A 288358-nucleotide genomic window follows, 5' to 3' on the forward strand; every position below is an offset into this window, starting at 1 on the left:
ACAAAGGGACCAGGCTGCGCCATGCCTGGGGCCATCTGCCCAGCAGTTTTTCCACTGGTGAGTGCAATGGGAGGTTCCTGAACACCTAGTTCATTACCATAGAGAGGTTGTGGAATCAACCAGATATCAGTGGTTCTTAGCACACCTTGGCATCCCAGAATCACACCCCAGATACCTAACGGGCCTGGAGTCATTCCTAGCCGGGCTAAATCTCTGCATCACCTTTGGTCTCAAGGCCAACATCCCCTACCTCCCAGGAAAGCTGTCTTCTCCCTGGGCTCCCCTCTTCAACCCCTGGGCACTACCCCTCATTCAGCACGGTGCCCCAACGACCTACTCAGTACCGTTTCCTACCTACAGGCATCACCTGAATCATCCATCAGTCGCTACGGTAAAAACAGCCAGAAAAGGAAGCTGTTCCTTCCTCAGAATTCACTGGGCCTTTTCAGTATCAGGAAACCAAATTGCTCAATAGGAAAAAAAGTCCAAAGTCTTGTGGGGACAACTGTCGGGTGGAAGACTCTGAGCATGTCACTGTGGCCAGCAGCTGGGGTGCAGGAGACCTTTTTACTTATGGACAGGAGAAGACAACAAACAAAGCCAGAGCAGGGAGGTCAGAAAAGGATGACGGAGCAGTGGAGGGAAGGGAGGGGAGGCTTCACCTGCAGCCACAGGGACCCATTAGATAGCCATGTGTAGCGTTTTGTTCCAGTGCAGATATGACATTTCCGGTTGGTCTTGAATGTCTGCCTCAGCAAGGCCACCTGGTAGGGTGCTCTGGAGAGGTAATCTTAACCAAAGGGCATGTGTGCCCACGCAGGCTGTACTCAGAGACCATAATCGAGCAGACAGCTGTCTCTCAAACACCCTGGCCTTGAAGCGTCCAGTCAGGGAATGAGGAGAAGCTGGAAGACACGTTCCCGGCTGTGTCCTTGTTGTCTACCCGAGTCAGTGCCAGCTGATCACAGCGTGTCGAGGTGGATGGGACTCCAGGTATTCTGAATGTGATGGAGGGACTGGGGCTGGCAGTCATTTATCCCAAAGCTGGGCCCCTGCCCATCAGGTGTAGGTGGATGAGTCGGAAGGCAGGCCAGTGGTCTGAGCATCTCCAGGTGACAGTTATGGTGGCCTTTGGGCCTGGGTGTCCCAGGGACCCTAAGACACTGGGATTAAGGGCAGCCAAGCTGCTGAGGACCCAGGGAGGACAGGAATTTGATTCCAAGTATCTGGGCAAAACTCTCTCTTCACTTGCTAGGCTTCAGTTTGGGAACAAGGAGAGAATCGATGGGATGTTTAGGATGCTGTACCAGCCTGGGAGCTTTATCGGTACTGTGTCCTCCCTCTGCTCTAAGTCCCTGTGAAGAGAGCCAGTTCTGTTCATAACTGCTACCTGAGAGCATCCTCCTCCTCCTCCTCTTCCTCCTTCTCCTCCTCGTCCTCGTCCTCCTCCTCCTCCTCACAGGAACCTCTCTCAGATCCAAGCACACACACATCCACTTGGAAGAAGGGGGAATGAGTCAGTTTGGTTCATAGCTCTATCTGTCTATCTGTCTGTCTGTCTGTCTGTCTATCATCCAACTATCATCTATCATCTGTCTATCATCCATCCATCCATCTATCGATCTTCTGTCTATCTATCTATCTATCTATCTATCTATCTATCATCTCTCTGTGTGATCATGAGAACGTGTGTGTTTGAGCATGCGTGTGTACACATGCTTGGGGAGCCCAGGAGTACTGTCCACCTTATTGCTTGAGACAAGGTCTCTCGTTAGCCTGAAGCTCACCAATTAGCCTAGGCCGACTGACTAGAGAGCCCCAGAGACCCACCACCTCTTCCGTGCTGGGGTTTAAGTTCTGGGCACCATGAATGATTATTTTATTTTTTTACTTTTTTATAATTTATCTTTTTTAAAAAAAAGAAAACAAACTATCTTTTTTTCGTTTACATACCAATCCCAATTCCCTCTCCCTCCCCTCCTCCCATTTCTTCCACCTACCCCGCCCCCATCCACTCCTCAGAAAGGGTAAGGCACATTGCTTTGTGGAAGGTCCAAGGCCCTCCCTACTATATATAGGCTGAGCAAGGTATCCATCCAAAGAGAATAGGATCCCAAAAAGCCAGTACAAGCAGTAGGGATAAATCCTGGTGCCACTGCAAGTGGCCATACAGTCTGCCCCAGCCATGCAACTGTCAATCACATTCAGAGGGCCTAATTTGGTCCTATGCTTGTTCCTTCTCTGTCCGGCTGGAGTTGGTGAGCTCCCATTAGCTCAGGTAGACTGTTTTCAGTGGGTGAACCCATCATGTTCTTGACCTCTTTGCTCATATTCTCACTCCTCCCACTCTTCAACTGGACTTTGGGAGTTCAGCCCAGTGCTCCCCTGTGGGTCTCTGCCTCTGTTTTCATCAGTTGCTCAATGAAGGTTCTATGGTGACATTTAAGATATTCATCAGTCTGACTACAGGGCAAGGCCAGTTTGGGCCCCCTCTTCTCTGTTACTTAGGGTCTTAGCTGGGGCCATCCTTGTGGATTGCCAGGAACTTCTCTAGTGTCGTGCCCGGCTATTTTAATGTCAGTTCCAGGCATCAAACTCATGTCTTCGTGCCCACACAGCAAGCGCTTTACTGACAGAGCATCTGTCTCTCCAGGCTTTTTGGCAATTTCTTAATACGGATGAAAAATGGGTGGGCAGTGGTGGTGCAGGCCGTTGATCTCAGCACTCGGGAGGCAGAGTCAGGCGGATCTCTGTGAGTTTGAGGCCAGCCTGGTCTACAAAATGAGTTCCAAAGAAGCCCCGTCTCAGAAAAAAAGAAAAAGAAAAAAAATGGCATAAAGAGAGGAAACTTTGTGCTATTTTATATAAAATCCTCAACTACCTTGAGCCCACGTCCTCAGTAGCTGTCTTCCCAAGACAGAGGGCAGGGCTCTGGGCAAGGTAGAAAGGGAATCAGTATTAGCATCCTGAGAAGATCTCCAAACTTTAGAGATCTCTGGGGTTCTGGCTTTTAATTCCCATGGAGAGGTTTAAGTTTTTCAAAAGTCTAAATCCTTTAGGTCCTGGGTTTGTTTACATTAAAGCTGGCAAACCCAAGGATGACCCACAATGGCGATCCAAGGTCCCCCCATCTTGGTCCCAGGATGCAGGTGGGCTCAGTGCTTCCTTGTGTCTCTCTCTGGCTGGCCCCTCATCGGTAAGAGTGATCACACCTCAGCCTCATGCTCCTCGTGCTGGTGTCCCCCAGACTGGGCTGTCAGGTTTTCACTGTCTTATCTCAGCGTCTTCTACACAGCAGCAAGGAAGCCTCTGCCTCCAGGGGGGTGGCGCTGAGTCAGGCTGAGAGTTTGCCTACAATTACTCAGGGTGGAGGCAGTGCCAGCCTCTGCCCTTATCTGGATCCCTGTGATCCACCAATCTTGGGCGCTCCCTGCATTTTACCTACTTATCTGTGCAATGGGATCGATGCCTCACGAGGCATCTGCAGAGAAAACTACACAGGAAAGAAAACAAAGTCATCTTTGGGAGCCGTGAAAATATTACCGCCCTAGTGACTTTCCTCGCCGCTGTGACAGAAGCAACTCAGGAAAAAGAGAGGTTGACAGTGTGAGGCAGAAAAGCCATGGCAACAGGAGCATAAGGCGGATCCACAGCCAGGAGGCAGCGATGAGCGGTGCTCCCAGATCCTTTCCTCCTTTCCATTCAGTCAGTGCTCCCAACCCCTGGAACAGTGCTCCCAGCATTTACTGTGAGTCTTCGTTCCCAACTAGCCTAGTCTAGAAACTCCCTTGCAAAGAGTTTTGTTTCTACTGCTGGTTCTGGTCCTGTCCAGTTGACAGACAGTAACTGTCACAATTATTAATAAGTATTAATAAATATTTCTTATTTACCTTTTATTTTTTTTGGTTTTTTGAGACAGGGTTTCTCTGTAGCTTTGTAGCCTGTCTTGAAACTATCTCTTGTAGATCTAGCTGGCCTCAACTCACAGAGATCCACCTGTCTCTGCCTCCCATGTGTTGGGATTAAAGGTGTGCACCACTGCCCGACTTGTTTTCCACTTTTTTCTTTTTTTAATTGATATTTATTGACTCTACATTTTTCTCTGCTCCCCTTCCTGCCTCTTCCCTCCCATCTTCAATCCCCCCCAAAGTCCCCATGCTCCCAATTTACTCCGGAGGTCTTGTATTTTTCTACTTTCTACTTCCCATGTAAATTATATCTATATAAGTCTCTCTTAGTATCCACAGTGTTGTCTAAATTCTCTGGGATTGTGGTTTGTAGGCTGGCTTTCTTTGCTTTATGTTTAAAAACCACCTATGAGTGAGTACATGTGATAATTGTATTTCTGTGTCTGGGTTACCTCACTCAAAACAATATTTTCTAGCTCCATCCATTTTCCTGCAAAATTCAAGCTGTTGTTATTTTTTTCTGCTATATAGTACTCCACTGTGTAAATGTACCACATTTTTCTTATCCATTCTTCGATCAAGGGGCATTTAGGTTGTTTCCAGGTTCTGGCAATGACAAACAAAGGTGCTATGAACATAATTTAGGACATGCCCTTGTGGTACAATTGAGCATCCTTTGGGTATATACCCAAAAATGGTATTACTGGGTCTTGAGAAAGGTTGTTTCCTAATTTTCTGAGAAATTGCCATACTGACATCCAAAGGGGTTGTACCAGCTTGCATTCCTACCAGCAATGTAGAAGTGTTCCCTTTTCCCCATAACCTCTCCAGCATAAGTTGTCATCAGTGTTTTTCATCTTGGCCATTCTTAGAGGTGTAAGATGGAATCTCAGAGTTGTTTTAATTTGCATTTCTCTGATGACTAAGGATGTTGAACATTTCCTTAAGTGTCTTGCAGCCATTTTAGATTCCTTGGTTGAGAGTTCTCTGTTTAGGTCTGTACTCCATTTTTTTATTGGATTATGTGATCTTTTGGTGTCCAATTTCTTGAGTTCTTTGTATATTTTAGAGATCCGACCTCTGTCTGATGTGGGGTTAGTGAAGATCTTTTCCCATTCTGTAGGCTGTCATTTTGTCTTGTTGACCATGTCCTTTGCTTTTCAGAAACTTTTCAGTTTCAGGAGGTCCCATTTATTAATTGTTTCTCTCAGTGTCTGTGCTGCTGGGGTTATATTTAGGAAGTGTTCCCTGTGCCAATGTGTTCAAGTGTACTTTCCACTTTCCTTCTATAAGTTTCAGTGTGGCTGGCTTTATGCTGAGGTCTTTGATCCATTTGGACTTGAGTTTTGTGCATGGTGATAGATATGGGTCTATTTTCATTCTTCCACATGTTCATATCCAGTTTTTAAAATATCTATTTATTGGGGCAGGATGTACATGTGGAGGCCAGAGGACAACTTTCAGGAGCCAATCTCTCCTTTCTTCTGTCAAGGCAGGGTCCCTCTTGTCTCTGATGCTGCGCTGTATACTCCTGGCTAGCTGGGTCAGGGGTCTCCTGCCTCCCCCTCACACCTAGTCATGAAAGTACTGGGACTGTTGATACAGAGCACCGAGTTCAGACTTTTGTGTGGGTTCCAAGCATCGAATTCTGGTCCATAGGCTTATGGGTTTTTTGTTGTTGTTGTTGTTTGGTTGGTTGGTTGGTTTGGTTTTTAGAGACAGGGTTTCTCTGTAGCTTGGAGCCTGGAACTAGCTCCTGTAGACCAGGCTAGCCTTGAACTCACAGAGATCCGCCTACCTCTGCCTCCTGAGTGCTGGGATTAAAGATGTGTGCCACTACCGCCCAGCCCATAAGCTTATGTTTAATAAGAATAAGAGAATAGGAAAAAAGCTAGTGTTTCTATTCAGTAAGCTTTCTCCCTAGCCCTGGTGTGGGGTGTGTGTGTGTGTGTGTGTGTGTGTGTGTGTGTGTGTGTATACGTGCATGTAGATAAAAATCAATGAAATTGAATATGTTATGGGTTTTCTTTTATTAGTTTATTGTCTACATCAGAAATGGTCTCTTGTAGCACAGAAGTATCATAGTCAAGCTTGTACCGAGGCCATCTTCAGATTCAGACAGTGGTGATTCTTGGAGTTTTTAGCCCGTGCATTTCTCTGTCTGCCTGATCTGTGAATGTCCTATTCAGGCAGCAGATCCCCACACTGATTGCAGGACATGTGGCTTTAAGGGAATCAGCCAACAGCAACCACGAGTGGGGAACTTCCCCTAGGACGGTTTGATGGAGGCTGCAGGGTCTGAAGAGAGGCAGCCTCTGCCGTCTTGCCTGTTGGGTGACTATAATCGAGAGAGAGAGAGAGAGAGAGAGAGAGAGAGAGAGGGAGAGAGAAGGCGGGGTTGCCAGCTCTGTAGCTTCACTCCCAATGGGTGGGGATTGTGGGGACCCTGTAGTTTGCTTATGACAGGAGGGCTCTGAAAACTAGGATTGGGATCCCCAGGGCTGCTTCCTGGTTGCTCCTGGTCACTGGAGACTAGCGCCAGCTTTGTCCCAAAAGCTTCCTCCTTGGACAATATTTACAGGGTACCCAGGTTACACTTAAGAAAAAAATAAGCACATGAAGCCATATTTTTAATGCTAAAACGCTGCAAGAAGTCTCCCCCTTTGAACTCCCAAGCAGATGTTCTCATCGGTTTCATGGGGGGAACGCCAAGGGCCAGCTCCTGGGCTCACCCTCACAGGCAGGACTGCATGCCTGATCTGTGGCCTGTTTCAAGGAGCCAGGCACCTTGTGAGATGCTCATTTAGCTATGAGCGCTGCTGGTTGCTGCTGACACCTTGAAATTCCCAGTCATTTCTGAACAAGGATCTGGGTTTTCATGTGTAATGGGTTCGGCCTGAAAGCAGGTGAAGGTAACATCTAACGTACAGCATGCCTGTACAGAGAAAGTGTACAGCTTGGTCACCGTGCACACGGGAAAGACAAGCCTGAAAGGCCACATGCTACCTTCTCTCTGGGTCCTTGAGTTCTACAGGAAATCATACAATCTGAAACCTCATCAATGACCCAGTTAATTTTCAACTTCTGACATGGGAAAGGTGTAGACAGGGCTAGATGAGGCTCGGTTTGTAGAGTGATTGCCTAGCATACACGAGGCCCTAAGTTTGATCCCCAGGACCCCACAAACAGGGTGTGGTGGTGCACACCTGTAGTACCCAAAATCAGAAAGTAGAGGCAAGAGAATCAGAAGTTCAGGGACATCTTGGCAACAAATCAAATTTAAGGCCAGCCTGGGCTATGTCAGACTGTCACAAAATTAAGCAATTAATTAACTTAATTAACTGAAAATTCAAAATCCACATATGGAACTAACATTGGCTAGTAGAATGGTTGCCCAGCATGCTCAAAGTCCTGGGTTCAACCTGCTGCACCACAAAGTCAGGTGTGTTTGCGCCTGTCTGAAACCCCAGCACTGCGCGGGGCGTAGAGTCAAGAATGTCAGAAGTTCATCCTTGCCTTGGCTGCAGAGTAAATATGAGTCCAACCTGAGCTATATGAGATCTTCATGAAAGAAAGAAAGAAAGAAAGAAAGAAAGGAGGGAGGGAAGGAAGGGGAGGGAGGAAGGGAGGGAGAGAGAGAGAGAGAGAGAGAGAGAAGAAAGAACTCCCTACTGAACACTATACCGAGGGCACAAATGACAACACTGGACCAGACATCCCGACATCCAGAGAGCTAACGTCACCGCCACAATCCTCATCGTCCCATCTGTCTTCCCTATCCATTGTCCGGGTGCCCAAGGCCATCATTCTCAATACCTGTCTCTCCCTGTCAGCCTTGCCTTTTCTAAGACCCCACCTGGTCACCTCCACGCCCTTCCGGTCCCCAATATCTCTCACCCAAGTGTCACAGCCCAGACACTTGACTTTAAATGTCAGCTTTCCTGCCCTTAAATGAAATAACAAAACACACGCGGTAGATTTGGCTACGAATTCACCATCAGTGGAAGCACCAGCAACAACAGGTCCCAGTACCACGAATGCTCGGCACCTGAGGAGAAACTGGCCTGGGCTCAAGGTGCAATCTCAGAGAATGAGACTGAAACAATGTGCTCGATATTTTATTTGACATCAGTAAACCCTTGTTTCGCGTTCCCACTTGGCACCCCATTCGAAACTGCAGCCATATGTCCCAGTTCCACGCTCAGATGAGTAGCTTCCAGAGGTTCGCAAAACTCAGAGGCCAGCTGTGTTGTCTTACTCCTGGAGGTTTCCGACCGGCCGTGACAGCCTCCTGTGGCTTAGTTTGGGGTTTTCTCTTCCCCCTCCTCCCTCCCACCCAGCTGTCTGTCTGTCTTGACGTAGGTCCTAACTAAAGCCCCTGCTGAGCTCTGTTACACTCCCAAGGTAAAGCCAGGGCACCCACCGAGTCACCTTACCCACACCTGGCCCACACCCCAAATTTGGGTTTTTATGATCTATGAAACCCAGACATGTTGATTTAAGAAAAAATGACAGTAATTCAGACACTGTTGGAAAGGTTGGGGGTGGGGACTGGAGAGATGGCTTACCGGTTAAGAGCACCCACTGCTTACAGATGACTCCTGTACCCGCCCCAGGCAGCTCACACTGAAACTCCAGCTCTAAGGGACTCGACCCCCTCTTGCCTGCATGGGCACCGTGTGTATGTGTGTGTGTGTATGTGCGCAGGCATGCGTGTACATGCGTGCGTGTGCAGGCACACATACATACACATAATAAATAATTAAGTTTTTTTTTTAAGAGAGGAGAAAGAAAAACAGACAACCAACCTAAAAAGGGCAGCAAGAAGTTGGGCGCAGGCCAAAAGCAGAGCACCAACGTCTTTGTAGGTTAAATTATTATTATTAAAGTAGAGAAAACCAGTCATTTGATCCCTGCGTGGCCACGTAGACAGGGCTTGCCCTTGAACTTCACATCTACAGAGTTTCCAGATCTTTCTCCTCATCTCCTGTCTACGTTTGGGGACATGACAGTAGACGCCGCTTTGATTGTCGTCGTGACAAACACGAAGCCACCCGAGTTCAGCGCTCTGCTTGGGAGACTCACACCTATCTTCAGACTCGGGTGTGCTTCTGCCTAACTCCTGTATCCAGACTCGGTGTGCTTCTGCCTAACTCCTGTATCCAGACTCGGTGTGCTTCTGCCTAACTCCTGTATCCAGACTCGGGTGTGCTTCTGCCTAACTCCTGTATCCAGACTCGGTGTGCTTCTAACTCCTGTATCCAGACTCGGTGTGCTTCTGCCTAACTCCTGTATCCAGACTCGGTGTGCTTCTTTCTAACTCCTGTATCCAGACTCGGGTGTGCTTCTTTCTAACTCCTGTATCCAGACTCGGTGTGCTTCTTTCTAACTCCTGTATCCAGACTCGGGTGTGCTTCTGCCTAACTCCTGTATCCAGACTCGGTGTGCTTCTGCCTAACTCCTGTATCCAGACTCGGGTGTGCTTCTGTCTAACTTCCTAAGCTAAGCAGACAGTGCTGGGGGAGGCAGGAGGAGCTGGGGATGTTTGTTTGGGGCCTGGGCTCCTCAGGGGTGCTCCTGATAGCTGTGGGGGCAGCCTGCCCCATGGCTCTCTCCTAGCTCCCAGCAGACGCTGGATCTGGAAGGTTCTGGGCTTCTAGACACATCCTCCAAACTCCACCTCGGTCTCCGCACAATGTCTTCTATCTTCTCGTAAAGACACTAATCTGCTGGCTCAGGGGCCCAGCCTCCTCCAGCAGGTCCTCATCCACCTGTGTAATTACCCTGTTTCCAAAGAAGGTGACATTCTGAGGTCCTGGAACGTCAGTGTAGCTATTTTGGTAGCTACAGATCAACCCATAACGGTCTCTATAGAAATCTTTCCCCACCACACATAAAAATACCAGCTATTTCTATTTAATAATCATTTAACACTTAAAAAAATGCCTTGTATTGCTCAGTGGGATGTACACCTTTTCTTTTAGCTTTCTTTGTTCTTATATTTTGCCCTTGTAAGGCAGGCTTTTGAAAAATAAAAAATATCCTAACAGATCTATACAATTAGGAAAAAACAGCTTTGAAAACACTGAGGGCTTTTTTTAAACTGAAATTCAGTTATTTCCTCTTAAAATATTTATGATCTGCATCCTTAAAAATTATTCATTTAGTGTGTTATGCATGCATGTGTGTATGTGCATGTATGTATTGCATGTATGTGGGGAGGGAACAGAGAGAGAGGAAGGGACAACTTGAAGGAGCTCCACCATTTAGATTCCAGGGATAGAACTCTGGTCCATCTGCCTTGGCAGTAAGCATTTACCCACTGAACCAGCTTGCCAGTCCGAATCATCTGTATTTGTAAAGAAATTGCTGGGTGGTGGTGGCGCACGCCTTTAATCCCAGCACTCAGGAGGCAGAGGCAGGCGGATCTCTACGAGTTTGAGACCAGCCTGGTCTACAGAGAGAGTTCCAAGACAGGCTCCAAAGCTACAGAGAGAAACCCTGTCAGAGAGAAAGAGAGAGAGAGAGAGAGAGAGAGAGAGAGAGAGAATGAATTTGAATCATGAGATGATGCCTCCTGGGAAAGGCTTAGAAATCCTGCAATCCAGGTGACTTTCAGTGTTTGACACCAAATCCGCAGGCTCCTGCAACTTACCGAAGCAGAAATGACCTTTGAGGCCCTGCACCGCAAATCAGGGTTTATGTCTCACCAACACAAGCTCTCTTGTTTAGAAAAGTTTTCTTTACTAAGGTGTACAGACGTGGGACTCAGAAACAAGGTGTCGTTTCTGTGTGACTTGGTGGGAGACATCTCCCGCTGGTGTCCTGAATGCGCACAGCAGATGCTATCAAGCCATTTAGTGCTAGTTACCTGTGATTGTCACAGACCTCGTGAGAGACTGTCAGTGACACAGAAAGTCCTGTCAATTTAACCATCAATGCCTACAAGGCTATCAGGTAACTTAAAGTTACAGGAAGTATGGAGCTGTAACGACAGTCTCTGAAACACTTTAGGGTGCAGGGAAGCCCCTGAAACGAACACACACACACACTCATGCATAAATGCACACTCACACATGTGCATGCACATGCTCACACACACACTCATGCACACACACTCATGCATGAATGTACACTCACACACATGCATGAATGCATACTCACATACATGTGCATGTACACACACACACCAACTCATGTGCACACACATTCATGCATGAATGCACACACACACACGTACACACACAGAGCACCTGTGCAACACCTAAGGCCTTCACCCTGTCAGATGCCACTCTGCCCACCTGGCCCACTGAGGACTTTTACACCCTTTGTCTTGGCCCCGCATCTCTCTTGCAAATGCTTCCACAGGCGTACATATGCCTGAGGGGAAAACAGTAGCCCACAGGGGACTCCAAAGTCAACCCTGAACAGGCCAATCCCACACAGCTCCAGCACGAGGCAGGGCCTTTCCAATGCAAACAGTAGTGCAGGGCCGAGCTTTCCTCAGCAGCTGGAGGAGAGTCACGCGGTTTCCTAGGAGACGTTCAGTTAATATGTTCTCTACCGAATGAACAGCCTTGAAGTGAGAAGCAAGGCTGGGAAGGATCGCTTGATGCCAGCAGCACCTGCTGCTGCTATGGGAAGGTGGGGGGAGCTGGAGGTGGGGTAGGGGGCTCATTAACACTTCTTAAATTAGAAAATCCTTAAATTAAAAATAGCACCTAATGATTTCTAAAATTAGCCCTCCTTGCTTTCCATAAATACACGCTTAGACCTCTGGAGACTGGTCCACTCACCAAGCCTTGCAGGCAGGCAAGCCTTACCTTAACTGGTAACCTTCACAAGGAAAGGCTGGACAAGGTCAGGGTCAGGGGTCAGCCAGGAAGCCCAGTATTGTACTGGATCTTCCACTCTGCAGACCGTGGCCGCCTGGGACAGCTGGGGACTGACCTGATGGGCTTGAGGAGTTCCCCATCCTGGGGTACCTTTGCAGCTAGCAAAGCCGAGCTGGGCCCTAAGCACCTGGCCACCTGGAAACCCTGTCCCTGGGCACAACCCTGTCCCTGGGCACAACCCTGTCCCTGGGCAGGAGCCAGCAGTCTTAATGTCACATTAGCTCTGAATTCCAAAGCAGCCTCTGAGGTGCCTGAGAAAGTCACCCCTTCAGAGACCCAGCCTCCCCAGACTGTTCTCTAAGTCACAATTGGTACACACACCTTAACACGTTGCCAGTCAGCCCAAGCTGCGTGGATAACATTTATTATTACTAATTACTGACCAAACAGAAGGAAGGCTCAGGTGTAACAGAAAAGGCTGAGGTCAGATAAAAAGCAGAACTTCCTCCACCTGCTTCCCATGAGTAGGACCCAGGAGACATTCAGAATGGGGGCTTTGACGTGCGGTCCCCTGGGGGCTCCAGGAAGCACAGGCTGCAGGGACCTGCATCTCTCTTCCAGCTCTGCCCTTCCACCCTATGAAGTCCCCCAAACCATTTTATTTTTAGGATATGTAAATTATCATACCAACTGCCTATGGAAAAGCGTTTCGGTTGCAGAAATAAATGCATCAAGATAATATTTAACCCAGTTCCCTTTTCTCACCCTCCCTTTTGCTTTATTAGGCCACCTGTGGGCACCTAAGGAACAGACCCAGCCCTAGGGACCCGGGCGCTGCCTGGCGCGGCTAGCGGAGCCCTTGGCCATGGCCAGCACAGCCGTCCAGCTTCTGGGCTTCCTGCTTAGTTTCCTGGGCATGGTGGGAACGCTTATCACCACCATCCTGCCGCACTGGCGGAGGACAGCCCACGTGGGCACCAACATCCTGACTGCCGTGTCCTACCTGAAGGGGCTGTGGATGGAGTGTGTGTGGCACAGCACGGGCATCTACCAGTGCCAGATCTACCGGTCGCTGCTGGCACTGCCCCGGGACCTGCAGGCGGCGCGGGCGCTCATGGTCATCTCCTGCCTGCTGTCGGGCATGGCCTCCGCCTTTGCTGTGGTGGGCATGAAGTGCACTCGTTGTGCCAAGGGCACACCCGCCAAGACCACCTTCGCGGTGCTGGGGGGCGCGTTCTTCCTGCTGGCCGGCCTGCTGTGCATGGTGGCCGTGTCCTGGACCACCAACGACGTGGTACAGAATTTCTACAACCCGCTGCTGCCCAGTGGCATGAAGTTCGAGATCGGCCAGGCCCTGTACCTGGGTTTCATCTCCTCGTCTCTGTCCCTCATTGGGGGCACCCTGCTCTGTTTGTCCTGCCAGGATGAGTCTCCCTACAGGCCCTACCAGGCCCAACCCAGAGTTGGGGCCACCACCACAGCCACCGCCCCTGCCTACCACCCACCAGCAGCCTACAAGGACAACCGTGCCCCCTCGGTGACCTCAGCCTCGCACAGTGGGTACAGGTTGAATGACTACGTATGAATTCCTTCCCAGGCCTCTGCCAGGGCTGATGGCCCCCAAGGGACCACTGACAGATGCAGGGAGGAGGCAGAGACCCATGCATATGGGGGAAGTGAGCCCAGAACCCTGGGCAGGGTGCTCTTCAAAGCAAAGACTTCTAAAAAGTACTGTTTTTGTATTTATTATATGTATTTATGTGGGTGGTTTAATGAGAGCTCAATAAAGACTGGCTTGGAAGCTTGGCCCATGGGGTCGGTTTGTGACGTGGGAACAAGCCCCTCGGAGGTGGTTCTGAGGTGTATGGCAGTGGGTGCTGCTTCTTCAGGGGTAGAAAAGCTCACCAAAGCCCTAGGAATTTTGAGTATCCTGGTTGGGCAGCAGCCCTAAGGATGAGGACCCCTGAGCCTGACATTAAAGCACTAGCATCCACTAGTGCATGATGGGAAAATCTGAGAAAGCCGATTGCTGTGCCCCCAGGACATCACAGAAGCCCTGGAAGTCCAGAGATCAGAGGGACACAGTATTAGGAAGGTTGAGAACCATCTAGAATCATCTGGGTTAGTTACCTGGTGTGTCTGTGAGGAACTTTGGAGACTGGTTAAGGGAGGAAGGAAAAACAACCCAAGGTAGGAAACACCATCCTGGGGGCGGGGACACAGGACCAAAAGCAGGAAGCTGCAGCTCAGGGGAATAAGTGTTTGTTGTGGCTACAGTCTGAGGGTTCAGTCGTCATGGCGGCAGGAACATGAGGCAGCCGGTCACATGGAGTCCACGGTCTGGAAGCGGTGAGTGAGGAATGCTGGCGCTCTCTGACTTTCTGCCTGTTCTTGGTTCCCAGCCTTCCTGATGCTGCGACCCTTTAATCCAGGTCCTCATGCTGCGCTGGCCCTGACCATAGCACCATCTGTTCCCACTTCATAACTGTGATTTTGCAGCCATTATAAAACCTAATGTAAATACCTGTCACGCGGCCTCATAGGGGTGGCGACCCACAGGCTGAGAATCACTGTTCTAGAACCTGTCATGTTACAACCAAAGTTAACCACACTCTCTGACACCAGGCTCTGCCTTGACTTTGCAGGGCTCCCTAGACCCTCGGGTTCCCAAATGTTGGGAGGCCCCCAGGGGCAGGTGGAGCTGAGGAATCTCTTTTGTCTCCTGCAGTCAGTCCCACCCACAATCTGCTCTGTCATTGAAGCCTCACAGGGTTTCTGGGGTCTCCGGGTTTCTACCGCTGTGATGAAACACCATGATGGAAAGCAGGTTGGGGAGGAGACGGTTTATTCGCCTTACACTCCGCACTGTAGTCCATGGATGAAGGAAGTCAGGACAGGAACTCAAGCACGGCAGGAACCTGGAGGCAGGATGCTGTTAGGAGAGGCTGCTTGTTGGTTCCCAGCCACCCAGCTAGCTTAGACCCGAAATAATCACACAGAAACTGTATTAATTAAAACACTGCTTGGCCCATTAGCTCTAACTTCTTATTGCCTAACTCTTACATTGTAATTTAACCCATTTCAAGTAATCTGTGCATCACTACGAGGTCACGAGGTCGTGGCCTACCAGCAAAGTTTCAGCACGTCTGTCTCCGGCAGCTCCATGGCTTCTCTCTAACTCCACCTTCCTCCTCCCGTACTATAGGCCAATCCAGTTCTTTATTCATTAACCAATAAAAGCAACACACAGACAGAAGGACCTCCCACACCAGGATGCAGAGGCCATGGGGGTGCTGCTCACTGGCTTGCTCTCTATGGCTTGCTCAGTCTGCTTTATTATAGAACCCCAGACCGCTCTCCCTGGATGGCTCCACCTACTATGGTCTGTACCTCTCCCATCAATCACTAATTGAGAAAATGCCTCACACCCAGATCTTTTGGCAGCATTTTCTCCATTGAGGTTCCTTCCTCTCCAGTGAGTCTCTAGTCTGTGTCAAGTTGACATAGAACTATCCAACACACCTGGCAACATGAGGCAGCCAATCAGATATGAGAGGGCTTGAAGGTCCCCGGGGATGGTGCCTCCCTCATAACTAGCAGCTTGTAAAATGAGGAACTCGATAAAATAAGAGCTGTGTGTACAACTATGGAATTCTCAAAAATGAAAAATTTAAGGAAGGAAAAGGGGTTAGGGAGATCTGAGTTTGTCTCTGGCCTTAGGTAGAGATGTGACAATTCTCAACCACCTGGCAACCGAGGATACAGCTCAGCTGGTAACGTGCTTACCTAGCACAGGTGAGGCCCTTGGTCTTAAGCCGAGTGTGTTGGCACTGCCTGTAGTCCCAGGCAGAGCAGGTGTTAACATCACCCTGGAGAGGAGCTCAGCAGTCCAGAGCACTTGTTCTTGCAGAGGACCCGAAGTCTGTTCCCGACTCCCGCATCACAGCTCACAACCATCCGTAACTCTATTCTAGAAGATCCAATACCCTCTTCTGATCCCCGACGCCACCAGGCCCTCATACAAACATGCAGATAAAACACATGAATCTAAAAAGAAAAAGGAAAACTGTCCTTGACTACACGGCAAGTCCAAGGTCAGCCTCAGATACAGAAGACTGGGTCTCAAAAGACAAAATAATAAATAAAATTCTGACTGTGTCTCAAAAGAGAATAATAAAGAAAAGTCTTTGAAAAATGCAAAAAAAATAAAACAAAACCTCCTTGGATGATTATACGATTGCCATATAGCCAGAAGTACTCTAGTAAAGAAAACCAAGCAATGGTTCCTCTCTCAAGAGTTCATCCAAATGGCAGGAAAACAGACCTCAAGCAAGCAGCCTGACCTAGAAGTGTTAAGGACAGAAGAAGGTGGGCTGGAGAGATGGCTCAGCAGACCAGAGTGCTCACTGCTCCAAAAGGAGGCTGGATCCCAGCACCTCCGTGAGCAGGTCATACCGGCCTGGATCCACAACTCCAGGGATTTAAGAGCCCTCTTCCGGCTTCCTTGGGAACCGCGCACGCACACACACACACACACACACACACACACACACACACGATAGTAAATATAAAAATAAAAGAACAATAGGAAGCGAATTTGAAGCAGGATTGAATCCTTTTGAACAGGCAGGGGTGTTTGTTTACACCAGCAGCACGGAACAGACCTCTAGTATAATCATCTTCCAACCATGTGAATCCTCATAGACACATACGTAGTTTGTGACTGTATGTGGAGCTTCTCAGAACTATCACTTATAGAGTATGGGGGTGGAGGTGCTTAGGGGTGGGTGGGGTCCTGACTGCAGAGGATGAAAGGTGACATCACTTCCACATCTGCAGCCCCCAGGGGAAACAGGAAGTGATGTGTGGGTCTGCCCTACACCTAACAGGAAGTGATGTGTGGGTCCACCCTACACCTGGCCTTCAAAACCTGGGAGTGGATGGGAGGCAGACCTGGGTCTCCTCATACAATTAACAGTGCCTCCCCTCATTTTCTCTCCTCATTCACTCCCAGGACAAGTGTTCCTGCCCCTCTAATCTCTCTTTGCCACCCTACAATCAGGGCTGTCGCCATGGAGTAGACGCCATGCCATGGGTAGATGCTACCTCCTGCTCAAAACCGCAGGCCTAGGTCTTAACCAAGCAGACTCCTTTGAGGCCTGACACAAGACCTCAAGTTTCAGGATGAGAAGGAAACATGAGTCAGACTCAGATGTGTTCCAGGAGGCCATTGTTACAACGAGGGATGAATTACAAGCCCTGCCCCTGTGGATTGAGAAACACTACATTTGGTTCTCTCTGAATTTGGCTCTGATCCTGAGGTCTAGTCAGCCACAATTTCTGGGTCCTTCCTCCTCTGTTCAGGCTGCCTAGCTCCTCCCCCCAAACATACACACACACACACACACACACACACACACACACACACACACACGGAAGGGCCTAGTTCCAGGAGAAGTAAGAGGCCAGCCCTCCTCCCTTAGGGCAGCCCTGAATGGACACAGACCACCAGGCCCTGATGCCTTCCGATCCTGAGTCTCCTCCACCCACCCCTGAGATGAGATACCAGAACCTTCCACCTGTGGGTCCTTGGAGAAGATACCCTTTTTTCAGTGGGTCTCTCAAGGAAGCCGTGCCCAGTCATGGGCCTGTGCCCTTCTATGTTCAGCACCTGCCCGCCCCCCATGGACCACACCTAAATGCTCTCATGGGTTGTGTCTTTCGAAACCTAAGCCCTCTGAAGTTTTCCCTGACCATCCTAACTCCGTACTGCCTGCAGTGACCACATGGAATACTATGAAGCTAAGGCAGTCCAGAATTTGTACAACCGGGGTTTACATTAATGATAAACCAGAGATAGAAGTAGGATTTTGACCTTACAACTGGGTACCTGGGTCACAGCTTCAGGTCAGGTTCCCCTGGCTGTTGTTGCATGTTTCATGGACCAAGGAGGGAAAGCGGAGGGAGGCAGCCTGAGTTTGAACCCCAAGACCCCCATGGTAGAAGGAGAAAGAGAGGACTCTTGAAAGTTGTCCTCTGTTTCAGAGGTCATGTGTTACCTGAAGCCCTTAAACATACACACACATGCACACACACACATAAGCACGCACATACACAAGAGCACGCGTGCACACATGAAGAGAGGAGGATTGCCAAATGATCACCCTGGGAGAGGGGAGAAACCGAATGGGTTTATCTCAGCTTTGAGGTCTGTATCACAGGGGCTCAGGACACGGCTCACCTGGTACAGTGCTAGCCTAGCATACACGAAGTCCTAGGTTCAATCCCTAGCACCCCCTAAACTGGGCACACGGTATACATCCAGCCCTCGGGAGGAGGAGGCAGGAGGGTCAAGAGTTCAAGGGTCAGAGGTTTAGTCATCCTTTGGCTCTGAGCGGAGTCTGAGTAAGACCTGGGGTACCAAAGACCCTGCTTCAGAAAATACATAAATAAAGGTCCTGGATTCCTCTGACTTCCCTTACCAGAAAGGGGAAGAGAGAAAGGGAGAGGGACAGAGACAGAGACAACGGAAAACATTGTAATCTGATTAAAAAAAAAAAAAAAAAAAAAGGTCTGTTCTGGGCAGCTGTCCAAAGGAAAACATTGAACTTCATCTAGTAAATTATTTTAAAACACTACCAATGGGCTTTGCAGGTGCGTGGAAGGGGAGGCATTAGTAAACCGCCCATTTCCTGCCGGAGAAAGGCCAGTGGAGGTCACCCCATAAATCACACCCCCCAAGCTAATCACCTGCCTCTTCCTCAAGTCTCCTCTTGCTCAGTCAGCCTCACACAGGCAGGTGGGCAGCCCAGCGCAGGTCTGCTTTAAATCCCTTCTACCAAAGGCCTTTCTTCTTAAATGCTCACCACCTTCCCCCAGGCTGGCAAGACTGGCAAATGATTGACCGGCTGGAGAGGTCCTTCTGCCAGGGCAGCCTACCAGCTCCTGCCCGGGGCATCAGCTGCCTCCAGCTCCAGGGAGGTCTGGGAATTTTTCAGTCATCTCAGGCATCTTTCTGACAGAAGGTGTTTGCATAGACTTCTCATCCAGGCTAATAACTAGAGAGAAAAACAGGAGGGTTTTGGTCTAGTGGCTTCAACAGGTGTCTGAGGAAGTGGGCTTGCCTTGGGTGAGAGCTCCGTGACCTTGTCGACTGTGAGCTGGGTGCAGCAAGGGGGCCCTGGGTAGTGAAGTGGGAATGGGAATGGAAAAGTCTAGGGTTGTCCTTGGGTGTCCTTGACCCAGGCCCCTCCCTCCTGAAAGATTCTTACACTATCACACACGTTGGGTTTTTGTCGTTTTAGTTTTTGAGACAAGGTCTTGCTATGTAGCCCAGGCTAGCTTTAAATCAAATCCTCTTGCCTCTGCGTTCCCAGTGCTGGAATGAATAGACCTCCACCATCTCGCCCAATGATATCACATGCTTTTACTTTTACAAAATCAAAGCTGATTAAAACCAGAATGAAACAGCAATGAATAAAACATAAAAGACGACAATATCAGGTGTGGAGAGGGAGGCTCAGCCACAGTTTCCAGTCGTTGTGGGGAGGAATTAGTTGAGGATTTGGATCTGCACTCTCCACCCTCCCCTGGTGGACCTTGGAGGCAGTGCTACGGGTGGGTTCCTGCCCAGAGCCTCCGTGGTAGACACTTAGAACCAGGACGGGTTTCGTTCAGCTCTGCCCTCATAGCTCACTCAGTGCTGGTCCTCATCAGTCCATGAACTCTGCTGTGCTGCTAACATTTTTATTCCCAGGGCCATGTACTTTGTAGTTGACCAACAAGCTGTCTGTGTGAATGCAGCTGAAAGCAGAACTTCGTGCTGGGCAAAGGGACACTATCACTGCGTCCCTTCAAACATGTGACTATTCTATGTTATGTCCGACTAGTTCACAACCTAAAAATCCATTTGCCCAGTGCTCCCTAGGACCACAGTGAGTGGAAAATGAGGCCTCCATTGCCACAGGCTACTCCATGGCTGGACAACAGGTAAGGTCAAGCCTGAAGCAGAGATGGAGGAAAACACACAAGTAACGCATTTTCACAGATTGGTTTTAGTTTTAACTTTGTAGCTCTGTGTGTGTGTGTGTGTGTGTGTGTGTGTGTGTGTGTGTGTGTGTGCAGTTGCATGCAGAAGCCAGAGAGAATGTCAGATTCCCTGGAGCTGGAGTTAAAAGAGGTTGAGAGCCGCTTGACATGAGTGCTAAAAACAGGATTCAGGGCCTCTGCGGGAGCAATGCTCGTTCTCAACCGCTCAGCCCTCCCTCCAGGCCCCAAAACCCCATAAATTCTAAGGAGTGAGATATAAAGTACAGGCACAACCTGAAATGAGCTAGAACTAATAATGCTGAAGCAGAAGAGAAATTAATGCTCAACCCTACTAGAAATGCAAAAACAAAAGGATCTCTCGCTTTCTAATTTTTCTTATTTTAAAGAGGAGCACAAACTACAGTAACAGCCTATCTAGAAAATTACAATAGTAAGGTTACTGTGGATCAAGCCTACCAGGTGGGCAAAGCTGAAGACAGAATAGTAATCATATCTGTAAATGTTTCGTGGACTATACATATCAAGCATTCTAGGGGGAAACATAAAAGTTCATAAAAAAAAAAAAACCAGGAAGGGGGAAAGGGAAGATTGATGATGAATCCAAGACTTGTTACTTTCTGAAGGGCAAGGTAGAAAGTACAAAGACAGTGTGTTCAGAGGAAGGTGTGAGGAGAGCACAAATACACACAATTAAGATGAAGGTCAGGGGCTGGAGAGATGGCTCAGAGGTTAAGAGCACTGGCTGCTCTTCCAGAGGTCCTGAGTTCAATTCCCAGCAACCACGTGGTTGTGGTTCAACCACCTAGAATGAGATTTGGTGCCCTACATGCCAGAACACTGTATTGTCGGAGTCCGGTGGCAGCCCCGACCCTAAGTTATTTCTCTGTACCAGACCCCAACATAAACTATCTCTCTGGACCAGCGTGGAGGCACGGAAATAAAGACACAACTCACATGGCTTTATCGGGAGGGAGATTCTCAGTGATCCCTCAGGAAGTCCTGAGTTCACATCCTGAAGAATTCCTCTCGCTTTATTCTCCAAACAGTCTTTATACCAAAACTTAACTGAGGGGGAAATACATTAGCATTCTGTCTCCTAGGTAACCAGGTGAATGGCGCTTTGTCATGTCCGCATCTACCTGTCTGCACTGTATGCTAGCTGTCACGTAGGCTTGAATCAGCATCTCTATCAGGCATCCTCCAAATTACAAAGAAAGGAGCAAAACCACATCCTGACCTTTTGTTAGGTAGCGACAGTCCTGTCTGGAAGGGTACGTGACCATCCTCAGATATTGACTATGGCTTTAGAGCCTGGCTGCTATACCATATAGAAATATGGGCCTACACTATATATATAAAATAAATAATTCTTTTTTTTATTTAACTTTTTTTTTTATTGAGAAAAGGAGAAAAAAAAAACAAGTTTCCTCCTCCTCCCAGCCTCCCATTTCCCTCCCCCTCCTCCCACCCTTCTCCCCCTCCTCCCACCCTTCTCCCCCTCCTCCCACCCTTCTCCCCCTCCCCCCACTCCTTTCCCCCTCCCTCTCCCCCAAGGACAATGGCACGGGGTTTTGAACCTACGTAATGTGCTGGCTTTGTGGGTGCCTAGCCAGTTTGGATGTTCACCTTCCTAGAAATGGACGGAGCGGGGAGGACCTAGGACTTACCACAGGGCAGGGAACCCTGAATAAATAATTCTTTAAAAACTCGAGTTCAATCCCTGGGATCCACATGATGGAAGGAGAGACCCGACTCCTATATGTTTACCTCTGACCTCCACACGTGCACTGTGGCACATGCATGCCAACACACATGCACAAATGCATATGCATGCTAAAAAAAGTAAAACAAAATGTAACTAAAAATGCTAACTTAAAAAACATACACACGGCCGGGCGGTGGTGGCGCACGCCTTTAATCCCAGCACTCGGTAGGCAGAGGCAGGCGGATCTCTGTGAGTTCGAGACCAGCCTGGTCTACAAGAGCTAGTTCCAGGACAGGCTCCAAAGCCACAGAGAAACCCTGTCTCAAAAAAAAAAAAAAAAAAAAAAAAAAAAAAAAAACATACACACGAGAGCTGGGCCGTGATGGCGCACGCCTTTGATCCCATCACTTGGGAGGCAGAGGCAGGTGGATCTCAGCGTTCGAGGCCAGCCTGGTCTACAGAGTGAGTTCCAGGACAGCCAGAACTACACAAAGGAATTGTGTTTCAAGAGAAAAACAAAACACGACGCTATCTGGGCGAGCCTTCTGGTTAATAGCCTCGGCACCTACCCCGAGCATCTAATGCCGACAGTGCGTCTTATAGCCATTTTATGCCTGGACAGTTGTGTGTCAACCTGACAGAAGCTAAAGTCATGGGGGGGGGGGGCTCGATCATGTTGTTGGCGAGCCTGTAGGGCATTCCCTTAATTAGTGACTGGTGGGGGAGGGCCCAGCCCATAGTGGGGGCCATCCCTGGGCTGGTGGTCCTGGGTTCTATAAGAGAAAAGGCTGAGCCCGTGAACAGCACCTCTTCATGGCCTCTGCATCAGCTCCTGCCTCCAGGTTCCTGCCCTATTTGAGTTCTTGTCCCGCCTCCCCTCAATTCACCCTTGGCTGTGGAGCTGGCGCACAAAGGTGGACTGAGGAGCGCTTGCTCTGAGAACAGTCTACAGTCAAAGGTGGGCAAGTCCACCCTGCTCCGTCCAGGCCCTTCCTCTTAGCTCAGCACAGCTTCATCCTGGAAACCAGAGCTGGGGTCGCATGGCCCTGGTGATTGAGCAGAGGCAAGGGAAGCCAGAGGGAGGGTGGGGACAAACCTGGCAGTGGTGACTCAGGAGGTAGAGGTGGTTCTGGTCGCTGCCCAGCAGGGTCTGAATATCACATGGGCCTGTGGCTAGCAGGGCTGTTTCTTCCATTTGTCCACCCGCCAGGAAACAGAAGCTTCGGATAAACCCACAGCGCTGGCCTTAGAATAAAAAGCAGCTTCATGGGCCAGAGCCAAAAGAAAGCACAGGCCCTGTTTTGTGTCTCCTGCCAGGTGGCTCCGTGGATGTGCCTCCTGGATTTGAGATGGTCTCCTCCACCCAGGGAAGTGCGGTGCCTGGGCAGCTCGCAGGTCTGAAGGGCCCCTCTCCCCAAGGGTGTTTAGCCCCAAAAAGAAAGTCCCTGGGAAGTGAAGTTGTCTTGAGTACAGCACCCTACTGTGGACTGCCGTGTGGGGCTCCGTGGACACAAGCTGAACCAGGGTGGGACTCAGTGAAGGTGAGGCCTGCCTAGGGCCGTGTGGAGAAGCGCACAGCCCCTCAGTGGTTGAGCCCCTGTCGCCAGAGGGAAGCTGAGGCTGGGCCAGAATCAGCAGCAGGGCCAGATTAACCCACAAGTGCTTTTGGTCAAGTGTATTTATTTATAGGGAAGAGACCGCCTCCATCTTTGAGGCAGTCCTAATGTTCAGTGTCTCTCATACTGGTCCAGTGTCTCTTCATGCTGAAGGTGAGGACATCTGGACCAAGGGGATTCTACTCAACATCTGGGAGGCCCAGTTAGTCACAGACGTAGGCTGTAGGCTCTGCTCTGGTCTAGCCTGGCTCAACGCACTGAGCCACACACATTTGATCTCGGTTCCCCGCGTTGTCCGGAGCTGCTGGCTAATTTCGTGAGTCAACTCGGAGTCTTTTAGATGCAATTAAAAGTCAAACCCCTGGAGGCTGCAGAGATGGCTCAGAGGTTAATGGCGCACACTGCTTTCACACCAGACCCAGGTCCAGGCCCCAGTTCCCCCACAAGATAGCTCACCACTGTCCAGGGGATCAGACACCCTCCCCCGGCCTTCCTGGGCACCAGGTACCCATGTGGTGCACAGGGCACACATACATTCAGGCAACACACTCATATACATCAAATATTCCTAAAAAGTTAAATTCCCCAAGTCTGAGTATGCTGAGAGATCTGGGTTGAATTTCAGCGTGTTAGTACCTGGGCTTCGAACTAACTTTTGTTTGGAGTGTTTGTTTGTTTGTTTTGAGATAGGGTTTCTTGGGCTGTCCTAGAGCTCACCTTGGTAGACCAGACTGGCCTGGAACTCACAGAAAGCTGCCAGCCTTTCTCCCGAGTGCTAGGATTAAAGGCTTTGAAGCATTTGATTCTTTTTTTTTAAATATTTATTTATTTATTATGTATACAATATTCTGTCTGTGTGTATGTCTACAGGCCAGAAGAGGGCACCAGACCTCATTCCAGATGGTTGTGAGCCACCATGTGGTTGCTGGGAATTGAACTCAGGACCTTTGGAAGAGCAGGCAATGCTCTTTACCACTGAGCCATCTCTCCAGCCCGAAGCATTTGATTCTTATCTGGGTTTTCCTGGAGGAGTCGCAGCCTTCACAAAGCTTAGTCGTGAGAGGCCTTAGAAAACCACACGTCTGCCGGGCAGTGGTGGCGCACGCCTTTAATCCCAGCACTCGGGAGGCAGAGGCAGGTGGATCTCTGGGAGTTCGAGGCCAGCCTGGTGTACAAGAGCTAGTTCCAGGACAGGCTCCAAAGCTACAGAGAAACCCTGTCTCGAAAAACCAAAAAAAAAAAAAAAAGAAAACCACACGTCTCCAGCTGAAAATTGTTTGGGCAGAGGACTCCCTCACAACTCCAGCTAAGAGGTTTTGGTACAGGGAAACTGACTAGCTGAGAGGTGTAAATTGTATAACAATAAACAAGAGTTTGAAGCAACTGTCAGTTCACCAGCTGACTCCCCTGCTGTTGGGCTAAACCTGAAATTCATCTTCGAGTGATCCTGATTCGTTCACAGACCCACACAAAACCGACCGCTGACACTGAGCAAGCAGTCTGTCCTCCGTGGGGCCGTGGGGATCAATCCAACAGCGGAGGGCTGACTCCCCATCCAGGCAAGCAGGGAGTCCGCTTCCTGCCACCCACCCTCCCCGGTCCATGCACACCCTTCACACAGGTCAGTTCTCTGGAGCCAGGAGTCTCCCGGGCAGCTGCATCTGCATGTCCCACTTGCCTTTCTGTGGTCTATCCTGCAGCAGTCTCAGCTCCCCAGAGGGTAGTCCTCTGGCTGGCTGCCCTGGCCCCTCTGGGAGTTGGGTGCTAATGGCCTGGCTCACCCACAGAGGCTGACTCTGAATGTCCAAACCCACATGTGGGTTGATTTTAATCTCGCTTTCTGAGCAAAGCAGGCTGGGGTTCAATGGTGAGGCTACCAGATCCACCACACTAGGTGGGGTGGGAAATAAGAAGGAGATTGCTGGGGAAGGGGACACCAGGGAAGGGATGCTGCCAGGACCTCACACTTCTCCTGTCCCCCCCAAATTCACGTTTTCCCCAAGGTCAGAACAGGGGCCAAGAAACCTAGAGTAAATCCCACCTGAAATGCCTCTGGAGGTCATCTGAGGGCACCAAGTCAGGTGAGTACTCAGAAACAAGTACCCAGGGTGATCGGTGCTGAGTACTCCTTACCACACCTTTACCGCCTCCTCAGGTTCTGCTAGTGAGGAAACATCCCATGCAGGACACAAGGTAGAGGCCACACTGAAGAAATGGCCTCCTCAACCACCACCCAGCCTGCTGAGAGGGCCCCGCAGGCAAAGGTGCCTGCTGCCAAGCCTGGAGACCTGAGTTCAATTCTCAAGACCCACGGTGTCAAAAGAAGAGAATCAATTGCCTTGCCAGATGTTCTCTAACTTCTGCATGTGCAGAGATTACATGCACAAGGATCTCTCTCTCTCTCTCTCTCTCTCTCTCTCTCTCTCTCTCACACACACACACACACACACGCACACACACACACAAATGTACAAAACCAGAGGAAGGGTAAATGCAGCAACGAGCATTCACGCGTTCCACCCATAATCTTCCCGCATGCGTGTCTAGGTCTGGCCACCAGGGCCTTAAGCTAGTGAGAGCTCTCTGGCCTTGCCTGCTACAGGGCCAAGCAGGATAGCCCTCAAAGCCTCCCAGCAGATTCAAGGGGCAGAGTGACCTCCAGTGGCCATTGGGAGCACTGCATGCTCTCACTTGAATTTCTCATTTGCGGGAAGGAGGCTGCTGCCATCTTTTCTCCTCAGGGTTATTAGCTCAGCACCCAAGTGTGTGAAGTCCCTCAAAAGAAGGGACCCAGTGCAGATCAGGTTTCCTAGTCTCAGAAGATCCATCAAAAGGAGGAGTTAGCCAGGTGGTGGTGGCCAGCTCTTGAGAGGCAGAGGCAGGCGGATCTCTGAGTTCGAGGCCAGCCTGGTCTACAGAGTAAGTTCCAAGGACAGCCAGGGCTACACAGAGAAACTCTCTCTTAAAAAACAAAAAACAAAACAAAACAAAAAGGCGTTAGCCTAGCACCACAGAGTCCTGTGGAAAGGGATGTCAGAACAGGGTCAACAGACGGCTGGAGCAAAGACTGCACACATATTTCTATCGTGAATCAATTCATGGGTATTTATTCTGCTCTAACATCATTTCAGGCCATGCCTCCAGCGCACATGGTGCTGGGCCTCAAGCAGACTTGGAAGCCTCTTCTGCACCCAGGGTTTCCGCACCTTCTTCATGTTCCTGAAGTTTGGGCCTCTTTAGTTGGGGAGGCTCGTCCTGGGGCTCTTCAGGTATCTCTGAAACGTTAACAGACTTCAGGTTAGTAAGCATTGAGGGTGAGTCAGGTCAGAGGCAAGACGAGGGGCAAATGGCCTGTGAGCGCCAGGACTGCCTCAAGGAACAGAACTACATCGCTGGGTCTCAACCAAGGAGACTGCGTGTCAAGAGACAGGGCATGCCTCTGACAGTTGAAGACGTGACAGGGTAAGAGATGGTAGCAGGTGGGGACTGGAGAGATGGCTTAGCAGTTAAGAGCGCTGGCTGTTCTCCCAGAGGACCGGGGTTCAGCTCCCAGCACCCACACAGCAGCTCACACTCAGCTCCCAGCACCCACGCAGCAGCTCACAACCGTCTGTAACTCCAGTTCCAGGGGATCTGAGACCCTCACACAGGCATACAAGCAAGCAAAACCCAAAGTACATTAAGTAAATAAATCTTAGGAAAAAAAAAAAGAAGTGACATCAGGGATGTTATTAAGCCCCCTACCCACTCTGCCCCACATATCAGCCGGCATGACGTGGAAAGAACCATCCCCCAGAAGCTGCCACTGTTGAGTGCACAGGGTCATTTTACTCCTGGAAGGCAAACAGTCGCCAGTGCCTCCAAAGGCCGCTCCCGGGAAGACACTGGCCTTCTCAGAGCCGACCTAAAATCAGGTGTTAACTTCCAAAAGAACACATCCTATCTGTGAAATATCCACCAAAGCTGACGCTTACCTGACGCCATCGCTTCCGTGGAGGAGGTGGCAGTTCCGCCGCTGGGTAGTGGATTTGGCGCAGCCTCTGCCTTTAATGGTGTTAGGTTTATTCGCCTTGATTGAAAAAAGTAAAAGGGTGGACCGCTCCTTAGTGTTCAGATATGAAGCCAAGTCTCAAAACCACCAAGGAAACAGACTTTCCCACAGGGCACATCCAGCAGGGCCGTAAGTGCTGTCATGTGCTGCCATGCCCACTGAGGGCAACGCTCTTCTCACGGGAGGCTCCGCCATCACAGCTCATAGTCAGTGGTCACACAACCAGGTACCCGAGTGTCAAAGGCTGAGTTCTGCCTTCCACAGCTGGTGGAATGTGAACCCCAAACACACATGATCCCTTTCGAAATTCGGAGTTTTGCGTCCTGATAACTAGCGTTTTCTTTTTAGAGTTACAACTGCAGAGAACTCGGTAAACGGATGAGAAGAAACCAAGAGAAGCAATTTAACTCCAAAAATACCTCAAAGAACACCTTCCTGCACCTAAAAGGAATAGAATATTAAAAAACGCGTCTTGTGCCAGTGGTGGTGGTGGCACAGGCCGTTAATCCCAGCACTTTAATCCCAGGCAGATCTCTGTGAGTTCAAGGCCAGCCTGGTTTACAGAGCAAGTTCCAGGACAGCCAGGGCTGTATGGTGAGACCCTGTTTCAAAATACCAAGAGAAAAGAAAAAAAGAAAATCTATCACACTGTGGGGCTGGAGAGACAGTTTAGCAATTAGGAGTGTTTGCCACTTGGCCAAAGGCCCCAAGCGCAGTTCCCAGCACTGTCAGGGGTGCCTAGGGGACCTAGTACCCTTTTTGAGCCTCCAAGGGCACCTGAGTGCGCGCTACACACACACACACACACACATGTACACGGACACGCATGTACACGGACACGCATGTACATGGACACGCATGCACGCATGCATCTTTAAAATACATTCTTATTCTATAGAAAATAGATTTTTCAAAGAGTCAAACATTATATTTAAATTGTAACATGAATTTACTAATCATCGGAAGAACATAGCAGGAGACCGGGAGGCAAGGAGTGGGAACCCAACTTACCAGCCTACACCTCATTGAGCCCACCTAGAGAATGAGAAGGAAGACAGACAGGTGAAGAAGGGAGGGGATGTGGGCAGCAGCTGTTTGGAGACGCTGGTATGGATGCAGCAAGCAGACAGCTGTGGGCAGGGCATCACTTGCGAGGCCCCAGCCCACCAGTGCCCCACAGCCAAGTAGCTGAGATAGGCACACAGCAGCGCTACTCGGCCATGAAAGAAGGAATCTGCCCATCTGTGTCACGTGGATAAGCCCAGAGGACAGGCTGAGTGGAAGACACAATCTCCCCTCAGATGAGGGATCAGAGGCTGTTCTCGTGGATTCTTCTTAGGGGCGGGATGGGGGACTGAGACAGGGTCTTGTATGTACGCAAGCTGGTGTGGAACTTATGTGGTCCAAGATGCCCAAATCACAGTCCTTCTGCCTTATCCTCCTAGAGGCTGGAGGACGAGCGCCTGGAGGCCCACGCCACCTGGACTGATCTCATAGAGACTGAAACTGTTGTGGAGGCTAGGGTCAGGAGAGGGATGAGAGAGATGCAGCAACTGACACAGAGTCACTGCTAGACTAGGAGTGAGTTCTGGTGCCCCGCGTAGAGCAGAGGACGTGATTAACAATGGGGACGTGTGTAAGAGCGGATTCTCAAAAGGCTAAGTCTTGTGGACGGAAATGCTAAATGATCTGACCCATACACGGTGTACATGCATATCAAAATATCATAATGGGCAGGGTACTGGTGGTGCATACCTTTAATCCCAACATTAAGGAGGCAGAGGCAGGCAGATCTCTGTGAGTTTGAGGTCATTCTGGTCTACAGAGCTAGTTCCAGGACAGCCAGGGCTACGCAGAGAAACCCTGGCTGGAAAACACAAAACAGTGTCTCCCATGGGAACATATGGTAATCAGTGCTAATCAAAATCCCATCGGGGATGGGGATGCAGTTCACTTGGTCGGGTACTTACTTGCCTAGCATGGACACAGCTCTGGGTTTGGTCCCCAGCAGTACATAAAACTAAATGGCCCTAGAACTCAGGAAGACAGGAGAGGATTGCAGAAAGTTCCAGGCCAGCTTGGGCTCCATGAGACCCCGTTTCCATTTTAAATACATAAATACAAGACGTGCAGTTTACAGAGGAATATGGGCCTGTGAGGGTGTGGGTAAGCTTCCTGCAAGGGCCCACGCAGAAGGTCCCTGGGTTGTGGCGGGATGACAGGAAGGTCCAGGGGTTGCTGAGGGTGCCCTTGAAGGGGATATAAGGACTGGCTCCTTCTTCCCTGTCCTACCCTCCCAGCCTGTGAGGTCAGCAGCTTCCTGTCCCACATACACGCATCCCTATATCCTGTACTGACGAAGGCCCAGAGCAAAGAGGCAATGAACTGTGGATTGCCGCCTCGGAAGCTGGGAGCCAAAGCAAGGCTCGCCTCCTTTGGGGATTGTTTCAGGCCTCTAGTCAGTGTGGGGAAGCTCCGCATTGCTCCTCTATTTCCTACACGACAGGAGGGGCCTGGTACCACTGAGCAGGGCTGAGCTGGAAAGAGGGCACTGGCTGTCACCTAAAGGACCCCCACCAGGGCCAGGGGGGTCACAAAACCAGGACGACAGAAGACACACTCAAAGGGCCTCAGCAAAATTTGAGTGTCACCAGGATGAGTAGGTACCTAGGGCTTCCCCAGGAAGCAGGAACTGAGATCTCTAAGAGCAGAACGTGTTCTGGGAATACAACAGTAGACTCTGGAGACAATGCATAGGAGACTCAGAGAAAAAGACCCAGGGCTGGACGGTAGGCCAGCACATGTCACAGGGGGAGGCAGGGTGCCCAGCACACATCACAGGTGGAGACAGGGTGCCGAGCACACATCACAGGTGGAGACGGTGCCCAGCACAAGTCACAGGTGACCAGCACACATCACAGGTGGCCAGCACACATCACAGGTGGCCAGCACACATCACAGGTGACAGGTAACATAGGCATATTTGCTAATGGGGCTCATTTCACAACACTTTCTTGTTTTGTCAAATGCTCTTACCGAGGAGTTGTCTTGCCCCACGACTGCAGTGTGTTCAGGGTGACCCTCCGGGGTTGGGGGACTTTTGTGTTCTGACCAGCAGGCTGCAGGATCTTCTCCTCAGAAGGCCGTGGCAAGGAGCTTTTGCCTGCAGGAGGGGCTCCCGCAGGAGGGGATCCCGCAGCAGGGGCCGAGGGACTGTCCTTGAAGGCAGAGGGAACTGGAGACTGCAGCGTTGGCGAGGGGCTGGTGCAGGGACTGCTGGCGTCTTGGGCTCTGTCGGTGGGGGTCCCTTCGACTGATCTGGACCCTGGTGGTGATCCCTGGTGTGTCTGGCTCTTGGTTTTCTTTGCTGTATCGGGAGTTCTTATGCTTAACACTGGCTTCTCTTTCAAAGGAACGCCAAGTTCACCCTTCTCAAAGGTCACAAACGAACAATAACCATCCGTGGAGGAAATGGCCAGGAAGGTCCCATCACTGGACCTGGGTTTCCAGAACAAGGAAGAAGTCAGTTACTGACGGCCACAGATCATACTTCCATGACCAGGTAGGAAATAGAAGCTAATCACGAGATGTGTTTGTCTGAAGGCGACAGTCAGGGGAGCAGCACAGAGTTTGAACGGGCTCTGCAGGCATGCAGTGTCCCTTCCCAATCCCATCTCAGCCCCCGAAGCCACCCTGATCTCTGTGCCCTCCTGTCCACTTCACCGGGATAAATGTGAGGTGACCCTTTTCTTTTCCCAACATAGAGAATAAATTTAGGGCTGGTGAGACAGCTCAGTCGGTAAAGGCTCTTACTGTCCAAGCCTGAAGTCAGAGCTCAACTCCTGTGGGCTACGTGAGTCTACAAAGTCATCCTCTGACCTCCATATGTGAGCTGTGGTAGAGGCTCTTACTGTTCAAGCCTGGAGTCAGAGCAACTCCTGGGGGCTACGTGATTCTACAAAGTCATCCTCTGACCTTTATACGTGAGCTGTGGCGTGCACGCGCGCGCGCGCACACACACACACACACACACACACACACACACACACTAGAAATTTTTTATAAAGATTTAAAGAAAAATCAAGGGCCTACAAGAGGTAGTTCTTGCCTAGTGTATTCCAGGCCCTGGTTCAGTACTAAGCTAGTGGGTAGACACTTTTCATCCCAGCACATGGGAAAGGGGAGCCGGAGGGTCAGGATTTCACCGTCACCCTCAGGCACTGGGTAGAGCTGAGGCCACCCTAAGCTACGTGGCACTGGGGGTGGGTAGGCAGGCAAAAATAACGGTGAGTGGCCAACCTGGCCAGAGTACAGGGCGGGCCCAAGGCAATGGAGTCCACAGGGACCTAAGTCACCAGAGGAAGGGTAGTGTCAAGTGATACTGCCTGGTGAGGTCCCCAGGGCTTCCCCTCAGCTCACTGGGATCTGACTAACCCCACAGGGCTGTGTGCATTGCGTCAGAACTCACTGCTGGGCACAGATAAGGCTCAACAGGTCCGAGGGTTTGTGCACAAGTCTGATGAACTGAGTACAGCTCCCTGGAGCCCATGTGGAAGGAGAGAACAGGCTCCTGCAAGCTGTCCTCTGAAGCTCACAGGCATGTGGACAAGTATGTACACACGCACCAGGAACAGGCATCTATGGACATGTATGCACACGCGCACCAGGAACAGACATGCTATGGTAAGGTACATGTATGTACACACGCACCAGGAGCAGACATGCTATGGACGTGTGTGTACACACGCACCAGGAACAGGCATGCTATGGTTAAGGTACATGTATGTACACACACCCCAGGAACAGACATGCTATGAACATGTATGTACACACTCATCAGAAACAGACATGCTATGGACATGTACGTACACACACACCAGGAACAGACATGCTATGGAACATGAATATACACACGCACCAAGAACAGACATGCTATGGAACATGTATGTACACACGGCAGGAACAGACATGCTATGGACATGTATGTACACGCACCAGGAACCGACATGCTATGGACATGTATGTACACACACCAGGAACAGACATGCTATGGTTAGGTACATGTATGTACACACACACCAGGAACAAAAATGGCTTCCATTTTAATAAAAGTTCCTTCATAGAAACTGGTGAACAAGACCAAATTGGAGCTCTGTAGAGACAAAATACTCCCTGCTCCGAGGTCCCTCTCGTGAAATAGAGGCCAGCCCCTCTTCCACATCCTGTCTGTTAGCTACTCACCAGGAAATGTCACTCAGGGTATGGTAATGGATGTTCGTCACGTAGCCAAATGGGAAAGGCTGCTGCGTGTCATACAGCAGTACGGAGTCCTCAGAGGCCACAGCAAACACCATACGGTAGGGCAGGCTCACCAGCTCGGGGCTGGGCTCCTCTGATGGGGAGAGGACAAACTGATTGAAGCTACAAAAACAGAGTTCTCAAAGGGGAGAGCCAGTCCTCCCCAAATTCCTTCCCCTGGGAAGGAAATTCCATGTCACTGAAAGCCAGTTTACTGTAAGCCATACAAGCATTCAGTTCCTGGGCTGCCAAGATGGATCAGTGGGTAAAGGCGATTGCTACCCAGCCTGCCAATGTGAGTTCAATCCCCAAGACCCACACGGTGAAAGGAGAGAGCTGACCTGCACACGTACACCGAGGGATGCAAGAACCACCCCCAACACACACACACTTGAACATAGTAATAAAATAAAAAATTTAAATCAAAAAGAATTCAAGCTGGGCATTGGTGCTGCAAACCTTCAATCCCAGCACTTGGGAGTCAGAGGCAGGTGGATCTCTGTGAATTTGAGGCCAGTCTGGTCTACAGAACGAGTTCCAGGGCTGTTATACAGAGAAACTGTGTCTCAAAAAACAAAAAGAACGACAAATTAAAAAAAATAATTCAGTTCCTTGCATTTATATGAGAATGAATCAGAGGCCCAACCAGAAACTATGGTTTCTGAGTGTCATGAACCTTCTAAGTGTAGCTTTCTGTTAGGAGAATGATTTCATTTGGTGTTTACTTTAAAGTGCTTACTTCAGCAAGGGATACTTTTTCTCTTTGGGGGGAGGCGTGGCAGGACCCTGTGTGTGTGTGTGTGTATACGCATGCATGCATGCGTGTGCATGTAATACTCTTTAGCTCAGGCTGACCTATAATCCCGGGACATACAGCCCAAGCAAACCTCAAACTCACAGCAACTGGGCCAGTCTTGCAAGCGTTGAGATAACAAGGTGTGCTACCATGCCTGCTCTAGTCATGCTTTTAAAGCTATGGAGTTAACAGTATCACTTGTACTAAGGATATAAAAGTTTATAGATGCGTCCGCTTCCACCCCGGAGGAAACAGGGACCAGAAAACTTTCCCCACTATACCAGACCAGGTAAGTGGACAGCAGCCTTCAAGTCACAGTTGGTAAGGGACCATGGCCCAGACAGTGGCACAAGCACAGAGTCCACTGATGTGGGATTCCTCTCTGTGTGCTGTGATAACCACTGGTGTATAAAGAAACTGCCTTGGCCTGTTGATAGGGCAGAACTTAGATAGGCAGGGAAAACTAAACTGAATGCTGGGAGAAAGGAGGCAGAATCAAGAAGAAGCCATGGAGCCGCAGAGGAGAGAGATGTGCTGAAACTTTGCTGGTAGGCCACGACCTTCTGGTGATGCACAGATTAATGGAGATGGGTTAAATTAAAATGTAAGAGTTAGCCAATAAGAAGCTGGCGCTATCCAGCACTCAGGAGGCAGAGGCAGGCGGATCTCTGTGAGTTCGAGGCCAGCCTGGTCTACAAGAGCTAGTTCCAGGACAGACTCCAAAGCCACAGAGAAACCCTGTCTCGAAAAACCAAAAAAAAAAAAAAAAAAAAAAAAAAAAGCTGGCACTAACGGGCCAAGCAGTGGTTTAATTAATTACAGTTTCTGTGTGATTATTTCGGGGCTGAGTGGCCAGGAACTAACTAGCGGCCCCCTTACTACAGTCCACAGTCACCTCCACTGGCTGCCAGGCAAGCCCGGGGAGGCAGAGACCCCAGGCACAGCCTTGGTGACTCTCTGCGGAAAGGTTGGGCCTCAGAGCTCAGGAATCCTAGGCAGCCAGAAAGCTCTAAGTCAGCTCAGTGCTGACTGGAATAGGCCAGCAGAGATGCTACCTGAGACTGAGGAAGGGACTCAGAGATCTAATCATCCCCAGCAGGGTGTGCTTCCTATGGGCCCAGGGGGAAACCTCACAGTCGCTGGGCATCAGTTAGTGTGCAAAGTGTGTCATGAACCAAATGTTGCCTGGTCCTGCTTAATGAACCTTAAAAGCAACAGCCCAAAGGATCAAAACATTTCTAAGCAACATAACTTCATCCCTGAAAAAACTTCAAGAATATCTCTCCAAGACCTGAAATACCCAGCATTGGCTAAGGTGGATACAATGTATGGAAAGAGAGTAAAACTTCAGACACAGGAAAGGAAAAGAAAAGGGCTGAGGCCATAGCTCAACAGGCTTTAGCATGCAAAGCCCTGGTTGAAGGCTCAGGAACACCTAAGTGGTGTGGTGTGGTGATGCATTGAACAATGAGGAAAAAGGCACACTATGGGACACTGCACAGGAATGTGCACATGTCCAACATGCTATGGGGGGCGGGAACGGACTCTCGATTGATGGAGGAAGGTCATTGGTTAATTAATAAAGAAACTGCTTGGCCTCATAGGTTAAAACATAGGTGAGAGGAGTAAACAGAACAGAATGCTGGGAGGAAGAGGAAGTGAGCTCAGATGCTATGCTTCCCCTCTCTGGGGCAGACGCGATGAAGCTCCGACCCAGGATGGACGTAGGCTAGAATCTTCCCGGTAAGCGCACCTTGGGGTGCTACACATATTATTAAAAATGGGCTAGTCCAGGTGAGAGAGTTAGCCGAGAAGAGGCTAGATATAATGGGCCAAGCAGTGTTTAAAAGAATACAATTTGTGTGTTGTTATTTTGGGGCATAAGCTAGCTGGTGGCCAGGAGCCGGGCAGCAGGAACGCAACCCACAGCTCCCTCAACACTCAATGTCTTCACAGCAAACATAAATGCTGAAGAAACGAGACACAACGTGATTTAAACATTATACACACACCAAAACATCACAGCATGCCCCTGGAAACACATCATTCTTGCATGTAAAATGGAAAAAGTTAAAAATCTGAGCCAAATCTGCGCAGCTTTCTCCGCAAAAGACATCCACCAAGTACCCACTCCAGGGAGAACACACACACCCACCCACCCCACCACTGTGGTTCTGATGGTACCTGTTTCCGCTGCCGGCCTCAGTTCGAAGTAGACTGGACAGCAGCGGACAGCGAGAGTCGCCTTCCCAGGGCACGGAAGGTGGGCGATTGGCCTGCAAGGTTGACTGCAGGTTAGCAACAGGCACTGTGGCTCAGCAACCGGCCGAACCGAGACCTCCAGCTGCCTACCTTTTCAGATGTTTTCTGGAGAACACATAGGTTGTGTTTGTCACATTCTCACCAGATTCCATACATCCGGCTGGAGAGCAGGGGATGGGAGGGAGGGAAGAGTCAAGGTTACAGGGTTACAAGGTTTCCCAACAAAAGACCCCAAGCCTTCTAATCTGGCTTGCAAAATGCTCTTCCCCTCAAGTGACAAACTACCAATGCTTCTGTGACAGAAACAAGCGCAATGTTCCCTTTGGCTCGTCCTAATCTGCTCCAGTTCCACCTGCCTGCCACCTCCCCGCATGGCCTGAGGTCCCTGCAAGCCCAGGGCAGGAAGAAGGTAGAGTCAGGAGCATTCACTTGTAAAACCCTGTGCTTGAGAGCAGAGGCAGATCCGCCCGTGGGTGGGCCCAGCTGCCAGCGCTCCACCTGAGACCCCAGGTCTGTTCCCAGCATTCAGACCTTGGCTGTCCATCTCTCCAAACCAGCCTTCTGGTTGTCCGGAGACCTAGCCTGTGCTGTAACCTGCAGCCTCCAGCAGAACCTAACCGTCACATGGTATAACACGTATATGCATGCCATCTGACAAGTGACCATTCTAGAATGAGGACATTACTCGTTTTTATGCTGAGCCATTCCCTGCGCACCTCTCCACACTACCCCACTGTGGCAATGGCTCTCTGTCCTTGGGCACATGTGACCCACCGTTCATCACAGCTCAGGCACAAACACTCCCACAGGGTGGTCTTTTCCGTGCCTCTGTTGTAAGCACAGAATTACACTTTCCCTGTTTGCTCGTTCCTGTCAGTAACTCCCAAGTCAGCACGCAGGGCACCAAACCCTTCTTTTTTGGGCTGCACCACAATATTTACTAATAGTAAACTACTGTCCTCCTTTGAGAGATACCCATTTGGGGGAAGGGTTGGTTGTTTTTATTTGCTTGGTTTTTGATTTGTTTGTTTGAGATAGGGTCTCATGCACCCCAGACTGGTCTCGAACTCACTATACAGCCAAGGATGACCTTGAACTCCTGGTTCTCCACCTCCACCTTCCAACACCAAATGTTGAATTACAGTCAAGTGCTACCACATGTAGCTGACATACACGCCTAGAAACTCCTATGCATTTCCTTGCTAAGGAACTGTGCCTCAGATGTGAGACACAGGGACTAGATGACATTAACTGTTACCAGGGTGCCTTTGAGACACATTAACAAGCCATGTTCCCAGCACAGTACCCACACCCTCGCAGCAGTCATGGGAACTGTTATTTTTTGCAATCTGAAGAGAATAGCAGGATGGCACACAGCTCATTCGGCATTTGCCTGTTTCTGAGCATCAGAACCAGTTCTTGGGTGCAATCGGTACCCTTCCTCCATCAGTCTACTTATTTACGGTGCTAAGGCTGCACCTCAGAGTCCCACACATTAGGCAGGCATTTGACCAGAGTTACATCCAGTCCTCAGTTTCCCTTTAGCGTTTTTTTTCTTTTGTGTTTTGTTTTCTTGCTGACAAAGAGGACCATTGTAGGATACATTGTATCAAAAGCGGCAGGCGCCACTTCCATCACATGACCACTGCTATAACCTGCTACACCTTTACCATATGAAAGGTATACACTCAGAGCTAGCCTGGCCTGAACACCTATAACCTCAGCAGTGGGGACACAGAGAGGGGAGACCATACTCAGCTACACAACAAGTCCAGGGCTAACCTGAGCTACACAAGACCATGACACAGAACAAAACAAAACAAGTTCTGGGCTAGAGATGTAGCTCAGTTGGTAGAATGCTCGCCTAGTATGCTTGAGGTCCTGGGTTCATTCCCAGTACTGTTTACAGTGTGCCGGTGCATGCCTGTCATCCCAGCACCTGAGGGCGGAGGGAGGTGGCGTTCTAGGTCATCTCCAGATACACAGTGAATTCCAGGTGTGCTTGGGATGTGTGAAACAAACAAACAGAGATCAGGACAGATGGATGGGAATGTTGAAGCCCTAAAACTCTTCTAAGTAAAATTCATCTTTGGGAAAAGAGCGCTCCAAGCCTTTCGACTCCCAAGCTTTGCTGAGCATCAACATCATCTCATTATCCAAGGTCTGAAGTTCCCAAAGGACGCAGTGTGCGGACAAGGCCCCAGTGCTCTGCCCACACCTGCCAGGGCTGACCAGTGTCACACACGGGAATCTCTATGTCCCCAGGCTGCCATCACACCCCTATGTCACACCAAGTCAGACACACCTGGAGTGAGAAGCAAAGATCCGTCTGGAGTGAAACTGAGTCTGCGAAAGAATGACTTCATGCTATCATCGTGAAACATTCGGAAACTTCGTGCCTGTGGACATAGAGCTCAAAGTCAGGCCAGCGCATCTCACTGCCCACTAAGGCCCGCCACTTAGGACGGGCCTGACGAGAACTAAAGCACCCCAATCGGGAATAACTGTGCAGGAACACAGAACTAAGTCATTTATGAGAACTGGCCGGTCAATAAGGTGGTCCAAGAGGTCTGCGAGGGTTAGAAGCTCCCAGATCTCAAAGTACTGTTGAAAGGGGATGGCGAAATGGTTTATGCTGGGCTGGCAACACTGTCTGGGGTAAACAACACTTGTTGCTTGATGTGGGATTCCCCTCTGTATGCTGTGGTTAAATGGGTTAAATCACCATTAATGAATAAAGAAACGCTTTGGACCTATAGCAGGGCAGAACTTAGCTAGGTGGGAAAAACTAAACTGAATGCTGGGAGGAAGAAGGCAGAGCGAGAGAAGCCATGTAGCCCTGCTGGAGACAGACACCGTAACTTTGCTGGTAAGCCACTGCCACGTGACGATACACAAATTAATGGAGATGGTTTAAATTAATATGTAAGAGTTAGCCAATAAGACGCTAGAGCTAATGGGTCAAGCAGTGATTTAATTAATACAGTGTCTGTGGGATTATTTCGGGGCTGAGCAGCTGGGAACCAACAAGTGGCCTCCTCCTACAGTTGCCAAGCCTGTTGACTGGAGTTCCATCCCCAGGATCCACACAGGGGACTGAGAGAACTGCCTCCTGACCTTCACAAGCACACTGGCATGTACACGCACACAGATGAAATAAAAAGCACTTCCTACCTCTCCTTCGGGCCCCAGCATCTTTGAAATGTTGAAAGCCACACGCTTCTTCTGAGTGCTATAGACCCGCAGCACCCTGCAGAAAGAGAAGCCCAAGTGTCACTCCGGAATAGGAACCCGTGTACACGTATAACTAGTGAGATTTGTCTCGTGCAGATGGTCTTGTTGGCAGAGCTTTCTAGCATAAAGAATGCCAGATATGATAACTTGTACCTGTGATTCCAGCACATGGTAGGCTGAGGCAGGAGGATCACCATGAGTTCAAAGCAGGCCTTGGTTATAGAGTGAGACATTGGAAGGCTGAGGCAGGAGGATCACCATGAGTTCAAAGCCAGCCTTGGCTATAGAGTGAGACATTGGAAGGCTGAGGCAGAAGGATCACCATGAGTTCAAAGCAGGCCTTGGTTAAAGAGTGAGACACTGGAAGGCTGAAGCAGGAGAATCACCATGAGTTCAAAGCCAGCCTTGGTTAAAGAGTGAGACACTGGAAGCTGAGGCAGGAGGATCACCATGGTCGAAGCCAGTCTTGGCTATAGAGTGAGACACTGGAAGCTGAGGCAGGAGGATCAGTAAGACATGGTTGTGCTCCCCTCACCCATAAAGAGTTAGGATAGAAATGCCAGCAAATGAATCTTGCTCCCAAGGGACTGTTCCCACTAACCAAACTGGCCTCTCTCAACAAGACATTAGAAAATACATGGTATTCAGAACACAACAGTCTACAATTAAAAAAAAAAAACAAACCCTATTGGTTGTATATTGTTCCTATTTCAGGGCCATATTAAATTAAATATAGTTGAGGGTTGGGGATGAAGCTCCATTACCCGAGTGCTTGCCCAGCGTGCCTGATGCGTGTTCAGCCCCCAACACTGCATAACCCAGGGCCTGGCAGAGCAGCTGAAATCCGAGCACTCGGGAGGTAGAGGCAAGAAGATGTGAAGTCAGAGACAGCCTTGGCTATGTAGAAAGTTTGAGGCCAGCCTGGGCTACGTGAAACATTGTCTCAAAAAAAACCAATAAAGGTCTGGAAAGAGGGCTCGGTGACTGGCTTGGTGACTAAGAGCATGCTCTGCTCTGGTAGAGGACCCCAGTTTGTGCCCAGCACTGACCGCCCACAACTGTGTGTAACTCCAGTTTCAGGAGATTCCGTGCCCTCTTCTGGCCTCTGAGAGCACCAGGCACACACGGTGCACAGACACACACGCAGGCAAACACACAAGCTCCTTCTACACCAATTCATCCATCCACGAAAGATTCACCGGTGCCAGTTCTGCATAAGGCACCTGGCCTATCATTCCTGTCTTTTTGGAATAAGCAAATCAAGAACAAAAGAGCCAGGCTGGCGAGATCGCTCAGAGGTTAAGAGCACTGACTGCTCTTCCAGAGGTCCTGAGTTTAATTCCCAGCAACCACATGGTGGCTCACAGCCATCTGTAATATGATCTGGTGCCCCCTTCTGGTATGCAGGTGTACGTGGAAGAAATGTTGTATATATAATAAATAAATAAATAAATCTAAAAACAAAAAAGAACAAAAGAGCCCAAACCGAACTATTGAAGCCCTTCCTGAGGCTGTGATAGAGGATCTACAAAAACTTCCATTACTTACACACCTGTCGCAACTCAGGGTCGCAATATATTGACCCAAAGGGTCCCAGGTAACTCCTTGTACGTAACTTTTATGTTCGTTGAAAATGGAAATCTTCTGCCCTATGAAGAACCACACAAAAGCATTATTAAGACCACCGCGGCACGCTGCATGAACTCAGACTTCCACACTATGGCCTCGTTCCAGCCGGCCACTCTACAGGCAGTCCTGGAGAGGGCATGTTCCCCAAGATCACTCCACACAGCCCCGCCCTCCAGTCCAGCACTCAGAGTAAGGGATTCAGGCTTCAACAGCAAGTGTAAGGCTATGTGGGTCAGAGGACCTGAGTTTAGTTCTCTGGGTTGGGTAGGGACGGGAACGAGAGAACGAACCCCTTGCCCTGTCTCATCTGAGCTTAGCATGGGTGGTACCTGGGAACAGCTGATGGAAAGACAGGAGTCAGGAAGAAGAGGAGGAGGAAGAGAAGTCACAGTATAATTAGAGGGCTTCGTATGTGAGGAACAAGCCAGGAAGACCGATAGCTGGGAGGTGATCTGGGTTTCAAAGAGGAAGCTGCAACCACTTGGGAAGGAGGACAGGGGCACCCAGGGTCCAAGGCTAGCCTTGGGTATGAACAGTTTCAAGACACTCTGGGCTACCTGAGACCCTGTCTCAAGAAGCTCAAACCAACCAATAAGCTGAAGTTTAGAAAATATGACAGAAGAGTCACAGTTAGGTCACAGACACAGAAGGGTGAAGCGGCTGTACCGGAAAGGCTAGCGTGGGCACTCAGTGGGTAAGCCAGTGGCAGAGCTTTCCCGGTGAAAGGAGAACGGTTGGCAAGCTTTCACAACCGACTAGCTCCCAAATCCAGCCTACACAGACTAGTATACTTCAAACTATGCAATAGTCAGTAATTTAAATTACCATTCAAAGGTTTTAACCATTTGAAAGCAAACAAAAAAACAAGCACAAGGCTCTGTGTTCAATCCATGAGAGGGGTGGGAAAGAAAACCTCCCCCAAAAGTGGTCTACCCTTCATTTTCCCAACTCTTTCACCCCCTCCCCTTCCTCTCACCCACCTCCTGCCACCCAGCTTCCACAGCCACCATCCACCACCACTGCTAACCCAGTGCCCATGACCCACACAGCACAGAACATGTGCCAGCCTAATTCTTTTATCTTTTTCTCTCTCTTTTTGAGACAGGGCTTCTCTGTGTAGCTTGGCTGTCCTGGATCTCATAGACCAGGCTGGCCTCAAACTCAGAGATCCACCTGCCTCTGCCTCCTGAGTGCTGGGATTAAAGGAGTGCGCCTCCGCCACCAGGCTGCTTCAGCCGAATCTCAATGCGCTGTCCTCCCTACTCCATAGGAGAGCATCTCTCTCCCTGAAAGTCTTTCTAGGAAGTTGGCTGGGATTAAGGCAGCTGGGGATTGAGAAGAGCACTCCAGGAGGCCTGAGTGGATTGCAAGTCTGCTGGTCAAGAGAAGACTACGAGGCCAGGCCTGGCAAGTGCAAGAGTTGAGAAACAGACCCGAGGCCAGGGCTGGGAAACTTAAAGGTGGCACACAACATAGAGCCCAGGCTGGGATTTGTCTCTAAGGGTAAAATGGAAGAAAGATGGTCAAAGGGACAGACTCTGCGGGTCTGAAATCACACGGGGGAGGCAAGCAAGAAAGAAAACAGCCAGCCAGAGGTTGGAATGAGAATGGCCCTGTAGCTCATCTGAATGCTTGGCCCCCAGTTGGTGGAACTGTTTGGGAAGGATTAGGGGGGTGTGGCCTTGTTGGAGAAGGGTGTCACTAGGGGTGCATTTTGAGGTTTTTAAAAGCCTGTGCCATTTCCAGTCAGCTGGCTCTCCCTCCCGGCTTCACAGCTGTGGAATAAGGCGTAAGCTCTCCAGTGTGGCTCCAGCGCCATGCCTGACTGCCTGCCATACTCCCCAGCATGATGGACGGGGACTCTCACCCTCCAAAACCATGAGCACCAAATTAAACACTTCCTTTTCTAAGTTGCTTTGGTCATGGTGCCTTACCACAGAAATAGAACAGTAACCAAGAGAGGGGGATAACAAACCAGAAACAGAGGACTCTGGGACCTGAATCTCCTGGGTGAGGGGTGGGGAAGGTGTTAGGAGCGGTGGGGGGGGGGGGGTACAGAGCTCCCCAGTAAAGGCTTTGGTGAACAGAAGGAGGTGAGAGAAAGACATGCCGCTGAGGTTGGTGTTGACTGAATGAAATGATGAGATCTAGGATGAGAACCTGATTTCAGCCTCTTCCATAGCTGTTCCCCGCTGTCATCCCCAACCCAGCCTTTCCCCGCTCCTCCTAACAGCTGATGCCTACCACTTGGTCTGGAGCCTGGCAGGTAGGAGCACCGACTGCTCTTATACAGGAACCACACAGGTAGTGCCCGCCCACAACTCTTCCTCCAGGGATCAGGCAACCATGGACTCTGTGACACTATGTGCTGTGCACATACGCCTAATTTAATATAAATAAATAACTATATCACTCACCTTTGCTAACATCCCATATGATAACCGTGTTATCCACAGAGGCGGAGGCCATCAAATTCCCATCAGTGGCCCAGCAAATATCATACACATCTTCTAAGTGGCCCCTGGAGCCCAAAGACAGAAGAAATAAGATTATAACTGCAAAAGAGAAAAGCTATCAAAAAGTTCCAGGTCTGAGATCATACATTTAAATGAGATTCTAGAAATTCTCAGTGGAGCTCTGTCAGCCCTGGCTATAAACTGTGTTCTCAAGGTTATGTATCTAAAATAAGTCAAAGGGCCTCGTGGGCCCACACAGATAATCCCAGCACTGGGAACTTGGGCAACAGTATGGAATTCAAGGCTAGCCAGGGCTGCCTGGCTCAAAAACAGAGGGGGGGGGGCACAATTCTATTTTTACCAAGGAAAATTTCATAATAGGAAGAAAAATCTATTTTTTTTCTGTTTTTATTCTTTATTATTTTATGAAGTAGGCAAAAAGTTAGGCACACAAAACTTTTTGTTTATTCTGGTTTTTTTGGGCAGGATCTCTCAGTGTTGTCCTGGCTGTCCTGAAACTCACTCTGTAGAACAGGCTGGCCTTGAACCCAGAGATCTGCCAGCCCCCCGCGTAAAGGCCTGTGCTGTGTCACCGCTGCCTGGCAGGCACACAAACTACTCAAGTACTCAGGCTGTAAAGAAGAGTCATCCAGCTGGAGCTTAAGCACACTCGCTGCTCTCCGGGGGGAATCAGATTCGGTTCTCGGCACCGAGAAGGACCACAGTGTCCCCAGTAACTGCAGTTCCAAGGGATCTGACACCCCCTCTGACCTCTGCAGGTGCCCACACGCAATGGCATGCACTCTCGCTCACACACACAATCATGACTTACAGAAAGTAATACAAACATAGCTCCCACAGCCCCTCCCCTTTACCTCAGGGTTTTTACCACAGTCCAGTTCTCCTTATTCAGCTGAGCCTCGTCCTCCTCCTGAAAGGCGCTAGGCTCTGGCTCCTTGCTGTCATTCATCTTCCACAACAGAATAGTGGCATCTGTGGGAGGATCAGTACAGTGTGAAGCAGCTTTCCCACGCCCTCCTCACCTCTGGAGTTTTAGGGTGTTGTGTAAGTTGTACGTAGCTCGATGGCCACTCTAGCCCTGAAGAGTCAGTCGTTCACTTCTAAGACTATGGACAGACTGTATGATGGTATGTCTATGCTTGTAATCCAGCCTCAGGGAGTCTAAGTCAGGAGGATCAGACATTCAAGGCTAGCCTTGGCTACATGGTGAGTTCAAAGCTAGCCTGGGCTACAGGAGACCCTATCTTAGAAAAACACAAGGAATTTGAAAAGGACAAGTAAATTTGTTTTCTTCCCTGAAACAAAAATGAAAACAATTCACAATAGAGCCAGTCTAGGCTCCTCATACATATAGGCTCCCTGGGCCAGCAAAATACCACTGCAGAGTAGCTGACTACAGGGAGAAACCGGACAAACGACTTAGAGACAGCTGCATACCCATCTCACAGGGCACCATGAGGACAGAATGGGAGGAATCCGCATAAAGTCCTTACAACATGGTGGCCTGGACATGGTAAGCCACCTATCCCTGCCACCTATCCATGCCATTACGGACACATCAGAAACCTTAGCTTGACACGAACAATGGTCTGAACCTGGCGATTTCTCCCAGGCTCATCATATAACCCACCACGCATGTGTTCCTTCCTGCCTGTCCAGGAAGAAGAGCGAGTGAGCGAGCGGAAATACAGAAGAGCGCACTCGAAGCCACCTGGGATCCGAGCTTACAAACTCATCGTGGAGCCTGCTGGACAGGGAGTGAGCCTGGAAAGATCAACGCTCTCCACGGTGTGACTAGAGGGAGGGGCAGTCTTCGAGGCAACGGGACTCTGGGAAGTGGGGAGCTGTCCAGGGCCATTTCGTAGGAGACAGTGAGAGCCTCAACGCTGCTCCACTTATAACCACTTCCCTATAACCGTGTGCGTGCACGTACATCTCTGCGTGTACATGGACACACATACGCCCATTCTGGGCATTCTGGCACACACACATTCTGGGCATTATGACATACAACTCAATCATTGCTCTTTGTGCAAACAAAAACTCTGGCTTGTTTTACTTTATGCTGTCCTCTAAAGTACGCAATGTATGGTATAAAGATCTCTTTGTCTGTGTTTTCTTCTCATGGCAGCACAGACAGACAACACAGATCAATCCACCCCAAACAGGCAGAAACTATGGGAGGGCTACACCAAGATGCAGGGCCCACGCCAACCACCAGAGATAGGCCCACCCAGTACCACTCCGGGACAATGACACAGTGTGCCGACTTTTCCTATCACACCCAACCAGCCTGCAGGGGACAAATGGGAAAAAAAAAAAGAAGCAATTCTCAGACATATCTTCTCGAGTTCAATGCTAAGTCTGCCATCTTCACACCTGATACACTCCAAAAATGGTACTTATCCAACAATCGGAAAGGCATATGGTCAGAGGGTCCATGACATCCCAAAGGGAAGACACAACCAGCTCAGATCCCACTATCTGACTTTCTTGCTTTCTGTCCCAATCTGGCCCTTCAATTCTCAGTCGTCCCGCCTCAGCCTCCAAGTGCTGTGGTTGCAGGCCTATGTCACCCCAGCTCAAATGTCACCATTAGTCAGGAGAGCTAAGCATGAGGCTGATGAACTGTTAAATACAATACTTACCGTCGCCTCCGGATGCTAAGATCTCCCCAGTCGGTGAAAACCGTACAACATTGACGGTTTTGGTGTGCCGAGCGAGATTGGAGAGAAATTCCACAGTGGCTTTCCCATCTGGCCCCTTCTCCACCTTCCAGATCTGTTGACAGCAAAATATTCACGAGAGAAAGAAAGACACCAGCCACCATCTATCTCCCTCTCACTAGACAACTATGTTTTCTGGCAGAAAATGCAATTTTCCTTTTGAAACTTTGCAAACTGAAGGAAGTGTTCGAGTAAACGTAAACCAGCAGTCCCTGCAGCTGCCATCTTTCCTGCCAGCTCTTTCTAGGGCAAATGGCCACAGCACAGGAAAGAGTCTCAGCATTTTTGTGACAAGGTCTCACCCCGCTCAAACTCACTATCCCTGAGGAAAATCTCCTACTTCGGATCCTCCATCCTGTACCAGCACCAGCGGTCTGGGTATTCTAAGACAGTGGGGACCAACTAGTAACAAAGTAGACAAAGTTAGTTAAGAAAGTCAATCTCTCCAGCCTTCCTTGCTTACCCCAGGCCTGGGAATTTAGCATTCCAGGCTAGGTGGCAAACCGACTTGAGCTGCTGGTTTCAGTTTCCAATGAAGGAATGAAAACTTGGACTCCACATGGGACTTCCCTGTGTCCTCCCACCTGCCCATTTACCCTGACGGCGGTGTCCACTCCCGCGGACGCCAGTCTGTGGATCCTGCAGGCTGCCGCATGCTGGAAGTCCAGGCTGTACACTGGCTCCTTGTTGTGCCAGGCGATTTCACACGTGATCACTTTCATCCTCCTGAGACTCCGCCGGGCAAAGGGAGGCTGGAAACGTTAGCAAAGAGTTAAAACAACGACCCTGGAACAGCAAGGGCGAGCCAGGAAAACTGCACTGCAACGCCAGCTGAGACGAGGCTGATGACGGACATCTGCAAACTTCAGCTAAACCATTCACACAGGCTCCCACTACTTTACCGGTAGTTCCGGAAAAGAAAGAAATCAAACGCCCGAGCCGGAGGTGAGGCGGGGGGCTGCAGCGCATCCCGCCGAGGTGGGGTCCTGGGACCGGTACCCGGGTACGAGCAGTCCCCCTGGCCAGCGGCCTCCCGGCAGAGGGACTTGTTGGGAGGGGCGCGGGTTCGGGCCTGGCGGGAGGCGCGCGGGTCCGGTCCCGGGTCCCAGTCGGGACGGCGGCCAGGGACGGACCGGCCTCCGCCTGAGCCAGCGCCGCAATCCCGTCCCGCGGCCCTGCGAGCAGCTGCAGCCCGACCCGGTTATGAGGCGAGGAAAACCCTGGATCAGCAAGGAACCTACCTGCCAGTCCGCGGTCCGCAAGGAGCCGCCACCGCCCGCTGCTTCCCGCGCGCCGCAGACCACGCCTCCTGGAGGGCGTGGACCAGGACGCTCCTCCCATTGTGGGCGGGGCTGTCTCAAGGCAAAGGCTCTTGCAGGGCGGGAGTCCTAGGGCGTCCCTCCTCCCCGTGGGCGGGGCCGCCGCGACCCCGCAGCTTCCGGTGGGCAGGGCTATGGACGCCCCTCCTTCCCGTGGGCGGGACTGCCAGGGCCCGTGGCTCTCGCGGGGCGGGACCCGGAATCTGTTCCCGCGTCTCTGGAGGTGCCTTCCCGACAGTTCTGCGGTGTTTTTCTTGGCGTTCAGCTTAGCCGACCCGGGTCTGCCTGCGGGGAATTTGCAGTCTGAAAGATAAACAGGGCTGGAAACACAGCCCAGCCTACTGGGGCGGGTTCCATCTCCAGACCCTGACTGTGATCCCAGCACTCAAGGGGGATCCTAAGCACAAGGTTATCCTCAGCTACTTAGAGAGTTCCGGGCCAGCCTGGACAATTTAAGACTAAACAAAAACAAAATATAACACTGTAGGACAGATGGAAAACTGGGACTCATTCGATATGACCAAATAACATCTGCCCAAAGCGGTATTTGAGAGCTCCCAGAATGGCTTCTGGAGTTCCAAATGTCAATAAACTAGAACCTGTTTTCTGCCCTCTCCTAGGGATTGTTGTTATAGTATTCACCCAATACTCAAGAGGTGGAAGCAAGACGAGAGCTAGGAGTTCAAGGTCATCGTTGACTACATGTCAAGTTTGAGGCGAGCCTGGGCTTCAGGCTGTGAATGTGCACAGGAAATCAAGCTGTGACTCCCATTCCAATTATTTAGTGGTTAATTCATCACCCATAACCCTTCTCAAATATTTTTAAGTAGCAAGACTCTTGTCTCCTATGGCCTTAACTTCTTATAGGTCAGCATTTGAAAAGTACATTTAAAAAATATTTATTTATTATGTATACAATATTCTGTGTGTATGCCTGCAGGCCAGAAGAGGGCGCCAGACCTCATTACAGATAGTTGTGAGCCACCATGTGGTTGCCGGGAATTGAATTCAGAACCTTTGGAAGAGTAAGCAATGCCACTGAGCCATCTCTCCAGCCATGAAAAGTACATTTTTATAAAGGGTTAATTTCAAGAACTGGAGAGATGACTCAGTGGGTCATTCTTTAATTTTTTTTTTATATTATGAACATTTTGTCTGCATGTCTGCATGAGGCTGTCAGAAGCCCTGGAACTAGAGTTACAGACAGGTGTGAGCTGCCATGTGGGTTCTGGGATTTGAACTTGGGTCCTCTGGAAGAGCAGTCACTCAGTGTTCCAGTCCAGCCATCACTCCAGTCCCCCCAGGTCATCTTCAAAGCACTTGCAGCTTTGATAGAGGGCCAGAGTTCAGTTCCCAGCACCAACATGGTGGCTCACAACTACCCTTAATTCCAGTTTTAGGTAATCCAACACCTCTTCTGACCTCCAATGGCACCAGGCAGAGGTATGGTACGCATACATACATACAGGCAAAACTCATACACATGAAATTTAGAAATCGAAAAAAAATAAAAATTATAACCAACCTTAGACAAAATAGTATTTACATTTTCAGTTATGCTTTTTTTATTTTTTTGAGACAGGGTCTCTTGTATCCCCGCACGCGATGAAGCTCTCAAACACATGATGTAGTCTGAGAAAGACCTTAAACGTCTGATCCTCCTGTCTCCATCTCCAGAGTGCTGGGATTACACTTAGAGTTGTGTAAAGACTCCATTTCATTATCAAGAACCCAGGATTCTGAAAAGCCCAGAGTTCATCCATTTTTGTATCTTCATGGAAGTGGTTTCTCAGCTACCAGCTCTACAAATACGCCTGTGCTCCAAACTTCAGCAGATCCCAGCAATACTATACCATAGTGTTACTGCTTCATGTGTTCTCTCTCTCTCTCTCTCTCTCTCTCTCTCTCTCTCTCTCTCAGGTATTCTAGAAGCTCTAGAAAAAGGAAGATGTGCTCACTTGTATGACAGTGGCACCACTGCTTGGGGTCAAGCATCACAAAAAGATGTGCCCATGTCTTAGTTACTTTTCTGTTGCTGGGAAGAGACGTCATAACTGAGGCAACTTAGGAAAAAGAGTTCTTAGGGCTTACAGTTCCAGAGGGTGAGGACCCGATCATGATGGCAGGCAGTATGGCAACAGACAGACAGGCATGGTGCTGTAGCCGAACCTGAGAGCTATAACTGACTGATCCACAAGCATGGGGTTGAGAGCTAACTGGGAATGGTGTGGACTCTTGAATGCTGTTTAGCTGACCTGACCATGTACAGCTGCCTTCTGGATATTTATGTTTGTGCCCAGACTAATGCTACTCTCAGCCTTAGGGAAGGCTCTTTCCAATGATTGGGAGGTGAATGCAGATTCACGCCCCACCCACCCCTCATTTTTATACCACTTGCTCCTGTCAGGGAAAGACGAAATCACTGCCTTCAGTCGCATGTCTTCTGGTGGCAATGTCCACCCTAATCCAATGGTCACACAGATGGTCCTGGTCAACCTAACTATATCACAAAGCAAAACCAAAAACGTAATAATACCAGAAAAAGAAGTGGTAGGGATGAGTCGATAAGGATGTTGGAAGAGATGGAAATCAGAATACATTACACACATGTGCACAACTGTCGGTAACACAATTAGTTACCAAAGCTCTGGCAAGGCCAAGACCCACCAGTTCTACTTGTCACCGGTCAAGAGTTTTAAGTCTCTGTGAAGAACTCTTCTGGAGTGACAAAACACAAGCCCCTCGACGGCACAAGTTTTCACTCTCCTATGTGTCTGTGTAAATGCATGTGTGTATTTATGTGGCGCTTAGAGGACAACTTCAGTTTCTTGAAGTACTGACCACCCTTTTATTAATTTATGTGCACTGGTGTTTATTTTCACTCGCGTCTTCATTCTCTTTACTAACTTTTCTAATTCCCATGCCCCTGCCCTAGTAAGTGGTATACTTGTCAAAGCTGATCTCCAACAAGCCTGCATGTGGATCTTTGTGAGGGTATCGGAACCCCTGGAACTGGAGTTACAGACAAGGTGTGAGCTGCCGTGTGGGTGCTGGGAATTGAACCCAGGTCCTCTGGAAGAATAGCCAGTGCTCCCAACCACTAAGCCATCTCTACAGTCCTTATTCTTTAAAGACATTAGCGGGAACTCAAGGAAGTTAGGCTGACTGGCCAGAAAGTCCCAGGAAATCTGCCTGGACTCCCAAGGACTAGGTGTCAGTATACCTGGGTCTTTTGCAGGGGTCCTGAGGGTTGAGCTCATGTCCTTGTGCAAACACAACTCAGCTATCACTCCAGTCCAGGTACAAATGATTCCTGTGCAGTGGAGAGCAAACTGACAGGACAGGAAGGCAGGCTCTGAGCGGTTTACTTCTTGATGTTCAACGGAAAAAACGCAGTAGACACAACCTGCTGCTAAGTCCACCTTCTCTCCGCCCCCACCCCAGACAGGGTTTCTTTGAGTACCTCTGGCTGTCCAGGGTGGCCTTGAACTCACAGAGACACACCTACTTCTGCCCCCCCCCCAACTGTTGTGATTAAAGAGGAGTGCCACCACTGATCAGCATGAAAGCATTGACAGACTTTATTGGATGATGTTCTTCCAGTAGACAAATTCGAGTTTCAGTAATAGCCACTTTTGGTTTCTGCTACTTATATTCACAGTCACTCTACCCATACATACAAACCCTGTATTGCTTTGAACAGGAACGGCCTCCATAGACTCCCGTGTTTGAACACTTAGTCCATAAGAGCACTATTAGGTGTGGCCTTGCTGGAGGAAGTGTGTCACTGTGGAGGACAGCTTTGAAGTCTTAATTGCTCAAGGGATGCCTAGGGTGGTAAAGTCTCCTATTACCTGTAGATCAAGATGTTCTACAACTCTCAGTCATCTCTCCAGCACCACGTCTGTCTGCATGATTCCATGGTTCCTGCCATGATGATAATGGACTAAACCTCTGAAACTGTAAGCCAGCCCAACAAAATGTTTTCCTTTATAAGAGCTGCCACGAATGAGACAATGGTAGCACACGCCTTTAATCCCAGGACTTGGGAGGCAGAGGCAGACAAATCTCTGTTTGAGGTCAGCCTGGTCTATAAAGCGAGTTCCAGGACAGGCTCCAAAGCTACACAGAGAAAACTGTCTAGAAAAACAAAACAAAACAAAACAAAAAGAGTTGGTCGGTCATGGTGTCTCTTCACAGCAATAGAAGCCCTAATGAAGATAACCCACTATTATAATAACCCATCACCTACCATTTCTCTAGTTTGAAGTCTTCCTTAGTTATCAACAGGTTACAAAAGATCCTGGTTTACCTTTTAGTGGTTGCTGCACTGGCTCCTAACTCAACTTCAAGAACCCTAAAATTAACATTGTAACCAATAACCTTAATTCTGAGACACAACAGATATGGTTACACTTTCCTTTCCACTAGGCTGACATTCATGATTTTGGGGAACTGTGGTCCAGTGTCCAAAAGACAATTTCAAGGATATAGGAATCCACTGAGACTCTCTTGAATAAATTATCTATGAAATAAAATAACTAGTGTTTCCTGACATAGTTGTCTGGATATTATTATAGTGTTTATGAATATATCAGCTGAAGCTTTTAGATTCATTATAGCAGCAAAACAACCCAACAGGAAAGAGTAGGCAAAGAAAACAGTCAACACTTTCAACCTAAGACAAAGAACTGCCATTTTTTTCTACATGTCAAATTAGTAAAAATCAGTATGATGTAGAGATTTTGGAGAGAAAAATAATTCACATACTGCAAAGGAATAAAAATCCCTTCAACATTTCTTTGAAAAACACTCAGTAAAATGTACACTTTCCAACCTTATCAATATTTCCTGCGAAGACTTTACACTCCAGATATTGAAAAGGTACTTTGGTATTTATTCATTTGCATGATATTTTTTGACATATTAAAAGACAAACAGCAGATGCACGGCCCTGTTTCTAACCCCTACACAGGAAAAGAAAACCACAAATGAAGACGGAGCACATTCGTATCAGAGAATGCAGCCAAGACCTCGTTGCCAGTGGTGCAATTCGGTCTGCCTTGAGCCTCTCAAGGAGACACTGAAGCGGTCACATCTTCCTGAGTACCACTGTGTGAGCTGAGACATGAAGCACAGGGATGTGCCCATGTTTGCAGCTATTGCTGGAAGGCCGTACAAACTCACGGCAGTTGCCTTCAGAGGATGGGAGGTAGTCCTTTCCTGAACATCGCCATTCCAGCACACTTCCCACTGGGGTCTGACTCCCTCTCCTTGCTTGTTGATAATTCAGTTCACGAACTGAGTACAGTGTTTGTGAATACCCACCAACAAGCTTTAGAACATCACCAGCAGCACCTGGAATTAACTAGACAAGTGGTTTTTAAAAATTGCTTTTATTGCTGGCCTGGTAGCACACCTGTAAGTCCTTGGGAGGCAGAGGCAGATAGGCAGCTGCCTGATGTGCAATTCCCCTCTGTATGCTGTGAATACCACTGGTTAATAAAGAAACTGGCTTAGACCTGTGATATGGTAAAGTAGAGCTGGGGTGGGGGTAACGACTAAACTGAATGCTGGAAGAAAGGAGGGGGAGGTCAGGGAGAATCCATGGGGCCACCGCCTAAGACAGATATGCTAGAACCTTGCCAGCAGGTCACAAACCTCATGGTGAAAAATAAAATAATGGAAATGGGTTAAATTAAGATGTAAAAGCTAGCCAATAAGAAGTTAGAGCTAATAGGCCAAGGAGTGATTTAATCAATACAGTTTCTGTATGGTTATTTTGGGAGTCTGGGCGGCCAGGAAATGAACAAGCAGCCTCCTACCACAGCTGCCTACCACAGGTTCTAAGCCAGACTGGCCTACCTAATAAGCTCTAGACCAATCAGGGACACACAACAAAAACAAACAACCTGTTAATGGGCCTAGCCCCAACGACTGATTTAAGAACGGGGTGCAAACAACATTGGAAGTTCTAAAACCTCCCAGACGACGCCACTGAGGTGTTTCAGTGCAGGTCCGACAAGGCCACCAACAGGGGCCGGAACATGACTGCTTCCTTAACACCGCTCTTTTTGTTACTCAACTGCGTGCTTCTTGTGTGTGAGGATCATGGATGACAACCTCGTGCGACGACGTTAGGAGGCTGAACAGGCCTGGATCATGGGTGCTATCAGAGGAACCAGGCACAGAAGGACACAGGGACGTGCCACAGCACTCCTACTCTGTGTGGTCTCAGCATCCACTCACATGCAGCCATTGCTCTGGCGAGCTTCCTCAGTTTCTGTGCTGTTAGACAGCGCATCAGAGCAGGAAGACCGCTCCTCTAATCCCATGCGATTCGGCCTCTTTTGTTAAAGGCTGAAGATAAGAAAACACTGCAAAGAACCAGCTTTATAAGCAACTCATTTAGGAACTCTATGATTTCTCATTAAGTCACATCATGGCCATATCAAACACATGTTCAAGGGCATCTCCCAAGAGCCCCTGTACACACCTCAGACATTCACAGAGCTCCTATGACTTACAATGGTGCTGTCGTTCAGACAGGATGAATGATTTGCACAACAGCGATATGAGGCTGGGAGGTGGCTCAGTGGAAGTGCACAGGGCCCAGACTCATCCCTAGGACCTTTGCGAATACCAAGTCTTTCTTCTTAATCACAAAACTTCACCCTCAAGAGCAATGAGTCTGGTGTTACTAAAAGGAAAGTCTTACAAGAGCACAGCTCAGAATTAATACAGTAAACTAGGTCAACTGAGGGCTCAGTGGGTATGCGCTTAAATATCTGAAGTTAACACAGTTTCTTCAAAAGTGTTTGAGATGATGTCATTAAATACACTTAGTACAACTGGAGAAAATCAGCTTGACACCAAAAATAACTATCACCTTTACTAAGCAAATAAAAACAAAAACTTCATTTATTTGCAATTTCCAGAAGGTAATATACATAAAAACTCAAAGCTGTATACAACAGATGTATATAACTAATCACATACACAAAATGAATATGTACTAGATTTTCAGAAACAAAACTTAAAATAAATAGCAATAATAGAACTTTGGAAAAAAATAACACATTTTAGTTGTGGAAAATATGATTCTTAATTATATACAGTTACATACGTAATAAAAGGCCATCTCTTTTCAGATTGCACAAAACTTGAGACCAGTAAAAGCATATCTTACGGCATGTGACACTATAATCCCAGGCTTGTTTGTGATTAACTCCAGGATAAAAAAACACTTACATTCATAATAGAGTAAAAGATATGCAGTGCTGTTTGAGAAAGACTGCCTTCTCAGCTCACATTGACCTGCAGTAACCCTACAAAGGCTATACAGGAAATTTCACAAAAAGAAATCTCAAATAATTATTGCACCCACTTTATGCTGAATCAACAGCCAAAAATGGGCTTCTAAGTAAACATGGTTGTCACTGGATATTTTTAACACTTTAAAGATCTTTCCTTTGTCCTGGAAAATACTTTTTACTTAATGACTAGCAATCTCAGCTCAAGAAAAAGCCAGGCAAAATGAAGCTAGCTTTGGCTTTCCTCTCCCCACGAGCGAGTTAATCAGAGACAGGAGTTTCCCGAGTTCCACAGACGCAGACCTCATCAGGAGGCCACCACATTATGCTCATTTACATAAACAACAGTAACAACACATCCATTTACATTATGGCACAGCCCTCAATTTTGAGAAAAATACATTTTAGGGAGCCAGAAAAATTGCACAAACCGTAGGAACAACCTGAAAACCTGTGGTGAAAAACACCAGTCTCTAGGGCAATAAAAAAATATGTGTGGGCTCAATACAAATATTTATATTCCGAACAGAAGCTAAGGTAGCCATTAAGCTGCTCAATACCAGCCAGTCACAGGTTATTTCAAAAGTGTCCACAGAAACTGCGACACTAGAATGCATAGAATACAGTGAAGATGCGGCTCTGGCTCTTCAGTCTGCGGCACCAGACTGAGCAGAAGCCCCACCCACGTCTGCACCTTAACTAAGTACTGCTGATCTCGCTCATCTGCTCCACCACCTGTCCTAGGATCTCATCCACCACGTCAACGTCGTAATTGACTTGCTGAAGATCCAGATCAGGCACAATCATAGCCAGCAGCTGTCCTACGTTGACTCGAAGAGAACGAAGTTTGAGGCTGCAAATACAAACAGTGATGGATTAGGTGAGTATTGCAATATAAATGACTTCTCTTAATGGGCTTAAAAATTAAGTGAAAATAAAAAAAAAATCTCTGTGCAATGATACAGAATAAAAAGAAAAGTGCAACTTCCCTCAAAAACTGAACTTGATTAACCAGTTGATTCATCAAATCTAGGCTAAATCCAAGTAGAATGTTTCATAAAACTAATGGATCTTGAGAAAACCTGGACTAGAAAAACACACACATTAGGTATTATTTCCAATTTTTTGTGATCTAGGAAGGCAGAAATATGCTAGTGAGAACACTAAGAACTAAAACATGAAACTTTGAATTCCACCTTCCCGTTGAAAAAAATAAACTGAATTGTTCTTTATGTTAGGAAAAAAATTCTGTGGCTAAATAAGTATCCAAAACTGTGGTTTGAATGTTGAGCAGGCTTTGTTAAACTGTGAGAGTTTTCTAAACATGTCCTTGCAGACTTAACTGTTAGACTGATGCAGCCCAGGTCAGAGAGAAGTTCCGACATAGTTCAGGGCAGTCTGTACAAGGGTCTAAAGGACACAAGTCAGAATGGAAGCCAGCATCAGCCTTCTGTCCCCCTTCCTGCCTCAAGCTCTGACTCCCATACATGAAAGATTATAACCTGGAAGCATAAACCAAACAAACCCTTTTACTCCCTTTTGCTTTCAGTCACAGAGGACAATAGGGTAATAATTTATTGTTTAGACTTGTAGCTCTTACAGAGGACCTATGTTCAGTTCCCAGTACCTATGTAGTAGATAGCAGAAATCCTATATCAAAAAGAACAAAACTCATCACTTCCACAAGATAAACAAAAGCCCAAACAAATATCCACTGATGTCTCAGTGAAGAGGATGTGCTAAAGACATGTCCTGGGCTACTTTTAGTAGAGTCGTATGTCATGGGTGAAATTCACCCCATTCTCAAAGATTCAGCCCAGTTTTCATTTTTTACCCAAAAACCCAAACCATTTTCTACAATGTTCCTTTTCTTAACCTTCCGTATGAGAAGCTCTGCAGTGACTTCTGCAAACAGTGTCTACTGCGCGTGCGCAGACAGGGGTAAGTAGTGTTGGTGCTGACAGCTCCAGTACCTTTCCCCATCCACACAACTGCTGGATTCCTCGGCATTGCTTGAGGTTGAAACATCTGCTCCTGCCTGCTGACTTGTAGACTTCAACTGTTCAATCTCAGTTTTGAGTTCTTCGCACTGAGAACGGACATGGGATTTCTCTATTTCCAATAAATGAACCTGATGAAAAATAAATTTTCATAAGCATAAAATTTTTTAAATGCAGTCCAAGTGGAAGTTTAAGATAAGAAATGTAAAAAACCACCGATGAAATTACCAGCGCTGAAACACATTCAGTACACATACACCCCAGCCATGTTTGTCTTTCTTTTCTTTAAGGGCTGGGGGGTACAGGGAAATCTACCACTGAGCTACAGCCCAGCACTCAGTCACCTTCCACCAGACAAGCCTCATTTACTGAGATTCACTTCTCTATCATGCTGTGGTGATGAAGAGTGTTAATTACACACTGTAAGTGGACCCTAGACAAGGGAAACATCAAGATGTTAATGCTGTCATTTGAAAAGGCTCTCATTTCATCCACTTAATATAATTAAAGCTACAATAAAAGCTTGCATTAACTTGTTTATGTTCTGGCTGGGTGGTGGTGGTGCACGCCTTTAATCCCAGCACTTGGGAAGCAGAGGCAGGTGAATCCCTATGAGTTCGAGGTCAGCCTGGTCTACATGAGATAGTTCCAGGATAGCTAGGACTGTAACACAGGTAAACCCCGTCTCTTTAAAAAAAAAAAAAAAAAAAAAAAAAAAAAACAACAACAACAAAAAAAAAAACACAAAAAAACCCCCACAAAAACAACAACAACAAAAAAAGAACAACTTGCTTATGTTTTATCATTTAACACATGATAATTTATCATTCAGAGCGCATATAGGGCTGGAAAGATGGTGCACTGGTTAAGAGCACTGGCTGCTCTTCCAGAGGATCCCACAACTATCTGCAATCTCCGTTCAAGTGAGCCTACCCCCTTCACGGACATAAAATTTAAAATAAAACTAAAACCCTAACTTTAACACTGGATGTAGTGGCATACACCTTTAATAGCAGTGTTTAGAAGGCAGAGACAAGTCTCTGAGTTTGAGGCCAGCCTGGTCTACACATCAAGTTCCAGGACAGCCAAGGCTACATCAGACCCTATCTTTAAGATAAAATACTCTGGAAATTTGAAGCAGGGCATATAGACAGACTACTATTCATATCCCAACAGCTAATATTTTCCTTTTTCCTCAGAAGAAAACCCCTTCAGTAACTGCACTTTCCAGGCACCAATAAGCCTGGGAGAACATAAACTCTGCTTTCCTGGAGTCTGGAAGACACAGGCGCCACCAGCTGATTCCGAGCTGTCTCAGATCACAACTGCACAGTAAGAAGTACACCAACAACATACAAGGAGCCTGTGTTTGAACTGAAGAGTCGTCATTTTATTTGGACTTTATCATGTTGCTTGCACACAGAGGTTCCCTCCATAAACTGAGGGTACTACTGGTTACCTCACATGGCTGTTAAAGGTGTGCTGGTTTTACATGTCACCATACCTAGCCATTGCACGTTGTTTTCTAGTACTCTCAACCCTTTTATACTGGTGGTGTGTGTGTGTGTGTGTGTGTGTGTGTGTGTGTGTGTGTGTGTTCAGTCAAGGAGCACAGGCTAGTCTCAAACTTACCATGCAGCAAGGAAGACCTGGAACTCCTGATATTTGACTCCATGTCGCAAGTGCTGGGACTACAGGTATTTACCACCACACCTGATTTAATGTGTAGCATTCATTTATCTATATCTTTATTTGATATTGGTGTGTGTGTGTGTGTGTGCATGCCCACGCAGGCAGAGGCCTAAGGCAGACATCTGGCGTCTTCCTTGATTACTGACTCTCTGCTTTCATTTACTGAGGCAGTATCTCTTGATGACGTTAGAGCTTGCAATCCCTGAATAAGCTGTCATACCCACTGGGTTTTTAGGTAGGTGGTGGGGATCTAAACTTATCAAAATGCTTCTCCATATCCCTCTGTTCTGCCAGGAGGCCCACCCCTCAGTTCAAAACCAAAGGAGTAAGAGGTAGTCAATAAACACAACTATTATTACATGAGTGTACTCCAACCTACCACATGTTGGATGTGACTACGTCTGCAGCTTACCTCACTCTTATACTGGTCCCGCTCCACAATGCACTTGTCCAGCTGTCTAAACACGTCATCAAGCTGCACAGCCATCTCATCCATTTCGCTTTTACTCTCACTAGTGGAACACTGGCTGCATTCCGTCTTCACTTGCTGCAGAGCGCTGCACTGTTTCTTCAGCCTTTCTATCTCTTCCAAAGCTTGCTGATACTGAGATCCTCCATGGTCTGGGCTTTCAGTTTTACCATTAATGCTTTCCAGTAAGAACACAGCGTCGGTCTCAGTAGACTGGTGGCAAGTCTCCTTCTTCATGCATTTGTCGTTCATCTCTAGTATCCTCTGCTGTAAGACTTTTATCTCATCAGTATACATGTGACACTGTCTCTTGTAATCATCTCTTTCCTGTGTGACCGAAAGCAGCTCACTTCTCAGTTCTTGGAGCTGACGGCCAGCATCATCTGCTGACCTATCCGAGGTTTCCTGAATCTCTGCTCCTGCATTTACACAGGAGGGCAGTGTCACTCTGTCGTTGGCTACAACCATCTCATCTTCAACACTTTCTTCCTTTTTAACAACTAAGCCCGGGACTTCAGTCTGAGTGGAGACAGCAGTGCCCTGATCACACCTGGAGGTGGAGGTGCTTGTTGAACTGGCCTTGGCACAAGCTTCAGGACTGCTGACAAGTTCAACCTGAACACCACTTTGTTCAATGTGGCTCTGTTCTGATTTAACTTCAATATCGTGATCTACTGAAGGTTTGGGGGTACTATTTTCTTCTAAAATGATGACATCTTCATCATCATCATTCCTGTAAGATGAATTTTCAAATGGAGGATTATTTAATCTCCGTGTCTTCACATTCAGAATTGAAGAACGAGTACTGAATCTCCGTTTCAGGCTGTAAGAAATTATATATAGAAAATGTGAGTTTGTAAGGCGTGGGCATGACAGAAGACAACTCTTCCTGCTAACAAGCAGTTTAGTGAAGAAAGGGCTCATCTGGCTCAGTTTGGGGGTATAGTCCATCACGGCAAGGAAAGCATGGCATCAGGAGGTCCCATGGATAGGGAAATGTGCGGCTGGGACCCTGACATCTTGGCAGAACAGGCAGAAATAGGACCAGATACATACCCTCAGATCTATCCTAGGGAGGTATGACTTCGTCATTCTCAGTCTTCCGAGACCTTGAGGTCATTATGCTAACAAAGGCATTGTAACAACTCTTAATTATCCTGAAATCTTAATACTTAGGTTGACTTCTTCAATATCACACCATTCAGTTCTAACATTACTTTCTCCTTTTCCTACTAGGACATAATTGACTATTAAGATCTCTCTCTTGGGCTTGCTTTCTTCCTTCCTTCCTTCCTTCATTTATTTATTTTGGTTTTTTGGGACAGGGTTTCTGTGTGTAACAGTCCTAGCTGTCCTGGAAGTCGCTGTGTATACCAGGCTGGCCAGTGCAGGGATTAAAGGTGTGGCCCACCACACCCAGCTAACTACTGAGATCTCTGTAGAGTATCTTCACATGTGGTTTCCAAGCACTATAATAAATACAAACCCCAAACAATGCCAACCACTCAGGGCCCTTCTTGGAACTGTGAGGGAATGACAATGACATTTTCATTTGACCATCCTTTTTCTCAATGATCAAAGGCAAACAGTATTCTCTATTATTTCGTTTTGAGAGTTAGTCTGATCCAAGATTTTCCCTGAAACATCGAGAAGGAATGAAATTTCTTGTCTAAAATCAGTATTGAGTGTGGCAGAGCCAGTAATAGCCCTAGGGGGCTGTGGATCCTGGGAACCCAACTCTTCCCACTGCACAGGGCTATGGCCATCAGTCCAGGCAGCTGTGTGCTCAATCTGTATGTGTTCTCCTTGTATAATACTGCTCGACTAGCTTCCTGCTAACTTCCTCCCACTGTATGATAGTTTCTGCTATCCTGCTCTCCCTTTCAGGAAAACCTGTACATAAGATGCTATACTGACCTATGTGCTTGCTTGACATAAGGCATAGCTTGTGCAAGATCTTCTGACCCTAGTTCTCCTTAGCTCATTCACCTTCTCATCTGCTGTCCACCTCCCACTTAGGGCCCCATCCCTGACGGATAGAGAGCCTGCTGGCCTAAGTCAATTTCATATAAAATGATTCTCCCAAATTAGTCTTCAGGCTGGGGAGATAGCGTAGGAAGTAAGAGTACTTGCTGTTTAAGAAGGAGGCAAGTTCCAGAACAGCCAGGATGGTTACACAAACAAACCCTGTCTCAAAAAACAAAAAAACTGACTATTTTGTTTTGTCTGAATGCTATACCCATGGAGGCCAGTAGGGGACACCAGATTCCCGAGACTAGAGATACAGATAGTTGATCTACTGCATGGGTAGCTAGTGCTCTTGCTGGCTGAACCATCTCTCTAGACTCCTGTCTTATGCCGCTTATGTCAGGGTGTTTTATAACAAGGACAGAAAAAATAATTAAGATGGGCACTGGCCATTTTAAGGTAGTGACTTTTAAACTACATACTGTTAACAGCCCCCAGACCTTAGCACAACTGACACCATGTTAAAACTTAAACCTAGCATACAGGCCCAACACCTGCCAAACAGGAACAAAAGACCTCATCCATCAAAGACCAGGTCCACAGTTCCAGGGTCCAGGAAAGTCCCCAAATGTACAAACGTCGTAGTCTGGCTTCTGTACTTCTGCTTCTTGCTAACTACACTTGCTAACTGAAGTGTACCAACAGGGTACGATTTCTATGCCTTGGGCACAATAGGGAGGTACTCCCACGACTAAACTACAGCCCTGGTTCTCCCATGCTTCTTGCTTTGAGATGGGTGGTATAGAGGCCCAGAACTCTCACCCTGTAACTCCAAGCAGACCTTGAACTAAATTTGGTTATCCTAGGAGCTGGAATTATAGGCTTCTGCCGCCAACCCAGCAAGAGGTAAAGATCTGATCAAACCACATAGTACATTATACACACTCACCCATGTGCATGTAAAATCTTGTTTTTCTCCACAAACAATAATCTTAAGGCTGGCCTCAAATGCTCCCCAAGTGAGCATGGGCTTGAACCCGTGATCCTCCACTTCCTGAGTGCTGAGATCACCAGTATGTGCTATTGTAACTCCTAGTTAACGATTTCTAGCTAACTTAAATATGTGGTTGAAGAAGTAGGGAGAATCCTTAAACTTTTCACATGGATGTGAATTGTAATCTCTTAGAATTGCATTAGTGCTACAGAAGAGTCGCCACTAACCTGCTGTTCTCGGGTTCAGACTGAGGTGAAACAAGGTTACTTATAAGCCTTGTTGCAAAGGAGCTCCCAACTTCTGGAAGATGTGGTCTTGAAACACTCTCCTTCACAGGAGAAAAGCTCTGACTTGGAACACTTGTTGTAAACAATATCTCAGGATTAATCTGTTGGAGGAAAAAAGAAGGATCTTAAAGGAACTATTTTAATGTGAAAGTTACCAAACACAATATACATGCAATCAGTGTTGCTTTTACCCAAGAAGATACTGAGACATATCCTAAGCATGTGGATTTCTTTTTTCTTTTTTTAAAGATTTATTTATTATTTATACAGTGCTCTGCCTGCATGCATGCCTTCGCCCCAGAAAAGGGCCCCAGATCTCATTACAGATGGTTGTGAGCCACCATGCTTTGGCTGAGAATTGAACTCAGAACCTCTGGAAGAATAAGCAGTGCTCCTAACTGCCAAGCCATCTCTTGAGACCCATATGTGTTTCTTTTGCTAACTAGGAATGGGTGAATGAACCAGTGAACTGATCCAGCCTGCTACAAGGGTAGCATGGTTTCACATCTTATTTTTTGTATGTATGCCCATGTTTGGTTGTGTGCGCACATGCGGACTCAAGCTTGTGAGGGCAGAGGCCAATGCTGGCTGTCTTCCTCATTCTCCACTTCATGACTTGATATAGGGTTTCACTGAACCTGAAGCTTGCCCGTCTGGCTGGAATGACTGGGATCCACCTGTCTCAGCCTTCCAAGCACTGGGATTACAAACATTCAGTACAAGCACCTAGGTGCTAGGCACCCGAGTCTCAGTTCCTCATGTTTGCACAGAATACACCTGGACAACTGAGCCATCTCCAGATCCACTGTGACAATGTTAAAGGGGAGGAGGAAAGCAAACATTCATGACAGACTGTAAGTGGCCCACAAAGGCAAAAGAGATTGCTATGCTGTCAACCTAATATACACATGACTTAGAAGATAAAACAAAAATACCCTTTTGAGAAATTGGAATGAAAGTAAAAATAATACTTTCAAACCAAAAGTAGTCCCATTATTCATTCTCCCACAGTCCCGTTCTCCCCATAACACTACACTAGAAAGCCCTGCAATTCAATTACAATTAAATATATACCCCCAAGGCAGAACAAAACTTCCTGCCCAAGAAATATTTACATTCAGCTAAAACATCCTGCCCATCCTACCCAGTTTATCAAGTTGCCTGGCCTCTACCTCATGACTCCGATCAGCCTCCCCCTGTACATATAGCTCTAATGGCAAGATTCTTTGAAATCCAATCCTGGCTGCCCATATACAAATGGGTGAAGCCATTCACCAGAGCAAAGACAACCTACTAGAAGCCATACCCTTAAAGAAAACTGATTCCATGGGACTAGAGAGATGGCTCAGAGGTTTAAGAGCACTGGCTGCTCTTACAAGTTCCATTCCCAGTCCCCACATGGCAGCTCATAACTGTAACTCTAGTTCCAGGGGATCTGACACCCTCGTGTGGACACACATGCAGGAAAACCAATGTACAGAAAAAGAAAAGAAAAAAAAGCTGACTCTCCCCTAGCACCACTGACCGTGATACGGGGCCCCTCCCCTTCAGGCTGGACGCTGTAGTTTAGTCTGACCTTGTGCAGACAGTCACAGCTCTGATGCACTCCTCTCCTCCTGCCCTCTGGGCACACAGTCTCCCCACCACCTCTTCCTTGACGTTTCCTGAACCCTTGGGAAAAGGGTATGATATTCACGTCCCATTTATGGTTGTGCACTTCAGACATTAGTCTCTTCATTTCAGCAATTCTGAGTTTCTGACAAGATTTGTAAAAGGTGGCCTTACTTGGATAATACCCCACTAAATATTAATTGGACAGTCTAAAGAAGCTGTTGGGCTAGGAAGACTTGGGGAAAAGAGCAAGAATGGGTACCAAAAAAAAGAGAGTAAGTTCAATAGGCTCCTTTCAATTGGTTATAAAAGTTCAGAACTTTATAAAATTAAGACAGATATAATTTTTGTATATAATGGAATAATGGAAGGCATCATTACCGGAGAGATCATTTCCAGTTGTCTGATCTTGTATTTCTCCTTGCTGCTTTAAAACAAAGATGAGAAATTAACATCTCGATATCGACCCTATTATTATTTCACAATCCCAATTTCAAATGATGTATCTATTTCACTACCAACTTATTCAAATATCTACAATTAACTTACTTTCAATTTTGTTATAATCAGTGGTGAACATTTGACTATGGAGTACCCATCCCCCCGCATTCTCTCCTTTAATCAAAAAAAAAATCTTAGTAATAACTGTTTGCCTGAATCACAGACCAAAAACAAAGATATCAAAGGCTTTTAAGTGGTTTCATTACTTCCAAAACCAGGCTAAAATTAAATAAATACTAGCATACTAGAGAGAAGGGTTGTGGTGCCTGCCGAGCAAACCTGAGAAACCAAGTTCTGAACCCAGGCCCTAGAATCTACATAAAAGCTGGGCATGACAACACATCTAACTTCAGGGCTGCGAACGTGGAGCCTGAAGGATCCCTGGCATTTGATGGCTGGCCAGTCAAGCTCAGTAACAAGTTTCAGCTAGTTAGAAGCCCAGCTCAAGAAAGAAGGTGGGAGAGCCTGGTGTAATGGTGCACACCTTTAATCCCAGTACTTGGGTGGTGGAGGCAGGAGGATTTCTGTGAGTTTGAGTACAGCCTGGTCTATATATAAAGTCTAGGCAAGATGGGGCTACATAGTAGCACCCTTCTCAAAACAAAAGCAGAGCAAATGAGGAAGACAGATGACACTGACCTGTGGTCTCCATGTACACATACATACAGGCAACATACACAAAAGATACATAAAAGGTTCTTAGCCTTCTATGTCCAGTTTATCACTGTAACCCTACTGTTCCCTATCCCACCTCCATTTCCTGTTTATCCCTAGTCACACTACTTAAGCTGTAGAAATGACTACGCACATACACCCTTACCACTCTGAAAAGATTGATTTCAGAAATGACCTCCTTCACAAAACTTACTGGTCCACATTGTATCTGCCTCCCCAAGTCAGAAGCAACTCTCCTTTGAGCTCCTAACACAGGACAGTGCCTTTTACAGATAGACTTCACCTGTTATGTATAGATGCTCTGTCTGCATGTATACCTGTGTTCCACATGTGTGCACTGCCCAAGAAAGCCGGAAGAGGATGTTGGGTACCCTAAGACTGGAGTTCTAGGTGGCTATGAGCTCCCACATGGGTCTAAGAGTCAAATCTGGATCCTCTAGAAGAGCTTTTTAACCTCTGAGCCATCTCCCTGAACCCAGGTCATCAAGTTCTCCTTGTTACTGTAGCCACCTTTTCTGTCAAGACGTAGGCTCCTAACAGGCCTGCTTCTGTACAGCTCATCTAATACAGCTCAATGAATGCAGGTCAGTAAACACGGCCCCACAGCACACGCTGCCCCAGAAGCAGCACTGCTGTGCTCACTACACCCCCATCACACCTGTGCCAGACATGACTGGGGCTCATTTCTCACCACACTCAGACAGCACTCACGTCTTTTTGTAGGTTTTTTCGTAAGTGGGATGTACTAAATCCTCATCTTCAGGTTCTTCTGGAACTTCACAATTTCTAGATTAAAAAAAAAGAAGGAAAAACAAAGATCACACGAGAATAACACATTAGCAGTCCTGTTCAAACACCTCCAACAGTGCTTTCTGCCTTTCCAGGAAGGGCATGACCAACATATGGTACCTGAACTGTGGGTCAGGGTTATTGTAGCAATACCATTTCTCTGGAAGCTGATCTATTCCATCTGGTAATTTTCGCCATTTTAGACAAGCATCACACTGAACCCATGTCTGATCAGGGCGCTTCCTTTAACAAAACAAGAACAAAATATTAAAATGGAATTAAGGACTCAAGTATTTCATTTATTTTTCTGCAGTGCTTCCATACTAAATATCTGCTTATTTCCAATCCTCAAAAGTGTGTGATAAAACTGTATTTAATGTATAATTAAGTTTTTAAATGCTGGCAACTTTCAAGAGGTTAAGGTCACATACCAATTTTAACAGAACAAATGTTTTCTTTAATCCTAGCCCTTAAAAAGTAAAAGCATGTCTATTAAGTTCCTGGCCACCCAGGGCTATAGTGAGGTCCTGCTTTAAAGAAGGCAGGCAGGGGTGGGGGTGGGGGAAGAAGATGGTGGTAGGGCGCACTTCTAATCCCAGCACTTGGTGGATGGCAGAGGTCAGCCTAGTTTACAGACTAAGTTCCAGTAAAGCCAGGGCTATAGAGAAACCCTGTCTTGAAAGATGAGGTATGAAAATGCAGGGGGAGATTGTCTTAGGAAGAGGTGTACATCCATCTAGAGAGATAACTCACTGGATAAGAGTACTTGCTTTCTTCTAGAGGACCCAGGTACAGGTCTCAGCACATACTTATAACTCACACCATCTCCAGTTCCAGGGCATCCAACAGTCAGGTGGAACCAGACACTGATGAGGTACACAGACATACTCGCAAGCCAAACACTCATATACTTATGTAAAAGAAAATAAAAAACTATGAAGACTCATTATACATAAGATTTTCTCTTTGTTTGAGATAGGGTTTCAACTCTAGACTGACTTCAAAGCATGTAGACCAGGGTGGCCTCAACTCAGAGATCCACCTACCTCAGTGTCCTGCATACTGAAATTAATGGTGCATGTCACCATGCCCAGCTGTCTTCAAGCTCTTCATCCTCTACTCTCGGCCCACTGAGTGCTGATCACACATCTGACTCACAATAACATTTGCCTGTGTATTTTGTGTGTGCACATATGACTGTAGAAGCCAGAGGTCACCCTCCAGGGTCTTTCTTTAGCAACACCATCCATCCTATTTTTTTGAGGCAGTTCTCTCGCTGGCCCTGTAGGCAAGGATTAGAAGTGCATGTCCCCATGCCCAGCAATTTCCCCTGGGTTCTAGGATCAAACTAAGATACTCACACTTGCCAGCAAGTACCTTATTGCTTGAGCTATCTCTCTGACCCTTCCCTCACCTTTTCAATGCAGTTTTTAAACAGTGGGTATGAGCATGGGGCAAACACCTTTCATCCTAGCACTTGGGAGGCAAAGTCAGAATATGCTTAGAGAGTCCTTGTTGCAAGCCACAAAAGCTGAATTATAGATGAGTAAGATGCTTGCCCAGGAGTAAGCCCAAGGCTTAGAGGCAGACCAAGTACTCTGTATAAACAAGGTCCTGTTAACATAGAACCTCAAATGAACTTAAGGCTTACAAAGTTTAAGAGATGAAACTAACCCAATAACCCTTGTTTCCTAAGATTACTGTTAGCTTTCCAAATTCAGACAAAGTTTTCCATGCTTTCAAGGGTACAGGCACGGTACCACGATTATTGTTGCCTCTCACTACATAGGGATTTTTCTCACTGTTCACTTATAGAATTAGCAGTATGTGCTACGTGTGGTTATATTTTGTTTGTACTCTAACAAATAAAGCTGGCTGGAAGATCAAAGGATGGAGTTAGCTACTAGTTAACCATAGATGTTTGGAGGTCTGTACAGACATACAGTGATATATACCTGGGCAGAGAAATATAAGGCAGGAGGAGACAGGAGGTCAGCCGTTTTCAGCTGAGAAGTTAGCAAGGGTAAGAGCTAGCTGGCTGTGGCTTGCTCCTTCCCCTGATCTTTCAGCATTTGCCCCAATATCTGGCTCTGTTTTTTTATTATTAAGACCAATTAGAACTTATGCAGTAGCTACATGTACTAATGAGCACATGCTAGGCATTACACTGTACAATTCTTTTTTTAAAAATTTACTTCATTGTTTCATTTTATGTATAGCAGAGTTTTTGCCTGCATGTATGTCTATGCATAACACGAATGCCTGATGCCCAGAGAGGCCAGAAGAGGGTGTAGGGTTCCCTGGGACTGAATTAGACTGTCATTGAGCTACTAGGTAGGTGGTACTGGGAGTCAAAAGATGAGTCCTCTGGAACAGTTCTTACTGCTGAACAATCTTCAGTTCCAGGTTCTCCAATGCCCTCTCCTACCAGGCACACAAGTGGTGCACAAAAACATACACGCAGGCAAAACACCCATACTTAAAAACAAATAAAGATGAAATAAATGATATCAACAGACATCAAGTCATTAATTTGGAGTGTGTGTATTTTCTCATATGAACCCTAAGTTTGTGGAAAGTCACCACTAAAGTATGCAGTGCTCAGTACTTACTGTATGTCTTCGACTGGCAAATTGAGAGGGTATTCTGCATGTTTTTTCACTTTCATTTCATTCCAGTAATCATTCAGCTTTTCTCCTAATGCTAGTATTGTAAGCCTTAAAAAAAACAAATAATAACATTAACTCAGAAAAAAAAAATAAAACATCAGTTCTAGATGGGTTTTTTTTTTTAAGATTTATTTTGTATAGTATTCTGCCTGCATGTATGCCTGCACGCCAGAAGAGGGCACCAGATCTCTCATTATAGATATAGTGAGCCACCACGTGGTTGCTGAGAATTAAACTCAGGACCTCTGGAAAAGCAGCCAGTGCTTTAACCTCTGAGCTATTGCTCCAGCCCTCAAGATCAATTAAGTAAACATAAAAATAATCAACAATGATTATAAGAATATTGCGAGTAAAAATAAAAAACTCCAATTGTATGACTAATAAATCACATGCAAGTACGCCACCTTTCTTTCTGTAAAAACCATTGTAAATTCCTAGATTTTAAGAGTGTGGGGACAAAAAGTGAGGGAAAAGAACAGGGAGACCTAGAGGTCTTATATGGATGACGCTCAGAGAAGGAAGAGCTCAGACACATACTATATAGTCTTAGAGTTTCTATTGCTGCAACAAAACACCATGACCGAAGAAAGCTGGGGAGGAAAAGGTTTATTAGGCTTATAGTTCCACATCACTGGAGGAAGTCAGCACAGGAACTCACACAGGGCAGGATCCCAGAGGCAGGTGCTGATGGAGAGGCCATGGAGGGGAGCTGCTTACTGACTTGCTTCCTATGGCTTGTTCAGCCTGCTTTCTTATAGAAACCAGGACCACCAGGTCAGGGATGGCACCACCCACCATGGGCTGGGTCCTTCGCCATCAATCACTAATTAAGAAAATGCCTTACAGCTGAATCTCGAGGAGGCACTTCCTCAACTGAGGTTCCTTCCTCTCTGATGACTCTAGCTGGGGCCAAGTTGACACACAAAATCAGCCAGTACACCTATGAAGGAATATACTGAGAGAACCAGAGGATCCTTGCATTTTAATCCCAACCAATAAATTCACAGCTTCACAGCCTTTTCTTTCGTTCTCTCCCCTCCCTCCCCAGTTTTCTTGAGACAGGGTGTCTTTACATAGTCCTGATTGTCCAGAAATTCACTACTCAGACCAGGCTGACCTTGAACTCACAAAGATCTGTGCACCCCTAGGACCCAGGCTTGATTCTCAGCACCCACATGGTGGCTCATAACCATCCATATTCTAATTCCAGGGAGCCAAAGCCGTCTTCTGGCTTCCACAGGCATTGGACACACAAGTGGTACATAAATATAGACTCAGACAAAACACCCACACACACAAAATAAAATCAACATACAAACAAGCCAAAAAAACAAAACAACAAAAAGTTCACAAATGGGTACTGAACTTAATGAAGTGCACTTCTCTGTGGATTATGAAGACACCTGATATTTTGGTTTTTTTTTTCAATCAACATGATCAAGATGCTGGTATTCAATATTGAAACTACCTGTCCAGCTACCGCTATGACACAGAAGGTAAAGGTATTTGTCGCCAATCCTGATGGCTCCTCAAGGTGTATGGTGGTACATAACTGATTCCTTGAACTTACTCTGACTTTCTTGTGAACACAGATACTTGAAATAAATAAATGTAAAACAAACTTAATCCATAATCTCTCAGAATATAGTCCCTTTGGCTTTACTAGCATTTCCTGCTATTTTCAATCAACAATAACAGATACCCACAACCGTCCTTTCACAATATGCCTAAGTTTATTATCAAGGTATATACACTTTCATAATAGCTTCCAAAGACTTTGTGAGACTGATAGCACGTATTCCTTAAATGTTGTAATTTAATAATTAAAATTAGTCCTGTTATCCTCTTAATGTTTTTATTTGCTGGACCCATGGGTTTTTTTTTAAATATTTTATGGCTTATTTAACTTTTATTTTATGTGCACTGGTGTGAAGGTGTCAGATCCCCCACAACTGGATCTTCAGACAGTTGTGAGCTGCCATGTGGGTGCTGGGAATTGAACCCAGGTCCTCTGGAAGAACAGTCAGTGCTCTTAACCACTCAGCCAACCATGGGGTCTTTTTTGGAGAGACCATCATTCTTAAATTTTTATTACATTTACTTTCTGTATGTGTCTGTGTGTGGTTGTGACTGTGTATATGTGCCATGATGTCCTTTAGAGGTCAGACAGTTTGAAGGAGTTGGTCCTTTCCAGCTACCACGTGGATCCCAGAAATCAAACTCACACCAGTAGGCATGGTAGCAAGTGCTTTTCCCAGACAACTCCTTGTCAGGGCCTCATTCTTTAATCTACCTTTACACTGATATTTGATTCTGCCCTTAGTGTTATGTATGCTTACATACTATCTCAAACGACAAGACTGTTGTCTGGAGGGTCCACTGTCAGTGTTATTTTTCAGCTCCAAATCCAGTCCAAGACAGTACTCGGTTCTTATTTATTTATTTATTTATTTATTTATCTCTTGGTCTTCCCTGTTTCTGGATCTTGAACTAGAACTTCTTGTCTGAAGGAAAGTGCTCCCAAAGAAGCCCCAGCTGTGCCCCGCTCGGCTGAGAGCAATAAAGACTACAGAGGCCCAGCTCAAGCAGAATCAGAAGGAAACTATACTACAACTTACAACTGGGCTAGAGACCATTCTTTTAATATTTTGACCAAGAATCTAGGTGGTTTTTTACCCTTGTTGTAAGAATATGCCTGAGGCTAAACTGGAAAGCTTCAGACTAATTTTGTTGGTAGGGGAGATTTCAAGACAGCTTAAAACAGGTGGGGTGGTGCACGCCTTTAATCCCAACACTTGGGAAGCAGATCTCACAGTGAGTTCTGTTCTCAAAAACAAACAAAAACCCAAAATGACAGCCTAATAGATGTCTGGTTGAAAGCATCACTCCAGCCCCTGATATCCTTATACCCAAAGAGTCTGGGATATTTGGGTGGACAGTTCCACCCCAAGCCCCCTCCTCTAGGAGTTGCCTTAGTCCAGACTCCACCTCTGAGAAAACCCACCAAACAGTGAACAGAGAGGCTCAAGACCACTCCCACAGGGTATTTAAACTGCCACCCAGAGAACAAACATGTAGTTTCCCATTCTTTCTTCCCTGTCTCCTCTCTGAGGGTCTGGAAGGCCACCCAGGAGTGCAGGCATCCATTAAGCCTGGGCTTTTTTAAAATTCAGTTTGATTTGGTATGACTTGTATTATTACATTGGCAGAGAAGTTTATTGGACTGTAATGGGTATAAGGATGTCAGGGTGAGACTTCCAACTAAACAATATTGACACAGTTATTAGTCACCATTTTGTTTGTGTGTTTGAGACAGGTTTTCTGGATCTCTCTAGCTGTCTTAGAAATCACTATGTACCCCAGGGTGGCCAGAACTCACAGAAATCTGCCTGCCTCTGTCTCCCCAGTGCTGGGACTGTAGATGTGTGCTACCATGCCCAGTTTAGCCATTATTATTATTATTATTATTATTATTATTATTATTATTATTATTTTGGTTTTTCGAGACAGGGTTTCTCTGCGGTTTTGTAGCCTGTCCTGGAACTAGCTCTTGTAGACCAGGCTGGTCTCGAACTCACAGAGATCCGCCTGCCTCTGCCTCCCGAGTGCTTGGATCAAAGGCGTGCGCCACCGCCGCCAGGCTAGCCATTATTCTTATGCAGATATGACCCAGCTATACTTTCAACTTGTAAAAAAATAAATAAATAAAAAGGTCTAAGAATTTTAGGAATTGTCTATTCCTAAAAAAAAAAAAAAAAAAAAAAAAAGCAACAAGGGAAAAAATGGATGCAAATGAATTTCAAGGAGGAATCAGGCTCCATCCCAAGCCTGCAGCGGAGGCAACACGGGGCAAAAGGAGTTGTTGAAACTTCTCCCTCAGCTAAAGGAAAGCTGCTGAGGCCAGCTGTGTTGCAGGAAGTCCCAGCATGGAGGCCCCACTGTAGGATGTCTGCCTTGGAGAGCTGCAGACAGGGTGTGGAACCTGCCTGCTTAGTATTGGCGTATCCACCTGTGATTGCAACACTTGGGAGGTGCAGGAAAGACTGTCAGAAGTTCAAGGCAGCCTAACTATACAGGTAGTTCAAAGTCAGTCTACATAAGTCTACCCCATCTGAAATATGTCCTCTGGTTAAAGGGATGGAAAGGTGAATATTCCAGCCATCTCAATAACACATTTCCTTAGAACATTAGCAAATAAATGGGTAACATACCTGTACTCATTAGTGTAGTCAAAATCTTGCTTATTATGAGTTGGCTTAAGGAAATTACATTCTATAATTCCAACCACTCCAACACCCATGTTGTTTGCCTGAAATACAATGAACAGCATTTCAGACATAACACACAATGTTCACTATACCCTTCAACTAAGATTTAGATCATAAACTACTTACTTCCTTATACTTTATATGACTCCCCTGAAATTTCTTGGTAAGTGCTTGGTATTTTTGTATGTTAATTCCTAGATATAGCAGAGTTTTCTTCCATACCCATTCCTGGCAAGCATCCATTAGATGAGAATTATGTGCAAATTGACACAAGGGAAAAGGATCACATCTACTGTGATGCGTGTTGTTTCCCAAGCACAGTCCTGCACACCGACAAACTGCAGCTCCACATCCCACCACCTCTAAAGCAACCTACAACGGATGCTTCAGTTTGTGGTTAATGTCTTCTCACCTGGCACAAACAGCAGTCTAAACGGACCATACAACCATGCTGTGCAGAACATAGAATACATGCTACAAGGAACTTAGACTAAGATGAAAGCTGGGTGGTGGTGGCACGCGCCTTTAATCCCAGCACTTGGGACGCAGAGGCAGGTGAATCTCTATGAGTTTGAGCCCAGTCTGATCTACAAAGTGAGTTCCAGACTCCAAAGCTACACAGAGAAACCCTGTCTCAAAAAACAAACAAACAAGAAAAAAAGAAAGAGAACCAAAATACTTGTGGGAAAAAAGAGAAAGAAAACACACCAAGTCTAAACTGTTAACATGTGCTCACACCAGCAGCCTATACTAAAATTGGAAGGGTACACAGGTTAACAAGGCCCCTGTGCAAGGGTCACATGCTAATTCCCTAAGAGCTCTATACTTTTTTTTAATTTTTATTTATTTATTTATTTATTTAATATTTATTTATTTATTATGTATACAATATTCTGTCTGTGTGTATGGCCAGAAGAGGGCACCAGACCCCATCACAGATGGCCGTGAGCCACCATGTGGTCGCCGGGAATTGAACTAAGGACCTTTGGAAGAGCAGGCAACGCTCCCAACCTCTGAGCCATCTCTCCAGCCAAGAGCTCTATACTTAAACAACAAACCTTAACAGGATAATTTATGCTCATAATTAATCACCAAATACCTAGAAAATGCATAGACCCTAACATACAGAACAAACTACATGGTGGGTTCTGACAAACAACTCAAAATAAATATAACAAAGAAAGTTATTTAAAGGGCAGTAATTCCAGGGCCAGAAAACTGGCTCAAGGAACAAGCCCCTGCTACCAAGCTTTACCTGTGGCTTCAAGTGGAAGGAGGGCAGTTCTAACTTACCAGCTACTACTTTTTGGGCTGGTTCCATGAGCACTAATAAAAACAACCAAGTTAAAATAACTAACAAACAGCAATTAAATTTATGCCTTTGGGCTGGAGAGATGGCTCAGTGGTTAAGAGCACTGGCTGCTCTCCCAGAGGTCCTGAGTTCAATTCCCAGCACTCACATGGTGGCTCACAACCATATATAGTGGGATCTGATGCACTCTTCTGGTATAAAGGTGTACATGCAGATAGAGCACTCATATATAAAATAATTATTTTAAAATATCATTCCATTAACAAGCAATCATGCAGTCGAGAGACTTGCATCCATGGAAGGTGTCCCGCTAGCACAGTTTGAGAGCAGCCTGAGTTATATAGTGAGATGGAGCCACCAGCACCTCCCTCCAAACAACTCAGCACAGAGATGCACTTCTGTGTCTGAGAACCACACTTTCTAATCATTCTTGGGCAACTACTTCCTGGTCCCAATTTCCAAATTTATAAAGTAAAACAAATTCTGTCTCCTCTTGTAGGAGTAGTGAGTATCAAATGACATGTGACTGTAGCAAATGCCAGGCTAATATTGCTTTTAAAAGACCTATGCCCAGCCAGGTGTGGTATACGTACCTTTAATCCCAGGACTTGGGAGGCAGAGGCCAAGGGATCTTTAAGTTCAAGGCCAAACTGGACTACACAATGAGTTCCAGGATAGCCATGGATACATTAGAGGGACCCTGTCTCAAAATGCAAATACCGCTTCCCACCTCAAAAAGATAAAAAAAAGCTAAAAGTCACGAACAAAAATATATTATTCTTTTGCTAAAAACGTTTCCTTTCCAAATATAAACCTTACCTTTAACTGGCATCCCACTTTTTCATAAGCTTTGATGAGTCTATTTTTGTGATACATCATGATTCCATAGTGCTCTTTATTTCTGCAGTTGAATCCAAAAGTAATTCTCACTGTTCTAGTCTTAAAACATTAAGGAAAAGTCTGAACATAACAGGTCATCCCTCCCCAATGACTCTCTGTGTGACATGAGGGCCTGCTTGTTGGGGTTTCTGTCCTCCCACCAGGTCCCACAGCCGTTTCACCCCAGAGAAAATCACACAGAGGTCTATATTAATTATAAACTAATGGGCCCATTAGCTCAGGCTTCTTATTAAATCTTGTTATTAAAGAAGGGGAAGTGGTATGGGACAATTCTGTATTCTGTCAATTATGTTTTAAATAAATGCTGATTGGCCAGTATAGGCGGGACAACCAAACAGGGAGTAGAGGCGGGTCAAAGAGAACAGGAGAATTCTGGGAAGGAGGCTTTAATCTTCTCCATATTGCTTAGCAAATTAAAGATTCATGTGGTCAGAAAAAAAGAGAGATATACAGTAAAGAGAGAGTCAAAGATGAAGAAAACCTCTAAATGGTTTACAGTGTATTAAAAATATATGTAGGCTAAAGGTTAAAGTCCTTAAAATAAAAAAGAAAGAAAGTAGTTGGGTGTGGTGGTACACACCTTTAGAGAAATCTCTATGAGTTCAAGGTGTGGTGGCACACGCCTTCAATCCCAAAGCTTGGGAGGCAGAGGCAGACAGACCTCTGTGAATTCAAGGTGTGGTGGTGCACACCTTTAATCCCAGCACTTGGGAGGCAGAGCCAGGTGGATCTCTGTGAGTTCAAAGACAGCCTGGTCTACAGAGGGAGTTCTAGGACAGCCAAATATATACAGAGAACCTGTCTCAAAAAGCCAAAAAGTAAAAATAAAAGAAATAGAGGTTAAAATAAAGCCACGTAAAGATGAAAAATACATAGAGAATCTGGATACTGTATGTTATTATGCTCTCTTTGAATTGTTTAAATGCTGAGGAAGGAGGAACAGTTGCTAAAAGATATTTGTTTATACATGCGCTAAATTAATCCAAGATAGGTATTTTTGAAAATACCTTGACTTCAAAATTGAAGTCAAAAGGTATGTTACTTTGGATAAGAGATTTTGCTATTGTTTCCACAGGAAATGAGAGGCTGGTGATTCATTCTGAATTAAGAAAAATCAGGTTTGATCAAGAAAGACCAACTGAGAAATCTCCACTAGGAACAGATGGCCCACATGTCTGAGTTCTACATCCAGAACAGATTCAAGACTGCTGCCTGAGATGATCAAGACTTATAGGATACTCCAGTCAGGACTTGATCATAATTCTAAATTTTCTTTAGGTTCCCATAAGATTATCAGTGCCCTCAACCAGCAGGAAGTAGCCTGGAATACTACGTCCACATTCCCCAAAAAAATTGCCTATGGATATTTTCTTTTGTGTTTAAAAAAAAAAAAAAAGAGGGGGAAGTGGTGTGTGACAATTCCGTATTTTGTCAATTGTGTTTTAAATAAATGCTAATTGGCCAGTAGCCAGGCAGGAATTATTGGCAGGACAACCAGACAGGAAGTAGAAGCAGGTCAAAGAGAACAGGAGAATTCTAGGAAGGAAGCCCATTTCTCCACAGTCCTGCCCAGACCACAGAAGAAGCAAGATGTGACCTACCCTGCTGAAAAAGGTACTGAGCCATGTGGCTAACATATACTAGAATAATGGGCTAATATAAGTAATAAGAGTTAATAAGAAGCCTGAGCTAATGGGCCAATCAGTTTGTAACTCATATATACTTCTGTGTGATTCTTTGAGACCTAACAACTGTGAGAACCGGGCAGGACAGAAACCCCAACAAGCAGGCCCTCATGTTACATCTCTGTATTACTAATTACTGGCTAGGTGGGTCTTCTTCTATAGGACAAAGGTCTGACTCTCAGCAACTACATGGCAGCTCACAATGATCTCAGTCCTAGGGGATCGCACACCCTACTGGCCTGGCCTTATTGGGCACCAGGCACCCACACAGTACAGATACACATGCAAACAAAGCACTCATACATATAAAATAAAAACATACAAATCTATTAAAAATAAATAAGTCCCAAAGTACACACAGAAAGAAAATCTGGAGATTAGAATTCCTATGGAAAGGGCTGGTGGGCTGGATCAGTGGGTAAAATGCTGGCCATTAGACTTGACAAGCTGACTTTAATTCCTGGGACTTCCTGCAAGTTCTCCTCTGATCTACATGCACCCACTAGGTACACACAAATGACACTGAATGTGCTCCACTGTGTTCACACAGCATGATAAAGAAAGGATACTAGGAATTTAGGCCGGTAAACATCCCGTTCAATGTAGGCAAGACTCTTGGAAACTAGCTGTGTCTTCACTTTTTGTCCACGTAGGATGATCTGCATTCTTGGCTTCAAATATAAAATACTGCAATAAGCCTGGAAAGGAACATAGCAAAATCTGTCCTTTCTAAAGCATTATTCACAGATTTATTCAATATTATTGAGATATGCATTTAAAAAGAAAGTGCTTCCTTTGTTAACAAACACCTTAATTCCTCGATAAAGTAATACAGAGTACAGAGTGGGGGTATAGTTCAGTGGTAAAGGTGTGCACTTCAATGTATGAGGCCCTGAGTTCAAACTCAAGTATCAAACAATAACAATACGAAATTATATTAGTTATTCTGACTTTAAGAGAAAGTTTTTGACACAGTCTCAAAATAGCACCTAGAACTCAACATATAGCGGAAGATGGCTTTGAACACCTGTCCTTCTGCTTATACCTCCCTGAGGAGTACTGCAGGACTGACCACCACACCTGTAAACTCCAGGACGCAGAGCCCAAGTAGGAGGCTCTCCACGTTGAGGCTACATAGTGAGATTTATCTCTAAAACTCGGGTGTCAGAACACAGTCCAGGAATGGAGTCGTGCAAGAATTCTACGTGCTTGTGAGAACACTCCAAGAAAACAAGACCCCAGTTCCCTCAAACACAGAACTGTTCTTGGAATGAGCTTCCGCACTCCTCCCAGGTGTAGGAATAGAGAGAGTTTACTTGGATTCTTTTTACTCATTATTGCTTGCTGTTATTAATCAACTAAATGTTTAGCCAGCCTTTACATGTCTCTATAGGAAAACGTGTTTTTGCCTCATGCAGCTTGTCCTTGCAGCTGTATACAGCTTGAACTAATGAGAATTTTTTGTTAGTTTGGTTTTCCAAGACAGATTTCTCTGTGTAGCACTGGCTGTCTTGAAACTTGCTCTGTAGCTGAGATATCCACCTTTCTCTGCCTCCTGAATGCTGGGATTAAAGGCCTGCTAACCCTCAGAATATAAATCATCTGAGGCTCTGAAGAAAGTTGGTTATTGCAATGAGACTTTAGTCTCTTCCTTTATCAGCTACCTTCTGCCAGGTCCCACCACTTCTAGAGCAGTGACACTCAATGGCACGGAGACCAGTGAACAATGTGCTGACCCACAAAGATACTGACACATTGCTGAATCAAAGTTGTCAAGTACCATGTATAATATATCATCTAAAATTTTTTGTTGTTTGTTTTTTCAAGATAGGGTTTCTCTTTGTCACTTTGGCTGTCCTGGAACTTATTCTGTAGACAAGGCATTGCACTCACAGAGATCCAACTGCCTCTGCCTCCCAAGTGCTAGGATTAAAAGTGTGTATCACCACGCCTGACTTAATTTAAAATCTTTAGAAAATGATGAGAAAACAAAGCTGTGGCTTATGCCAGCAAGTTTGTTAAGCAGCACAGGGTTCCATGTGCTGTTTATCAAGTTTACCAAGCAGCACAGTGTCCCATTTGCTGTTGCAGAAAAAAGAAACAGGGTCAGCACCAAGTTAATCATGGACTAATGTGCAAAGGGAACACAGGATATTTCAAGTGTGTCACAGACCAGCATACCTTGACTCCCTAGAGGCCATGTCCCCAGTCCTAGATCAGACCTTGTCAAGTCTGCCCTTGGACAAGGCCACAGCATGCCCTTTGTCCTTTCATGGGAACCTCTCAAAAAGTCTTGGATTGCCTGCTCCCCACCAGGAACCAGCAGTAGTGGCTGACACCTACACCCACCCTGTGAAGGAGAGGGTGGAGATCAGAGTTCAAGGTCAGCTTTGGCTAACAGCAAGTTTGAGGCCAACATGTGAAGAGACCCTGCTTCTAAAGAACAAAGGGGAGAAGAGGAGTTGATACGAGCAAAAGACATTGTATACATAGATATATTCTTAAAGAATTTTGGGGAGGGGGGGTTGAAATAGGATTTCTCTGTATAGCCTTGGCTGTTCTGGAACTTGCTCTGTAGCCCAGGCTGGCCTTGAACTCACACAAAACTGCCTGCCTCTACCTCCCAAGTCCTGGGACTAAAGCCATGCACCACTACTGCCTGGCCAAAGAATAATTTTTTTAAAGTTAAACAAATAAAATAAATGGGTAAATGAGAAAAAATATGCAAAGGCACAAAAAAGAACATTTTCTGACCCTGATCTTTCATTATTGGTATTATAATTTAAAAACAAACTAAGACAATTTATTAGGCAAAAAGTAACAAGCAATCTCAAATTCAAGTAAGAAAATGTTGTAAGCTTGGCCAGGTTTTTTCTCCGGAAGCCCGGACTCCACACAGTCGAGAACGACTGCACTCCCCATCCTCTGCCTCCATGTCTCATGAGCAACGAGTCCCAAGACTGTGCTAACACACCCAGTTCAAAACGTGTTTCCATTCCTTTACTTTTGGGGGCGGGATTTTTGAAATTGGGTCTCACTCTAAAGCCTAGGCTAACCATGAGCTAAGAGCAATCCTCTTGCCTGAGCTCCCAGAGTGGTGAACAGATAGACATGTTCTTCCGTCTCCCCATTACTATGAGCAATCTCTGAATAACATGTGTTGAATAATTCAGAGGACAAATGAAACACTCAATAGAAAAGTAAAATCTGAACATGTCTTACTTTTCTTCTGGTTCCTCAGTCCAAGGAACATGGTATGATGACTTCTGTAACCCAACTCATGGTCTCTGCAAACACTGCCCTGCAAACTGTCTGCTCTCACTGCTGAGACTTGTTTCATACTTAAGCATGACTTTAACAGCAGTGACATATCCCAGTAACAATATATGACAAGAAACAGCACACATTTGCTATTATATTTGCTCAGACCTCAGAAAATGTACATTGTCAAATTTGCAAAGGTCAGATTCTTGGTTTGGGATATGTAATTTAGCACAAAAAAGCATAAAATTAATATCACTTCATTCAAATTAAGAAATAATGATTGACCTAGGACAGAGAAAGCATGAGGAAGCAAGCTCCACAGGGAGCAGAAGCCAGGAGCAAATCCAGTCCCGGGAGCCAATCCAGTCCCGAGGCACTGAAGGATCAGGAGTGAGCCAGCAAACAGATCCAGAGCCAGCAATTTTCACTGGAATGGGTACAGGGGAGTAACTGCTGAACAAGTGAGCCAGAGCCAGAGTCTGCTGAGGGTCCGGACGTGAATCTAGAACCTTCAAGGGAGTAGACCTAAGCCAGGACCCAAGTGGGTCTAGGCATGAGTCTTGGACCACCCAGGAACTAGGCCTGAGCCAGGACCTCTGCCAGTCTGGGCGTGAGTGAACCTGGGACCTCCGAGGGAATAGGCAGGAACCAGAGATCTCTGTGGGACCAGGTGTGAATCTGGGACCTCAGAGGGAATAGGCCTGAGCCGGGACCTCTGTGGGTCTGGGACATCAAAGGGAATAGGCAGGAACCTGGAACCTCTACAGGTCTGGACGTGAGTCAGGGACCTCTGAGGGAGTAAGCCTGAGACAGGTCCTCTGCGGTTCCAGGTACACCGGAGCCTGGGAACTCCGAGGCAGTAGACTGGAGCCAGAGACCTTTGCAGGACCAATACCAACCCAGGAACTTCTGCAGGAGGGGATCCAGATGGGATTTACAAAACAGGGCAAAGCCAGCAACCTAGGCCAAAGAAGGCCTGAGACAGCAAACTCCAAGGGAGCAGAGCAAAGCACAGGAGTGCTGAGCTATCTCCAGAAACACAGAGTTACCAACGGGGTAACTAGAACTGTGGCACTGACTGTGCCATGAAGAACAGCCATCTGAGCTTTGGATTCACTGGCACCTAGAAGATTATTCAACAGAATCTCAGACAGCCCCACCCACATCTATTATAGGAAAAAATGAGTAGAAAAGGTAAGAACACAAGCAACACCACAAAGAACATCAGTAAAACCTGAAGATCCTACAATAGCAAGACCTGAAGAACCAAATATGGATGAAGCAGAAGAAAATGACCTAAAAAATAACTTTAAAAGAATGTTTGAAACTCACATCAGCATATCACTTAGAAAAAAAAAACAAGGAAAAAAATCAAACTTATGAAAGAAACTATTTAGGACTTGAAAACTGAAATACAGATAATAAAGAAAACACAAGCCAAGGGAATTACAGAAAGAGAAATCATGAGAAAACAATCAGGAACCACAAATGCAAGCATGAACAGCAGAATACAAGAGATGGAAGAAAGAATCTCAAGTGCTGAGATACAATAGAAGAAACAGACTCATCGGTCAAAGAAAACATTAAGTCTAACAAAAGCTTAACCCAAAATATCCACGAAATATGGGACACCATGAAGAGGCCAAATCTAAGAATACTAGGTATAGAAGGAGAAAAATTTTAACTCAAAAGCACAAAAAATATACTTAACAAAATCATAGAGGAAAACTTTCCCAACCTAAAGAAAGATACACCTATGAAGATACAAGAAGCCTACAGAACACCAAATAAACTAGATCCAAAAAAAAAGTCCTCTCACCACATAATAATCAAAACACTAAACATACAGAGTAAAGAAAGAATATCAAGAACTGCAAAGGAAAAAGGTCAAGTATTATATAAAGGTAGACTTATTGAAATTACACCTGACTTCTCATTGGAGACAACGAAAGCCAGAAGGTCATGATCAAGTGTTATGCAGACATTAAGAAACCACGGATGCCACCCCAGACAAAAACTTTCAATAACCATAAAAGGACAAAACAAGATACTTAGTGACAAAATTGGTGGAAATAGATTTCACCAATTCCTAGCCACAAACCCAGCCCTACACAAAATACTAGAAGGAAAACTCCAACCCAAGGAAGTTGGAAACACCAACAAAAATACATACAACTGAAGGTCTCATAGCAGCAAATCCCAAAGGGAAAAACACAAAAATTAACATCACCAAAAATGAAAAATGAATTAACTGGAGATAGCAATCACTGGTCATTAATATCCCTTAATATAAATGGACTCAACTCACCTATAAAAAGGCACAGGCTAACAGAATGGATATGAAAACAGAATCCATCCTTCTTCTGCATCCGAGAAACACATCTCAACCTCAAAGGCAGATATTGTCTCAGAGTAAAGGATTGGGAAAAAAATATACCAATCAAATGGACCTAAGAAACAAGCGGGTATAGCTATCGTAATATCTAACAAAATAGACTTCAACCTAAAATCAGTCAAAAGAGACAAAGGTCATTTCATATTAGTCACAGGAAAAATCCATCAAGAGGAAATCTCAATACTGAACATCTATGCCCCAAATACAAGGGCACCCTCATATGTAAAAGAAACACTTCTAAAGCTTAAATCATACATTAAACTCCACAGATTAATAGTGGGAGACTCCAACAGTCCCCTTTCACCACTGGACAGGTCAGTCAGACAAAAAAATGAACAGAGAAATAAGAGAACAGATGGTATGCCTTAAATGGACTTAACAGACATCTATAGAATATTCCATCCAAATAGAAAAGAATATACCTCTTCTCAGCACCTCATGGGACCTTCTCAAAAATTGACCACATACTCAGTAACAAAACAAACCTCAACAAATATAAAAAAATTGGAATATCCCAATGTACCTATCAGATCACCATGGTTTAAAACTAGAAGTCAACAGCAATGCTAATTCCAGAAAACCCACAAACACATGGAAATTAAACAATGCTCACCTGAATCATCAGTGGGTCAAGGAAGAAATAAAGGGAGAAATTAAAGACTTCCTAAAATACAATGAAAATGACCACACAACACACCCAAAATTATGAGACACAATGAAAGTAGTGTTAAGAGGCAAGTTCATAGCACTAAACACCTACACGAAGAAGCTGGAAAAAAATCCCACACTAGTGAATTAACAGAACATTTGAAAACTTTAGAACAAAAGGAAGCAACCTCACCTAAGAGAACTAGATGGCAGGAAATAAATTGAGAGCTGAAATCAACAAAATAGAAACAAAGAAAACAATACAAAGAATCAATGAGACAAAGAGTTGGTTCTTCGAGAAAAATCAACAAAATGGACAAACCTTTATCCAAACTAACCAAAAGGAAGAGAGAGATTAATTATCCAAATTAACAAAATCAGAAATGAAAAGGGGAACATAACAGACACGGAGGAAATAGAGAAATGATCAGATCATATTTCGAAAACTTGTACTCCACAAAATTGAAAAGCTTAAAGGAAATGGACAACTTTCTAGATAAATATCACTTACCAAAATTAAATCAAGACCAGGTAAGCAATTAAACACACCTATAACTACTAAAGAAATAGAAACAGTCATCAAAAGTCTCCCAACCAAAAAAATCCCAGGACCATATGATTTCAGCTCAGAATTCTACAAGACTTTCAAAGAAGAACTAATACCAATACTCCTCAAATTATTCCACACAATAGAAACAGAGGGAACATTGCCAAACTCTTTTTATGAGGCTACAATTACCCTGATACCCAAACCACAAAAAGACATTACTAAAAAGGAGAATTACAGACCAATCTCACTCATGAACATTGATGCAAAATACTAAATAAAATACTAGCAAATCAAATCCAAGAACACATCAGAACCATCATCTTCCATGACCAAGTCGGTTTCATCCCACAGATGCAGGGAGGGATAATTCAACATACGAAAATCTGTCAATGTAATCCACCAATAAACAAACTGAAAAATAAAAATCATATGATCATCTCATTAGATGCCAAAAAAGCTTTCGACAAAATACAACATTCCTTCATAATAAAGGTCTTGGAGAGAGCATGGGACACAAGGAACATATCTAAACATAATAAAGGCAATATACAGCAAGTCAACAGCCAACATCAAACTAAATGGAGAGAAAGTCCCAGGAATTCCACTGAAATCAGAAACAAGACAAGGTTGTCAACTCTCTCCATATCTATTCAACATAGTTCTTGAGATCCTAGCTGGAGCAATAAGACACCAAAGGGAGATCAAGGGGATACAAATCGGAAAAGAAGTCAAACTCTCACTATTTCCTAATGATATGAAAGTTTACGTAAGAGGTCCCAAAAATTCTACCAAGGAACTTCTACAACTCATGAACATTTTCAGTAATGTAGTACGATACAAGAAAAAGTAAAAAAAAAAAAAAAATCAGTAGCCCCGATAATAAAGGGGCTGGGAAAGAAATCAAAGAAACATCACCCTTCACAATAGCAACAGATAGCATAAAATATCTGAGTAACTCTAACCAAACAAGTAGAAGACGTGTATGACAAGAACTTTAATTCTTGGGGCTGGAGAGATGGCTCAGAGGTTAAGAGCACTGATTGCTCTTCCAAAGGTCCTGAGTTCAATTCCCAGCAACCACATGATGGCTCACAACCATCTATAATGAGATCTGGTGCCCTCTTCTGCCATACAAACATGCATGGAAGGAATGTTGTATATATAATAAATAAATAAATCTTAAAAAAAAAAGAACTTTAATTCTTTAAAGAAAGCAATTGAAGAAGACACCAGAAAGTGGAAAAATCTCCCATGCTCTTGGGTAGGCAGAATTTATATAGTAAAAATAGCAATCTTAACCAAAAGCAATCTACAAATTCAATGCAATGCCCATCAAAAACCCAGAAAAATTCTTCACAGACCTCAAAAGAACAATACTCAACTTCATATGGAAAAGCAAAAAACCCAGGATAGCCAAAACAATCCTGTGCAATAAAAAAAAAACTTCTGGAGGCATCACAATCCCTGACTTCAAACTCTACTACAGAGCTACAGTACTGAAAACAGCATGGTATTGTCATAAGAACAGACAGGAGGACCAACAGAACCGAATAGAAGATCCGGATATCAATCCACCCCTTTTCCAACACCTGATCTTTGACAAAGAAGCAAAAAATATCAAATGGAAAAGAAGAAAGCATATTTAACAAGTGGTGCTGACATAGCTGGATATCAACATGTAAAAGAATGAAAATAGACCCATATCTATCACCATGCACAAAACTCAAGTCCAAATGGATCAAAGACTTCAACATAAAGCCAGCCACCCTGAACCTTATAGGAGAGAAAGTGGGAGGTACACTTGAACACATTGGCACAGGAGACCACTTTCTAAATAGAACCCCAGCATCACAGACACTGAGAGAAACAGTAACTGGGACCTCCTGAAACTGAAACGCTTCTGTAAAGCAAAGGACACGGTCAACAAGACAAAATGACAGCCTACAGAATGGGAAAAGATCTTCACTAACCCCACATCAGACAGAGGTCGGATCTCTAAAATATACAAAGAACTCAAGAAATTGGACACCAAAAGATCACATAATCCAATAAAAAAATAAAGTACAGACCTAAATAGAGAACTTTCAACTGAGGAATCTAAAATAGCTGAAAGACACTTAAGGAAATGTTCAACATCCTTAGTCATCAGAGAAATGCCAATCAAAACAACTCTGAGGCCGGGCGGTGGTGGCGCACGCCTTTAATCCCAGCACTCGGGAGGCAGAGGCAGGCGGATCTCTGGGAGTTGGAGGCCAGCCTGGTCTACAAGAGCTAGTTCCGGGATGGGCACCAAAGCTACAGAAAAACCCTGTCTCAAAAAACCAAAAACAAACAAACAAACAAAAAACAAAAAAACAACTCTGAGATTCCATCTTACACCTGAAAGAATGGCCAAGATAAAAACACTGATGACAACTTATGCTGGAAAAGTTGTGGGGAAAAGGGAACACTTCTACATTGATGGTGGAAATGCAAGCTGGTACAGCCCCTTTGGATGACAGTATGGCGATTTCTCAAGAAAATTAGGAAACAACCTTCCTCAAGACCCAGTAATACCACTTTTGAGTATATATCCAAAGGATATTCAATCGTGCCACAAGGGCATGTGCTCAACTATGTTCATAGCAGCTTTGTTTGTCATTGCCAGAACCTGGAAACAACCTAAATGCCCCTCGACTGAAGAATGGATAAGGAAAATGTGGTACATTCACACAATGGAGTACTACATAGCAGAAAAAAAAATAACGACAGCTTGAATTTTGCAGGAAAATGGATGGAGCTAGAAAATATTATTTTGAGTGAGGTAACCCAGACAGACAATTATCACATGTACTCACTCATAGGTGGTTTTTAAACATAAAGCAAAGAAAACCAGCCTACAATATACAATCACAGAGAATTTAGACAACAATGAGGACAGTAAGAGAGATTTACATAGATCTAATCTACATGGGAAGTAGAAAGTAGAAAAATACAAGATCTCCTGAGTAAATTGGGAGCATGGGGACCTTGGGGGAGGGTTGAATTGGGGAGGGGAGAGATAGGGAGGGGAGCAGAGAAAAATGTAGAGCTCAATTAAAAAATCATAAAAAAAAATTACCTCAAAAAAAAAAAAAGAAGAAAAAAGAAACAATGATCATATTACCAACATCACAGGACTACATTTGTGTGTCTCCCAATGTGATGTCATATTGTCAACTAACAGGACTGAAAATCACTTTGGAGACAAATCTCTGTGAGTGCCTGTAAGGGATTTTCTAAATTAGATTAATTGACAAGGAGAGAGCCACACTAAATGTGGGTAGCACCATTCTCTGGTTGGGGTCTCAAACTACAAAAAGGAGAAAGTTGGCTCAGCAAAATCATACCTTATTCTGTCTCCTCTGAGGACAGGGTATGACCAGTAGCATCTGTCCCTTCTGTCACATCACCCTCAGAACTATAAGCTAAAATAAACCACCCTTCTTAAAGTGCTCATGTCAGGTGTTTGTCAGTTAGACAAGCAATTAACACACTTAATCTTAAAAACATAACCTGCTTCTGAAGTCAAATCTCAAGATCTGACTACAACATGTTATTATTGTATATTATCTAGTCAATACTGTGTTGTCTTAGAAGACAAATGAAGGTATATTAGATGTGTATCCTATAACATTATACTTTTTAAAACACTGCATTTGGTGCTCTGTGACTTGAATTAATCAGTGTGGTAACCATAAAAAGCACTGATTCACCAATTCCAATAAATAAGTGTAGAGTGGAAAAGCAAAAGCACTCTAAGAACTGATGTTTTCAAAGTTAAATCAAGGGTTTCTCCCTCCTGCTCTCTCTGAGACTGTTTAACCCATGTGAGCCTCCAACTCTCTATGTAGGCAAGGGTTACCTTAACTCCTGATCCTTTGGCCTGCACCTCCCCTGTTCTAGGATTACAAGCATCTACCATCATGTCCAGTTTACATTGTAAGAGAGGTCAAACCAGGGCCTGGTGAGACAAGCACTTACCAACTAAGCTATATACCAACCCACCTGTTAAAATAAGATTTTCATAGCAAATAAAACAACCAGTAGCCAAATGAGCATTTTTGTGTCAATTCATGTGTAATACACTTCCAGTAGACAGCCCAGTGGATAAGGCAACCCTGCCAACAGTTCAGTGCTCACTGACTGCTCATTTCCAACATCTGAGTACGTACCCTTAAGGAGTAGTCACTCTCAGGGGCAATCTGGTCCATCCTTTCTTGTTTCTTGTATCCTTTCTTTCCTGCAGCCTCATCTAAATCCTCAGGAATTCTGATGTCATATTTATCCTTTTCAAAATCAAATTCTGTTGCATTTTTGTAACTGTAAGACAAGAATTTAGACAGAAGCAAAATGTAATGTCACATCGAGAAAAATGAGTAAATACTATATGGTAAGAAAAATGAGTAAATAAACAAGCAAATAAACAGAAGGCCATGGGTCAGGGGGCAAGTACAAGACAGAAGGCAGCAGGAGGACTCAGGAAACCACATCCTCCAGGAGCTGCTGGACAGAACATAACATAGGACCTCTGAGAAAGCCTTACAGTGTAGGAGGAGAGAGCAGCTTGTTGGTTCCTGGCCGCTTAGCCCCAAAATAATCATACAAAAAGTGTATTAATTAAATCACTGCTTGGCCCATTAGCTCTAGCTTCTTATTGGCTAAGTCTTACATATTAGTTAACCCATTTCTATTAATCTGTGTATTGCCACGTGGCTGTGGCTTACGAACTAAAGTTCTGGCGTCTAACTCCTGCGGGACTACATGGAGTCTCCCTGACTCCGCCTCCTTTCTTCCAGCATTCAGTTTAGTTTTCCCCACCTAGCTCTGTTCCCCTATAGCTCTACTATAGGCCCAAAGCAGTTCCTTTATTAACCAATGGTATTCACAGCATACAGAGGGAAGTCCCCCATCACCAGCACAGAAACTAGGCTCCTGGGCATTCCCAAAGGCACCTGCATCTGTGTTTACAGCAGCATCTCTAATGGTGTCAAGCTACAAACAACACACATGCTGTTCAACAGGGGAGGTGGGAAACAACTGCACCTGAACTCACAATGGAGTGTCAAGTGTGAAAAACACTGAACTAGCGTCCTTACAAAGAAATGCAAAGAGCTGGAAACACCTGCAAGGGTCCCAGGTATCTCACACCCAGAGTTAGTACCTTTATGGAACCTTTTCCATTGGACATGATCAAGAAGGTCAAAGGTTGCCTGGACTTGAGAAGCACAGCTCAAAGGAAACAAGTGTGGTCACAGCACACTGTGGGTGCTGTGCTGAGCCAAGTGCCCTGCACTTTCCTGCACCAATGACAGTACCCTGGCACTACTAACAGACTTAGAGAAAACTGTAAAGAGACAGGAGGGCCAGCCTACACATGAATTACCAGTTACTCAAAAACAAAAAGCTTGACTGAAAAGAAAGAAACCTAACCAGGAGGGGGAACAAGAAGTGAATGAACACAAGCAAAAGGAGATTCAGTACACCAGAAAAACAAATTCTAAAATGCTTCAGGTTTAATGCTATTTGTGCTTTATTTCTATGGTTCAATGCAGACTTACTTTTTTTTTTTTTTGGTATTTTGAGACAGGGTTTTGCTGTAGTATTTAATATTTAAAGGTCTTAACTGTCCAAAGAAAAGGGAAGTATTAATTTTAACTTTTAAAATTATTTTGTTTGCTTATTCTTTGTGTGTGTGTGAGTGTGTGTGTGTGCACACATACGAGACGGGAAGAGAGAACTCGTGTAGAGATTTAAGAACAACTCTAGGAAATGCATTCTCTGTGGTTTCTCACGTGGATCTGAGGGACTGAATCATATCGCCAGACTTGCCTGCAAGCTGACCTTTACCCACTGAGCCCTCTCACAAACCCAAGAACTATATATACAATTTTAGAAAGGCAAAATTGTAATCTACATTACTTACTGGATTGTTAGCTCATGCAATCTAAATTTCACAAGTTATACTTCCTAGCTACTATTTCATCTCTTTTTTTAGGTAGGTTTTTGTTTTGGGACTAGAAATGGAATAACAGACAAAGCACTACTGGAAACTGATACAACTAGGACATTTTTAGAACAATTTCAAAGTAACTCGTTGAAGCCAAATTGGGCTCAATAAAATATCCTTAGAAAACACAAATTATGGGCCTGGAGAGCACTCAGAAGTTAAAGAGCACTGGCTCTTCTTACAGAGGTCCTGAGTTCAACTCCCAACAACCACTGGGTGGCTCACAACCATCTATACTGGGATCTGATGCCCTCTTCTGGCATATAAGCATACATATAGGCAGAACACTGTATACATAATAAACTAAAAAACTAAAAAAGAAAAGAAACGAAACCACAAATCAGGAAGTATACCAACAAATGCATTTTCTATTCATTTCTAGTCTGTGTAACAAGGCTAAATATAATGCAACCAATTCTGTGTGTGCACTTTACAACGGAGATCTACATTTACCTTCTAAGATTCCAGATGATGATTCTTGTCCCCTTCTTACCCATAATAGCATCAAGTTCTGCCAGTAATTTCTGTTCCGTAGAAAAGAGAGAATGTTCCAGAATTGCTGCTAGGCTTGCTTTTGATTCTGCTAAATTAATCATCTGACGTATGTCCTTAGTTAAAGATGAAATCAACAACTTTTACACAATTATAATATAGAAGCCAACTTTAGTGAACGCAAGAGAAACCAACCCCTAAATTATTTAGAACTCCTATCAAGCAATGTGATTTCAAAAGAACACAAGGAAGATGAAACGTGAGCACGCCCAGGGCTCAGCGGAGTCCACCTATACCTCAGCAACGTGAGGCTCAAGGCAGTTCACCTCAACTCTAAAAGAGGGAGGAAAAAAGAGCAAATTCATTATTTCTAAGTGATTTATGTCAGTGAGTTCCTAAAATCATCTTGCTTTTCACTATTAGGGAAACTTTCGAGCCAAGTCAACACAGTCTCTCTTATTAATCCACAATAATCTTGAAGTAAGGAACTCCAAGGTAGGCAAAGCGGTTCATGCCTGTAATCCATGCTGCATAAGAGCCAAGGCCGGTCATCTTGTACTACATACTGAAACTCAGTCCTCTACCTCATCTGCAGCCCTGAAAAACAATCAACACATCGAGGCATGGTGGCACCTGCTCCTTCAATCCCAGCACTAAAAAAGCAGGGGGCGGGGGCCAGGAATCAATGTGATTTTTCAGGACCTCCCAGGGGAACTCAGTGAGACCTTGTTTCAAACCAAACAAACAAAACAAACAGCTACAACCATAAGCTCATTATGGTTGTCCGCGCACGCCTTTAATCCCAGCACTCGGGAGGCAGAGGCAGGCGGATCTCTGTGAGTTCGAGGCCAGCCTGGTCTACAAGAGCTAGTTCCAGGACAGGAACCAAAAGCTACAGAGAAACCCTGTCTTGAAAAATAAAAAAAAATAAAAAAAATAAAAGAAAAAAAAAGAAAAAAACGAACCCTGGGCTTCAGGCACAGGGTAAAGAAAGCATATACAGACAAGAAATAGACTATACATGATAAAAAAAAATAATAATAATAATAAATAAAAAAACCAAAAAATAAAAAAAAAAACCACAAGAACTGGGGGGCCGTAGAGTTAGTTAAGGGCACTTGTTGCTCTTGTAGAGATGGCTCAAATCCCAGTACCCACATGACAGCTCCATGGCCATATGTAACAGAACCAGGGGAATCAATACTCTTCTAACCTCTGTAGATACTACAATACACATGGTCCATATCTATATTGCAGACAAAACACTATACACATAATTTTTAAATGAACAATGAACAACAAAATTTGGATGGGTGTACTGGCTGGTTTTGTGTCAACCTGATACAAGCTAGAATCATCAGAGAGGAAGGAACCAGGAAGAGGCAGACCCAGCCCTTGGTGGATGGTTACCACCCTGGGTTGGTGGTCCTGATTTCTATAAGAAAGCAGGCTAAACAAGCCATGGGAAGCAAGTCAGTAGCAGCAGCTCCCCTCCATGGCCTCTCCATCAGCTCCTGCCTCTGGGATCCTGCCCTGTGTGAGTTCCTGTCTGACTTCCTATGATCTGGAAGTGTAAGCCAAATAAACCCTTTCCTCCTCAGCTTGCTTTCTGGTCATGGTGTTCTGCTGCAGCAACAGAAACCCTACTAGGACATGGGTAAGGCCCTGTGTGTTCTTAACTCCAACTTTAGATTGGATGGGATTGAAAATCAGTAGCTTGGAGGCTAGCCTGGTTAACACAGAGGGACCCTTCCTAAAACAAAGGACAGGGCAAGACAAGAATTGAGGAAGATAAAAGAAATGTTCCAGATTTTTTCAAGTTTCTCTGCAGCATTAATTCAAAATGAAAAGGATATGGTGTTTGTTGAATGTCACGATAGGAACAACAACATGTTCCGCCTTTATAACTTCCAAGTAGGTCTGAGACAAGAATCCCACACTCATGGTTTCTCCATTTTTGGTAAAAACTATTGCATCTTTGCCCAGTCTCATAGAACCTGACTTGAAGCCATTCCCATACAATCCAACTGGGACATGACCATTCATGGTGACTTTGTCGCTGAAGCCAAAGCTAAAAAGAAAAGAAAAATTTAAATAAACACTCATTCTTTTATTTCTAAAAATTCAACATAATACTAAGTAAAAAGCCTGGATTCAAATGGTGATTCCACCCACTCTAGGAGTATATACAATCTTGAGCAACTTGGCCCTACCCTGCGGTATTTTCACATCTCTGGAAAGAATGGGTTTAGGTACTTACACCAGCTCATCACCTGGAATGTACGGCTACATGTCTGGGTTTAACACGAGGTCTACAAACCTTCAGCTTCCAGGCCATGGATTGTTTCCTCTAGATATGAACAATTCTCTTGTTCTGAACAAGGCTATGTGGCATGATTAATGGTGGGGTCAATTTGACTTTGGCAGCATAATGAACATTTAAAGACAAGAACTTCTGCTTCTGCATTCTTCCGCTGCTCTGTACCATTTACTTCAGTACCCAGTGCAGACACTGTCACTGACTCTGCAGCCTGAGAATACATGAATTATTTTATGCCTCTTCATTCTCTCCATCTCTTTAAAGACAACATTAAAGACAACACAAGGTAAGCCTAACTTATATCAAAGTAAAAACAGCTACTATCTGTGTGCTCCACCTCTAAAGGAAGGCCGGAATTTTAGGTAAGGCAGACAAAGGGAAGGGATGATGAGTATGATGGAATTGCCTAATAACCTAGTTACAGAAAATAATGAAAGACCTAGTCACGCTGTGCATATGGCATTTCATGTTTTAAAAACAGAATTAAGGATGTAAAATGATATTTTGTATGGCACGTGTAAATTTTAAAATAGGCAGAAGCCACTATTTTCCTAAGTATGACACGTTTTTTACATACCTTAGCATTTTATGTAACTTATCTGCAGTCATCCCATTCCCATTATCAGTGAAAGTCAAGCATATACGGTCATTAATCACTGTTTTGTCAATCCAGATCTGTTTAGCATTCACATCAGGATCATAAGCATTATCTGGAAGACAAAGGGTTGAGAAATTCTGAGTCTGCATTTTAAAGAAGCCGATCATTAGAACAATGTCAAGCAATAGAATACCATTATTACTTTAAAAGCTCTGTTAGAATTCCTAAGGTTTGAAAACACGGAACCAAACTGCCTCCTTGGGCTCTATCAGAATTAGTTCTCTCCAAGCCCTTCACATCAGGCAGGAATAAAGACTGGCAAGCACTCACTGAAGTGTGAAGCACCACTGGCTCACAAAGATGACTAAAACCAGGAAACTAAGTTGAGTATGAAGAGCACTAGCAGTGGACACAGAAGCTAAGGAAGTTAAGAATAAGAAGGCCTTATTAGCTTAGCCTTCTAAGCTACATACAGATGAAAGAGTCACCTCCTACAGGATCTGCCACTGGGATTCGTGTGGCGCTCACAACTCCAGCACTGTGCACCTCTCCTTTAACATCGTTTTTACACACTCATTCTCACAACAGGCACAATAAAGGACTATGTTAAAAATGAAAAATATTTAACTTATCAGTAATAAAATCAATGTATGATTTATTCAAGATCCATCGGAACAATCTCTAATTGAAATATACTTTGAAGTATTTATTAGAAATAATGGCTTTCTGAATTTTGGACTCTTTCCCTCATACTGGGCTGTCTTATACAACCTTAATAGAAGGGGTAGTGCCTAGTTCTTACTGCAACTTGATATGCCATGCTGGGTTGCTATCCATGGGAGACCTGCCCTTTTCTGAACAGAAACTAAGGAGTGGATGGGGGAGGGGAGGTGCAGGTGGAAGGGGAGGGGCTAGGAGGAGAGCAGGGAGAGAAAACTTTGGTCTGGATGTAAAAAAATAAAAATCATTTAAAAAATGGCTTTTAAACTACTCTTCTATAAAACAGTTTAAATTAATCCTTTCCAACCACTCCAGGAAAGGTTAAATAGTATTTCATTAAGAACTTAGACTTGGTAATACAACAAAGAACTGTAGGCATGGGTATTCCTGCTCGTCTGCCACTAAAAACAAAGACACTTGCAGTGCTGCAGCACATCCACTGCAGAGTTGGGAGAAGAAAAATAAAACCACCTGGATGCTTGTTGGTTCTGACTTTAGAAAATCTTAGTATTATACCAAAGGAGAGGGGTTCCTGCAAGTGGGCAGGGTGCTCATCCTGCAATCCCAGCTCTACCAAGACTTACTGCAAATTCCAGGTCAGCCTGGGCTGGAGGGAGACCCTTCCTTAATAAACAAAAACTCAGAAGTTCCTCCTCCTCCCATATCTCAGGTAGGACCCTCCTTTGATAAAGATCCACTGTAAAACATACAAAGAAACCCCTGAGAATAGCATTTCCCCGTTTAAAACATAAGCCTAACGGGGGGGGGGGGGGGGGGGGGGGGGGCGCGACTATTCTTGCTCATGTAATTTCCTAAGAAGAAAATCATCACCTCATGATATTAATCTGGACATAATATATGTGTTGTCTCATGCTCATTAAATAATTAAGGTATATCTTGGGCCTCATCATTCCTTAGAGGACACAAGAAACCATCATAAAGTTAGCATATTAATTCTAACACCTGAACGAGGAATCCACTCTGTGTTACACTGTGAAGAGTAAGTCTTAGTAAAAACACATCTGCAACATAAACGCTTTGTAAACTTAGCAAATTAAGAACTAAAGCTATGAAAACACTTGGTAGTTTGTGGAAGGCTGGAGTAACTCATCTGATAGGAGCATAAACAACTGTTAAGTCAGTTTTTACACTAACGTTATTCAGGAATATTTTAAAAACTATAGCTGCATATTACTTTCCAGAAGTTATTAAGTTATAATTAGAATTAACAGACAGCGTATGAAGTGTCAATTTACATACCTATTAATTCAGCAACTGCACTGAATGGCCAAGTATGACTAGTAGAATTTGTATGTAAAAACTTCGGGCAAAGCTGAAACAAACCAACAATTCATATTACTTAATGCATCCCTTAATTATGAAAACAACATCCAATAAACATTGTTTCTGTGCTAAACAACACTGAAACCAAATAAAAAATGACTTAGATGCTTGCTCCAAGAATATAAAGCCTAGAAGCTGCCTGGAAGATAAGGGGAAACAACTCAATAGCTTACGACGCATCAAGACCTATTTAAAATCCTTGCCTCTTTAATGTCCACAATACCATGGCTTCCCCAAGTCCCCAAGTCTGTTTCTACATGACCCAGGCAAGATCCTGATGTCTGACAAAAATCATTTCCTAAATCTCCCTACTTTGAGACACGATTTTACAAAGAGAGTGCTTGGTTACTAGTGTACTGATTGGGTCTAATAGCCTTACTGAGCTTTGCTGGCGGCCTCTCAGAGACAGTATTCAACACTCTGAGTTGGTTGCATTATCTATTCCAAGTTTATTGCAGTTGAACATTGGCCTGGTGTGTATCCATGACTTCTTCAAATAACAAAGCACTGCAATTAATAAACTCTTAAAGTATGACTTTACTCTCTATAACAGATAAGAAGAGGTCAATAAACCCTGTTATAGCAAACTTAATTTCTTGAGCAATTTAGGCACATAATCAACTAGTTTAAGTACAATTTTTTTTAAAGGCAGGGTCAGGGCTGGTTGGGCTGGAGAGATGGCTTAGGGGTTAAGAGCACTCACTGCTTTTCCAAAGATCCTGAATTCAATTCCCAGCACCGACATGGCAGCTCACAACTGTCCATGCCATCTTCTGGTATGCAGATGGACACGCAAAGTACCCATATACATAAAAAATAAAATCTTTAGCTGAGCATGGGGGCACATGCCTTTAATCCTAGCAGTCAGGAGGCAGGCAGATCTCTGTGAGTTGGAGGACAGCTTGGTCTACAGAGCAACACAGAGAAACTGTGTACACACACACACACACACACACACACACACCACACACGCGCATGCGCAGTGGCAGGGAGGGCAGGGTTGTGTAACCTAGAATAGCCTTGAACTCACCTTAAACGCCTGAACCTCTTCCCTCCACTTCCCCAACACAAGAGGCTGGGGATGTATGTTTGACTAACATGCATAAAGCCCTGGGCTTAACCTCCAACACCTTATAAAACTAGGCATAGTAACCAAGAGTCTATAATTACATCACTTGGGAACCACGATATCAAAAATTTAAGGTTATCCCTATCAAGTTTAAGTTGCCAGACCAGTATGGTCTGTTGGAGAGCTGACTCAAGATAAACAAACAAAAACCTAGGCAACTGCCAGGCATGGTGGCATACACATTTAATCCTCTGAAGGCTGAGGCAGGGAGATTTCTGTGAGTTCGAGGCCAGCCTGGTCTACAAAATGAGTTCTAGAACAGCTAGGGCTGTTACACGGAGAAACCCTGTCTCAAAACCGCCACCCCACAAAGAAGTCAGTCAGTGGTAGTGCATGCCTTTAATCCCAGCACTTAGGAAGCAGAGGCGGGCGGATCTCTGTGAGTCCAGCTTGGTCTACAGGGCGAGTTCCAGGACAGGCTACAAAGCTGCAGAGAAATCCTGTCTCAACCCCCCCCCCCCAAAATTAAAAAGTCACTGGAAGATAAGCATGTGGCATATGCCTTTAATCACAACATTCCGGAGGCACAGTTCTCTGTGAGTCAGAGGCCGGCCTGATCTATGAAGCAAGTTCCAGGCCAGGTGAGACTATAGGGCTGTTTCAAATAGGAAAAGAAAATGAAGGCTGCCAAGGATGTAAAGAAATTGAACTGCTATGCTGTTCTAACAAAGCAGTAGGTAGATGGCAATATGGCTCAGCAGGTAAAAACTGCCTGGAATTTAGCCTGAAGACCTGAGTTCAATTCCTGGGATCCACATGGTGGAGAACTAAGTCCTAAAATTTGTCCTCTGACAACACACAACAAACACCACAGCCCGTGTGTGCTACCTTCCACACCCCAAATAAGTAAATAAACAAGGAAAGACAAGAAAGTTGTCAGGACCAAAATAAACCAAGGAAAGCCACACAGGGAGGGAAGACCCTTGAGAATATTTCCCAGGTAGCAGAAACCATCACAAAAGACTGCTAAAACCACAGTCTTGTATATAGATAAAAATATTTCTATGACCAGGGAGTGGTGTCACATGCCTTTAATCCCAGCATTTGGGAAGCAGAGGCAGGCAGATCTCTGCGAGTTCAAGGCCAGTCACACAGAGAAACCCTTTCTGGGAAAAAAAAAAAAGGAGAAAAAAATAGTTCTACAATGTAACCTGTTCAGAAACTCACTTATTACACCCTGGAGCGGACAGGATCCTTGGCCCCTTGGTATTTGTGGCCAAAGATGAGTGTTTAAAACACAACTCTTTCCCTTTTACTTTCAGCATGCTTGTCTTCCTTGGCCTCCCTACGTCCATGATTCCCGGCTACTGCAATCTACTGACACTTGCTGGGAATGTAAAATGTACAGCAGCTATGGAACACAGTACAGCGGTTCCTCAAAAGCTTAAAATGCAATCCTGCTATGGGTAAAGTTACCACACTCATCATTCAGACTTGGGTCGTAAGAAACTCAGTGATTTGTCCAAAGATACACATCCAATAATTGATGTCAGGAGTGAAGTCATGAGGACAGGCCTAGCCTACGCTGTTAGTCACTAAGCAAGTGCTTACTGAGGGAGTAAGTCTAAACAGCCCTGTGGAAAGGTTAAAGAAGTCCCTAAGACACTATCCAGTCAAGGACCCCCAATTGATAAATGCTGGGTATGTCTGAACACAGCTAGAAAAATACTTTTATATTCTTTAGAAAGTGTGAATGATCTTATTGATCAATATGGAGAAGGAAAAAGAAAAATCAAACAAAATATAAATCAATTAACCAAAGATACTCATTCATAAAGACGATGTATAGAAAATGCAATCACTGTACAATGCTAGGCACATTTGAAAGTTAAAGAGAAAAACAACCCTAAGAAAAGTAAGTAAATAAAAGTAGCCTGCACTGCCTGGGAACCAGGTATCAGCCTGTTTCAGCTAGATACACAAGGACCTCTGGGGTGGGGAGGAGACAGCAAACATCAACAAATGGTCTGAGCATTTTACTTGGAAGTATAGAAGAAAAATAAAAAAAATTAATTCACATTCTTCACTCTGTGCTTGGCTCCCAGACCTCCTGAAAGATCCTAAGATGTACATCTAACAGCTAGAGCAGGCACAGTGCAGAATGCTTCCCTAGCATGTCCACAGCCCTGGACAGGGTCATGAGGATCCCTTAATAAAGGTGGTATATGTTAAGGCTGATCCTTGACTCTTTTCTATTGATACCTGCAAAGTTCACCAACCTCTAGATTTCGTCCTCATCCAAGCATTTCATAGCTATTGGCAAATTCATGCACTTGGTGTGGTCAATAAACTATGGAAACTAACATTTATTTCACATGTCATGGAACTTTTTTCAACCATTTTGAGCGCTCATTTTTTAGATCACAGACCATACAAAAACAGGTGCCAGGCTGGATTTGGTTCAGGAGCTACAGTGTACCAACTAGTCATGAACCAAAAGCAGATAGGTGAAAAAAAATTCCGAGGTTCCCAAGAGCCCATGCCAAATTAGCACTAAAGTCACTGCCACGCCTAGAGCCAACTGCTAACTCTAGACTTTGCCACCACACCAGAGATGAATCCAGGGTCTCAAGAACACTCTATTTGGCAATGCTGCCAACTTTATGGAATTTGGTTTGCTTGCTTCCTCATTTCAATCTTTATTTTTGAAACAAGAGTTTCACTGTTACTGACTGGTCTGGAACTCATCTATGTGAACTTAGAGTTCACAGAGCTTGCCTCTACCTCTCAAGTGCTGGATTACTGGCACAGGCCAAGCTCCCTTGTTTGTTTCTCTTTATGTATACTAGGGACGGCATTCCGAGTCTTCCCTTGCCAGGCCAAGTGCTCTACCATTAAACTATATCCCTGGTTCACTTATATTTTGAGACTGGGTCTCATAAGTTGTGCAGACTGGCCTTTAGCTTGTGATCTTCCTGCCGCAGCCTCTTGAGCAACTAGAACTATAGAAACATTACCAGGCCCATTATTAATTTAATTATTTTTGAGACAGTCTTTCACTAAACCTGGAGTTCACTAGTCTGTCTAGATTGACTGGTACCTCCCCAATGCAGGGGATCTGATCTCAGGACTTCATGGTTCCAGTGTACTTTATTCAACTAAGCCATTTCCATAGCCCTTCACTTCAATCTTGAAGAGTCAGAGAACGCAATTTGTAAGGAGGTGGAAAAGGTAGGAACTTGATCCCAAAGCAACTAAACATCTAATTTACCTTTTTCTTCTGATCATGACTAGCTACGAGCATTCTTCAGGCTGTGGCTTATCTTTTTTATTTAGGAAAAGGGTCAAGAAACATGGTCCATGCTGGCCCGGAACTCTTGATCCTGTCTCAGCCTTCTTAGCACTGAGCTTATATGTAGTTGGAATTTTCTTTGGACCACCAGTAAGATCCCAAATAAAGACACAGGAATTTATTAATTATGAATGTTCAGTTTTAGCTTAGGTTTGTCCCACTCACTCTTTTAACTTAATTTAACCTGTTTCTATTAGTCTACATTTTACCTTGGGGCTAGTGTCCTGCTTCCTCCCTCTCTGGCTGACTGGCCCCTGGTGTCTCCCTGACTGTTCCTTTTCTTTCTACCTCAATCCTAAATTCCTCTTCCTATTTCATCTCCCTGCCCAGAAGTCTGCCTATACCTCCTCCCATGCTATTGGCCAATCAACTTTTTATTAGACCAATCAGGTGCATAAGGCAGGCAAGGTAAAACAGCAACACATCTTTACACAGTTAAACAAAGATCACACCTGTTAAAAGAAATAACATTTGCAGCCAGGCAGTGGTGGCGCATGCCTTTAATCCCAGCACTCGGAGGCAGAGGCAGGCAGATCTCTGTGAGTTCGAGGCCAGCCTGATCTACAAGAGCTAGTTCAGGACAGGCTCCAAAGCTACAGAGAAACCCTGTCTCAAAAAAGCAAAAAAAAAAAAAAAATAGTATTTATTTTTGGTGCTGGGGTAGCACCCAGGGCCTAACACATGCTAGGTGTGTGCCATTACACTACAATATATCCTGACCCAGAACAGAGATTTCAAACACTGTAGCAAGACTAATACCTTAGGCTAAACTGCTGTGAATGAAAGCTCCTTGAAGCTTCATCTGTATTCAAGATCCTGTATGTGTCTGGCTAACTACCACACCATGATTGAGAAATGGGATGTTGTAAGACAGCCAAAATTCTCTTGAGCTCTCTTTCGTGCCCTCTTCTCAAGAGCTGGGGATTGAACTTGGGCAGTGCACCTGGAAGAGACATTGTCCCCCTGAAATACAGCCCAAGTCCACTTTCTTTTCTCTTTTGAAAAGATTATCCAAGGGGGCCTTAAACTCACTCTGCAGCCCAGGCAGGCCTTACTCTGTACTTCTCCTGCTTCAGTCTATGCCACAGCCTGACCTTTAGTGTCATTTACCATCAACCCTGCATCAGACCTAACTTCTTCAGAGATCATGAGACACAACAGAGCTCTCCCTCTCTGCTACCTGACACTCCATCCAGTTATCTGGCAAATGGACTCATTGTGACTTTATTTTGTTGTATGATTTAGAAACTTCCGTAAGACTGGGAATACAGCGACAGAATGTTTTCCTGGCAAACAGGAGACCCCTTGTTGGATAACCCCTAACACACACTCACCACCACCACCTCATTACTCAGGGCAATCTGCTCCAGGACCTTGGCCACAACCAACACAGATTAATTTCTTTTCTTTTTAGCAAAGATTTATTTATTTTATGTATATGAGTGCTCAATCTGCATGTACACCTTTAAGCCAGAAGAGGGCATCAGATCCACCATAGATGGTAGAGCCATCAAGTGGTTACTGGGAATCGAACTCAGGACCTCTGGAAGAACAGCTAGTGCTCTTAACCACTGAGCCATCTCTCCAGCCCCAACACATAATAATTTTTATTATTTCCCTGGGAACAAGAACTCTTTGGAGCCTAGGGTGGTGTTACTCTATCCAGACTCACCCAGTTGGGGAGCAGAATTAAGGAGCTTAAACCCAGTGGAAAGAAAGAATCAAGTTGCTCTCTTTTAACTACTAAGCAACCATTTCATTAAACAGAGTATGTAACGAAAAGTCATTGACCTGGAAGATGGAAACAAGCCTCGTAAATCAGTATGATTTCTCTCTCAAAAGAAAGGGGAGTTAGGATGGCCAAACTATGGCTCAAGAGAAATGACTAATGGTAAGAGCACCTACGGCCCTTACAGAGGACGGGGTTCAGATCCCAGCACTCCACAGGGCAACTCACTACTCAGTAATGAAGGGGGATCTGAGTCCCTCTTCTCATCCCAGGCACACAGGTAGATAGCATACATACACACATGCAGGCAAACTACTCATAGACATAAAGTAAATAAATGTAAAAAAGATTGGGCAAACTATGAATAGGCAATTAAAAACATAACATATTAAGAATGCCCAACATCACAAATAGGCAGAGGCAATAAAACCAGGTAACGCACACTTGGGGCTATCACATCCCCTATCATGGCCAAATGAATGGACGCGAGGCGAATGCACTCGTGAAGTGCCGGTGGGAAACAACGAGACGTGCTTTTACCTCCGGAAACCCTTACCGTTCAGCAATGAAATATAACACTGAGTACTTTTTTTTTTTTCTGAGACAGGACTTTCCCGCCCTAAACTGTCCTAGAATTTGCCTGTCTCAGTCACCCAAGCGCTGGGATTACAGGGATGCCACACCACAGCACCCCCCAAAACCCCAACCCCGGCCGCCATCCTTCAAACATCGACCTCCTGGGCTGAGGAAGTATTTTCCCCTCCTAGAGCCTCAGGATCAGCGCAGAATAAAACTTTGCAGAAATCATCAGGTGAAGAAGCCACGCCCACAATGTTTTGGACCTGAAAGTGTAAGTCGTTTTGTGTGACCACTCCCAACTGCTTCAGAGGGTTTGTCACAACTGGCAGCGGCCAGAAGCAGCGGCAGGGGCGAGCCGGACGAGAGAAGAGGGGCTGAGAGGCCCTGCTCGGTGCGTCCGTGGAACGGTCGAGGCGGACGGACCCGAGCGGGAACCGTGTCCGCACGACAGCCCCGGCCGCCCCCGGCGAGGCCCGACGGCTCCGCGCCCGCGGCGGCACCGCTCCGGGGCGGGCGGACGGGTGGGCGGGGGAGGGCGCGGCTCCAACAACAGCTGGCGGCAGCCGCGAAGCCCGAAGAGGGCAGGCCGCCCGCGGCGGACAGGGGCCGCAGCCCGGCCCGAGCCGCCCCGCGCGCACCGATCGCCTCACGGCCGCTCGTCCGAGCGGAGCGACATGGCGGCGGCTCTGCGTCCGCGCCGCGACCCCCCGGCCACCGCGCCGGGTCCTCGAGGCGCCGCCGCCCACTGCCATCCCGCTCGCTGGCCCGCCCGCCCGCCCTCCTGGGACCCGGCCCGCTCCTCCCCTCGCGGCTGCTCACCGCGCTGAGGCGGATCCCGCTGGGTGACTGCGCCGCCATCTTGAGAGAGCTACAAAGCCAGGACCGGCCTCGGCCGCAACCCGACTGGGAAACTGCGAGTCCGCCGTGGGGTTCGCGGTCCCGCCCACTTCCGGGGCGGACCGCCTCTACGAGGCCCCTCCCACTCACTTCCGCCTCGGGCAAAGTCGACGCGGAAGGGGAGACAGTCTTGCCCTGCTGCGTTTGACCTGCTGCGCGCGCAGGCCGCCCCCCCACCTCAGGCGTAGGGCGCATGCGTGAGGCAGGCTGGTGCAGAGGCGTTGTGGTAGCTGGGCTTTCAGACGTGTGTGAAACTAGATAAACTCGGATGAGACTCGCACTGCAAAAGTGTAATCCATGTCTGCTAGTAATGATGCTACTGAAAATTTGAAAGACACAAACGAAGGAAATAATTGCTTTTTGGATTTTCCTGAAAGTGATCAGCTTTTATCCTGGGAGTCACAGCTCACGGAGACGTTAATTCAATGTGTGTGTGTGTAGAACCTGGTATTGCACTGATTCAGATAACCAAGCAAGGGCTGCCAGATAGCACAGGTAAAGGCAGGGTTGAGAGGTTTGCAACTGCTGTGACCTTATGAAAGTTATACATTTTTAATAGGCTTTCTGTAACGGGATAATAGGTTTCTTCGCCGATGCAGAAAGCCAAATCGAGCCAAATTTAAAAAGCAAAAGAGGTTTGTTTGAGTAAAGCAACTCCCTGGTTAAGTCCTCCAGCCCAAAAGATCGGGCAGGAGAAGTCACATATATATGCCAACAAAAAACACCCTGACCCTGAAACCAGCACCGGTGAAAGAAACACACTTTGGCCCTGAAACCAGAGCCAAAGAAACACTACACCACAGACCAACTCAGTAGAAAAACCAACCAATCCCTGAGCACAAAACGAACCAATCCCTAAACTCAAAATCCAGTGAATCACCAAGCTTCTCCGAGTTCAGGGATTGAAATCTGACCAATTGCCACCCTGGAAATCTCCACTCTGGAAAAACTCCACCCCCAAGAAACTCCACATAAACCCTGTGCCCAGTTTGTTGCTGCCTTTTCCACCATGGAGCCTGCAGCCATTCTCCTCCTTCCTTCCCTCCCAATAAGTCTCTTGGATAAGGTTTGGGTGAGGCCGTCTTTGGCAGGAATTGAAGGGAGCAGAACAAAGCGGAACAGGGCTATAACGCTATAGCTGGGAAAACCTTCCCCTAGCCGAGCAGAGTTGTTACACTCCGGGGACCTGAGCAGAACTGTAACAGCTTCGCTGGGGAAGCCCTCTCCTGCTGGAGCAGAGTTGTTAAATGGGGTAAGCCTTTCCCTGGAGCAGGGCTATAACCTGCTACACTTGGGGTGAGTTTGTGGCCTGCCTTGGTTTTCAGCCAGGATCCCTTCCTTTCCTAGCTGCACCGCTTACAATGTAGCAGAACGGAAGCATGCACCTTATATACACTGTAGAGCAGGAGCAATGACGTGTACTCCACAAGCTGGGTTTGGACCCAAGTATGGTCAAAGCTGACTGCTTTGGGCAGGGTCTTGAGCCACTGGCAACGTCAGGGGAGGAGTTTGCCGCAGTCAAGAATGCGGAACTGGGCTTTTGGCGGCTTTTCTTTGTTGGAGATTATAAGAGAGTGGGTTTTGGAGAGAGGAATGGTTCTTTCTGGATCAAGCAGGAGTCAACTGGAAATTTCCAGCCAAACAATTTTATTTGTAAAAGTTCAAGTAATAAGGAAACATAAAATGTATACAGTTCCTCTTCTGCAGATAAAGTGCTCTTTATTCTGGCCCCACTGTCTATTAAACACTGTCTGCTTGAGACCAGAAGAAGCCCTGGAACGGGAATCACACGTGATTTGTGAGCTGTCGTGTGGGGTTGGTAACCAAAACCGGTCCTCTGGAAAGGCAACCAGTGCTCTTAACCACTGAGCATCTCTCCATTCATGGATTTTATTCATTTTAAGAAGTGATATTCCAGCTGGGTGTTGGTGGCACATACCCTTTAATTCCAACACTCAGAGGCAGGCGGATGTCTGTGAGTTCGAAGCCAGTCTGGTCTACAGAGCGAGTTCCAGGACAGCCAGGGCTATTACACGGACAAAAACAAACACAAACAAAACTTTTCTTCTTTCTCTCACAAGTTATTTTAGTTGAGGTTCTATTGTTGTGAATAGACACCACGACCGCAGCAAAGGAAAACATTTAACCGGGGCTTACAGGTTCAGAGGTTTAGTCCATTGTCACATGGTGGGAAGCATGGCGGCATGCAGGCAGACATGGTGCAGGAGAAGTAACTGGGAGTTCTACATCTGGATTGCCAGGCAGCAGGAAAAGAAAGATACTGGGGCTGGTTTGAGGATCTGAGACCTCAAAGCCCACCTTCAGTGACACGCCTCCTCCAACAAGGCCATACCTCCTAAAAGTGCCACTTTCTAATGGCTTAAGGGGACCATTTTCATTCAAAACATCACAAATGTCCACTCCTGTTCTTGGAGTGCTTTCCTTGCTTAATACACCATAAACCAGCGGTGGTGGCACACGCCTTTAACCCAGCACTCAGGAGGCAGAGGTAGGTAGATCTCTCTGCATTCGAGGCCAGCCTGGTCTACAGAGTGAGCTCCAGGACAGGTTACAAAGCTACACAGAGAAACCCTGTTTCAAAAAATCAAAAAAATAAATAAATAAAAATGTAAAAGAAAATAAACTAAATTACCAGGACAGTCTCACACTTTGAAGCTTTGCCCCTTTCTGCCTACCATGCAGCTTCACAGCTGAATGCCCCTTCGTTAGAGTCAGCTCAGAAAAGCATCTGGGCCAGGAAGATGGCTCAGTGGGCAAAGGCACTTGTCACCAAACCTGATGAGCTAAGTGTAGCCAGGATGCACGTGGTGGAAGGGAACAAATGACTTGTGGTTGGAATGAGAGGAGTCCCTTATTTTCGTACGTTTGAATGTCGGTGTCCAGTTGGTGGAACCAGTGGCCAAGGACTGGGAGGTGTGGCCCTGTTGGAGGAGGCGTGTCACTGTGGGGGAGGGGTGGGCTTTGAGGTTTCAGAAGTTCCAACATTTCCTGCTTGACTCTATGTATGTGCCTCATGCGTGTGCCCTGTCTGCCTGTCTGTTGTCATGCTCCCTGCCATGATGGCCGTGAACCAGTGGGGTCCCTGCAAACACCATGGCCCGCAGAGTGTCAGTCAACATGACACGAGAAAGAGGTCCCAGTCAGCAGGACTCAGCGCTGGCGCTGGCTCACACTGAGTCTGGTACCAGGCAGTTTATTTCAGACCATGTACGCACAGCACAGTTGTGAAGAAGAAGCTTCCTGGTGATGTGAACTCCATCCCGTGTGTAAGAACGGTCATGGCATGGCTACATCAAAACCCCTTGTAAGGCACAGGTGATCTCTTCCATAAAGATGGGTTCTATTGACTGTGAGACGCCCCAGGTGAGTCTACGAGGATGATTGACATAAGAGCCTGGGGGAGCCAGCTGTGACCTGGCCCCACAGACAGCACAGGTCACCTGACTATAATACATCCTTCCTTTGAAGAGACAGCCCTGCATGTTTGACTAGGGGCTTGGTGTCTAGGCACAGCCAGCAGTGCCAACCTATGTCCGGTTGAGGATAATGAAGGAACTGGTGAACTCTCTGGCAACCCAAACACTGAGGGACTAGCTCTGTCTCCTCTACCACCTTTATTCCCGTTATTAAAGGAATTCCTTGGGAAACTGGAGTTTGGAGCTTGCCACTTTAGGGGGCTCATATTCTGAGGGTCTGGAGATGGGCCAGTTTGGGCTAATGGGTCGGGTCAGGTGATCACAGGTGGGGTTTGTTTTTCTGGGGCCATGACAGGATCAGCATGCTCTCAGGAAGACTTGGTTTCACAACTGAGCAAAAGCATGTTTGCCTGGCTCCTGGAAGCTGGGCAGGCATAGGACTGCATAGACAGGAACCCCATCTCTTCATCAGTGGGCTCACAGCCCACAGCCATGCTCCTCCTCCCCAGGAGTAAGTGAACCATCCATTCCCCAGTAGCCTCTGGATGTAATATTGTACAGAAATCTTCCTGGGGCCATTTTGCAGGTGAGCTAGTGGGAGTGGAGCACCCCGGCCGTTGTTGCCATCGTCTTCCTCCTCCCCACAGCCAGACAGCGGGTCACTAGGCCGTCAGCCCTCGAACCGAGACTTGTCTCTTGTCTAGTTCTCGGCAGCTCCTGGCCAACATGAGTGATGTAGAGGAGAACAACTTCGAGGGCAGAGAGTCTCGCTCTCAGTCAAAATCTCCAACGGGAACTCCTGCTCGCGTAAAATCAGAGAGCAGGTCAGGATCTCGTAGTCCATCACGGGTTTCCAAACATTCTGAATCCCATTCTCGATCAAGATCAAAATCCAGGTCAAGGTCAAGGAGACATTCTCATAGACGCTACAGTCGCTCCAGGTCCCACTCTCATAGGAGACGATCTCGAAGTAGATCCTATACGCCAGAGTATCGTAGGCGAAGAAGCCGGAGTCATTCTCCAATGTCTAATCGCAGAAGATATACAGGCAGCAGGGCGAATCCAGATCCCAATACTTGCCTGGGAGTGTTTGGCCTCAGTTTGTACACAACAGAAAGAGATCTTCGTGAAGTATTTTCTCGATATGGACCGTTGAGTGGTGTCAATGTAGTTTATGATCAGCGAACTGGCAGGTCACGTGGATTTGCTTTTGTGTATTTTGAGAGGATAGACTATGGAAAGAGCAAATGGAATGGAGCTGGATGGTAGAAGAATTCGTGTGGATTATTCTCTAACCAAGAGAGCTCACACACCTACACCAGGCATTTACATGGGCAGACCAACTCATAGTGGCGGAGGCGGCGGCGGCGGAGGCGGCGGCGGCGGAGGCGGCGGCGGTAGACGACAAGATTCTTACTATGATAGAGGATATGATTGAGGCTATGACAGATATGAAGATTACGATTACCGGTACAGAAGAAGGTCGCCTTCTCCTTATTACAGTTGGTATAGATCACAGTCAAGATCTCGTTCCTATAGCCCAAGACGCTATTGATAATGATAATGGAGTGGTTGTGGCTAAGGACTCTTTTTCCCTCCTTTTGCTTTTTGATTCTGGATTTCCAAGCTTCTAATGCTTCCTAGTCCTCAAAACAAAACCCTGGTTATTTAATCTGTGGCCAATTGTGTTTCCGTTTTACATCCTTTGTTACTCTCTTAATGGTGTAATTGTCGTTTAAGTTGTTCAACATCTAAGTAAAAAAGGAGCCCAGTGTTACACTGTGTGGTTCTTTCTGCTTTTTCGGAGATCGACTCATTACTACGAAGAAAGAAATGATCTTTTGAAAACTTTTGTGATGGATATTGTAGTATACATCCTATTAGTAGAAATCTGCAGTCGTGACAAACTGCTTTTTAACCTTCTTTGGGGGAAGATAAATAACACTTTAAGTAGTCAAGTTTATCTGGAGTGGCATGGAACAGTTGATTAGTTGAGTGTAGAAAGTTTGAAGTTGTAGGAGAAAATATGAAGAATGTAACTTTGAACCTAAAAAAATTAAGTCACCTTTTAGGAATTAAAAGCTTGTAGATTCCTATAAAACATGTTATATTTGAAGTTACATGTTAAACCTTATGATCTTAAAGTGTGATTTTTATGTTAAATTTACAGAGACTCAAGTATTCCCTTAATCATTGAAGGAAAACCTTTATTTATTACCTAGAAAAATTGTATAACTTGTTAGAAATTTTGGTATTGGGTTATTGGTTTTGTGGGTTATTGTATAGTATAGAATTCTAAAATACATGTGGGAAAGAGTAATTTCAAATAAAAGTTAATTTGAAAATGGAAAAAAAAAAAGAAATCTACCTGGAAGGCCAGTTAGGTCTCCAAGAACAGGCTGGCCATGAGCTCCTGCATCCAGTCTTTCTTAGGACCCATACTCAAGTTCCTGGCTCACAGGGGCTCTGGACCTTTCCCATGGGGGAACAAAGGAACAAAATAGAACAACCATAATGATAGGGCCCATACCAGTCTTATTTTCAGGGCGACAGATGACTTGATGAGGATCCATCTGTTGTTGTCCTCTGTGGCCTCTGTCAGCTGGGTGTGGTGGATCCACAGGGTGACACTGGTGACCTCACCACTGTGGAGTGGTGGTAACCACAGGGTATGACTCTTTCCATGCTGGCTCCAGACCATGGGTCATGACCCTCTTGGCCCATACGAGGTCTTCAGGCTGGAACTCGTGGGCAGGCTCGGATGCAGGCTTTTGATGAGTAGATACAGCATCTGATGAGTAGCCCTTTGGATCTGTTGCAGGGCCTGTAAGGACTTGAGGTGAAATTGGATAATAATTTCTGCCTTATGAACATCTCTGGGCAGGGGAGGTCTCCTAAACATGATTTCAGATGGGTGGAAACGCCTTGATATGGGCTGCACCTGACCCTTAGGACAAAAGGGAGGAGGTTGGTCAATTTTCACTGATCTCAAGGGCCTGTTTAAAGTCTCCTTTAATGGCCCATTCATCTTTTCTATCTGTTGCCTATAGATGTGACGAAGTTTCCAATCAACATTTAGAACCTTTGACAGATTTGGTCATGAAGGCCAGGCTGTTGTCAGACCCCGGGAGGGGGGCAATCTAAATCTAGGAATTAACTCTTACAGGGGTGTCTTGGTGACCATTGAGGCTGTTTCGGTTAGGATAGGACAGGCTTCTGCCTATCCAGAGAAGATAACAATGAGAACTGGCAGGTACCACAGAGCAACAGTTCCTGCCCAAAGTCACTCGGTCAATTTCTTTTGTTAGCATGACTGTGGCAGCAACTGCTGGCAAAAAAAAGAAAAAGCCGGCCACCTGGCAGAAACAGGAAGAAGTCTTTCAGATAGCCGGCCACAGCCTCTTGCAGGTCCCAGTGCCTAGGCTTTCCCAATTAGCAGATGGGTCTGTTGGGCATTGACCAGAAATTTCACAAATTTATCTCCTACCTTAATGTCAGCCTGGGCTCCTGGGCACTCAGTGGATAGAGCCCTGGTCTACCAGTCCTTACCCAGGGTGTCCTTCTTTACTGTTTCAATTTGGGTCTTTTTTCCCCAGTGTCCTTTCTGTTTACAGTAAGCACATTGGTCCTCCTCTAATCTCTTCCTCTTCCGGGGTCTCTGACTTCCCCCTATGGGATCCCTTGTTTTGGTCTTCCTATGTGCTACCCCTACGGCCTGGGTCAATCTTTTGTTTCGCTTTTCATCTACAGCAGTGTCTCTCAATCTGTGGGTTGTGACCCCTGGGGGATCAAATGACCCTTTCACAGGGGTCACCTAAGACCATGAGAAAACTTAGATATTGACATTATGGTTTACAACAGCAGAAAAATTACAGTCATGAAGTAGCAATTAGAATAATTTTTTACGGTTGGTGTTCAGTGAGGAACTATATTGAAGGGTCTCAGCGTTAGGAAGGTTGAGAACCACAGACCTACAGAGTTACAGTTATTGTAAACTTGTTGAGCAGCCTCTAATAATTGTGACCTATTCTGCCCCTCAAACCTGCCTAACTTCTGAAGCTTCTTCTGATACCTGGGACTGACTGCATAACAAAAGTGGTACTGATTGCTTGCTGCTTTTCTGGAATGTTAGGGTTTACCCTGGTCGGCAACTGGCAAGCTTTGCAGAGACACTCCAGGAACCCAGGAACGGGCGGCCCAGGTCAGCTGGGGGTGTAGACCAGGAGCTGACAGGCAGCCCGGGTCAGCTGGGGGTGTAGAAGACAGTAGGCTAATGAAAGTCTGAGGGTCTTGGAGAACCGTTGGTTCTGAGTTTTCCCATTACACAGATAACTGGTTGAAAGGAAGGTAGAGAGTCTTGGACCTACGAGAGGTGCCTACGAGAGGTGCCTCCCATATGGGAAGGATGGAGGCTGCCTCTGCCTCAGGGAAATTCCTCCTGAAGCCTCCATAGCTAGAGCCACTCTAGTGTGGAGGGAAGAGGGGACCTGAAGTAAAAAAGACTCCCCACCCCTTGCTATCACCAGTGCAGCAGGGGAACTAGTCCCCTTTCTTGTAAATACTAGACAAGAGGGGACAAGAGGAGGACCAGAGGAGAACTAGAGGAGCTCCAGAGGAGGATCAGAGGAGCTCCAGAGGAGGATCAGAGGAGCTCCAGAGGAGGATCAGAGGAGAACTAGAGGAGCTCCAGAGGAGGATCAGAGGAGCTCCAGAGGAAGATCAGAGGAGCTCCAGAGGAGGACCAGAGGAGGACTAGAGGAGGACCAGAGGAGGTGCTTCCATAGTTGAGAGCATCATCCCAGCAGAGCAAGGACAAGGACTGAGACAAAGACTACAGAGCAGTCAGAGCATGCTGGGAGGAGTCTAAGGAAGAGAATTTCTAGGTGATGTGGCAAGGGAGAGGGGGCCTGAGGAAGAAAAGACTAAACCCTGCTCCTTGGCATGGCAGGAGGTGCTACTTTCTCCTCCCGGGTGAGTTTAGAGGCTATAATGGGGCAAATGGGGGGGGGGGATGTGTCAATTTCCTCCCACAGGGCAGAGAAAACAGGTGGAGGTGTTGGATTTCTCTGGGTAAACTGGCTAAGCCAAAAGGATTTGGTCCCCAACAAGGGGGCATTCGTAGGTCTTGAGCCAGGGAAGTGGTCTTGCCCAGAGACAGCCAGTGCTCCATATATCTGCCCAACTCTGCAAACTCCTCCCAGAAGCGCTTCAGCATGCACCTCAATGGTGTCTTGGTACTGCTCACTCCCGCTCCCATTTTAATCTCTCCAGCCAAGAGACATGTGGTGGGTGAGAGACCTCGATGGGGCAGCCAGTTGAGGAGAGACAAACGGATTGGTGGGCACACCACGAGATCACTCTGCAAGTCTCCAAAGGTGGCTGGGAGTCATGTGGCAGGTGAGAGACAGAGACATGGATAGGCACACCTTGCAGAGTGAGGTTGGATATTTATTTAGTGGGTTATGAAAGGGAGGGGAGAAGGGGAAGAGCAAAGAGAGGCAGAGGGAGACAGAGACAGAGATTGGGGAAAGAAAGGAACCACAGCAGTAGCTACATCTATGGGAGAGAGACAGAAAAAGGAAGAGACTCAGACTGCAAGCAGGAAGATCTGCCTGCCTCAGTGGATGGGGAAGGGAGTGGGAGGGGCTTGTCTCTTAAAGGGGCAGCACAGACCTTTCCAGCTCTGGCTCTGGCTGGTTCTGTAGACTACGCTGGTCTTGAACTCACAGAGATCCACCTGCCTCTGCCTCCCGAGTGCTGGGATTAAAGATGTGTGCCAGCACTGCCCAGTCAAGGATCCTGTGTCTAAGTTAAATTGTCTAAAGAGCATAATTTACAGCAAGTTTGAAAAGATTAAACCAAGTTTAGATAAAAGTGTCTGTCCTTGTTTATTTACTGCTCTGAGAGTTTCCTTTGTAGATGAAATTGTGCTGGGGCTTCCTGAGGTGTGTGGCTCCAGCTATTGTGTCTACAGGTTGAAACTCAAGACCACTAACTTTCTCACCCCAAGCAAGAACACTTTGAATGAAAAAAAAAATAAGGAAAGAGAAAGAAAGAGAGAAAGAGAAAAAGAAAGAAAGAGAGAGAAAGGAAGGAAGGAAGGAAGGAAAGAAGGAAGGAAGGAAGGACATGGCTGTTCCCTGGTATGATGAAGAAGAAGGTTTATTGTAGATAAAATGGAAAACATTTTATCAGGACGTCTGGGAGAGTCTAGAGTGGACACCACCCTGAGCCATGTGAGGAGAGGGGGAGCCAGGTGCAGCAGACAGGAGACCCAAAAGACAGCAGGGTAACCCTAATTGCTGAACTATGTGGGGAAGGGTAGTTCAACCCTCTGGGCTGGAGAAGTTTAGGATGGGGGAGGGGTATGCAAACCTCTAGGACACAGTAGGGGCTGAGGGTGAACCTAGAACAAGTTCGCTTTGATATGTTAAGTAAGCGTCTTGGTCATTTGTCCTAGGGTTTGTGACTTAACACTTCCTTTGCTCCTTTGAGTTGTCTTTAGGAAAACACTTGTTATCTCTGCAGATAACTGCCTTTATCAGTGGTGTTGAAATTTCTTGACACTCAGCACTGAAGGCAACTGAATCCCAGGTTTAATGGCTTCTTCCCATTTCCTCCATTTCCTTCCTCACCTCCTCTGTTGTGGCCCCAGGGCAGGCTGGTGTCCAGGCTGGTTTCCGTGAAGTCCTGGCTGGGTGGAGTAGCTCAAGAAACCGGTTTGAACAGGCTTTCACTGCAGTGGCTGCCTCTTTCCTGTTTCATTTTCTTAGAACCACGGCTGAGGGACTTCAGTTTCGATTCCTGGCCCAGCCTCTTGGCCTCAGCTCTGCTGCCTTGGAATGTTGACAACAGGACAGGAAGAAACAAAACCAGCATGTGAGGCGCTGGGCACCCTGCCCGGTCCCTGTAGGAGGGACCATCTCATGCCTGTGCACACAGCCTTGGCTGGAACCAGTGCTCCTGAAGTTCTTTGTCTCCTAAGATCCCAGCTGTTAGAAGCCCCCCAGAAACGCTGACATTTGTGCCTGTTACCCTTGGCGAGCACCACCTCCACCACTGCACTGCTGCCTTCAGGTTAAGGGCTCTTGGGGTCAGTTTCACTCTGAAAGACCCCCACAGTATAGACAAACAGCTAAGCAGCAGCAACACCAGGCTTAAACTTTGGAGCAACACAAGTAACATTAGAGCAGGGAAGTTCGACTTGAGAACAAGGGCGGAGAAGCCAGGCAAGATATCTGCGGTCAGCCGGTCAGCCATCTGGCCCCAAGCGATAAGGAGCCAAACTAGAAACAGGAAAAGTGGAAGGCCCTCTGGATACCCCCTCCCAGAACCCGCAGCTGGCCTGCTCCCACGAGTTCATCCCGTTTGCTTAGGGAACCCGGATGCCTATAATCAGCACATATGCCCAACTTAGAATATCAGCAATTCACAGAAGAGACAACTCCCCCTATGAAAGATCCCAGCTTAGCTGCTCTAACGTCATTTCACAAAGCTTTTGACGAACGACTGTAAGTGCAGAGTAAGGTCAGGGTCCCTGGCTGCAAAACAGGATATTTATATCCATAGATTAGGACAGGACATCAATTAACAGGAAATCTGTTGCCATACATCTGTGCTGGGAAAGGAAAAACCACCTGTGCCCCTTGCCCCATTCCAACTGACCACTAACAATGCATTTGCTTCTGTAATCTGCTTCTGCTGCCCTCTTTCCTATAAAAAGACCTTCCCCCAGTCTGCAGGCGCGCTTTGTCTTTCGAGAGACTAAGTCGCCCCAGGTACCTGTGTACTGAATAAAGCCTCTTGCTGTTTGCATCCGAAGAGTGATCTCACTGTTCCTTGGGAGGGTCTCCTTAGCCTGAAAGACTGCCCACCACTGGGGTCTTTCAACTCTTTCTGGGAGGAATGGAGCCAGAGCAGCTGACTTCAAGGTGGGTACAGACACTCATTCACTGAGGAGAAGGGAAATACCAAACTGAGGCACAGATAGACGGGAGACATAGCTCAGTTTGTAGAGTGCTTATCCCTAGGTTCGAGAACCCACACTGCATAAACCGAACAGCATTGCACAAACCTGTAATCCTAGCACAAGAGGTAGAGGCAGGAAGATCAGGAGTTCAAAATCATCCTCAGCTACTGAAAGACCCTCGACAAGGACCTCTTTTCGGGAGGAGACCTCCCTAACGCCAAGGAACAGGCCGAGACCGCACGGATGCAAATGGTAAGAGGTTTATTGAGTAGACACAGGTACCTGTGGGCAGCAAGATCTCTTGGAAGATTTGCGCACCTGCCAACTGGAGGGCGGGCTTTTTATAGGGAAGAGCAAAAAGCAAGTTTACAGAAGCAAAAGCGTGGTTATCGGTCGACCGGAATGAGGCGGGGGCATGAATGGTTTCCTCTCTCAGCATGGGTGTCAGCAAGAAGCAAGTTTACAGAAGTAAAAGCGTGGTTATCGGAATGCGGGGGGGGGGGGGCATGAATGGTTTCTTCTCTCAGCATGGATGCCTGGCAACAATCATCCTGTTCCTATCTTATAGCTAACCTGCTTTGTTGACATCCTATCTTATTGACATCTTGCCTTGCAGTCTTCCTATCTCTATCTCCTGCTCTCTCAGGCACATGGGATGTTCTTACGGGAGCAGGCTGGCTGCTGATCCGGAGAATTTTTTTAAAGCAAACAGGACGTTCCCCCGGGAGCATGCTAGCTACGGGTTTTGAGGAGGGGGTCTGTAGGGTCTTTCACTACAAAGGCAGTTCGAGGCTACTCTGAAATAGATGGGACCATGTATCAAAAAATGAAACTTCTTGTCTGCCAGACCAGGACATGATGTGGAAGCTGCTGTGGAATAACCATTTTGTAGTGTTGCTCTTGTTGCTTTAATAAAGAGCCAGCTGGCCAATAGCTAGGCAGGGAGAGGTTAGGCAGGAGAGCAAACTGAGAGAACTTGGAGAAGCAGAAGGGCAGGGTTGCCAGACAGAGGGAGCAGAATGTGTAGAAAATAAAAACAATCCACGGGCCATGTAATAGCACGTAAATGAATAGAAATGGGCTAATTTAAGTTGTAAGAGCTAGTGAGTAATAAGCCTAAGCTATCAGTCAAGTATTTAAAATTAATAATAAGTCTCTGTGTTGTTTATTGGGGAGCCGGTGACCTGACAAAAACCCCGCCTACAGGATGCTGAGTCAAAACTCAGATAACCTGAGTTCACATGCCACCATGTGTGCTTCACACAGCGAAGATGTACATTCACATCACCTGGTGATGCTTTCTTCTTGGGTGCCTTGGAAAGACCTACTTAGTAAGATCCTAGTTAATAGATACAGATTGTTATGTTTGCTATTTTCAGAAACCCGTAAGTTGTTTAGCTACTTGCTAGGTCTCCGTATGTCTAGAAATGAGCTTGAGTTAGGGTTCCCAGCAGTTAAAGACCAGCATTCCTCAGGAACTTGTGAAATGGGTTTTTTAATCCCCAAAAGGAGTCCCTCCCCCAACCTACTCGCTCCTTTTCTGTCTGTATGCCATTACAGATGGTTGTAAGCCACCATGTGGTTGCTGGGAATTGAACTCAGGACCTTTGGAAGAACAGGCAATGCTCTTAACCTCTGAGCCATCTCTCCAGCCCCTCACTCCTTTTCTAAATCTTCACTCCCAAGTCCTCTCACTACCTTCTTCTTCTTCTTCTTCTTCTTCTTCTTCTTCTTCTTCTTCTTCTTTTCTCTCTCTCTCTCTCTCTCTCTCTCTCTCTCTCTCTCTCTCTTCCTAGCCCTGCCTGGCCATGCACAGGGTTATTTTTTTCTCTCTCTCTTCTCTGGACTCTTCCAGATGCTTCTGAATAGTCTCTCTCTTATCCACAACAAAAACCTTCCCCCTAATGGAGAGGTCAAGTCTGCAGTTTCTTTGCTACGCCCTTCGCCTACAAGATCAAGAAGAAAGGTGGCACTTGTTTTAGGGTTTCTATTGCTGTGATGAAACACCATGACCCAGGGGCTGGCGAGATGGCTCAGTGGTTAAGAGCATTGCCTGCTCTTCCGAAGGTCCTGAGTTCAATTCCCAGCAACCACATGGTGGCTCACAACCATCTGTAATGAGATCTGGTGCCCTCTTCTGGCCTGCAGGCTTAATAAATAAATAAATATTTTTAAAAAAAAGAATATTCTTTAAAAAAAAAAAAAAAGAAAGAAACACCATGACCCAAAAGCAAGCTGGAGAAGAAAGGGGTTACTCGGCTTACACTTCCACATCACTGCTCATCATCAAAGGAAGGCAGGACAGGAACGGAAGCAGGGCAGGATCCTGGAGGCAGGAGCTCATGTAGAGGCCATGGAGGAGGATGCTGCTAACTGGCTTATTCATCATGGCTTGCTCAACCCGCTTTCTCTTTTTTAACTTTCTCTCTTTTATTTATTCTTTGTGTTTTTCACATCATGCATCCCAATCCCACCCATCTCCTGTCCCCTCACACCCACTCTCTGCCCCTGCAACCTCCCCACAAAAATAAAAAAAAAAAATTTAAGAGTGATTTGTGAGTTGCCATGTCTGTGCTGGGAATTGAACCTGTATCCTCTGCAAGAGCAGTGTCTTAGGGGTTTTTTGTTTGTTTAATTGCTGTGAAGAGACACCATGACCACGGCAACTCTTACAGAGAAAACATTTGGTTGGGGTGGTTGGCTTACAGTTTCAGAGGTTCAGTCCATTGTCATCATGACAGGGAGTATGACGGCATGCAGTAGTGCTGGAATAGCCGCGAAACCTACATTCTACAGGAAGCTAACTGTTACACCGAGTGAAGCTTGAGAAAGACCTCAAAGCCTGCCTCCACAGTGACATACTTCCTTCAACAACGCCACACCTCCTAATAGTGCTGCTCCTTTTGGGGGCCATTTTATTTCAAATCACTACAAGCAGCCAGGGCTCTTGCCTGCTGAGCTATCTCTCCTGCCCCTTCCAGTTTTCTCTTTAAACAGGTTTTCATACTTATTCTGCCTCAGCCTCACAAACCTTCAGGTTTGTTTGTTTCCCCCTTTTCCTTTGAGACAGCTCTTACTGTAGCCAAATCTGGTCTGAGTTCATGACGCAGCTCAGGCTGGCAGTGACCCTCCTATGGTAGACGCTAGTGTGCGGGGATTACAGATGAGAACCCCATTTTTGATTTGATTTTGTTTTGTTTTTAATTTTTCTAAGACAGGGTTTCCCTGTGTAGCTTTGGAGCCTGTCCTGGAACTAGCTCTGTTGACCAGGCTGGCCTCGAACTCACAGAGATCTACCTGCCTCTGCCTCCAGAGTGCTGGGATTAAAGGTGTGCCCCACCACCATCACCCGGCTCCCACACTGTGACTTGACACTGATTATTAGGCAAGGCAGGGCTACTTCCTCATAATGTGTGCTGTTTCCACACCCAAGTGTGAGCAAGTGTGAGTCACAGGGCTTACAAGGTTACACTCACAGACCTTAGTGACCCAAATTTAGAAATGCTTTTTCTTTGCGCGTGTTCCCTTGGCCACAATTCCCATGGAATTTCCAACAGACATTTGTATGACTACCCATATATCTAGATGCATTTTTAAAATACAGTTTTCGGTCCTTATGTAGGCAGACCAGGTCCTGTGAGCCCCAGTGAGTGCTATGCTGAGACCAAGGACATAACTTGCTTTTCTATTGTACAAGGAGTAAAATGCTGAGAGAGGGTTCAGATGGCCCAGTGGGCAAAAGCATTTGCTGCCAAGCCTGATGTCCAGAGTTCAATCGAAGAACCTACATGATAAAAGGAATCTGACCTCTAGTGCCCCCCACCCCAGTACTAATCAAACTCAAAGCTCCCGGCGTCCAGTAGGCATGGGCTCTGAGTGTCCAGGAGGACAGTGTGCCTTACGTGCCTCACGAGGCCTGGACAGCAGAGCACACAGTGCTCTCGCCTAAACTGTCACTCAACAGGCAGGTCTGGAAGGCGCGTGGCACTCACTGGCAGAGTTAGATGTGGCCCCTAGCCAGGACGTAAGTAGGGTAGCTGGCAGCAGATGACGAGGCTTGGGAGGGTGCGATCCGATGCTTCCAAGCCCAGAGGATTATTTTAATACACAGCAGTATCAGCAGCACAGTAGAGAGATCTGAGAGAGGAGGAAGCAGAGGGAAGAGGCCAGAGAGTCCCAGTCCTGATCGCTCCAGCCCTCAGTGCACTGCAGGTGGAAGACTTGAACTGAAGAGTCCCAGCCGTGGCACTAACTAGGGTCATGACTGTGGGAGTCTGAAAGCCACACGCTTCTTATGTGTTTGGGCAGTACAAGCGTGACTTGAATGGGCAAGACTTTGACATGCCCAACGAGATCTGCTGACGTGCTTGGCAGGCTAGTGTGGCTCTTGAGCGGGTCTCAGCCTCCAGGACGGCCTTGAACTTGCTCTGTGAGCTAGCAAGGGTGACTCTGACCCTCATGCCTCCACGTCCCGAGGGCTGTGATTCTGGGCTGTAGTTACCCATTCTGTGGATGCCAGGCAAGCACTCTCCCAACACAGTTATCTCCCACCCTGGGCTACTACTGTTTGAATTTTTTGTTGTTTTTATACCCCAACCAAAGTTTTCCCTCCCTCGTCTCCTCCTCCCCACTGCCCCCAGCCACTCCTCTGTTTCTCTTCAGATACAGGTGGACCTCCCATGGAGATCAGCCAGCTGTGGAATATGGTGTTGCAGGGAGACTAGGTTCCTCCTCTTCTATTAAGGCTGGGTGAGGCAATCTGGTAGGAGGAAAGGGTCCCAGAAGCAGGCAGGAGTCACACACAGCCCCTGCTCCCCACAAGATCAAGTTACACAGCTGTAACATGCATGCAGAAGGCCTGGGTCATTTTCTTTTTTAAAGTTTCAGACTGTAGTACCAAAGTGCTTTAAAGGCCTCTGTGTGACATGTGAAAATTACACCATTGACAACCATTTAAAAAAAAAAAAGCCCTTTAACTCCTTTAAATTAGATGTATGCGTGTGAGTGTGTGTGTAGCACATATGGAGGTCAGAGGACAGCTTTTCAGGAATTGGGTATTTCCTTCTACAGCGTGGGTTCTGGAAGAACTTGGGTCACTCGGCTTAACAACAGATTCCTATAATTACAAAACCATCTTGTCAGCCCCCTTTTTATTAATCTTTTTAGTACACCTATTTATCTCGTGTGTACGTGTGGAGGTCAGGGGACAGTCTGGGGGGAATCCATTCTCTGTGGCCACTCTGCGCCGCTGAGTACCTGCCAGCCTAACAACCTGCTAGAGCGCTCTACAACAATGGAGAGCAAGCCGGGCGGTGGTGGCGCATGCCTTTAATCCCAGCACTCGGGAGGCAGAGGCAGGCGGATCTCTGTGAGTTCGAGACCAGCCTGGCCTACAGAGCTAGTTCCAGGACAGGCTCCAAAGCCACAGAGAAACCCTGTCTCGAAAAAAACAAAAAACAAACAAACAAACAAAAAAACCCCAAAAAACCAATGGAGAGCAGAGCTACGTGTCTGCTTCAGGGAAGCAAAGGCAATCACACCTCCTTAGATGATATATTAATTTTATTTCCATTACATAAATTGAGGAAGAAACACAAACTGAGACTGAAATATATTACAAGGCATTTAAGAGAGACGTGTTTGGCTGCTGAATGGACTTTCAGGGCTGTGGTAGAGTTGATTCAAATTCCCCAGCTCCCCTCTTCACAGAACATCCCTGTCCTCGGCAGGGATAGGGAGGACAGGACGAAGAGACCCTCCTAGGGCGGCAGGGATAGGGAGGACAGGATGAAGAGACCCTCCTAGGGCGCTAGCACTCCGGATGCTCCAGGAAGTCATGTTCCACACACTCCTCCAGCTGCCTTAGGACCTTTGGGCTTTCAGCAACAGGGAACTCAGGCACTGATGTTCCTGGAACTTTGGAGGGCAGGTGGCTTTGGGTTTTGAAAGCACAGTTTACTGTCTTGAAGAAGGGCATCAATTGCCTGATGCTGGAAACGGAATGTTGGCGCAGAAGAGGGAACTCGCTCTCCCCGGTGATCTCATCAGAGCTGCCAGTTTCCTGCAGGGACCCAAAGCCAGGGAAGTGACCTTGGCTAGCACTGAGACACCACCTTAGCAGTGGTAGGGGCAGTCTGCTCACAGCTAGCATGTCCCAGCAAGAAAACAAGGGATGGGATGTACAACCATCCCAAGCTTTAAAACTAAGAGAAGAGAATTTGAAGTCCTAAAAATCAGACAACATGAGGGCTTTGTTACTACTTAGTCTACAAGCCTTTGCCACAAATATTGTTTTGAGACAGGGTCCTATATAGCCCAGGCTGGCCCTGAACTATGTTCCAAGGATGACCCTCACCTCCAATTCCCAAGTGCTAGGACTACTGGCATGGAATGCACTACTCCATGCAATCTAAGTAATGCTGTGGCGTGAACCCAGGGCACTGCGTACGCCAGGCAAGCTCTCTCTGACTGAGTTACATTTCCGGGCCTATGGAAGTTGTTTTTGAAAGGAAAGCACTTACCCCGTATTTTGATCTTAGAAGTTCTAGAATCCTGACAGTGTGAGGTCTGCACTCTTGGTGATTTTCTTCTAGCTCTGACAGGAAGGCGGGATGCTCAGTGTCCACTTCTGGAACAAACGCCCACCGGTAGCTGCAGGGACAAGCAACGCCAGGCATGCTGATGCAGAGCTCGGAAGCTGTGTGCAGCAGCTTCAGTGAGATGATACATCCCACAACTCAGTGGCTTAACCTTCTCATAGACGGCCTTGTATGACCACCAACACACTCAGTTCAACTCCACCAACCCTAGGAGAAATCCTGCTTTCCTCAGCCACTAACGCTCAGACTCCAGGACGAAGACCGAGGTGACCCAATAACCTACTTCCTATCTGCAGATTTCTCACCCTGGACCTGCAGGCGTGGAATCAGACATGCTCCTCAGAGGGCTGCCTCTGCCACCCAGTGCATTCTCAGGAGTCAGCATGGTGTAGCAGGCATCACCATCTTCTTTCTTACGGAGGACTGAGGTCTCGCTACACAGACAGACCACATGCTGTCTGTCCATCTGCTGCCGAGGAACACACAGGCTGTTTCCAGCTTTGGGAGACCATACATAATGGCCATTGCCATTGTTCACGGTGTGCATGAGAGTGGCCTTCTCTCTCCATGGCCTCTTGTTTAGGTTTGCAGCTTAATGAACAGATGTGAAGCCTCCTCAGATCCGATATGGTCCTGCACAGCCTCTCTACAGACATTGTGCACAGCAGAGCTGGGGAACTGCTTGGCCTGCACTGACAGGCAACCACCACTCAGACCTATGCTTTCCACTAGGTTCCCCTTGGCGTGACAAGGAGTACTGATCTGTCCCCCAGCCGGGGACCAGTGTAGTGTCACTGCCCTAAAACTGTGCCTGCCACCCCACTTTTGTCCATCCAGCAGCCACTGCTCTTTGCTCCTACGGTGGGGTATTTTCTCGACTATCACACAAATGGATGGACACAGCGTGGGGCCTTTCCGGTCTGGCTTCTTCACTTGCTCGTAGCCATTTAAGAGAATGCACAAGTGTTTTTACCCATGACTCCTCTCTCTGGGGCAGCTGGAGAGCAGCCTTTGGGGCCAGGCATGTCTCAAAGCAGGAACAGCTGTGTTAAGCCTGTAGGAAATGCGTGCCAAAGAGGCCAAGTGACCCAGAGAGGCCACACTCCAAATGAAGCCTCCGCCTCTAATGGCAAGAGACAACTCCAGCTATATAAATGCAGACAGGATCAGCACTGGTGACCCGTTTCACAAGCATTCGGTAGCAAAAGTCACCTCAGCAGACATAAAAGCACTGGTCTGTCACAGAGCCACATCTGAAACGCGACCGTGAGCAGAGTCATGAAACCACAGCTGTTTGGGGAAATCTGAACCCTGGGCTGTAGCCAAGCTGCTCAGTGCTCTGCGGCTTCCCACAGGCCCACTGCACATGAAAGCAAGCGCAGAGCTCGCAGCAGGGAAAACCACCGTCTTCAAAGGACGTGCGGTCTCCTCCACTTACATCTGAAACAGCGGCATCTTGTCGGGTGGGAAGGAAAGCGCCGTGTCCAGGAATTTGCAAGCGGAGAGGTACATGACGAGATCACCTGGGGACACGGCCCCGCCCGAAGGTCCACTCCCATCAGCAACTGGGACTTTTACTCTGTTTGTTTTGTGGCTGTTTCTATGGATTCAAAAGGGATGTTCATTATGTGCCCATGCACATCTTCCGCACTCCCTTGGCTCAGAAGTCCTTAGACACCCCCCTTCACTCAAGGCTGCCTTCAGTTACAACTGACCACACATGAGACCCTGTCTGAGAAACAGGAGGGGCTGCAGAGATGGCGCAGCAGCTAAGAGCCCTGGCCGCTCCAGATGACCCGGCCTCAATCCCCAGCACCCAGATGGTGGGGCTCCAGAGATCTGATGACCTCTACTGGCTTCCTCAGACACTCCATGGCCGCGGTGCATATAGATAAACATGTGCAAAACAGAGAAACACATCTTGAAAAGAGAGGAGGAGAAGTCTTCACCCTAGCTGGCCCCATCACAAGTACTCCGAGGAGACGGTAGGTGGTGTGGCAGCCTACACCCTATAGCTATGCCTAGACTGTCACTTCCCAGCATTCAGCAGAGCTCACGTGACTTACCTCAACGATTCGTCTTCCTCTTTCAGATCCTCTTCAAGTTGTATGAATGTCTGGATCTTAGGAAGAAAATGTATATTCAAGTCACTATGTGAGAGAGATCACATTTACCTAAACTTATGTACTGATAAAAAGATAGCAGGTGGGGTATGGGGACACACGCCTTTAATCCCAGCACTCTGGGAGGCAGAAGCAAGAGGAGCTCTAAGTTTGAAGCCAGCCTGGTCTACACATCGAGTTCCAGGACAGCCAGGGCTACACAGAGAAACCCTGTCTCCAAAAACTAAAATGAACCAAAGCAAACTGAAGAAAAACCTAACAGATGGAGCTGGGGAGAGCCTGGTAAGCGGGGAGGCCCTGGGGTGGACCAGCCAACAGGAGGAAAACTAGCGAACAGAGCAGACTGTGCTTAGGTAGAGCTGGGAGGTCTCAGAAGAAAACATTGTCTAGCTGAGAGATAACTATTGCTCTCAACACGATTACAAATAACTTTTAGACAAAGTTAGATGCCCAGATGGCACACTGCATGGCAATGAAAGGCACTGTAAAAGTGCCGTCTTGCCTAAGATGGGCACGGGTGCACTCACCAGTTCAGAGACCATGATTGGCCACAGTGAGGTCAGATGCTGGGGAGATATTCTTAGCAGCAGAACTCTGAAAAAAAGAAACATCTGAGCAGCGACTGTGGATGTCTGTCCGACTCTGAGGTTGTCTGTCAGGCGCTCTAGGAAAGAGATTTTAGAGAAGTTACACAAATATGCAGGTCAGGGTTTCTGTTAGCTAAAAAAAGAAAAAGACAACTATAAGCACTTTGACATTTTGATGACAACCCAGTGCGAGCGAAGAGTCAGTCCTATCCGCATGTGCAGGCTCACACCTGTAATCCATCCGCGCAGAGGCAGGATTGCCGTGTGCAAGCCAGTCTGCTCTGTGGAATGAGTTCTATGCTAGCCAGGGCTACGGGGGAAGGGGGGACAGGTGGAGGATATAGCTTAGTTGGTACAAGGGTTACCTAGCATGCATGGAGCCCACATAAACTGGTAGCACACGTCTGTCATCCACAGAGAGTTTGAAGCCAGCCTGGACTGTATGAGATTCTGAGACAGACAGGGAAGCAAAGAGTGTGTGCTTATGCCACAAACACCAACAGGTCCTACTATGCAGCCCAGGTTAGCCTCCAGCACAGTGAGCCTCCCTTGGCCTTCCAAGTGCTAGGATGTGCCAGCACGCCTGACTCTTCCATCTATCCTCTTGAGAAATACCATCTGATCACAGGTAATAGCCAGAGTCCACCCGCCAGGCATCTCACCACAATCTCACGCAGCCAGTACGACTGCAGCACGGTAGCTTTACCATACCCCTTCCCATCTCCCCATCATTCCAACAGCCACCACTCTGAGCGAGGTGTGTGTTCAGCTATGCTCTCTGTGCACAAAGATGTCCTTCAGCACGAGAGCCCAGGCCTGCCCCATAGGACAGTGGCCACTCAGGAAGAGGCTGCATTCCACAGCCAGGAGACATGGGGATCTGTGAAGCCCTTGCACAGACAGTTAAGGAACTGCCTGTGTGTTGCCTAACAGCAGCCTCCGACTTACAGTCTAACTAGAACATAGCTCCTCCATACTCCTTGTTATATATACTATGCTAAATTAAATCATATGATACAAAATGTCCTATAAACCCCCACAAAAACTTATAAAAGACTGCCTAGCCCTCAGCATCCCTCTCATCTCTTCTTTCTCACTCCTTTTATTAATTTTAGCTCTGTGTATGTGCTTATATGCACGAGTGCAGGTGCCCAAAGATGCCGCCGATGCCCTGGAGCTGGAGTTACAGGCAGGTGTCAGCTGCCTGACTTAGGTGCTGGAAGCTGAGCTGGGGTCCATAGAAGAGCGGACCCCTCTCTGAGGAGCCAAGTCCTCTCTCTAGCCACCGTACTGTAACTGTAACTTTGCACGTATGGTACACATGTGATGTGTGATATATATATATATATGAGGGTCACGCTATCACATTGTCTGGCTCTTATCCCCCTCAGTGGGTGACCTCTCAGAGCTGTTTGTTGGACTCTGCTCACCCCTGTCTGAAAAAGGCTACTGTGTACTTTTATTTTTGCGGACAATATAATGAAGTTATTGCTTACTGGATAATGTGGGCACATATATACAGAGTGATTCTGTAGAACCCCACAAGAGTAATACAATATAGGAGCTATTGTGTTTCATACATAGGAGGCTGCAGTTAGAAGGTCACTGACTGCCTAAGCAAGGCCCAGCTTCTACAGCCCTCGCAACTCTTGAGCCCTCTGGGTCTCAGCTACACAGAAGTCAGGAAAGAGGCGGAGGCCTCAGACTGAAAGGATTAGGGTGCAGCACACACCTCCCTGCCTCTCAGTAATTAGGTCCACGTGAGTATGTCCTCAGGACGGACGTGGCAAGAAGCCCTCATTGCATGCAAGCCTGTCAGCCCTGGACCTTCCAGCTCCAGAACTGTGGACAAAGACTTCTTGTTCACCGTGAATACCAGCACTGGGTCTTCTGCAGGCGGGCGCCTTACCTTGTATCAGAGGAAGGTAGAGGTGGTACTGGTCAAGCTCGCCGCTGAAGACAGCGAAAGCCTGCCGCTTCAGCAGCATGGCCTTCTGCTCGAAACTGGAGAAGAGCTTCAAGGAGCTGCTCTGCATGTCTGCAATAAACACATTGCAGTCGCCTTGTGTAAGAAGACCACTCGACGCTCCCCTCCTCCTCTCAAAAAGTCTGGCTCTCCTTTGAGAGCACATAGAAATAAAACTTGTACACATTTAAAAAGAAAAAAAAAACACTTATCTCAGCTAAGAATGTTGGTTCACGTCTATAATCTTATCACCCAAGATGCTGAGACAGGAGGATTACTAAGAGTTTGAGGTTAGAGCTGGGTTAGTGGTGGGTGTGGTGTGGTAGTGACCACCTTTAATCCAAACACTTGGGAGGCAGAGGCAGGTGAATATCTGTGAATTTAAGGCCAGCTTGGTTTACAGAGTGAGTTCCAGGATAGCCAGGGCTACATAGAGAAACTGTGTCTCAAAAAAACCAAAAAGTTTGAGGGAAGCCTTAACTACATCATGATGAGTTCCAGGAAGTCTAGGCCATAGGTCTAGGCCCTTTCTCAACAAAACAAAATGCCAAAAACCAAAATGCCAATACCACCAAACTTAATCTACTCCTCCCTCAGGAAAAAAAACCAAAATAGTTACTCTGTGGGTGAAAGGGAAAAGTTTATCCCAAACTGCCAAGGCTGTCTCCTGGGAAAGCAAGGAGAAGTGACAGGGGAAAGACTTCCAGAGCTAAATGGGAACAGGAGAAAGGCTTGAGGGGGACATGGGAGGAAGGCTTGACATGAGAGGACAGTGGCTGAGGAGCCTAGAGGCTAGCATTGGCCTTGACAAATCAGTAGGCACCACAGTCCTGTGTTAATGGAAGAGTTGCAAGTTCCTCTTGCCAGAGGAGAGGAGAATGGTGCCCTTTTTAGCAAGCAGAAACTTTCTTCAAGCCCGAGGGAATGGGGACTTTGTCTAAAGGCTGGATCTTGGAAAAAGAATTTCCTGGGGGACCAGATACCCCCAAAAAACGACACACAATGTTAGAGAGTCAGGAAAGGTTTAGGGTGGGCATGCAATGCTGGCCTGTAACATTGGCATTTGGAGACCAAGGCAGGAGGACTGAGAGCCAGCCAGGGCTACAGAGTGAGACCCTGCCTGAAAGATCAGAGATCTGCCTAATAAATGCTGTAGGACAATGCTCTTGTACACTGTAAAGATTTGTCACTTGTATTAGTTTAATAAAACACTGACAGGCCAGTAGCCAGGCAGGAAGTTTAGGCAGGGCAACTAGACTAGGAAAATTCTGGGTAAGAGGAAAAGCAGAGACGCAATTGTCAGCCAAATGCTGAGAAAGCAAGATGAGAATGCATTACAGAGAAAAGGTACCAAGCCATGTGGCTAAACATAGACAAGAATTATGGGTTAAGTTGTAAGAGCTAGTTAGTAATAAGCCTGAATAATAGGCCAAACAGTTTATAATTAATATAAGCCTTTGTGTGTTTATCTGGTACTGAAAAGCTATGGGACCAGGTGGGACAGAAAATTCTACGGCTGACTTAAGACCTTCAAGGACAGGTGTCAAGATATAGCCCAAAGGCTTTCAGCAGCATCTCTTCTCAAATTGTGAAACACAGGCAGTCAAGGCCTGCTAATAGGCAGGGCAAGTCACTTAGTCCTTGTAAAATCTACACACCTCACCAGCTGTCACTCAGCAGCACAGGAGTTTGTGGGTGCAAAAGCGTGGTGGTGCATGGAGAGGCAGAGCCACACAGAACTCTCTGTGTTGAGGACCAAGTTCCAGAACAGCCAGGGTTACAGAGAGAGATCCCATCTCAAAAAACGTTTGACATGGTAAAAGCTAATTGCGAGGGTGCCGTCCTGAAGTGTGACAATTAATTTGAAACTTACTCATTAAATCCTTAAACATTGTTTTCTCATGAGTCAGAAGATGATCAATAATGGACTTCCAGCTGGATATGAAAAAAACAAAATTAGTTAAATATGCAATTAATGACAATTTGATTAAAAGCATCAAGAATATAACACACCCTTCTATGAGCTATTAAAGTCGCTCCACGGAGCTATAGAGATGACTCAGCTGCTGACAGCACATCTGTGCAGACACAGGGACCTGAGATCATATCCCGGCACCTCTGGAAATGTCGGGCCTGGATATTGATATCCCCAGCACTGTGGGGATGGAGACAGAGGACCACTGGGGCTTATCAGCTGCTAGCCTTGCCTAAGGTTCAGTGAAAGGCCCTGTCTAAAATAGAAGTGAACCCTCTAGCCTCCACCTACACACACACACACACACACACACACACACACACACACACACAGAGTCATGTAACCACACTCTCCCAGAAGTGTAGACCGATTTTTTTTGGGGGGGCCACCAGCTCACAAAAAATCCAATGATTTGGAGAATTTTAAAAATAAAAGTTCAGCATTTAGCTTGGGCTTGCTTCTAACTAGCTATAACTTAAACTAACCTCTATCTTTAAATCTACGCTCTTTTATGTGGCTCAGTTACTTTTACTCTCTACTTCCTCCCTGTCTGTCTGGTGACTCTGCCTTTCTTCTTTCCAGGTTTCTCTCTGCCTATAACTCCTGCCTAGCTACAGGACATTTAGTTCTTAATTAAACCAATCACAGGTATCTTTACACAGTGTAATCAAATATCTTGTAACACAGAAGTGCACACTCGTGTGCACACACACACTGAACTTGGAGTGAGGAAGTCAGGCAGAGAAACCATCAGGGCCACCATGCGATCTACTACCTCAACACTGGTCAAGCATTTCATGACTAATGGGAACGGGGACAGAACAGCACCAGAACCTTCCATCATGCTCCTTACGAATGGCAGGTTCTCTTCATCTAGTGCAGTGTTTCTTTTGATAAAAAGCCACTCACTAGTTTGAAGGGGTTGGCATCTTTCCAGCAAACACAGGACTCAGGTGAACATCCATGACAGGGATGGACTAGGAGGTGAGGGGACACTATAAACTTGAGCACCCACGGCAGGGACGGACTAGGAGGTGAGGGGACACTATAAACGTGAGCACCCACGACAGGGACAGACTAGGAGGTGAGGGGACACTATAAACGTGAGCACCCACGGCAGGGACAGACTAGGAGGTGAGGGGACACTATTGGGCTACTTTCATTTCAGCACTGGGAACCATGCAAACCCGAGCACTGAAGACTCAGAGTAGGTGGTCTGTTTGTTTGTTTATTTTGTTTTCTGAGACAGGGTTTCTCTGTGTAGCCCTGGCTGGCCTGGAACTTGGGGATCTGCCTGCCTCTGCCTCCCGAGTGTGCCCCACCACTGCCCGGCCGAATAGCACGCTTACTGAACACAGGAAGTATCCATCTGAAAGAAAGTGGGGTCCAGAAACAGCTCTAGCAGTTCCTTCTTCCACGCTCGTTTGGTATAGGCATAGCCGCTCAGAGAGCTCAGCAGCTGGGCGCCGGCTCGGAAGCTGGGAGCGTTGTATGCACTGAAGGAAGAGGAGGGCCAGGTCAAGGACTGTCCAGGGGACCATATCTATGTACGCGGGTGACGGTGCAGTCACCTGTGATTGCGCAGGTAAGGGAACACATAGTACAGCAAGCGGGAGATCAGTGGCACTGCCTTCTCCTTCTCGTCGCTTCGGTAAACCATGTCCAGGAGAGAAGCCAGGACCTAAAGGAAGAGGCCGTTAAGAAAACAGACTTGTGTCACGCTACAGTCTGACATCTATTCTAATTTGATCTAGAATGTCCCCCAGAGACCTATGTGTTGGGGGGAGCCTATGGCTCCACTGAGAGAGCTGAGGCCGAGCTGGAAGAGAGGGGTCATTGGCAGCATGTCTTTGCTCCCTGAACACCAGAAGGCTAAAGCTGTGCCTTACCCTCCCACCGTGAGCCTGTGCCTCAGCACAGCTCAGAGCAACACAACCAACCAACTACCTGGAGCCAAACAGACCTTCCCTCCTTCTAAGATGAGTTTCTCGAGTATTTTCTGTTGTAGGAACAGAAAGGTGGCTGACACAGGTCTGGACTCTGGAACTGGGCACCCAGAAAGAACACGTGCCTTCCAAGTGACTCAAGACCGCGAGCATTCCCACGAGGGACCAAAAGTCAGGTATGTATTTACCTCTGCCAAGAGAGATAGGGCTTGCACGCTGTAAACGGAGGGGGCAGAGGCTGACACCATCGCTGAAGCCGCAGCAGCATCTGATGACAGAGAGAGGCGTCTGTTTAGCTGAGGGCTGAGTCACTACTTCTTCCCCCAAACATTCTCCCTCTGATTGTGAGTGTGACACTAACTCCAGGATCTGCCGATGGTATTGGATTTCATCCATGCACAACGTCTAAGGTCTCTAGTCACTGCAGGGATAAAGATCATGACCACAACAACTGGGGAGGAAAAGTTCATTTCAGCTAACAGCTGTCACCCTCCACGAAAGGAAGTCAGGGCAGGAACTCGGAGGCAGGACCTGAAGCAGAGGCCATGGAAGAGTGCTGTTGACTGGCCTGCTCCTTTCTTACACAATTTAAGATCATGGGCCAGGGATGGCAGGGCATGGCCCTCCCATATCAGTCACTGATCAAGGATATGTCCTACATCCTTGCCTATCAGCAATCCGATGACGGCATTTTCTCAGCTGAGGTTCCTCTTCCTAGATAACTCTAGCTGGTGTGAAGTCATGAAACCTAACAGGACAAAGAATTTAGGTGTCTGGATCAAATACCCCGGCACCAGGTCACCGCCCCCAGGTCCAACTAGTATCCTGGTCTGGATGCCAGACTCCATCTGCCAACACTGTTTGGCTCTCAATCTCCCTATGTCCTTGCCACTGCGCTGACAAGTGTTGGTTCCCAGCTCCGAGCTCCCACACGACCGTGGCCCCTGTGGGGTCTAGTGTCTTCGCTGTGCAGGAATGGCTGAGAACACACTTCTCCATCTCCACACAACACCCTGCCTCTCAGCCACCTGGCAAATGGCCTCCACTCTGCCGCTTCTCTCTCCCTCAGAAGAGCCCGCCAAGGAAGGGAAAGGCTGGGTAAGCCTGCTGGGCTTAGGTGTGATTATGGTTTGTCCTCTGGAATTACCACACGGTCAGTGAAATTCCAACCTGAATCAATGGAAGTAGCAAATCTGGAAGTTAAAGGCCACCTTCTAAAATGAATATCCATGATGGATTTGGGTTGATAAACGTTTGTTATCTGGGTCAGCCGGGGTTGGGTAGAGCCAGTGAGTCAATCCCTCATAACCTCAGCTAAAGAGTTCTTTGACATATCCCATCCCTCCCTCATGTGATGTGATGTGGGAAGGTCATGTCAATCTGTTGATTTCATTGGTTAATAAAGAAACTGCCTTGGCCCATTTGATAGGCCAGCCCTTAGGTGGGTGGAGTAGACAGAACAGAATGCTGGGAAGAAGGGAAATGAGCTCAGACGCTATGCCTCTCCTCTCCAGGGCAGATGCCAGGTCAAACATGCTAAATCTTTCCTGGTAAGACACCACCTCGTGGTGCTACATAGATTACTAAATATGGGTTAAGCAAGACATGAGAGTTAGCCAAGAAGAGGCTAGATATAATGGGCCAGGCAGTGTTTAAATGAATACAGTTTGTGTGTTGTTATTTTGGAGCATAAGCTAGCCAGGTGGCCGGGAGCCGGGTGGCAGGAACGCAGTCCGCTGCTCCTCACTACAGTGATGCTTTCTATGCTATTTGATACATACAGAACAAAGCCCTTTGTTAGACAGACACGCAAACACATGCAGACACAGGGATGGAGTCACAAGACAGAATCCAGACTCACACAACGGACAGAGAGCATGGACAGACACGCAGATATATGCAGACAGGGATGAAGTCACAAAACGACATCCAGACTCACACGACAGAGGACAGACAGACACAGACACACAACGGTCAGACACAGGAACAGAGTCACAAGACAGCATCCAGACTCACATAACAGACGGACAGAGGATAGAAGACACAGGGAGCATGAAGCAAAATTCCAATCTGGATGTGCTCTTGCTTATGACTCCAAGGGGAAGCACTTTTATTTCTCTCCTTAATGTGTTATTGGTGACTCAGAGTTAATCATCTATGTGTCTAATCCACACAGCACAGGAGACCACTCGCCCATTTTATACGTTGTTCTTAAGTAGTTACCTTGCTGTACAATAGCTCTCTTGAATGTCTCTTTCCGACCTGAATAAAATGGTGTCCTCTGACTTAACATCCCTTCCTCCCTCATATAATCTACTTGCCAACCATGAACAGTAGACACAATCTCTTTTGAGGACTCCATGGTCAAAATGCAGGGAATTAGTGTCCATGGAGTGCACAGTCCTATTTGCTACATCTATAATGAAACTGCTACACCTAAGGCTCCAGGGAACAAGGCAGAAGATGAGGTGGTAAGAGCTGGGGGACCAGAACAGCTGCTGCTAGATAATGCCTGAGAGACATGACCAGGAAAGTACACCCACAAACCTCGACAATATGGCTGCCTGAATAAAACCTGTACAATTACACCATGGACATGGTAATCAGAGAGGGGAGATTTCTCAAGGCCCCACCCCTACATGAGGAGCTACAGGCAATGAACGGCAGAGAGGGAGAGAGGCAGTCTTCTCCAGGGTCATGCCACCTACCAGGTTATTCAACGCCAAGTGCTCAGCCATAAGCAGACACACAGAGGAGCAACAACCACCCAGTAGGGTGTGTATAACACAAGAGGGAGCCAGGGGGACACAGTGGGAGGGTGGGTGGGGAGAGGTAGAAATGATGGAAATATAGTACTCGTATATGAAATTCTCAAAAATGCAAATGTTTAAATTTTATAAAGATGGATAAATATCTTTCATGAGGAATTGGATTAGTTGCCATGAGAACAGACTGTTAAACAGCAAGGCTAAACTGCGCTGGGCAACTGCTCCTGGATAGATGCTTGCCCAGCATGTGTGAGGCCTGGGGCTCAACCAGAAATGTAAAAAAAGAAAAGAAACGAAACCAAGGATGGTGACACTGCCTGTCACCCCGACAGTGAGGAGGTGGAGGACACGGACTGGGAGCTCAGAGTCAGAAACGACACCAGGATGGTGACACTGCCTGTCACCCCGACAGTGAGGAGGTGGAGGACACGGACTGGGAGCTCAGAGTCAGAAACGACACCAGGATGGTGACACTGCCTGTCACCCCGACAGTGAGGAGGTGGAGGACACGGACTGGGAGCTCAGAGTCGTGCTCAGTTACATAGGAAGTGTGAGGCAAGTTCAAATTGTGCGAGACTGCCGCAAACAACAGCAACCAAGTCCCCAAGCCCAAAACAAATACCAAGCAAGCAAGCTGGAAGCAGATGAGAAGCCAGCAACAAGCCAGCAGTGTCCTACCGTCCTTACTGCTAACTGGCCAGTCCTTACTGCTAACTGGTCACGGTCCTGAGAGCAGAGCTCCTACCTCCCCCCTGCTTCTTCTCTGCCGACCCCTCCCTACGCTCCCTCTCATCAACCTGACCCTGGCCAGACAGGCTTCCATTCAGTCACCCCGGGTCCCTGCCCTACCGACCTACTTCAGTCATCACCAGCCCTCCCCTTTGGGAAATTCCACCGCAGACTCTATTACTGGGCCGCCATGGTTAGTCTCCCCGCTGGCGACTTCTTACTTATCCTTGAAGGCAACGCTAACTCAGTCTCCCCCATGTTTCTACAAGCCAGTAAAGTGTCCAAGCCAAAAGTCTCAAGCATCCTTGGCTGCATTTTCAGACCACCACATCCAACCTCCAGACGGACGGCTGGTCCCCAGTTCAGATGGCTCCTCTCAACTGGCTTTGCTGCCAACTCAGCACTGCTTCATGAGCAAACAAACCACTCTGACATCCTTAGACCGGCCTTCTGGCTTCTGCTACAATGTAGCCAGGCTTGCCACAGTCAGAGTGATGTTTTCTGAAGATGGAGCATGATCACATGACCGCTCTGACTAATAGGGCAGCGTGAGGTCATAGACAGCCAGGGCTCTATGCCCATCCCGACAGCCGTCCTCTCCATCTTCCATCTCATTTCTCAACAATTCATCAAGACACCGTTCTTCATGTGAGAGACCAGGAGTTGAACAGAAGGATAGGGAGAGGGGCCATGGCAAGAATAAAGGGGGCAGTTTTCCAAGATGGCTGGCTTCTTCCCCCCGCTCCTGATTAAAACAAAAGCCGGCAGCTTTTGTCTCTCACCAGCAGGCTGCCTGCTGATGGACGAGGCCCTCCACACAACAGCTGCGAACCAATCAATCACCTGTCTGTCTTCAAACTGACCAAGCTAGTGCAGCTGAGACAGAAGCCCCTGTGCTGTGCAGGGTCTTTTCTCCGTGTCTGCGGTGTGCGTGTTTCCTCACCCCAGCAGACGCCTCCTTCAGCTGCTGACTGTCTGCTGAGCTTCAGACTCTTCCCTCTTTAACTGACAAACAGGGCTGGATAGATGGTTCGGTGGTTAAAAGCTGCTCTAGTGGAGGACCCATTAATTACTACCACTCACGTGGCAGCTGACCACCATCTGTAACTACAAGTCTAGGGGAACCAACACCCTCTTCTGTGGGCACTTGGCATACATGTGGTGCACAGACACACAGGCAGACAAAATGCTCATAACACGGAACAGACGAACGAACGACACTGGTCCTCCAGTGCAGGTGTCTCAACCTAACATGAGGGCGCCCTGAGAACCTGTGCATCTGCAGCAGTGCAAGCACACTGGGTGGAGGAGAACCTCACCACAACACAGACACTGGCGGCATTTGCTTATCCCTGCTGAGCAGATGCAGCAGACTGTGGAGGGCTGCTGTGAAGTTGCTAAGTGATGCTTATGGAGCAGCTGGAAGTAGCTCACAGTGCTGTTGCTGGGCGGAGATTACTGAGCAGCGGACAGGCAACAGAACGGACACAGCTGCAATAGGTATGCACCCACAGAAACAGCCGTGGCAAAGCAGCCAGTGCATGGCTGGGGTGGGGGTGGGGCGCTCCATTCCTGCAACCACAGTCTCGACCCCAGCATCATCTGCAGAAGCATAATAATTGGCATACAGTAAAGTGAAGGGTTGGACAACAGCTCAGCCAGTAAGCGCTTGTCATGTGATCACAAGGCCCAAGTTTGAACCCCAGCACCGTGAAGAAAGCTGGGCATGGTGGTTTGTCCTGGAACCACAGTGCTGGGGAGGGAGAGACAGATGGGTCTCAGAAGCTCAGTGGCCAGCCAAATAGCCCAGTCAGCAAGTTCAGATCCCAGGGAGAATATTTGTCCCAAAAAATAAGGCAGGTGTTCACTTCTGAAGAACAATAACTGAGGTCGAAGTCTTGCCACATCCACACACCACCAGACCACCATTACTGACCGGTGCCGGAGGCCGTGGGAGTATACTAATATTCTACAGATCAACCCGTAGATGAATACCCTCTGATGGGAAGCCCCACTGGCAAAGACTGTGGGGGTCACTGACTGAATGACGGCTGTTTCTGTTTCTCATTTCTCTCACATGCCAAGATAATCCTTCCCTGACAACAGCTATGGGTATTTTTCCCACTGCTTGTGTGTTTATCTCATGAAAATATTTCAACTACTGGGCACACATATAACCGTGGATGGTCAGGAAGATGATTTCTGCTTAACTGTATAATTCTGATGAATAGAAATAACACTAGAATATTTTTCACTACTCAGACTCATATAGGAAAGTAATAGTCACAAAGACAGCTGATTTTAGACTCTAGAACAAACTCAAAGCAAACTGGTTGCCCCTGGAGACAATTTCCCAGGTGTTTACTGCTAATTCAAGGCCAGGCATAAAACAACTTTGGTAGACATAAGCCCCTGCAGTAATGGACTTTCTGCATGCTTTCCTAACCTCGAGGTCCAGCCAACGACCTCTTTATTGTGCAAGTCCCGAGTCTCATGGTTGTAGTAATAAGAGCGGCGGGGCTGCGTCCCCAGTACCCAGACCGCCTGGCTAGCTTATGTCCCGAAATAACAACACACAAACTGTATTCTTTCAAACACTGCCTGGCCCATTAGTTTCAGCCTCTTAACCCATTTCTAATAATCTATGTAGCACCAAGAGGTGCGCTTACCAGGAAAGATTCAGCATGTCTGACCTGGTGGCTGGCTGTATCGCCGTCTGCCTCAGAGCGCAGAGCTATCGTGTCTGCCCAGGAGTGGGTAGCAATGGCGTCACTAAGCTCACTTCCTCTTCCTCCCAGCATTCTATTCTGTTTACTCCTCCCACCTATGTTTTAACCTATCAGGGCTAAGCAGTTTCTTTATTGCTTAACCAATGAAATCAACAGATTGATATATGACACTCCCACATCACAGGGTCACTGTTCGTAGGGGAACCCTGACCACGCAGAGCTGCGGGCCTGCTTTCCTCACCATGCCCGGTCAGCGCGGCCTCCCCAGCCTGAGGGAGACTGTGACCAGCATGGCTCTGCTTCCTATTGTTCACTTAAAAAGTGCCGTGTGACCCTGAAAATGTGATTCATATTCGTCCACAGGCTTTGCTGTAGAAGAGAAAAGCCAGAGAAGTATGGGTGCGTGTGCGTGTGCATGTGTGTGTGTGTGTATAGAGAGAGGTGGCTGTCTGGAGTGAGAGCTGGCTGTGTGGAGAGATGCGGCCATGTAGAGCAGTGTGGAGGTATGTAGCTGTGTGGAGAATGGCACTGTGTGAAAACGGGTGTGACTGTGTGTAGAGATGTGTGGCTGCGTAGGAGAGAGGTGGACGTATGTAAAGAGACATGTAGCTAGCTGTCTGCAGAGAGATACAACTGTGTGGAGACAGAGTTCTAGAGAAGGATTTCTCTAAGATGAAGTAAAATAGAAGATTACCATCAGAATGTGTGTGTTTCCTTATTTATCCTGCAGATAGAAAACGTCTAGCCCTCTAAGTCCCAGCTACTCTGAAGGCATTCTTTTTGCTATCCTGGGTGGCATCCTGGGAGTTGGTCTTCCTGGGCTGTGTTACACCGCCACCACCACCCACCTACCTGCCACCATCACCATCACTACCACCTCCTCCACCACCTCCACAACCACCACCATCTACCATCACACACTAGCAGAGCCATCCCAGTTACAGAACTGTTATTACAGAACAAAGTATTATTATTTCTCAGCAATCCAGCAGCTGCGGCAGGACTAACGGGTTGAGTGGCCAGGTCTGTCCCTTCTTGTTCTAGGAGAGAATTCCTGTTTGGGTGGCAAGGCATGCTATGTGGCTTCTTTTAACCAAAGGTTTTTATTTGTGTTTTTCACTGCACGTATAAGTGTGTCTGTAACGTGAATGCGTGCATGTGAGTGTGTGTTGAGTTAGTGAGAACCGGGCATCAGATCCCCTGGAACCGGAGTTCCAGGCAGTTGTGAGCAGCCAGACAGGGATGCTGGGAACAAAATGAGGTTCTCTGAAGAGCAGGAAGAACCCTTGACTTTTGGCCAACCTCTCTAGCCACAGGCACCAGCCCCCTTCGCCCTTCTGGGGCAGCACGAGAGCCAGGAAGAAGCGCCCAGAGTCTGCAGAGAACCTGACTCCACTGTGTGGACCTGGATGTGCCTGGGCCCGCATACTGACCAATACTTCCCACTTGTCAGCTTTTACTTGTGTTTGGTTTCTGATACACCAAGGTTCACCTCTGCAGAATGCCAGCCTGCACATCCCAAGCAGTTTCTCAGTGCTGAGGCTTGGGGATGATTTGAGTGTCCCTCAGGGCTTTATGTGTTGATCTGAATCCTCTGCTTTGAGGTGTTTGGAGGATGAAGTAAGCCGACTATGGTATCCTGACTTATTTCAGAACTGTACAAGCAAGGAGGATGCCCCAAATGTGACCACGATAGGCTACGCCACCAGAACCTTAAGCCCAAATCAAACTCCCTTCCTCGTAATGGCTACTGGCAACAGAAAATAGACTAGCACACCTGGTAAGACCAGCCACACTATACAGCCCAGGGACAGCTCCCCGTGCCCCTCAACTGCAGTGGGCAATGCCTCAAGATATGCAAGGACAGCCCACACTGGCTGCTACAGCATTTCCTTCAGGGCTCCTGACTTCTGCCCTGGGTAGTGCTGGTGAAGGCAGTGTCTGAGCGCTTCCCAGCCTTTGGCCAACACCAAGTGAGGAATGAGCTGGGACCACACGGGCGGGCAGGCGGTACACTTTCCTCCCACACACTCTGCCCCCTACACGTGCTCTCTGTCTCATCGCCAGGGCCTTGTATAATCAGTGTGGATGTTACTCTGCGGGCGCCCATCTAGGTTCAGAAGCTGACCATGGCAGCCCATGTTCCTAGCAACCTGGAGGTTATCAGAAGTGAAGCAGACTTGCTAACTGGGATCCCCAAGGGCCACACCGGACTCAGTGTCTCACTTAGCCACCACCAGGGAAGCTTCCTCTTGCAGCAGAAGGGAACTAACTAATGGGGAGATCCACGACGGACAATGTGACTTTGGAGTGCTCAGTCGAACCTGTCACGCAGGGCTCGGGGTAGGCAGAGGCGGGAAGACAAAGGGTGAGTGACTCCATGGAAACAGCATTTCCCAGACACAACAGGACTGACAGGAAAATTCACACAGATGATGGCAGCACAGGGCCTGCAGGAGCAGTCAGATGGGGTCTCAGCTCTGAGGGGAGGAAATGGACACAATTTCCCAGCCCTAACCAGGAAGCTTCTCCAGTGGCATCAGCTCAAAAAGGGAAAGTTTGTTTGTTTTCTCCAGTGGGGTCTCCCTGGGCATAGTAACCACATCGAAGGGAGCCCACATCCAGTAGGGGGGTCTCCCTGGGCATATTAGCACACTGAAGGGAGCCCACATCCAGTAGGGGGTCTCCCTGGGCATATTAGCACACTGAAGGGAGCCCACATCCAGTAGGGGGGTCTCCCTGGGCATATTAGCACACTGAAGGGAGCCCACATCCAGTAGGGGGGTCTCCCTGGGCATATTAGCACACTGAAGGGAGCCCACATCCAGTAGGGGGTCTCCCTGGGCATATTAGCACACTGAAGGGAGCCCACATCCAGTAGGGGGGTCTCCCTGGGCATATTAGCACACTGAAGGGAGCCCACATCCAGTAGGGGGGTCTCCCTGGGCATATTACCACACTGAAGGGAGCCCACATTCAGTAGGGGGTCTCCCTGGGCATATTACCACACTGAAGGGAGCCCACATCCAGTAGGGGGTCTCCCTGGGGATATTACCACACTGAAGGGAGCCCACATCCAGTAGGAGGGTCCCCCTGGGCATATTACCACACTGAAGGGCCCACATCCATTAGCAGGTGATCAACACAAAGTGAACTCAATAGTATTTTTGTCTCATATGACTTTGAGCTTTTTTTCTTTCCTGGCCTTTTCCTCATATATTATTGTTTTCTGACAATTTTGTATTTTTATGGTTTTTGGTTTTGTGTATCCATATATGTTTGCATGTGCTTTTTCTTTTTTATTCTGTATTCTTGCTTGTTTACTTATTTGTTTCCTAAAGAGAGAGAGAGAAAGAGAAAGAAAGAGAGAAATATCATGGGGTTGGTAAGTTGGAGAGAATCTAGGAGTTGAGGGAGGGGAAACCATGATGAAAATATATTGTCTGAAAAAATTATTTTCAATTATATGTGTATATATGCATAAATATATATGTACACATACACATATAAGTAAACAGGCATGAACAGGTGCAGTCACAGCCTACAAGTGCATGGGTGTGGGGATGAATGGGATGGGCATCTGGGCCAAAGAACAGGCTAAGAAGGCAGTGTGTTATGGGAATGCATCCTGCCAAGAGTCTTTTGGGTACCGGCCCCTAGGGCGCAGTCTGAAGTGCTACATGTGGACCGATAGTGTACACGGGAGGCGTGCTTGCTCTCTTGGGCTCTGCTCGGAGCTCTGTTCACAGCATCCAGTGCCCACAGAGCAGAGGACCGTGGTCCTCTACCTTATTGTGAGTGTTCCCCAGGTAAGTATTTGCTATCCTTTATTCGGGCTCTCATGGGCTTCCTCAGTCACACCTACAGCAGTGTGCTTGCTTATGTGGTTAGATGTGGTTTCCCTTTCCAGCGCCCTGACGCTCGACCACAGATAGATGATGGCTGTAAAATGGCGCGCACCAGAGAGCCTGGTGTCCTGACGTATGTCAGAACTGTGAGGCCATCATAATCAGGCGGACTCACGGGACGCCCATCCCACACAGATCGTGTTCTTCCCTTTGAGGATATGAGGAGGACCGAATGAACACGCTTGGAGCGTGGTTGAAAGACTGATGCCAGGTGAGCAATGCCCCGGGGACCTGTGAAGAGGCTCCAGGAAGAGGTAGAGTTCACCCAGGTACATTTGTTCCCTGGATTGTCCTTGGACATAATTTCTACAACAAACATTAACATCCAATTTACAAGACGTGTACTCCTGTTGTATGTCTGGACACAGCTCTAGAACCCAGTCTGGTGGAAGAACATGCTGGCTGCTGTCCTCAGAGTGCCCTGAATCTGGATACGGCCATCTGCCTTGCTTTCATGCTTTCTGAGACCGGATCTATAGTGCGCACCAGGTGGGCGACTGTGTTTGGGTCGGACTGTTCTGGGAACATGTAGCACATGCCTACTGGCGTTCACATGTGTTCTGTACTCAGACACCTTCCTGGGATCATGGCTTCCTTTGTTACACTCATGTATAAAGCAGACTAAGACTGAAGTAAGGCTGTCCACAGCATTAGACTGTGATCTGCCCCATTCTCTCAGGTCCTCAGATCCCAGTTCTCGCTGATGGAGAACTGCATAGGTCAACAAAACCCCAAGGGCACTTTTTCTTTTTTTCCTTTTTGAAATAGGGTTTCTCTGTGTAGCCCTGGGTGTCCTGGAACTAGCTCACAAACTCACAGCAATCTGCCTGCCTCTGTCTCCCGAGTGCTGGGACTAAAGGTGCATATCACTACCCAGCTGAACACCTTTTTCTTATAAAGAAAACCTCTGACCCCTGGCTGAGGCAAGCATTTCTTCCCAATCCTCCTCCATATACCTTGCGTGTCGTCGTCAGCGTCAGACTCTTCCAGAGAGACCTGAGGCTGGGCTCTCACCTCCAGGTTTCTGCTGAGCCAGCTGGTCTGCTCCAAGGAGGAGCCAGCAATGGTCCCCACTGCTTCGAGGATTTTCTGAGTGATTTCCTGGAGGGCCAGCAAAGAAATGGGACTTAGTTAGGAGAAGGACAGTTTAGGTCCACCAGAGACAGGCTACAGGCTGCCGATGTGAGCCACTGCGGCACCACTAGACTTCCAAGGAGCCACACCGACAGTGAGAAGCCAGTGGGATGACAGATGTCAATGAAGGTTCTCTGCCTAAAAGATACCAAATACAATGACATAAACATTATTGAGACTTTGCAGTCTCTTTTCCTACCCAGGCTTTGTACTCCCATGTGTAGTGCACACTCAGAGGATGTGTGATTCTGAATGGCCACACCTCAAGTCTTCACTCAGCTCATGGGGACAAAAGACACAGAATCCAGAAGTCAAAGGACTTTACATGCACTGCATTGTCTACTAAGCTGCTACACCAGTCCTACCACGCCAGGTCGAAAAGGGGACGTGGAGTCACTCATGATGAAGTCCTCCTCACTGGCATGGTGGTGATACTCCCTCTGCCTTAATCCTCATGCAGAAGCAAAGCAACCTCAGCTGATTGCCTTCTGCTGTGTCCTGCCTCTTCACGCAGAAGCAAAGCGACCTGGGCTGATTGCCTTCTGCTGCGTCCTGCCTCCTCACACAGAAGCAAAGCGACCTGGGCTGATTGCCTTCTGCTGTGTCCTGCCTCCTCACGCAGAAGCAAAGCGACCTGGGCTGATTGCCTTCTGCTGCGTCCTGCCTCCCCTTGTGCCCCTGACAGGCAGAGAGACTCAGAGCAGTTTTCTCCTTTGGTTTTGTTTTCCTCAGTCTTTCTCTGTCTGCAGAACCAGCACACTGGAACACTCACTCTCGTTTACAGGATGAAGTATCGCCTTATTCTTAAGCCACAATAAGTCAGTCAAGATCTTTATAAACCATGCTGTGTGTAGCAGTGCATGCCGGGTGCCCCAACACTTGATAGGCAGAGGAGTACACAGCGGCGCTACACAGTGAGACTCTGTCTCAGATGAAGATGTCCGTAAGAGAAATTGCTGTGGTTTTGTTTTTTGCATGAGAAAGACGTCTTTCAATAAGAAGAAACAAAATTAGGTAGTTAAAAGTTGGCTAGACTGGGTGAAGTGACTTATTTACAATAAGGAGTATTATCAGACAGGAATCTGGCTGGGTTCTGGGCAAGAGCACTGTGCAAACATGAGGACTTGAGTTTGAATCTCCAGTACCCACAGAGAGAGCTGGGCATGGCTAAAAGTATGCCTGTGACCCCCAGCACTGTGGGAGAGGGAGACAGAGGACAGCTGGCCTTGCCAGAGGTCAGTGGAGCTCCAGGTTCAGTGAGAGGCCCTGTCTCAAGGGAATAATACAGAGAGTGGCAGAGGAAGATAGCCAATGTCCTTCGCTGGCCTTAATGCATGCACACATGGTGGAACACACATATGCACACACCACACGCATGCAAGCACACACACACACACACACACACACACACCCAATAAATTCTTTAAAAGAGAAACACGCACAATTCCCATGTACGTCTGCTCAGAGACTGGGGGTATATGTAAGTCAGTGCGCAGAGTGTATCATGAAGCTCCCTGGGTTTGGTCCCCAGCATTGTATAAAGACAGATGTGGCAGCACACACCTGCAATCCCAGCACTAGAGAGGTAGAGGCAGGAAAGTTGAAGGCCATCCTCAGCTACAGAGTGTCTACGACGGCCATGCTGGGACCCAGGAAAGATTCTGGCAGTAGCTAGACAGGTTCCGACCACTGTCACCACGTCACCAAGAGCAGCTGTGCTCTCAGCATCTGAGAACCCCAGGATCCCACAGGACTGATGGAAACCCTGACTGTGGACCGCCATGATGTTGCAGCTCCACACCACTTGTTCTTTGGTTGTTTTGCTTCCCCTGACAGACATTTATTGCCGCCCCATCTGAGCCAGCATCTTTACGGCTGTCAGGGAATGAACTTAGCAGAACACCGCTTCTACTTGTTCAAAAGTTCAGACATCGTTGGAGGCAGCGTTCGAAACCCACAGCAATGATCTCTCCCCTCTCCTAAGACACAGAAGTCTGGTGAAAGGGGCGGCCCAGAGGACCTTCATCTGGCTGGCCTTCCTGCCGGCAGGAAATTTCAATACCACCGATGAAACCAGACTTGCCTGAAGAGACAATACACGTTAGGCTAAAGATACCCAAACTAGGATGTCAAGTACAGTATACAAACTACACAAACCGTTTTTACTTCATGCCGAAATGACCTATGACCTGGAGGTTGTAGATCTCCGGTGAGTGAAAGTTCCTGAAGAGCAGCTGCATCTGCCGTCACCAGAACTCCAGGAGGAGTCTGTGTCTTCAGAGACTGACGGACTGATAGGAATTTGACTAATTACTTTATCTTGGGCGAGTTCCAGTTTCTGGGACTCCTTGCCCAACTCCATATCTGAACTAACAGTTTGTGATGACAATAAAAACTATTAACTCAACAGAACACTAGTTCCCACCAATCCAAGAGCTGAGACTATCATCAGACAACATCTTGGGTCTATAGCATAGTTCCCCCATCTTTTTATACCTGCCTCTCTGGTGTACCCCTCAAAATGTATTTCAATTTGCCTTGATTATGACTGCCTCTGTTCATGAAACTGTTTCCGGGTTGGAACATGGAACCTGGAGTAACCTAATTCTGTGTTCCTGGGCCATGTCACTCAGTGGCTGCGGGGTGAATGACCTCTTTTTCTCTTTACCCTGAAACTTCTCACTGCTAAGCCTGGACAGTGCCCCTCATAACAACACCACACGACTTTGCTTACAGAAAGGAATTCTTTAATCTTCGTGTGTAAATCACGCTCAGAGGGTGCCACAGGGAGGCCACAGCATCACGCGCACAGGGCTCCCCACACTTTCTTTCCCAAGAGTTTACAATCTGCATTGCGATTTCTCCTAACAAACTATGGCAATGCAGCACACAGGTTCGTCCTAAAATCTTTTCTGTGGCAAAGCCGAGAATCCTGGCTTGCCTGAGCACAGGTTCGACGGGGCACAAAACTCCTCAGACTAAGCCGGTGACAATGTGAAGCCATGCCTCAGTTCCACCAATATACCTGAAAATGCCTGGAGTCTCGGTTGTCTTTGTGCGGTAACCATAAGAACTCCATGAAGCCATTTCTCCACGGGAACACGGTTTAAGAACAACCTGAAACTGCTCCCAGCCATTGTTACTCTCACTTAGCTTGCTCCCTTGGAGGTGAAAGCGGTCCATGTGACCCTGCCCACCGAGCTGCTCTACCTGTGAGAACACATCTGTTGTAGAGGCGAGAGGCACTTGGGTTCACCCAAGGTGATGACCACAAGGAAAGGCCATAGCAGGGCCTGGGGGTGAGAGGAGCTTCCTGGCGGAGGCCCGGTATTGAGCAATGGGCATGACACTGAAATACTTCCTGGTATCCAGTTTTGAAAATTCTTGAGGTGATGAACCAGCCTGCCTCCATCTTAGGCTTAGAAGCCATGTTACACTAAAGACAAACTAGGCTAATTCCTGCTTATGATTAAATCTGCTTCTCAAGGACAGGGCTTTGCCCCTCCTGTCACCTTAACTACTGCCTGTTCTAGGAAATGGCAACCATGTCTTGGTTTCAAAAATTATTATAACCATCTTGCAACTGTACCTTTATTTCAAAAGGTTTGCTATGACTCCCTTGTTATGCCCACCTTGCAATCACGTCTTTGTTTCAGGAGGTTGTTATGACTCACTTGTTATACCTCTGTTCTGATCCTGTAGCCCTGCCTATTTTGCCCGCCAAATGTCCCATTTGGAAACCCCCTATCCCTGAGCTATAAAACTGTCTTCCTCACATCTGATGCTGACCTCTCAAACCCTACCTTAGGGAGAGGCAGTATGTACATGAATAAAAATATCTTGTTTTAGTTTGGCCATGACGATTTTGGATCAGTGTTCTTTCTCATTGAATCTTTGGGAATAAGAGACAGCACCCCCAAATCCTTAAAATGATAAATGTCTTCTGAATGCTAATTAGCAGGCCAGTGTCTGGGGGTCCCCAGTGGGCTTTAGGGTAGGGACTCTCTTGCAAGTACCAAGACAGAAAGAGAAAGTGGAAACTTCCAGCTGTGCCCCTCAAAACTCTTGGGGTAGGTCTGAGAGCTGACCTGACCATAATAGCAGTACCTTAGTCAATCATGCCTTCATGCCGGAGTTTCCATAACCTTCAAGGCCTGGGCTGGGAGAGCCTGCAGACTGACAGTGGGGTCCTGGAAGGATGGTGTGGGAGAGCCTGCAGACAGTGAGGTCCTGGAAGGACGGTGTGGGAGAGCCTGCAGACAGTGGGGTCCTGGAAGGACGGTGTGGGAGAGCCTGCAGACAGTGGGGTCCTGGAAGGACGGTGTGGGAGAGCCTGCAGACAGTGGGGTCCTGGAAGGAGGGTGTAGGAGAGCCTGCAGACAGTGGGGTTCTGGAAGGAGGGTACTGAGCAGCGGCTCTTCAGCTCCAGTTCCTTGGGAACAAGCTGTAACTGTGTTTCTAAGTTGTCAAGGCTTAGATTGATTATCTGACTTATTGCAGGGACTGGGAATCTGTAGGTGGAGGCTGCTCCTTTGTTTCCCTGCCACTTGGACGCAAATAATCACACAGAAACTATATTAATTCCAACACTGTTTGGCCAATTACTTATGCATATTTCTAGCTAACTCTTACATCTTAAATCAACCCATCTCTATTAATTTGTGCATCACCACCAGGTTGTGGCCTATGGGCAAGGTTCTGACAGGCTCCAGCAAGCGTCTTTCTCCTTTGGCAGCTACATGACTTCTCTTTAACTCCGCCACTCTCTTCTCCCCCATCCGCTTGGAATTCCAGCCTTACCCTATTCTGCACTGCATCTTTATTAACCAATGGTATTTACAGCACACAGAGGGGAACTCCAGGTCACCTCCCCTTTTCTGTGATGATAATGGGCATCAAAGAGGCTCCTTATAGAGTTTGTAAGCCATTTGGCAAGAAACTGGTCTTGCCTGGATTGCCTGATGGTATGCTGTACAAACTGGACATAAAGGACCCACAAAAAAAAAATGACTGCTAAAGCTGCCTAAAGAAGGCAAGACAGTCCTTCAGGGTTCCTGATTCATGAAAGAGTCTGTCAGACATTCTGCAGGACAGAGAAGAAAGTTACTGACAAACTGCTGATACAGGCAAAGCTATCTTTAAAATTTCTTAGCTGGGCGGTGGTGGCACACGCCTTTAATCTCAGCACTTGGGAGGCAGAGGCAGGCAGATCTCTGTGAGTTCGAGACCAGCTTGGTCTACAAGAGCTAGTTCCAGGACAGGCTCCAAAAACCACAGAGAAACCCTATCTCGAAAAACTAAAATAAAATAAAATAAAATAAAATTTCTTGCTTCATGGAACTGTCTGCTGGATACTATGGGCCTGTAGACTGAAGATGGATGCCCCAATATTACAGAAGAACTTTTCCCATTGCTGCGACTAAACAACTAACAAGAAATGATATGTGGCAAAGGGGAGGGGTTTCTGGCTAACAGTGAAGGAATAACAAGGTAGCCTGTGGTGGCCAGCTGGATGTCCCACATTCATCTCTGGAAGCAGAGAGTGAAGACGAGACTCAAGATCTGTCAGTAACACCCTTCCTCCAGAGAGACTCCTGCTCCAAGATCTTCCCAGACAGTGCAGCCAGCCAGGCCCTTGTTTCAAACACACAGGCCTGTGGAGGGCAACACATGCGCAGGTGCATAAACATGCATACACACACACACACACACACACACACACACACACACTGACACACCCTTGCACACACAGACACAGACACACACACACTTCAGCCTGAAACTCTGGGACTACCATGCTAGGTAAATAGTCAGAACTGAAAGAAGCTGGAGGAAATCCAGCTGGAGAGAGATCCTCCCACCCCCGGTTTGATTACTAGAATTAAAAAAAAAAATTCTTATTATGAGTTGTTAAAGCAAAAATTATGTCAGGCAGTGGTGGCTCACTCCTTTAATCCCAGCCCTTGTGAGGAAGGGGCGGGCAGATCGCTGAGTTTGAGGTCAGCCTGGTTTACAGGGTGAGTTCCAAGACAGCCAAGGACATCCAGAGAAACCCTGTCTCAAAAAGTCAAACCAAACTAAATCAAACCCACAACACACACACCCCAAACAAACAAACAAACAAAACCCAAAAAACAAAAAATACTTCTGGGCCCGAAATGCTTTCCCAGCACGCACCAAGGCCAGGATTCCATCCTCCTCTCCCCCACCCTACAAAGCCAACAACCAACATAGAAGGAGCCAGTTCTGCCACAGTGCTGTGATAAAGCCCTAGAAATTAGGATCTCTTTTTAAAAATTGTCTTTTCTAGTTTTGGCTTCCAATAGTTATATGATGCCAGGGGCGAAAGTAGGCTGCTTCCAAAGTGCTGGGTGCACCTCCTAAACCGTGGCCTGGGCCAAGAGACTCAGCTCAGTACTGCGGTTGTAATCGGGGGTCGCAGCTCATTCTCCAGGGTGTTTGCTGGCTGTGGCTTCATCCTTTCTAGAAGGTACATCACTGCTTTGGGCAGAGCAGAGACAACTAAGAGTTTCTCCCCATCTATTTTAGCCAGAAGTATAAAGAAATCCACTTTCCTATTTATATAAATATACTATTTTATGGGCAAGTGTTCTAACCCAAAGCCAGGACTTGTGGCAGGGGCCTCTAGGAAGACTTTGGTAACAATGAATGGACAGTTCTTGATGGTGTCACAAGATGTATGTATCACTTCTAGAGTTGATTCTGATGGCTCACTGGCCTTGGATAAAAAGATGTCAGGAGGCTGACAGGATGAACTGCCTAGCAAATCAGACAAGCTGATCTGCTGGGAAGATTCCCAAGCTAGCTGAGTGGCCTAGAAAAGCCAGAGACTAGCCAAACTCCCTGGAGAAGCCAGACACCAGCCAAGCTGCTCAGAGAAGCCAGAAGCAGGCCTGGAAGAGGCTCAGAACAACTGAGCTGCAAGGAAAAAGATACTCACTTGCTGCAGGCTCTCAGTGTGCTCCAGGGTCCCAGCTGTCACTCATGCCGGGGAAGGTTTGTGTGATGTTTTTGAGTAACCCCTCACCCATATTCCTGTAAGTAACTCCAATAAAACTCATTGGTTCACCAGGTTGGACTTTGGTGGGTTCCTTCCTGCAGCCTGTCATTGGTTCCTATCTGGGGTGGGAAGATGTCTGTTCACCCCTCCTCAGGAACAGCATCACACACAGACTATATGCTAAGAACAGAATTCTAGAGGATGATTAGGTGCTATTTACACTTATCAGATTTTTTAAACTTAAGAAATATTAACTTTATTTGTTCTTTCTTTGTCTGTGCCTAGGCTGACGTGGACATGAAAACATTCACAGTGGATTTGAAAAGCATCAACAGCGCACACGGATGCCGTCACCGGAGCTCAACAGCGTACATGGATGCCGTCACCGGAGCTCAACAGCGCACACGGATGCCGTCACCAGAGTTCAACAGCGCACATGGATGCCGTCACCGGAGCTCTCTAATTATAAAAGTTCTAAACTATACAGGGAGATCCGCAAACCATTGGTTTTATAGAAATGATTTATATCTAATTAAGCTGGCTATAAAGAGGGGGCACTATTCATATTCTAAGAACAGAACAACAGCCGGGCGGTGGTGGCACGTGCCTTTAATCCCAGCACTCTGGGAGGCAGAGGCAGGCGGATCTCTGGGAGTTCAAGGCCAGCCTGGTCTACTGGAGCTAGTTCCAGGAAGGGCACCAAAGCTACAGAAAAACCCTGTCTCGAAAAACAAACAAACAAAAAAAGAACAGAACAACACACATATAGAAACCCAGAATCAGAATCTAGGACTTTATGCTCAGAACAAAGTCATGGTTGGCAGGAGACAGTGACTAACTTGTCCATGCTCACAATAACTTCCCATCTGCTCACGCATGCAACCCTCATCCAGCTCAACGAGTCGCACACACAGGAGAGTAGGGCGGAGAAAACAGTTATAGAGTATAAATTACAAAAAAAACTGGCCTACTCTTAATACAAGTCACAAACACCAGTGGGTTTAAATTAACGAACAAAGGTTTTTATATAGCAAGGAAAGCTCTTGTGGGTTTTGTTATTTCTTTCCTTGGAGAAATTAAATCTTTTTTTTTTTTTTTTGAGACAGGGTTCTCCGTAGCTTTTGGTTCCTGTCCTGGAACTAGCTCTTGTAGACCAGGCTGGCCTCGAACTCCCAGAGATCCGCCTGCCTCTGCCTCCCAAGTGCTGGGATTAAAGGCGTGCACCACCACCGCCCGGCGAGAAATTAAATCTTAAAAAAGTCACTGTATTTAAGCATCTGTCTGTTTTAAGACTGGCTTTAAATCCTTCCTCCCCCGCCCCCCACCTCAATAGGGTCTCACATAGAGCAGGCTGGTTGGCTGCGCCAAGAATCACCATGAACTCCCAATCTTTTGCCTTGCTCTTCCTCCTGAGATTCAGAGTGTTTGAGTGCATCTAGCATAGTGGGTTGAAGATCTATATTTTCTTAACTGCACTCTGATCACGTAAAAGCTAAACTGCAAGGCACACTTAATAAGTAATCACATGTGTGTGTGTTCTCAATTTTTAATAATTTACTTAGGTGTACATGTGTCTGTGTGAGCGGATGCTGACACAGGCCGGAAAAGGGGGCCAGATTCCCTGGGGCTGGATATAGCTGGTTGTGAGCCACCTGATGCGGGTGCTGGGAATCAAACTTAAATCCTCGGCAAGAGCAGTGTGCGCTCTCAATAGCTGAGCCAGACTCCAGCCCTTGGTGTGCATGAGGCAGGCAAGAGCAGAGAGGGCAGTTTAGCCACAGGGCCTCCACTCAGCTTCGGCTCTGAACAATGCACTAAAAACCTGCTGATAACCTGGGGCTCCCACAGCACTGTCACTCCCCACCGTCAGCCCCTGCCCGTTTCTACTCAAGCACATGTAGACCACATCCTGAAACAAGAGCGAAGGCAGCTCTGACTGGAACTCGTGTGGTGTGTCCTCCGAGAGAATCTCAAAGAGGTTCTCCCTTTCCCATCTTCTGCCTGTGCATATTTGGGTGTGGTTATGATTAAGATCAGATGCATCCAGGCGGAAGGGCTTGGGGAGTGAGCAAAGGCTTACATAATCCAAGCCTGTCAATCAAAACAGAGAACCACCCATGCAAGGCCTGTGGACAACCAAACTCTGGCCTGCTCTTGAAGGAGTTCCCTAATAGCCAGGGCTGGTAAGCACTGCCCTAGGGGGCAGCTGACCCTGACAACAGATGGAGGCGCTTCCTTGCAGCTCTTCTGGGTCTACAGTGCACCCATTCCAGTTCCTTGAGTTGGACCCAGGACCGAAATACCCAGCCCAGACCTGACTGCTGGTAGCACGTTTAAACATTTCACAGTTCTATGGATTTTTTTTTTTATTTCTTTGTTTGATTTTCAAGATAGGATTTCTCTGTAGCTTTGGTTGTCCTGGAACTCGCCCTGTAGACCAGGTTGGCCTCGAACTCAGAGAGATTCACCTGTCTCTGTCTCCTGAGTGCTAGGATTAAAGCCAATTCTATAGATTTTGCCAGAATTCTATAGATGTTGCTGCAAACAAAGACAACTCCAGTTTATGCATCTTATTTTAGCTTATTACACCCAAAGTTGTAGCTCAGTTGGGTGTGGTGAGTATGACTTCAATCCAGCACTTGGGAGGCAGAGCCAAGCCAGTCTCTGTGGTTTCTGAGGCTAGCCAAATGCTACACAGAGAGACCCCAGCTAAGAACAAGCAAACAAACAAAAAATAGCAATTCTGGAAATTCTCTATGATTCAAGCAACTTATGACAGGGCAACACAATGCGGAGGCTCTTCCATCCTGTATTCTTGAATTTGAGCTCCTTGATGGGAAGCCCTGTGGAAAATTGCTCAACTCTAGACTGGAGGCTAAGATACCCCAGCTAACAAGCTCCTGCCTGCTGGTGAAAACCTCCCCCTGCAGCAGCAGAGCAAGATGCCAGGACTTTTTTTTTTTAAGATTTATTTATTTATGCATATGAGTACTCTATTTGCATAAAAGCCCGAATGACAAAAGAGGGCATCAGATCCCATTATAGTAGGCTGTGAGCCACTAAGTGGGTGCTGGGAATTGAATGCAGGACCTCTGGAAGAGCAGCCAGTGCTCTTAACTGCCAAGCCATCTCCAGCCTCCCGCGGTGTCTTTAAAAGCCTTTTGTTCTAAAAGCTCTGGGTTCCACTGGGGTCCTGACTGCCTGAGTGTAGTCCTAGACTACTGAATTAAAGACTTCCGTGTCTGCATGGTCATCTCTGGCAGGCTCACCATAACATTCATAAAATCTACTTGATCGGTTAACAAATATGAGACACCAAATTCTAGTAAGGAACTTATAATAAACATTTCTGCCTGATTTTCATTAAGTATGATGAGCTTTCTTGAAAAATCCAAGCAGCCGCTTTCACCTGGGTCATATAAAAGAACTCTTAACAGAAAATTCTTAACTTTTAAATTTTTTTATTTTTTTAGGTTTTTTTTTTTGGTTTTTCGAGACAGGGTTTCTCTGTGGTTTTTGGAGCCTGTCCTGGAACTAGCTCTTGTAGACCAGGCTGGTCTCGAACTCACAGAGATCCGCCTGCCTCTGCCTCCCGAGTGCTGGGATTAAAGGTGTGCGCCACCACCGCCCGGCTTTTTTTAGTTTTTTTGAGACAGTGTTTTTCTGTGCAACCGTCCTGGCTGTCCTGGAATTGGATTTGTAGACCAGACTAGCCTCAAACTCAGAGAGATCAGGCTGCCTCTGTTTCCCAGGTACTAGGATTAAAGGCGTGCACAGCCACGACTATATTAAAAATTTACTTTATGTCTCTGAGCATTTTGCCTGCACGTATGCCTATGTACCACACATGTGCCTGGTGCCCACGGGGCTAGGAGAGGGTGTTAAACTCCCTGGTCTGGAGCTATGCGTTATTGCATGGGTGCTATGAAGCAATCTTGAGTCCCCTGCAAGAGCAACAAGTGTTCTTGGCCACCGACTCAACTCTGCAGCCCCTGGGTGAAAGACCCCCACAGTATAGACAAACAGCTAAGCAGCAGCAATGCCAGGCTTAAACTTTGGAGCAACGCAAGTAACATTAGAGCAGGGAAGTTCGACTTGAGAACAAGGGTGGAGAAGCCAGGCAAGATATCTGCGGTCAGCCGGTCAGCCATCTGGCCCCAAGCGATAAGGAACCCGCAGCTGGCCTGCTCTAATGAGAACCTCCCGTTTGCTTAAGGAAACAGGATGCCTATAGTCAGCACATGTGCCCAACTTAGAATATCAGTAATTCACAGAAGAGACAACTCCCCCTATGAAAGATCCCAGCTTGGCTGCTGTAACGTCATTTCACAAAGCTTTTGATGAACGACTGTAAGTGCAGAGTAAGGTCAGGGTCCCTGGCTGCAAAACAGGATATTTATATCCATAGATTCGGGCAGGACATCAATTAACAGGATATCTGTTCCCATACATCTGTGCTGGGAGAGGAAAAACCACCTGTGCCCCTTGCCCCATTCCAACTGACCACTAACGATGCATTTGCTTCTGTAATCTGCTTCTGCTGCCCTCTTTCCTATAAAAAGACCTTCCCCCAGTCTGCAGGCGCGCTTTGTCTTTCGAGAGACTAAGTCGCCCCAGGGACCTGTGTACTGAATAAAGCCTCTTGCTGTTTGCATCCGAAGAGTGATCTCGCTGTTCCTTGGGAGGGTCTCCTTAGCCTGAAAGACTGCCCACCACTGGGGTCTTTCACTGACTTAGCTTGTTTTTTTAGTTTTTCGAGACAGGCATATGTGTAAGAGTAAGGGCCACCTCTCTTTACTCCCCATCAGCAAGAGACCAAAATGCAGAATGGCTCATCAGCCATCAGCAATGCTTCAGAGAGGGCAGTTGTCAAGATGGAAATTGACTGAAAGAGCCAGGGACTGGCTTTCTTAGGCATTACTGATCACACCATGAGATGGCGACATTCACTGGCGTCCAGCCTCGGCTCCAGCTGCACTCAGCTGCCCTTTAACAGTCCTATGACTTTCCAGAGCAAGCAGCTTAGATCCCTTGTAACTTCAGTGCCTCAGGTGCCACTGATGGACTCCACGCACCAACATGTGATAGCTTCTGATGCCACAGAGTGCCAAAGTCCTTGGTACTGAGGAATGTACAAGAAACCAGGACCTGTTGTCAAAACCCAACTTTCACCTCCAGCTTCCTACAGAATACATCACTATCATGCTGGTGAAGAGTCCAAAAATAAGAAAATAAAAATGTAGATTCCAGAAATAGAAATGTAGAAATAGAGAAATGTAAAGTTGTAAGCCTAGGAGAATGAGAGCAGGCTGTCAGCAGCTTTCTCAGCAGCTTGAGGATTAACTATTAACAGTGGGTTACTCCGCTTTACAACCCATAGCTCTATTTACAAGGCCAAAGTATCTCTGCAAACTGAGAGCTAGCCTACAGATATGAGCTGAGTCACCTTTTAGGAGATAGATAAATGACCTCTGGGTTATGCACTTTCCCTGCTATGTGAAACTGGCAGCATCTAAGGGGAGACCACAGAAAACACCGCCTGGAAGTACCAAGGAAGACAATAGATTAAGTACAAACACTAGTTTAACTGAAAAACTCTGTTAATGGAGATTTTAAAGTAAGGCAATCTGTATCTGAGTTTTACCTTGAGACTGTAAAAAGTCCTTTGTTCACACCGAATGCTTGGTGCCCCTACTATAAAAAGGTGGGTTCAGAAACCGGTCTTTACCACAGCCTTAAAATCCATCTTTGGAGCCGGGCGGTGGTGGCGCACGCCTTTAATCCCAGCACTCGGGAGGCAGAGGCAGGCGGATCTCTGTGAGTCCGAGACCAGCCTGGTCTACAGAGCTAGTTCCAGGACAGGCTCCAAAGCCACAGAGAAACCCTGTCTCGAAAAACCAAAAAAAAAAAAAAAAATCCATCTTTGGCTGTGGGCTCATTTAGTCGATAAACTTTTTGTGCCCCATGGAGAATCCCCCCCCCCCCCCCATTCTGGAATAAAGTTTGCTTCTGGTTTATTAGACTTTGGTGGTCTGTCCCATCTTTGCGTGACCCCCCCTGGACCCAACGGCTGGGAGGGAGCCCTAGTCTCTGCCAGAGACAGTGGTTGCAGGGCACAGGGGCCCAAGGTAAATCTACACATGCATTTCCAGGCTTTTGTTCTGGTCTTTCTAAACCTAGCAGTTTTAGTCAAAACTGTACATAAACTAAAATATGTCTAAAACTGTTTTCTTTAGGCTAGTGTGAGCCTCCCAGCCAAGCCTTACCGGTGGGGTTCTGGTGGGAGCAAGGCCATGAACCTGCAGGGTGAACTTTACTATGCTTTCCTGAAAAACAGGAAGTAGCCCACAGATTCCCCACAGGGGACTGTTTCAGTTGGTTTGGTGATCATTCTCTGCTTGAATTCTGGCGAGTAGCCTGATGCTAAATGCCTAGTTCCCGGACTTTGTTGTTTCCCTCTGTTCCTGATTTCCATAGAATAAGTGGTAATCTGGTTTTTTTTTCCCCCTACTGATTTCTCAAATTCTCCTCCACCTAGAAAAACAACTTCCATTGCTTGCCTGTTGGAACACTGGAACAAAATGTTGCCTATTTAAGCCAATGAAGGGCTTTAAGATTTATTTATTTTTATTTTAGGGTATTTTGTTTGCAAATATGTCTGTGTGCCACATGTATGCAGTACCTTTGGGGGCCATAAGAGGGCACCAGATCATCTGGAACTGGCATTACTGACAGTTGTAAGAGGCCATGTGGGTGCTAGAAACAGAACCTGGGTCCTATGCAAGAGCAGCCAGTGCTCTTATTCACTGAGCCATCTCTCCAGCCACAATGAAGAAGTGAAAGCAGGAAGCTCACCTGTCCCTCATCCAAACCCCATCCTCTCAGAGAATCTCCAACAAAGAAAAGGCACCAACAGCCCAGTTCCACATTCTTGGTGGCTGCAGCCTCTCCTCCCCTGAAGTTGCCAGCAGCCCAAGACCATACTGGGCACCATAGGGCCCAGCCATGACAAGCTCAATAGGGGCCAGAGTCTCAATAGTTTACCCTAAGGCAATAAGTGGTTCCAAGAAAGACCACAAACTGAGACCACCCAGGAATAGAGCATCCAAAGGAAATTCCTAATGTTTCTGCCATTGTAGATAGAATCACCGGCCAGCACATACCCATTGCTTTTTCAGCAGGACACCCCAAGACTAACGTCTGCCAATCAGGGTTCCTGAATCTTAGAAATCCATCACCCCAACCTCTGATATAAAAAACTGAGAGAGGTGCACACGTGGAGAGTCCGAGTTTGAACTTGAATAGGAATAAAGTCTTTTACATACAGGACTCGGTCTCCTGGTTGGATTTGGGGGACTCTGTGATCTGGGCATAGCAGGCACAGACCTTGCTTATGGAGGACATGTCATCACACCTTGCCTACAGGGTATTTAAGCTCCCTGCTTTAGGCACGTGATTTCTCCTGCCCCTTCTCCTGCCTTGGTCCCTGGGGCTGGAGAACTCACCCAGGAGTTGCTTTGCTCAGAATAAACCTGTTCTTTTACTGTTTCAATTCTGCTTGACCTGGCTTGGTGAAGAAACCTACTGTAGAGCTACAGAAAACCTACTACTTGTCTCAAAATAAAAATTTTGAAATGATTTGGTATATAATCAGGCAGTCCTGGTTAATTCTAAGCATCACAAACACAAATGAGACAACGGTCATAGGCACGGTGGTACAGGTTCTGGGGGACTAAGGCAAGCAGACCATTTCTCAAAAACCAGGGGCTAGGAGGAAAGAGAATTAGATTAAGAGTCCACCAAGAGACGAATGGATAAAGAACAATGTGGTACAGTGTGATTTCACAGAAGTGTGAACAGTGGGATTTCACAGAAGTGTGAACAGTGGGATTTCACGGAAGTGTGTCCAGTGTGATTTCATGGAAGTGTGAACAGTGTGATTTCACGGAAGTGTGAACAGTGGGATTTCACAAAAGTGTGAACAGTGGAATTTTTATGCAGTCATAAGGAAAAGGTGAAATGATGACATTTGCAGAAAGATGGATGCAATTGGAAGTCATTATGTTAAGTAAAATAAGCTAGACTCAGAAAACAAACTCTGTGAGTTTTCTATATGTATGTATGTACACTATGTTTATAGGTGAGTTTTCTATATGCATGTACTATGTTTACATGTGAGGTTTCTCTATGTATGTATGTATGTACACTATGTGTACATGTATGTGTGTGTGTGTGTGATGAAACCAGAAAAAGGATTGTGAGAGGGGTAGACGAGATCTTAAGGAAGGTAGACGATGGTGAGGATGATGGGGCACATTCAGTACAAAGGAGAAGGGTGACTGACTAGTGGTGGTGATGGGGGCACGAGTATCGGGGAGAGGAATGGACGAGAACGAACCCTAACGACACCGTGATGAAACCCATCACTTTGTGTATTAACCTGAGATTAACAATAATGAGATGATGAAAACCAAGGGCTAGGATGCAGCGTGGTGGGCTGCAGAGTACTGTCCTAGCGCCTGCTATGTGCAAAGCCCAGGGCTGACCCCAGTCCGGCAGGAGAGGAGGGGTCGGAGAACACAGGAGGATATGTCAAAGTTCTGGCAGACATTGTCCTAACATGGGGACTTGAGCATCTTATGTGCAAGTGTAACAGGGCAAGGCCGTGCAGAGGCTCCTCCATCCATGATTCTCGTTCAGGCCAGTTCAGGTTTAACTAGAATTTGATCTCCTTGGTGGAGAATCCTGTGGTACATTACCTACCTCTATTCTAGGACCCAGGGCCAAGATGCCCCAGCTAACTTAGCTCCTATTAAAGTGCTTGATGGGGGCTGGAGAGATGGCTCAGAGGTTAAGAGCATTGCCTGCTCTTCCAAAGGTCCTGAGTTCAATTCCCAGCAACCATATGGTGGCTCACAACCATCTGTAATGAGGTCTGGTGCCCTCTTCTGGCCTGCAGGCATACACGAAGACAGAATATTGTTTACATAATAAATAAATATTAAAAAAAAATAAGAGCCGGGCGGTGGTGGCGCACACCTTTAATCCCAGCACTCGGGAGGCAGAGGCAGGTGGATCTCTGTGAGTTCGAGACCAGCCTGGTCTACAGAGCTAGTTCCAGGACAGGCTCCAAAGCCACAGAGAAACCCTGTCTCGAAAAACCAAAAAAAAAAAGAAAAGAAAAAAAAAGTGCTTGATGGTGAAAACCTTTCCCTGAAGCTGCAGAGAGAGATACCAGGATGTGGCTTTTGCCTTTAAAAGCCCCTTGGTCTAAATGCTCAAGGCTACACTTGGGTCCTGACTACCTGAGTGTAGCCCTGGCTAATTGGAACAAAGGCTTCAAGCTGGCTCTCCCTGTGTCTGAGTGGTCATCTCTGGTGGGCTCCCTGTAACATTTGGTTTTGGAGTCAAGGAATACTGTACATCTGTGTTTAAACTGCAGCCTTTGATAAAAATAAAAATAGCCACAGTCTTAGTCAATATTAGTAACTGTAGAATAAGGATATTTTAACTGTACCACGGCTTTTTTTCTTTTTTTGAGCTAGAGTCTCACTAAGTAGCCTGGTGATTTCTTGGACCTCATATCAATTCCCTTGCCTCAGCTTCTCAGTTCCCGACCCTTAAATCCTGGGATTATAGGCACGAGCAGCTACATCTGGGTAGGTTTTACTGTTTCTAGTATTTTTGAATTTTCTTATGAACACATATATTGGGACAAAGAGAAGGATTTAAGGAAAGCATCCTTGGAGAAGTATCTGTGCTTCATAGGCATCAGTGCCCAGCAGGCAGGGCGGCAGCTCACCGAGTCCCCGGCAGGCAGCTCTAACATGACACAACTTTGAGAGCCCCCAGACAAGCCTGCTGGGACTCACTACCCGAGGGGACTCAGAAGACAGGCAAAGCTGACATGTGAGTCTGTGGATGGTTTCTCTGCAGCGCTAAGGACCGCAGCACTGCGGGGCTGCTGACCTTTGCAGATATTCTCACACACACACCCACATTCTCACACACACACCTACATTCTCACACACACACCTGAAGGTCTTTTTGGTCCTTCTTGCTCTCCAGGTTGGGTGTTCTCGCCACAAAGTCATTCAGCATGCTGTTGGGAGACAGACAGCTTCTGGTCAGACGGTTACAGAAATAAAATAAAATAAAATAAAATAAAATAAAATAAAATAAAATGTGTTTCTATAGGAAACACTGTGTCCCTGTGCGTGTAAAGATGCCATACCTGAGAAGCAGAAAATACCCAGGGGGAGCCAGGTTCAGCTGCACAGACTCCTTCAGGACGCCCAAGAGCGCAGGAAAGTTCTCCTGCAAGTCTGGTACAGAGAGCCTGTTTGTAAAGCAGAAGTAGGGAACAACGATCTTAGCGCGACAATACAAGCATGTTTACTTAGAAGCACATTTTAGATGCAAGAACGCAGATAGGCAGTGTATCTGACTGGCCCAATGCTTGCCTGCTGTAGTTTTTTACAGTCTGTGCAAGCTTGGCTTTAGCTCTGCGGCAAGCATCTGCAGGTAGAGTACCGGAATTCAGCTGCTGACATGTGGGGTACTCTGGGTTTTATTGTCTGTAAAATAAAAGCCTCAACGAGCTGGCCAGCTTTCCTCTCTGGCTGTGCTTGTCCAGCACTGAGGACAGCAAGCATCGTGGGTAGTAAGGATGCAGCATAAAGGAAGGTGATACTCGCTAGTGACTGCTGCCCATGGCTGCTCTCAAGCAGCGAGGAGGATGCTGATGTCACCACTACACGGCCAGGCACCGTAGCACAGTTTGCCAAAGCTCAGATGCAGTCAGGGGGCCAAAGGTCCACAAGCTGGCACCTACCTTGCTCCCTCTTGTTCCCCCTTGGTGGTTCCTCCTCTGCAGCAGAAGGATGACAAGAACCTAAGCTGAATCTGCTGGGCAGCTCAGAGCACAAAGGCCTCTGAAGTCAGCTGTTGTCACAACAGCACTACTACTATCCTAAGGAGTGGCCTGACTAGCCCAGAGGAGTGCAAAGACTCCTGGTGAAGACTGACAATTAGCGTGAATTTAATCATCAACCCCGGGACTGTAGGACCACAGCCCTCAGTTCACCTGTGATCAACCCCAGGACTACAGCCCTCAGTTCACCTGTGATCAACCCAGGACTGCAGGACCACAGCCCTCAGTTCACCTGTCATCAACCCCAGGACTACAGCCCTCAGTTCACCTGTCATCAACCCCAGGACTGCAGGACCACAGCCTTTAGTTCACCTGTGATCAACCCCGGGACTGCAGGACCACAGCCTTCAGTTCACCTGTCATCAACCCCGGGACTGCAGGACCACAGCCCTCAGTTCACCTGTGATCAACCCCGGGACTGCAGGACCACAGCCTTCAGTTCACCTGTCATCAACCCCGGGACTGCAGGACCACAGCCCTCAGTTCACCTGTGATCAACCCCGGGACTGCAGGACCACAGCCTTCAGTTCACCTGTCATCAACCCCGGGACTGCAGGACCACAGCCTTCAGTTCACCTGTGATCAACCCCGGGACTGCAGGACCACAGCCTTCAGTTCACCTGTCATCAACCCCGGGACTGCAGCCCTCAGTTCACCTGTGATCAACCCCAGGGACTGTAGCCCTCAGTTCACCCGTGATCAACCCTGGGACTGCAGCCCTCAGTTCACCTGTGATCAACCCCGGGACTGCAGCCCTCAGTTCACCTGTGATCAACCCCGGGACTGCAGGACCACAGCCTTCAGTTCACCTGTCATTAACCCAGGGACTGCAGGACCACAGCCCTCAGTTCACCTGTGATCAACCCAGGGACTGCAGGACCACAGCCTTCAGTTCACCTGTCATCAACCCCAGGACTGCAGGACCACAGCCCTCAGTTCACCTGTGATCAACCCCAGGGACTGCAGCCCTCAGTTCACCTGTGATCAACCCCGGGACTGCAGGACCACAGCCCTCAGTTCACCTGTGATCAACCCAGGGACTGCAGGACCACAGCCCTCAGTTCACCTGTCATCAACCCAGGGACTGCAGGACCACAGTCTTCAGTTCACCTTTGGGCAGATGTAGGCTATGAGGAGTGGGAATGGCCGAGATGTGTGAACCAAGGAGACTGTACTGAGTTGTCAGACATGTTTACTATGAACTTCATCCCCTACAACTCTAATGGACAGGCTCATGTGTTTCAAACACATGGTTTCCAGATGGTGGCGCTGTTTAGGGATGCTGTGGAATTTGGCTGGCTGAGGTGTACGCCCCTCCATCCCTCACTTATCCCAGCACAGACAGCCCTGGCCAAGCTGTACCAGGGATGAAGCAATAGAGGCCCAGCTAAAGGCTCTGTGCACGTTGGGGAATCCCTGCACACCAGCTTCAGTCCACATAGAAATTCAGCTGAGTAAACCAAACCAGAAGTCACTGGGCATAAACCACAGGAGGCCCTAAAAACCATTTCTCCTTTTTCTAAAAGGGCCCTTTTTCACTTTCCTAACTGTGAGTCTTTAAAGTCCATATCAATCTGAGCCTTTTCCAGCTTCAAAGGGTCTGTGAAAAGCTTCAGGGAGCCGGGCGGTGGTGGCGCACGCCTTTAATCCCAGCACTTGGGAGGCAGAGGCAGGCGGATCTCTGTGAGTTCGAGACCAGCCTGGTCTACAAGAGCTAGTTCCAGGACAGGCTCCAAAACCACAGAGAAACCCTGTCTTGAAAAACCAAAAAAAAAAAAACAAAACAAAAAAAACAAAAAAAAACCAACCAACAAACAAACAAAAAAAGCTTCAGGGATGCAAACTATCCAAGGTCAGCTCAGCTCCTCAGAGAAAGAAAAGGATAGATGCTGAGGCCACGCCCCTACACCGAGGCCACGCCCCTTCCTGGGGAAGAGTGAAGGCACTGAGGATCTCTCTGAACTCAAGCCACTCTGCTCCTTGGTTGCACCTGCAGTGCAGACTTGCCTGAGGAGATGACTGTCCCAGGCAACAGCCCTCTAAGCAACCAGGAAGGGAGTCTAGTCACCAGCGGAGCAGGAAGTGAAGAGAGAGAGGAGAGGGAAGTGGCCGCTTTCTTAAAGGGAGAGAGACCACGCCCCAATGGGCTGGTATCTCAGCAGCTATAGGCTGGAGGAGTGGGAGGACCTCCCACAACACCTCCCCCTTTTGTTTAAATAAGAGAGTTCTAAACCTACTATGAAATTATATACAATAAGTACAAATATCCTATTCTAACTAGCTTGGTCTTGTATAATAAATAACTTGGCCAAGTCATGAGAGAAAGTAACTACATTTATATAGTCTTCAACCCCATCGAAGATCTGAGAAGGGAAATAATGTTACCTGGGTAATTAGGAAGTTCAGTAAAACAACTTCCAAAACATGCAACAAATCACAGAGACAACTAGCTACGTAGGCAATCACCCAAAGTCACATTAGTCACATATCCTCACCTCTGGATGAAGGCATAGCAGAACTGCAACACAGGAATGTCCACCAGGGGCGATTTCTGAAAAGGAAGGCAACACCAGTCACCCAGGCCGGGAAGAAGGGAGAGAAGGCCACACCAGTGACCCAGGCTGGGAGGAAGGCAGAGAAGGCAGCAACACTGGTCACCCAGGCCAGGAGGAAGGGAGACAGTCAGAGAACTCAACAGAAAACGCAGGAGGTCTGCAGCTGCTATGGTCTGAATGGGAAACCGTCTCCCACAAACTCATGTTACACACTGGTTCCCCAAATGGAGGTGCTATTCAGGAGTCTGAAGGACCTTCTGGAGGTGAGACAGACCTCTCACTGGGGGAGGGGAGGAAGATGAAGGTGAAGGTGACACACCTTTGAAGGTCACATCGTGGCCCTTGGATGGGCCTCCCGTCTCTTTTTCTGGTCTGCTGTGACATGGACAGTCTCCACATACATTCCTGATACTACCATGAACTGAGCAGCTCGCAATGCCTTCCCTACATCATGGATGGAGCTTTATGAACCATGAGCCAGATACCTATGGCTTTCCTTCCTCAAGCTGTCTGCTTTGTAGCCAAGTGACATGAAACCAACTCTCAACTAACCCGCAGAAACACAAACACAGAGTGGTAAAGAGGTCCTACTAGCTGCCGTGTGTCCTGGCAGCAGAGTTAGCCCGTCAAGGGCATTTCCTGACACCACTTCCTGAACACACTTGGCCAAGATCTCCTGCTCCTCAGTGTCCTCAATCCCTGCTCCTCTCTGGCTCAGTGGCCTTAGTATCTAGGGATACGAGTGGGAGAAAGCTGGCCAATGGCCTTGGGAGACCCAGAGGCAGAGCTCCAGTGAACAGGGGAGGCATCCATGCCCTTGTAACTTCTGCCCTTTAAGCACTTGGCTGATTCTGTAATCTACCCCTCAAGTATTTTTAGGGTGACGTCCTGTGGTGGTTTGAAAAAAAAAAAAGGTCCCCATAGGCTCATAGGGAGTGGCATTTGTAGGAGGTGTGGCCTTCTAGGAGGAAGTGTGTCACTGAGGGTGGGCTTTGAGGTCTCAAGTATGCAAACCAAGGACTCCCCGTCTCTTCCTACCATGCGTGAGTGAACGCTCAGCTACCTCTCTAGCCCTACGTCTGCCTGCATGCCGCCATGCTACTGCCATGACAACAACAGACTAAACCTCTGAAACATGAGCCATCCCCAGGTCTATATTTTCCTTTGTAGTTCATGGTCGTGGTGTCTCTTTAGAGCAACAGAAACCCTAACTAAACCCTTTCTTTCTTCCAATTATTTTCCAACCTGGAATACAAACTGAAATAACATTCAGTCTACTCTGTTGCCAGTTCATCTGCATGCAGTTCAAGTGTGTGCAATCCATGTGTGTGCAATGCATGTGTGTACAATTCATGAGCAAGCAGTTCATGTGTGTGCAATCCGTGTGTGTGCAGTTCATGAGTGTGCAATCCATGTGTGTGCAGTTCATGTGTGTGCAATCCATGTGCATGTAGTTCATGTGTGTGCAATCCATGTGTGTGCAGTTCATGAGTGTGCAATCCATGTGTGTGCAGTTCATGTGTGTGCAATCTATGTGCATGTAGTTCATGTGAATGCAGTTCGTGTGTGTGCAGTTCAAGTTTACAATCCATGTGTGAGCATCTTGTGTGTGTGACCAGAAAAGGTCTTGATAAGGACTCGATAGATGGTTAGGTAGAAACTCACCAGAACAACTCACAAGCTTCACAGTTCAATCCTGCTCCCCCCCAGACTGAAGGTCTCATCCACTCCAGCATCCTCAGATGGACACTGGCTGAGAAGGACATCCAAAATGCTGTCCCCGGCTCTCTTTAGTTCCTTCAACAGGCATATCTGATCTGCTAGCCTTGGGCTCGCTGTTGTGACAGCCCCAGTTCCATAGAGCTGGCGACTTCACACAGACAATGTCTGAACCCTGGAGCACAGACATCCCGGCTACCTGCAGCCCCTACTAGAGACCACACCAGTGAACCTGTAAATGCTTGGCTTCGTGACTTTCTTCTGTCCTGGAACTACACTCATGCAACCTTTCCCACAGTTGGACATGTCCTTCAGGATAACTTAAATATGTGTTCCTGGACCACTGTCACTCACACTTGGTCAGACAAACTATTTTCTTATTTCTTTCAAGCAGAGCTGGTTTACAGTCATCCTCCAAGCCTTCTGCGCTGCAGCTCATACGGTCTCTACCTTCCCTGACTGCCTGGATAAGCTTGCTCTGACTGTTTTCAGTTTGCCCTGGACAAACTTTCTCGGCTAGGTGTTGACATTGTGCTGTAAGAGCTACAGCCATCAATACCAGCTGAAGCTGTGTCGCTCAAGTGTCTCTGAGCACATTCCTCACCGGCTTTCCAGGAGCCTTTCCTTATCTGAGCTGAGGACTATTAACATGCTCGCTGTCCCTGAGCCTTCTACAACTCTCATCCTTCTCAAGGACATGTGGTCCTTTGGAAGCAGCATCACAGGAAAGCCTGACCTCTATTTCCTACTATTTCCTAGGCTCTACGGGAGGGTCAGGTCTGACTTCCATGAACACCGACCAGAGAGCTCATCTCATACTCGGACCCCTCCTGCCTGCTCCACTGAGACCTCCCACCTTCCCTGACCCATTTGATCTCATGTTCCTGTCCTTACCTAGTCTCCCCCTTCCTTCATCATCAATACACACACAAATGGAAACTGAGCCCAGCACCTCCCCTGCCAAGGTGGCTGCTGAATCACGGGCCTGCGCCTGTCTTACACTCTGCCCTTGTTTGTGCTCCACACCTCTCAGGCTGTGCAGTTCCCAGGCAGGTGCCACTTCCTCTTTCTAAAAACTGTTCCACCTGGTGCATAGAAGGTGCTAAGAGTTGAGCACCAGGCAGTGCATGTGGCAGCAGGGGACAGGCAAGCTAACCTCAGCTAACCTCACCTCTGAACTACAGCACCAGACCCTGGAAGCCCCGTCCAAAGCACAGTGACAGCCTTCATTCCAACCCGAGAATCCTGGGCTTGCTCCCTGGGGCTTCTCACCTCATCGCCTTTGATCTGCTGCGGCCTCTTCACTACCTCCTTCACCAGCTGAAGCACCGACTCTGTCTGCAGGGTGCTGAGAGCACAAACCAGGTCCACAAGTGTGTGCTGGGATGCACTAGCCACGGGGACTATCTGTCCAGAAGAAAAGAGTACCTTGAACGCTTATAGGGGGAAACAAAAAATCCAACAGCACAAGTATAGCCTTCCACAGCTGCTATGGCACACACACACACAGCCTTCCACAGTGGCTATGACACACACAGCCTTCCACAGCGGCTCTGGCGCGTACACACACACACACACACACACACACACACACAGCCTTCCACAGTGGCTACCACCAGAGAAAGAAATTGGCTTTTGCCAGTGTGTATGAATGTATGTTCATGTGTGAATCCATGTGTGTGTACGAAGGTATGTTCATATGTGAATCCACATGTGTGTATGTTTCTGTGTGCATGTGTGGATGTGTGTATATGTATGTGGAAGCCCAAGGTTCATGTTGGCTGTCCTCCACAATTATCCTCTGCCTTTTTTATTTTCATTTTATCACATGTGAGTGCATATGTGTAGGAATGCATGTGCCATGGAACACATGCTACAGTGAACACGAAGAGGTTGGAGGACCATCTGTGGAAATCAGCTGTCTACCACTCAGGTCAGGGAGCGCAGCAGCAGCAGCACACTTATGCGTTGGGCCCGTTGGCCAACCCCTCTTTGTTCACATCTTACCTTCATCTTGCTGTGGCGCCGAGCCTGCTTTCTGCTCCACACTGTAGCAACTGCGGCTATCAGCTGAACCCCGAGATGGGCTGTCAAGGGGTTCAGCAAGTCTAAAATCTTTTGTCTTATGATCTGGGAAACAAAAAAGCAGGAAGTTAACTGCAAATAAGAAGTTTTCCCAGAAAGGTTTCAGGCCTTCGCCCGATGCACACTTAGCTGCCATCTACGGTAAGAACAGACTCAGAACTGCAGCCGTGTGTTTCACTGCTGAGGGGACTGGGACAGAGCAGGGGCAGACACCCCTTGCAGGAGTTGGATATGAGATGGGACATGCCACCCCTGCCAGAGAAAAGGCACAGTAAGTGGCCAGAAAGGAGGGGTACAGCTAGGTGAGGTGCTTGACAGATCTTGAGGCGGTAAATGTCCCGGAGGAGCAGCTAACCCTGGTCAGCCTCCCACCCTGGCCTAAGGTCTGTCACTCTGCCCAGGACTGCACCCTTCCTGATACCACAGAGCAGCTAGCGGCAGGCCATGGCCCATCGGAGCATGCTGTCTGCCTCCTCTCATTTCTGGCCTCTGCTGTGAGGGCAGGAACTCTGTCGTGTTGGCCCCAGGACCATGGGCAGAGTTCACTGAGTCCTCACTTCTCAGTGTGCAGGACGAGGAACCAAGGCTCACACAGTGAGTGTGCAGGATGAGGAATGAGGCTCACACAGTGAGTGTGCAGGATGAGGAATGAGGCTCACATAGTGAGTGTGCAGGATGAGGAATGAGGCTCACACAGTGAGTGTGCAGGATGAGGAATGAGGCTCACACAGTGAGTGTGCAGGATGAGGAATGAGGCTCACACAGTGAGTGTGCAGGATGAGGAATGAGGCTCACACAGTGAGTGTGCAGGATGAGGAATGAGGCTCACACAGTGAGTGTGCAGGATGAGGAATGAGGCTCACATAGTGAGTGTGCAGGATGAGGAATGAGGCTCACACAGTGAGTGTGCAGGATGAGATCCGAGGCTCACATAGTGAGTGTGCAGGATGAGAACCGAGGCTCACACAGTGAGTGTGCAGGCCTCCACTTCCTGAGTGCTGGGATTAATGGTGTGTACTACCATGCCCAGCTTATTCCTTTTTTTAAGAATCCAGTAACACTGATTTTTATTTATAATTAGCGGGTAATGTGTGAGTGTATGATCGTGTGTGATAGGTATGTGTGAGAGTAAACTGTGTGCCATAGCACATGTGTGGAGGTCAGAGGACAACCCTCAGGCATCAGGCCATCGTGTGGGTCTGGAGGATCAGACTCAGGTCACCATGTCTGAAAGGCAGGCGCTTCTACCCACTGAGTCGTCTCATCAACCCCAGTGGGGTTGCTACCTACAGCATGCGTGAGAGAGTTACCTACAGGAACACAGGTAACTTATATCACAGGAAAGAAACCTCCTCAGGGAGGGGCAGAGCACCACACGCTTAGGGTCTCCTGTGCATCTTCCTCCCCCACACCATGGAATGCTAGTGGGCCCCAGAGTCTCATGGGATCCATCACAGCTGCTCTGACTTCAAGGCAGCAAGGGCCATGACAGGTACTCTACCAGCACCTCTGGGGCGGATGGAACGTTCTGCGTGTACCTGTCCTTCAGAGCATCTAAGACGCCAGTGCCGCCAAGCACCGATGAGTGTGTCTGAAGGCCTGAACAGTTCTGAGGCACACAAACAGTAACAGATAATCACAGACCAGCTCTCGTGCCTGGAGCCTTCTGAGACAGAGCTGTGAAAACTGACAGTCAGTGTTTGGGGGGGGGGGGGTGATACATTCAATAAGATCAACTCTTGAAAGGAAAGCACGCTGACAGCCCACACTGGAGTGCCCAGGCCTCAGGGGACTCCTTGGACACAGGTGAGGGTCGAGTCTAATCATCAGGATTCAGTTTCGTCAAGAATGAGTTTCTAGCAAAGGCTGAAACCACTCACCCTCCGCTGTTCTGTATAAAAAGGAAAACATCAGTTCCTGTGAGAAAGGGTCTCAGGCAGAGGCGGCCGCTAGCTCAGTTTGTAGCTGAGGCTCCTGAACTGCTGGTCTTCCAGTTTCCACTTCTCAAATGCTGAAAATTACAGGCATGTGCCATACTATTTACCTTGAGGAGAGACCTCTGCCTCTCATTTGAACTGTGGGTCCTACTAAGCATTTTTAATGACTTTTGTATCTGTTTCCATACATACACATTTTCCTTTCATTGTTTACTGGGATAAGGTCTGGCTACGTAGCCCTGACTGGAACTCAATGTGTAGATCTAGCTGGCCTCAAACTAGATCTTGCAGCAACATTACTCTTCTGAGTGTGGGGAATGCAGGCATGTGCTGCCATGCCTGGCTTATGGGGACAAAGGAGATGGGAAGCCAGAGACGGAATCAGCACAGCACTCAAGAGGTGACTGACCTTGGTGGTTTTAAAGTAAACGGAGGAGGATCCTTTTGTGGCTCCCACGAGATCCACGGGTCTCTTCTGAGTTTCCTCCTTTCTGAGAACATTCCAGATAAGTGCCATGGTATTCACAATTCGAGGCAGCTCTTCCAGAATGGCGTTCTTGGCATTTCTCAAGTTGATTGGGTCACTGATGGTAGCAGTCTGAAAGTTCCAATGTGAGCATGAGAGGGCACCAACCAAGTTCCCTCTCACCACTACCCATGAGGTAGTTCCAATGTGGGCGTGAGAGGGGCACCAACCAAGTTCCCTCTCACCACTACCCACAAGGTAGCCAGGAAGTGACATCTGTCCCTGCATGTGCCAAGTCACAGCTGACATGCAATGCTGCAAATTATAAACTTTTCTTTTGACAGGGTCTCTCTACATTTATGTAGCCCTAGCTGTCCTAGAACTCACTACATAGACCAGGCTGGCCTTGAACTCAGACTTCCACCAGCCTCTACCTCTGGAGTGCTGGGATTAAAGGTGTGGCCACTATAACTGGCTTAGACTTTCAAATCAATCAACAGTAAGTCTATTTTAATATTGTGTTTTGTTTTGTGCTTTAAAGAGAGGGTCTCATGTAGTCCAGACTGGTCTCAAACTTGCTACTTAGCCAAAGCTGTCCCTGAACTCCTGATCCCCTTGCCTTCACAAGTGCTGGTAGCACTGTAGGCAAGCACCACCAGGCCCAGCTTTTGTCCTAAGACTTAGCTAGACAGGGAAGGGCAGCCTCCTGAGAGGCCACAAGCACAGAGTCACCAGGAGGTAAACAAACAAACAAACAAACAAACAACAACCAAACACTCAGACTAAGGTGAGTGCAGGACAAGAGAGATGGTTCAGTAAGGACAAAGTTCACTGTGCATGCACGAGGACCCGAGTTCAAATCCAAAGCATCCACACAAAAAGTTGGACATAGCTGTATATGCCTGTAACTTCAGTATTGGGAAGGAAAACTCAGCAGATCCTGGGGGCTCACCAGTCAGCTGACCGGTTAGCCAAAGCAGACAGCTCTGTTTCAGTGAGAGATCCTGTCTTATGGCAAAAAAGCAGAGAGCAATAAAGGAAGACACCCAAGTCTTCCTCTGACCTCCATATGCTATGCACGAACACAGGGTTATGAATCTGCCATGGAGGCAGGCAACACACACACATACACACACAGAGCAATATAAGCCTAAAATCAAACAATCTGCTTTATATTTTATCCCCATTACCAGCTGATGGAACAATGGGCAATAGCTGAAGGAACTGTGCACATATACCTATGTGCATGTCCACATTTGCATACTCACATACATTTGCATAATACACTCAAACTCATACATATTCACACTCAATTTGCATGTCTTCTATACATTTATAAGATGTTTGCATCATTCATTACTTTTTTTTTCCAAATTGATAGCAGTTCTTTATTGGGATGGTAATGGAGCAACTCACTTCATATAATATTTATTCATCTTATTTTAGGTTATAGTGTTATGGAATATATTTCTTATTTAATGGCTCTGAGGAATTATTCTTCATGGTTAAGAAACAAATCTAAAAGATATATTTTTGATACCTTGCACTTTCATTCCTAGAGATTTGCCCTTATGTGAGAGACCATTTATTACTATTATATGCTTGACACAGTCACAACCCAGTAAAGACAAACAATACAAGCAATTTGCCTCAAACTCAGGGGAAAGAAAATGTACCTTTTTGTGTTGGGTGGGCTGTTCCAAAAGACAGAAATGGCTAATGGTTGTCAGACCTTCCAGAAGAGTGAGTGGGTAATCCGGAGAAATGTTTTCCCTCTTCGCAGTTGTGCTATGGTGAAGAAATGAGAAAATGTTCAGTAAAATAACGGGAAGAGATGACAAGACTCTTAGTCAGAGACCTGAGCTTGATTCCTGGAACCCACTTAGAAGGAAAGAACTGACTCCTAAGTTGCCCTTTGAAGCACACGCATGCACACATGCACGCACACATACCTGTACATATATGCATGCACACACAAATAGTTGGTCAATAAATATTAGAAACTCTGAATTGTGAAAGGTGTAGCTCTTCAGGTCGAAGGCTTCTGCAGGGGTGGGGAAGGACTGGGTTTTCTTTAAGAGCTGCCGCTGGGACTTTGACCGGGCTCCAGTGGGTGTATGGGCAACACAAATTATACTTGGCATTCTTCTTCTCCTTTTCTTTGGGTGAGGTCACAAAGGGATGCAGGTGGAAGGTAGGGAGGTGTGGGGGACGGGTGGATGGACTGGGAAGACAGGGAAGTGAATGTGATCAGGGCGTAATATGTGAAACCCCAAAATAATCAATAAAAATAAATGGGGGAAAATGAGACGCTGGGCTTGAGAATTTAAAAGATCATGAAGCCATGATGGTTTTCAGTCCAACACTTAAACATAGAAAGTAGAGAGAAGTCACTGTGCTGTGCTTGGTGAAATAAAATGTTCCCCAAATGAAATGTATAGGCATCTTTGATCTTATCGAGAAATGGTCTAAGGTGTTTTAGACTTACTCTGAAGGTGGTTCTGGTTTGGTTTATTTCTGCTTTGCAAAACTAACAGACTCAACTGACTAGCAACTCTGAGATGGGCTGGGCAACTGTGTGGGGTTTATTTAATTTCGTTCTGAGGCAGGATTATCATGTAGCGCAGAAAGCCCCACATAGCCAAAGATGGTCCCAAGAGCTGGCTTTACGCAGTGCTGGGACTGAACCCACGGGTTTATAAAGGCTGCCAGGTAAGCACGCTACCAGACTATGTGGGGTTAAATCCAAAGGGTCCAAACATATATACTCCTGTTGATAACCACCAGTCTTCTCAGGGGGTTGGATTGGTTTTCAGTTGGTAACGCTGGCAAAACAAACATTCCCTACAAAACCTGTCATTAAGAGCATCAAGTTCAGCATACCTGACGGACAGCTTGACAGACTCGCTTTCGTACTGCTTGACCAGCTCGTCCAAATTTTTGCAAATCTGGATAACAAAGGGTGTCACCGTCCAGCCCAGAGACTTTCCAAAGTATGGTAAGGAATGTGTGACCAGGCTCACCCAGGCGGGGTGCATGCCATAGCCATAGGCGGGCTGCAGACCCCGCACCACGGCTGAGACCAGCAGACCCTGGGAGGTGAGGGGGTGGGGCTGCACATACTGCATGGCGCTGATGGCCTGCTGAAAGTTAAGGGCCCTCTGCCACTCTCGGGACAGGGCTGGCTGACTCTGAGCGTCCTCCTGCCCCTGGCCCAGGTGGTGCTCCAGGACGATGAGTGCCTGCAGGAGCTTGAGCAGCTCAATCTGCAGTGGGTGCTCGCTCCAGATCTGGTCCTGCCCCAGGTTGATGAGGCTCTCCTCAAAGAGGCTGTCCTCCACCAGGGCCCTGCCTCGGTCAGCGGTGGCCAGGCCATAGCGCTTCTGGCTGGTGTACATGGAGGCCGACAGCGAGAGCAGGACGAACTCCTGGACCTTGCATCTCTGCAGCAGGCTATGGATAAACTCCACGTTCTTCCCTTCCGATGACTTGGCCACTGAGACCAGCTGCGTCGTTATCCTAATCAGAACCTCCACGCTCTTGACCTGCACGTCACGGTTGCCGAGGATGTCCCTGTGGCAGACCTTCAGGTGGCATGGGTAGTAGGACCGCAGGAAGCTCAGGCAGAGATAGGTGAGGAGCTCAATCAGCAGGGAGTGGGGGCACACATTGGGGGCTTGGGTCTGCAGCTTGCCATAAAAACTCTGGCCAACTAGAGCCTCCTGGTGGCGTGCCAGGAGATTGGAGATGAGATTGAGGTGCGCGGTGGAGCTGGTGTCTATGCCGGTCCTGGACACAGCCTCAATGAACTCCTTGGGGTTGGTTTTGAGCACAGCCTCCAGCACAGAGAAGGCATAGAGGACCCTCTGGGAGTCATAGGGCTGCAAGTAGAGCAAGATGTGTTTGAACAAGGCCTCGAGGGTCTCCTGCTTCTCTCTCTGCTGCTTCAACAGCCTCGACGTGGTGATGGCTTGGAGCTCCACGTCAGCCTCCTCGTCGCTGGAAAGCGATTCAGAAGCCTGCGTCTTGTCCGAGTCTGCTCGCGCTAGGCTTAGCTTGGCGTTGGACTTGGCGCTCTCTGGCTGGAAGGCTGCCAGCAGGCCTGCTCGCTTCGAGTACACCCTGCCGCCGATGGGTATGGGTGCACAGCAGTTCTCCTCGTGGCTCAGGTCACGCAGGTCATGGGAGGGAGACGAGAACGGGGATGTGCTCTCACTGTCAGTGTGGCCAGAGCTCGTGTCTGCAGACTCCGTGTGCTCGCTGCTGTCTGGGCCACCAGAGGCCATCCTGTCTGGAAAGTCCATGTAGTAGGGCAGGTCTTCCTCACTCAGGTCGATCCTCGGTGGGCATCTCTCCGGTTCCTTCTCGACTTCAGCCCAGATGGCTTCACGATCCACTGTGGTGAACTGGCCTAGAGGCAGGCGCTCCTCGGAGGCAGCTTCTTGCAGCTCAGACACCCCACACGCCTCTTTGAATGGGGGCTTCTTCCTGTTAAGCCAGCGATTTACATCCTCTGGAGATCACAAACGACAAAGGACTTTAGACCAGCATGGCTAGGGATGACAACTTAGCTACGAGGGGACAATGAGCTTAAACAGACAATGAGCACTGGAACTGCACCCGAGCCTAGATTACGTCATGGGTAAAACACAGACACAGCAGTACAGATACGTTTAGCTCAGAGGGAAGAGTGCCGCCCAGCACCACACAAAGCCGGGTGCCAGCACACACAGGCACATCGGCTCTTTAGAACATTCAGGAGGCTGTCAGATTTAGTTCCACTGTCAAGGGTTTGTTATAGCAACTTTTGGGTTTGTTTTTGTTTCGTGACAAAGTCTTGCTTGTCCTCAGTAAGGTACTCTGAGGGCCGGGGCCTGCACTGGGAGCCACTGTATCTGCTGCATACATCAGTTCTGTCTTTATTATAAACTTGGGAGAAGGCACTTTAAAAAAATATAAACGATTTTCTTGCAGAATTGTCCTCTTCAGAAATGCATTCCACAGACACATGGGCGTATTTCAAAGCTGTGAGGGCAGGGCATGCATTAAAAGGTGTGAAGACAGGAAGGCGAGCACAAGACACACAGCACGGGTGCAGGACTGTGACAGAGGCTGCTGGACTGGTAGAGCGTGTATCTGCAAGCATGGATATGAGGCACGTACAGGACAAAGGGAGGACTCAGCTGCAGAACAGCTGGAACACAGGAGCTGTGAAAGAGCAGGGGCGGGGCATCGGCAACCCGCCAACGCCCCAGCTCATCAGCTGGCATTGTCGGTAATGCCTTTACTTCTGAATTTTTGTAGGGTGTTTTTTCTTTTTTGAGCACACATGTGTGTGCGTGCGTGTGTGTGTGTGTGAGAGAGAGAGAGAGAGATTTCTTTGTGTGTGTGTGCGTATTTGTGTGTGTGTGAGAGAGAGATGTTTCTTTGTGTGTGTGCGTATGTATGTATGCTCAGATGCATGTGGGCACATCTGTGTGGGCATGTGTGGAAGCCTGAGGCTAATGTCTAGGGGCTTCCTCTACTGATCTCCATCTTAAAGCAGGGTCTCTTAGGTGAAGTCAGAGCTCTCAGACACAGCTAGGCAGCTTGCTCTGCGGAGTTTGTCTCTTTCTCGAGTGCTGGAATTACAGGAGGACCGCTGTGTCCATCCAGCATTTATGTGAGCGCCGAGGATCCGAACCCAGGCCCTGCTCCATACCAAATTGTTTTGTTTTTGCTATTGTTTTCAATGGGAATTTCCTTTAGTAACCCAGATTGGCCTCAAGGTGATGATCCTCCTGCCCCAGTCTACCAAATGCTAGAATTATACGTGTGAGCCACTATGCCTACTCAATACTCGATTTTAAAATAAGCACAATAATATTTCTGCATTGAGGAAATATACAGCACTTTTAAGTATCAACCCTCAAGTCAGTCCTTCCTTCCTTCCTTCCTTCCTTCCTTCCTTCCTTCCTTCCTTCCTCATATGAACATTCTGCCTGCATGTAGGCCAGAAGAGGGCATCAGATCCTATTATAGATGGTCGTGAGCCACCAAGTGGTTGCTGGGAATTGAACTGAGGATGTCTGGAAGAGCAGCCTGTGCTGTTAACCTCTGAGCTATCCCTCCAGCCCTCAACCTTTAAAAAGAGGTGAAAATCAAAGGGCTTTGATACCATGAAAATTCTTGGCTTGTAGCTTTCAACAGGACTATGCTATGAACACAAGTGAGACTGGGAGAGGAAGGAAAAGCAGAGCAGAGATGGAGAGCCTGCGAGCACCCAGTCCACAGCAGCGCACAGCGGGGCGGACGGTGGACTTCTGCATTAGCAGGGAGCAGGCTGCAGCACCAGGCAGTGCTGATGGGAAGTGGTGAGGCAGTGCAGAGATGAGTCCAAAGAAGCAGAGCAGGGGAGCTCTAAAGAGCAGGAAGTAGGGCGGGGGCTGGTGGCAGAAAGCCGAGGACCTGAGCTTGATCCTTGGGATTTGCCTGGTGAAAAGGAAAGAATTCCTGCAAGCTGACCTCTGACCTCTGCACATGTATCATGGCATGCATTTGTCCATACACGTGTGTGGCACATGCACACACACATACACACACACACAATACATGTAAAACAAAAAGACAAAAGAAATACTAAAGCGTAGGACTGGTGGGCAATAGGTTTCTATTTCTCTAAGTGCCCTTTCTTAGGAAGTGGAATCAATCAGTCTCCTTCCGAGGAGGCAGTCACCTTTCCCTCTAAGTACCATCAGCAGTTACAGGTTCAGGGAGGAACCTTGTACAGGGGAGGTCACCTTTCCCCCTAAGGTCCATCAGCAGTTACAGGTTCAGGGAGGAACCTTGTACAGGGGAGGTCACCTTTCCCCCTAAGGTCCATCAGCAGTTACAGATTCAGGGAAGAACTTGTACAGGTACAGGGGAGGCCACTTGATTTTCCTCCACTTACCTCAGGGGGGCGCTGTCTCTTTCTGAAAGATTAGCAGATTCCACACAAACTGACATTTTTAGTCACCCCAAACTATCCTAGATTTGGGGTTGCAGATCTACTCGGAGCACCTTGCGGCAACCTCATTTAACAATGGCGCTCACATGCAGGCCCCACACCTCTGCTAGACAAGGGAGGAGGCTTAGCTTTCTGGATGCTGGCAAGGATGTTCTATCTGTGCTAGAGACACATGGATTGTTTTCTCTGGTGAGAAAATCAGGAATCCCAGTGCTTTCTAAGTAATTTGAAAAGTATCGCATTGAAAAATAACAAGCACGAGTTGTGACAGGATGGAATGGGGCTCTTTAAATGCATACATATATCATGAAATAGTTAAATAAAACATCCACATATCTCACTTCGCCGTTTCTTTTATGGTGAAGGGGCAAGAGCAGAGGCAGCTGCCAGAGGCTGGGTTGGGAAGCCAGAGGGTGTGAAGACTGCTGCCCTCTGGTAGCAGCAAGGTGACCATAGCTAATAGTAACACGGCATATTTCAAATACTTCAGTGAAAACAGCAGTCCACACCTACCAGTTCAAAGTGCTAGATCCCGTGGTGCTTAAATGTTCAGCGTCCCCACAAACATACAAGGGACGGTCACCCCGTGTAGGTAGAGCAGGCCTAGGCCTGCTGCTGCTGGCCTCCCTCCCCGGGGCTCTGCAGCTGCTCACCGGCTGAGTTCTCCCGCTTGAGGCAGTGGATGGAGGTCCTCTGGGTTTTGGGCTGGAGCAGCAGCAGCAGCATGGGCTCAAGGATGCGGGCCACGTCCCCGAGGGAGAGCGCACGCACCAGCCAGCCCTGGGCTGCCGCACTGATGGCGCCATCTGTACAAGCCAGGCTGTCCAGGACGACAAACAAGGACCTACAAGAGACGCCACTGAGCCCCCACTCTGCTGCCCCTGCGTGCCAGGCACCGAACGCAGACACAGACACCTCGGGGAGCATCGTCATGGCCTTACAGACCAAGGGAACGATAGGCTGTGTGCCCAGCTGCGCGCTGTGCTTTTAGAGTCACAGTGAACACATGGCCCAGACAAAGCAGAGTGGAATACACCAAAGAATACAGCATCCTAAGCGTGAAGTGGCCCCTTAGTCGGGAGACCATCCCTATCCCGGGGGATGTCTTCTGGTCAGGGTGAGCTACTGAGGCAGGGTGGGATCCTCATCCCTGCCACGTGGAAATCTTCAGAAGTGTCTTACACTTCTGGGCCACATGAAATCACAGGACTGTGGACACGGTGCTCTGTGTAGCACGGAATGAGGTCAAGCACGGGGCCACAGCTCCAACGGGTGTCCTGTTGCCAGTTTCACCTGTCTCTCCCTCCCAAGCCCACACAAGACTTGGCTGAGAATGGCAGGTCACAATGAAGAACCACCTCACCTGTCAAAGGAGCGATTGTGAGACGTCACACGACTGCCCTGGATCTCCCGTGTCAGATGCCAGATCACAGAAAATCGAAACAGAGCTTCCAGCCTTGTTCCCTTGATCAGGAGATAAACGGGAGGAACTTGGTCTCATCCTAGATCTTTATGAGTCACTATAAGGCTTTTATTTATTTGTAGTACTAGGGGTTGAGCCTTGGGGTGCTCCAAGCAATTTTCTACCTAGCCCTCTTAACACTTTTGTTTTGTTTTGATTCTGACATAGGGACTGTCTCAGTTGTGCAGGCTGGCCTTGAACCTGGACTCCTCCTGTCACAGCAGGCTCAACTCCAACATCCATTTAAACAATGAATACAGGGCCAAAGAGATGGACCATAGGATAAAAAGGACTTGCTACCAAACCTGGTTGACTTGAGTTCAATATTGGGGATCCACAAGGGTAGGAGAAAACTGACTCTGCCAAGTTGTCCCTGTGACATAGACACACTCTTACACAAATACATGTAAAAATATTTACATAACAAATGGAGTCACCAGAGCAGGAAGCAATTTCAGCCAAGACACAATGCTCTCACCAGAGTCCTGACCAGAAAGGAAAAGCCTGCATCCGCTCAGTTCTCTTGCCCCCTCTGCAGAGCCCAGATTGTCCTAGAACTCACAGAGATGCTCCTGCCTCTGCCTCTCAAGTGCTGGGATTAAAAGGCATGCACCATCTCTCCTGGCTTTAGAGGTATGTTTATTGAAATACATGTTTAAGTTGGCACTTAGGGGCTGGAGAGATGGCTCAGCAGTTAAGAGCACTTGTAGAAGACCCAGGTTCATTTCCTGTCACCTTCATGGTGCTCATGACAGGCTGCGACTCCAGTTCAAGGGTATGAATGCCCTACACCAGCCTCCAGGGGCACCAGGCACATATAGCGTGCATATATGTACATGCATACCAGCAAAACATACACATACAATAAAATTAAATAAATCTTTAAAAAGGGATTTGGCATCATAGTGTCCAGAATCACACCCAAGTCCTATGGTCCAAGGAAAACACAGAACTCAGTTTCCTTGTATACCCTGGAAATGTCAGGCCCATGGACCTTAAAAAACAAGGACAACCAATTGGCAGAAAGTTCTCAGAAGGCCGATAACTCTCTACAACTATGCTTACAAATGGCTCCAAAGGCTGCAAGTCCCAACTTTCTGGGAGTCGGGGCAAGTTTCCGTGGTGAGCCTCAATATGGACACAACTGCATTTTTCAGGACCCTAAAAGGAATGGCTATAGCTCCCTGACTCTTCCAGCTCTGGGCTTCCAGACCACCTCCGCTCATCAGGACACTCCCTGCGCTCAGAAGAGACTTGGCCTGGGTGGGTACAGTCTGCTTTGGGCATGGCAAGTGGGACAGACTCAGCAGCCCGTTGGCCGTGGCACGGAGGGACAGGTGCAAGGCTCACCTTGTCGGGGTCCAGCAGGGCGTGGCAGATGATGTCCTCACAGATGTTGGCCGTCGGAGCCAGGCAGTGCAGGCGGTAGAACAGCTCCACACAGGTGATGTGATGCTCTCGGGTCTCCTTGTTCAGCTGATTCCAGAGCACACGAGCCACCCTCTGAGGGAAAAGGAGTTAACACCCATGCCTAGAGTGTAGGCCTCTGTTCACATTTGCTAAGTGAGGCTCTTGGGAGCCCACTGTCATGTCACCAAGGCACAGGACCAAGCAGAAACCCACGAGGAGGTGCCTGGCCAAGAGGCCCCGCTGCTCGCACCAGAGCTTGCTTGCAGAGAGAACACCTATGCCGAGAGAGGTTTCTGCCCCACCTGCTAAGGGACAGAGGCCACCAGGAGCTGGATGCAGAGACATACCAGGCAGACCCAGGCCTCCCAACCCTCCATTGCCGCTGGACATTCACAGCCCTTGTGCCAGTCTCCAGGGCAACGTCCAATAAACAGGTCTGAGGAAAAGGCCTGCAAATCTACGCGTATTCCCGGGGAAACACACCTGATAGAAGTCCGTTTTCTCGGCAATGACCTTCAGAATCCCAGGAGCAATGGGAGGGACCGTCACCATCTGTAACTTGCCACAAAACGGGTTGTTGCCAGAGGTTTTGTAGCGCTTCATCTTGTCTTCAATGACGAGAGCGAGGGACTGGGAGTGGTTGATCACTTCCAGCAGGGTGGCAATGGCTATGTTCTGGAGGGCACAGTCATTCACACAGCAGCAGATGGTCATGAGGGACTTCAGCCAGGACGGGAAGCTGCAATCGTTGGCTCCTAGGACACCAGGCGGAGAACAGAAGCAAGCAGGTGAAGGCTCTCCATTCAGACACCACAGCATTCACTCCGCACAGTCACCTGGACAGCTGTGCACACATCTGTAGATGACCTTGACAAGGAGGCCTTCCTAGAGAGACTCAGGCTAAGACGAACCTCATCTTGGTGGACCTGTGCTGTGATTAGACCTGACTTGTCCCAGGAGGCTTGTGTTGGAACACCCGACCCCCAGCTGGGGGCGCTGCTCTGGAAAGTTTTCAAGCCTGCATGTTGGAGGCAGGTCAGCAGGAAGTGGCCTGTGATGACCTGTTGTCTCTATTGTCTTTCTCCTGCCTCCAGATCTGCCAGGGTATATGCAGCGGCCACCTCATGTTTCACCTCTGTAGGTCGGGCTGTCCCAGCTGCTGTCCCTTCCCTGTTTCCTGAAACCCTCAGTTAAAATAAACCTCTCTCCCTTAGGTTGCTCCTGCCAGGTAATTGGCCATGGCAGCAACAATAACAACATTAGCTAATCTATCCCAAACCCACTGTGCCTGGTGCCTTCACAGGAGCAGCCTGTGTGAAGACAGACTGGGGTGACACTGTTAGCCCAAGACTGCAGGCCACACCGCCAGCTCGGAAGACACAAAGGGCTGGACCCGCCTGCAGACATGAGTGTGGGTCTGCTGCCACCTTGCTCTGGTCTCTGGAACTATGGGACAGGAAGTGTCTGCTAAGCCTCTCAGCTTTGTGATGGCAGTGATGGCAGACAGGATAGCAACACCGGGTACCTTTCAGGAGATGTCCAGGTGGGCCAGACAGGTCTCAGACACAGACAAGCCAAGGAGTCAGCGCACACAGGACGTCAGCAAGCTAACATTGATGCAGGTAGCAGGAACTAGAGAGCAAATGAGTGTGGCTGGGACAAATCCCCTAAGCAAAAGCTTGGTGTCGGTGTGCTTCTGAGCCACGAGTTTTCAGATTTGGGGATCTCTGCAGAGTTTACTGAGTGATCTTCCCTAATCTAAAATGACCCCAAACCATGTGTTATCATCTGACCAGGAGTTCTCCCCGTCCCCCTTCTTGGCGGACATGACTGTAGGAAGCTGGACATCACAGGATTCCTGACCACCCTCTCACCTGGAGCCTGGAAGAGCGTCTCACAGAGCTGCTCAGTCTCCTCTTCAGACAGGTAGACAGGGAAGGTGGCGCAGTCCAGCAGCAGGTGGCAGGCGGCGGCGAAGGCCTCCCTACAGTCCTCCTTGGAGCCCACCAACTCAATGACCACCTGGTCAATGTCCCATTCTGTCCCAGCTTTTCTCTGTGGGCTGCTGGGCACAGAGGACAGTGACTCTGAACTCTTCATCTTAAAGGGAGACCCGCGTGCCGTGAACAAGTCTGAAAGCATTTGTTTAAACTGGGGCACGGTGATGGGTTTGGGATCCCATGAGCCCTTCCTGCCGGAGTGGCTGATGCTTGGTGTCTGGCCCTTGTTGCTCTTCTCTGTGGGCTCCTCAGGTTTGTGCTCCTCCCCAGACACTGTCAGTGATGCTGCAAAAATGTTCTTGCTGGCGAAGTTGGCAATGAGCTCCTGAATGCAAAGAAATGTCCTCTGCATGCTCCCGTCTCTCTTCCAGATGTCGTCCCTCTCAGCAGACACCCGAGGCACCCTTAGGTGCTCAGAGAGCTCTGGAGAGGAGGCGCTGAGCCCGATGCCACTGTCTTCAGATTTCAGTGGGGGGAAGGCAGCCTCTTCATCGCCTGCGACTACAGCCTTTGTATCCAAAATGACATCACTGTTTTCTCCTTTTACTGGACTCTGAAACATAAGAAAAAGCTGTGTCCCACCCCCTTGGCTCTTCCACTCCGGATAAACCAGGATAATGGCAGTAACCATGGTAATTTAGTTTCTAGACCTGAAGCTGTTTCTCTAGATGCTTGCCTACCCTGCCCTACTGACACCTCCCTTAACCCCCCAGTAATGGCCGGCCTGGAAGGACACTTATGGATCATCTGACATTCTCCAAACTCGCTGCTCACCTCTGGCAACAGTCAGCTGTGGGCTAAAATCAGGAGCTTTTTAGTCTCCTTCCCACCCTTGTTCCAGTGAAAACGAAGACGGGGTGGCCACTCTGCCACGTGGGTCTGAGCTCTCCTCAGAGGCCCAGCATGCTGCTGCTGTCTACCTGTCCGTCTGCAGCACTACCAACTCATCTAAGAACTCTCGCCCCTAAAGAGCAATCTGCCTCAGTATCCTCTTGAACCCCAAGCCTGTAACTGTTTAGTTTCAAAGGAGCAATCATGCCTTTTGGTTGCAGCCCACTGACAAAACTGTACCCTTCAAAAATACTGACATCTACCTACACGCTATAGGATGACACTGACTGCACCTCCTCAATAGTGAGAACCAAGGGGAATCTAAACATCCCATCATGGGAAGCAGTTACAAGTCCACATCACAGAAGGCATGACGAAATTACAAAGGTCGATACTGCTATACCAAACACACAAGGGTTTCCCCATGGTATAGTCTGGGAGAAATACAGACAAAATGACCACACGGAGCGGGTTATGATGAACTGCGTCCCCAGATAGGTGTTCAAGCCCTAACCTCCAGAGCCTGTAGTGGGGCCTTATGTGAGGAAAGGGTCTTAGCAGCTCCTAAGTGGGGGCATCTGGGTAGCCTAAATCCAAACAGGCTGTTGTCTTCATTAAAAGGGGGAATTTAGGTACAGACTGCACACACAGAACACCACATGCATGTAAACACAGCGATGGGGTGGGGGTGGAGGGGCTAAAATTTTGACAAGCCTGAAGCACCACAGGTGGCCAACGAGCCCAGAGAAGCTTGTAAAGTGGTCTGGGGCAGATTTTTTATTTACTCTGGGAGAAAACAACCTGGAGCTCCAAACTGAGAAAAGTGATTTCTGTTATTTAAGCCACACTGCCAATTCAGGGCATACTGGGTTTGCTTTTTACGCGTGTCAAGTCACATGCATACAAACTTGCAATGAAAGGGCCACCTGCAGTTATTACTAGCACTGTCTAGCCATGCACAGCGGGCTGGGGCATGGGAGCGGGTGAAATGAACTAACCCTTACAAGTGTCCTCAGCACAGTGGCTGCACATCTTCCTGTCCATATTGCTATCCAAACCGTGCCCATTACCTCCCACTCCTCAGAGGTACATACCGAGTTCTCGCTGCTGGGCTCCATGTCTAGGTAGGAGGGAGGCATCTGGACTTTGCTCAGCACCTTGAAACATGTCTTCAAGGCGTGCGTGAGCTCAGCTAAGCTCAGGGCCTCCACCTCCTCAGCAAGAGGCTGCAGCAGGCAGCCAAGCACCTGTGGGAGGTACTGAGTCTGCACCTCCGAGTAGAGCTCCTGCAACACAGAAGGATTGGTCACTCACCCTCGCTGGCCACAGCAGGAAAGCAAGTGCCTCAGAACAGCAGCTTAGGGGGTTGGATTTTAGAATCTGAGTTTCCATTATCCCCAAGCCAAGAACATTGTCCTTTCAGCAGCATTGCGTTCTCTCAGATAAAGTCCCGCAACTGTCACATGCATCATTCACTAGTTAGCAAACTGTTCATCAGCCTACTACCAGGCCCAGAATTTACAGTCTCTTTAATTAAAACAGCAAAAATGAGCCTGGTGGTGGTGGTGCTCACCTTTAGTCCTAGCACTCAGGAGGCAGAGGCAGGTGGATCTCTCTGAGTTTGAGGCCAGCCTGGCCTACAAAGTGAGTTCTGGGACAACCAGGGCTACACAGAGAAACCCTGTCTTGAAAAATCAAAACAACAAAAAGGCAGCAAAACCAGAAAGCCTGGGAGCACAGGTAAGGCAAGCGTGTGCTCAGCAGGCAGGAGGCCTGGGATTGCTCCCGTCGTGACAAAAACCATGAGATTCTATCGGTACACCCTGACAAGACAGCAGAGACGGCACTGTGTATGTGGGGAGCATTGAGTACACCTACCAAGGGGATCACATCCAGCAGGAACACCAGGAGGGTGCAGAGCTCCGAGACAGTGGGAGGAGGGCCGATGGCCGCCGGCTGCTTCACTGGTCTAGGCCAAGCACAGGACAGAAGGTCAGTCCTCTCTCCCACAGTCACTGCATACAACTTTTCTGTTTAGTTTTTAAGCGTTTTTGTTTGTTTGCTTGTTTATTGAGTCAGGGTCTCTCTATGTAGCACTGAGATTGGTCTGCCTCTGCCTCCTGGGATTAAAGGTTGGTTTTGTTTCTGAGACAAGACCTCACTAGAGTAGCCCTGGCTAGCTCCAAAGGCATTGGAATTGCAGGTTTGACCAGCTCAATTGCAAATATCTTACGGTTTCCAGCACAGTGGAAGACAGCTTTTGTGGGCCTCACACCTCGGTTCTTGTGACAGACCGCCTCATGTGGAGATGCCCTAGAGAGAGCGCTGCTTGAACGTCTCTGGGATAAACTGCTTCCGACTTAATCAGATTTGTCCAGGCGTGGACTTATCATCCAGGAGACAAACAGCGATGTCACTATGTATGGCTGCAAGTTCCTAGTACCAAAGACTCGTTTCCAGGGCAACAGGAACTGGCCTATGTTACACAACATGAGTCAGGCTGTTTTTTTTTGTTTGTTTTTGAAACAAGGTCTCACTACATAACCTTGCTGACATGGAACTTGGCATGTAGGTCAGGCTGGCCTTGAACTCACAGAAATCCCCCTGAGTGCTGGGGTCAAGTGTGTATGTCATCACACCCACTTTTGTTTTACTTTTGAGGTCCCCTGAGAGACCCCTATGAGATGTCTTCTGGGAAAGCACAGGGTAAGCCATCTGGACCTGGTTCTGGGGTTCCTGCAGAACCCTATTCTGGCAGGTACTGATCTACTGTGCTAGACAGGACCTTTTATGTCTCTGGCCGCTTCCTCACAGGTCCACAGTATGAGAACAAAATGCCTACATTTCATGAGGCTGCCCAAAGAATTCACCTCAGGCTTTGTAGCCACAGGACACACGTGGCCAAAGTTTACATGGGAAGTTCCCTTCACAGTTCCAGGTCCTGAAGACTGGGTTGGACTCATGAGCCCACGCAGCATTCACTGCTGGATGAATAGGGGCGCAGAGCTCACCATAATAGCCTTAAACATGACCACTTTGAACCCATCTCACACTAAGAAGACCGAAGAGTCCGTGTTCAGCACAGAGACATATGCCTATGCCCAGGGAAGAAGATGGGGCTTGCAGGGGAGGCTGCACTGATGAACAAGAGAACACGGGCAGAGGGCTTTCTGAAGTTAGGATTCCGTGAGTTAACAGAGTGGCCCAGAATCCTGTGGCACAGACACAGTCTCCATCCTATTAGAGACCTACATGACTCCCAGCCCTGTGTCACTGGCCTCTGAAGCTCAGGAGAGACCACTGAGAGTCACTACTGGTGAGACCCTGGCCTCCATGCAGCCCCAGATCCATCACCGGCTCCTCCCCACACGGCGTCCTCAGAGGCCCACTCACTTAAAACACTTCTCGAAACACCGCGCCATGTAATCCCACAGGAAGTCTGTGCTGAGCGACGAGAACAGCAAATTGACCGTCTTCACAATCTCGGAGGCATGTCTGTTTTCTTTGATTGTGCTGCAGAGGAGGGAAAGCAGCTAAGTTACTGATGGGATCCGAACTACAGGACGAGCGCTCAAGATGCCGCCCTGCCTCTGACAAACTCTGAACAAGACACAAATGCTGCTGTCTCAATTCTAAAAAAGGGTTTCCACAAGGCTTCCCTGAATAACAGCTTTTAAAACATTTTTCATCTCTCCTCTGACAGCTTCATACGTATGCACGATGTACCATGATAAAGCCTGTCCTGACCCCTCCTGTCCCTATCACTGCCTGCATGAGCAGGAGCAACGTGCCAACAGCCACATCCCCCATGAGAATGACTCCCTGCCAAAGTGTTCTTACCGTTGGATCTCTTAGAAACAGATGTGAGAGTTATTGTGTGAAGAACACGACACTCAGCACCGGTGCCCACCCCTACCCACCACCCAACTGCAGGTTCAGCAGGGAGACTTGGCTACCATTTTATAATTTACTATGATGCTGGATGTTAAACCCAGGGCCTTAGACACACTAGACAGGTCATCCCCAGGCCATCACAAACAGTTTTAAATGTGTATCTAAGGCTCAGCAAAGCCCTCTAGGGAACACTACAGGAATCTTTACATATGTACATGGAGATATGTGACCATTTGAAAACACGGAAAAAGTGGAAACCACCAGAAAAGTGTATCAGCAAGGGACTGACTGTTCCATCAGGATTTACTCAATGACAAGCTCCTGATGAGGAAGCTCGGGAATCACATTCCAGAGGAAAAGAGTGGAGAGCAGGCCCAGCTGTACTCAGTGACACCACGCAGCTCCATCTATGGGCTGTGATGGGGTGGGTGTATTTAAGCATGCAGGAGGGTCTGAAAGCAGTGGAGACCTTTTTCCTCAAAGGAGAGTAGGATTATGGAAGATAGTATTTCTGCTGTTTTTGGTAGCTTCACATATCAGGGTATTCTACAATAAACATCTATTGCTTTCAAATAAAAAAAATCCTTATTTTCTGAGAAAGGAAAAAACCACCACAACAGACCCCTCAGGACATTTATAACAAATAAACCAGAAAAATAAGAGAATAAAATTTAGTACACACACTACTGATCCAGGCAGAAAGCAAGTGCTTAACAGTGAAGAGTAAAGAAGTGGCTCTGTTTATTAATTCATGTGAAGACAAGGTGTCAAATGGCCCAGGCTAGCCTTAAACTTACTCTGTAGCTGAGGTTGACCTTGAACTGAAGGCTCAACTCCTGACCCTGCCCTCAGGGCCACGCCTTGGTCTCTCCTCCACCTCTGAGGACTGGCATGCCCTATTTCTGAACTTCCTCCCTCCCATCCTCTGAGTCCCCTTCCCCTGGGCCTCCCCACTTGTGCACTGTAGATCAAGTTGCCTTTGCTGAATGACATTCATGTTTGATCAGTAACACTCCCTGTTGTGGGTTAGGAGGGGACCAGACTAAGCTCTCCCACATTCCTAAAGAGGGACAGCCTTAGTGCTCCAACCTGTGGCCTGCCCACCCTCTTAGCACTTGATGATTCACACTGAAGAACAGAGGAGGACCATGGAGGGGGACCATAGAGGGGGACCATGGAAGAGGGGACCACGGAGGGGGACGATGGAGAAGGACCACGGAGGGGGACCACGGAAGAGGGGATCGTGGAGGGGGACCACGGAGGGAGACCACGGAGGAAGGGGACCACGGAGGGGGACGATGGAGGGGGACCACGGAGGGGATGGATGTGTAATGTGGAGGCTGTGTTCATACCTTGCTAGCAGATTCCCACTCTGAGTGTAGCTAAGTTTAAGGTCAGAGCCAAGGACATCGTGACAGTAAGAATAAAAGGCTCTGATGACTTCCAGAAATAAATTCTCAACCACTTGGGGTCCTGAAATAAGAGAAAACAGTTAGAAAAGTACTAATACCACAGTCAAATGTTTGTGAGTTTTGAGACATGGTCTCTAGCCCAGGCTAGCCTCAAACTCTCTACACAGCCAAAGATTATTGTGAACTTCTGGTCCTCCTGCCTCTACCTCCTGAGTGCAAGGAAAAACAGGCTTTTGCCACCATGCCTGGTTTGTGTGATAAGAGATGTGCTGTAGAAATTCCTACTGCCAGTAGCCTTTAAGTTACCTGCCCACTTCGACGCGGCCTCTTATACTATTTATGCCACTGTAAAGCGCATGTCTGGTCTCTTTTCTGGCTGTGGGATTCAGTTGTTGTTCCCTGTTCCAGCAGAGGACTGTGATCTGTGAGTCTACCACTGAATAAACAACCCTATTATACTCAATTCTAGCATGTGGGATTTCTTTTAAGCCTCCTTCTTCAGAGACTGGATGCTGTTTCCTGATGCTGGGCAGGCATTCTACCAACTGAGCTACACCCCAACCCTTATCCATCAAATTTTAAACCAATAAATACTAAGGCACACATAAAACACCCGGAATAACTTCGTATGCATAGGCCTTTACAGGTGTATAGGGATAACCAAGGGCTGTCTAGGCCTTTACAGGTGGATAGGGATAACCAAGGGCTGTCTGGCCCTTTACAGGTGTATAGGGATAACCAAGGGCTGTCTAGGCCTTTACAGGTGTACAGGGATAACCAAGGGCTGTCTAGGCCTTTACAGGTATATAGGGATAACCAAGGGCTGTCTAGGCCTTTACAGGTGTACAGGGATAACCAAGGGCTGTCTAGGCCTTTACAGGTGTATAGGGATAACCAAGGGCTGTCTAGGCCTTTACAGGTGTACAGGGATAACCAAGGGCTGTCTAGGCCTTTACAGGTGTACAGGGATAACCAAGGGCTGTCTGGGCCTTTACAGGTATATAGGGATAACCAAGGGCTGTCTAGGCCTTTACAGGTGTACAGGGATAACCAAGGGCTATCTGGGCCTTTACAGGTGTGTAGGGATAACCAAGGGCTGTGGCAGCAGCAGCAGGAACGACCTGGAGGAAAGCAGCACACCACTGCACAGCTCACTCAGTGTCAGTCACTGCTACACCTGGGCATAGATGGAGTCCTTCCCACAGGCACACAGGCAGGGGCAGTGCAGCTCCTCCTGATTACACAAGGTCACAGCAGGCTCGAGTAGGTTGTCCAAGCCAGTTTTCACTGGGTAAAGGCAGTTGAACACTACACGTTCCAAACCCGTGAACTGCTTGGCCAAACATTATTCAGGAGAAATACCCACAGAGGAGAGCAACTTCCCTGCCCTGTCTAATCCGAGAAGCTCAAGAAGAGCCATGGAGGCACCAGCAGCCACACGTCAGAGCCACTTCCTGGCCCACCGGGTCGTGTGTAAGGCATAGAGTTCCAAGCTGACTTCTCCTGAGCATATTTGGAGGGATGAAAGCATCCGCTCTCAGCAAAGGAAAACGCCATATTCTCGCTGTGTAATGGCGATAGCACATCCGCCTTTCATGCATTTATTCTCAGTGCTATGACCAGTCCTGTGGCCTCACCAAGCAAATGTTCTAACCCTGAGCTACATTGAGCCTTGAATTAACTTAATCTTTTATGCTTCTCAGAGAATCACATTTTTTTTAAATACTTTATTCTTATTTTATGTGCATTGGTGTTTTGCCTACATGTATGTCTGTGTGAGTATGTCAGATCCCTGGATCTGGAGTTAACAGACGGTTGTGAGCTACCATATGGGTGCTGGGAATTGAACTCTGGTCTTCTGGGAGAGCATCCAGTGCTCTCAACTCATGAGCCATCTCTCCAGCCTGTGATAGAATTATTTTTTATAAGCTTGTGTGTCTTTTTATCTGCTGGAAGGGTGCCGAATGCTTCCTACCACAGGGTGTTTTGCAGCCTCCTTCATGGAGCAGACAAGAAGACAGGGCTAAAGCCCACCTGCTGAAAGAGACCAAGTGACTGCTTGGTGCTCCTGCTCCCACAAAACCAACTGCTACCGACCTATGTGTGTGTCCCTCAGACAACTAAGCCAGTAGAAGAGTGGATTTAACAACTGCTCGATATGAAGGGAAACACTCAGCAGCTTCTAGAAAGTCTGGCCTGTACCCTGCTAAATGGTGCAGCCTCTTGGCTCACAACAGAGCAGCTATGACACAGAATACACATCTAATGCTAACCCGTTTCTTCTTTGAATATCTCCCCGAGGCACACAGCAAGCACAACATGCTAATACCACTCGGCTAACTTCTGCGGCTAAAACATGACTTTTCTGAGATGGGGTTTATTTCCAAATACAGAGAAATCTTAGGAGCCACTGTTGGTGGATGGAGGTGGAAGGAAGGAAGAGAGAAAGCACAGGTACTTCCAGAAAGAACGCTCACACTGGGGGTTGGTTAAAGGCAGCAGGGCCTGGGAGGCTCAGCAAAGATCCCATTTGTAATATGGCGAGCATCCCAGGGCTCATGCTCAGCACTGCCAGGCCAGCAGCGCTTCCTGGAAAGGAAGGCTCGGGCACTGGGGGACCTTGGGGACATGAATCACCTTCGGACTCTCCCTCTGTGAAGTGGGTATCACAAGAGGGCCCACCTTCATGTTGGTGGTGTGGAGACACATGAGGCATGCAAGCCACCTGAACAAACTAACTGCTGGGCAAAAACAGCAGGCAGGACCTGTTGAGACGTCTGCCACCCAGCCCAACGAGCTGAGTTTGACTCCAAGGACCCACATGGAAGAGAGCTGACTCCTGAAAGTTGCCTTCTGACTCAACATGTACACTGTGACACGCACAAGGACCCGTGGGAGTACACACACACACGGTACATGACACATGGACACGCACAAGGACCCGTGGGAGTACACACACACACGGTACATGACACATGTAATAACATTTAGAGAACTGCGGTGAGTGTGAGGGAATGTCTATAATCCAAGGACTTTGGAGGCAGAGGCAGGAGGGGATGGCTTCAAAGCCACCTGGCTACACATGAAGTTCCATCCCAGTCTGAAGGGTACAGACAGACTGTCTCAAAAGCTCCAAGGCAACAAGACCAACATCCCAGTGGCTGGGGTGTCCTTTCCAGCCTGCTGCTCTAGCGTCACACCGGCCCTGCCACACAACAGATACTCACGGCCACATCTGAACTAGTCACTGAGAGGCTGCATGGCCTAAGAACGCGCTTGGCTCTTTGTTATCCCGGCCTCCTAGCCAACACCCGTGACCATGCAATGCAATAGAGGGGGGAGGAGGGGAGTCTCTGTCCTGTTATGGTGCTCAGGTGACTAGACATCAGATCTGATCATGAAGGGGTGTCAAAGGGAGAGAAAACTTTCCTCAACAGATTCTCAGGGGCCATAGTGTATGTGCAAGAAAGGTCAGGGGTCACAGTGTGGGGTCAGGGGTACCAGTGTGTGTGCACGAGGGTCCAGAGACCACAGTATGTAAGCTGAATCAAGGGTCAGTGTGTGTATAAGAGGGGTCAGGGACCATAGTGTGCAGGTAAGAGGGGTTGGAGTCACAGTGTGTGTGTAAGAGGGGTCAGGGGTTGCTGCGGGAGCTACTTTTGCTCCTTCAGCCAATAGCCTTTGAAATACCAGCCCACTGGGGTGTGGTATCTTTTGCTTTAAAAAAAAGTGGCAGCAGCCCTCTGCTCTCTCTTGCTTCAGATTCCACTTCTGACTATCAGATGCTTTTCCTGGTCGTGCAGGAGGCTGTTGTCTAAGACGGTGATCTGTAAGTTTTTTCCCTTTAAATAAATAAACCTTTTATTAATCATAATTCCAAATTAGTGTGGGATTTTTTTTGTGACTCCATTAAGGGGTCACAGTGTACGTGTAAGAGGGGTCAGGGGTCACAGTGTGCGTGTGAGAGGGGTCAGGGGTCACAGCGTGCATGTGAGAGGAGTGGGGGTCACAGTGTGCATGTGAGAGGGGTCAGGGGTCACAGTGTGTGTATGAGAGGGGTCAGGGGTCACAGTGTGCATGAGAGAGGGGTCAGAGGTCACAGTGTGTGTGTGAGAGGGGTCAGGAGTCACAGTGTGCATGTGAGAGGGGTCAGGGGTCACAGTGTGCATGTGAGAGGAGTCGGGGTCACAGTGTGTGTGAGAGAGGGGTCAGAGGTCACAGTACACATGTGAGAGGGGTCAGAGGTCACAGTACACATGTGAGAGGGGTCAGGAGTCACAGTGTGCATGTGAGAGGAGTCGGGGTCACAGTGTGCATGTGAGAGGGGTCAGGGGTCACAGTGTGCATGTGAGAGGGGTCAGGGGTCACAGTGTGCATGTGAGAGGGGTCAGGGGTCACAGTGTGCATGTGAGAGGGGTCAGGGGTCACAGTGTGCGTGAGAGAGGAGTCGGGGTCACAGTGTGCATGTGAGAGGGGTCAGAGGTCACAGTACACATGTGAGAGGGGTCAGGGGTCACAGTGTGCATGTGAGAGGGGTCAGGGGTCACAGTGTGCATGTGAGAGGAGTCGGGGTCACAGTGTGCATGTGAGAGGGGTCAGGGGTCACAGTGTGCATGTGAGAGGGGTCAGGGGTCACAGTGTGTGTATGAGAGGGGTCAGGGGTCACAGTGTGCGTGAGAGAGGCCCTCTAAGAAGGAGAGTCTTTATTTCATGCTGAGATGTTCTCACGTAATAGAGGGGCAGCTTGCTCACGCTCACAGGGTCACAGGGTCCCTTCCCAGGTGTAAACTGAGGCTCACTAGCGGTTATGACACTGGGATGAACAGTCTTGTGAAAAGTGCAGACACGCTGAAGGCATACGCACCCACAGCAGGAGTCGGAGCTTCTTAGCCTACTGTGCATGGCAGGAACCCTGAACCATGCACTTTCAAGACTCAAATGCCGACCACATCTGTGTTTAAACTTGCCAAAACATGAGATCCCCATGTGTACCGGCGGCAGTGGCTTTCCCCACTGTACCTATTTCAGGCTTGTCCAGGAGACTGACGAGGATGCGGAAGGGCTTCAGGTATGCGTGGTGGCGCTCCTCGACGTCAGTGTCTAAGAACTGCTGATGCAGGATCTCGGCCAGAGCCTGTGGGAGGGTACGGCATCACTGGCTGTCTTTGGTTAAACACTGGGCGAGAATGAGGACCATTCCACAACACACGCACGGCAGTCCTTCAAGGTCATAGTCAGTGTCACTCTGAGGTCTCACAGAGAAATGCACTGAAGAACTCTGAAAAGAAGCTGGGGTCTGGTCAGTGTAGAGTTGCCTAGCATGCACGACGTAAGCAGATACAATGGTGCATACCTGTAATCTCAGCACGTAAGGAGGCAGAGGCAGGAGGATTAGGAACTCACAGTCATTTTAGGCTACATGGTGAGTTCAAGGACAATCGGGGAAATATGAGAGCGTGGCTTAAAACAAACACCCAAAACAAAACAAAAAACAGGAAGGAAGGAAGGGAGGGAGAGAGGAAGGAAAAAGACTGCAATAAGAAACGTACTGATTGTAGTCAAATTTCCATTTTCAGAAATGTCCTTACCTCAATTAAAAGATCCTTGGAATATTTCTCAAAAAAAGATGAGGATTGGTCTTCAGAAGAATTTGAAATGACAGATTCTGGCACAATGGTATTTCCTTTAATGTCTGAACCTATAAAATAATAAATGCCACAGGCTGTAAAAAGACCTTGTGTTTCATAGGGATACTGTATTGTGTAAAACACTCATGCTACAGTATTTTAATAAATAGAGCTCCTTCAACAGAAAAGCAGTTGGATCTAGACACTTTCCCCTGTTCCGCGGAGGTACATGCACAAGGCAAGTGTCCTACAACTGAGCTTTGTATCTTCTGACAGCGCCATCCTGGCTAAGGACCAGGAGGAGAGAATTCATCCCAGCGGGCAAAAGTCTGGTTTGTGCCGATCACTCGCTGGCCCCTTCTGCAGGATGTTTCTAAGACTGGAACACAGATCATTTTCACACCACCGTTTATTGGTTCAGCACTACGTGACATCAAGGCAGACTGCCTTCCTGGCTGACTACATACCTTCGCTTTGGGCCTGGGATCAGTTAGCTAGTGGGATCTTCAGGGCATAGAAGAGTCTCATGGTATAAGCAAAAACATGAGGTCCCAAGTCACAGCTAAGCAAGGCCTAGAGCTTTCTCTAAGCACAGAATGCCACGATCTTCCTTTTAGTGGTTTTTTGAGATAAGAGTTTCTCTGTGTAGCCCTGGCTGTCCTGGAATTCATTCTTGTAGACCGGATTGACCTCAAATTCAGAGACCCACCTGCCTCTGCCTCCTGAGTGCTGGGATTAAAGGCGTGTGCCACTGCTGCCTGGTTAGATTGCCACACTCTAACCGTAAGCGCCTCTCATAGTCACCCCTTTCTGGAACTGCCTTTAAAAGGAGGCTGGAGAGGAGCACATCCCGTGTTAGGAGGCTCATGACAGTCTGGAACTCCAGCTCCAGGGAAATCTGGAAGCTTCTTTGGGTCCCTGTCGGCACTATACTAACATGCAAAATACCCTTAATACACCACACACACACACACACACACACACACACACACACACACACACACACAAACACTTTTAAAATCTAAGTTTTCCAAAGTGAGCTGGAGGTTTCTTAGCCCCAGAGCCATTTACAGAGGGCTTGGGCTATTTACAGATGCCTATAATCCTAGCACTTGGGAAGTAGAGGCAGGAGGACCAGAAGTACACCGTCATCTAAGACTCTACTGTGAATTCAAAGCCAGCCTGAGAAACATGAAATCCTATCTCTGAAAAAAAAAAATCTATCAGAAGCCTTAGTTACTCCTCTTAAAATCCATAGTCAACATCCTTACGATGACTTTTGCACATTTATAACTAGGGGGAAGCAATCGAAGGGTGCCCTGACCTTAGTGTGGTAAGATCCACAGCCTGAAGGTTAAGCAATGCTGTGGAGGAGTTGGGGGCTCAGCGGTAGCCTTATGCTCCATCCCAGTACTGGGAACATGAAAGAAGGAAAGAACTCTTCCAGGACTGCTCTGCACACCACCGTCCCTAAACACAGGAAGATGGGAACTTACACATAACACGCCCTCTTTCCATCCTTTAACATCCTGTCCTGGGCTCTGCCCTGGAAGCCTCCCAACCAACAGCCACCACAAAACGCTACTCAGAAATTGTAATGTCTCCCCCGACCTCCGCCTGTCTTCACGTGGGTTTTACAATATTCTGGGGATTTTCTCCACACAGAGCCTTGCCCCATGAGTGTTCTTTACAGAGCACACACGACAGGCTCTTGCCTCCTCCACCAATTTCTTTTTTGTACCAAGGATTGGACCCATACCAGGGAAGCTACACCCTTGTCCAAGCTTAATTTGATTTTGAGATAGGGCCTTGCTATGTCTCCTCCTAGACTTAAATCCTTACTGTCCTTGCCCTGTGGCTAATACAAATGTCCCATCATACCTGGCTTTTAAACAGGCTTCTCATTAAATATCATTTAGCTACAGATTTTTGGTATTTCCAGCTCTTAAAATGGAACTCAGCTGGAACTTTAAAACCCCACTCACTTCTCTTTTTTAAAAGAAAAAAAAAGTTGCAGATAATCAGAGCCGACCTCAACTGCCCAGGGCTGTATTAGTCATGGCGGTCTTTCCACAATTCATGACTCAGAAACACCACTCAGGCCACCCCTAAATCCACAAACCAGCACTGGGGCTCACGCTCACACGGTGCTCAGTACCTAGCAACCAGGCGTACAGTCTTCTATTGAGAGACATGTCCCTTCTCAGCAGGGTCTGGGTGGCAGCAGACAGAATGTGTATGATGTCACGTCTGAGCAGAGGGATGGCTCTCTCATCAGGATCCTATCGGAAGGACGGAGAAAGCTTACCTTAAGGGAACGCTGAGTAGGCTTCTGACTTTTCACATGAGGCTCTACTTGACCATCCACTCCCAAAAGATGGCTCTCAAAAGGCTGGCTGTCCCCATGCCGCCCACCAAAGCAGCTGATCAAGGTCTGCCTGCTGGGTAGCCAGCTCCTCAGACCTGATGCACTCTACCCTGGAGAGAGACCACGGTGTGGGGAGCTAAGGAAAGTCACCGGATTCCCAAGGTCCTCCCAGTGTCATCTGAGCAGTATAACTGCCGGGGAGAGGAGACTCTCTTCTGTGAAGGTTGTGAATCTCACAGGGGGATTCAGGGGAGTTTCTGTGAGTCTCAGTGATGCCAGGGTAGGCCTTCCAGGATGATAATGCAGCTGCCTGCCTCTGAGTCACCAATGTTCCTGTTAGTCCCCCAACAAAGCCATTGCTTCGCCAAGCTGGGTCTAGGTGGCATCACTTCCTGATATGTCGATACAAACACCTGCCCTTGGCTTCTGAATTAACAGGAAGTGTCCAGAAGGGTAAACATGACTCACCAGACAGGTATAAAATGGGAAGAAAAACAGAATGATTTCCAGATTATTCCTTTGCACAAGAACATTGGCGTCTAGCAGGGATGCGCACAGCGACTTCACCTGAAATGACAAACCACAGGGCTGATCCCTAAGTGACCCGGCATCCTCTGCTGGCGGCTTCTGTGCGGCCACAAAAACTAGGTAGAGAGTGTCCTCTCTGAATACAGACAGGAGGGTACAGATCACGAGGCTGAAAGCCATGAGGCTTATGGGAAGTCATGAGGTCATGAGACATAGGAGCCAAGGGTAAGAGGAGAAAGTAGGGAGTGGACAGCTAAGAGCAGACTAGGAAACTCCTGAAGTGGGACTGTATGAGCCACATACCACAGAAGCACAGGACAGGCATGAGCAAAGCCATGTTTTTCAAAGCCACCTCTTAGTGACTGATAAAGACGTGGTGATGTGGGTGGAGGGAGCTGGTGGGAAAACTGCTGGTCCAAGGGAGATGTAGGCAGGAGAAACAGGGCCGGGGAAAAGGAGAAAATGTACAGGGCATACACATGGGGCAGGAAAGCTGAGATTGTCCACATCCCTATCACAACCTAGGGGACTCTTCAATTCTATCATGCAATCCCCAGACAGACCCTGTGGGAAAGTTCTGCCAATCCTCCGAAGACAGAAATTTCTGCTTGCTACACGTTGTAACCCATTAATTTAATCTGCAAACACTAAGCTCAGAGTGTGGGTTCTCTACCAGGGGTGACATACAGCATGCCATCAAGCACAGGGCCATAGATGGGGTGCTCACGTTACCAAGTTCATGGCAGTGCTGTAGCTGTCAGGGTAGGCAGAGACCCTTGAAGGGCCTGGAGAAGGAAGCTGGGGAACCCTGGCATGTAGGTGTAAGCGCAGCCTGTTACAGAATGGTGCCCATGTGGATACCCGTTGGGCGCCAATCTGTAACATAAACGGGGGCCTGCTTGTTGGGGTTTTTTGTCCTCCCACCAGGTCCCCTACAACTGTTTAGCCCTAAAGAAAATCACACATAGGTCTCCATAAATTATAAGCTGATTGGCCCATTAGCTCTAGCCTCTCTCTCACTGGCTGACTCTCACATCTTGATTAACCCATTTTTCTGATCTATGTTAGCCATGTTGCTCAGTACCCTTTTTCAGTGAGGCAGATCATATCCTGCTGCTCCGGTGGTCTGGGCAGGAGTGGGAGAAATCAACTTCCTCCTTCCCAGAATTATCCTGCTCTCCTTGTATCATTTCTCTTCCCGTCTGGTTTTCCTGCCTATACTTCCTGCCTGGCCAACGAGCATTTATTTAAAACATGATTGACAGAATACAGACAATTCTCCCGCACCAGCAGCCTAAGAGGACCAGGGCAGAAAGGACAGGACCATGAGTCATTGGGACACTAGAGCAGGGAGGAGACAGTTTGGACATGAATAATGAGGGAGTGATACGGGCAGGGGAGGAAGCAAGACTAGAGGCACAGCAGAGACTGCTGGCAGCGGCTTCTGAGCACCTGCATACAGAGCCATGGTTCACCGAGGAGCCGGGGCAGGAGAGTTGGCTCTGTGGGTAAAGGATGCTTGCTGCCGAGTTTAGTTCCCAGCACCCATGTGTTCCCAGGGCTCCACCTTCTGGCCTCAGCATGTGCCCATTCATTTTAACCTAGCTCTGTCTCTTTCTCCATCTCTCTCACACACCACTCACAAAGAATTCTCCCAGAGGGAAAGGCCATGTCCATGTCTCAGGGAGAGCAAGGCACCTACCGTGAGCTGGTAATCGGTACCCAGCATGTACTTATGCTCCTTGCCTGGTGAGTCCCGGCTGATGTGGCTCACCACGAACAAGGAGGCAGGGAGGCGGATGGAAGGGCTTGTCAGGACACTCCCCCACAGGGCGGCATAGAACACCTCCCGGCCCACGACCAGAGACAGTCTCAGGAGCAGGGCATCTGTCCTGTTGGTGAAAGACACATTTCAGGGTTCCTCTCTCCTTGTGAAAGAGCAGGCTCTCATGGGCTCGCCCCTGACCAGGACACCCCATCTTCCCTTCTGTCACTCCAAACGGCTATCATGGCTACACTGCTGGACTTCCCGCCCACCCGCTGTCACGCGTCACACGAATGTGGTACACTGATCACATCTCGGTTCTGGGGATGGGCTTAGTGGCAAGCGCCTTTACCCACTGAGCCATTGTCCCCTTTACTCCATTTTAAGTAGATTTATTTTTATTTATGTCTGTGTGTCTACATGCATGTATGTGCATTTGTTTGCAGGTGCCTGAGGAAGCCAGGAGAGGACACTGGATGCCCTGGAGACGGAGAAAAGGTAAACCACCCAACATAGAAAGTGGCCGCAAGTGCTTTTAACTGCTGAGCCATTCCTCCAGCCCCACACATTTAGTTAATGCATGTGTGTGTGTGTGTGTGTGTGTGTACCTGTGTGTGTAGTATGATGCTGCATGTGCTTGTGTCAGAGGACAATCTAGAAAAGCTGACTCTTCTACCACCATGTGGGCCCTGGATATCAGTCCAGACACCAGGCTTGGTAGCAGCCACCCTAACTGCTGGGCCACCCGCCAGTCCCCTTATTTTTAGACAAAGTGTCTCTGGTATCCCAGCTGGCCTCCTGCCTCAGCCTTCTGAGCGCTGGGAAGCACAGGTTTGCCACACCTCCTATCTGCACTTAGTCTTCCTATGACGCAGTCAGCAATCAGCGGATCAGGGCCCATTTTTCCATGGATGCTAAAGTGAAGCTCTGCTCTAGTGCCGGCACTAAAAACCACATGTGGGTTGGTGACAGGCCTGCCAGCAACCCGACAGAGAGGGCTCACCTCAGGATTGAGCTGACTCAGCCCCTGCAAGGACTCCATGTCTCATGGTTCCTACTTGCAAAGTGTTGGGAGGAAAGAAGGCCAGGACCAAGTCAGTGTGAAGAGCAGCTCACAGCTTTCTCAGCTCTGCCCTTCTGTGTTCAAATCCTGGCTATGGGACCCAGGATAAGACTGACCTCAGCACGAACCCATACTCAGCCATGAGACAGAGCCAAGAGTCCCTGCCTCGGGGAGATGGGTTCAAAAGTGGAATGGAAGTGTCCACGTAAAAACAGCACAGGGCAACAGTGGGTACGCAGGCCACACTGCTGGACATTAACCACTGGCGCCTGAGGTCCTTCACGGTCCCCAGTGCCAGCTGAGTGGGACACAGTTGGCACTGTGAAGACCATGCCACATAAACCACCGTCAGCTTGCTTTTTGATTTCAAAAACAAATAAAAGGAAAGAAAAAAATTGTTGTGAATATATACTACATTATATATACAAACAGAGTTTGTTCTTAAACATGAGTCTGGGTGATTAATACAGACTCACACCTGGTCAAGTGCAGAGAATGACTGATCGCCCTCCTCCCTAAAGCTCAGAGGTGCAAAGACTGTGAGAGCCAGGGACATGGCACCCTTTGGACATGAACTCACAAGCTCGCTGCACAAGACAGGCAGAGGTCAGGTCTCTCAGCTGTTCATCAAGAGAAGGCAGGACTCACGAGGCCCCACCCCTGCCCAAGGGACAACTTAATGTAGCTGAGGGCCATGGGATCACCTTCTGCAGTGGTGTGCCTCTTCCTAAGTTGCCTGTGCTCTTCAGGAACCCTATTCAAACTCAGTGCACCACACCCAGCAAAGACATGAAAGTAGGGCCTTTTTGGGAAGAGGACTGGCTTTAGTGGGAGAGGGAGCGACCTGAGAGGGTCAGAGGCTACAATGACAAAATTCATTATATAAATTTATGAGGATACATAGAGAAACTCTGTTTTGAAAAACCAAAAAAGAAAAACTGTGAAGCTGCTAAAGAATAAAAAGTTAATGAAAGTTTTAAATGCACATAAGATATTTGTAGGAAATGATGCCTTGCATCTTAGAAAAACAAGGATGAGGAGAGTTAGAAGTCAAACCAAGGATTTAGGCAAAGTACACAGGAGGGTTTTGTGGCTGAGGGTATTGACTGGTCTTCTATTAAAAGCAGAGCAAACACACAGAGCTTGGCTTTGCTCCGCTCTGAGCCATCACCCGGGCGGAAGCACCATCAGCAGCTGCATTATGTGGTGAGCTGGACAGGTGAGTCGGTGTGTGCCAGGACACAGCCCTGCTGGGAAGTCCCTAGATAAAGCCCACTGTGAGCACTAGAACACACACGCACATGTTCTTCTAAGTACGAGCCACAGGATGAGGATGCCAGCCATTTGCACTGCTTCCCCCCAAGAAAGTTCCACCATCAAAACCCAGGAAACTCTCCTGATTCCTTTCCGGTATGCAGAGGACACTGGCTAGTTCTAAAGAAATGCAACTGGAAGCCGGGCGGTGGTGGCGCACGCCTGTAATCCCAGCACTTGGGAGGCAGAGACAGGTGGATCTCTGTGAGTTCAAGGCCAGCCTGGTCTACCAAGGGAGTTCCAGGACAGGCTCCAAAGCTACAGAGAAACCCTGTCTCAAAAAAAACCAAAAAAAAAAAAAAAAAAAAAAAAAAAAAGAAATGCAACTGGGTATCTCACTGTACTCATTGCAAAAGTGAGGCCAGGTCTGGCTGGCAGCTTTGGGAGCAGAGGCAGGTGGATCTCTGTGAGTGTGAGGCCAGCTTGGTCTCCACAGTGAGTTCCAGGACGGCCAGGGCGGTGACACAGAGAAACCCTGTCTCATAAAAACAAAAATAAGGGCTAGAGAGTCGGCTCAGGGGTTAAGAGCACTGACCGCTCTTCCAGAGGACCTGGGTTCAATTCCAGACACCCACATGGTAGCTCACAACCATCTGTAACTCCAGTCTAGGTGACCTAACACTCTCACACAGACATCCATGCAGGCAAAATACCAATGCACATTAAAATAACTAAAAAAGGTCTCAAAGAATAATTCTGACATAACTTCACCCTGGAAAAGCAAAATAACTAGGGTGAAAAGCTAGGGAACTTTCTATTGTGTGAGAATGACCCAGATTACCTCTGTCGTTAGACTCTAAAAATCAGTGTGCAGTTTAGAATATAGAACCCGAAACTTTTAATTCAAAGGCAACTAACAGCAAGCATCAGCAACCATCAACATCATAACCTCCAAGCCCATGCCATCTCCACTCTTCCTCCCTCGTTCTCCCTGGTCTGCCTCAGCACTTCTGGGGCTAAGATCACAGATCTGTCTCTACACCTGGCTCTGGCTTTCACTTCCTTACGGCCATCACGGCACTCCCCTCCCTCTTCTCCTAGAAAGGAGTCTGGCGAGTACTCGCCCTTTTAATGTCCTTTTATTAGTGCAGCAAAGCACATGTGCGCGCGCGGCTCTGGGGCAGGAAGAGGTGACATGCCGGCCTCCAGGGATCAGAAAGTCAGAACAGTGACATTGTCAGTCACAGGCCAAGAGTTCCATTTGTTCGTGTTAACTGAGCAGTGCAAACAGGGAAAAGTTTTCACCTACACGAAAGCATCCTCACAGCTGGGTCTAGCCCAGCCCCTCGCAATGTCTCCCAACAAGGACACTGTTGACTCTGCTCCTCTTCCTGTCTGTGTATGAGAATTATGTGCTGGGGTATTTGGTTCTATTCCTAAGGGCTTAGGGGTCCAGCTCTTTCTCAGAGTAAAACAGAAATAGCAAAAACGATCTTCTAGCCGGGCGGTGGTGGCGCACGCCTTTAATCCCAGCACTCGGGAGGCAGAGGCAGGCGGATCTCTGGGAGTTCAAGACCAGCCTGGTCTACAAGAGCTAGTTCCAGGACAGGCTCCAAAGCCACAGAGAAACCCTGTCTCGAAAAACCAAAAAAAAAAAAAATGATCTTCTACTACCAGCTTACTCACTGTGCCTGTAACACACACTCAGGGATTACATAAGCCTTGGCAAGCATCTACCCTGGGAAGGTGGTCACCGCTTCTGGGCATGGTACACACCAGCTTGGCTTTCAGTAATTCATGCTCTTGGTTCAATGTCAAGAAATCACAGGTTGGGGAAAAATACCAATATTAAACAAGACTATCGACTATTCAAACAAACTCTCATCCATCGACCAAAAGAACAAACAAAACTCCAACTTTTAACATGTTTCTAGTGTGAGTAACACAGACTGAAGGACCTTTGGGGAGCCAAGTAATACGTTTAATCTGTTAGAGATTATAAAAACTCAAATGTGCAAGTATTAGCACACATAGACACTCATGGGTACACACACACACACACACACACACACACACACCTGTTATCAGAACATGAAGGCAAAAGAACTTGCAGAAAATCTGGTAATGCCCCTGTGTCACCACGACTACTGAGTCCCCATGATCCCTCCCCTGTGTCACCACAACAACTGAGCTATGGTGACAATGGATGACAATGAGACAGATTCTTCCTCCACAGATGTAACTATAATGGCGGGCTATCCCCTGGGGAAATCAGGACAGAGAAGTGAAAGCCGCAAGTGGTCCACATGCAAACCTCTAGTTAGGTCTGTGCAATCCAGTACAGATGCAAAGGAACACAGCCTGGGCTGCTGTCTCTGTACCGTGATCTCTACAGGGTCACTGCCTGTACAGTGCTCTACAGGGTCGCTGTCTGTACAGTGCTCTACAGGGTCACTGTCTCTGTACAGTGCTCTACAGGGTCACTGTCTGTACAGTGCTGCTCTACAGGGTCACTGTCTGTACAGTGCTGCTCTACAGGGTCACTGTCTCTGTACAGTGCTCTACAGGGTCACTGTCTGTACAGTGCTCTACAGGGTCACTGTCTCTGTACAGTGCTCTACAGGGTCACTGTCTGTACAGTGCTCTACAGGGTCACTGTCTCTGTACAGTGCTCTACAGGGTCACTGTACAGTGTTCTACAGGGTCACTGCCTGTACAGTGCTCTACAGGGTCACTGTCTCTGTACCGTGATCTCTACAGGGTCACTGTCTCTGTACCGTGATCTCTACAGGGTCACTGTCTGTACAGTGCTCTACAGGGTCACTGTCTCTGTACAGTGCTCTACAGGGTCACTGTCTGTACAGTGCTCTACAGGGTCACTGTCTCTGTACAGTGCTCTACAGGGTCACTGTCTCTGTACAGTGCTCTACAGGGTCACTGTACAGTGTTCTACAGGGTCACTGCCTGTACAGTGCTCTACAGGGTCACTGTCTCTGTACAGTGCTCTACAGGGTCACTGTCTCTGTACAGTGCTCTACAGGGTCACTGTCTGTACAGTGCTCTACAGGGTCGCTGTCTGTACAGTGCTCTACAGGGTCACTGTCTCTGGCTACAATGCTCTAAGTTGCTCTGTCCCCAGATTTTTGGCGCTTACAGGAACACTCCAAGTATGGCTTGGGTTGACTTCTTGATTCTACAAGGAGCCCCAGGCACTTTCCAAATGCATGCCAGGGTGATGTGTCTGAGGCCTGGGAACAGCAGAGGCGAGAGAGGCATGGTGCCAGTACACGGGATGTGACAGGCACAGTCAGCAGTCACCACAGATGGGCCGGAACATGGGCCCTATCACCAGTGATGTTAATCACTGCAACGTTTCTCAGAACAGTCAACATGGACAGCAATTCTTTATAAAGAAAGAAAAGAATTTGGCAAGGGCTTTGTGCACACACAATGGTTTATACGACCGCACACTTTCTCTGCCTCTGAGCTGTCACCAGAAGGCCGTGAGAACTCAGGAGCGCTAAGTGCTTCTTCAGGTCCTGCAGAGAGAAGTCAGAGACTCTGCTCTGGTCCAATGGCAGCACATGCCTATGATTCTTGGGAGGCAGGGACTGAGGCAGGAGGATCGCAGTTAGACACCAGTTGGGGCTGCATCATGTGGAAGACCTTTGTGTCAAAAATTAAAATAAAGAACAAGCGGGGAGAGGACCCTGCTTTGCACACTACCGACTCCTCTCGCTAAGTCCTGCCTGCTGAGGAACCTGGCTTTAAGGGCAGTTCTGGACTCTGAACCACGTGGATTCTATGCCCTGTGGTAGCCCTAAGAACCCTGCCCATCTTCCCTCCCTTACCTGTGAATGGAGGTGCCCATCAGGAAAAGCTTCCTCCACCAGAGGAGGAGGGCATGTGCATCTGTGTGCATCTCCCCTCCAACTGTCGACAGCTCCCTGACGTGCCAGGCTCTAATGGGCACCCTGCATAGGACTATGCCCTGCATAGGACTCTCAAGGTCAGGGTCAATATCGTCTCTCTAGTCTTTGACTTCCCCTCTGGTAAGGTGCTACGGTGAGTTCTTGGGACTCTGTCATGTGGTGAACAGAGAAATGTGAATTAACCCTGCCTTCTCTGTACCTCCCAGACCCATCACGTGGGTGTCGGTGCTTCTGCAATGGAAGTGGAAGACCCCAAACCCAGACAGGGAAAGCTGAACCCTGGACACAAGGCCCACCAACCTGTCGTAGATCTCAGAGCCCTCTTCCAGGCCCGGCAGCAGGCCCACGAGAAAAGCCTGGAGACTGGGCAGGAGCAGCTTCTGCAGCGGGAGGAAGTACTTCTCGTACAGGCCGAGCAGGACAGGCCGCACTGACATGGCGGCATAGGCCAGCAGGGGAAACAGACCGCAGCTTTGAGAAAGACAAGAAGGGCTGGTGAGCGCAGTCAGATACCTGGTCACAGATCCCAGGGCTCGGGGCAAAGGAGAGGTTTGGGGTTGTACAGTCTAAGGCCATGTTCCACCCTAGCCCCAGCAGGGAACAGTTAAGAGAAAGCAGAGCCACTAAACTGCCGACAGATGCACATTTGATCTGAGATGGCCACAGGAGCAGCAACTGAGCTGCCTGCACATTCTGCTCCTTATGCACAGGTGTGCTAAGGCGTGGAGCCCGAATGCAGGTCTTTCTGAAGGTGACAATCTCCTGGTCGAGGATGGATGACTGGCTGCTGTGTGGTTTTCTCCCCTTTGTATATTTTGATTGCCATTTTTCTTTAAAAATTTTTTGAGATAGGATTTCATGTAGTTAAGGGTGACCTTGAACTTCTACTCTTCCTGCCTTCACCTCCAGAGTGCTAGAATTACAAGCATGCACCAGTACACCTGGCTTATCAGTACTGGCATCAAGTCCAGCACCTCGTGCGTGCCAGGCAAGCAGTCTACCGAGTCCCATGCCTGCTGTTTTCCGATTGGGAACTGAAATACAGCTTGCCCTGGTGACGACTGTAAGAGAGCGGGAAGGGGCTGTACCTGTACAGGAACAAGTCCTTGGCCAGCCATTTGGTCCCCACTATCTTAAAGATGATCTCGTAGGTCTCTAGGGCTTTAAGGTGCACACCACTAGGCAGGGCGGGATGCAGACACTGGGCAAGCCTCTTGCTGATAAGGAGCCTTCGTGGCAGCAGGGAATACTTCAGGTTGCTCTGGAGAGCCTGTGAGACAAGCAAAGGCAAGAGAGAGGGCAGCTGTGCCATTTACAGAGAAAAACACATCTGTGGAGGCCAGAACACGATGTGGGGCTGTGAGACAGACACACAGAGAGGAGCCAGAGAGACCGTGTGTGGAGGCTCAATGGAGACACACAAGCTAGACTCTTGGGCCTTGAGTGGTTGGATAGGCCCTGCCAATGCTGGAAGGGAAGCAGATGGTGTCTTGGTGACATCATGGCACTCACAGACAGACAAGGGCTGTATGCACCTCTATCCCAGGAGGCCAGCAGTCCCACAGATATGGAGAAGGACTGGACTGCAACCAGCACAGACAGCACTGTCTCTTGTGCACACAGAAGCCCTGGCTGTTTGCTGGGGAGACGGGGGTCTCACCCCCCCATCACTCTTCAGCTCAGCTCCCTAGCCATGCGGCGCTGGGTGGAGCTCACACACGGGGAAGGGCTATTGCGGGCACCTCTGCCAACTAGGGACTGTGCTGAGAACATCTGAATTCCATGGGAATGTGGAACAACAGTATCCCCAGCAAGCAGATGGGGGAACCCAGGACACTGTAGCTTCTAGAGCTGGGAATACAGCTCAGAGTTAAAGTATTTGCTGGGTGTGTGCAAGGCCCTGGGTACTAAAAACAAACAAACAAGAAAACCTACTCTTCCTGGCATCGAGAAGCGGAGGCAGAGCGCCATGGCTGGGAGATTTCCAGAGACTGTCTTACAATCCCGTCTGACGCTGCGGTCTACCAGCCCACACATATTTGTACTGAGAGCACACAGGGTAAACCCCAGGTTTCTGAGAGCCACTCAAAGGCCTCCAGAGCATGGCTGCAGTCTGCTTGGCCTGCCCCATTTCCACTTTCTCTTTCTTTTTGGGCATGTGTGTATATTTGCCTGTGTGTATGTGGAGGCCAAAGGTCAACATTGATTGGGTGTTTTCCTCAATCATTTTCTACCATTAAAAACCTATTATTTAGCGTGTGGGGAGGGTGGGTTCAGGCTGTGCACACCTCCAGTTTCAGGTACAAAGACTTTGTGGGCTGATGTGGGAGGGCTGCTGGAACCCAGAAGTTCGAGGCTTTGAAGACAGCCTGTACAACCCAGCAAGACACTTTGTCTCAGAAGGATTAGCCGGGCGGTGGTGGCACACGCCTCTAATCCCAGCACCTTGGAGGCAGAGGCAGGCGGATCTCTGTGAGTTCGAGACCAGCCTGGTTTACAAGAGCTAGTTCCAGGACAGGCTCCAAAACCACAGAGAAACCCTGTCTCGAAAAACAAAAAAACAACAACAACAAAAAGTTAACTTTTATATTATGTCACAATTTTAGAATGGAAAGAACCTGTGCTCCAACCGCTTCCAGCTGAGGTTCTGGAAACAGGGTCTTGCTATGTAGTTCAGAGCTAGTCTCAAATACAAGCAGTTTTCTGGCCTCAACTTCCTGAGGTTGAAAACAGCCTGAGTGACACAGCAAATACTCTCAAGGAAAGGTCAGACGGTAACTTCCATACTGTGTATATGCTTCGACAACTTAGAAAGGAAGAGACCCACGTCTCATACAGCGGAGTGGTTGTGGGCTAAGAGCATCTCTACAGTATTTTTGACATGAGATTCTAAGCATACGCCTCCATCCCTAGCTAGCCATTGCCATTCTCTGTCAATAACACACCCCAGCTCTCAACTGCACGTGTCTGATATCATGACTCATCAAACCTGGCTGAAAAACATTAAGACACAAGTATTTGGGTATTAAAAAGGAAGCCCAGCCCTATGCTGTCTTCCTGCCTCCCGTGTAGCAGGATGAGGCGATATCCTGCCTGCATATCTAGTCTCAGAGATGTTTCCCCCACACGAACTCGGGGTCACCTATGAAGAGCTAGCCTCTTGTCCCCCATCCTCATCCCTCATACATGCTAGCATCCCGGCCCAGGTCAGGAAGGGCTTCCCCTCTGCTGCTCTTTCCAGCCCATGTGAGGATGCCACTGTGGAACAGACTTCTCAGTGAAGAGGGCTTAGAAACACCCCCAGAGTAGGTCAGAGTGGTGTGGGATATTCTTCTATACTGTGTGAATACACGTTGCTGTGACTGGCTTAATAAAGAAGCTGGCTGGCCAATAGCTGGACAGGATAAGGTTGGGGGAGAGCCAAACAGAGAATGCTGGGGAGAAGAAGGGTGGAGTCAGAGGAGTTGCCAGCAAACACAGGGAGAAGCAAGATGGGCATGCTATACTAAGAAAAGCTATAGAGCAAAACGTAGCTAAGAAATGTAGGTTAATTTAAATGTAAGAGTTAGCTAGTAACAAGCCTGAGCTATTAGCTGAGCATTTACAATGTATAGAAGTGTCTTGAGTGGTTATTTGTTTGTTTTTTTTTAAATATTTATTTATTATGTATACGATGTTCTGTCTGTGTGTTGCCTGCAGGCCAGAAGAGGGCACCAGACCTCATTACAGATGGTTGTGAGCCACCATGTGGTTGCTGGGAATTGAACTCAGGACCGTTGGAAGAGCAGGCAATGCTCTTAACCTCTGAGCCATCTCTCCAGCCCTTGAGTGGTTATTTGTGAGCAGCTGTGGAGACTCAGAGAAACTCTGCCTACACAGTGGGGGGTTATTTTCAGGAAGCTGGAAGCCCAGACTGGTTGGCCAGTAACATATACAGTTCATGAGAAACAATTTACAAATACAGAATAAACTCAGAGAAGCTGATAGGCTGGAAAGGGAAAGTAATTATGTTTTCAAAATCATTTTCAGCCAGCTCTATGGGAAGAAAAACTGTGATTAAACAGGAAATTAAGCTTTCTTATTCATTTCACTCAGGAGCTACACAATCTTGAAAGAATCCCTGAAAGGACACTTAGGATACAATTACAATCTTGACCTCACTACATCCATCGACATAGCAGATTGACCTTAAAACAAAGGAACAGGGCCAAAGGAGAAATGTCCCTAAGTAGTGTCTGCTTGGCATGCAGAGGCCTGGGTTGGACTCTCAGTCCTCCAAATAAATAACTAATAAAACAAGAATAAAATGTAAGTTTGAGAAAAAGGGCTAAATTACAGCCTAGCTTCATGACTGGAAGCCAAGAAAGACTTCAGTTCCACCCAAGGGTTTCTCTGTACCCCACTTTGGTTCCTTCTAACATGACACAGTCAGACTGCACAATCTTCTCCATGACGCAACTGGATCTGGAAGCGTGGACCATGTGCTCAGAATGGTGCACTTAAAAAGGGGTAAGACAGCCTGGTGGTGATGGTGCATCCTTTAATCCCAGCACTCAGGAGGCAGAGGCAAATGCATCAAAGCCAGTTCCAGGACAGTCACAGCTATACAGAGAAACCTTGTCTCAAAAAACCAAAAAGAAAGAAAGAAAGGATAAAAGGTGGGGGGGATACACTTTATGTCATGTGTATTTTAACTACTAATAAAAATAGTTTAAACATGTTTAAACTTAACACATGGGCAGAAAGGGAGAGAAGTTAGGTTTGACTTTAAAATGCTTTCTTTGGCTAGTGAATGTCTCCTCTTCAAGTTCCCAGAAGCAGGGCAGGGAAGCCTGAGGGGGTGTTGCTCAGGGGGAGAAGTGTCTGCAGCACAAGCATGAGGACCAGATCTGAAGCCCCAACACGTAAAGCAGGATGTGGCCACACACACACTGCATTCCCAGCCCCGGGGTAAGGTAGGGGGTGGGGGTGTGGAGATCTGAGGATCCCTTGGGCTTGCTGGCCATCAGTTTAGCTCCAGGTTCACTGTGAGACCCTGACTCAACATGTCCCTCTGATCTCTGTATGGATGGACATCCACACACATGTATACACTATGCACACGCGCACACATGCGGACACACACACACACACACACATACACACAGCACAGTCCAACCTGCCCCTGCAGAAGACAATGCTTACTGCAGAGGGTCACGTGCCATCTATAGAAAATGTAAGCAAACTAGTTTAACACACATCTCCCACCAGGACAACGAGGCACAACAGCCATTGCTGTTTAATACTACCTGCCGTCCTCTGGAAGCCTGTCATCTTTGGGGGATGCCCATTTTAAAAGCAAAAACAAAGCCATAAGATGTCACAGTGAGTCAGGCTGGCAGGTGTACCGAGCTTCAGCACTTGTTTGCATCTTTGCCAAGGGACATCAAGAGTGCCCTTTAGACCAAATGGGACGGGAACAGATATTGAGTAATAACAAGTTGGCCAGGACTTCCCACTTCCCTGGCAGGCCAGGGGCTCGCTTGAGAGGATGGCAGTGGCATGGCGGTGGCTGCCAGAGATAAATTGAAGAAATGGGTCCGCTGGCCTCCCCTAAGAGCCGCTGCTGGGCCAGCGCCAGGCTGGATGTGTTTAACTGGGGGTGACACTATTTCCACTTCTGTTGTAGGCTGAGCAGCACCAAGCTACGTTCAGTCAGTGAACTCTGACCCGGCGAGGCCAGGATGAGCTGGCTCTCCACGCAGCTTCCAACACCCACCTCCTGGCACCTCTCTTGGTGAAGCTGCCTGAGAGGATCCTGTGTAGGTTAATTCACCTGGTCATCTCACATAGCGAGATCCATTAGAAAGCTAAAGGGTTTTTTGCTGTTGTTGTTGTTGTTGTTTTAATTCTTAAGCCAGGTATGGTGGCGTAGACCATTAGTCTCAGAGGCAGAGGCAAGAGGATCAAGTTCAGGGTCAGCCTGGTCTACAGAGCAAGTTCCAGGAAACCCTGTCTCAAAATACCAAAAAACTGAATGAATAAATGAACAAACAAACAAACAAATAAAAATTTTTATTAAGGCAGCTGCCTGTATACAGTCTTAGCACTTTCAAGGCAGAGGCAGGATTGCCAAGATCATTTCTTCCTGCTAATATCACCCAGGGCTTTCTAAGCTGTTGCCTGGGTGGTGAGTAAGACAGGCTGGGGTGTGAACCAGGAGAGTTCCAAAGGCACAGGCAGGAAAGTGCAGGGGCCAGGCTACTGCAGGGCAGGCGCAGAGGCCAGGCGCAGAGGCCAGGCGCAGCCAGCAGACACTGGACGGGCGCAGAGGCGACACTTACCATTCGCCCAGAGTGCACTCTGTCAAGAGGAAATGCTCAGGAAGCCACCATGAGGCCAAGGGTCTGTACCTAACCTACCGAGCTGGGTCAGGGCTCCTCCCTCATGGGCTGCCAGGCCATGCCAGGCTACCTGAGTGCCCCGGGGCTGTGTTCTCACACAGGAAGTGTGCTACCACAGACTCACTGGCTGGCCATGTAGGCTAAACATTGAAGGGAGATGAGACACAGAGAGCATCCATCCTACTTCACCAGTACACGCAAACACACAGAGACATACAACCTACACATGCATATACACCTCTGCACATGTGCATGCACACAAGGTGCCCTCTATATACACACACACTCCACACATGTATACCTGCATATAATACACAGTGAGATAATGCACACATCATACGTGTACACACCCTACAAAGACACACCCCTGCACATGTGCACATCCCTTCACATATACCCACAGTTCACACATATATCACACATACACACATCCTACATATGCATATACAGCATATGCACCGACACCCATATATCTCTAGCACATTATAAACACTCCCCATACACGCATGGGCGCACACATCATGAGTAACGGGATCTTTTTTTTTCTAAAGATTTTTTTAAAATATTTTATTTATTTATTATGTGTACAATATTCTGTGTGTCTGCCTGCAGGCCAGAAGAGGGCATCAGATCGCATTACAGATGGTTGTGAGCCACCATGTGGTTGATGGGAATTGAACTCAGGACCTTTGGAAGAGCAGGCAATGCTCTTAACCACTGAGCCATCTCTCCAGCCCCCGAGTAACGGGATCTTAAACCACATTGGGGCTTCCAATCTCTTGGTTATGATGACATGGAAATCAATGTGCCAGAACAAAAAATTCTTAATTTTTGAAACAAGGTCTCATGGCAATCCTCCTGCCTCAGTCTTTGAGGGCTGGGATTACAGGTGCATGCCCTCAGGATGAGCAGAAACTAGTTCTTGAACCCGATGCAGGAAACACACGGAGCTCACGCGGCAAACACGACCCACATGCAGACACAGCTCTTCATCGTCTGCCTTCTGCGTTTATTCCATTTAGATTCGTTCCCTGTGTGTGTGGCTTACAATCATGTGTTGTGTGATGTGGAACCTCAGGCTGATGTCAGGTGTTTTCTCTGTCACCTGCCACCACACTACTGAGACAAGGTCTCTCACTGAATTTGGAACTCAGAGATTCAGCCGGACCGGTGGGCCAGTGGCCTCAGGGACATCTGTGTCCCTGCCTCCTCAGTCCAGGAACACAGGCGAGTACCATTTTATACTACTCGGGGTCTCAGCTCAGGTCCTCATGCCTAGACACCAAGCACTTTCTAGCCACGGCCACCTTCCCCAGCCCTTTGTGGGGCTTCTTTAACTTCTCCATCTGAGTGCTGACCTCTGGCTCCCTTGCCTCCCCACACAGGAGCTCAGAACAGCTGCGGCGCTCTGCAGCTCTATTCTTTGCAATAGGCCTCTTGACCACTGCCAGAGGACATGGGCCTTATTAAGTACAGAAATTCTGCTAGGTATGGCTACACAGGCGGGAACCTCAAAGGAGCAGCAGGGGCTCACAGAGGCGATCACTCCTTCTGGGGGCTAAGAACTCACAGACTCAGAAGCCAGGCCTCTGAGTTCCACAAAGAAGGAGGGAGGAGGGAAGGCAGGAGAAGCCAGACTTCGAAGCTCACACTAGGCATGACGCAGAGCATGGGGAAGGATTTCAGAACGAATGACCACATGCTGCACGCTACACCAGCTTTCCTTTTTAAACACTGTCATCTACATACAAGCGACACATGTGACAGACCTGTAGCCAAGCTTACATGGAATCCGTGTGTTAAGGCCTGAGCCAGGGAACAGAACTGTCACATGTCCTCGTCGGCTTTAGGCCCCAAAGTATAACTGGTAACTCAGTGTTCAGAAGTCACACAGGCGTGTGGAGCTGGCGTCGACACCTCCTTCCTGAGATCTCTGGAGCCTCACACCAGGCCCTCCTCAGCTGGAGCTGACTGGCTTCAGATTGGCTGCTGAGAATTTAGGCCAAGCCACACAAGCGCTCCATTCCCTACAACCACACAAGACTCTGGAGCGGGGCCTGGAGGTGGCTCAGCTGACAACAAGTCAAAGGACCTGAGTCCAACCCTGGGACCTCTCCTCCACACACGTGCCATAATGACTGCCACCCCTCCCCCATACATAAGTAAATGGAGTAAGATTCTAGATTGTATGCCAGATGGGCAAGTTCTTGCAGTCAGTGACCAACCAGGGGCAAGAACACCAAAAGATGTAACTCAGAGTCACAGATGGGATTGGAGGTCACGGCTCTCCGTGGACACACAGGGCTGTCTTGCTCTCATTAGCGTTGGTCTGGTTTTATCTTATCTGGTCTTCCTTCTCTGCTGTTAGCTTCCCTGGTTCTGAAACAAGCCGTCTGTCCAGGAGTCTGTCCAGGTGGCTGCGTGGGAGAGGCTGTAACCAGTAGGCAGGAGTGTACAGTATGCAGGAGTGTACAGTACGCAGGAGTGTACCGTCAAACAGGCCTGGCTTGCTCTGTGGACAGCAGAGCCCCAGCTCTGTTCTCTTTGAAGCTTGTCCTGGGACACTCGGGCAAAGAGCAGGACACTGCTGCTGATACACAGAGCACTGGAAGAGCATGGCTCATAAACACAGCGAGTTCTGTGCTTAGCCCTGCAGTGGCTTAGGAAGAGCCCTGGTCCAGCCAGCCAGCTGCCACTCAGTGAGACAAAGGGCAGGGACTGGCGACGGGCAGTCATAGGAAGACTGACTTAATTTCTTATTTGGGGATTTGAACCCAGGACTCTGACACTGAGCTGCACTCCCAGCAAAGCTCTGTCCTTGTTCTTTTCGGCAGCACTGTGGGGCTGAACCCGGCCTAGTGTATGCCAGGCAAAGTGAGCTCTACCCTCAGCCCTGTGCTGCATCTTTTAAAGACACAAAACACTTTTCCTGTCAATTGTCAAATGTGTCTGCGTGGCCCACAGAGGATCCAGGCTCCAGCTCACATGTGGCTAAAGGATGGGCTTAGTTGGGACACAGACTATCCAACCATGCAATTTCAAATAAAGAAAACATAATGTAACCTAAAAAAATCAAAAGTCCAGGGCAATGTTGCCATTGGCAGGATGACATTCAGAAACACCCGGAGACATTTATGACTTTATTTGTGGGCAGGGGAGGGGCTCGGCTATACTGCCATGTAGTGGACTAGAGGCCAGGATGCTAACAACCATCTTACAGTGCCCAGAACAGGGCCCACCTCCACCCAGATGCCCACCGTGCTGTGGCTGAGACACTCCCATGCAGAGGGTGCAGAGGAGCAGGGTTCCATCTCTAGCTTACACACAGAAAGAAAAAAGAACAACAAAAATAGCCCATTCTCAATGGAACAAAAATAACCAAACAGTGTTTGTTCCTTTTATGCCTTTGAAGCAGAGGAAATCCCTTTCAGAAGCTGGCCTGCAGCCTTCCGGCCACATCTCAGGGGCCCCAGAAGTCACAAGGTCACATCTAAGTAAACTGTGCCATGGAAAATGGAATCAAGAGGATTAAATTCGACAACCAGAACAGTATGCCTTCAGCTACCTCAGAACTCTGTACCAGGTGACCTCCACACATAAGAGGGTCTTTTAAACAAGGAAGAGAAGGGACTGGCCATTGGTGGGGCAGCCACATGCCTGCCCCACACTCAGAAATGGAGTCTGAATTAACCCTGCTGCTCCCACACTGAGCATGCTCAGTGCTCCTGCTTTCCAGGGCAATCCACTTAGACTGTCTTCCAGCATACCAAGGCCCTGAGACAGCTAGCTGGGGGAGTCACCGGGAGCACTGGCAAGAAAAGATCTGTCACGTGCATAAAAGTAACAATTTGACTATTATTCACACACACACTTTTTTGTTTGTTTTGTAGTTTGAAATGGGGTTTCTCTGTGTTTCAGCCCTGGCTGTTCTGGAACTGGCTGTGCTGTAGGAATTCCTACCACCAGTAGTCATTAAGTAACCCACCCACTTGGGCGTGGCCTCTTATACTATTTATGCCAATGTAAAGCGTGAGTCTGGTTTTTTTTTTTTTCCGGCTGCAGAATTCAGTTACTATTCCCCATTCCAGCAGAGGAGTGTGATCTGTGAGTCTACCCCTAAATAAATAACACTCTATTATTCTCAATTCTGAGCTGGTGTGGGATTTCTTTTAAGCATCCTTCTTCACTAGCTCTGTAGACCAGGCTGGCCTCCAACTCACAGAGATCGTCCTGCCTCAGCCTCCCGAGTGCTGGGATTAAGGCAGGCATGCTGCACCACCACTGCCTGGCTATATACACACATTTTTAAAGGCTGATTTATCTTAACAAATAACGTGTATGTGTCCAGGTGTGGGTACGTGCATGTGAGTCCAAGTAGCTTTGAAGCCTACCGACCCTGGTCCTCTGGAGCTGGAGTTACAGGAGGTTGTGAGCTACCTGGCTGAGTTTCATGCTCTGAAGCAGGAACAGTCTGTCCTCTGAACTGCTGAGCCATCTCTCCAGCCCAGCACGTCACATATTGATCAGCCACTGAAATAACACGCACAGCAACTAAGGAACAAACTGAGACAAGCCACGGAGGGAGGGCAGGGTGAGACACTGGGAAACACCAGAGGCCCTGCCGTTAAAATCACTGCCAAATGAGATCACCTGCCCAGTCTCCCACAGTAAAGGCTGTCGGGCCATCTGCTCAGCCAGGGACATTTTTCAGTGAGCCTGAAGATGTGAGTGGAAAAAACATGTGCCCTTAAAACTTCCCGAACGCTGTAGGCTGGACAGGTGCCCAGTGGCTAAGAGCCTGATCTGTTCCTGGTATTCATGCTGAGCAGCTCACATAACTGCTGCTAACTTCAGCTCTGAGGGACCTGACACCTTCCCGGGAAACCTGCACTCACATGCACGTATGAGCGAGTTCACACATGTGCACTGCAGGACTGAGAGAGCTATGTACAACAATCCATTTGTTTTTCTGTCCCTTCCCTTATCATGAGCATGTTCTTCTGTCAGACGACTGGTCTACCTCATCTGAAGGACACATAAGCCATTATACTGTCACTCACGGTACATTTCAAGGCACTCCCTGACTGACGTGGTTACTTCCAATTATTTGTCACCATACAACAATAAAGGCTCTTACAACTGCCTTTGTGGTTCTTGTCCATTTATCTTGGCCTGCGCTAACATTCTAATTGTCTGTCATGTGGGAAACGTCAAAGTCACAGTGAACCTCTACTCTGTTCCCTCTGGAGAGTGGCTCAAGTCTGCCCACACCAAGAGTTGAGGACAGGGAAGGGCTGCAGCTCCCACACACGGCAGGATGTAGAACGGTGCATCCCTGTGCCAAACCATTTGTGGCCTCTAAAGACATTAACGGTGTGGCCACAGAGATGGCTCAGCAGCTCTAAGAACTTGCTGTAAATCCTGAGGAACAGGGTCTGTAGTTCAGTACCCTTGTCAACAAGCCTGTGACTTCATGACCTCCACTCAAGCACAGGTATATGCACCTACACACACACACACACACACACACACACACGTGCATGCACACACACATGCACACACACACACGTGCATGCACACACACATGCACACACACACACACACACACACACACACAAATAAATCTTTAACAAACTAAAACAGGGGCTGGAGAGATGGCTCAGCAGTTAAGAGCACTGGCTGCTCATCCAGAGACACAGACTCAATTCCTAGCAGTCACATAGCAGCTCTCAAACGTTGTGATTCCAGTTCCAGGGGATCCTCACATAGACACACAAATAAATCATTAAAAAAATAAAATAAAAACACATACCCACTGGAAGAAACCCAACTATCCATTACCAGGAAATGAATCCACAAACCGTGTATCTGTGGCCCTTACTCAGCAGTACAGGTAAATGAATTATCAATATCTACAGCTGGGTAACCTTCAGAATAGCTTCACTAAGTAAGAGAGGCCAGAGCAGGAGAAACAGAGGGTGTGTCCATTCATACAATTCTAGATCAGTACCCTTAGGACAGTCTTAGGTAGCCCAGGCTAACCTTAAACTCACCCTGGAGCTGGAGGCTGTCCTTGAACTCTTGAGCCTCCTGCACCTAGCACCCAGCTGCTGGGATCACAAGCCATTACCACCACACCTAGCCTGTTTACATAAAACTTTTTAAAGTGCACACTCATCTACAGTGACAGAGAGGAAGGAGACAGTTGTCTGGTGATGTGCATATGAAATGCCAAGAGGGAACTTCTGGAGGTGACAGACACAATTTGATGGTGACCAGGGTCTCACAGGGTTGTAAGCATGTCAAAAACCCATCATGTCCCGCTGAATACATGTAGGGCTGGTGTTGCGGCTCAGTGGTAGACTTGGTTTGTAGAACAAAATTCAGGCTACTGTGTTGTCAGTACAGCTTGGCTGGAGATGTGGGGCCCACGAAAAAGGACAGTTTATATTGGACTCAAATACCAGCCTGAAGGTTGGTGCTCACAACCAAAATACCAGCTTGAAGGTTGGTGCTCATGACCAAAGGCAGCCATGTTTTTGTCTGATTAGGCTATGTTTACAAATACTATACAACGTTTCTCTTAACAACACAAATTTACCTCTCAGGGGCTTGGTGACTTGGGTTCTTCCTGGCTTGCAGATGCCTGCCTTCTGGCTGTGTCTTTGCGTGGAGTGCTTGGCGAAAGCAGACAAAGAGAAAGGTGTCTTTCCTTCCTCTTGTAAGGCCACAGTCCTATCAGATAAGGGCCCATCCTATGACCTTATTTAACTTAAATTGCCTACTAATGACACTTTCTCTAGAGTCACTTGGGGGTTGTCCAGTGGGGACCCTTTCTAGGCAGAGCAATACTGAGTCTCTTTCCTGGACCCTGAACTCCACTCTGCTGGATGACACACTGCTGTCCTTTTGTTATCGGTCACAGGAGAGTTAATTGTCTGTGTGAACCTGGCCAACTTCCACACCTCCAGCAGACTGGAGAGGATAAACTACAAACAAATTCTTTCACACAAACACAAAATAGATCAGCTATCTTGGTCACAAATTGGAAAGTGTAACAGACTCCTCTGCAGACAGCAAGCTCATCTCAAAGAACCACCTCAGCCTTGTCATATTTGAGAAGCTTGCTCGGGGCAGCTGAGTCAGCAATGCCCTCAGAGTCTCAGCACAGCCCCAGTAACCTGGATAAGGGCCATGATGTCATCTGAACCCCTGAGCTGGGCACAACACACCAGGATCCAGCAGCTGCTGCCACATACCAGAACCAGGGGTTTGAGCTGATCTCTATCGTGGAGAGCATTAGATGGCCACTAGCAAGTAGATAAAGCATAGCTCCAGGCAGGTGCCACAGGCTGAGAGGGCATCTCATCACCTCCCTTCTCAGGGCCCAGGCAGCGGGGCGAGGGTGGGGGGTGGGGGGGGTGGGGTGGGGAGTGAGGAGTGAGTCTTAGCTGCTCAGGGTCCCAGGAGAGAGATGATGAACACCACAGGAATCCTCACGTGCTCTCTAGGTCACCCACAGTGCTGTCCCTCCTTAAAGGGCCCCAGCCAGAGCTCAAGTCATCAGGAAGGCTGTGAGAGCAGCGGTGCCTGACCAGGAAGTCCCCAGATCACAGGCACTGAAAAGGCTTGAAGGACCGGGCAGCCTCCACTGGTAGGTGAGAAAAGCCATCTGGTCATCAGTGAGAAGGAGCTTTGGAACTGTGATGTGGACGGACATCTGGAGTTAGGACAGATCTACTAATTTCTATCTGAAGTCCTAATAGCCAATACCTTCCAGAGGGACTGCATGTGGAAAGACCATTCCAAAGGACATTAGGACAGAGTGAGGCACTGGGGTCATCTTCCTCAGGGAGTGCCACTGGTATCCTTATGAGATAAGACGAACAAAAAGGGGGCACAGGAAGGAAGGGGAGCCCCCATTCAGAGACTAGTTGAAGTCTTGAGCCAGATGAACAGGGAATTTTGGGAATTCAAGGAACCCTTACTATAAGACATAACTAAGTTCACTGTGGAGGCTGCCTAACTAGAAATAGGGTTCTTCCTCCATTGAGGTATTTCCTAGAGAAATGTTAAAATTACCCCAACCATTCTTAACACCAGAAGGTATACAACCTTGAATTTAACCTTACTCCTTTTCAGTTGTAAAACCCAAAACTTCCTAAGAATCTCATAAACAAAATTAGGAAGTTTGCTTATGGCCCACACATATTTTAACTCCTGTGTCTTACTATAGTAAGGATCCCTTGAATTCCTGTGGCCTTGGATTTTTGTCCGATCAGACTGCAGTCCTGTCCAGCACACCTCAGGAACCACCCTCAGACCCCATTTCCTAGAGAGAGCTCCTCAGAAACCTGTGGAGCCATCTGACTTCAAAACCACAGACAGCCATTACCAAGACACTTGAATAGAACCTCTCCTGAGCAGCTCACTGGGGTACAAACTGTTGTTTTCTTCAGTGCCTCTCTCTTTCTTTCTAATGCCCAGCTGAAATCTGCTCAAAAACCTTTCCCTAAGCCCAGCTGCACACAGACTCAACTCTTCTGCCCTAGGTCCTCTGCTTCCGCTGCCTACAACACTTAAAGAAGGGGCAACCAGTACAGACACCTCCAGAGGATGACCAGGCTGGGAGAGAGGTGCCCTTTACCGCCCCACCCCCACCCCTGCTCCTCCCTAATTCTGCTAAAGAGAATCCCCACCTAGAGCCAGGCATGGTGGCACACACCTTCAGTCCCAGTACCCAGGAGGCTAAGCAAGGAGGGTTGCAGGATCAAAGCCAGCCTGGGCCAGACCCGGCTCAAGACTACACTAGGAATGTTCCCACCTAGCTGTTAACGTGTTAACTACCAAAGTAATTTTCTTTAGATTCAGATAACCAAGAACATCTCATGTTCTTTGTCAGATGCCACCACGGTTATTAGATCTGTCAACCAAGTCCCTGCCCAGGAGCTGTCTTCCTGTCAACTCCTCCTTTCCCTCTCTATAAAAACCCCGCTGCTCCCCACAACTGAAGTCCCCCTTTCTCTAAACCTGCTATACTTTAGACCTACATCACAGCCCTCACTCAGGCCTCTGCTCAAATATCATGTTAGCAGCAAGCCATGCTGTTGAAGAACGGTCACTGTGCCCTTCATCCCCCGTGCTCCACATTTAATTTTCCTTCCTAGTGCTCAGGACTCAACATCACACTGGTTGCTGTCCCACCAATAAAGCCTCATATGCCATGTGAGCGGGTGTTTTGCGTAGCTGCCACAACCCAGCATCCAGATGTTTGGTCTACTGTGGCGTCTGGCAGCCTCGGATGAATCTGCTGTAACAAATACCACACACAAAGTGGCCTAAACAATGTTCTGTAAGAAACTGAAGCCACCCTCGCCTAACACTTCAGATACCAGACACTGGCTACTCATAAGCGCTGATAATAATCGATCCCCACGGCCCAGCTGATGATAATCGATCCCCATGGCCCAGCTGATGATAATCGATCCCCACGGCCCAGCCGCTCTGCTAGTCTGCTGTGTTCGGGGTGTTTCCTAGACGTCAGGGTCCTGAGTCCCATTTTCACACACATGGCGTCACTTGTCTACACATGCCAATGTCTGTGTCCAAGTCTCCCTCCTTTTTCTTTTCCTTTCTCTCAGTACTGGGGGCTGAGCCTAGGGCCTGATGCATGGCGGGCAAGTGTCCTACCATTAAGCCACAGCCCTCGGCCCTCTCTCTAATTCATCAGGCCAAGGTCTCCCTAAATTGCCCAGCTGGCATTAGACTCTCTGTAGTCCAGACAGTCCTTAAATCTGCCATCCTCTTGCCTCAGCCTCCCGAGTAGCTGTGGTTATGGGCCTGAGCCAACAGGCCTGGCTCAAATGTCCCCTTTCTATAATGTTTTCTTGTTTTTTTTTTTTTTTTTTTTGAGAAAAGATCTCACTATATATTTCTGGCTGGCCTAAAACCTCTTATATAGCCCAGGCTGCCCTCTAACTCAAGAGTTCCACCTGCCTCTGCCTCCCAAGGATGGCATTAGACATTCTCGTTATGATAAGGGTGCCTCCCAGTGGGTCCAGCCATCACTAGTCACACCACTGCAGGCTGACCATCCCTGCAAAGCGCCTATCTGCAAATACAGTTAGATTCTGAGGACCCAGAGTGAGGGCTCTGAGAAATACAACTCAGCACAACTCTAACGGCTACTTGATCTGAACAAGTTAGTTAATACTGTTTACTGGCAACAAAATCACACTGGCCTCACTTGGGCAACGGGGTGGGGCTCCATGGCCCTGAGAAGGCACAGCCCACTCTCCATAGAGAAACTGCATAGACAAAGGGCAGGAAAATGTAGGGAAAGCCTAACAATAGCAGAGCTCTGGGGGTCAGAAACACAGGCTGAGCCTGTGCGTGGGCATGGCCATAGCTGGGTGTCAAGCTATTTCACAAGTCTCTTTTTATTTTATTCTATTTTCTTTTATGCTACAGTACTGGGGATTGAACCTACAGCCTCACGTTAGGCCGAATTATAGTGGCAGAGAAGAAGAAACGTCATCAAAGGTCTAGGGCTACAGCTTAACTGCCTCACAGGCGTAAAGCCCTGGGTTCAACCGCTATCACCACGCACACCGCTGCACCATCATGGGGGTGGACTGGAGGGTGGGCAGAAAGGCAAGCCCCAGGCCAACCACGAAACACCAGACCTTGTTTTTGGTGGGGGCGGCGGCAGTGGTGGCGGCGGCAGCAAGACTGCCCAAACGACAGGGTGGGATTTAGTGGGTAAAATCTGTAGCAAGAAGTGACCTTTCAAATTAAACCTTTATCCAGTGTAATCCCACTGGATAATCCTTAGGAAAATAAGGGGCTAGGGGCTGCACTCAGTCCTTCCTGGTTTGGACCATTTGTCGAGGACCATTTGGATGGAAATAAGACAAGTGGGATGATGGAACCTGCCGGCTCCACTCCAGCTCCACCCCACTCAGGGCTGCAAACCCGGGCCAGGTGTGTTTACAGCGGAGCCTTTGCACATCTCCACGTGTTACACCTCCACGGCCTCCATCTCAGGCCCTATCAAAACGTCCAAGACACCATCTATCCAGCACCAGGACAGCTCTGGATACCAGGAGGGCAGCAGAGAGGGCCCCAGGGTGCCTTAGCTGTACCCACAGTAATAGGTTAGCTCCCCAGGCTCCAGTTTCCTCGCTGGAAATAAATCTGAGAATGCCACCACTCTCCTGTACTAGAGTCGGTTAACAGAACACACTTCCCTCAGACCGCTATGCAAGCGTTAGCTCTCCTGGACGTGATGGCTAATATTGTCAACTGCCAAGACTTTTCCTCTTGGGCAGTGGTTGTCCAACCAAGGAACCTCAGGCTCCAGTATCACCTAAAAACCCTCAGGAGTAGAGATCTCTCTATCCCACTGAGCACCAGCCTGCTGTGACATTTGCAAGTGAACGTGCCTTGCCTGAAACCAGGCCTTTCCTGGCCAATGAGCTGCAACCCCCTATCTCGCTGGAGCCCCACAGCCATCTGCCAGGCTGAGCTGCAAGCCCCACACACACCCTATGCTGGGAACTGAGCCCAAGGCCTTAGGCGTGTCAGGCCAACACTCTGGGAACTGCTTTCTGCCCTCAGAGTGAGGGTGTTGGGGTGGGTACATGGGGGGGGGGGCACAGCTGCCTAGGCAGAGTACCAGGCTCAGACTGTTTGTCCTTCACTGCCCTGTCCATTCCTGGGAAAGATAAAGGGAGCACTCTCTCTCCTCAGTGGGGTTTTCTGGGGTTCCCTGACCTGCAGACTAGAGCTGGAGGAGGAATCCCCCAACTCTCTCACCTGACCCTCATGCTCCAAACCCAAGTGCTGGCCAGACAGCCTGAGAGGGCTCGCAGCCCACTGTGTGCCTAAGAATCTCTGCGGGGGTCTTCCTGCTGGGCACAACAGGTGAGTCCTACAGACATAGTTGGAGCTCCATTTGATCTGCTTGGGTCTTCCCAGACCACAACCCTTTCTTTCTCCACACCCTAACACACACACACAGACTCATATACTCAAACACACGTGCGTGCATATACACACACATACTCACACACACTCACACAATTAGTTTGCCTTCCATTCTTCTAGAAGTTACCAGTCAGCAATGAAAGGACCCAAAAATTACAGCACAAAAGAAACAGAAAAATTCTCAGCAGACACAGAATAATCTTTGAATAATTTAAAATTGTCAGTACACAGATTTATCAAGAAAAGGCCACTCAGACAGGTGTGGTGTGCACACCTTTAATCCTAGCACTTGGAGGTAGGAACAGGTGGACTGAGTTTGAGGCCAGCTTGTTCTGAGTTTCCAGGCTAGCCAGGGCTACAGACAGAGAAACCCTGTCTCAAAAAAAAAAAAACCAAAGAAAAGAAAAAAAGAAAAGGCCACTCTCCTGTATCAACGCTATAAAAGCCAACATGATGAGTTCTGGCCTCAGAAGATGCTGGAAGAGTTACATGCGGAGCTGTGCTACCCGTGGTAAGTCTGAGGTACAGATTCTAGTTGCTCCTCTTTTCTGTTTATCTAGGTGTTCTAACCTTCACAAATTCCTTACCATAATAAAAGACAACTCTGGCCCCACCTCCGCCCCTTCCAAACAGGAAATGCCCCGTACCTTGTTGAGCTTGCCAAGTGAAGATATAAGATCCGCCCATTCGCTGGAGGACTCAAAGTTTCTTAAGGCTTTTTCGATCACCGAGGAGTAACTTCTGTACCTGTAGTCGCTTAGCAGCTCCTGCTCCTCCGGGTCCATCTTACATTCTCGCACTGAAGGAGGGGTCTACAGGGGAAATCGGAAAATACATGAGGGAGCTTCTCCCAGGCACAAGTCCCTCTCCAACTTGGAGACCTGTGTCCACAGACTCACCAGGCAATCCAATTCAAATATTTACAAGGCTCCTAGGTCAGGCGCAATGTAAATAAAGATACAGAGCTCCCACTGTTATGGGTCCTGAGGGACTCAAGTGCGCTGGGTAGAAAGAGGCAAGGATGCTAGGCCCAGATCAGCCTAACGGACAACATTAACTCTAGGAGAGAAACTAGCAAAATCACATCCTACTGCTGGCTGCTAATTCTGAACGCAGAAGGGCCCTTCCATCACAAACCTAAGGATGTGTGTGCTTTCAACCAGAAAGGTTCACTTAGTAATTCAATTCTCTACAACTAAATGAGGAGACTGGGAGTATTCTTCACCAAAACCAGGTAAGAGGGCTGGCTAGACGGCTCAGCAGGGAAAAGTGCTTGTTACAGGGACCAGCAACCTGACTCTGGGCCAGATGTGGAGAGCATGCCTATGATCACAGTACCAGGCAGGAAGGCAAGAGAGTTACGAGTTCAACCTAAGATACATGATCCTGGGGCTCATGACAGACAGACATAGGTAGACATAGGTAGACAGCAAGGAGGAGGACATGAGATGCGGTGGGGCTGGGGGTGGTGGTGGGGGGGGGGAGAAAATATAAGCTTCATGAAAACAGCTAGCCAAGCAAGATCATCTATGGTATGACTTCATTTGTATGAAATACCCAAGGCGTGCAAGCCTCTCGTGATGGTAAGCAGGTTAGGGGGTGCCTGGGGTAGACCAGAAACAAACAACGATAGGGTCATTTGAGGTCACCGAAATGAGGTTCTGGCAATCACTGCAAAACCCTGTAAATCTCCAAAAATCGCTGAATTATACACCTGGTGAATTCTGCAGTCTGTAAATTATACCCAAATTAACACTTTTAAAAACTTACCTAAGAAACCCTGTCTTGAAAAATCAAAAAAAAAAAAAACACAAAAAAACAAAAAACTAACCTAAACTCTGAATTCCATCCGCTCAGCACACTCGTCCCTCATTTTCCCACTTTGCAGAAAGTGGCCCCTATGTGGCCAGGCATGTTGCTCTAGATTTCTTCCTTCCCTTGGCCTGCCACACTCAACCCAAGTCCTGCTGTCCTGCGGTGCAAGCCCCTGCTCCCCGCAAGTCCCCCATTCCCATTCTTCTCCCACCCACCACATTCTCACACAGCTCTCCCAGAATCCTCCTGTAAGGTAAGCGAGCTCTCTCCCCACAAATGCCAGTCTACAGAATCCTCCTGTAAGGTAAGCGAGCTCTCTCCACACAAATGCCAGCCTACAGAATCCTCCTGTAAGGTAAGCGCGCTCTCTCCACACAAATGCCAGCCTACAGAATCCTCCTGTAAGGTAAGCGAGCTCTCTCCACACAAATGCCAGTCTACGAGGCTCCATCCTCTGCTGCCTCCACCGCAGGGGCATGTTCTCAGAGAGACTCATCCTACCACAGAGCTGGGCTATGCAAGTCAATCTGCAATTTCACTCTCAGGAGGACCTGTAAGCTTTCTCTGAAATAACAGGCTTCACGCTTTGTGGAAACAAACAAAAAGGTGATGATCTGGGGCAGTGGTTTAATTTGCCAAGTCCACGAAGTTCCTACAACCGCAAAGTCTATAGCTGAGCACTTTTTTTTTTTCCTGTAAAGAATTTCCAGTCTGAACTCCCAACATCACTGCAGTCCTGAAATATCCTATGTGTAGTTTGTTTACTGAGTGTCCCAGACCAGGGAAAGAACTTGAGCAGGACTAACAGAGGAACTACTTAGATAACCGCAGCTGAATTGGGCATCCAGTGACGTGGCCTGGAGTATCCAGTCTGGGCTGAGGAGATGGCTCAGTCAGGAAAGGTGCTCAGGACCTGAACTGCATCCCCAGAACTCATATAAAAAGGCCAGATGTGGTGGGGCACACACTTGTCATTCTACGACGGGGGTTCTCTGTCCATAGCCTAACCTGGGCTCTAGGCTCAAGGAGAGACTTTGCCTCAAAATAAAATGGTCTTTTCTGAGAAATGAAACTCAAAGTTTGACAGACATAGACACACCAGAGTCTGATTTGGGCGAGAACAAAGGGATGAGGAAGCCCAACTATGAGCACAGGTGTGGACTCCTGTGTTACCAGGAAGAGAGCCATCACTGATAAGATCAGTGTTCAGGAGCAAATACCAGGCTGCTCCCAGCCACGAGGCTCTCAGCCAGGGATGAAGGCAGCAGGTGCAGCTCTCTGTTATGGTCTGATGCCGGAAGGAAGGGCTAGCTGGTGTAACAGCACGGCTAAGATGCTTAGAAATTACTCATTCAAGCTGTTTAAAACACCTTCAAAATATATGGGGCAAGGGGAATTACAAAACTACACAGCTTCTGTGTCAGTTCAATACATCTTTCACTTAGGAAGCACACTGGAGTTTCACGAGGGGCATTCCTGCCAAAAGATGGGACTATTAGGAATTATAGGATTAGGGCTCAGTTCAGCGGGAATCTGTTATACAAGATGTGAGAATGACCAGGTCAAACTCTACACTGCTCTTCTTGCAAGCTGTCCTGGACACCTTTGTGAGTGGGGAAGCTCAGTTAGCAGAGTGTGTGCTATGTAGACTACAAACGATTATACACAAAGGAACAGGCATACACACAGGCACCCCTGACTCATTAACCTTACCACAGAAAGCATCAGTGGGGGCTCCCTCACCGTACCCATTCCTAATTCCTAGCTCAAGTGAAAACCCCAAACCATCTGCCAAATCCGGAAGTCGATTGTAAATATGCGTACAAGGAAGGAGTCAGGCGAACACAGTAACAACCGACAAACAGCAGCCTTCCCATTTACCTGTAGATAATAATGTCCCTGCGTCTACAGCACATCAACCCTCTTCACCAACTGGCCCAGTTTTGAATTCGGCCTTTCAGAGTGAGACCAAATGGTACTGGAAAATAAAAGCAAGACACCTGACGCTTCACAGGAATGGCTTTTAAATATGGGGTGTCCTCGACAAACAACCCTAGACAGGTTTCCCGAGAGGGAGACTGTTGTCACCAGGTGACAACCTCCTCGGCGGCTCATCCGCAGGCGCAAGGCCAGGCCGGCTGGTGCACACGCACGGAAGCTGGGAGTCCATCGGGGAACCGGGAAGCCCTGCCCGACAAAGGCTGAGCTTTTGGTACCGCCCTGGGACCGCTGGGCGGAGAGGGGTGGCCGCCCGACCTCCACCTGCGGCCGGAGGCCGGTTCGCTGGGACCCTGCCCAGCCGCAGAAGGCGGGGGCTGAAGCCCACACCCACGCGCGGCCGTACCCGCAGTGCAGCAGCCTTGCCGCCGCCCGAGCCCTGCGCATCCACCGCTCCCGGGCCGGCGGGGACGAGACTTACGGGCGGCCGTGGAGCTCGGCGGCGGGTGTGTGGACCAGTCGGCTGCGGGAGACAGCGGCTCAGCGTTACGGCAGCCCGCGGAGGAAGAGCCGCACCTCAGCCCAGCCGCCGCCACTCCCGGGAACCAGGCGACTGGGGGCGGGGCCGGAAGGTGGGGCCTCGAGATGGGGCGGGACCCGGAGGCAGGCCCTCGGCGAGGGGAGGAGTCTTCGGGGTGTCTGGGCGGGGCCACAACCTTAGTGCGTGGGCGGTGCGGAGGGCGGGGCCTTGACCTCCTGGGTGAGCCTCTCCCCCTCGTGGGCGGGGCCCTGGAGGTGGGGTGGGCGTGGCCTAGGCGAGACGGGGCCGGGCCCTGACCTCATAGGGCGGAGACCGAAGGAGGAGACGGGCGGCAGGGTGGGTGGGGAAGGTTTGGCCGGGTGGGTGGGGCCTCTGAGGGCGGGGCCTTGGGGTCAGAGGCCTGTGTCCGCGAGGTCTAGACTGAGCCTTCAAGCTGCCCCGGGAGGCCCCGTGGTGGTGGACGTGGTTTCGCAGTGCAGTCGGGGGAAGCCTCACACGGTTCGGCAGGTAGCCCTGGGCTTTTCTGACACAAGCAAAGGCTTTCGGACGTCAGTCAGGGCCTGCCCAGAGTCGTCCCTCCCCTGCCCCTTGGGCCCACGGAGGGCTGTTCCCAGGCTTTGCGTCAGGACCACACCCACATCCTCCACCGCTGGGAGGAGGCAGGAAGAATCCCAAGCTCCAGGGTTAGCCGAAGGCTGGGGGTCTCCGGGTTCAGGTGTCTCTGCATCCTCGAACATTAATATCTCGGGACCCACAGCTACGAATCAAGAAGAGTGGCGGGGTCTGGGAGCTCGCAGGGCTCCCCCTGACATTAACCCTGACTCGATCACTCCAGCTGCAGCTCCCAGCCAGCTGAAACAGCGCTGCCTACTGACTAAGTGGTCATGTCAGTGATGGCCTCTTCCCCTTTTCACTCGTTAGAGCCCCTCGATTTTGGAGCCACTCTGGGACTAGGCAGTCGTTGAAAGTTTGGACGGAGCTGGCTAGTTTGATGTCAACTTGACAAAAGCCAGAGTCATCTGAAAGGACGGTAACTCAATTGAGAAAATGCCTCCGTAAGATCCAGCTGTAAGGCATTCTCTCAATTAGTGATTGATGGGGATGGGGAGGGCCCAGCCCATGGCGGGTGCTGGTCCTTGGTTCTATAAGAAAACACCCGAGCAAACCATGAGAAACAAGCCAGTAAGCAGCTCCCCTCCATGGCCTCTGCATCAGCTCCTGCCTCCGAGTTCTTGTCCTGTTGGAGTTCTTGCCCTGACTTTCTTTAATGATGAACAGTGCTGTGGAAGTGTAAGCCAAATAAATCCCCACCCCACCCCAAACTGCCTTTGGTCGTGGTGTTTCACCACAGCAATGGTAACTAAGACACAACCCAAATCCATTTAGTAATCGTTTATAACGTTCAGTGAATATATATGTTTCTGGGAGAGATCTATGTCATTTGTTGATACCAAAATTTGTTGATTCCAAAATAGATCTGTCCAAGTGGGCAAAATGGCTAAGTGGGTATAGGTGCTTGCTGCTAAGACTGAGCCTGAGCCAGGCAGTGGCACACGCCTTTAATCCCAGCACTTGGAAGGTAGAGACAGGTGGATCTCAGTGAGTTTGAGGCCAGCGTGGTCTACAGAGTGAATTCCAGGACAGACAGGACTATGCAGAGAAACCTTGTCTGAAAAACAAACACACAGACAAACAAAAGACTGAATTCAATCCCAGGAAAAGAAAACCAACTCATATAAAAACTGCCTTCTCACAGATGCTTACAGTGTAGTACAGGTGTGCACAATCATGCACACACAAACAACTGTAAAAAAAAATTACAAAACAAAGCCCGAATGATAACCCCGAACAGGAAGAGTTATGTTAATGTTAAATCTGGGTTGCTGAAAAAAGAACAATAATAACAAAAAATATGGGGCTGGAGAGATGACTCAGGGGTTAAGAGCACTGGCTGCTCTTCCAGAGAACCTGGGTTCAATTCCCAGCATCCACATGGCGGCTCACACTAGCTGTAGTTCCAGAGGATCGGACACCCTCACACAGATACACATGCAGGCAAACACCAGCACACATGGGGGGCGGCGGGAAAGGTTGGGGTGCTGACTTTTATTCCATCCATTTGCTGGATACCAAGTGTTATCGTTCTGCTGGCCTTCCTTGCCACATGGGACCCTGTCCCTTTAAGAGACAAACTCCGCCCACCCCCAATTACCCCACCTTCCCACTGAGGCAAGCTGATCTACTGCCTCTCCCCCATCTTTCTTCCCCCTTCCCCTTCTCTCCCTACCTCACCCCTCCTCTATTTATCTCTTCCATCAATAATTCCTTTATCCTTATACCCTTCCCAATACCCACTAAATAAACTCTATGCCCAAGCAAAGGGGATGGAGGGAATGAAGAGAAGGAAATGGAATGGGATGGACTTTTGAAACCTCAAAGCACACCTAATCTTAGTCTTTCCAAAAAGTTTCCACCAACTGGGGACTCTATATAATGGGACCATTCTCATTCAAACCGCCATGGTTTTGTCAGTAATGGGCTATAATCTGTGACCCAAATTAACCCTCTCATCTTCCAAGTTGGTTTCCATTAATATTTATCACAACCATGAGTAGCAGAAGAGAATACTGTCTTAATCAAAAAGTAACAAACAAGAAAATGGAGGAGGAGGATGGAGCTCAGTGGTGGAGTACTCGCTGCCCCTCGTGGTCTACAGGCCCCTTGGGGAATGACCGTAACAGACATGCTTCCAGCCTCTGCTCTCTCTGGGTGGACAGAGACTTCTCTAGCTCAGGACACTCCCCTAGACCCTTAGGGTAAATTTGTTTTCTCAGTCAGTCTGTAGAACCTATCTTTATGGTCTTTACAATGAGTTTCAATGTGCTCACATTGGACCCAGTTTTGCTTACTTTGCTCCTCAAGGAGACTTATGTATGAAGATCAGCTAATTATCACCAATTTTCATCAAATTGTGTGATGTGGGAGTGATTTCTTTCTAATCTGTTGCTTTCATTGGTTAATTAATAAAGAAACTGCCTTGGCCCATTTGATAGGCCAACCCTTAGGTGGGTGGAGTAAACAGAACAGAATGCTGGGAGAAAGAAGCTGAGTCAGGCGGTCGCCATGATTCTCCCATTCCAGACAGACGCAGGTTAAGATCTTTCCTGGTAAGCCAGCTCATGGTGTTACACAGAATATTAGAAATGGGTTAGATCAATATGTAAGAACTAGCCAATAAGAGGCTGGAACTAATGGGCCAGGCAGTGTTCAAAAGAATACAGTTTCTGTGTAATTATTTTGGGGCACAAACTAGCCATGCAGGAGCCGGGGCGGCTGGAATGCAGCCCACCGCTCCTCTTACTACAATTGTGCTGTGCTTAAATATGCCTAAAATAAGCCATTCAGGGTCAAACACCAGAGGTTTGAGCCAATACTGGCTGTTGAGTGTTGAGGTGAATTCCTGTGACCTGTCTGTCTACAGCTGGTGAACATCCCAGATACCCCGAAATCTCCCTTAAGTTTACAACAACAGAGTTCCCCATGTATCTTAATCCGTGTTCTATGGCTGTGAAGAGACACCATGACCATGCAACTCTGAACATTGAGGTGGCTGGCTTACAGTTTCAGAGTTGGGACATTATCATGGTGGGACATGGTGGCATGCAGGCAGATGTGGTGTTGGAAAAGGAGCTGAGGCAAGAGGAAGTGAACTGAGATATTGGGTGTGGCTTGAGCGTATATGAGAACTCAAAGCCCACATTCACAATGACATACTTCCTCCAAAAAGGCCACACCCACTCCAACAAAGCCGCACCTCCTAATAGTGCCAATCAATCCCTATGGGGGCCATTTTCTTTCAAACCACCACACCATGGCCTCTAGAATTGTAACAGAAACCAGATGTGCCCAGTGTCAGGTATCAAGGGACTCTATTCAGAGTGTCCTAGATATGCCTTGCTCTCCACAGCTGTGTGATCCAGGACGAGTGAATTAATGCCTCTGAGATTATATGTTCACCTGAACACTGAATGCAGGGTGTGGAGCTCATCCTGTAACCCTCGCACTCGAGGGGCTGGAGCCGGGCACTGATACAAGTTCAGACGGCATAGATTTAGGCCTGGACTACAGAGTGAGTCCCCATCTAAAAAAACTCCCCAAATCAGGTTGGCAAGAACACTCAGAAAATATGAGCTCTTGCCATTCAAACCAGAAGCCCGCAGATCCCTGGCAACCATGTGGTGAGAACGATTTTTGAAAGCTGTCCTCTGACCTCCACACACATGCCGTGGCATGTAGATGGCATGACTTACTCATCATATGGCATTAACACACACACATACTCCACAGTAATAAATAATACAAAGCTTATAAAAATAACAAAATAAAATGGTATATATCAGCAATCACCATGAAACTTACACCCTCCCCGCAAAAAAAACCCAAAGTGAAGGAACAGCAAGGAAAACAATCGTGTCATCAGCCATAACGCGTTACCACGCTGGTTACACAGAGCCACGTTGGGTAACACCAACATGACACACAAGCCAGTAAGTGGTGGGCCTTTAGGTCATGACCTTGCTTCCCTTTGGGTTCTAAACCCAATTATTATTTTCTCTACAGCATACCATTTCTAGACTTAAGTTCCTTTCACTGCCAGCAGCTGTTCAATTCCATGTAGATAAGGGAATGAGGAATCATAGGCACATGAGAGTACCTTGAAGCATCTCTTAGATGCCCATGCTCTTGGGAACTATCTGAGGCAAAGGAACAGACATTTTTGGAGGCAAGCTAGTCCCCAGGCCACTTGGTAAATGCTCCTCTTGAGGGTTGACCTATTTTTCCCTCTGTCTATGACCTGCCTGGGTCTGTCCCTCTGAGCACATGGATGGGTGTGGCCATTCACAGCTCTAGCCCTAAGCCAGTTCTACCAGTCCTGCTTTTATTAGAGCGAGACCAAGTCACCTACACTTGTCACTTAACCGTGAGCATCCAGAGGAGAGGCAGCACACCCAGTGAGTGTTCTCCTGCCTCTCCTAAGCTTCATGGCTCCACCATCACAGCTGGGATTGGCTGGAGAGGAAGGAGAAATGAAAGTCTAGGCAGCTGACTTCTCCACTTCCTGTGTTTAAGCAGAGCCTGCCATGCTGGGTGCTTCTTCGCTAGATCCCCACCAGCAGCAGGACTCTGGAGACTGGCTGCAGGGGGGACACGTGGCTGTGGAAGCCACACAGAAGCTTGCTGGGACCGTTAGTGGTGTAGGAGCTACAGCCTGGCTGAGTAGATGTTGGATTTCATCAGTGAAGTAAAAGAAGGCTGCGGGCTGGAGAGATGTCTTGGTTGTTAGGAGCGCTTGCTGCTCTTGTAGGGGTCTCTCACAAACACCTGTAACTCCAGTTCCAGGGAATCCAACACCTTTTTTAGGCTTCTATGGGCGCCAGGCACGCACATCGCACAGGCATGCACACACACGCGTGCACACACTTGCATATATACATAAATTAAAAACAAACCTTTTTTTTTTTAATTTGAAAAACAAAGCAGGACCAATTGACTGGATGTAAAATTAAGGACCGAAAAGAGTTTGGACACAGCAAATCGTTTCAGATTTCGATTGTGGAACCACACAGGTACAAAGGGCCCTTCCTTCTCAATGTGCAGTGAGGGTCAAACTACGTCAGTCTCCGTTCATTTCTCGCCAGCGTTTACTACACATTAAGTCAGAGCAGATGTTCACCATGTTTGCACGACTTTGTCACAGACCAGCTGGCCCTGAGGCTCAGTGGCATCTGGAGGCAGGAGGGCCAAGTAAACAGGGGTTTCAGCCCCCTCCTCCGCGGTCCTGGAGCCCTCCCATCCCGGGCAGCAGGCATTGAGTAGAATCCTGTCTCCTTTCCTCTTCTCATCCAGCTGCCGGGCCAGGATCCTTGAAAGGACCGTCACCCCCAGCTTGGACACCCCGTAGGCTGAGTCTGGCCAACCTTCCCTCTCATGGACTTCATTTCTGGTGTCCTCCACAAACTTTCTCATGAGGTCGACCAGGTCCCCTTCTGTAAGGGTGTCGCATCGGAACTTTTCCTGAAGATCTTCACTGCAGTTTTCAAGAGCCTTTGACCCCTGAAGACTGCTGACGTTCACCACTCTCCCTGCAACAGATAACACCGGGGAGCATTGCACCACAGCAGGCACTTCACAGGCGCTAGGCTGTGTGCGCCGCTGCGCTGCGGTCACCAGTTTGTGTTCAATTGCTGATAAAAATAGAAGGTGGAGCCGCAGATACGGCGCAGCAAGTAAAGGCACTTGCCTCCAAGCCCGAAGACCTGAGTTCTGTTCTGAGGTCCCAAAGTGGAAGAAGAGAACTGACTCCTGTGGTTTGTCCTCTGACACACACACACACACACACGCGTGCGCGCGCGCACGCACACATCCACATGCGCGCACACACACGCACACGCATGGACACACACACGGACACACACATCCACACATCCACGCACGCGCATGCACACACATCCACACACACACGCATGCACACGCATAGACACCCCAAAGAAATTAAATAAAAAATAAAAATAGAAAGCCAGTCTTGAAGACATACAATCTATACACCCAGGGGCACGAGTGCGTGTGTGTGCACGTGCATGCATGTGTGTGTGTGTGTGTGTGCGCGTGTGTGTGTGTGTGTGTGTGTATTCCAAAGGGACAAACACATCTCTACCACTGGCCACCAGGTTTTTCTTCCACAGCAATTCTATTCTACTGTTGCTGGAGTTGCTGATTTAAGTTTCATAAAAATTAGTGGAATGCATTCTTAGCGTAGAACTTGCAGCTCCTTTTGAAATGGCCCTAACATGCTTCCACCGTTTTGTAATATGTACTCATGTGAAGAGGTGTTATTGGTATTAATGGTTATAAAATCAAAATACTGCTTGACTTTTGGAGAATGGTGAGGATAGGCTACATCCTACAGCACCAAATATTCAACCAAGATCGGAACCTCTATGCAAATAAAGCATATGCATCTCATTAGCGTGCAAGCTTGCCTTAATCTTAAATGATAAATTCTGGGGTTTTTGTTTTTTTTTGTTTGTTTGTTTTTTGAGACAGGGTTTCTCTATGTTGCCCTGGCTGTCCTGGAACCCATTCTGTAGACCAGGCTGGCCTCTAACTAAGAGATCCTCCTGCCTCTGCCTCCTGAGTGCTGGGATTAAAGGTGTGTACCACCACCTGGCTTCATTTTTTTTTCTTGGTGACAGAGCCTCATGCAGCGTAGGTTCACTTCAAACTCTCTTTAAGGAGCTGAGGATGATCCTGGATTCCTGATCCTCCGGCCCCCACCTCTGGATACGGGCATATGCCACCATATCCAGTTTGTATAGCACTAGGAACTGAACCCTGAACCCATGCTTGGCAAGCTGTCTATCTACCACCTGAGCTATAGCTTCAGCTCTGTAATAGGAATTATTTTAAAATAAACGTCTTGATTGTTCATCATCAGAAAATGTCGGTTTGTATGCCTATTTCATAGACCTGGTGCAGCACTAAATTTCCCCAGAGTAAAAAGGGCATAAGCGGAAAAGGTTTAACAGAACTTGCTTCAAAGATGTAGCACGTTAGGTCTGTAGGAGATCTGTGGCAGCTGGGGACCACCCAAGAAGGAAGTGAAATACGGAATCAGGGAAGGAGTCCTCGGGAACACATCTGTTTGATGTTTTCACAGCAGAGACACATAAGAACAGACACGGGACCCAGGGGCCACCCACAGCCCCATGGTTAAAAATACCGCAGTGGCAAACACACCCTATGCACAGCCAGGACCGGCCTCCTAAACACTTGCGCCACCAGGATGGATGTGCTGTGCAAACTGCAATCCTCGGTTCTTCCTGCATCAGCAACCCACTTTTTCCTCTGTTCAAAGCTCCCATCCAGCATGAACAGATATCCTTTAGCTGCTGTTGTGTTCTTGTTTGTTTCTAAGCAACAGAGAAGCTTCTCTTTTACCCCAGAGTCCAGACCCAGCAGACTTACTGCTATGATTTCTAGACCCAAATCATTATGTCAGGTGACAGAATCACTGGGCAGTTCTGTAAAAACCGCTGGGTGGCGGTGGCGCAGGCCTTTAATCCCGGCACTTGGGAGGCAGAGGCAGGTGGATCTCCGTGAGTTCGAGGCCACCCTGGTCTACAAGAGCTAGTCTCAGGACAGGCTCCAAAGCTACAGAGAAACCCTGTCTCGAAAAAGCAAAACAACAACAACAAAACCAAACCAAACAAAAAACCTTCTTCCCTCAAATACATGTTCTTCACCTACTTATAACCTGCATCCCAAGGGACCATGCCTTCTTCCTTCAGTATCAAAGCTCTCAATTCCCTGAGTTTGCACAGTTAGCTAGGGCTCTGGGCAGTCACCTGCATTTCCACCTGCATCCCTGAGCCTAAACCAGATCAGTCCGCTCCTGGGGGTGATGAACCTAGTGATGACCACATCTACACAGGAGGGAGACCTATTCTCCACCCTGGTTCTGGTTATGGTTAATAACATGCTAATTAATGTTAATAAGAATTAATATTCACATTGACAAAAATTCATAGCTACTAAAGAGGCATTATTGGGTCCATAATATAATTCCAATACTTGGGAGGCTGAGGCAGGAGGACTGCCATGAGTTCAAGGCCAGCCTGGGTTAAACAGTTTCAGGTCTGCAAAGTCTACATAGAAGGAAGGGAGAGAGGGCAGGAGGGTAAAGAAGAAAGTGAACACTAATTGTAGCTGCTGTTGGATGCCTTCGAGGAATTATGGGGAGAAACTGTCTTGTGTTCTCTTTGATCTGAGTGCACATGTGTGAGAAATACTGGGGGAGATCAAAGGTCAGCCTCATAACAAGGTGTGAGTGTGTGTGTATGTGTGTGTGTCTCCACCCAACCAGAAACATCGCCTGCCTCTTTTTAGAGAGAACAGGCAAGTAGCTCCCTCTAGTGGCTTAGTTGTTGCTTTAAGTTATTTAAGTTATTTTTGTCTTGAACAAGTAAGCAAGTTCGTTATAAGTAATATGTTAAAAGCTAAATAGTAAGAGCCCACAATGGTTAGCACTGCATCCCTCAGTGAACATATGTTTAGCAAAGCCAAATATTCTAGCCATACAATAAATCAGATTTCCCTTTGGGGAGGAAATTGCAGGTTGATTAAAGATGTGACACCCTTCCTTCTGCTGACATGCTGGGCTAACCTGGGGCTTTTCTTTACCTTCCAAATAGCTTGGTTCACATTGATGCTATAATTCTTTTTTTTGTTTGTTTGTTTATTTTGTTTTTTGTTTTTGTTTTTCAAGACATAGGTTTGTTTTTTTTTTTTTTTGCCTTGGCTGTTCTGGAACTCTCTCTGTAGACACAGAGATTCACCTGCCTCTGCCTCCGAGTGCTACGATTAAAGGTGTGTGCCACCATCGCCCTGCTGATACCATAATTCTTATTTCAATGGAATGAATTGTATTTGATCAGGTGGTGTAGGTCAAGCTGACCTCCAGATTCTCAGGCTCCTGAGTTTGGGGACGACGGGTGCGGAGTGCCCGTAGACTTTCTGTGATCCTGTCACACTAAGAAAATGATGGAGGAGTGACCTTGCAGGTTGGGCATGAGCAGGTGGGTGGGCAGGAATTCAAATTCCTCTCTTACCACACTTTTCAGATTGAAAATTTCTTACAGCTAAACTGGTAGAGCACCCCTAGGATCCCATGGTGTGATGGAGCACCCCTAGAATCCCATGGTGTGGTAGAGCACCCCTGGGATCCCATGGTATGGTGGAGCACCCCTTGAATCCCATGGTGTGGTAGAGCACCCCTGGAATCCCATGGTGTGGTGGAGCACCCCTAGAATCCCATGGTGTGGTAGAGCACCCCTGGAATCCCATGGTGTGATGGAGCACCCCTGGGATCCCATGGTATGGTGGAGCACCCCTTGAATCCCATGGTGTGATAGTGCACCCCGGGAACCCCAGAACTCAGGAAATAAAGGTAGGAGCACCCCTGGAATCCTAGAAGTCAGGAAATAAAGGTAGGAGCACCCCTGGGATCCCAGCACCCAGGAAGCAAAGGTAGGAGAGGGCATTAGAATTCAAGGCCAACCTGGTCTACACAGCAAGCTCAAGGCCAGACAAGACTATGGAGTGAAATCCTGTTTCAAAACAACCACCATCAAACAAAACCAGAGGAAGGTAAACTCTTGTATCTTGAGTTAATTCTCATTCAAAATGTTTAAAAAAGTGTGTGTGTGTGTGTGTGTGTGTGTGTGTGTGTGTGTTTTGAGACAGGGTTTCTCTATAGCTTTGGAACCTGTCATGGAACTCACTCAGTAGACCGGGCTGGCCTCGAACTCTCAGAGATCTGCCTGCCTCTGCCTCCCAAGTGCTGGGATTAAATGTGTGTGCCACCACTGCCCGGCTGAAAATTGCATTTTTTAAATTTATTTTCTGTGTGTGTATGAGTGTTTTGCCTGTATGTATGTATGTGCACCAAATGCATGCCTTGTGGCCAAGGAAGTCAGAAGAGGATGTCGGATCCTCTGGAACTAGAGTTACTGATGGCTGTGAGCTATGTGTGTGCTGGGAGCCATGAGAACAGAACCCATGTCCTCTGCAAGAACAAGTGCTATTAATTGCTGAACCATTTCTCTAGCTCTGAAAATTACATTTAAAAAACAACAGCCACAGGGTTTCCTCTCAATATCACAGCTAATCTTGGCGGGGGGGAATCTTCAGAGAAGCATTCTGCTCCTCTCCCTCAGCAGAACTGGCCATTTCCCAGGCCTGATTCTTTGTTAATTAATCTGTGTCCCCAAGTCAGCGCCAGGCTCTGTGGATGAGATGGTTCTTATGTATACATCAGTAGAACTGGCATAAACGTCATTAGAGGAAAATTATAATCTGTTGAACCCCCAGGTAAGATATTTCCCACCAAAGAACATTGTTTGTGGATTCTCTCAGTCAGCTTACAACATTTAGAATAAAAACTTTCATGTAAGTTTTCTGAAATTTTATACAAGAAGAAAGATAGAAGGAATGTCATAAGGCCAGACAAGCCAAGGGCAGGCCCATCCTTGCAATATCAGGGGAGAACTCTCTGACATCACGGGGGAGGACTCTTTGACATCACAGGGGAGGACTCTCTGACATCACGGCCTTGGGAAACATGCTACATCCTGTGTTGGAGGGTTGAGCTCATGACACCGACCCAAGAACACCAGTCTGTCCCACAGAGCTCTGAAAACCACAGCTAAAAGGCTCAAGGGAGAAATCAGACACTTTAAAAGGGGGGAAAAATGTGTTTTCTACCCTGCAACTCATGAGCACATAGCAGCTCAGGGTGACTCCTGTAGGTGGCCCAGTCTGAGGGACCTATGGCTGCTTCCTGAGGGACATCAGTCCCACACTGGGCTTACCATGTGGCTTCATGATGGGCAGTAACTCCGTGCAGACATTCCTAGTGGCGAAGAAGTTCGTCTTCAGTGTCGTCTCCGCTTGAATGTCGAAGGGCGTTGAATCATCCACTTTGAAAAGCATAAGCAAAAAAAGAGGAATTACATTTCCCTCTGAAACTCCAGTGAGAAGGTGGATCCCATCACATAGCAAAGAAGAAGTAAGTTAAATTTAGAACAGTCCTGCTGAGCATGGCGATGTATACATCTTCAAACACACACACGCACGCACGCGCACGCACACACACACGCACGCACATGCACACAATCTCTAAACTAGACCTTGATAGTTTTAAAGCTCTTGTGAGCATAGGGAAAGAACTTTCCGGTTCACACCCCAAGTTTCTCAAGATCAGCGATCAGGCCACACCTCAAAAACACCTAGTTGGGTCTTCTCATCTCAAGCTGGGATGCACATAGGCGGTTCCTGGGTAGAGAGTGACAATGCAGGCTCTGACGCAGCAGATCTAAAGCCTCAGTTTGCCTGTGGACGGCTGGGGCTCGGATTTGCACACTCAGCGCTTGCACTTCCAGAAGAAGCGGGAGCTTTGCAGGGCCGAAGATCACACCCCCTCCGTCAGCGGCTGACAGTTGCTGGGGTGGTGAATTCCCCCCTCCCCTCGCCCCCAAGTCCAGGGGCTGAGTTTGGAAGTGCGGGCGGGTGGAAGTGTACCTTGGGTCTCATGCAAGGCACAGGTGGCTGCCCAGGACCGACAGGATGGAGACTTAGGCTCCACAATTGTCTCTGTCCCACCAGCATTTAAAGTGAAGCTGGCCTGTTTGTTTTTGTTCCCAGAACGTGACAACTGGATAACTTTGTTAATTGAGCATTTATTAGAGTAAGCGATTTTTATTTTTCCCCCTTAAGGAAGATGCTTTCAAAACCACACTTGCAAGTCTGATAACAAACCTTAGTGCCCAGGAGGAGGGAAGCGGGGCTCGCTTCCTTTTTGCTAGAGCTTCTCAAAACGCTCCATTAAAGCCTGTAGGAAACCCACTATCGTGCCAGCGCGCGCTAATTGTATCTGGGCGACCCATTTCCTGTCCTCAGCAGATGTCTCCTGGCATCTATGAATGCGCCCTTGTTTCACGCAAAGAGAAAGCTCTAACCGCTTTTGGAAGACCCTTCTGTGAGAAAAGCCTTCGTGCGCGGGACAGAAAGCTGATGAGCTTGGCAAGGCGTGGCCCACTCCCAAGAGGCCGGTTTTCTCGCAAACAAGCGCAGCTGAAAGTTCCAAGGACGGCCTCCGGCAGCGCACAGGCCAGCACAGGCCGCTGGCCGGCTGGGCAGGCGGGGCGTGGAGTGGGGCGCCTGGGCAGGCCCGCACCCGAGTCACGGCACGCGGGAACCCGCCGCGCAGGGTGTGAGCTGGGCACGACGAGAGGAGATGGCGCAGCCCTCTCGGATCGCCAACGCTCGCTGCCCAGCACCCTCGAAGAACCCTGGGCATCTCCTCCTGGAGCCCCGCACCTACTTCTAAAGGCGATGCTCGCGTTGTTGACCAGCACGTTAAGTCCCCCATACTCCCTGCGTAGGAAGTCGCGCAGGGCGCGGATGCTCTGCAGGTCGTCGATGTCCAGCTGGTGGAAGCGCGGGCTCAGGCCCTCCGCCTGCAGCTGCTGCACCGCCGCCTTGCCACGCGCCTTGTCCCGCGCGGTGAGCACCACGTCCCCGGAGAACTTCTGACAGAGGTCACGCGTGATGGCGAAGCCTATGCCCTTGTTAGCCCCGGTCACCAGCGCCACGCGGCTGCAGGATGACATATCGGAGGGACACGCGGATCACCGGCTTGCAGGGCCGGCTGAGCAGCGGGCCACGCGTGGTTAGAATCGTGGCGCAGGACTAAGTTCTGGGACCCGGCGCAGCGACTGCTAGAGAACAAGGCCCTGCGCGTCGGTCCCTCCCCTCCGAGGAGGGGCCATCTGTTCCCGAAGGGTCCGCCTCTTTCCTCAAGCCCGCCGAGGTAGTCATCCGAGCTCGGAGCTGGGTGTGGGTCAGAGACCTGCTCCCAAAGAAATCGGAAGGGGTCAGCAGGACTCTTGGCAGTCGGATGGAAGCAACTATTTTGGGAACACCTCAAAAGGAGGAAAACAAGTCTACGTAATTTTCTTGGACCGGAGCCCGTCGTTTTGTGCAAAATGTAAATGCTTGCTTCTGGGGAACTTGCTTCTGCACTGAGGTTACTTAACGCTGAGCCGCTGTAGCGCCGATTCCCGGTTGCCTGCTTTAGGGAACAGAGCCTGGGAGGAGACTTGACAGGTGTGGGCGAGCTCTGCGCGTCTGGAGGTCGCGGTGCGCACCCACGTGGGAGAGGAGGCTCCCGTTTACAGGACCGTTTTTTATGTAATCCGCACACCTACAGGAGCCAGCACTGCCGGCCTTTTTGGTTTTCCCAAGTATGTAGGTAGACCTATATGGGTCTAGAGCGATGCGAATCCTCTCCCCACGAGACCGAATTCAGAAACAAAATTCCAGGCGCGTCTAAGTGTGGGCGTGAACTTAGACCTCCTCCCATTTTCGGTGGAATCCCAGTCGGCGTTGATCCCAGGGATTGGCTAGCGATTCGGGGTTTAAGGACAAATAAGTCCTCACGGTGATTCAGCGTTTCCCATGCGGATCCTGTCAAACTGCCCCAGCCTCTTGTTCCCGACTCCACCTTCTCTTTCAAAAGATCCCAGAGGTCAGAATGATGAGCTCCAGGAGGGGCTGGTATGCCTGTGATGGTTAGCTTGAGAGACAGACCTCTGGGTGTGTCTGTGAGGGACTTTCTCAATAGGCTGACTGGGGTGGGAAGGCAGGATGGGATGCCGAGCTGAAGCTGTGGAACTGACTCAGTGGGTAAAGGTCATGAGGACTAGAGTTCAAATCCCCGAGGTCCACATAAATGTGGGACAGGGTGGCTGGTCTGCAATCCCAGCCCTTAGAAACCAGAGGCAGGATTCCTCGCTGGTCTGCAATTCCAGCCCTTAGAAGCAAGCTGATTAGCCAAGTTGGCAAGGTCTGGGTTCAAGTGAGAGACTCTGCCTCAAAAAAAAAAAAAAAAAAAAAAAACCGGGAGGAGATGGATGGAGCAAGACGTTTGATGTCAACCTCTGGCCTTGGCACTCAAAGACACCCCACCCCACACACAGTGGCACATACATGCACACACACACACACACACACACACACGCAAAAGGAAACGTGAGCTGAGCACTGGTGTACATTTCTCTCAGCTCCCTGACTGCAGACACAGTTAGACCGTCTGTGCCAGGTTCCTGCCATTATGATCCCACGATAATGGGCAGGACCCTCCACTGTGAATCAAAACACACCCTTCCTTCCTTCCTTCCTTCCTTCTTTCCTTCCTTCCTTCCTCCCTCCCTCCCTCCCTCCTTCCCTCCCCCTCCCTCCTCCTCCTCTTTCTTTCTTTCTTTCTTTCTTTCTTTCTTTCTTTCTTTCTTTCCTTTTTTCTCTGTGTAGCCCTGGCTGTCCTGCAACTCTCTCTGTAGACCAGGCTGGCCTCAAACTCACAGAGATCTGCCTGCCTCTGCCTCCTGAGTGCTGGGATTCCACTGCTTTCTTCCCTAAAGACCAGTGGGGAGTTTGGAGTGTTGTTCAGTGCTCACGCATTTGCCTAGCATACCGATGTGAATGAAAGTTCCTGAAAAATAAAAAGCTGGGTCTGGCTGTGAACAGAACTCCTAGAAAGAGGTTCTTTGTTTGCAGAGACTGCAGGACCCAGTTGGAATTTCAGTATTACGGAGAGACTGGGATTTTTCAGGTTCAGAGACTAATTACTTTCTCTTGGGCTGGTTTTAGCTTTTGAAACGGCCATTCTCTGCCCAAAAAACAAAACCCCTCAGAAACTATTCTCAATAGAACTAGAGTGATTTCTTTTCACCATTTATTATAATAGAAAACTTGGGGGCAAATATAAATATAAGAACCCGAGACAATCACCATGGCTGTGACACACCCGCCACCACTTGCTTCTTGTCTCAAAAGCCTCCTATTCGTTGGAGACCTCCTTTCCTTAAGTTCGCTGGGGAGCTCTGCGATCCATTCTGGACAACTGAATGCGAACTCTGCCTCTCTAACCAATGCCTGACTTCACTGAGCATCAGACAACAACACAGACAAAATTCCCACAACATTACCCCCTTTTTGTTTAATTAAAAAGGGAAGTTTCTAATGCTAACATAGTAAAATATGTTATACAAAATATGATATACAATAAGAATTACAATCAGGTAATGTCTAAATAGAAAGGAAAGGTAATAACCTTAATAAAAATAAAGCTAGAGATAGCAAGAACAATTATCAAGTAAGAAATACATTCTCAATGCTCAGTCCATATGTGTTTGGGAAATTTAGAGAGATGACTCTGTTAGATGTCCTCTCCTGAAGAGTTCAAAGTTTTGTAGCTAATTTACTTCCTACCATGATTAGGATGACCGTAACTATTCAGTCAACCCCATTAAAGACCTGAGAAGGAATTATTATTACCCAAGTAAATAGGAAGTGCAGAGCAAGTGTCTTCCAAAAAATTAAGAGATGACAGAAATATCTGGCTGTCCAGACATTCACCCAGGTTTCCTCTGTAACTTTGGGGCATCCATACCTGGCCTACAGGCTTAGAATATCTGACAGACTTTTCTGTGAAGCAGGAAATTTTGAAGTACTGTGCTGTGGGTCAGTGGTCTTTTATCCTGTCACTTGTATTATTATTTTTTTTAAAGATTGTATTTATTTATTAAGTATACAGTATTCTGCCTGCAGGTAAATGGGCAGGCCAGAAGAGGGCACCAAATCTCATTACCAATGGTTGTGAGTCACCATATGGTTGTGGGAATTGAACTCAGGACCTCTGGAAGAACAGCCAGTAGCCAGTGCTCTTAACGGCTGAGCCAACTCTCCAGCCCCACTTGTATTATTTTTTAATAAAATGCTGATTGGCCGATAGCCAGGCAGGAAGTAGAGGCAGGGCAATGAGTAGTCTGAAACATCTTAGACTGAAAGAATGACCAAGATCAAAACATTGATGACAACATATGCTGGAGAGGTTGTGGGGTAAAGGGAACCCTTCTGCATTGCTGGTGGGAGTGCAAGCTGGTACAACCCCTTTGGATGTCAGTGTGGTGATTTCTCAGAAAATTAGGAAACAACCTTCCTCAAGACCCAGTAATACCACTTTTGAGTATATATCCAAAGGATGCTCAATCGTGCCACAAGGACATGTGCTCAGCTATGTTCATAGCTGCTTTGTTTGTCATAGCCAGAACCTGGAAACAACCTAAATGCCCCTTGACTGAGGAATAGATAAGGAAACTGTGGTACATTTACACAATGGAGTACTACACAGCAGAAATAAATAATGACAGCTTGAATTTTGCAGGAAAATGGATGGAGCTAGAAAACACTTTTTTGAGTGAGGTAAATGAGAAACAGAAAGACAATTATCACATGTACTCACTCATAGGTGGTTTTTAAACATAAAGCAAAGAAAGCCAGCCTACAAACCACAATCCCAGAGAACTTAGATAACAATGAGGACACTAAGAGACTCACATAGATCTAATCTACATGGGAAGTAGAAAGTAGAAAAATACAAGCTCTCCTGAGTAAATTGGGAGCATGGGGATCTTGGGGAAGGGTTGAAGGGGGATGGGAGAGGCAGGGAGGGGAACAGAGAAAAATGTAGAGCTCAATAAATATCAATAAAACGGGGCTGGAGAGATGGCTCAGAGGTTAAGAACATTGCCTGCTCTTCCAAAGGTCCTGAGTTCAATTCCCAGCAACCACATGGTGGCTTACAACCATCTGTAATGAGGTCTGGTGCCCTCTTCTGGCCTGCAGGCATACACACAGACAGAATATTGTATACATAATAAATAAATAAATAAATAAATATTAAATAAATAAATAAATATCAATAAAAAAAGAAAAAATGTTATCATTCACTGCAGAAAACTTAAACATTTTAAATGTTACATGCAGTAGATCTTGGGGATGTTAAAGGACCATAATCTATTAAATACATCCAGGATACACAGGTTTAATTCCTAAATACCTATTTCAGACTCAGGCCTGATGTCACATACAGAAAGCTAAATGAAGCCTAAGGTTAGAATTAGTTAGTACTCTTTTTTTTTGTTGTTTGTTTGTTTTGTTTTTCGAGACAGGGTTTCTCTGTGGCTTTGGAGCCTGTCCTGGAACTAGCTCTGTAGACCAGACTGGTCTCAAACTCACAGAGATCCCCTGCCTCTGCCTCCCAAGTGCTGGGATTAAAGGCGTGCGCCACCATTGCCCGGCTTTAGTTAGTACTCTATACAACCATTAATATCAAAACAGAAAGTTTTAATTTTGAGATAGTATTTTTACCTTAAGAAAAGTTTTAAAGAGTCTAAATAAATCTGAAGGATATGAGATTAGTGACAATATAACAGTCCCTAGATTTTTTTTTTCCTGTCCCATACCAGGTGGTTCTTCTGATACGAGACAGAGACTTTAGATTTTCTTTAACAAACATGCTTGACTTTAGAGAAGGAGAGAGTCACACTCCACCTCCAAAGCCCACTTTAGTTTTTAATTGAGTCAGGACTACATGAAGACCATGTGTCTGTCTAACATGTCGGTAGAGACCAGCAGAAACAGACATTTAAAAGGTTTATGAAATTTTACCCTGTTGAGAGTGTGCTGTAACATTAGGCCATTGTATTACCCCTTTTCTTGGTATATTTTTTCAGATAGTTCTCCGTTCTTCTTTGGATCCTTCATTTGTCCAAAGGTCTTCAGATTCTTTAGCTGGATGTTTTTATTTTCCTGGAAAGATAAAAACAAAATCCTGCCCTGACCTTAATTTTGGGGTGTTTTCTTTTTTTGCCAGGTTGAATTGCCATGTTGTTTGATGAACTGATTGCCTTCCCTAATCAAGAGATCTTTCATGTTTGAACCACATCTTTATCAATTTTGACGGTATCCATGAATTTTATTCTTCTGTGGAGACTGAGCAAAACCTCTTCCCCCATGTAACACATATCCTGGTTTGCATTTTGGGATAAACACATCTTTAAAGTACACCGACTGATTCAGTTCAGTGGGTTTTTTTTTCTATTATTCAGTGTCTCTCTGCAGTGGTTGTTCCCTTTTTATTAGCATTTAAAAGTTTCAAGGTTAATAAATCATTGTGTAATCTATCTCTAGGAGGTCATTATTACCTTTTTCTGTTTGTTGAGCATTTCTTTTAGAGTTCGATTAGATCTTTCTTTAACTGCCTGTCCTGTAGGGACATACACCTGTGATATTATTTATGTTGTAATATGTAAAAACTATTTCATTTTACTGTAGACATACAACGGATCATTGTCAACCTTAATGTGTACAGGTATCCCCATGATGGTCACAACTTCTAATAAATGTGTAATTACAGAATCAGTCTTTTCAGAACTCAAAGCAGTTGCTCATTGAAATCCTGAATATGTATTTATGGCATGGCATATATACTTTAATTTTCCAAACTCTGCAAAATGGAACAGATCCATTTGTCAAATTTCACTTTTTTGAGTACCCTTTGGGTTACTTCCTGCAGGTTGTGAGGGTTGATTACACAAAGAACAAATAGGACATGGCCTAATAATTTCCTTGGCTTTTGTCAAGTGATAGAAAAATCTTTTTTCCAAACCCTTCCTATCAATATGCTGTTTCTTATGAAATTCTGGATGCTTCTAGCTCCTTTCCTATAGTAGCTGATCAATTTCATCATTACCTCATGCTTGAGGGACTTGGAGACCTGTATGGGGTCTGATACGTGTTATACACAAGGGATGATTCCTGTTTCTGACTGTCTCCTGTATTGGATAAATAATGAAGTTAGTTCTGAATTATCAGGAATAAGTTCAATATGTAAAACAATTCTTTCTGCATATGGAGAGTCAGTCACTAAATTAAAAGGTTCTGGAAAATCTAATAATACCATGAGAATAACATATAATTCTGACTTTTGAATGGAATCATAAGTGTTTTAAATTTCTTTACTTACATTTATTGATTTATAACCTGTCTTTTCTGATTTATTTGCATCAGCATAGAATGTAGGGGCTCCGGAAACTGATGCTCCCTGAACCATATGAGGAAGAACCAAAATGGTTTTTATAAAAGGAAGTCTCTTGCTTTGGGGGTATCTGTTGCTAATCTCTCCCAAAAAAATCACTGCAAGCTCTTTTCAATGTTCACATTAGTAAAAGGTACCACAATTTCTGCTGAGTCTATCCCTGTTAATTGATGAAGTCTCGGTTTCCCTTTCAGAACCTATAGAGGTCTGTAGCCAGAGGCTGCTTGTTTGTTCCTGAAATAATCACACAAAACTATATTAATTAAAACACTGCTCAACCTATTAGCTTAGATGTCTTATTAAGTAACTCTTACAGTTTAAATTAACCCATTTCTATTAATCTGTATATCACCACATGGCTGCGGCCTACTGGTAAGGTTCTGTTGTCTGTCTCCTTCAGCAGCTACATGGGGTCTCCCTGACTCCGCCTTCTTTCCTTATCTATGTCTGCTTGGAATTCCTGCCTTGCTCTATCCTGTGCTGTCATTTGGTCCAAAGCAGATTCTTTATTAACTAAGTGTAATAAAACGTCTTTACAGCATACAGAGGTGAACCCCACATGAGAGGTCTTTAGGTTTTTACTCTGTGTGGCAAAAATATCCTTTCTAGAATATTATCTTCTCTCTGCATAAGAATCCCCGTAGGAGAATGAGTAGAAGGTCGAAGACTGGAACACAGTCAACTCTGCATCCAAGGCATCCACACGTGCATCCTGCGATTCCTTTTCTACCAGAGCCGAGTCTCTCTTCGCTTCAGCTGATAATTTTCTTGGACTACTCAAGTCCTTCTTACCTTGTAAGGTTTGAAATAAATTCCTGGGTTCCTTAGTTCCTGAGTTGTTAATCCAGTTGTGAGCTGTAGTCAGTTAATATTTCCCAGCAATTTTTGAAAATCATTAAGAGTTTGAAATTGGTCTTTCACGATTTGTACTTTTTGTGGTTGAATTTTTTTCTTTCTTTTTTCTAGACAAGGTTTCTCTGTAGCTTTGGAACCTGTCCTGGTACTAGCTCTTGTAGAACACACTAGCCTTGAATTCACAGAGATATGCCTGCTTAGAACCTTTTCAAAGGCTGTATCTTCTGAAGAGTAAGTTTTTCCTAAGGTTTTAATCTTATTAGCCGATTTCTATATTTGGCCCAATTATCAAACTATTTTTAAGGACAAAATATGAATTGCCAAATGGATAATAATTAAGACTGACATTAATATCAATCCCAGCTAAGTTGTTTATCTCATTTATTTTTTTTTCTCTTTGCATTGTGTCTATAGTAACAGTAAACAGGATACTAATTCCCTGCACTGTGGTATTTCCAATTTTTAACATGGGAAAGATTTTAAGATTGTTTTTCTACACTTTTATCTTTTAAAATTTAATCCACTGTCTTTTTAAAATTTAATTAGTTAATTTAATAGCCTAGTTCGCCATTTAAAAACTACCAACTGTCTTTATCTCTGCCACAAGTGCTTGGAGTGGAAAGGCATTCAGGTGTAGTGACAATGTTTGGCCAGCAGGTGGAGCACGTGTGACACCAACACAGGAGGGAAGGTCCAGGAGAGAGTTCTGGGGGCGTGGCCAGTCTGCTGGGCTAGCCTCAGCCCTGGGGTTAGCCATCATTGGCTTGAAAGGGGTGGCTGTGTTATAGGGCCTGGCTGGAGGCAACTGCAGCTGTTTGGGATAAGACTCCTGCCTCTTGCTAGTGGTGGTTGGGAGGCCAATCTTGGTAGCTTGGTGTTAGCAACCATAAAGGTCAGAACCCTGAGCAGGCCTCAAGGCAGAAGAGCTCTGGATTGGCACTGTGAGAGGGATACAGAAAATCACTGAATGCAGGAAGGCAGGCTGGGCGAGGGTGGTCTGGGGAAGGTTGGGTCTTGTTCTCTACTGCTACATTGTGGCAGGGATGCGGTTGACATGCCACCTTTGCATGGTTCAGCAATGTCCCACATTGGCACCAGATGTTGGGATTTCTTTTAATGTTTATTTTAATGTAAAACTTGGGGACAAATAAAAAGATAAGAACCTGAAACAAACAAACAAAAAAGGACCTGAGACAATCACCATGGCTGTGACACAACCTTCACCATTTGCTTCTATGCTTGAAAAGGCACATGTAAACTGTCAGCCAGCCTCCTAATCCCTGGAGGCCTATCTCTCTCATGCTTGCTGGGGGAGAAACTCTGTGATCCATTCTGAACAACTGAATGTGAACTCTGCCTCTCAAGTCAATGCCTGACTTCACTGAGTGTCAGACCACAACATAGACAAAATTCCCGAACATTAGCTTCCACCAATCCGAGAGCTGAGACTGTCCTGGGACAACATCTGGGCCTAGAGCATAGCTCCCTGTCTCTTTGTACCTGCCTCTATGGTGTACCCACAAATGTAGTCTAAAGTAGCCTTGATTTATGACTTTCTTTGTTCTGTAAAAACTATAAAACTTTCATGAAACAGCTTCTAACCCTAACCCTCAGTTGGAACCTGGAACTTGGAATAATATAAATTTGTGATCTTGGGCCGTGGTTACTCAGTGACTCCAGAATAAACTGTCTTGTTGTGGAGATTACTTTAACTATGTAAAGATGTGTTACATTCGTTTATGCTGTATTTGTTTAATAATGTAAGGATGTGTGTTTAACTATGTAAAGATGTATTTCATGTGTTTCATCTTGCCTGCCTAAGACATCTATCTGATTGGTCTAATAAAGGGCTGAATGGCCAATAGCTAGGCAGAGAAAGGTTAGGCAGGACATCTGGGGACAGGGAGTCTCAGAGAAGAAGAAAGGTGGGGTTGCCAGCTGAGAGGGAGCAGATATACGGGGCTGGGGCGAGGCGGGGGTAAAAGCCATGACTCACATAGCAGCATGTAGATGAATAGACATGGGTCATTATAAGAGTTAGGACAAGCCTAAACTATAGGCTGAGTTTTCATAATTAATAAGTCTCTCTTTCATGATTTGGGGACTGAAAATCCACCTGCTACACTGTCTTTTATTCCTTTTAGGATAAGAACTGTGGTTTTTATGTCAACATTTGGTATGTGGTTGAGGGGGTGGAAACCTATGTTAAGCGTATACCCAGGCTGGTGAACATCTAATTTCACAGATGGCAGCAGGGCTGTCAAAGGATGACCCCAACATAGGAAGTTATCTTGTTTCTCACTCTAAGATATTTTTTTTGTTCATGTTTTTCAAGACAGGTTTTCTCCGTATAGTCCTGAAACTCACTTGTAGACCAGGCTGGCCTTGAACTCAGGGATCTGCCTGCCTATGTCTCTGGAGAGATTAAAGGCATGAGCCACTACTGCCCACTCTAAGAAGATTAAACAAAGGGGAAAGGCTCTAGTCATCAAGCCATTGAAGGGGCCCCACTTTAACATTTTTTAGGGAGTTTAGGTGTCATCAACCTGTCTGGCTACTTCCTGCTGAGTGGGGGTGCTGCATTCTTGGGGGTATTTTACATCAACATTTCAGGGGGTCTCAGTGATTCAAACCACATAAACTTGTAATGAATCAACAGGTTCTCATCCTCTGTGGAGACAAAAGCAGAAACTCTTTTTCAAAGCATCAAATCCTTAGGCACATATTCTAAAGTCAAAATACCTTTCTTAGCAATACCCAGAATCAAATGTCTTTCTCCAGTTCAGAACACAAAAGACAACACAATCAACACAATAACACATATCTCTACACATTCTATCTTTTGAGCCCTCAATTCACCCCTCCTGCCTCCTCTTTACTACTTCCCTACTGACCAATCTTCCAGAGGGCATCACCTAGAGCATCTCTGGAGATGAAGACACACATATTCCTTTTAATCTGACTTGGCTTTTTCCCAGCCAAGAACATTTAAACCCCAACTGTACAAAATCTTTGGCTGTCTTCCTTGTTACTTCCATGCCTTGTTGCTTTAAGAGTTTCAGTTACTTATTGAGGCCTTTAAATTCACCCCCATACCTCTTTATACTTGCTTATTATTTGGAGAATGTCCCTCAGAGTTATCTCTGGGGATGAAAAATAAAAACACTTTACCTTCCCCAATATGCTCCTTGATTTAGCCGGCAGCTGGAGTGACCCCGTTCACGTATCCCCACATTCCAGAACTTGGTGGGACCTCCACTTGCTTCAGCCAGCGCAGCCTGGATAGCCAAGACTGGTGGGGGGTGCCAGAATTGAGACATGGAGGCTTCTTTTTTGGGGGGAAGAACAGCAACCTTTATTTTGCCCAGCAACCTTTTACACTTCTACTGCTTCTGGGGAGACCCACTGGCCAGAAAGAACACAAACATCCTTGTCGATTACAGACCACAAGGAAGTTCCACTGTTAGTCATGGGGAGTGAGGGCAGCTGGATCACAACACCTTTGTTCAGAGCTAATGTTTGGTGCCCATACTATAAAAAGTGGGTTCAGAAACCGACTTTTTGTCACAGCCTAACAAACACCATCTCTGGCTGTGGTGTCAACTAGCTGATAAGCTTTAGTGCCCAGTGGTGTTTTTTTATTTTTTATTTTATTTTTTTATTTTTTAGTTTTTTCGAGACAGGGTTTCTCTCTGGCTTTGGAGCCTGTCCTGGATATTTTTTATTTTTTTTATTTTTAAGTTTGCTTCTGGTTTTCCTAGGATCTGGTTTCTGGAATAAAGTTTGCTTCTGGTTTAGACTGGGTGGTGTTCTCATCTTTGCACGACCCCCCTGGGCCCAACAGCTTTGTTTTTGGGTTTGAGTGTTGGATCTAGAGACAGAACCAAGGCAAACTAGGTAAGCACAAACTATATTCATTTAAACACTGCTTGGCCCATTAGTTCTACCCTCTTAATGGCTAATTCTCACATCTTGCCTAACCCATATTTAGTAATCTGTGTAGCACCAGTCTTACCGGGAAAGATTCAGCATGTTGACCAGGTGCCTGGCTTCTTCGTGTCTGCTCTGGAGAGGAGAGGCATGGCGTCTGAGCTCACTTCCCTTCCTCCCAGCATTCTGTTCTGTTTACTCCGTTTACCTATCTTCTAACCTATCAGGCCAAGCAGTTTCTTTATTAATTAAGCAATGAAATAAACAGATTGATATATGACACTCCCACATCATTTTTTTTTATTTGCATTCTCCTATGGAAGAGTAACCAGAATCAAATGTCTACAATGGGGTCTGGAGAGATGGGGTCTGGAGAGATGGGGGCTTGAAAGACGGCTCAGGGGTTAAGAGCATTGCCTGCTCTTCCAAAGGTCCTGAGTTCAATTCCCAGCAACCACATGGTGGCTCATAACCCTCTGTAATGGGGTCTGGTGCCCTCTTCTGGTTTACAGGCAAACACACATTAAGAGAAATGAGTTAACCTAACCTAGATGTGAGAATTAGCCAGTAAGAGGCTAGAGCTAATGGGCCAAGAAGTGTTTAAATGAATACAATCTGTGTGTTGTGATTTTGGGGCATAAGCTAGCCAGGCGGCCGGGAGCTGGGTGGCAGGAACACAGCCCACAGCTCCTTCAACAGGTAACTTTTCAGAGAAAGGTAAAAATTAATGAAGGCAGAATAATTGGCGCACAAAATGTGTGGGAAGGCTTGTGTGAAGTTTTATCCATTTTGCTTTTTGAGGGGCCCACCTCCAGCTCCAAAATAAATCACAAATGGAGACTTATTCTTAGTTATGAATGCCTGTTCTTATCTTGGCTTGTTTCTAGCCAGCTTTTCTTGACTTAAATTATCCTGACTACCTTTTGACTTTGGGCTTTTATCTTTTTCTATTTCTGTATATGTTTTTTTTTCCTCTTGCTGTAGGAGCCAGCCATGATAAGCTAAATATGAACAGATTGAACAGATCACCCAAAGGAAGTTCTTTACTTCCAACCATTATCACCTGCCAGAGCAGGACTCGGCCATTGATAAATTTAATAGGGGCCTGAGTCTCAGTACTTTACCCTGAAGCAACACCTGGTTGAAGGAAGAACCATAAACTGAGATTACCCAAGCACCACCCAAGAACAGACCATCCGAAGAAAGTACCTAACATTCCAACTGCTGTAGGTAGAAATACCTGCCATCACACACTCACCAGGACACACCTAGACAAATGTCAGCAAATCAGAGGTCATGAACCTCAGAAACCCTTCACCTCCACCTTTACTACTATCAAAATCCTACTGTAACTGAGTTTGGGGCTCTCCGTTTATTCCAATATGTTGGACATGTGGAAAGACCGAGTTTGCAAACTTGCATAAAATAAAGGCTATTTGCTTTTACATACAGGACTTGGTCTTCTTTTTGGCTTTTGGGGGACTTTGCAGATTTGAGCATAACATTTTGGGGCTCATTGGGGATCCCCCAAGCCCACTGGGACTACCACCCATACAGCCTTCAACTGGCCAGTAAGTTTTCTGTGTTTTGTTTCATGTCTCATGTCTGTGTCTTCTGTCTCATGTCTTTCTGTGAGCAGACCCAGGAACCGTCAGTGCCTATAGACAATCTAGGTGGACTGTGAACAAGATCACAGGCAGAGTGCCTGGAGGAAACATCCCCAGGGCCCTTCTGCAGAGGGTGGTTCCCTCTGGTGAGACATGCATGTAGCAATCTCAGTGACATGCTGGTAGTGGTCTCAGTGTTGTGGAGTGACACACTGGTAGTGGTTTCAGTTCATGGTGAGAAATGTGGTTAGTGGTCTCAGTTCTGTATAGAGACACACACAGGTAGTGGACTCAGTTCTGTATAGAGACATGCAGATAGCAGTCTCAGTTCTGTAGAGACACGTGGGTAGTGGTCTCAGTTCGATAGAGAGGTAGGTCACACCCACAAAACAGCTTGAAGCTGTCATCTTTGGTTTGGTTTGGTGCCATTGTCCTGTGTGTCTGTGTGTTGTTGTGTTTTTGTTCTGACTTAGACTTATGCTGTTGATATGGGACAGAATCAAATCATGACTTCTTTGACTTTGATATTGTGATCACTTACAGGACTTTAGAGATAGGGCCATAAACACAGGGGTATATTTTCCTTGCCGCCTTAAACATTTCAAGAAAAGGAGTCAGCCTTGGCCCCAAGCATGAGACTGCGAGGCAATGTGCTTGTGTGCACGGGTGGCTGGGCTATGCAGCCTTGTTGTTGCAATATAGCAAGGCTGCCAGACATAGTTGTATGGTGCAGATGTATCCCAATAGAATTTCAAACACTAACCAGAGAATCTGGCGTTAATTGCTATGGCTGGAGAGGTTAACAATCTCTTTTCCCACAATGCTGCATACCTGCCCACACCCATGCTGGTGGATGAGTTCCCTCTACCTGCCCTGGGACTGTGTGCTTCAACTTCTGGTCAAACCTGACCAAGGTTTGGGTCCGAAGGTCAAGGGCTCTGACTATAGTGGTTGCTGTAATGGCTGTGCCATGACACTATAGCCAGACTTCCCTCCACAAGAGCTGCATTCATCATTCAGATCCAAAGGGTTATAGATATCTGTCATCATTCAATGGGGTTTGTTACAAATTATTATTGGTTAATGCTGAGGGAGCTCCTTCCACTCCTTTAGCCAATAGCCTTTGAGATATCAGCCCACTGGGGCGTGGTCTCTTTCTCTTTAAAAAGCAGAAACAGCCCTCCTCTCTCTCTCTCTCTCTCTCTCTCTCTCTCTCTCTCTCTCTCTTTCTCTCTCTTGCTTCAGACTCTGGCTCTGGTGACTAGACTCCTTTCCTGGTCGTGTAAATGGTGTTTTGTAAGTTTTTCCCTCTCAAATAAATAACTCTTTTAATAATAATTCCAAACTGTTTTCATGCTTTATCTGGTACCCAACATTTGGTTTTAGAACCATTGATCTTTTCTGAACGGGTTTTAAGTGCAGCGCTTGGGCAGTGCAAGTCAGTGCACAAGTTGTTGCCACATCCAGTGGAAGCACTGTGTGTTGCACTGTGACTTTGTCCCAGTGGAACAGCATAGGGATGCTGGGCGGGCAGGCAGCCATGTAGAAAGGAGCTGCGGGCTGTGTTCCTGCCACCCAGCACCCAGCCACCTGGCTAGCTTAGGCCCCGAAATAACAACACACAAACTGTATTCATATAATCACTGCTTGGCCCATTAGCTCCAGCCTCCTACTGGCCAACTCTCACATCCTTATCAACCCACCTCCATTAATGTGTGTAGCACCACGAGGTGGTGACCCAACACAAAGATTCTATTATACATCCATCTTGGGCAGGAGCTTCATCGCTTCTGTCTCACTTCTCTTCCCAGCATTCTGTTCTGTTTTCTCCGCCTACCTAATTTTCTGACCTATCAGGCCAAGCAGTTTTTTTTTAATTAATCAACCAATGAAACAACAGATTGACAAATAACCTTCCCACATCACAGCCGTTCTCGCAGCAGCCATGTCAGGACCCCTGTATTGGGTTGGAGTAGGGCAAGTGCCCGGGGTGAGCCATGCCGTTTATCAGCTGCTGGAAGCTCCCTGGATTTTCGTACATCTAACCTCTAGAACACCACAGGATCTATCCTGACACCATTCCATTGATTCCAGTAATGACTTGGAAACAGCGCCATCTGCTGGTTAATGGGTAAAATGGCAGGTTTTGTTTTTAATGGGACTCTAGCAGCAGTTTTTGCTGAGATCACATGAAACCTCTATGACCTTGGAGGTACCTCATTTTACTGGTTACTAGGTTTCCGTTTTCTTCTCCATATTATGTAATTATGGAAGTATATGACATTAATTGCTAGGATTAAGACCATGATAGGCAAAATTGACTCCATATCTAAGGGTACTAGGAACTTACCTAAAAGGGTCCAGGCTGTTGAATTTGACTTTCAGAAGTTATCACAGAGTTTTGATAAGGAAACAGACAGAATGTACCTCCAGGATGCCAACTTATATGATATCCGGGGGCAGTTCAAGGAGATATTATCTTTGAAAGGAAACATTAAGACCTTGGAATCACAGGTCCACAATGAGGACCAGAAAATTAATACCATAGGGAAATCACTAGAAACCTTTGCAGGTCAGGCCTTACGTGAGACAATGATTAAGAGACTTGAAATGATTGAGGAAATTATTGGAGCTGATGAGCCGGGTGAGAAGATGAACTGGGTGAGAAGATACAAGGGCAGGATACAATCAGAACTGGTTTATCCAGGGTTTTAGCAACATACCATGTAATTTATTCTGACAAAGCATCAACTTCTAAAGGCTCAAAGGCAGCCAAAGCAGGTAGATGGACGCTGATAGGACTGAATGATCTCAAGGAATTTAAGCACACCGCTTGTTACTTATGGCTTGCACTCTACATTTGTTAAGGAAATGGTAAGGATTTGGGCTTCTAATGTCAGGGCTATGCCCCATGATTTCTCACAGTTAGCATCTGTGGTGTTGGAAGATGGACCTCCCTTGATGTTTGGAGTTTATTTCAGGGAAGAATCCAAACATATGGAAGAGGAAGGAAGAGCAAAATGTGTGGAATTCTTGCAGGATCAAATTCTTGGTGGAGGAGCATACACTGATCCACAGGTCTGAGCTCTTTATGATGAAGAAGTATTGCATGTATGCTACAAAGCAGCCTTGAATGCCTGAGATAGAATACCAGAACTAGAGAAAAAGTAGAGTCATATACCAGGCTTAGGCAGGGACAGGGAAAACCCTGTACTGAAGTTTTGTAAAGATTAATTAAGGCTCTGAACATAGGAGTAACAGACCCAGAAGCTAGACACTAATTCTTGAATCTCTGACTTTTGAAAATGCAAACTTAGACTGAAAAAAGGTTATTAGGCCTTTAAGTTTTAGATCAGCACCTGTGGATGAATGGATCCAGCATACCATGAATTTTCAGACCATTAACTACAAAGATGAATCTTGGATAGGAAAAGTGATTTCCAAAGGGATGAGGGGACATCAACCTGCCAAATGTTTTAATTGTGGTAAATTAGGACACCTGAATAGGGATTGCAGGCAAGGAAGTTCTAAGAATAACACTTCATCTGGAAATGGCAGGAATAGAAAACCGTGGCCTCCAGGTATATGTAGGAGGTCTTGTAATGGACGACATTGGACCAATGAATGCAAATCAACAACAGACAGATAAGGCAAACTGATACCATCAGGAAACTCCCTGAGGGGCCTCTCACAAGCCCCCCAGCCAAAAGTGGCCCAGTCATTCCCAGTAACCATGGAGGACATGTCACACCAGGAAAATTAAAAACTCTAGAACCTTCTGTGCAAGATCATAAGGTTCTAAATGATGGCTCAAATTTGGAGCATAAGTCAGAAATTCAAATAGGAAATAAGAAGCGTATATTTTGGCAAACTTCTATAAATGATCAGAGACTAAAGCTGAGAGTGCGTATAAATGGAATTGTGATTGTTGTCTTGATAGACACAGGAGCAGATGTAAGTATCATCACCCCAGAATCTTGGCATCCAGATTGGCCTCTTCAAAAGGCAGATGTTCAATTACTAGGAATTGGAACCATATCTTGAGATAAACAAAGCATGAGATGGGTTAACTCTATTGGGCTAGAAGGTCAAAGAGGAAAGATAAGGTCATATGTAGCTGATATTGCAATAAATTTATGGGGCTATGACCTGCTACAGCAATTAAATACCCAGATTAACATCCCTGCAGTCCCAGGAACTCATAATTCTGGGAAGCATGTAATAAGGTACTATGCACAAAGGCCACCAGCCATTTAGGCTGTACAAGAACATAAAGCAAAAAACAAACCTTTAAAAGTACCAACAGCCCTACCTTTAAAATGGCAAATTGTGGAGCCAATATGGGTTAAGCAATGGCCTATAGCTGAAGATAAATTGCAGGCTTTGGAACTATTGGTACAGTTGCAATTAGATGCTCTACATATTGAGGAGTCAACTAGCCCTTTGAATTCTCCTGTATTTGTTGTAGAAAAGAAATCTGGTAAATGGAGAATGTTGACATTTCTAAGGGCTTCCAACAAGGTAATTTAACCTATGAGTTCACTATAGTCTGGAATTCCTCTGCCTTCTCTGTTACCCAAAGGATAGCCGCTTATAGTTATTGATTTGAAGGATTGCTTCTTCACTATACCTTTACAAGTAAAGGATAGAGAAAAGTTTGCCTTCACAGTGCCTACTTAAATAATTTTCAGCCTACTAGGAGATACTGGTAGTCTATCCTACCATAGGGAATGCTCAATAGCCTCAGCCTGTGTCAATACTTTGTAAGTCAGCCATTGGAAATAAAACATAAGCAATTCCCTAAGTCCATAATTTACATCCATTACATGGATGACATTTTGCTATCTGATTCAAAATAGATACTTTAGAAAGGAAGTTTGAGGAAATAAAGATAGTTTTGCCTAAATGGGGATTACAAATTGCTCCTGAAATGATTCAAAGAGGAGATTCTGTTAATTACCTAGGTTACAGAATAGGTTTACAGAAAATTAGGACTCAAAAGGTACAAATTAGGAGAGACAGGTTACGAACTCTTAATGACTTTCAAAGCTTGTTAGGAGACATTTCCAGTCTATGACCGGCTGTTGGGTGAATACGTGATCTAATAATTCATTTAAACAAAACCTTAGACGGTGACAAAGATTTGAATAGTCCCAGAGAATGAACAGCTGAAGCAGAAAAGGAACTGATGATGGTTGAGGAAAAATTACAGGAGGCACATGTGGATAGGGTGAATCCAAATCTTAGTTGTATTCTAGTCATATTGCCTTCCAGAATTTCTCCAATGGGAATTTTAATGCAGAGAAAAGATACTATTTTTTTATTCTTTTAAATTTATTTATTAATTTTATTTGTTGAAAAAGTTTCTGCCTCCTCCCCACCTCCGATTTCCCTCCCCCTCCTCCCACTCCTCTCCCCCTCCCCCTACTCCTTTCCCCCTCTCCCCACTCCTCTCCCCCTCCCCTTACCCATTCTCCCTCCCTCTCATGTCTGAAGAGCATTCCGGATTCCCTGCCCCGTGGGAAGTCCAAGGTCCTCCTCCCTCCCTCCAGGTCCAGGAAGGTGAGCATCCAAACAGGGTAGGCTCCCACAAAGCCAGTTCATGCAGTAGGATCGAAAACTAGTGCCATTGTCCTTGGCTTCTCATCAGCCTTCATTGTCCACCATGATCAGAGAGTCTGGTTTTATCCCATGCTTATTCAGTCCCAGTCCAGCTGGCCTTGGTGAGCTCCCAAAAGAACTGCCCCACTGTCACAGTGGGTGGGTGCACCCCTCGCGGTACTGACTTCCTTGCTCATGTTCTCCCTCCTTCTGCTCCTTATTTGGACCTTGGGGTCTCAGTCCTGTGCTCCAATGTGGGTCTCTTTCTCTATCTCCATCCATCGCCAAATGAAGTTTCATATCCAGACAGATGACTATATGTCTTTCTTTGGGTTCACGTTCTTATTTAGCTTCTCTAGGATCGCAAATTATAGGCTCAATGTCCTTTATTTATGGCTAGAAACCAATTATGAGTGAGTACATCCCATGTTCATCTTTTTGGGTCTGGGTTACCTCACTCAGGATAGTGTTTTCTATTTCCATCCATTTGTATGCAAAATTCATGATGTCATTGTTTTTCACCACTCAGTAGTACTCTAATATGTATATATTTCACACTTTCTTCATCCATTCTTCCATTGAAGGGCATCTAGATTGTTTCCAGGTTCTGGCTATTACAAATAATGCTGCTATGAACATAGTTGAACAAATGCTTTTGTCATATGATAGGGCATCTCTTGGGTATATTCCCAAGAGTGGGATTACTGGGTCTTGGGGTACGTTGATCCCGAATTTTCTGAGAAATCGCCACACTGATTTCCAAAGTGGTTGCACAAGTTTGCATTCCCACTAGCAATGGATGAGTGTACCCCTTCCTCCACAACCTCTCCAGCAAAGGCGAGGTTTTCATTTTAGCCATTCTGACAGGTGTAAGATGGTATCTCAAAGTTGTTTTAATTTGCATTTCCCTGATTGCTAAGGAGGTTGAGCATGACCTTAAGTATCTTTTGGCCATTTGAATTTCTTCTGTTGAGAATACTCTGTTCAGTTCAGTGCCCCATTTTTTAATTGGGTTAATTAGCATTTGAAAGTCTAGTTTCTTGTGTTCTTTATATATTTTGGAGATCAGACATTTGTCTGTTGCAGGGTTGGTGAAGGTCTTCTCCCAGTCAGTGGGTTGCCTTTTTGTCTTAGTGACAGTGTCCTTTGCTTTACAGAAGCTTCTCAGTTTCAGGAGGTCCCCTTTATCCAATGTTGTCCTTAATGTCTGTGCTGCTGGGGATATACGTAGGAAGTGATCTCCTGTGCCCATATGTTGTAGAGTACTTCCTACTTTCTCTTCTATCAGGTTCAGTGTGTTCAGACTGATATTGAGGTCTTTAATACATTTGGACTTTAGTTTTGTACATGGTGATAGATATGGATCAATTTTCATTCTTCTACAGGTTGACAATCAGTTCTGCCAGCACCATTTGATGAAGATGCTTTCTTTCTTCCATTGTATACTTTTAGCTCCATTATCAAAAATCAGGTGTTCATAGGTTTGTGGGTTAAAACCCGGGTCTTCTACTCAATTTTATTGATTGACTTCTCTGTTTTTATGCCAATATCAGGCTGTTTTCAATACTGAAGCTCTGTAATAGAGTTTGAAGTCAGGGATGGTAATGCCTCCAGACAATCCTTTATTGTATAAGATTGTTTTGGCTATCCTGGATTTTTTGTTTTTCCATATAAAGTTGATTACTGTCCTCTCAAGATCTCGGAAGAATTTCGATGGGATTTTAATGGGGATTGTATTGAATCTATAAATTGCCTTTGGTAGAATTGCCATTTTTACTATGTTGATCCTCCCAATCCAAGAGCAAGGGAGATTCTTCCATTTTCTGGTATCCTCCTCAATTTCTTTCTTCAACGACTTAAAGTTCTTTTCAAATAAATCCTTCACTTCCTTGTTCAGAGTTACCCCAAGATATTTCTTGCTATTTGTGGCTATCGTGACAGGTGATGCTTCTCTGATTTCCCTCTCTGCTTCCTTATCCTTTGTGTATAGGAGGGCAACTGATTTTTTGGAATCGATCTTGTATCCTGCCACATTACTAAAGCTGTTTATCAGCTGTAGGAGTTCTTGGTGGAGTTTTTGGGGTCACTTATGTACACTGTCATATCATCTGCAAATAATGAAAGTTTAACTTCTTCCTTTCCAATTTGAAACACTTTGATCCCCTTATGTTGTCTTATTGCTATTGCTAGAACTTCAAGCACTATGTTGACGAGGTAGGGAGAGAGTGGACAACCTTGTCGTGTTCCTGATTTTAGCTTTGAGTTTCTCTCCATTTAATTTGATGTTAGCTGTTGGCTTGTTGTAAATAGATTTTATTATATTTATGTATAACCCTTGTGTCCCTAATCTCTCCAAGACCTTTATCATAAAGGGATGTTGAATTTTGTCAAATGCTTTTTCAGCATCTAATGAAATGATCATATGATTTTTTTCTTTCAGTTTATTTATATGATGGATTACATTGATAGATTTTCATATGTAGAACCACCCCTGCATCCCTGGGATGAAGCCTACTTGATCGTAATGGATAATTTTTCTAATGTGTTCTTGGATTCGGTTTGCCAGTATTTTATTGAGGATTTTTGCATCGATGTTCATGAGTGAGATTGGCCTGTAATTCTCTTTCTTGGTTGAGTCTTTGTTTGGTTTTGGTATCAGGGTAACTGTAGCTTCATAAAAGGAGTTTAGCAATGACTCTTCTGTTTCTATATTGTGAAATACATTAAGGAATATAGGTATTAGGTCTTCTTGGAAGTTCTGGTAGAATTCTGCATTGAAACCATCTGGACCTGGGCTTTTTTTGGTAGGGAGGTTTTTGATAGCAACTTCTAATTCTTTGTGACTAACAGGTCTATTTAGATTGTTCACCTGGTCCTGGTTTAACTTTGGTATATGGTATTTATCTAAAAACGTGTCCATTTCTTTTACATTTTCCAGTTTTGTGTTATACTGGCTTTTGTAGTAAGATCTAATGATTCTTTGAATGTCCTCTGTGTCTGTGTTTATGTCCCCCTTTTCATTTCTGATCTTATTAATTTGCATATTCTCTCTGCCATTTGATTAGTTTGGATAGGGGTTTATCAATCTTGTTGATTTTCTCCAAGAACCAGCTTTTTGTTACATTGATTCTTTGGATTGTTTTCTGTGTTACTATTTTGTTGATTTCAGCCCTCAGTTTGATTATTTCCAGTCTTCTAAGCCTCCTAGGTGATTCTGCTTCTTTTTTTTCTAGAGCTTTCAGGTGGGCTGTTAAGTCTCCAATGTGTGCTTCTCCATTTTCTTTGAGTGGGCACTGAGTGCTATGAACTTTCCTCTTAGGACTGCTTTCATAGTGTCCCATAGGTTTGAGAATGTTGAGTCTTTATTTTCATTGAATTCAAGAAAGACTTTAATTTCTTTCTTTATTTCTTCCTTGATTGAGGTGTGGTTCAGTAGTTGACTGTCCAGTTTCCATGAATTTGTAGGCTTTCTCGGGGTAACATTGTTGAATTCTCACTTTAATCCATGGTGATCTGATAAGACACAGGAGGTTACAAATATTTTTTTGTAACTGTGGAAGTTTGCTTTGTTTCCGAGTATGTGTTCAATTTTCAAGAAGGTTCCATGAGCTGCAGAGAAGAAGGTATATTCTTTCCCATTTGGGTGGAACATTCTATAGATGTCTGTTAAGTCCATTTGATTCATTACCTCCCTTAATTCTGTTATTTGACTGTTAGGTTTCTGTCTGATTGACCTGTCCATTGGTGAGAGAGGTTTGTTGAAGTCTCCTACTATTAGTATGTGTGGTTAGATGACTGCCTTGAGTTTTAGTAATGTTTCTTTTACATAAGTGGGTGCTTTTATATTAGGGGCATAGATATTCAGGATTGAGACTTCATCCTGATGAATTCTTTCTGTTATGAGTATAAAATGTCCCTCTCCATCTCTTTTGATTGATTTTAGTTCAAAGTTAACTTTGTTAGAAATTAGTATGGCCAAACCTGCTTGTTTCTTAGGTCCATTTGCTTGATAAACCTTTTCCCAGCCCTTTACTCTGAGTAGATGTCTGTCTTTGTAGTTGAGGTGTGTTTCTTGTAAACAGAAGCATGTTGGATTCTGTTTTCGTATCCAATCTCTTAGCCTGTGCCTTTTTTATAGGTGAGTTGAGTCCGTTGATATTAAGTGATATTAATGACCAGTGGTTGTTAACTCCGGTCACTTTTTTTTGCTAGTAGTTTGTGTGTTTTCCTTCTTTGAGTTGTGCTGATGAAGGGTCTCTATAAGTCTTGGTTATTGTGGTCATTGTTGGACTCCTTGGTTTGTGGTTTTCCTTCTATTACTTTCTGTAAGGCTGGATTTGTGGTTACGTATTGTTTAAATTTGTTTTTATCCTGGACAATTTTGCTTTTTCCATTTATAGTGAACAAAAGCTTGGCTGGGTATAGTAGTCTGGGCTTGCATCCATGGTCTCTTAGTTTTCTGCAGTACATCTATCCAGGACCTTCTGGCTTTCATAGTTTCCATAGAGAAGTCAGGTATAAGTCTGATAGGTTTACCCTTAGAAGTTACTTGACCTTTTTCCTTTGCAGCTCTTAATATTCTTTCTTTATTCTGTATGTTTTGTGTTTTGATTATTATATGGCAAGGAGATTTTTTTTTTTTGATCCAGTCTATTTGGTATTCTGTATGCTTCTTGAACCTTCAAAGGAATACCTTTCTTTAGGTTGGGAAAATTTTCTTCTATAATTTTATTAAATATATTTTCTGGACTGTTGAGCTGTACTTCTTTTCCTTCTTCTACCCCTATTATTCTTAGGTTTGGTCTTTTTATTGTGTCCCAGATTTCCTGAATGATTTGTGATGAGAATTTGTTGGATTTGCTGTTTTCATTGATCAGTGTGTTTATTTTCTCTATGGTATCTTCAGTGTCTGAGATTTTTTCTTCTATCTCTTGTAATCTGTTGGTAGTACTTGTCTCTCTAGTTCCTGTTCATTTACCCAGATTTTCCATCTTCAGTCTTCCCTCGGTTTGTGTTTTCTTTATTACTTCTATTTCATTCTTCAAGTCTTAAACTGTTTCCCTTACCTGTTTGATTGTTTTTTCTTGTTTCTCTTGGTTTTCTTGGGTATCTTTGAGAGATGTATTCATTCCCTCTACCTTTTTGTTTGTAATCTCTATTTTTTATGGCAGTTTTTCACCTCCTGTTTAAGGTCCTCTATTATTTTCATGTAATTCAGTTTAGACTAGATTTATTCTATTTCTTCTGGAGTAGGGTGTACAATTTTTCCTATTTCGGGATCCCTGGATTCTGGTGATGTCATGATCCCTTTCAGGTTGTTGGAGGAATTATTGCATTGGCGCCTGCCCATCTCTTCCTTCAAATGGAGCCAGGAGAGGCCTGGTGTCTTGGTCCAGTCTTTGCTGTGGCTTACTCTCTGGGTGTATCTCCTCAGTGTAGAAGCAGGAACCATTCCCGTCCAGATGGAACTCCTCAACACTGAAACATGGATGCCTGGTAGTCCAATGACCCATGGACAAAAGGGCGAACTTGGGGGGCAGGGCGATGTCGAGTAGAACACAGGAGACCCTGCAGCACAAGCTGAAGGTGCCTGTGCTCCCTTGCAGGGGACCTTGAGGTCTGCCCGGTAGGCAGGCACTCACTGCTCTGGGTGGGTAGCTTTAGTGTAGGAGCTGGAAACTGTTCTTGAGCAAAGGACCTAGCAGACAGCAGGGCAGGCTTGGGGAGGGCTGGGAGGCTGGGTCATGTGTAGGAAAGATAGCCCTGCAGCAGAAGCTGGGGGAAGGGGGGCTGTGCTGTCTTCCAGGACAGTCCACCCCTGGATAGCACACACTCACCTGTCCAGATGGAACTCCACAGCACCGAAACAGGGACACCTGGTAGCCCAATGAGCCTCAGAGAAAAGGAAGAACGTGGTGGGCAGGGTGGGGTCAAGTAGAACAAAGGAGACCCTGAAGTACAAGCTGAAGGTGCCTGTACTCCCTTGCAGGAGACCTTGAGGCCTGCCCAGTAGGCAGGCACTCACCGCTCTGGATGGGTAGCCTTAGTGTCGGAGCAGGAACTGTTCTTGAGCAAAGGATCTAGCAGACCAAGATATTATTTTAGAATGGATCTTTTTACCACACAAACCAAGTACAAAATTAAAAACATATATAGAAAAGGTCTCTGAATTAATTATAAAAGGTAAACTGAGACTTCATCAACTAGCAGGTATAGAACCGGCAGAAATTATAGTGCCTTTCACTACTGATGAAATAAAAAGGTTATGGGAAGATAATGAACCATGGCAAAGAGCTTGGCTAATTTTTTGGGGGAAATTAATAGCAACTATCCCAAAAGTGGCAGACTTAACCTTATAAAGAGAACTTCTTGGATTCTTCCTCGAATAACTCCAATAACTAGAGCCCATACATTTTATATTGATGCTAATAAATAAAGGAAGGCAGGTTACATATCAGATGAATTGAATAAGGTGGAACAAAGCCCTTATAATTCTGTCCCAAAGGCACAATTATATGATATTTTTATGGTGCTAAGGGATTTTAAAGAGCCTGTTAATATAATTACTGATTCACAATATGCAGAAAGAGTTATCTTGCATATTGAAACTACTTAATTTATACCAGATGATACAAAATTGACTTCATTGTTTATCCAGATACAAGACATAATCAGGAATAGGCTTTGTCCTATGTACATAACACACATCCAATCCCATAAGGGTCTGTCAGGTCCTCTAGCACAAGGAAATGCAAAAATTAATCAATTATTGATTGGAAGTATGTTACAGGCCTCAGAATTTCATAAAAAATATCACGTCAATAGCAAAGGATTAAAGAAAGAGTTTTCGATTACAAGGCAACAAGCTAAGGAGATTATAAAGAGATGCCCTACTTGCTCTTTATATAACCAAACAGCATTACCTGCAGGGACTAACCCAAAGGGTACTCAAAGGAATGAAATCTGGCAGATGGATGTGTTCCACATTGCGAATTTGGAAAATTAAAATATGTACATCACACCATTGACACTTATTCAGGCTTTCAGTGGACAACTGCTTTAAGCTCAGAAAAAAGCTGATTCAGTATTCATACATTTATTAGAACTTATGGCCATCGTGGGTATACCTGCACAAATAAAGACAGATAATGGTCCAGCTTATGTCTCTAGGAAAATGAAACTTTTTTGCTTATTATAATATTAAGCATGTGACAGGTATACTTCACAATCCTACAGGTTAAACAGTTAAAGAAAGATGAAATCAAACTATAAAGGATATGTTAAACAAACGAAAAGGGTTGGAAAATGCCCCCAGAAATAGATTACATAATGCCTTATTAACCTTGAATTTTCTTAACACCAATGAGAAATGGACAACAGCAGCAGACAGACATTGGATAATGGAAAAATCTATTTAACTAAATTAGCCGGTTTATTTCAAGGATGTGCTGACCTCTCAATGGAAGCCAGGAGATGTGCTACATTGGGGAAGGGGTTTTGCTCTTGTTTCCACAGGAGAAGTAAAATTGTGGATACCATCAAAATTAATAAAGGTTTGGTTTGAAGAGTAAAAACTTCTTGGAAAGAAGAAATGACAGCTCATTTGATGTCATACAGGTGGTAAGAAAAACATATAGAATGGGGGCAGGGTTCTGTTCTTATCCCCACAGGAAAACACTCATCTTTGAAAAATTCAAGGGACCCTGGATGTTTGGATACTGACAAATGGAAAAATACTTGCCCAATAAAAAAAATCAAGAAAACTGAATGGGTTGTGTAAGTAAAATATATTAAACCATATTTCTAAATATATCAAACCATATTTCTAAATTTATAGAGCTGGTTTTGAAGTTGGACTCTGGCTCAGTCCCTCTCCAATTCCAATCCTGTTAGTAAGAAAAAAACCCCAGAGTTTCTGGAGTTTCTGTCTCATGTCAAGAGCCATGATATGGGACAGAAAGAAATATGAGTTTAGAAAACATCTTTGCTTTTCTTCATATCTATCATACTTTTCATTGAATATATCATGCCTTTCAATGAATATATATATATATATATATGTCTATATAATTAATGTTTAAGTTTTTCACAGTGAACAATGAGTTTTTCCTGATGTGACATTTGAAGTTTCCAGGAAGAAGATGGGGCCCCATAACAACAACTCCACCTGGTTGATATGACGTCATGATACTGATAGCACTACTACAAGACCTGCTTTGGGTACCAGCTGCACAAGACAGTTCCACCTTGGTTAGCTGAAATGGTGCACATCTTATACAACATTTTGGCCAGACCTACACAAAATACTCAGAGACTATTTGCAATTTTAAAAGACATTGATCTTGAATGCCGGGCGATGGTGGCGCACACCTTTAATCCCAGCACTCGGGAGGCAGAGGCAGGCGGATCTCTGTGAGTTTGAGACCAGCCTGGTCTACAGAGCTAGTTCCAGGACAGGCTCCAAAGCCACAAAGAAACCTTATCTCAAAAAACCAAAAAAAAAAAAAAGACATTGATCTTGAAATTTAAACATCATTTTACTTTCACAGGATCCCCCAGAAAGAACATCGCCCCCATGACAGCTGGAAGTAATTCTAGAGGACGACGTCCCCTCTCCCAGTAAAGTTTGCCCTTGGGTTTGGGGACATAATTTAGGGGTTGATTATAATTAGTATATGATTGAGGGTTGGGGGGGGGAATTTTATAAGCTCAGGAATCATTTTGAAAAAAAAAGAGGGATGATGGGACAATAGATTTATAATTGTGAGTTACTGTTTTTAGACAAATATATTGGTATTGACTCTTGTATATTGATACAAAGTTAAATTATATTGACTATTGTATACATGCATGTTTCTAACTCTGTTTAAAATATTTTTTATGTATTGACATATATTGTATTGATATATATAGTATATATTTACCATATTGCAATGTACATTTCTACCTCTGATTAAGATACTTATATATTGTTTGTGTATTGATATATATTTACCTACTGCAATGTATATTTGTACATTGTTTATATTTGGAGGTCATTGTCTTCATTTGTTTCACAGTCGTTTACTGTATTAGTCTTTAAGTTAGATAGATATTAAAAATTATGTAGATTAATAGTCATCTAAGTTTGTCATTTATAATTAGACTAATCAGATTCTTTAGATATATAGAGATTATACTCGGTATAGATAGATAATCTTCAACTTCTTCAAAGAGCTGTAGAAAATGGCCTTTAATCTAACTCAGAGTTTTGTGGTAGTGAGACACAATTGCTCCTGGCAACACCACTCTATTCCTGAGAAAATGTTGAGCACCAAAGACACTCCACCTGGAGCCTTTCTTTTTTTTTTTTTTTTTTTTGCAGAACTGGCCTTTGGGCAAAGAAATGCCCATACCTCAACGACTGACAAAGATACAGAGCGTGCATCAATGGATAAAACAGGGCTGTCATATCCTGCCAAGACAGGGTAAGATAGTTTTGAAAAGTTGCTTGCCTTAGAAAATGGTATGTCAGTTATGTTAGGCCTTAGCCAAAGTAGGTTGCTTCAACGCTGCTAATGTGACTTTGGGTGATTGCCCAGGTAGCTAGTTGTCTCTGTGATTTGTTGCATGTTTTGGAAGTTGTTTTACTGAACTTCCTAATTACTCAGGTAACATTATTTCCCTTCTCACATCTTCGATGGGGTTAAAGACTATATAAATGTAGTTACTTGTAGGGTTAAGTCAGCCCCTTTAGGGGGCGGGGTTTGCCTCGGGCATTTGGGAAAACGGCTCCATGCTGGAACCTTCGTTCTGTAAGTTTGTTTATATATTAAAACTATATATATATATATATTATATACATATAATATATTATATTATATGGCTGGGGACACAGCTGAGATTCTGAGCAACTCGATTTTCGCTGCTGAATCAAGCTGCTAGAGAATCAAGTGGGATGGGAGAGCTAGCACTCCCCAGCGGTTTGAAATTGGCAGCGCCTCTGTAACAGCATGATCATTCTCTGTTCCCCTCCCACCTCTGCCGGCGCTCGGGTCACATGACGGCGGCCCTGCGAGCCGGCCCAAACATGCCCGGTTCCTTTGATTTGTTCACTTTGACAGCTTTCTCTTTGTTCCCTTTCTGGCCCAATTGCTACTTATCAGCCTGGGGTGTCTGCTCCAATTTTGCTTTTGAGTCATTTATTTCAGACTTAGGCCACGTGGACTCAAGTGGACTCTTTCGCCACCACTGGCAGGAAACGGTCATTGCAGGTAAAAGAATTTTTCTTTTATAAATAAAATGTCTGAGAACGTGACGGTCTTAGATTTCAATAGCTTTTTTGAATGTACCCTGTGGGAGATTTTACAAGAGGTGTCTATCACCCCAAATCTATGGATATTTCTGGGATTAGTAGTTCTCCTTGGCACTATATGTTTTTACAATAGAAATACGATCAAGTCTTTTAAGACAGAGGTTGAACGTTTAAAAACTATTGAGAATGACAACAATCTTCTCAAGAATCAGTTTGAAGTTCTCCAGAAAGAGAACAGATCTTTGTTTAACATTACTCGGTTAACCGAGCAAAACTTAGAAAAGGTACAGGCTGATGTTAAGGAGAAATTCATTACTATGGAAGAAGGAACAGCTGCTTTGGATTGTAAATTCCAGCAGTCCCTTTCCATAGGAACTGAAACATTAACTGAGAGAATCAAAACTGCTAAATGTGACAATCAAATTTTGTCTAAAACTTATGACAGATTGGCGGAAAGATTGTCAATACAAGAAGGCACGGTTTATGCCATAAAAATTATGTCCAAAGATGACAAGTTATCTCTAATGGACAAATTTCATACTTTAGAATCCTCAATGGAGGCTTTGGAACATAATTCTGGACAAGAGATTCAGACATTGCAGAAGGCAATGGTGAATAGAATTGAAAAGATTGAGGAATTTCTAAATTCTGATGAAGAAGAGCAAAGAGTAGAAAGGCAAATTTTAACTATATCTGTGGATAAATCCCTCCGGGACAATTTCCACAAAGCTCTACCTACAGCTCTACCTGCCTTTCCAGTAATAATAACAAAAAAAGGTGATTGGTTTCAGAAACCCTAGGGTCATCAAGGAAGATACATGGGAACCTGTCCGTATGAATGATCACAAGGAAATTAACAGGCCGTCATGACTTTTGGGATGCATGCCTCCTTCGTTAAAGAGATCCTAAAATCTTGGGCCACAACAAGCAGAGCAACCCCCTCGGACTGGCTCCAGCTGAGCTCTGCGGTACTTGAGAGTGGACCGCAATTGAAATGGAAATGCTTATTCAGGCAAGAGGCTAGACTCTTAGAACAGCAGGAAAAGGCGAAGGGAATTGACATTTCCCTAGATAAAATTCTAGGTGAAGGGCTCTTTTTCTACCCTCAGGAACAAACTAATTTGGATGAAAACATACTCTCCATGTGTACTACAGCAGTCTTAAGGGCTTGGGACAGAGTACAAGACCCAGGACAGAGAATGGAATCATTTGTCACAGTTAAACAGGGTCAGAGAGAACCCTTTAGTGACTTTTTACAAAGATTAACTAAGGCTGTACAAATAGGGATATCTGACCCAGAAGCAAGACGTATAATAATTGAGTCTTTGGCTTATGAAAATGCAAATGTGGAATGCAAAAAGATCTTGGGGCCTTTAAAGTTCAGGTCAGCGTCCTTGGAAGAATGGGTCTTGCATACACTAAATGTTGACACATTTGACTATGGCACTAAAACATGGGTAGAAGAAGTAATTTTCAATGGTAAAAGGAGACACCAGAATACCAAATGTTTTAATTGTGGCAAAATGGGTCATAGAAAAAGGAATTGTAAACAATGGATTTTCAGAAATAATAATAATGCATCTTCTAGAAATAACAGAAATAGAAGGACTCAACCTTCAGGTTTATATAGAAAATGTGCAAAAGGCAGACACTGGACAAATGAATGCAGGTCTACAAGAGATAGACAAGGCAACCTGATACAGATGGGAAACATGAGAGGGGGGGCCTCACAGGCCCCCATGGAAAACATGGTTCAGTCATTTCCAATTTCTGCAGAGAACATGCCTCGTCCTGGAGCCTTTCTTTTTGGCAGAACTGGCCTTGGGGCAAAGAAATGCCCATACCTCCACCACTGACAGAGATACAGAGCATGCACCAATGGATAAAACAGGACTGTCATATCCTGCCAAGACAGGGTAAGATAGTTTTAAAAAGTTGCTTGCCTTTAAAAATGGTATGTCAGTTATGTTAGGCCTTAGCCAAAGTTGGTTGCTTCAACGCTGCTAACGTGACTTTGGGTGATTGCCCAGGTAGCTAGTTGTCTCTGTGATTTGTTGCATGTTTTGGAAGTTGTTTTACTGAACTTCCTAATTACTCAGGTAACATTATTTCCCTTCTCACATCTTCGATGGGTTTGAAAACTATATAAATGTAGTTACTTTTCTCACATGACTTGGCCAAGTTATTTATTATACAAGACCTAAGCTAGTTAGAATAGGATATTTGTACTTATTGTATATAATTTCGTAGTAGGTTTAGAACTCTCTTACTTAAACAAAAGAGGGAGGTGTTGCGGGAGTTCCTTCAGCTCTTCCAGCCTATAACCGCTGAGATACCAGCCCACTGGGGCATGGTCTCTCTCCCTTAAAAAAGTGGCTACTTCACTTCTCGCTCTCTTTGCTTCCTGCTCCGTTTCCAGTGACTAGACTCCTTCCTGATTGCGCAGAGGGCTGTTGTCTGGGACGGTGATCTGAAAGTTTTTTCCCCTTTAAATAAATACCACCCTATTAATCATAATTAATCCTCACCTTTGGTCGGCAACCAATTTTAGCAGAAAGGCAATGAGCTAATGACAATTGCGCTGCGTTGTTCTTGTTCCCTGACATTAACAGGTTCCTTACTCAACTATGTACCTTTCTAAAACTTTCGATTGTCTTCTTGGGTTTTTCACCTCAAAGCTATTTGACAAAAACATCTTAGTCTAACTTTAAGTTTTCTTTAAGGCTTTGTTTCAGATATGCTGCACTCCAAAAACTGTGAACACATCTCCCAACATTAAGATTAGAATTTAAGGTGGCCAGGCTACAAAAACCCAGCTGTTTTTCTTAATCATTAATCTAAGTCACAGTTGATAAAGGCTCCTCAATAGTAACTCATGTTTTCTGGCCATATGACACTTCCTTGCTTACTTTTTTTTATCATCAAATCTGTATTTAAACTAACATTATTATTATTATCAGTTAGTACAGCAGCAGAAGAAATCATCTTCCTAGTAACCCACAGGTAAAAATGCCCAGCAGAATGGATATAAACACCACATTACAGGCAGTGGGGATCTCCCCACACTCATTCACACCATGCTAGGGACCAGAGTAATATGGCAATGACAAACATGTAAAGGCACAGCAGAAGCAAAAGACATCTGGAGCCTATGGTCTCAGAGCCTTACCTATCAGAGATTTACCCAGCAGGGAATTTCCTACCAGTGGGCTGACACCTGATGGAGGAAGGTCATTGGCTAATAAAGGAACTGCCTTGGCCCATTTTATTGGTTAGAAGATAGGTGGGAGGAGTAAACAGAACAGAACGCTGGGAGGAAGAGGAAGTGAGCTCAGACTCCACAGCTCTCCTCTTGGGAGCAGACGCCTGAGAGAGACGCCATGCTCCTGGCTCCTGGGCAGACGCAAGCTATGAAGCTCCGACCCAGGATGGACATAGGCTAGAATCTTCCCGGTAAGTGCACCTAGGGGCACAACACAGATGATTAGAATTGGGCTAAATTAATATGTGAGAATTAGCCTAGAAGAGGCTAGATAGAAATGGGTCAAGCAGTGATTAAATGAATACAGTTTGTGTGTTGTTATTTCAGGACATAAGCCATGTGGGCGGCTGGGGTGCTGGGGACGCAGCCCCGCCGCTCTTATTACTACAGACACCTGAAATTGAATTGCCACCTGCTGCTCCTCTGACATGGCCACAGCACAAACCCTGGGTCCTTGGAAAAGGCCAGTAGCCTATATTTCAGAAAGATTGGATCCAGTGGCCTCTGGATGGTCACCTTGCCTGTGGGCCATAGTGGCTACCATAGTTCTTGAGAAATCAGCCAGACTTACACTGGGACAAAGTCTAATGGCCCCACATGCAGCAGTCCCTGCTCAGGGATGAAACTCTTTGGCAGTTGTCAACGTCCTCATTTAACTCAATACCAAGCTCTCCTTCTAGACAAAGACAAACTGACTTGACAAGACATGACAGATGTCTCTCTTACTGATGGATACATGGAACAGCAGTTTGGTCAAAGAAGGAGTCAGGTATGCAGGGATGATGGTGGTTGCAGGCCAATGATAAGTCCCTACCCAGGGACACATCTACCCAGAGAGCAGAAATTATAGCACTCAGTCACTAAATGGGCTAAAGGAGAAAAAGTATGTATACAGATAACTTATTTGCTTTTGTTATGGTTCATGATCATTGACAAATATATAAACAAGGAGACCTTTTGACATCCTGAAGGGTTGCTGTGAACATCTTCAGAAAATTGTTTTGCTCAACTGCCAACTAAGATAAAACTAGCACACAGGTTATACCATGAAAGACCTAATTAACGACGCCCCCATTCAGCAGAAAGCAGTTTGGAGAGAAAAAACTGCGTCCATGTTCCCAAATTTGGTTTATAAACATTCTTTAACATTGAAAGGGGGATATGATATAGATATAAATAATTTGTATTAGTATAGATTTTGCTTTATTGATAGAGATTTAAGGTCAATTTTGTGATATGTTTATGCATATTTCTGTTATTGATTAAGATATTGTGATTGTGTAGTTCATTTAAAAATGTAATGTATAAGTAGAAAATATAGGTTGCTAATGGATAATCATCAATAATAGTCAGGCTTGTAGTCATGTGAATTAGATTTTCTAGATATATAGAGATACATTTCAGTTAGATAGACATTCTTCATATCTTTCAAAGACTGCAGAATATGGCATTTAATGTTTTAATAACTTAGGACTTTTCATGACACTGAGACACTCTGCTCCTGGCAGCACCAATCTACTTCAAGAAGAAGATGGGCATCGAAGAGGCACCTTATGGAGTTTGATAGCCATTTGGACAAGAAACTGTTCTTGCCTGGACTACTGCATAAAATGGACACAGAGAACCTGCAGAGAGAGGATTACTGAACTTGCCTAAAAGTGAGATGGTCTTTCGGGGTTCCTGATTCATGAAGGAGTCTGCGAGACATTCTGAAGGACAAGCCGATAGTGACTGACTGTGAATTTTCTTGCTTCATGCAAAGGTCTGCTGGATACCATGGGCTTGAAGGCTGAAGATGGATGCCCCAACGGTACAGAGGAACTTTGGGTGACTGTCCAGGCAGCGAGATGTCTCTGTCATTTCTCGAGTTTGAAATTTGCTTATTTCTTGTTTGCTTAGGTAGTATTGTATCTTTCTGGAGTCTTTGGAGTTGAAAAATAGTTATGATAAAGATAAAATAGATATAAATATTGTAATTTTTACTTTATAACTGTTTTATTACATGTAATTTTGCTATGTTAAAGTTAAAGCCTTCCTTTTTTGTTTAAACAGAAAAAGGGGAAGTGATGTGGGAGTGTCATATATCAATCTGTTGATTTCATTTCATCAACTGCTTGGCCTCATAGCTTAGAACATAGGTGGGTGGAGTAAACAAAACAGAATGCTGGGAGGAAGAGGAAGTGAGCTCAGACTTGACAGCTCTGCTCTCTGGAGCAGAGAGGCCATGCTCCCCTCTCCTGGGCAGATGCGGGGATAGCTCTGCTCTCTGAGGCACAAGCAATGAAGCTCCGACCCAGGATGGACATAGGCTAGAATCTCCCTGTTAAGCCACCTCGTGGGCTACACAGATGATTAGAAATGGGCTAGTCCAGGTGCGAGAATTAGCCTAGAAGAGGCTAGATAGAAATGGGCCAAACAATGTTTAAAAGAATACAGTGTCCATGTAATTATTTCGGGGCATAAGCTAGCAAGCAGCAGGGGTGCTGGGGACGCAGCCCCCCACTCCTATTACAACAGAAGCCAACAGCAGGATACAATTTTTACTTAACAGAACATCTTGGCAAAACATCTCAAGATAGCTCAAGATTCCTTGGCAGAACATCTTATCAGGGTAGAGCTCAGGATACATATAAAGTGTGAATCAAACACCATAGGGCAGCATGTCAAATTCGAGAAACAGATTAAAGCAAACTTTAGTTTTTCAGTAAACAGAAACAAACTTGTTCTGACCTTGTAACAAAATGGCCTCCAACCCTAACATTGAGCCAGGCTGGTACATCATTGACTTCATTCCAAAAAAGCACAAAGAGTTCAATGTATGCAAATCAATAAATGTAATATATCATGCAATGGGCTTGAGGCCAGAAATCATGTGGTCATCCCAATAGATTTAGAAAAGGCCTTTAACAAAATTTCCCATTGTGTCATAATTAAAAACTCAGAAGAGGTTAGGAATGAAGGGAACACTTCTCAACTTAACTAAACTATACAAGACAAACCTGTAGATTGCATCATGCTAAGTGAAGAGAGACTTGCATTCACACTAATACTGTGTGGGCAAAGATCTTAATATAAGACCTGAGTCATGGTGGCACATGCCTTCAGTCCTAGAATTCTGGAGGCAGAAACATGGACATTTGTGAGTTCAAAGTCAAGCCTTGTCTACAAAGTGAGTTCTAGGACAAGCAGGCTTTCTTTTGAAAAGTCAAAAGGAAAAGAGAAAAGGAAATGAGCAAGGAAGGAAGAGACAAGAGGGAAAGGAGGGCAAAAGCTATACAACATATATATAGATAGGGACTTTCAGAATAGAACTCTGGTCTCTCAGGAAATGGATAAACAGTACCTCATGAAATTAAAAGACTTTTTCACAGTAAAGGAAACAGTGCTGGAGAGAAGAGACAGTACTCAGAATGTGAGATCTGGGCTCAGTGTATGTCGAACCAAAGATTAATAGCTGGATTACATTTAAAAAAAAATCAAAAGCCTAAACAACACAAAATCCAATCAACACATTGGGTAACAACATGTACAGAAAACTCTCAAAAGATGAACTTCCAGTGGGCAATAAACCTATGATGTTACTCACACTCATTTGCCATCAGTGAAATGTACATTAAAACTACACTGAAAATCTGTCTTACCCAGGCCAGAATGACAGTCACAAAGGAAACAAACAGAGGCTGGAGAGACGGCTCAGCAGTTAGAAGCATTGGCTGCTCTCGCAGTTCAGTTCCCAGTATCTACATGGAGACTCACAACTGTCTGTAACTCCAGTCCCGGAAAGCTGGCAGCCTCTTCTGGCTTCCACAGGCACCAGGCATGCACATAATGCACATACATACAGGTATGCAAAACATACACACACACATATACACATACTATATAAATACATAAATAAAATCTAAAGGAAAATAAGTAGCAGTGGAAGGAAACCATAGCTCCTGCTAGCAGGGATATGAGCTTGTCCTTCACCACTGACAGCGGCATGGAATATTGTGCTTTGAATGAAAGTGGCCCCCACAGGCTCATAGGAAGAGGCACTATTACGAGGTGTGTTTTTCTTTGAGTAGATGTGGCCTTCTTGGAGGAAGTGTGTCACTGGGGGTGGGCTTTGAGGTTTCAGATGCTCAAACCAGTCCCAGGCACTCTCTCTGCCTGCATGATGATAAACCTCTGAACAGAAAGTCAGCCCCAATTAAATGTTTTTCTTTATAAGAGTTGTCATGGTCATGGTGTCTCTTTATGGCAATAGAACCCTAGCTATGATAGGAGATTTCTCAGAAAATGAAGAGTCAGTCTATGCTGCTAGGCCCCTATTGTCATCCTAGCTGTTTGCCCAGCACACTGAGCGTTACTGTAGAGACACTGGCAACCAGTGCTTACACAGTCAGTTCCCAGTGCTAAGTTATGGGACCAGCCTAGGCACAAAGAATGGAGGAATGGGCACACACACAGTGGAAGTTTCCAACTATAAAGAAAAGCAGAGTTTTGTCATTTACAGGGAAATGGATGCAACCTGGAGGTGATCCCATTAGGCACCAAAATGAGCCTCACAATGACAAACATCACATGCCTTTTCCCACTTATGGATCCAAGACTTAACAGAGATATTAAAGCCTACATGATGTGAAGGCAGGATGAAGGTGAACTAGGGGGAGAGAGGGAACTAATGGGGTGGGACTAGAGAAGGGGTAGGGAACAGAGGGGGAATGTACTCCATGTGCAATAGATATTAATATAACTTTTTATTAAAATCTAAACAGAGCAGTGCACCCTGAAGCCCTCTAAAGTACTCTACAGAGGCTGCCCTCTGCCCTGGAAGCTGTTGTTCTGACCTGCAGGGTCAATGACGGCCATCTAGTACCCTAAGTGTAAGCCTGTGATGACTTAAAAGTATTTCCCGCCATTTATGGAAAACCTGGCCACGCATCAGCCAGCAGTCTTTCTTTCCTATGAACAGTGAGCAGCCATCAGGTCCCCACTCATTCCTTCCAGCTCATTCTACGCTAGCTGTGAGCACCCACTTCACTACAGAGAAAGGTTATAAACTCTGGGAAGAACAAACAATGGTCAGGGTAGATCCCATTTCTAACAACAGGATGGGGAAGCCCCAGGGAGCCTCAGAAAGTTGAAGACAGAGAAGCAGATGTGAAAGTTCAGGTTTAACCTTACATGACCAACTGAAGAGTTCTTGGTTGCCAGGTGAGTAGCTGCCAGGAGCCTCAAGAGCTCTTTATCAAAGCCTGGACTTCCCTCCTTTTTCCTTTCCAGGTCAGTCATGACCTTCTAAAACTCCTTCAAGAGAAAGCAACAGGTTTAGAGAGTTCCTTGGGTCTCTATAATCTGGCAACAGCTTTCGCCCTTGTTTTACCTGTCCATTGACATGTTCCATGTTTGACTGGTACAAACTAACCACTTTCTTCCTTGTTCTAACTCTCAACGAGTTCCATGTTCTGACTGGTACAAACTATCCAGTTTCTATTGGGGTAAGCTGTGGTAAAACCAAATCCATGAGCAGCACCAATGTGTACCACCACTGGTTATACACTCAACAATAAGGACAACTGGCCTGAGGGCAGTGGTGTCACACTTTAATCTTTAATCCCAGCACTCAGGAGGCAGAGGCAGGTGAATCTATCTCTGTAAGTTCAAGGCCAAACTGGTCTGTAAGAGCTAGTTTCAGGACAGGCTCCAAAGCTACAGAAAAACACTATCTTGAAAAAACAAACAAACAACAACAACAACAAAAACAAATGGCCACAGAAAGACTAAGTTATCTCCCTGCAAGAAGGACACTTCACCCATTGTAAATTCAGACCCGCTTTTCTTCATCTTGTTGGCTCTAAAGAGCCATTGAGTCATGCCAAGGGCAGTACCCAAAACTGTTCAGTGTCTGGGCTCTGGGCCAAAGGTTCCTGGGCACACAATTCTCCAGATGGTCACAGAATCTCAAGTCCAACAACGTCTTAGTAGCCCAGAGTCAGCTGAGTGAGTTCTTCTGGCAAGTGCCTCTCACTGCCCACTTAGCTATGGCATATAGGAACCACGTAGCTCTGGTAACTGGGGCTAACAAGGGCATTGGCTTTGCGATCACTCGTGACCTGTGCCAAAAGTTCTCGGGGGACGTGGTGCTCACAGCCCGGAACCTGGCGCAGGGCCAGGCTGCTGTACAATAGCTGCAGGCAGAGGTCTGAACCCACGCTTCCACCAACTGGATATTGACGACCTGCATAGCATCCGCGCCATCCGTGACTTTCTTCTCAAGGAGTACGGGGGACTGGAAGTGCTTGTCAACAATGCAGGCATTAGCACCTGGCCTAAGAATAAGCCACCACCAAGAGAAAGCGACTTCTTCAAAGACACCCAGCCAGGTATGACTGCTCTTGGCCTGGAAGTGCAGGTGGACGGGGTAGGGACACCTCTGGATTGTAGAGGTCTCAATCGGTTCCTGGATTGGAGCAAGCTAGGTTAGGAGCTTAAAAACAAAATGAATATTCCAGTGTTACAGTGTGCCTGGAGAGAGGGATTCCTGGGAGGTCCGAATAAGTTGAACGAAGTCCTTATTAAATGCTAGCATGACTGTCCCAAGCAGATTAGTGAGAAGTAAACCCAATCGTCAGCTGGTTTGCATTTTTAAGGGCAAAGGATGCAGTTGAGACATATAAAGAAAGGCAGCTCTGGACACTTGTAATCAGCAAGCATTGTTTGTAGAAGCAGAGAGAAACAGTTACAGTCCAGCTGTGAAACTTTAGCTCAGGGTGACATTCTATAGGAATTTAAGGCTGGTCCAGAGACCAATTTTACCCAAGATAATTTTAGCACCTAAAGTGCTCTTAGGGATATTTTCATGAGATGGCATAACTATAGTTCAGTAGCCCACTACATAAGAGCCTAGAAGGTTCTACTCAAAGAACCATAGCCAGTTATCTGGCTTGATTCTAGGGTCAAGTGGACATCTGTGATTGAATCTTAAGCCCAGCTGGGTTTAGTTATAATTCATTTGGAAATAAGCAAGAAATGGGGAGGGGTCTTCTGTGCCAAGATTCCTTGTAGGATGCCTTCTACCAAGCACCAACCTCACAGAGACACAACAATTGCTTATTGATAGGTCACTTAGCGACTATTCTTTTATGAAGAGACACAATGACCAAGGCAACTTACAAAAGCAGGCATTTAATTGAAAGTTTGTTTACATTTGTAGAGGACTCGTTCATGCTCATCCTGGTACCAGACAGACATGGTGATGAAACACTAGCTGAGAGCTTTATACCCTGATCTGCAGGCAGAGAGAGAGAGAGAGAGAGAGAGAGAGAGAGAGAGAGAGACAGAGAGACAGAGAGACAGAGAGACGGAGGGAGGGAGGACGTGAGGAAGGGAGGGAGAGGGAGACTAGACCTAAGGTGTTTGGGTACACTGTGAAGATGTGTCACTCTGGTTAGTTTAATAAGAAGCTAAGTGGCTGACAGCTAGGGCAGAGAGAAAAATGGGAAGAAGGTGGAGATGAGAAGAGACACAGAGCAAGCAGGATGGTCATACAGAGATGAGGTAACAAAGCCATGAGGCAGAAAGAAAATGAATAGAAATGGGTTTATTTCAGTTATAAGAGCTAGTTAGAAACAAGCCTAAACTATTGGCCAACCTTTCATAATAAAAAATAAGTTTCCATGTCATTTCTAGAGAGCCAACAGTCCCAACAAAAAAGCCCTCTTCAGGTGACATACCTATTCCAACAAGGACATACATCATAATCCTTCCCAGACAATCCCAATCCCTGGGACTAAGCATTCGAATAGATGAGCCTACGGGGGCCATTCTCATTCAAACCACCACAGTGGGGCTCATCTAATTAGACCTCAAGTGCACTGTTGCATCAAGTTTTAACTAATGACTGTTCTTCAATCCTGTTCTTCCCGACAAGGCATTGATCCTACCCATGTTCACACTCAAGCAGAAGCAGCAATGAAAATGAACTTTTTTGGTACCCGGAATGTCTGCATGGAACTACTCCCTCTAATAAAACCACAAGGTAAGTTGGGTGTATGATTTCCTCTACCTGTCTGGCATCTGCCTCCCTGGGGTCTGCCTGCCTAATGTCTGCTTACCTGGGAGCTGAACCCCTTGCTCCATGGAACTCATCATTTCTGTTGTGTATCTTAGGCAGAATAGTGAAAGTATCAAGCATGATAATTCTCACGGCCCTGAAAAACGGCAGCCCGGAACTGCAGCAGAAGTTTCAAAGTGACACCATCACAGAGGAGGAGCTGGTGGGGCTCATGAACAAGTTTGTGGGAGACACAAAGAAAGGAGTGCAGGAGAAAGAAGGCTGGCCTAAGAGTGCTTACGGAGTGAGCAAGATTGGGGTGACAGTCCTGTCGAGAATCCAGGCCCGGAAACTCAGCGAGCAGAGGAAAGGGGACAAGATCCTCCTCAATGCCTGTTGTCCTGGGTGGGTGAGAACAGACATGGCAGGACAAGAAGCCCCCAAGAGCCCCCAAGAAGGAGCAGAGACCCCCTGTGTACTTGGCCCTTTTGCCACCCAATGCAGAGGGTCCTCACGGGCAGTTTGTTCGGGAAAAACAGGTTGAACAATGGTGAGCTCAACTCTCACCTCTTGCCATGGTCCCTGGTTCTGTACCCTATCCTAAAGGGAGACACAGGCTCTAATTCTAATTCTAGGAAGTTTTATGATTTCCTCGAGGAGATAAAATGAAATTCTTGGCAATAACGAATGAAAATCAAGATGGACTAAATGGTTCTTTCTGTGTGTTCATTTATTGTGTGTGTGTTTGTGTGTGTGGTGCTACGTTAGACATGGTTTCCTGCACAGTATGTATGCACATGCATGAATAGTATGTACCCAGATTAGAAGAAAACCTTAGGTGTGGGTATTCAGGTGACTCCTTCTTTTTTTAATTTTTGAGATAAAACTGTCGTGATTTTAAGCCATTTTGATCAATTCTTTGGGAATTTCATACACCCATGCCATGTATTTGATCACATTCATCCTTTGCTTCCCTCACTTACAGCCCCAGGTGCGTCCCCCATTTTCCCAACTTCTTCCAACTTCATAGTATCTTTTTCTGCTGCTGCTGCTGTTGCTATTAAACAAGTTTGGTTGATCTACCTGGGGCACATCCTTAAAGAAAACTGCCTCTTCTCCCCCAGAAGCTGTGAGCTGTCAATAGATCCCCAGTCAAGTGTATAGTGGCATAAATGAATATAGACAGATTGTAATAATATATACAGCTTTAATGGGGAAATAGACTTACAGAACCACAGGTTCCCGTGGAGAACAGGAAAGTATTTCTTTCTAATCTGTTTCTTTCATTGGTTAATTAATAAAGAAACTGCTTAGGCAAATTTGATAGGTCAACTTTTAGGTGGGTGGAATAAACAGAACAGAATTCTGGGAGAAAGAAGCTGAGTCAGTGAGTCGCCATGATTCTCCCACTCCAGACAGACTCAGCTTAAGATCTTCCCCGGTAAGCTACCTTGTGGGCTACACAGAATATTAGAAATGGGTTAGATCAATATGTAAGAGCTAGCCAATAAGAGGATGGAACTAATGGGCCTGGCAGTGTTTAAAATAATACAGTTTCCATGTAATTATTTCGGGTATAAAACTAGCCGTGTGGGCAGCCGGGTGCCGGGGACACAGTCCCACTGTTCCTATTACAACACAAGTGTGGGGACAGCCCCCACACTCTGTGCTTGAACACTGACTGTCTGTTAACAGTCACAGATGACATGAGCTCTGAGTTCTGTGGTCCTGGGCACCCCCTTCCCCACTCTGTTCTTAAACACTGATTGTGAGCAGCCACAGACGACATGAGTTCTGAGTGCAGCAGTCCTGCCCTGTTGAGGAGAGAGTGATTTGTTCTGGTCCTCCCCAGCCTCTGTCTCTATAGTCTTTCTGCCTCCTCATCCCTAATGGCCCCTGGATCTTGGTTGGGAGCGTGATACAGGTATCCTATTTGTTGTGGGCACTCCAGAGGTACTCATTGTCTGCACTCGACCAATTATGAGTTTCTCCATGAGCCATCATCCACTGCACACAGGAAGTTTCTATGATGAAGTCTGGGAGCAAAACTGTTCTACGGGGATAGAGGTACAACCTCAGAGGGCAGTCACATCTATGTCCATTCAGCAAAATAGCAGTAATAGCTGTGAGCTCCCCAAGATGGGTTCTTGGCCAGATTTACAGTCCTAGGCATGCATTTCCTCCCATGAAGCAGGACTTAAATCAATGATTCTCGACCTGTGAGCCATGCCCTCCATGTGGTGCATATCAGAAATCCTGCATATCAGATATTTACATTGCAGTTCATAACAGTAACAAACTTACAGTTGTGAAGTAGCAATGAAAGAATTTCATGGTTGGGGTCACCACAACATGAGGAACTGTATTAAAAGGCCGCTGCATTAGGAAGGCTGAGAACCACTGCCTTAAATCCAATCAAAACGCAGTAGTTTAACAAAATAAGTTCCCTCCGTTTCCTTGCAAATGATATCATTTCATATTTCTTTTTGGTTGAAAAAACTTCATCATGTCTGCATACAACATTGTATGTTTATTATCAGTTCATCTGTTGGTGGACCTCTCAGCTAAATATCCATATCCTGGATGCTGTGAACAGACACGGTTAGTGTCAATGTGCAGGTGAATTGGTCGCATGTCTGCTTTGAGTCCTTTGATTATTTTCTCAAGGATGATACAGCTATATCATATGTTACCATATTTTTTAGGTTTTAAAAGGAATTTTCATACTTTCTGCTATGGTAAGTGCACAATTTTGTATTTCCAACACTATAGAAGGGTTCTTTCCCCCAACAAACCTTCCTTACAACAGCCATTTTGACTGGGGCATTCAATTTTAACGTTGCTGGTTTTAGACCAGCTATGACTAGGGAGAAAAACAATCTCAACGGGATTTTAATTTGTGTTTCCATGATGGCTAAGGACATTGAAGACTTTTTGGTTATTTATTGGTTATTTGTGCTTTTATTGAGAACTATCTGCTTAATTCATTAGCATGTTTGTTTTTATTTTGTTTTTCTTTTACTTCTCAGGTTTGAGTTCGTTGTATACTGTCACTGATAATACACTTTGTGGTTGTTGCTTTTGCTTGGTTTTTGATGCTTATTCTAGGTATCATTTTCCTGAGTCACTGGAGTCCTTCTCAGAAAACCTTGTCCATCCCGATGCCTTAAACTCTGAGCCTCAAGTCTTTCTCTAGCAGGTTCAAAGTCTCAAATGTTAATGTCTTTGATGCATTTTAACTGATTTTTTAACTAATATTTTGTTATCAACTCAAAAAGCAGATCAGTGATTATGTAATAGTCCTGCCTACACTGAGAAAGTTCAAATGGTCAAACATGAAAAGCATTTTAGAAAATACATTTAATTTTGTGCTATGTTCAAAAGAAATATGTCTTTGGAAGGCACAGAAAGGCTTCATACTTGCCTAGTGATAGGAGACATTATGCTTTAACTTGTGTAAACATGTTAGTTTTCCCTTTTAGAATTTTGCTTACTTTTGATTTTACTAGAATATCTTATTTATCCTGATATTTCACATGTGTAAAATGCGTATCTTGATTGTACTCACTCCCTCCAGGCATCCCTATGTTGCTCTTACCATTTTATGTCTTTGCTTTTTCTAAACTCACTGGGTTCAGCCAATGCTGCCTATTGGAATACTGACTGCTCTTTCTGGGTTGACCTTACACAAGTCGTGCCTGTGACCATAGCTGCAGAGACTTCATGCATACAATGGCCGTGTCATGTCCAGAAGACAGCTCTCCTCACAGGTCTTAATTCCCTCCCCTTCCATGACATTCCCTGAGACTGTGGCAGGGGGGTTGATATATGTGACTTATTTAAGGCTGATAACTCAACAGCCTTGGACCAGCAGTGAGATGCTGCATTAGTTGCTGACCACTGCTGAGAGAAACTTCTCTGGCCAAGGTTGAAGGAAGCACTAACCTACGTGTATAAATCTAAAGGTACATCGGCCGTTTGACAACATATCTACGTAACCAGACAGAGCACTAGGTCCCCTCCTAGACTTTGTGTTCTCTCAGGCGACTTTCATATCACCATGACAAGGCACCATGGCCACAGCAACTGCTAGAAGGAAGTTTATTGGGGGGTTATAGTCTCAGAGGTTGAGCCCATGATCATCGTGGTGGGAGCATGGCAGTGGCATGGTGCTGAAGCAGTCGCTGAGGGTGTACATCCTCTCCGCAAGTAGGAGGAATAAAGTGAGCTAACAAGGAGTGGGTAGGATTTGAAACCTCAAAGCCCACCCCCATTAACACACATCCACCAACAATGCCATACCTCCAAATCCTGCCCAGACAGTTCCACCAAACAGGAGACCAAGCATTCAAATGTATGAAGCTGATGGGAGCGTTCTCAATCAAACCACTGCACTAGATATGCTTTGGCCCAATTTCACAGTTGTAGGTAGGAATTCTTTCCTGTAGAGCAGGGCTCAGATCCAATCCCAAAGCAGTTGGTTATCCCATAACCTCCATGTCATTGTTGCGCCCATTGGCACACAGTACTGTAGCAGGCGGGGTTCACAGCTTACTGATACCACTCATATCTTTTCTACCCGAGGCCCCTGCATAGCATCTTCTAGCACAATCCAGCAGCTGGAGAGTTTTCTGGCCAGTTCAGTAATGATTTTCTCCATCCTACAACCGCGTGTGCCTAGTCTTCAGTAATGGGTCTTATAATCTTTTTCTGTTTGGCAATTACGATTGATGGTAGTAGCCTATATTGTTTGTTTGTTTGTTTGCTGTGGGACAATGGTCTGTACCCTGTCACTTGTATTTTAAATAAACGTTGATTGACCAGTAGCCAGGCAGGAAGTATACTCGGAGCAACCAGTCAGGAGTAGAGGCGGGGCAACGAGAATTCTGGGAAGAGGGAAATTTAAGTCTGCAGTCATCACCCAGAAACAGAAGAAGCCAGGCACAGAGCAAGCAAGATGTGACTGCCTCGCCAAAAAAGGGACCAAACCACGTGGCTAACACAGATAAGTATTATGGGCTAATATAAGTTATAAGAGTTAATAAGAAGCCTGAGCTACTAGGCCAATGAGATTTTTTTTTTGATTTTCGAGACAGGGTTTCTCTGTAGCTCTTTGGTACCTGTCCTGAACTAGCTCTTGTAGATTAATCAATGTCAACCTCTGTATATTTCTTTGGGAGTGAACAGCTGCAGGACTGGGCAGGAACGAAAACTCTGTCAACATTTCTTTGATTGTTTATTTGTTTTTTAGGGGAGTTGTGTAGCTGGATGGGCCTACCACCATTTATTCAGCTCCTATAACCTCTTGGCTTTTTCCTGTTCTTCGCTTTACAATTTTCCTTCCAGCAGTCTCTGGAAGGAAAGACTCAGGGGTCAGACATTATTTTAACATGTTTCTTTCATGAAAAGTTCTCATTTATCCTTATATTTAGATAGATGGACTTTCTGGGCATCCTAGCCTGGTTGGCACCTGTGATCCTCACAACTTAAAATGCACCTACCCAAGCCCTTCTGACTTACAGAGTTTCTACTGAAAAGTCAACTTTACTGCTCAAGTCATCTTTGCACTGACTTGACCATTCTCTCCTGTGACTACCATCAATGTGGTTTCTTTGGATAAATAGAGGCTACATAATAAGCCAGGTGGCACATGCCTTTAATCTCAGCACTCCAGAAACTTCAGCAGGCAAATATCTGTGAGCCCGAGGCCAGCCTTGCCAACATAATGAGTTCTAGGCCAGTCAGGGCTATGTAGTGAGACCCTGTCTCAAAAAGAAAAGGAAAAGGAAGAAAGAAATGAAGAAAAAGTGGGTAAAACTTAAATAAAATGGACCTCGTGGCCATTTCATTAAACTGCAGTGGTTCAGAAAGAAATGACCCCGTGTATAGATCTACACTCTTAATTATGACAAATGCATTTTATACACATGGTCCCTACATAGGCATTTGTTCAGACTACCCAGAATCCTTCATCAGTTGATTGCATCTGCTCTTGGGTGCCTCTGACAGTATTAAGTGAATTGTTTTTATGGCAAAGTCTGCCAAGCCACAGCTTGCTCACTGGTGGAAGTCTGTTTTATAACCAACCCTTTATGAAAGGTCATTGAACTGCCAGGAACAGAGACTGTGACAAGGAAGAGCGCTTTCACAATTAATTCTAGCAAAGCAGGAGCTCTATACTCGAGTAGGATGACATTTTCTTCCAAGTCTTGTAGTAATATGAGCTGCGGGTCTGCTTTTCATCCCGCCAGCTCCCACCGGCTAGTTTTACACCAGAAATAACAACACACAAATTGAACTCATTTAAACACTGCTTGGTCCATTAGCTCTAGCCCTTACTGGCTAATTCTGATATTCCAATCAACCCATCTCTAATAAACTGTGTAGCACCGGTCTTACCGGGAAAGATTCAGCATGTCTGACCAGGCGGCTTGCTTCATCGCGTGCGTCTGCCCGGGAGCAGGAAGCATGGCTTCTGAGCTCACTTCCTCTTCCTCCCAGCATTCAGTTCTGTTTACGCCTCCCACCTATGTTTTAACCTATGAGGGCCAGCCAAGCAGTTTCTTTATTTTTTAACCAATGACCTTCCTCCATCATTTCCCCTTTTTCTGTTTAAACAAAAAAAGGAAGGCTTTAACTTTAACATAGCAAAATTACATATAACAAAATGGTTATCAAGCAAAAATTACAATATTTACATCTATCTTATCTTTATCATAACTAAGGAAAACTATAATTATAACTAACTATTCTTCAACTCCATCAAAGCCTCCAGAAAGATACAATATTGCCTAAGCAAACAAGAAAAAAGCAACTTTCATACTCTAGATATGACAGAGACATCTTGCTGCCTGGACAGTCACCCAAAGTTTCTCTGTACTGTTGGGGCATCCATCTTCAGCCTTCAGGCCCATAGTATCCAGAGACATTTCCATGAAGCAGGAAAATTCAAAGGCAGTTCAGTCACTATCTGCTGTGTCCTGCAGAATGTCTTACAGACTCTTTCATGAATCAGGACCCCGAAAGATCATCTCACCTTTAGGCAAGTTCAGTTGTCCTCTCTCTGCGGGTTCTCTGTGTCCAGTTTATGCAATAGTCCAGGCAAGAGCAGTTTCTTGCCCAAATGACTATCAAATTCCATAAGGATCCTCTTCGATGCCCATCTTCCTCTTGAAGTAGATTGGTGCTGCCAGGAGCAGACATGTCTCACTGTCATGAAAATCCCTAAATTATTAAAACATTTCAAATGCCATATTCTATAATCTTTGAAAAATATGAAGAATGCCTATCTAAAATATATCTATGTACATCTAGAAAATCTTAATTAACATGACTATAAGCTTGACTATTATTAATGATTATTCATTAACAACCTATATACATTACATTTTTATGTGAACTACACAATCACAATACCTTAATCAAGATTAGAAATACATATACATATAACAAAATTGACCTTAAATTTAAATCACTAACGCAAAATCCATATTAATGTAAATTATTTATATCTATATCATATCCCCCTTTAAATGTAAAAGAACTTTTATAAACCATATTTGGGAACATGGGCGCAGTTTTTTCTCTCCAAACTGCTTCCTGCTGAATGGGGGCATCGTTCATGGTATAACCTGTGTGCTAGTTTCATCTCAGTTGGCAGTTGAGCGAAACAATTTTCTGAAGGTGTTCACAGCAACCCTTCAGGAGGGCGTGGTCCATCATACCATATTGGGATAGAAGCAATCCACAGACTCTCACCCTCTGTGAAAACAAAATAAGAAACTCCTTTCCAAAGCATCATGTCGTTAGATCCAAATTTCAAAGTCAAGGCATTTTCAAAATATCTATGTTGGATTAGTTCAGCAGCATTTATAAACAAATATCTTTTAGCAGCTGTGGCTCTTTTCTCAGCATTCAAACAATTCAAAGAAAGCATAATAGCATACAGTATCAAGATTCTCTGTGTATTTTCCATCTTTGTTTGGCTTTATTTTAACTCTATTTTGTGTATTTTTACTTTTTTTTATTTTCGAGACTGGGTTTCTCCATAGCTTTTTGGTTCCTATCCTGGAACTAGCTCTTGGAGACCAGGCTGGCCTCGAACTCACAGAGATCCGCCTGCCTCTGCCTCCCGAATGCTGGGATTAAAGGCGTGAGCCACCATCGCCCGGCTATTTTTACTTTTATTTTATATTCTCTGTATATCTTTGTCCTGGAATAACTCTGTAGACCAGGCTTTCCTTGAACTCTCAGAGATCCGCCTGTCTCTGCCTCCCAGGCATTGGGATTAAAGGTGTGTGCTACCACACCTTGAAGTCACAGAGGTCAAACTACCTCTGCCTACCAAGTGTTGGGATTAAAGGTGTGTATTACCACACCCAACTACTTTCTTTCTTCCTTTTTTTACTTTTAAGAACTTTTAGCTTGCATATATTTTTAACACACTATAAATTATTGAAAAGTTTTCTTTTTTCTTTGAATCTTTCTTTTACTGTATATGTCTCTTTTTTTGACCACGAGTCTTTAATTTACCAAGCAATATCAGTAGGACTAAAGCCCTGGCCTTGACAGCTGGATACAGCCCATTCCTTAGCTTTCCAGCCTCATGGCTGAGGTACTGGCTGTAGCCATGTTTATAGCCACAACTCTATGGCATTTCAAGGTCTCTGCCAGCAAGCGAGCTGCAATAGACAATACTCAAGTCCTCTCTCTGTAGCCGGCCTTTCTGCCTCAAAGAGTCAGAGTTTGCACTGGCAGGACAGCCCAGAAAACCAGCATTTTTTCCTGCTACGACTGAAAACCGAAAAGCATGCGTTCAGCTTTTCACCAACACCGTTTAAGTGTTTCATGGCAGGACCTCTTAAAATAGCTGCAGGGGTTTGCAGCTAAAGCTGAGTCAGGAAGCCTCTTTTAAATGAGAGTGCTTGCTTGCCTCTAGCAAGCAGAATAGACCCGAGAAATTGTTGCTACCAAGAAAACATGCTTTACTCTTTCCCATGCTTTCTCAGGCTTTCAGTGGATTCAGTTGTCCACACATCTGGGCGCCATTCTGTAGTAATATGAGCTGTGGGCCTGCTTTTCATCCTGCCAGCTCCCACCCGGCTAGTTTTACACCAGAAATAACAACACACAAATTGTACTCATTTAAACACTGCTTGGTCCATTAGCTCTAGCCCTTACTGGCTAATTCTGATATCCCAATCAACCCATCTCTAATAAACTGTGTAGCACCGGTCTTACCGGGAAAGATTCAGCATGTCTGACCTGGCGGCTTGCTTCATCACGTGTGTCTGCCCAGGAGCGGAGAGCATGGCCTCTGAGCTCACTTCCTCTTCCTCCCAGCATTCTGTCCTGTTTACGCCTCCCACCTATGTTTTAACCTATGAGGGCCAGCCAAGCAGTTTCTTTATTTTTTAACCAATGACCTTTCTCCATCAAAGTCTTCCCCTGTTCCAACCATGGAACTGTGTTCTTTAAAATAAGCAATGGTTTTAAATCCGTAGATAGTGAAGACGTGGTTTCCTCCACCAGTTAGGAGTGCAATGACACTCATCTCCCTGGAGCCAAAATGCTCTCAGACACTGGCTTTCAGTACCAAAAAGCTTTGGTGCCTGTCCTGGAACCAGCTCGTGTAGACCAGGCTGGCCTCGAACTCATAAAGATCTGCTTGTCCCTGGCTCCTGAGTGCTGGGATTAAAGGTATGTAACACCACCACAGGGCTTGAATAAATGTTCTGTCAACAACCTATTCAGGTTTCTTGATATTTCCTATTGGGCAGGTATTTTTCCTGCCCAATTTGTCAGTATCCAAACATCCAGGGTCCCTTGAATTTTTCAAAGATGAGTGTTTTCCTGTGGAGATAAGAACAGAACACTGCCCCCATTCTATATGTTTTTCTTACCACCTGTATGAATATCATCATTGTGGATGAGTTGTCATTTCTCCTTTCCAAGAAGTTTCTCCTCTTCAAATAGAACCTTTTTTAATTTTGATGGTATCCACCATTTTTCTTCTCCTGTGGAAACAAGAGCAAAACCCCTTCCCCAATGTAGCACATCTCCTGGCTTCCATTGAGAGGTCAGCACATCTTTGAAGTAAATCGGTCGATTTAGTTCAGAAGACTTTTCCATTATCCAATGTCTTTCTGCTGCTGTCATTCCTTTCTCATTAGCGTTTAGAAAATTAAAGGTTGACAGCCAGCCTGCAGCAAGCAGGGTGGGCCCTTTGTTTGCGAGCTAACCAAGCAGCATGGAGTTTCGATCTGGGCACCGAGTGAAACATCATTATGGTGAGTGAGTGCTGCGGCAGCCGGGAACAGGGAACTCAAACATACCTCAGCTTGCCTACACTTCCTGGTCATCCTACAGGGACTATAATGCCCGATACCTCCTCTCTCTTCCTATTCCATCCAGCTTACATCCAGATCCCCCCACCCCCTGTCTCCCTCCCTCCCTCCCTTCTTTGGCGACCTAGCACCTCCCAGCTCAGCCTGCTTGGGTGCTGGGACTGAACCCGAAGTGGAGGGCAAAGGGGAGGGCGGTAGCTCCTTTGTCTCCATAGCCTGCCTGCAGCAAGCAGGGTGGGCCCTTTGTTTGTGAGCTAACTAAGCAGCACTGGAGTAAGCAGCACTGGAGATCCGATCTGGACACCAGGAGAAACATCACTGGGGGGTGACATCACTGGGAAGGTACATCAGTGGGCAAGAAGACCTTATCCTGTAAAAGAAGATCCATAGGGGAGTATTGGGAGGAAGAGATGGGCAGGCGCCAATGCAAGAATTCACCCAACAATCTGAAAAACAACGCGAAACCACCAAAAGCCAGCGACCTCACAACAGGAGGACATGAACACCTTAATCAAGAAGAAGTAGAAAAAACTGACTTCATGAAAGTGATTGACACCCTTAAACAGCATATAAAAAACGCCCTTATAAAAATGGATGAGAAGTATAACAGAAAGTTCGAGGAATTGAGTAAATCAGTGAATGATACCCTAGGAAACCAAGGAAAAACAATCAAGCAGATAATGGAAACAGTTCATGACTTGAAAACTGAAATGGAGGCAAAGAAGAAAACACAAACAGAGGGCTGGCTGGACATGGAAAATCTAGGTAAACGAATAGAGACTACAGAAACAAGCAAAACCAACAGAATACAAGAGATAGAAGAAAGAATCTCAGATTCTGAGGTAAACATAGAGAAAATAAACACACTGATCAAAGAAAACAGCAAGTCCAAAAAACTCTCATCACAAAACATTAAGGAAATCTGGGACACAATAAAAAGACCAAACCTAAGAATAATAGGAGTAGAAGAAGGAGAAGAAGTGCAGCTCAATGGTCCAGAAAATATACTTAATAAAATTATAGAAGAAAACTTTCCCAACCTGAAAAAAGATATAC

The 288358-nt window shown here is 46.7% G+C and overlaps 5 protein-coding genes and 2 pseudogenes across 11 annotated transcripts; 3 read left to right on the top strand and 4 right to left on the bottom strand.

Moving 5' to 3' along the window:
• The first annotated feature begins 870 nt into the window (after nucleotides 1-870).
• Cldn14 (claudin 14) lies at nucleotides 871-13532 on the top strand. Its single transcript, XM_041673375.1, has 2 exons — nucleotides 871-993; nucleotides 12529-13532. Exon 2 carries the CDS (start codon nucleotides 12609-12611, stop codon nucleotides 13326-13328), a length of 720 nt encoding a protein of 239 aa, XP_041529309.1. The 5' UTR covers nucleotides 871-993; nucleotides 12529-12608; the 3' UTR covers nucleotides 13329-13532.
• Nucleotides 13533-26204: 12672 nt separating this feature from the next.
• Chaf1b (chromatin assembly factor 1 subunit B) lies at nucleotides 26205-46886 on the bottom strand. The gene is made up of 14 exons (XM_041673239.1): nucleotides 46828-46886; nucleotides 46183-46338; nucleotides 45509-45641; nucleotides 43715-43832; nucleotides 42801-42904; nucleotides 40307-40403; nucleotides 38695-38770; nucleotides 37826-37919; nucleotides 35611-35680; nucleotides 35443-35534; nucleotides 32406-32556; nucleotides 30201-30662; nucleotides 27088-27182; nucleotides 26205-26388 (listed from the first exon to the last, which is right to left on the bottom strand). The coding sequence occupies exons 2-14, from the start codon at nucleotides 46306-46308 to the stop codon at nucleotides 26276-26278; spliced, it is 1731 nt and encodes a 576-aa protein (XP_041529173.1). The 5' UTR covers nucleotides 46309-46338; nucleotides 46828-46886; the 3' UTR covers nucleotides 26205-26275.
• Nucleotides 46887-53808: 6922 nt separating this feature from the next.
• On the bottom strand, nucleotides 53809-102082 carry Morc3 (MORC family CW-type zinc finger 3). 3 transcript variants are annotated; one of them, XM_041673316.1, is made up of 17 exons: nucleotides 101946-102082; nucleotides 94314-94386; nucleotides 92313-92445; nucleotides 91272-91486; nucleotides 89377-89524; nucleotides 87089-87236; nucleotides 76608-76736; nucleotides 74273-74392; nucleotides 72085-72182; nucleotides 67817-67921; nucleotides 65325-65447; nucleotides 65127-65201; nucleotides 63621-63666; nucleotides 61569-61729; nucleotides 58323-59202; nucleotides 56192-56349; nucleotides 53809-55071 (listed from the first exon to the last, which is right to left on the bottom strand). In XM_041673316.1, exons 1-17 carry the CDS (start codon nucleotides 101982-101984, stop codon nucleotides 54918-54920), a joined length of 2805 nt encoding a protein of 934 aa, XP_041529250.1. In that variant the 5' UTR covers nucleotides 101985-102082; the 3' UTR covers nucleotides 53809-54917. The 3 variants fall into 3 exon arrangements, with proteins under 3 accessions (XP_041529250.1, XP_041529251.1, XP_041529252.1); XM_041673317.1 differs by having other exon boundaries at nucleotides 63621-63663; nucleotides 101946-102081; XM_041673318.1 differs by lacking the exons at nucleotides 94314-94386; nucleotides 101946-102082 and adding an exon at nucleotides 93638-93676.
• A 4104-nt stretch (nucleotides 102083-106186) lies between these two features.
• Nucleotides 106187-107015, top strand: LOC121461992 (annotated as a pseudogene).
• An 11964-nt stretch (nucleotides 107016-118979) lies between these two features.
• Nucleotides 118980-223886, bottom strand: Dop1b (DOP1 leucine zipper like protein B). 5 transcript variants are annotated; one of them, XM_041672902.1, is made up of 38 exons: nucleotides 223749-223886; nucleotides 223211-223307; nucleotides 220162-220326; nucleotides 202232-202413; nucleotides 201444-201614; nucleotides 194832-195021; nucleotides 193070-193168; nucleotides 192392-192515; nucleotides 190195-190304; nucleotides 189626-189740; nucleotides 184547-184667; nucleotides 182694-182813; nucleotides 181179-181269; nucleotides 180395-180586; nucleotides 178344-179022; nucleotides 176953-177224; nucleotides 176410-176562; nucleotides 174961-175061; nucleotides 174251-174441; nucleotides 169493-171122; nucleotides 168286-168397; nucleotides 166553-166741; nucleotides 164129-164251; nucleotides 163394-163528; nucleotides 160343-160398; nucleotides 157149-157253; nucleotides 156950-157016; nucleotides 139716-139860; nucleotides 128814-128893; nucleotides 128251-128360; nucleotides 128029-128175; nucleotides 126578-126639; nucleotides 124648-124776; nucleotides 122679-122815; nucleotides 122095-122150; nucleotides 121467-121628; nucleotides 119951-120080; nucleotides 118980-119490 (listed from the first exon to the last, which is right to left on the bottom strand). In XM_041672902.1, the coding sequence occupies exons 3-38, from the start codon at nucleotides 220297-220299 to the stop codon at nucleotides 119239-119241; spliced, it is 6876 nt and encodes a 2291-aa protein (XP_041528836.1). In that variant the 5' UTR covers nucleotides 220300-220326; nucleotides 223211-223307; nucleotides 223749-223886; the 3' UTR covers nucleotides 118980-119238. The 5 variants fall into 5 exon arrangements, 4 of the variants coding, with proteins under 4 accessions (XP_041528836.1, XP_041528838.1, XP_041528840.1 ...); XM_041672904.1 differs by lacking the exon at nucleotides 223211-223307 and having other exon boundaries at nucleotides 223749-223879; XM_041672906.1 differs by lacking the exon at nucleotides 223211-223307 and having other exon boundaries at nucleotides 223674-223749.
• A 5465-nt stretch (nucleotides 223887-229351) lies between these two features.
• Cbr3 (carbonyl reductase 3) lies at nucleotides 229352-237291 on the bottom strand. The gene is made up of 3 exons (XM_041673154.1): nucleotides 236749-237291; nucleotides 235238-235345; nucleotides 229352-229951 (listed from the first exon to the last, which is right to left on the bottom strand). The coding sequence occupies exons 1-3, from the start codon at nucleotides 237035-237037 to the stop codon at nucleotides 229539-229541; spliced, it is 810 nt and encodes a 269-aa protein (XP_041529088.1). The 5' UTR covers nucleotides 237038-237291; the 3' UTR covers nucleotides 229352-229538.
• Nucleotides 237292-274944: 37653 nt separating this feature from the next.
• LOC121461937 lies at nucleotides 274945-277625 on the top strand (annotated as a pseudogene).
• The last annotated feature ends 10733 nt before the right edge of the window (nucleotides 277626-288358 follow it).

Source organism: Microtus oregoni, unplaced genomic scaffold, assembly GCF_018167655.1.
Source record: "Microtus oregoni isolate MIOR12 unplaced genomic scaffold, Mior012 000023F_ref0000262, whole genome shotgun sequence".
Taxonomy (NCBI): domain Eukaryota; kingdom Metazoa; phylum Chordata; class Mammalia; order Rodentia; family Cricetidae; genus Microtus; species Microtus oregoni.

Bases quoted from the DNA above. Each gene is read 5' to 3' on its own strand.
- Cbr3 (XM_041673154.1), bottom strand. From the start codon at position 237,037: ATGTCATCCTGCAGCCGCGTGGCGCTGGTGACCGGGGCTAACAAGGGC. The intron at 235,346-236,748 runs GTAGGTGCGGGG...TGCTTTTCAAAG, and splicing joins CGCGAGCATCGCCTTTAGAA to TGGATGATTCAACGCCCTTC. The intron at 229,952-235,237 runs GTAAGCCCAGTG...TATCTGTTGCAG, and splicing joins GCCCATCATGAAGCCACATG to GGAGAGTGGTGAACGTCAGC.
- Dop1b (XM_041672902.1), bottom strand. From the start codon at position 220,299: ATGGACCCGGAGGAGCAGGAGCTGCTAAGCGACTACAGGTACAGAAGT. The intron at 160,399-163,393 runs GTGAGAAGCCCC...CTTCCTTTTCAG, and splicing joins AGCAGATCAAAGGCGATGAG to AAATCGCCCCTGGTGGACAT. The intron at 128,894-139,715 runs GTATATGGAGGA...CTCTGTCATCAG, and splicing joins CGCTGACGACGACACGCAAG to ATGCTGCTGCGGCTTCAGCG.
- Morc3 (XM_041673316.1), bottom strand. From the start codon at position 101,984: ATGGCGGCGCAGTCACCCAGCGGGATCCGCCTCAGCGCG. The intron at 67,922-72,084 runs GTATGTTACCCA...GTTTTTTTTAAG, and splicing joins GACTACACTAATGAGTACAG to GCTTACAATACTAGCATTAG. The intron at 55,072-56,191 runs GTACTGGAGCTG...TTGTATTTGCAG, and splicing joins AGTTGTGTGGATGGGGAAAG to CCTCAAACTTCGTTCTCTTC.
- Cldn14 (XM_041673375.1), top strand. From the start codon at position 12,609: ATGGCCAGCACAGCCGTCCAGCTTCTGGGCTTCCTGCTTAGTTTCCTG.
- Chaf1b (XM_041673239.1), bottom strand. From the start codon at position 46,308: ATGAAAGTGATCACGTGTGAAATCGCCTGGCACAACAAGGAGCCAGTG. The intron at 35,681-37,825 runs GTGTGTCTGACT...CCTGCTCTCCAG, and splicing joins ATCTTTGCTTCTCACTCCAG to CCGGATGTATGGAATCTGGT. The intron at 35,535-35,610 runs GTAGGCAGCTGG...TCAACCTTGCAG, and splicing joins TCCAGAAAACATCTGAAAAG to GCCAATCGCCCACCTTCCGT.